A 274,309-nucleotide genomic window follows, 5' to 3' on the forward strand; every position below is an offset into this window, starting at 1 on the left:
TAAAATACTAAATTTGTGTTTAAGTTTCCATTATTATTGTTTATTATTATTATTAATTAAATAATTGCCTTGTGGTTTGCTATATTTTACAAAGTATACATTAAAAAAAAACACAAAAAAAAACATTTTTTTGATAGCAGCTGCTGGTTGTTTGTTTAGTTGTACATATAAATATTAAAGTTAAACGTTAATATTATTAAGTTAGATGTAAATGTGTTATAACCCTCCCATTAAAAACATTGCAATAAATGCCTTGGTGTAAGTGTGAGTGTGTGTTGTGTATGTGTATATGTGTTTTGTGTGTGTGTATGTGAGTCTAAAATGCTTTCTCTGTATAAAAGTTGCGATTGTTTTGTGGTTGCTTGCAATTGGTCTGTTGTTGATTGATTAGATTATAGTACGGTTGATTAGATATATGTGTTTCCGATATCTGTTAAGGGGGAAGTCATCAGTGTTTAGATATATGCATATGTGTAGCTATAGGGGAAGACATCAGAAAGTCTGGGGAAGTGAACTTGTGCAAAACTCTTGTCCCGCTCTAAACGCTACGTATCGTTTATATCGATATATATATGTATATATATATAGTATATATAGGGTAGGTATATACACATACATACTATATATATGTAAGTGTATGTATACATTAGTTATATAATTTATGTTTAATATATTTTAATCGTATATTTATTAGCAAAAAAAAGTTTGATTTGTCGAACAAACACGCTTGCTCGGTTTTTGTTTTGTTTTTTTTTTGTTTTTGATTCGAATGATTGGTTTGATGATTGACAAGATGATTGAGTGAACAAAAAAAAAAGAACATAGATTAGTATTATTTTGGGGGCGCTCTTAACTCAATACTGTTGTTGTTTAGTACACATTAGATGTATTAGCTTTACTTATCGTCTACTAAGTATATTTTAATGTAATAATAATAAATTATTAATCAAATATGCTTGTGTTCTTCTTGTTGGGTTGGCTTCCTTTCGCCTTGGTTAGTGAGCAAGATGTGTGCGGAGGGGGGTAGGCGTGGCATAGTCCTAGCATAGATGTGTGTGTGTGTGTGTGTGCTTCAATGGCTACCCGGCTGAGCGGCTGTTGGCCAAGCGATCTTCGCATCGATGCGCTTATAGGCCAACATGCAGTGTTTGCCCTTGGCCGCCAATCGTGCGTCCTGCGGACACTCGGCATCCGTGAGCAGCGTCTCCTCGCCATCCACGAGCTTGAACAGCGCATAATCCTGGGGATTGGTGATGCGCGCCTTGTGTGCGATTATCCGACACACTTCGCGCGTTGTGGTATGCGGACGCACGGGCAACGTGCGTGTCTGCAGCGAGCCGTTGCACTCGTCGGGTATGATGACGCGCAGCACACTCGAGCAGGCGGGCAAACAGCTGGAACGCCACTGCAAAGGAGAAGAAGAATATTGGTTAAACGATTGTGAACTGGTATCAAATGTAGTATTACTTACATCGAGTGAACCGCTGCCGCTTTCGCCCTCGGAGGCCATGAATGTCTTGAGCACTTGGACGGCACTGCAGAGCGCCGTCAGATAATAGCCTGGCTCGCCATTGAGCAGCGTTGGCTGCAACAGACCCCACATGAACTCGGCCTCGATTTCGGCGCCAACGAAGCCACATTTGGCCACCACATAGACGAGCACGGGCAGAAAATCGTCGGCGCCCAGCTGCTGGCCACGTGGACAACCGGTGGCATCGAACACCGTCGAGATGACGCACAGGAAGAGTTCCAGCTTGTCCAGCGGCAGTTCGGCCTCCTGCAGACGCCACAGCAGATTGGCAATCAGACGCAAGGCGGTCTGTGATGGCGGCGTCACGGTGGCACGAATGCCAAAATCGGAGGCGTCACGCTCGCAAGCGTAACGCACATTTTGTGCCAAGAGCTGAATGTCCTCGCTGCGCTTGTAATAATCGACGAAGATGCCATAGAGATGTTCGCGCAGCGGCAACACGACCAGCTGATGCATCACCGTCTCGAGCATGGTGTCGAGATTGAGAAACTCATCGGGCTTGAGGCGAGCACGCGCCGATTCGAGTTCGGCGTGGAATTTGCCCTCGCCATGCTTGACCAGATAGTTCTTCATGCCGCTCATAAACTGACGCATGTTGCGCATTATCACCTGCGGCACCGCCTCGCGCGACTCCTTCGTGCAGCTGATAAAGTTCTCAATGTTGCGTGCGAATGTCGAGCTTGGATCCTGGGCCAATTGTAGCGTGTAGGCGCGCAGCGAGTCGCCCGGTCCGATGCTCTGCACGTTCATCTTGTTGCGGGGATGGCCTGAAATGGAGATGAGAAGAATATTATAAGTAACATAAATGAGATGAGGAAAAAATGATAAGTAAATATAAAAACATATGTACATATATAAATATATAAATAGTAATAAGACTGAGTTGGGTAGCGTTATTTGAGAAGATCGAGTGAAGATCGAAGATAGTTAAGCTCACTGAAGATCAATGCTTGCATTGCAAATAATACAAGAAGGAGATAACTGATCTTAGAAAGAAAATATGCATTTCAAAGAGAAACAAGCTCACTACGACAAAGCTAGAGCATAAAACAAAGTTACATCACTAGAGAAAGATAAAGAGATCAACAAACAGATTTTGAAGTTGAAGATCACTACAAATTTCAATTCACTGAAGATCGTTTTCTTTCTTTGCGCGAATATTACTAAAAATCTATGCATTTCAACTGAAGATCGTATTATGCTTCTATACTTAAAAATCACTAAAAATCATTGCTCCGAAGATGGTTTTTTTTTCAGTTGAATATCACAAAAAATTGCCAGAGAGTTGCTGAAGATCGTTTTGTTTCTTTTCTTGAAGATCATTAAAATTTCCAAGAGATTCACTGAAGAGCGTTTTTTCCATTACTTGAAGATCACTAAAAAAAATCATTTTCTTTTTTCTCTTGAATATCATTAATGCTTGCACTGAAGATGTTGCTTTTATCATCTTTGAGAGAAGAGCACTCATGATCTGATCTGAAGATAATCGTGTTGGTTGGCATGAAAAGAAACGAGATCACCGATAGATCATTGTCATACAGCTCGCAGAAAAGAAAGAGCTAACTACTAGACTAGATATAAAACTTTTTTTCATTATGAAATCATATGGTAACTGTTGATAGATCACTTTTGTATTTCCTTCCTTCCTTTTCTGTGATTAATTCCTTACCGAATAGCAGTTGACAGAGCAGCTGAAACAGGCAGACCATGGGGGCACAGCAGCCGTGGCCAGTGTGGCAGTGTCGCTCATCGGCGCACTCGCACTTCCGCCGATAGCTGCGATAGAGACGCTGACTTTGCGCCTGCAGCGAAATGCCGAGCGCCTGGCACTCGACAATGTGCGTCATGTTGAGCAATATGTTGCCCTGATCGTCGAGCCGAAAGAATTGCTTGATATCATAATGATCACAGGTATTCCGATCGCTTGGATGGCACAAATCCACATTCGTTGTTGTTTGTGTGGTGACATCTGTTGTCTCGGTGCGTGGATTGGGACATTTGCCAATGGCGCCCATTATGGAGCCGGCGAGTGCTTCAGTCTTCAGTTGCTTGCGATTGATGCGGCAGTCTTTAAGCACCTGTTGCGGACAGGTGGCCGTCGTAGTCGTTGTTGTTGAAATCGAACCCATGCTGGAGAGGCTGCTGCTGGCGTATTTCGATTTCTTGCCGAGCACCGTGCTGCTCGTGTGTTCCTCCGTGCTGTGTTCGTGCTGTGCGTCGTCCGTCAGAGGGAGCGGTAAGCCCGTCTGTATTTTATCCACAAACAGCAGCTCAAGTAGCTTGCGTTTGCGTCTGCCCATTTTGTTTTTGCTGCCTGGCTTCTTCTCCTCGAGCTCTGGCACAGTTGTTGTGGGGGGCAGCAGCAACAGATTGTGGCTGCTGTGTGTGCGCTGTTGGAGCAACTCCTCTTCAAAGTCACCGGAGAAGAAGTTGTCGTGCTGCTGCGGATGCTCGACAATTTCCCACTCGGCCATGAAGCTGAGGAAGAGCGCCTCCTCCTTGTAGTGCAGCACATGGACGGGATCGTGAAAGAATTCCTCGGGCTCCAGACGTTCGATGCGTTCCTCATCCAAGCTGCACAGCGATTTCGATAGATCCACGACGATGGCATTTGAGGTGTTGTTGGTGGTGGGAAGCGCGGGATTGCTGTGACTGTTGTGCGGGAGGTTCGCGGAATTTGCGCGCGACGATTTTCTGAACCAGCTCATGATGGATTCTAAAGCGATTTTTGCCAGCTAAAACGAATTGGCGAAAACGCAAGTTTCTCATCGGCACAAGCTGCTGCCCGTCTCAGTCTCTCTGAGTGTGTGTGTGTGTTATCGATTATGTGTTATCGTTACACTTGTCGCTGGCTCGCACGCTCTCTCTCTCTCTTTCTCGTTTCGTTTTCTCTCTTCTTTTTTTTTGTTCGTTTCGCTCTTGAAGCGTTGTCGCGTTGTTGCGTTGTTGCTCTAAAAGCGGCCAATGCAAAACTAATGCTGAACTTCATACGCATTAGTTTATAAGACCGCTGCATCTGCACTTGCAAACTGCGCTGCCTGCGTCGACGCTGACGTCGCGAAAATATAACAAAGATAGCGAGCGACGCCGACGCTGACGTCCTAATTAGCGCAGCGACCTCAATTCCCTTTTTCTCTCTCTCTCTCTCTTCCTCTCTTCCCTTTGCCTGGTCAGGTAATAATGCGCGATCTACGCGGAAATTTCCCGGATATTTACCTGCCACATTGCGTTGCACACAGATTAAAGGTCTGTTGCCTGCTTTTTGCGCAAATCAAATGTGGCCACAATATCAGCAGCAGCAGTAATATTTGCCTGTCTAGGGGAAAAAAATAACTGTGTCAAGAGGAAATCGTCTTGAGACAGTCAGGGTCGAAAGGGGCCTCAAGCATTGTCAAAGAGAGGGGAGAATGCAGAGAAACAGACACAAACAGAGAGAGAGAGAGAGATAGAGAGAGAACATTGTGTCTAGACTTGACGCGACAATCTCTTGGAATGTTGCAAATGACGACCGATAACTTTAAAGTCGAAGAATTTTGCTTAGGGAAAATTATCACTCGACTTGCAGAGTCACAGAATTTCACTCCAACAATAAATTCGTCATTAGAAATGAAAACTTCGGTGAAAACATTTCTTGAATTGATGCTTACTAATCGCTGACACTAAATTTAAATAACTTTGAACCGATGTTTAACATAATTGTGTTTGCTTCATTTTCGAATAGTTTATCGGTATGCTCTATGAAAAGACAGTTGAATCTTTAACTCTCGAACTCAAACTCATCGCAAAAAATAAATTGTTTATTAACAAATTTAGAGACGGCCCTTGACTGATAGTTTCATATTAGCATAAGAAACTCTTTGTGCATCAAACATCGCATTAACCTTTTCTAGTCAACCATTGTTGAAGAATATTTTTGTGATTTCTAACTCAACATGCTTTAACATGAAGAACTTTCTTTAAATTTAAACTCAAAAACTATTCCCTTAATGTTTAGTATTCCATAAAGCAATTGAAACTCATTTATAAGATAACTAAATCAGATATAATTTTCGATATAGCTATTGAAAGCCTAGATCAACATTTATAAGATAACTAAATCAGATATAAGTTCTACTTTCTTACTTTTATTTCGAGTTGTTCAACTTTCGTGTAGTTATCGTTGCAGATAAAGAACTATTATTAAGCAATTAACAACGTTGAAAACTTATTTTCCAAATTTAACTATTCGATGAAAGTTTAGATAGAACTTAGACACATGCAATTAACAAAGTTGAATAACTTTTTCAAAATCAATTAAAGAATCTGCTCTACAAATAGTTAACAAATTCAACGATAGTTCTCTAAAAACATTGTATGCAGAGAGTGCATATAATTCAGTAATAATCAAGTAAGCTGTAGAACTTCTCCATGAATCATTCACTTACAGATTGATTGCAAACATTGTTGCGGCTAAAAAGGGAACAAAAGAGTTTGTCCCATCTCTATGTAAAACGCCCATCTCTAGCAGTTTATCTTGCTTCTACTACTGATGGTGACTAAAGAGGCGTCAAATAACGCTCAAACTACCTGCGATAGTGACTACGAATAGCTAAGCAAAGCGAATCATTCAATCAGCGAGCAGGTAACCATTTTGTTGTATGCGCTGACAGGTAACTGTAAAAATGCGAGAGAAGGCAAACGAAATGAGAATGAAAGAGAGCGAGAGGAGAGCTTAAGAGCTGCTCGCAAGGCTGTTGAGATTAGCGCAGCGAGTTGATTCATAGCTCTAGCTTAGAACAGTTCTGAAGAACAGCTGTAAATCGCAGCTCCGTTATTCACACACAAAACAACAGCCATGTTTTCGACATCAGATCGAAGAATCAAAGAGAGAAAGAGCGAGAGAGAGAGAGAGAGAGAGAGAGAGCTTAGTTTAACGACGGTTTGTCTAATAATGTTGTCTGAATGACGCCATCAAATTGAATGGGAGACAACAATGAAATTACAGTTGATGCGAAGCGTGCCTCAACCTAATGCTATAGTATTTACATTTTCTATATATATAGTTCGATTTATTATTATGCTGATCTATTGAACGGGAGACAATTTGCAATTGCACCTTACGATTGCATCAGCTTTGAGAGAAGACTCCTCTCGTTTCTGCTGCGCAATTAGGAAAAACCTTTGATATTTCCAAGGTGCCTGGGGTTCAGGAAATGTTGCATACATAACCGATGTGTACAGTTAATACCTCAATACATCCAATACAACCAAAATGGTGGTAAAAGGAGGCGCTAAGCCACAACAAAATGGTCTTCATCTACCTGCGACAATGTTTCGGTTTTTCTATTTCACATTACATTTGTTATAGCAACTCTACATTTGTGTACAGACTTTTCTGAAATTCTAGAGAGAGTTTTCATTTTCACTTTTAAGAGGTATTCTGAAACATTTCTCACTATGCAATGTTGTAATGAACTCGAGATAACATTAATGTGTGTAATTTTTCTTCTTTAGAATTATTCCTCATCAAACGTTGCATTATTATAATTAGCGACTTCAAATTAGTCACCCATATAATTTAGCTTATATAATGCTTATCCAGCATGCTTCAGCATAATTGCTTCAAAGATAAATCGTTACTCATAGTTACTGCAAAAGTCCCGATATTAATGCAGTCTGCAAAATTGCAGTTGCATTTCAGAATGTGCTTCCCCAAAGTCACTTTTGAATTTAGTTCATCAAATTTCAATTACATTTCAGAATGTGTTTCCCCAAAACGCGTTTCTTTTGAATTTAGTTCATAAAATTCATAAATTGTTTGCTAACTGTCTTTGCACTCTATTCAAAGTTAGTTAAGGATATCAATTTGCTATTCTGAATATTTCAGATTAAACAAGTTTTATATACTTGTAGTTCTGTTCAAGATATTTTCATATTCTCAATACTTCAGATTAAACAAGTTTTATATTCATAGTTCTGTTTATTCTGTATTCAGAATAAACAATTTTGATGTCTTTCTGTTCAGGATATCAATTTAATATTCGGAATTCCATCAAATTCAAAATAGTTTTCTATTTCAAAGGGCTGGATTAGTCAGATGCTATTTAGTTCTGTTTCTTTTCTATATCAATTTGATATTCTGAATACTTCAGACTAAGGAAGTTCTAAATAAATTCTGAATATCTGTTCAGGACATAAATTTGATATTTTGAATACTTCAGATCAATCAAGTTCAAGTTCAAAGAGATGGATTTATCAAATTCTATTTAGTTCTGTTTCAACTCTGTTTAATCTCGACTATTTCAAGGTGCCCTCAAAAGTTTCAACTGTTATTTTGTTTAGCTGTAATTTTTATTGCCTCGCTATTTGTTTTTTTGTGTGTTTTAAGACAACGCGAGAAAGTTCAGCGAACTGTTGTCGTTGTCGAGAAATTATCCAGATTTGTGCTTATCACACTCACAATACAATAGAAATATATGAGAGGAGCTTGGCAACAGAGAAACGGGGAAAATGGGTTGCCTAATTGCAAGAGGCTGCGATAACAATTTGCAAGTTGCATTTTGCATTTGGTATCAACGGCAAGCACGTGCTCATTGGGCTGGACCAGAATGTGAGGCTAAAAATAGTCGCGAGTGTTGGAGTGCGTTTAAAAACGCGCTAAAAATAAAATGCGCGCGATTTACACAAGTGAATGTGACGAGAGGAGTTTTGTTTGTTTATATTTGCATTTCATCAGACGTTGACCTAAAATAGCCACACTTCCACACTCGATCGATGTCTTGAGCTCACGCTGAGATGGCGACGACGACGGCGACGAGGCGATCGAGACTCGAGGCGGGCAAATTACGCATCCCATTGAGCGACGCACGGCGTGCGCGTTTTAAAACGCGCGCTGATAAAAACGCTGCGGTTTACATTCCAAAGTGCAAGACAAGCGACGACAATTCTTGCTCCAATATTTGCATACAGAGAGAGAGAGAGAGAGAGAGAACCAAAGAGAGAGAGCAACTTATCAAATTTGTTTGGCTTGCAAACTGCGACGCAGTTTAGTCACAAGGCAGGCGCCGCCAGGGCGGGGTGTGGAATGGGGGGAGAATGTAAGCACGAAATGTAAAGAGAAAGAGAGCGCAAGAGAATGCCAAAGAAAGGGGGATGACGAAGGGGAGACATTGCGCGGGGCAGATAAGTTTCGGCAAAGGCTTTGTAGTCTGCAGATCGCAGACTGTAAACTGACCGCGACAAGAGCGGCCTACAAAGCGGAGACGACGCTGACTGCGACGCTGACTGCGACGTCGCCTGCAGCAGCCGCAGTTTGATAGTGTTTTTCGCATTAACCGGTTGAAAGCGGTAAAAGCGATGCGTACAAGCTTTTATTGTTGACTTTTGCGTGCGCTCAATCTGCCCATCTTGCAATCTCGCCATCTGGCAATCTCTCATTCCATTCGCTGTCTTGATGGAGGCCATCGAGGCTGAATGAATGATGCAACAATAACAAGCGATTGCAGCAAATTGAGCATGGCATTCATTAAGGAGGATCTTCTCAACTCGTCGAGTGTGGCGATCATATGCTCGAGTTAATCTGCACATCAAGCGGATCAATTAATTCGCATTAACTGTCATCACAGTTATCGTTATCGGTATGGTTATCGATGGCAACCTTAAAGTTGAGCTGAACTGATCCTCGACTGATCTAATTGCAGAGAACACTCACAATCAGAGTGAGAGAAGCTCATCAACTTTCTTCTGCTATGAAACTTAGTTAAAGTTTAGGATAGTTCTTCGCTCGTATGACTTCAATGCTGCAACTATTCTATTCAACTAATATGATCTATTCAGGGAACTTCTCAAAGAGACTAGACCTTTTGAATTTCTTAATCGAGCTTCTTATTCGCAAATCAATTGCTTCGAGTGGAAAAGAAATATCATTAAAGATGAAAACATCATTGTAAAGTACACTTTAAGAACTATACAGAACTATTTCAGTCTATCGATGAACATTAGCACTATTGTTATGGTTATCGATGGCAACCTTTCGAGTTGTTAGCAGAGCTATTAATTAATTGTCGCAGCAGTCTTTTCCCCCGTATAGTAATAAATAAGGAATAATCTGCTAACGAAACTTTTTCTTCAGTGGATTCACATAATACGCAAGCTCTCATTGGACTTAAGGCCAAAAAGTAATTTCGTCTTTAAGGATTAAGCAAGTCCCAACTGCACTTTCCATATTGTTTCAGGCCATCGAAAAAAGTAACTAAAGAAACCTTACTATCAAACTCAGCACGATCTTCAATTGCTTGACACCAAGTCCAATTCATACTCGTATAGAATAAAAAAGGGAATTACTACTCACATAGTATCTCACGATCCCGCATGCTTGGATTCCTCAATATGGTGGCCACTTTAGGTCTCATTGCCTTGTTGTTATTATTATTATTGCCTGCGCCAGCGCCGGCATTATTGCCATTCTTGTTAGCCTTGAGCGTGTCCTGGTTGCAGCTGCTGTTGCTGCCATCTTTGGTGCTGCTGAATTCCTCAACGATCGTATCGTCCTCCGACAATGCCGGTCGACACTTCGACAAGTGAATGGTGTCCGAGTTCATGGTGGCATCTGCAAAAGATTTGCATATTTATAATACTGAGCGATATCTTCCCATCCCCCTAAATACTACTTACCATCCTGCATGGGAATGAACGAGTCCCATTGCGATGAATCCCACGGCTCGGAGAAGACGGTGCCATCGTCGGACTGTGCCGAGTCAATGCCGCCGTAATACGTCTGACAGAAGGCAGCACAATTGCGCTCCACATTGTCATAGGCGGAGAGACGACAACCATTCTGGTTCTGATTCGAATTCTGATTCTGACTCTGGAATGACTTTTGACTGTCCTTGTCCTTCTCCTTGTCCGCACACTGTCTGTCGGCACTCGGCACCGATTGCAGCGGTACAACGTTGCCCACGCTTTGCGGTGGTGTCGAGCAACGGACGAGCTCCGGCAGATTGAGATCGGGCAGACGCTTGGCAATGATCTGATGCACGGTCAGTGGTCGCTTCTTGGCATCCTTCTCCCGACCAAGGGAATTCTCCTTCTCCTGCCAATCGGCTGCGGTCGCATCATAGTCACCGCCATTTGTCTCCTGCTTGGCCATAAACTCCCAGCTGCTGTCGAGTTGCCAGTGCTCGATGCGATTACGTCCGCGTTTCGCTTGCGGTTGTTGAGCCAACGGCTTTGGTTTCTGCTTCAACTCATCCAAACTTCCGGCGGCCAATTTCTCCAGATCGGCGGGCAATAAAAGTGGCGCCGCTGTGGTGGCCAAGCCACCTTTGAGTGGCTCCGAGTGCCGCTGATTCGCCGGCAGCAGTTGGCTGCGTTGCTGTCGCCGCAAAATCGCCGCCGCCGCATTAGTTAACCCCGCCTGACGCAATGCATCGGCGGGTTCGGCATAGAAGGGGCTGCCCTGCTTGCTGCGTGAAGAGCCGGGCGTTTGAGCATGGGCTGTGGGTGTTGTGTCGCCACCGTCATCGGCAGTGCTGTGCTCCGTGAGCGATTGTGTCATGGCTGGCGCCAGATTTGGCAGCTGCAGTCCAGCGCGGGATCGTGGCGCTGCATCGCCGGAGAACTGCAACAGTTGCTGACTGCTCTCGAGCTGCTGCTGCTGTGGGGTGTCCTCGCAGGGCGATAGCAGTTGTTGCGTGGGTGTGCTGGCTGCAATGAAGAGCAGAAAGAGGACTATTAGTTAGATAAACGGATTAATCATTTTATTAGGGACTTCTCGAGGGACTTTATTGAAAAGTTCAGATAAGGGATTCTGTAAATAGTTGCGGAGTTTCGTCAATGAATTTAGTATAGAAGTTTCCCTTCAGGCTACACTCGGTTGTTAGTCGAGGGTTTTCGTACAGGGTTTTACTGAGGCTTTTCGTACAGCCAATGTTAAACTCATATTCAAGGGTTTTAGACAAGACGCTTAGTTAAAGGAGTTGAATTTGGTGAAAGAGGAAGTTTCTGTGCAGGTTTTAGACAAAAGTTGATTGCCTTGCGAATTTAGATGATGAGATATTCTTTAAAGATTTTCTTCAAGACCTGCCAACAAATATTTGAGTCAGGAACTTTAACTGAGAGTGCTAGACAAGGAATTTCTTTGAGGAAACTTTCCTCTAAGTGTTTAGACAAGGGGTTTCGATCTACTACACAGGAGGTTTAGACAAGGTATGTATTTAGTCAAGGGGTTTCACCAGACTTTTTGGTCTAGTTGGTTAGAGGAATATGTTCCGTTAGGGTTTTGGGAATTCTTCGTTTAGTGACTTCAAAGACTTTAAGTTGTAGTCGAGGGATAGTCGAGAGGCTTTCTGACGTGGAATTTATTGCTAAAGTTTCGCTAGTTTAGTCAACGGTGTTTTCCTAGGGCTCCCTAGTTGATGGTAGTGTTTAGTGCAGTTAACTTACGTGTCTCGGCGAGCAGATCGGGTCGTCGGTTCAGCACACCGCCGTGCGCATCGAGTCCCGGCTTAAAGCTGGTCAGGAGACTGGCACGATCGCTGGGATCATGCGACCAGACATCCTCGTAGTCGCTGATCTTGTCGCTCAATGCGCTGGCGCAATACTGAGCCGGCGGGCTCTCGAGTATGTCCGATTCCTGATAGTGTTTCGACTCCTTACTCCGGATGCGTGACTTACGCGACTTGCTGCCACTGCTGCCGGTGCCGGGCAACAATCCTGTGGCGCTGCTCGGCGTCAGAGGCGAGAGTATCTTGCGCTGACTGTGCGTGGAGTCGCGACTCGACTGCGAATGAGTTTGCCAGCGACTGTCATTCGAGGAGGATGTGCCCTGCGACGAGAGCGTGTCCTTGCACTCGCCCTCGGGCGACAAACGTTTGGCAAATGTCTGGAACGTGCTCGTGCTGGCCTGCGAGTTGAGCAGCGCGTTGAAGGGATTGCTCGACGCCGGCGTCGTTACCTCTACAAATTGTGCTGGATTCGATTTGGTTGTCGGTGGAGTTGCGGCTCCTCCGTTTAGGTTGCTTCCGTTCTCCATGGAGAAGGTGACCGTTGTGGTCACCGTAAAGTTATTGTTGTTGTTGTTGTTCAGCTGATCCGGTGAATGGGGTTTGGACCAACGCATCGGGGGCGCCGGTGGCTTGAGATTCAACGTGTTTGGCGGCTTTGGTCGCTGCGGACGCTGCACTTGCTCCACTTCGCCGCTCGCTGCTGTTGTCTTGAACGTGCTGAGATTGTTGCTGTTGTTGTTGTTGTTACTGTTGCCTAACGTAGGCAACTGTTGCTGTTGCTGCTGCTGTGGCACTTGCTGTTGATCGAGCATTGCTCCGCCGGGCAAATAGCCCTGAGCGTCCACCGGGGACATCGTGAGTATGACCGAATCCACCGAGTTGGGACTGAGCAGCTGTTGCATGTGCTGTCCCCCGCTGGTGCAGAACGAGCTCATGCTGGAGTTGGTGTCCGAGGGTGTGCCTGCCTGACTGAAGAAGCCCAACAGCTGGCCGCTGCCCGTCGGACTGAACACGTTGTTGTTGTTGTTGCTGTTGTTACCACCTTGCTGTGGTGCCACCGCCGACTGTGGCTGCCGCTCTGGCTTATCGCTGAAGAAGGTTGCGGTGCCCAGGCCGCTCGTCTCGGTCAGCGACAACGGCGACTTGGCATCGAGCAGCAGCTGTTGCTGTTGCTGCAACTGTTGCTGTTGTTGCTGCTGCTGTTGCAGCTGCTTTGGGGGACCTAGGACAGCCGGACTGCTGGCATAGCTCCAGAACTCCTGACCGAGCAGCGCCAGGGACGAGAGCTTCTTGCGGTTGTTTGCCTCGCGTAAAACACGCGGCAGCATCAGCTGCACGGGCAGCTCATCGCAGCATTGCGCATAGTGGGCAATCAGTGCGGGAATCGAGCCGAATTTGAAGCGTGAACTCTCCAGGCTGAGTATGTTATTGTCCTGCGACTGTATCAGATAGTGTTCGATGTAGGGTCCTGTGTCCTGTGGCAGACGCACTGACACAGCCATCGTATTTGGCTGGCTCGAGCCGCGCACAATGAAAGTCTGCAAAAGGAAAATAGAGAGAGAGAAAGTTGCTGTTGAGTGAGCTGTTGTCATAATTCAGCGCGCGCGTTAAATGTTGCGTTAAAAATGCGCGCTCATAAATTTCCCATTTCCCATTTCCACATTCTCCCTATTTTTGCCCGTCGCATGATAAATGATAAATTGGTATGCGATGCGTTCGTTTCACAGTCTCTTTTCCACTCGCTTGGTCTGCGCCTTTGTCTTGACAAAAACTTTGCAGACGCTGCGACAAAGCGGCCAAGTCGTGTGGCAAGTGGCAAGTGGCGAGTGGCATTTGCACTTCACTTCACTTCACTTCCTTGGCAACGCCTTCTGCAGCTAAACGGCTGCAGACCTGGTCAAGTGGCAGGCGATGTCCGTTTTCTTTTGGTTTTTTGTTAATCGCCTGCTAAAGTTTTCATAATGAGCGTTTCACTTAAAGTCACGCACAATACGCAGCAGCTGTTGTTGCCGTGTTTCACTCAACGATTTCAACGGCAATTCGCCAACGTTAATTCGAGTATTAAAAGCGTAAATTATGTGAAAAGAAGGGAAACTATCGAACAAAAGATAGACTATTCATATTTCTTTGCTCAATTTTAGTCAAGTCTTTGTCTTATAAAACTGTAAATGTGTTTGTCTATTAAATAGTATATACAATAATTATCAATACAAAAAATATAATCAAATTCTGCCTCTTATAAAACTATGCACATTTTTCTCTACTTTAGTTTATTTGCGGGTTTTCTCGCTAGTTTATTCGCTTAAGACTCATGTAATCACAAATCCATCTGCAAATGTTTGACTAGCTTTATGAACACAAGATAAGCTCTAATATCTTATCTATTTTGGCGCCCAATTCTGTCTCGAGTAATTCTAAATTAGCCAACTTATTTGATATGCTCTGAATATGATAAAAAAGATGATGCACGCATGTGGAAGCAACATAATAAGTTCATGCTCCAAGTGTTTCAACTGCTTTTCATTTCACTTTGCATTGGCATTTCTTCTTAAGCGAATTCCCGACAAAACTTTGCGAATGTGTTTTAAAGAACTCGCTTCTTTTTGCTTTGCTTTCTATTATGCGTTTTTATTTTTTTGTATGCTACTGTGTTTTGCTAAGCAATTGTGTATGTGCATGTGTGTGTGTGTGTGCTTTTCAATTTCGTTGAGCAACCCTAAAAGCATGCAATTATATTTTTTCAGATTTCAATAAATGCCAACTCTAGAGCTAAGGCTGCAGGAGGGCGGGGCGGGGGGCGGCCAACGAATATGGACGCCCCGCGGCGTTGTTTATGATTTCTGTGCGCGTTCTGCACAATTTTCAATAAGCAGTTGAGAGAGCGCAAAGGCAAAAAAGTGAAAGATAAAAAAAAATGGAAAACGTATAGCAACGCACTTGATATGATGAGCTCAAAGGGGCGGGAAAGCATAAAGGAGAGGGGGCGGGGGCAGGGGCAGGTATAATGGCAGGACAGAAGTGCTGGCTGTATAGATATGATGACTCTATGCTCTTGCGTTTCCTCCTCCCGTGCTTGGCTCGTTCAATGTTTATTTGATTTGCTTGCGAGTTGCAACAATTTTTTAAAGCATACTTTTCGGCTGTTGATTTTATTATACGCAGACGGCAAATGCTGCAGGCGAGAGCGAAAGAGAGCGATGCTAAAGCACATTATATACTTATTCAATAATGTGGTCAATGTGGGCGCCCAGCATAAGGGGGCGTGGCTGCTTGCTTGACCGTCACGGAAATGCAATTTGCGAGGGACAAAAACGAGCGTAAAAATGTCTTAACAAGCTGCTCAACTGAATACAGATAATGCCAAAGGGGCAGTGAGAGAAAGAAAGAGAGAGAGAGAGTAAAAGAGAGAGAGAGAGAGGATAGTGAGTGAGCTGGAGTAATCTGTGTGTGAGTTTGCCTGCATTTTATGGACGCCTTGACAAATTTTGCCAATGTGGCTGACAATAAAAAGGCGTAACGGCATTTCAAGCCAGACACACAAGCAAATAAATACATCAATATATATATACATTTATATATTTTTACGTATGTATGTGTGTGCGTGTGTGTGTATGCAAATCCATTGTCGATTGCCGCAGTTCAAACAATAGTTGCAATCAATTGGCTTTTACACGCCCACAATGCCTGGACTGCCAAGCACTCACACACACTCCCACACACACACACACACACACACACACACACATGCACTTACGCAGTTGCAACAAATTGTATAGCCTGCTTTTAGGCGCTGCCCGCAAATGGAAGCTCTAGAAATGCCATTAGACGACAACGTCAAATGCATTTTCACTTCACAGTTCGTTGACTTACAGTCTGTCGACTTAGCTCTCCTCTCTCCACTCTCCACTTTGCACTCTCCACTCTACTCTCCACAGTCTACAACACTCTACACACCTGTGCATAACTCTCCGCTGTCCATTTGCCGCACACTTCAACAAACTTTGCTTGTTTTGCCCAAAAAATGTCACTTGCACTTTTCCAACCGCAAAAGCCTGTTAACGGTTTCAATTTCCGTTCTGTGGGCGTGGCCGGTGTCGCGCGTCTAGTTAATTTATACGTTGCGGTGCGTGCAACTGAAGTGTTGCACAATTTCCCATCCGACATTTGTTAGTAAATTGATTTGTTCAAGCAAATTCAAGAGCGACTCTTTAAAATGTTTCGTTTTGCTTTAGACAAAAGTGGCGACAACATAAGACTTTAAAATTGTTAATCCGCTTAAAAAGTTACACATTATCTATTTGTCGTTAACTGGCAGCAGAAAATACTTTCTTCTATCGTAAGTCTAGCTTTTGACTTCTTATGTTGTTTTCTAATACATAGATTCTTGGCTTTTCCCTACCTACATTATCGATTTGCTAATATTATACGTATTTATTTTGAATGTTATGTTTATGTTCAGAATTTCTACACAGAGAGAAAACAATTTAGATTGAATCTTGTATTGTGATTTAAGATTTTTTCGACCTTAGATTAAAATAATCTTAAATCAAGATTTGTATGCTAAATTTGCATTTTAAGATTAAGAACATCTTATTTACAGAATACAATTTTGCTTTAAGAATGTTTTATTCTAGATAAAAAAAGGAGATTGCATGTCTTGATTTAATAACTTGTTCATCATAAAAAAATCCTTAAACAAGATTTTTAGGTTGAAAAATCTTGAGATTTTTTCATTCTTAAAACAAGATTATATGTTACTTGAATTTCAGGATTGAGCAATTTACAATTTTGATCTTTATTTAAGATTGGTTCAATTTTGATATCAAATAAAATTGTTTCAAGTCTTTTATTCTTGATTTTAGAATGTTTTTTCGGTCTGTGTGTTTATTTACATATTCTAACATTTGCTGAACTAGCTAATATTTTGTTTTACTTTTGGTACTCCCTCACTTTTTCCTTTATTTTCATATTTTCACACTTTTTCTCTCTATACTTTAAGAAATAGTTGTAGTTGTATTTGTAATATTTTTTATGTAAATTGCAATCTCTTTTTTTTCTCTATCTCAACTTTTATTGCAGTTTATATTTATTTATAACTTTGCCATTTTGCATTTACATTTCGGTTTAAATTTATTTATTAGTTTTCTTTAAATTGCACAAGTCTAGTTTCAATTCCTTGTCGCATTTGTCAATTTGCTGCTCTTGACTTATCTTCTTCTTTCTTCTTTTCAATTTCTCTTTCAATGTGTTCTTGCACATTCGCCTTTGCCTTTGCTTGGCGTATTGCTAGCGAAAGTGATTTACATTTGTGCTGTTGGCGACTTGAATTGCATTCTGTTTTCGCATTTAATTGCACATAAATTATTGCAACAATCGCACCACAAACACAACCTCTTGTTCACCCCTCGCTCTCGTTCACACTCTGATTTCTGCCTCCTCCCGAAATACACACAAAAAAGTCTGTCCTTGTCGTTGTCGCATTTGCGCCCATTTCCGGCAACTCAACTGCACTTTTTTCTCTCTTTCTCTTTCCCACTCTCTAGCTGTCTCTGTTTCACTGAGACTGAGAAGGGGTAACAACATTTCCGGTTTCCATTTCTCGACTATTTGCCGCGAGTGACAAGAGAGAAGAGCGAAGAGAAGGGGAAGGGGAATGGAGTATGAAATGTCCGCAGCGTCACCCCTTTGGTTGCGTTGGCTGCGAGCCCAATGAGGTGTTCTCTCTCTCTCTCTCTCCCTCTCTCTCTCTTCTCCTCTGCAGTCCCCTTTGGGGACTTTTGCTGTTGCTGTGTCTTGTTGTTGTCCTTCACTATGCGCAACGTGTCGCAGCTGCTGTCTGCTGTCTGCTTTCCCCTCCCCTGTCCATCCTCACTTGCTTTGCGGTCTCTGGCCGTGAATCGAAAGTGCAGCTCCCCCTTTAACCCTTCCCCCCTCCCTCTCTTCCCAACCATTTTGCACATAGTTGTAATCAAGTTTTGGCCCGCAAATAGACTCGTCTCGTGTTTTGCGCTCGCTCGAGCGCCAAGTCTAGTCTATAATCATCAAATCATGCTACGAGTACAATTTCTATTTCTACCCACATTATTGTCCTTCGACTTGACACCGAATCTTGACAGCGTAATAGCCTCCGGTTTGCAATGAAGCGATCAACTAAACTGGCTCAAATGGCCATTGGGAAAAGGTTTTCTAAGTATGTAGTTGCTCGCAAATTGAGTTTGTCATAAACTAAAAGTGCTCACTTATTATCGAAATAATGCCTGCAACCGTTTACAAGTAGGACAAAATGCATGCGTATTAAATTGAAGTGCACAGAAAGTGTAACCTAATAATATGTAGAATACTTCATATTGAATTAATTTTGCATTGAATTTAATATCGTTAATATACATTAAAATTCTTATTATCGAAATTCATCATGCTAAAGTTTAAAAGTTAAAAAGCCCAACAAATTGTAGTTTAAAAAAACGTAGCATACTTCTGAGCGCTTGAGTTAAGTATTTGCTCTATATGGCATTTATAATTCATTTTGCTGTCAATTGAACTATTCTAATCTACACTGAATTTGGCATTATGACAATTTATAAACATATTACACTATTAAAATGCAATGCGTTCGCTATGGAAATCTCTGCATATGAATTGCAAAAAAACGTAGCATACTTCTGAGCGAATACAATATTTTCTCTAGGCAGTTAAAATGTAAAATTGTTCTAAGTTTAACAATATAAATATTCAATAATATACATATTTTATATAAATGCCAGTACTTTAGATTAAACGTTTACATTAAATTATATCTAACCTTTTTAAATAAATAGATAAATATTTGAAAGTTTTCAATAAGAATTCCTTTTTGATATACATTGAAATGAACTGTTCATTTGTGTTGCCTGCTGTGAGAGCTTGACGCTTTTTATTTGCCACTCGATTCCGAGTCGAAAAACTTGCAACCGAAACTGAAACTGAAACTGTAAAATGGCCCCTCCTGTGGGGAGCAGCAATTTAACGCCAGGCAGTGTCCTGCAGTGCCCCAGGGGAGAGCGAGAGAGAGAGAGAGAGAGAGACAGCCGCCTAATGAGTGTCGGCGGTTTATGTGGTGCGACAACAACAAAAGTCGAGAGTATGGGAAGCAGCGGGATGCGCATAAAAAACTGCATAAAATAATGAAATTATGCCGAGAAGCGTCGAGTGGGTTCAAACATCGCAAACTGGACCTCTATTATCTAGCCATTGGTCCATTAAAAAAAGGGCAAAGCAAGCGATAAAGCAAGAGAGAGAGAGAGAGAGAGGGGGGGGGGGGGGGAGGAAAAGACTGGGCAGTGGTTTCATATAATAAAAATCTCATATTTTATTCAAATTGGTAATGTGAGCTGCGTTTTGTTGTGGCATCGAATACATCGAGCATCGGCTTGAGGGGTTGACAGCCCTTATCTTTAAATGTTTGACCCTCTCCCCTGCCCACCGTATAGAACCCAGCATTTGCATTTCATTGACATTCATTTGGCTGGGAGGTTTTTTGTTTTACTTGCGCATCGCTTTCTTTGCATAGCAAATTGAATTTGAATCCAAAGTCCAACAATGAAGCGACCTCAGAGATCTTTCCCTTTCCCTGTCTTCTCATTGTTGTGCTGTTTGATATCTCATTTGCCTTTTGCTGTCCATTTGACGGACTTGCCTTTGCTCTTCCCTTTTCCCTTCCCTTCCCCTCTCTTCCTTTTTCCATTTCATTTTGCTGCATTGTCTGCTAAGCGGCTTTCGCTGTGCAGTTCAAGAGTCAGTTCCCCACTTTGCCTTAAGCTGATTTCCCTTGATTTACGTTGTTGTGCCATGCAGGTTTTTGCCTTTTCATAATCATTGGCTCGTCAAAAACATTCTCGCCGTCTCTATCTCCCTCCCTCTCTCTCTCTCTGCCAGTCTACTCTCTGCATTTGAGGTGCATTAAACTCATTTGCCAAGCGGCTTTCAATTATAATTTTTGTTAATAATTCATTAGCACAATGTGTCGCCTGTCTGCCTGCTGTTGTTGTATAACGAGTTGAGCCAAAATGCATTCAGACAATTTCTTCTTCTCCTTCTCCCTTTTCAGTTTATGGTTGTTGCACGTTGCGCATACGCCATGTGTGACAGCGCTTTAAGTGCCCGCAGCCAAATTGATTTAAAATGCGTGTACAACATTTTGCACATTCTATTCACCTCTGCTTCATGCATTCGAAATTTGCATGTTTTATGAATTTCAACTTTGCTTTGGTTGAATAAAATATGATGAATAATAATATATGAGATATACTAATTGAAAACCAAAAAGTACGCTTAAAAATACTAAAAGAACTTGTAAATGCAATTACTCAACTGTTTCTATAAGCTTCAATTGTTAATTTAGTTCAGTTCGAGATTAGTTTATGCTCAATTGGGCCTTAGTTGGTTTAGTTGAATATCTGGTATATATTGTACTTTATGGTATATTTTGTACTTTATGGTATTTTTTGTACTTTATGGTATATTTTGTACTTTATGGTATTTTTTGTACTTTATAGTATATTTTGTATTTTACAATACAGATGTAACAAATATACCCTTTGGTATATTTTAATATTTTCGCGGTATAAATTCGGTATATTTATAGAATATAGTTTTTATTGAAAATGAGTAATGAGTCTATAACGTTCGAGCACATTCGACTGTAGCATTTTTCCTTCCTATATTCTAGAAATATACCACAAAAATACTAAAATTCACCGCCATATTTGGTATATCGATATTGTATTGAAATATACAAAAAAAAAAGAGGATATTATTCGCTTCAGCAGTGATTTAGTATTTTCCTCACTTATTTCGAAATATGTTTATAATAAAAAGTGGGATCATCTAAAAGAATCTTTTCGGTTGGAATCGTCACGTTTAATGCGCAATCGAGTTGGCGTTTTGCGTTTTTCATGCTACATTTGGCGCTTCTTGTGGTTGAACGAGGGAAAGTGTTTGCATTACATTTACTCTCGCTGTCTGTCTTTTCTATATAGAATACATATATCTGTTTTTTTTGAGTGTTGTTGGCAATACTCCAACTCCAGCTGAAGCAATGCTTATGGCATGTTAACTATGCAACTTATGACTTCTGTTCAATTGATCTCCCTACTTACGTTCGTTCTGTTCTCTCTCTGCTTTGGTGTCGCTTGCAACCCTTCTGGGGCTTTGCTTGTCATCTGTGCTTACACCCTGAATGTCTGAATGTCTGCATGTCTCACACACACACACACACACACACACACACTCGCACACACACACACACAGCTGTGTCTCCCACACTGCAGCTGTCTGGCGACGTTATCGCTCATCAGCTGTGGCTGCTGCTACTGTTCCAATGTCAATACAAAATGTCTCTTCCCCTCCCTCCCTCCCTCTTTCCTTTTCTCCCCTTCCCCACACTCCGCTTAGCCCGCTGCTGGTGATAAATAAAAACTGTCTGCGCCTATGTGGCTGCTGCTGCTGCTGCTGATACTGTTGCTGTTGCTGTTGTTGCTCTTTCTTGCTATTCGCTTTTCATTTCCCCGTGACTTTTGTGCCATGTTGTAAGCTGACTAGCCCTTTGACTCCCCCCTTTACCGCTGCCCCTTTGACATTACAACACATGGCTAACGACAAAGCCAACAAAATTCCAATGAAAAAATTCAATTTGATTGCTTTGTCCGCCTTGTGTCTATTGGCCATTTAAGCTAGAGTTGAGCTCACAGCTCGATAGCTAGTTAGGGGGGGTGGGGAAGGGGGCGTGGTTACGTTGCTGCAGCTTAACAAGTTCATTTTGGCCTGTCGCCTGTGGCTATGTGGCAATGAAACGTTTAATGTCCTGCCGCATAAATCAAATGCACTCAAAAGAGATCACAGCGCCCGAAAAAATAATAATAATAATAACAGAATTGTGCAAACAAAATAGTTGAATATTGCAAGCGGATCAATATGGCAAAGGCAAAGCCAACATTGACTGCATATTAAAAGCGAGGGCAAACAAAATGTGAAAGCCGCAAAAGCGTTGCATACTTTTGAGCGCAGAAAAAACTTGGAAATTTTGCTGCATACTTTTGAGCGCGCCCGCAGACAATTATGCGGCTGCTAAGAACGTTTTTACTTTATACAAAGAACGAAAAGGCAGCACACACACCTACACACATGTATGCCTGTGTGTGTGTGTGTGTGTGTGTGTATCGAAAGCCTCGTCAGTCGCCATTTGCTGCTAATTACATTCTGCGGTCAGCATAACAAATCCCGCACACCAAATGCTGCCTCCATTCAACTCCAAAAAAAGAAAAAATAGGCGGAAAAACAAAATCACAGCAACAACAACAACAACATCACACATGTGGGCAGTTTCAGCTTTCATTTGCAGCTGCAGCAGCAGCAGCAGCCCTAACGCTTGGACCCATTTATGATTGATGGCGCAGACAGTGAAAGCTGAGCGTATGGAAAAGAAATGCGAGACGACAAAAAGGCGAAGCGAGAGACGGGCAAATACCCTACATTAAAGAAAGCTATTTGAGTTGAGCTTGAATTCAGTTAAAAATAATGAACTCTTAAAGCATAGCTAAGCTACCCAACCATCAACGATTGCAGGGTATGCAAAAGAAATCGACAGATGGAAATACAAGAGGACACACAACGTGAGCGAGAGAGGCGAAAACAAGTAATTAAAATACCAGGCAGGCAAATGGAGCAAAGCAAAGCAAGTAAATGCTGTTGTTGTTGCTGCATGCCACATGTGTTGCCACAAATGGTCAGCAGCCGCATTCGTAGCTCAAACATATTGATTGATTTTTAATTACAAACATTTACCAGCGCCGTTTACACAGAGGGTCGACATTCAATGGACTCGAGTTCGAAGTTCGCAGTTTGAGTTCGCAGTTGGGTCTCTACTTGAATTTCAATTTCAATTATGCAAATACTTTTTTATTAAACGCATAAACAAATGCGTAGCAACTGCTGCAAGGCAGGCAAGGCGTGTAATTGCCGCCGGCTACGTCGACGTCGACGTTGACTTCGACGCATGCAATTAGCGTTTCAATGGGCAACTAGCAAACGAGCGAGCAAAAGGTGCAGAAGAGAGTTGCAAAAGTTTTGTTGCCTACGCTTCTTCTTACCTAATCCGTCTCTCCCCCCCGCTAACGTCACGATTCCCTTTCACTTCTTTTTGTCCCCTTCATTGCTTGGAGTTCAATCAATGCGCCATTGTTGCGACGCGTTCGACAATTGAAAATAGCCGAGCTGAAAAAACGAAACGCTTTTCATTTCCATCTGCCTTCTGCCCTCCTCCCCCCCATTTCCCATTTGCAGTCTGGGATTCGAGTGCAGCTGCGTCGCGTGCCACAAGCATTCAACAACTTTGAATTTCGTTCGCAGTTCGATTTTTAAAAAAGTTTTTAGAAAAGTTCGTAATTGAAAATTTCCGTTGCATACTTTCAGGCGGCGACTTGAATTTACATACATTGAAAAACCGTGAGCTTAGTGTTAACTTTATATACTATATATAGCGTAATCTTTGCGTCCGTGTCTATGCAGATTTGTCACATAAAAGTTGCGTGGTTATAAAACCGAAAGTTGCATACAGTTAGTCAAGATTGAGGGGTAATATTAAAAGAAAGGTTGTCACTTCAAAGTTAATCAAAAAGTCGATTTTACATTCGTTTTTTGTTTAGAAATTTTGGCATAACAAAAAGTAAAATGATGGTACTTTATTTCTGTACTAATTCAACTACTTAATAAATCTAAAATATATAAAATAAAAGCTTTAGCTAGCGATCTGCCATTTGATATTAAAGTTAAATATTTTGTTTAATTGCAACTATTTTGAATGATTCCAATAAATTCGAGTGATTGACCACAAATCTTAAAGAAATTTAAAGTCGGAAGCGAACGTTGTAAAATTTTTCAACAAAATTTATCTGTTCTACTAATTTGTTCGGCAACGTTTTTAAAGTGTGCCTTACCTTAAAGCAAACTTTTTGAATAGGCAGCCTACTGCTGTCATCTTCTATGTGTATTCTTCTTGTTATTGATAGCTGAAGCACTCACGCATACGCATGGCCTTAATGTGGCTTGATTTAAGGTATAATTTTCAATTTGCGATGCACTTTAGCACGCCCCCCAGACGAAATGTTGTTGTTCGCTCGTTGTTCGTTGTTCGGAGGCTAAGCTGAATGCCCCTGCGAGAACAAATGACAAGCAATTTAGTTGGCATTCGAGCGATTCGATGAGGCATTCACTGATTCATTCTACTGCCTGCCTGACAGACTATCCCATCTATCTATCTATCTATGTATTCGTCTGGCTATCCGCCCGTCCGTCTGTCTGTCCGTCCATCTGTCTGTGCCTGCGTTGTACACGTGATAATTGCTGGGGCAGCACTTGGACTTGGAGACTTGCCTTGTTCACGTTTTTTGGGGGGTTGACTAACTTATTGAATCTGTACAATTTGTTGGCTGTTCTCTCTCTCTCTCTCTCTCTCTCTGTGTACTCGCTTGTAATTTCAATTGTCTATGCAAAAGCGCCTTGAATCACAAAATGACCAGTGACCAGCCACGCCCCCCATTCCCTCCCACTCTTAGCCGTGTCCTTGCAGACGTAAATGTAAATCGCATTGAATGGCTTTTGTCTCTGGTCGCAGCTCGTCGCCTTTTGTCCCCATTTGCTGCTGCTGTGTGTTGCCCAGATAAATTTCAATGAAATCGTTGTCCTGGGCCGGCATTATCCTGCTGGCACTGCGTGTCCTGGCGCGTTCGTATGGCAACATTTCTTTGTTTATCTTTATACATTTACAATTAAAAGGGCTTCGCATTGTTGTCGCTCTCGTAATATTAATGAATCTCCCCCAACTTTCTCTCTCTCTCTGCTGCTATCTCTGTCTGGTCACGCCTGCTCCTCCCTCGAGTGTGTGTGTGTGTGCGTGTGGCTAAACCTCAGCTATTGCCACACGTTAATTGATTGCAATTTGTATATGTAAATTGCGTCTGTTTGTATGCAATGCGATTTTTTCCTTTTTTTTTTATTTTTTTCACTCTCTCTCGATTTCATATGCAAATTGTTTGCAAATTTTGCGTGTTTGCTGATTTATTCAGCCGCCATTCAGCCCCTTTTGTATTTATACGTTGATTTTTTTCTTGTTTGCATGTTTGCCATACGTCGGCAATTGTCTCATTAAACGATATCAATAAATTCATAATTATCGGTCAGTTTGCACTCACCCCTTCCTCTTTGCCCTGCAGCAAGTGAACGGCACCGGAACGTTGAATCCCGGGCAAAAACCACATGGGATGCGTTAACAGCAATCGCTCCATCAGACCCAAATCGCATGGCGGTGAATTGTCGCTCGAATCGCGGGAGCTCTCCTCATCGCTCGATGTTTCGCCCTCTGCCAAAATGCCACCCTCCGAGCTGGAGACGAGAGATGTGCGTGACTGCAAAGATCATCGTAAAATTAAAACACAAACAATAAGTATATTGAGTCGAGTGTATTAGGAGACATAAAGTAGGCATTCAAAATGCTTAAAAGTACTCTATTTAAAATGCAAAAACACGTTGAAGCCTATTGCTTTCGATTGATTTGGAGGCTGTTAAGGCGGTGATAAAGATATCGCTGTCGCAGCTTCTGAGGCTGACATACAAAACCAGGGCTACAATCGCTATGCTGTATACCTAGATTCTTCTAAATGGCACAACTCTGAAAATGGGGCACATAAAAAGCAGTTATAATGAATTTATAGTAGTATCTAGCTTCATAACTAGGGGTTTCATACAAAACCAGGGCTGCAGTGATCAGTGCTGTAGCCTAATGTCGCATAACGCCTCATTTAAATATTAAATGAAATAGTTAAAATGATTATATTTTCGTAGCTAACATTTTAAATAGGGCTTCCATATAAAACCAGGGCTGACACGAGCTAAATGTGATCATGCTATAGCCCAACACTACCTAAAATAGCTTAAAGTCTCCTTTAAATATTATATGACGTAGCTAAAGTATTATATTGTGGTAGCTATATTTTCAACTAGGGCTGCCATACAAAACCAGGGATAGCATGGCCTTTTTTTTGCTCATGCTGGTGCCTCAAACTCTTCAAAGTCACACAACGTTTCGTCTAGAATGCATATTGAACAGTCATAATAAATGTATGCTCTTAACTATAGCCGCAACTAGGGCTGCCATACAAAACCAGGGCTAGCATGGCCTTTTTTTGCTCATGCTGTAGCCTCAAACTCTCCGAAGCCACACAACTTTTCGTATAGAATGCTTATTAGACAGTCATAATAAATTGATGCTCTTAACTATAGCCGCAACTAGGGCTGCCATACAAAACCAGGGCTGATCCGGTTGCTCAAAATGTAAATAGTAGAATAAACAGGTAAGCAGGCCACCTAAGATGGACAAAAATTTGCTTCTAAAGCATAAAACCACTATTTGCAATGCTAAACTTCACAAGTAGTACAAAACCAGGGCTGCCGGCATCTTAAACACTGCATAAAAACTATTAAAAAGTATGCCAACGTTGCTGTTAGAAATCAAGTGCAATAATTACACAAGAACCAGGTATAAAATGCAACCTACTTCTGCCCAAATGAGTTGAAATGTAAATCAAATTAAGCAAGCACAAGAACGAGGGCTGCCAACACACTCGCAGGGTTGCCAACACTCGACCGCCTTTTGCTGCAATTGCTGAGACACTCTTACCTAAAGTTGGCTGGCATAGAACTAAGTATTCTAAGTATTTTCCTTGACATGTCCCATGCTTGACACATTGCTGTTGGCCATATTCTCGAGACCGGAGGCAAACACACACACACACACAGACAGACACATAGATAAACTCTTACACACATTGTCAAATCTTGAGTGCAATCTCATGTCGTGCCATCAACGAAATACATTTCGGTATTTTTGTCGGCTCAACTTTAAAAGAGAGCCGCGGGCAAGAGCATCTCATCTGGCGGCATTCTTACACATTACTCTGCAGTTAAACAAAGCGAAAAATGAAGAGACAGCAAGAGGGAGAGAGAGAGTGAGAGAGAGAGACCGAAATCAAAATTCTGTAGCAGCCGCGTAGGCGTTTTTAATTGAAAATTGCCGTGGGCTGCCTTTTGAAGTTGTTTTTCGCTGGGTCGCACTCTCTTCTTCTCCCTCTCTCCCATTCTCTTTCTCTGTCTATTTGCCCTGTAGCATACTTTCGAAAATGCAGTCAAAAGAGGGCGACAACATGAGGGAAGAGATGGCTGCTTTATGCTTGGCCAGGGCTTCTGTCGAGTTCATGTGCTTTTATGCACACAGTCCCCGTTTTTTTGGTGTGTCGAGCAAAGCATATAATGATGTTTGCCAAACTGTAAGCGATGCTGCCAAATTGATGCCAAGGCAACAGCAAAGCACACCACAGCACAGCACAGTAGAGAAGCCACAGCTTATGCAAATGCAAATATATCTCTTGATGAACAAATATATACATATTTAATGTGAATAGACTAGTATATAAAAAATGAGCAGCAGCTGACATTGATGGCAATTGCAATACCCTAGATAAACAATAAACTGCTGAAAATGTTTTTTGTAGCATACATTTGAGGGCAGCTCAATTGGGAATATGCAAATAGAAAAAAAAAACTGCGTGAAAATATGTACTTGCTAAGCAAATAGATAAATGTGTGCTGAAGTGTCTATGTCAGCATCATTTTATATTTGCAATTCCATGAAAATGATTTTATAAATGTTGAAAACTAATTGATTTCCAAGCAACGAAATGTTTGCTAAACAAGGTGACAAAATAATGATTGCAAATGTGCATCACAAGCCAAATTTAGATACCTGAATTCAGCCACTGAAAACCTTATTTATAAATCTCACACAATTGCAAAAATCGAATTAAAAATAAACCAAAAAGCTAATTTATAAATTTCACAAAAAAAGAGAAAATTCTCTTAAAAAATCACGATAAATTAAAAAAACAAATCCAAAAAGAAAATAAATCAATTTCGGAAATTGAATTTAAAAAACCTAAATAGCTAGATGGATTTAAAAAAATCACACGATATTTCATTCGAAACAAATCTTGAAACATTCTTAATCCATTTCGGAAATTCAATTCAAAAAATAATTAAATTTATAAAAATCAGAAGAACGTTACAAAAATATTTCTGCTTAATTAATGCCAAATTTTCAAACATAATCTGTGTAAAAAGGAAATGTGATAAACTCATTTCTAAATCATTTTATGTGCATTAACTGAGCCAAAGCTTAAAGAGTGGAAATGCAACAAGAGCAAGAGCAAAGGCAAAGGCAAAGCCAAAGGCAGCGCGTGGTTGCTACTTCAGTGGCAAGCAAGTCAAGTGGCATCCTTCGTGGCAGCCCCTGCCACGCCCAGCATTAACGCTCGTTACCGCTAACAACGTCATGGATAGGGTTGTCCTTTTTTTTTTTAATTTCGTTTTTTTTGGGGTCTTGCAAAGTCAAAAAAAAGGTCGCGTCGTTGGCATCATTAATTGAGTTATTTCTGGCCGACTGTCAAATTAGGTTGTGCCCCTTACAAATACACACACACACACACATAATAATACAGCGACAGAGACACCTTTGAAATAGAAATCATAAATTTGATTTACGCGCGAGTTTTAATTTTTGATATCATTTATTAAACGGGTTTCTTTTTCTTTCCTTCTGTTTTGCCTGGCAGCATCTCACACAATGCTGCACCTTTTTTTTTTCGTTGCTTTGTGACATTAATCATACGCCACGTTGTCGTGGAGCAGTCAGGAAATGAAAGAATGCGAGAGAGCACTGAGTAAATCTCAGGCAAAACGCAAATGATATGGAAATGCTGCAAAAATGTTGCCAGTTTATTTGCAAGACAAAACACGTGAAGTTAGAGAAAGAAATACAAAAAAAAAGAAATGGGAAATTGCGCAAATCCCTTGAAGAAATGTTTGAAATTGTTCAGCACAAAAAAAAAGTAAAGCGAGAGCTGCACAGCAGGCGGTGAGCTGGCAACCCTGGCAATGCTTGCAAAATTATGCTTAAATCAAAAATCAGAGCAGAGCACAACAAAAAAAAGAAAAGAAAAAAAACTGAGCTGCTGCGGTTGCGAGCAGCAGCAAAAGGACTTTGGGACAACCCTTAACGCTAGAGCTCTGACTGTGAGGTAAATGCTGCGCATATTTTATACCCTGCATTAAGTCTTAAGTATTGCTTATTACACGAAGCGTGCGTCCCTTTTCTGCACTGCAAAAAAATACCAGTTTCAAAAACGTTCGCCTTAAAAACTGTGTTCCCAGATAAACAACATTTTGAAAGTCGGGAAAAGTACTTCAAAATGTTTAGAGTGACCGTTTTTGTCAACCTTTGTGATACTAAATTTGGCATCAAAATGATAAACAAACATTTGTGGCCACACCACTCAAACATTTGCCTTTTCAATAAATGTAGTTATTGAAAAAAAAAACAGATTAAAAGTCTTAGTCTGAAAAAATAAATTGAGTAGTGAAAAAACATCAATAAAATATAATATGTATAATATTTAAGGTTTTTGGCCTTACAACTATACGAATTTGTCTTCTTGTTAACAAGAACATGATGTTCTACTCGTATATTAACTTAACATTAAGATTTTTATGTTCTTCCTGCACTTCCTGACCAAAATTCGTAGAACAAAGACCAAAATCTTGATATTAGAATCGTTTTTTTCTGTGTATGCGCTTGGTCCCAAAACTATTTTTGGCTCACAAACGAAACAACGCACAAGCATTGGGCCATAATGCGTTTGCTTATTAAGTTAGCCAAGGTTCTCATTTGTTTACAGTTTACGTTGCTTCTCTTTTCATTCTTTTATTTTATTTTATTTTGCTTTATTTTACTTTATTTTCTTTTTTTTTTGTTGGCTGTGGCAAAGGGAAGCTGCTGACAGCAACCCTCAATATAAGTGAAATGGCAAATGCTTTCTAAGTAGCTGCAATTTTGTTGTTGTTCGTTTTCATTTTTGTTGCCTCGCGAGGGTTGCTCGCATGTGGCATGCGGCATGTGACATGGCGTTGTCTACGCGTAATGTTAAGCAAACAGTCGCGACTTTAAATCTTGTTTCAATGTCTGCAACAGCAGCAGCAGCAACTGCAACACAATGGCCAACCAAGCGGCGCGCCCAGACAAACAGCAGCAGAAGTTGAAGCTGAAGCAGAAGCTGCTCCACTCGACTCTTCGTGTCATTTCAGGGTCAGGGAGTTGCCAAAGCTGCCAAGCGGAAGCAGACAGCTGCAGACATTTTGCTAGCTGCAGACAACAGACGAAAGTAAGTTGACTTCCGGCCGGCTGAAAATGAAAATCGCCATTGCTGTTGCCACATGCCACCTGCCACGAGTCGAAGTCTAGCGCACCTTTTGGTTAAATATTGCTGGCTGTCTGTCTGCAAATTCGATGCCAATTGCAATATAAAAATTCCCAACAAAAGATATAAAAAAAAAAAAAATAAATAATATCGGCAGCAAGTTGAACTCATGTTGCATGCCCCCACCGACTGTCTTTGCTTGCTAATAAATTGCGCAACAAATTGCCGCACACAACCGCAAATGCAAGCGCACAAAAGTATGCAATGAAATATTTGGAATGCCACGACAAATGTCATCCTCTTCCTCTTCTTTCTCCTTCGAAAAGAGACAATCGAAATTAATGAAAAAAAAGAGTTCTTCCGCTGCAAAACCACAAAATGCTGCTGAGACTTGACTTTGTACAAATGCAATCGCATTCATTTTGATCAGAGTCAGCATAATTAAACTTTAGGTTTCGCAAAAATTTAAGCACACTTTTGCTTGTTAAACTTGTTGAAACTTTTCCCAAAAAATGTTACAGAGAAAAAGTAATAAGTTTAACTACGGATTTGCTTTTTGCTTGTTATAAAATTAAAGAGAAAAAGTAATAAGCACAACTCCAATGAATGCAAATAATATTATGCATTTTTTCTCTTAGCTTTTTGTCAACAAATGAAATACAAATAAAAATATTATACAAATAGTATTATGCGCATTTTGCTCGTAGCTTCTTAAGTTTGCTCAAAGAAATAAGCATTAGAAAACTTGTAAATTCTAAACACAACAATGAATGCAAATATCTTACTGCTGCAAAATGAAATTCTAACAAACTGAGAAAAAAGCTGTAATAGTAAAATCGTCAAGTTTTTGGCTTTAACTTTCAGTGGCATCATCTGCAAAAATGTGCAGCACAAACTAAACAAAAACTTGCGACAAAACTTGAACATAAATTATAACAAGGATTAATGAGAGTTTGCTAGCTGGACAACATTCCGCTCTGGCTAAAACTTGTCAACAAGTGCTTACGAAATGCCAGCGAAAATAATTGGATACGATAAACAAACAACGCAAAATTGTTTTACAAAATATTTGTGTTCTCGGCTTTATGTCGTATTAATATTATAACAAGCATAAGCTCCAGTCTGTTGAATTTAATAATTACGAACAAATAAATATATTAAATTTTTTAGCAACATTTTAAATTGCAGCTGAAATTGCTTAGCTGCTTTTGATATTTAAGTGCTGATGTTTCTTTGATTTCATTTATTTCACAATTTTTTATTAGGATTATAATATTTTAACTTGAAAAAATCGATACTAGATATTTTGTTTGGTTTAATTTTTTAGGCAGACCATTTAAAGAAATCGTATTTAAAAACCGACTAATTCATATACATTTTGCATTTTTATATTCTGACTAAATAAAAATTAAGTAAATTCGGAATTTAATTCAAATACTATATTTTAAAATCAGAAACGAATTTTTGACGTTATTAAAGAAATACTTTCGTATGCAAAAAAAGTCTAGTTACTAAGGGTCTTAGTTGCTTTGGCTGGCAATCTGGTATATTTTCCACTCTGTGGTATATTTTGAATGTAGTACTATATCAATATACCAAATATAACATTTGGTATTTAAATTTTTAGTATATTTGAGGTATATTAATTTGGTATATTTTAAAATGAATACCGCTCTGGTTTGCTTTTATTCAAAATGTAGCTTTTTTTTTGTTGCTTCTCAATTTTAGAAATTTATTTTATATATTTTGTAGCTTCGTATTAGTTTTTTTTTTTGCTTCTCAATTTAAGAAATTAATTTGATATATTTTCGACACTATCACAATGGGGTTGCCAATTGAAAGCGGCCCACTGTGCGAACGTGGTGCGCAGTCGTTGTGCTAATAGTTTGACAAAAGGTGAGCGCCGAGATAAGCTCAAAAGTGGCGCACGTGTGTGTGTGTGTGTTTGTGTGTGTGTGTAGAATCGCCAAATTGCACTCGAGACTGAATTATTGCCTGACGCAGCGCAGCAGCAACGACTACAACAACAACAAGGTATGCGAAACGTGCGAGACGCGACACGGCAAGGGACATGACACGAGCGCAGAGCATCAATAGAGCGAGCACAGAGTAAAAAGAGAGAGAGAGAGAGAAAGAAGGAGAGAAGAAGGGGTGAGAAGGGTGATCTGAATGCGAGTGGCGAAATAAAAGATAAATAGCAGCCACGTAAAATGTTGTTGAATGTTTTAAAAAACCATAAAAACCACAGAGAATTACATTTAATGGCAACAGTGGCAGCCAGAAAAACCGCAATGCCAACAACTGCGCCAAAAACCGGCAGCAGCAAAAACAAGAACATAGTGTGTGGCAACTGAGAACCCGGTAAAACATTTGCTAGTCGGATGATATATGTTGTGTATGCGCCTCTTTCTGTCTGCGTGAGTTTAGTTTAGAGCCAAACACAGAACTACAACCAGAACTCTGTCAGACGACAGCTTGCAGCTCCGACTGTATGTGTGTGTGTGTGTTTGTGGCAAGGCCTAAACTGAAATTTGGGTCTGGCTAATTGAAGCGTGATGTTGACATGTTGTCGATTTGTTTGGACGTTCGCTCTATGAATGCATAATTAAAAGCGTTTTTGCCTCAAAGTTTCTAAAGTTGTCGTGTGAAGTTTGGCAACACTGCTGTCGAGTTTTACACTTACTCTTTTATGAGGAAGTGCAAAAATAAATTGAAAAAAAAAGCTCAGATTGTTGGAACGATAGTTTAAAGCGCATGAAGTTTTACAGCATTCATTTTGCACTTGAAGTTTGGCAACTGCAATCAAGTGAAATTTGCAGCAATTCATGTTTTATGTTTCTTACTTAATTCATTAGTATTAGCAAATAATATATGATAAGCTGCGTTGCTTCAGCTTGCTTTGTCAATGCTGTTGAGTAAAATTTAGCAGCAATTTAGCATTTAATACATAATTTGTATTATTGCCTCAAGTTAACGTTAAATTAAATACTAATAAAATCAGGCAGAAATAGCGAAGTAAAGTTTGTTGTTAACACAATTACAACTATTTGATTGTATGCCAATGAAATTTGATAACGCTTTGCCATCATGATAATTAAAGCTTGAGATAAACTTCAAAGTTTAATTACAAACTGATGAAGTTTTGTAATTGAGTGGAGCAATTAACAATAACTGAATGGATGCCAAAGTAGTTAAAGTTTGGCAACGCAGCAAGCTGAAGTTTGGCAACAGTGCCCAGAGACACACGCATAGACACATTTGAATAGGCGAAAACTATGTGTAATCTGGCAATAAGAATCTTTCATTCGGCGCAAAGTCAAATACAATAAACATTTGGAAGCCATGTAATAAGCTGCACATAAAATATATGGCCATAAAATGGCCACTGGCGAGACACAGACAAATGTTTTCCTTTTGGAGTTGAGGAAGGGAAAGAAGGCGGCGTGAAGATGAAAGAGAAGGAAAAGAGCGACGCGACTGCTTGGGACGACAGTGGAAAGTGGATACTTGGCCGTAGCTGTCAAAAAGTCACAACCATTAGGCACACGAAGGATGCGAGCAGGCAGCTTGCAACATGAGACGCACACATACAGAACATGCCACAAACCTCTGTCGCACCCCACAAAACAAAAACAAAACGCAAAAAAATGAAGTGACAAAGTTACAGATGACCAGACATCAGTAGCGAGTTGAAGCTTCAACCGAATACACTTCATTAGAGGCGGCATTTTTAAAGCTGCCGTTGCTGCTGCTGTTTCGGTAGCATGCCCCAACCACAACAAACTTGCAACCTGCGTTGTCCCTTGTTCTGGTTGGGTATTAGCAGACATGTTGGCAAAAGAAAAATGGAGAGGACATTGTCAGGAGTCAGCCAAAAACAGAGCTGACATGACAAGCTCAACTAAAAGCTACGCAGCAGCAGCTGTGGGCGGGGATGGGGCATGCCCCACTCTGTGTGTAAGCCGCTGACAAAGCGCCACTAATACCGCTGCAATTAGTACACGTGCACCTGGACACGCCACACACACACACACATACACACTTAGCTCTGCAGATTAGAAACTCCCAAACTTGTTTATGGACTTTTGTGGCACGATGCCAGCTACTGTTTGAGGAGTGGGGGGGGCGCCACAGCAAAAATGCCGACAGGGTTGTAGCATAATGAATGTAATAAAGTTGAGCACAACGATGAGCTTGCAGTCGGGCTGGCGGACTGGCGATAAAAACTTTCCAGCGGGGCATGCAACACGGCCAGCCAGCCAGCATTGGCTCATGTGTTGCATGCCGCCTGAAGCTGTCTGTGGTTATGGCAACGCCAGCCAGCCAGCTTTACTTTCCTTTCTCTGCTTTTTTTGGGCAGACGTTTTTATCGACATCGGTTGCTGTTGTTGCTCTTGTTGTTTTTATTGAATATTCATAAATGGCCGAAAAAGATGAGAGGAAATTGTTGGCTGGCGCAAACGTTTTGTGCATTGCCACAGCTGTGGCCGCCACACAGTGTGGCAAAAATAGTTGAAGAGGCTTTAATAATAAAGCAGTACTTTCCAATTATCGATATAATTGTTATCAAATTGAAAATAAACATAGAACTCTTCAATTCGTCTGCACTCTTCACTTTACTCTTCTTTAACTAAGAGTTTAATCGTCCTTAAGTTTTGACAACAATCCATATTTGTCGATAGTTGCACTAAAAATTGATATCGATTTTAAAATATGTAATTCCAAACTCTTTAATTCTTTTTCACCCCTTACTCGAATTCAACTAAGAGTTTACTCGACACCAACAAAAAATACTCTGAAGCTTTGTCAACAAAAAAAACACTTGTCGATTTAGTAATGCATATATAAATTATTTATAATTCTTCATATAATAGATTTCGAATAGAGAGTAAACTAATAAATAAAGAAAACTAATAATCACACTCTGCAATGCTTCTTCATTCCTCATTTTACACTTTTTCAACTATGATTTTGGTTGCCAGCTCTTAAGTTGTACCAACAATCGATACTTATTGATAGCTGCATCGATAGTTGTCGGCAATTCTGTTACGTTTTTGCCACACTGTGCAACTGTCCGTCTGCTTGCCTAACCGGATAGGCGAAGCCCATTGAAATCAATATTTTATGCCACCGTCGAGACATAGAAGATGTTTGTCGTTTGTCGTTTGCCGTTGTCCTTGCCACTTGCCACACTTGGTGGCACAACTCGGCTTGGCTCGTTTGAACCCAAATGCAACAGGAAATGCAACACAAATTAAAATGTGAACATGTGTCTGTCTGCTGCTGCTGCTGCTGATCCCGTATGCGCCAAGTGCTCCAGACAGACCACTCGTTTGTGGTTGCCCAGTTGAGTACAGTTCCTGTCTGGACACATAGATAACTCTCTCTCTCTCTTCCTCTTTTCCTCACTCTCACTGTGGAGTGAATCTTAATAGCTTTGTAAGTTCTCATTTGGTTTTTGACTTTGAACTTGGGGAAGTAGAAGATACACACACAGAAATCTAAACGATAAACGAAGGTGAAATGCTGTTGCCTACTTTGAGGCGCTGCATGAGAAATTTGGCAACGTTGCGCCAATGCAAGTGCAATTTGACAACACTGTCTGCCAAATGTGCATAACTAACGCATTATTAAGCAATTAAACAACACACGAATGAGTGAATTCAAACTGAAGTGAAGTGCTATCAAATTAACTACTAAATTGACTTGTCAAAAAGTGTTTTCTCCTCTGTCTGTCTCTCTCACTCTCTCTCTCTCTCTTCCCAGCGTAAAGTGCTTCATTATTCAAGCTGTTGCTGCTGCTACTATAATTTCCTGCCAGACATTTGAAAAGGAGGCGTCGTCGCCTTTTAATGACAATGATGGAAAGGATTCCCAGTTATTAATGAAGAGAATGCCCAGGCCCAGAGCCTGGCCCAGGACTCTCACAACTCTCTCGACGCACGCACGAATGCATGTAAATAATGAAGCAATAATGGCAAACGGCGGGAGTTGTGCAGAACACAAAAAAAACAAAATGAAAGAGGAAAAATAAAGAGCAAAAGCTTTGAATATGAACGTGTATTGTAATTTTCTTCTCTTTTTGTTTGCTGGATTTCTATCGCAGCCGAACATCATTTGATGCACAGTTTATGGGCGGCAAGGCAAGCGCAGCATCGAGCCAAGCCATTAGCACCGACCAGCAAGCCAGCAAACCAGCACCATCAATAGCAGCCAAAGAGATAGGCAAGTCAGGCAGACAAGCAGTCAGCATTATCATTATGGCAATGGCTGGCATGGCAACACGTAGCAAATTATGAATGAATGAGTGCCACACATACTCAGCACACACACACACACACACAAAGGCCAAAAGGAGTTGCTGGTGGCTGGTGGCTGGTGAGTGGCATGCCCCCACTCTTGATAGCCCCATTGGCAGCTTGCGTAATTGGCACTTACTCTGCCTGCCTCTAACCCACACAGACTTCTCGCTTTATGAATAGTGCGGTGGCGACAAATACAAGAATATTCGTCTCATCAATATGCTCAACAGTTTGCCTCTCGGCGCACAATTCCCTCGACGCGACCAAGAGTGTTTCATAATTGGAGGGGAAAACATTATTGGTGATGACGCGGAGAGGGAAAAATCCCCAATGAGTTGACTGAAACTGACTGCAAATGCTGACTTCTAATTTGATCCATATTTAATCACTAGCTTAAACCCATCATAATCGAACATGAACTCGAACTGCTAAATTTCACATAACTATTGAGTGAAGTAATCCACAAGTTGGCAGCTCTTGCAGTTGCAAGAGTGGACAGCGCCTACTTAATAGATGGACAGCGCTAATTGCATAAACAGCACTTAAACGCAACTTAAAAACCATTTTGTTAACGTCTTGCTTAGCAATTGGTTGAAAGTGAGAATAAAGCAATTATTGCCAGCACTTACTTGACAAGCAGACAACACTAATTCGCAAAGTGCGCAATGCTGCTTTGACTGAGAAGTTACTTGCCTAACTATGCAACATAATCATTTTTGTTGTCACCAAGTCATTCGAGGATACAAAAGATGGCTCTTAAGAAGGTTGGCAGTATCTAGTTAAGAAGTTGGCAGTGCCTTATTAAGAAGTTGACAGTGCCTAGTTTACAAAATTGGCCGTAATGGATAATTGTTGAGAATTTAAAATAAAAAAGCTTCCTTGAATTTTATATTGAATATTTTAACAAAACAATAATCTATTTTCTCTTCAGATTATATCGAACAGTGGAGCCGTAGCTCAAGAAATTAGCCAAGCAACTCAAACTTATTTGTACATATAAAGATTACTGTTAAAATGAACAGCACCTAGTTGAAAAGAAGTGGTCAGAGCTAAATCAATTCAAATAGAAAATTTTCGAAAAACTAGCAATAGGGAAAAGTGTCGAAATTCCTAATTATATGTAGATTTTTCAATGACATTTGTGTTGGACTCACCTGACTGAGCTCATCTCTCGAGCGGCGCGTGCACTTAGGCAACAGGGCCTGCATGTCATCCTCGAAGGCGCCGCCGTGGGCCAAGTCCACGACATCGTCATCGCCATCGACATCGGGGTCGAGGTTGCTGCTGCGATGATTGCAGTCGCTGCCATTTTTGGCATCGATTTGGCTAGTTGCTGTCATCTTGTTGTTGTTGTTGATGCTGTTGTGGCTATTTGTTTGGCCATTTAATTTGTTGTTATTCGTTTGTGATTGTGGCGCATTGTGGTTTATGTTATTGTTGTTGTTGTAGTTGTTGTTGGTAGAAACAACCTCTGGCTTCTCTTGGTTATTCGCTGTGTTTGTTGTTGCCGTTGCTATTGTTGTTGCTGTTGTTGTTGTTGTTGCATCAGTGTTGACAGCAACAGCAGCAGATGGCAGCTGTTCACTTGTTCTGCAACGAAAAACATAGAAAGAGAGACAGAGAGAAGTTAGTCAATGAGTGTGTGGCAAGTAAATTCTCCCTCATTTGTCACTTGTCATTGCGCAGCTGTCAAAAGGTTAATTTGCAACACATTTTTTCCTTTCTGCTTCGTTTCTGGACGCCCACAAGGACGCGCGTGACACCCAAAAAGTGGACAATTTTACGCCATTTTAACAATATATATTTTTGGGGGAGCAAATGTAAGTAAAGTTGCCGCACAAATGTTATTAATGAATGTGCCACGAAGATGACGACGACGACGACGACGACGATGAAGAAAAAGCAAGCGCAAGAAAGAAAAAAAAGCAAAGAAACTTTTTGGCATGTGCTTCCGCTTCCGGTTGCTTCGTTGTGTGACGCCTTCAAGGACGAAAACACAAGAAGAGAGAACGTTGGACGTTGCATGGCTTTTTCTCTCTCCCTCGCTCGCTCCAGCCATATGACAAGTTGTCAAACATTCTGACATAATCATGTCAAATTAACACAAACAACGCCAGCAACGACATGGATAATAAAACACTTAAAGGAATTAGACGAGAGCCGCTTGGCTGTTAGGCTCAAGGACAGGCTAAACCTTGTCTGTAGCCACAGCAAAGCATGGAACCAAAAGGAGTGGGTGAAGAGACGGCAGCTTGAGCGAACGCAAATTTATGAGCATTCTGCGAAAGCCAAACAAAATGCGCAAACAATGCAAAGTAAACAAATAAATAAGCAACAAACAAGTCAGCACGACTTTGCAGTTACCACGTCAACGAATGCAAGCTGTGACTTATTAAAAATAATTTAAATAATAAAGAGATTCAGTTGAATACCTAAAAATACTAGGCTCTTGATAAAGTTAGTTAAGAAAAGGCAAGGAAGCTGCAGCCAAGTGTGCTCGACTGTTAAATACTCAATGGAAAATATATTAAATGACTATATCAAAAAAAAATATATACCATAATGTATATTTGATATTTTTCTTAAAATATACAACATGAATATACAAAGAAAAAGGTAGATACCATATTATATTGTTGGCATTATTTTGAAAGCATACCAAAACATATTTATATATACCATAATATAATATACAAAATATTGATCAGTTTAATTGAAGTTAGTTACTAGTTGTAAATGAAAAGAGCATAAATAAAAGACTGTTAATGGCAAATTGAAATTGTATCTTCGCTATAAAGTATAGTTAAGCTATAGCCTCATTAAACATGCTTATAAAAGTAATCAATTTGTATTGAAATATTCTTCTAAGTAACTTATTATTACCAAATTTTAAATAGTTACTGGGTATTTCGAACTTCAATATTGTTTTCTTCTTTCACTTCTCTAACGAAGCGCTGAACAGAACGTGTAGCATACTTTGTGGCGCCGCCAGAAAATTGCCAACGCGCGCGTGGCAATTAAGATAAAATGTGGCAAGTGGCATATATCAAAATGCAAACCAGGCAGCGGAACTTTTATAAATAGTTGAAGGTTACGTAAGGCCAAGACCTAGGCCTAGGTCAAGTTGTGTACAGACTTTTAGCAAAGTTGCCTGTTGTTATTTGATTCTACTTGCTAATGACACACGTCCCCTGCCCCTGGCTGATTGTTGTCCACTCTTCTTGCCACATATGCCACACACAACAGTTATTCAAAACTTTTTGTGAGTGTGTGAAGCCATTCATGAATAATTTTTTCGGCAAATCAAAGCAACGTCACAAAAAAAGGCACAAAACAAATATGGAGAAAACGAGTTACGAGTATTATGCGGGTGTGGCAACAATAGAAAGAGACAAAGAGAGTGAGAAAGAGATGGGAGAAAGACTGCTGTTGTTGGGTAGCTTCGATTTGAGTGCGGGTCTCTCTATGCAAATTAGTTGTGACAGCTTTCAAAAAGTTCCAACATAGTTGTCAATGTCGGGTAGCACAGACACTAATCCATAGAGTGGCATGCAACAGCATGCGGCAGCAACGCACAGCTCAGCTCAGCATTGACAGCAGCAGTTCACAACAGCTCTCTCTCAGACAACAGCAACGTTCAAAGTTCATAAACAACACACTCCAAAGTCTCTCCCCCCGTCAATGCATTTTTGAGTTATGCAAAAGAACAGGGCGAAGGGGGGAGGAAGAGAGAGAGTAAGAGGGGGGATTGCTGTGGTAACTCGTCTGTGCCCGTGGGGCAAATGCAAGTCAGAGTAGCAGTCGTTTTTGATATGGTAATGTGGCAATGGCAAATGCGTGTATGGAATGTGCCATTATTAGATTTCAGCTCTTGCAAAACTTCAGCCCGAGGTTAAGCAGGGCAAGAAGAGTGCTAGGGGGTGAGAGAGGGTTTAGGGAAGTGACTTCGTCGAGAGTGCTATAAAGTAGTAATACTAATTAAGTTGTGTATTATGCATGTGCAGCAAAAGACGCAGCTAAGCAAACCAAATTTGCCAGCAGCTCATAAAAAGAGTTAAAGACCCCGAGGAGAGAAGAAGAGAGGAGCGGGAATCTGGTCCAGGCTTGTGGTTTTCTATATATTGTACATTTTGACTACGTTTAGGGAAGTGTAGGGAACAGCGAACAATGGCAGGCAAAGTGCTTGAGATTGGCTCAGAGATTGCTTTGGGAGCAGCAGTGAAGGGCGCTCTCATAGAACGCCAAGTAAAAGTCGCAGAGTAGAAGTAGATGAAGTTGTCTAGCAGATGACTGCGATGCAATTCGGGCGATAGCTTGCCACAAAAGCTGACGGGAAGTTGTCACGCTTAATGAGAATTCAGGTAATTGATTGAAGTGCAGATACAGCGCTTTGAACACTCAAAAGTTGTCAAAGAACACAGTCTAAGGAAATGGAAAAAGTTGCAAATTTAAGTAAAAGGTGGCAAATTGTAAATGCTGACAAAGTTTGTAGATACAATTGAGCATTGAGTACTAAAAATTCGAATTACTATAAGAATAACAACAAAGCAACTAAACGCTGTTCAAATAGAATATCCAAATAAATTGAATGAAATTCGAAACTTTCCTTAGGTAACAATAAAGCAAATGGTTGATGCTGACAAAATGTCTAGGTAAAATTTATAGAATATACCAAATTAATATACTGAATATCTATATTGTTATAGATAGTATATCAATTTAATATACTTAATATAGCAAATTAATATACTGAGTACACCAAATTAATATACTAAATATACCAAATTAATATACTGAATATATCAAAATAATATACTGAATATACCAAATTAATACACTGAATATGCCAGATAAATATACTGAATATACCAAATTGATATGCTGTATATACTCAATTAATATAATGAATATACCAAATAAATATACCGATTATATCAAATTAATATGACAAATACACCAAATTAATATACCTAATTAATATACTGAATATACCAAATTAATATGCTGAATATACCAAATTAATATACTGCACGTATCGAATTAATATACTGAATTTGTCAAATGAATATACCGAATTAATGCACTATATATGCAAAATTAATGTAATTTATATACTGACTATATCAGATATATATACTGAATATACCAAATTTATATGCTGTATATACTAATATAATGAATATACCAAATAAATATACCGATTATATCAAATTAATATGACGAATACACCAAATTAATATACTGAATATACCTAATTAATATACTGAATATACCAAATTAATATGCTGAATATACCAAATTAGTGTTATTGAACATACTAGATACACATACAGAATGTGCCAAAAATCATATACTGGATATACTCAACTAATATACTGGATATTCCTAATAAATATGCTGAAAATGGTATAAAAATTGGTATGAAAAGAATATTATAACTCTTTAAGTCTCTGAGACCTATGTCTTTATACGACTGACGAACATGTCTATAGCACCTCGTCTGATCAGGAATATACATATATCTGGGGTTTTTCTTTTACTACCATCAGTTGATAAGAAATCAAAAAGGAGTTGGCTCGACAAGTTCAGTTTCAGCTGCAAACTCACCTCGCCTTGCCGTGCGCCTTGAACTGTGCCACCTCGGCATACCTGCGACCGAGTGGCGCCTCCTGCGGACTGAGCAGCGCATCGCAATGCGGTGCCACAGCACCTCCAACAGCAGATGCCACATTCGACTGATCCATGGGCAAAGTCATGCCCTTCAGCAGTTGAGCAGCAGTTGGCAAATCGTTGACACACTTCAATTGCTGTTGATCCTGATTGGCAAAATTGTGCAACTGTTCGCGCAACGAATAGTCGACGGAGCTGCAACACGACGTCGACTCCGAGGTGCTGCTGCAGCTGGGAGAATGGAGAGCGGCCAAATCATCAGCGTTGCCATTCTGCAGATCCTGATAGGCGGCATGTGCGTCCTCTGAACTACTGCTGGAACTGGAACTCGAGCTGGAGCTCGATTGATTGCTTTGGCTGGTGTTGGTCGAGACACAGCTGTCCATGCTGGCGATGGAGTTGCGATTGCCGACGCCGCCGTCGGGACTCTCGAGACTCTCGGTCACCTGTTGGGGCACAATAATGAGCGAGGTGCGTTTGCGCAGCGTTTCGTCCTTGGCGTTCATGTTCTGTTTGAGCGTTTTGTCCGATTTGGTATATACGATCACCTCCACTTTGGAGTTATCCTCAGCCAGCTGCTGCTGTTGCTGCTGCTGCTTCATCACTGTGGCATCCACACACTGCGAATCCGTTTGTTGTTGCGACATGCTGCAAAAGTTACAAGATGTCGAGCTATTGAGGGGAGGGGAAACACTTTGGCTGCGAGAAAAATATTTGATGCCACCAAAACCAAAAAAAAAGTTGAGGAGTTGAATACACTTTGCAACTCGTTGCCCCCGCCACTCACCATTCCCGACTCTCTTTTCCCTTCTCTACACACGCACACACACTTCAGCACACATGTGTCAATCAGTTTTATTGAATTCGACATTTAATACGGACGCGACGTGTTCGTATCGTTTGTCACACTGACTTGCACCACACCTCTTGCCCACTCCCCACTCCTCAGTGTGTGTGTGTGGGCTGCCACCGCTTGTGGCACGTTAAGGTATCGCATATCCGACCACTCGAATGCATGAATTTTAATTTAACGACCATGTTGAGGCTTTCAAAATGTTATTACTAATAAAAGCAGCAAAAGGCCTCAACACACACACAAAAACAATTGGCAGGCGGTGCGGCATAGGGGGCGTGGCAACGAAGGCGTGTGTGTTACACAAGCGTCATATCATATTATGTGACGCTTTTATAGATTCCCAGCCAGCGGCAACACCTGCCAACTGTCCGCCTTTAAAGCGAAAGAGCGAGATGGCGACAGAGCCAAGCAACGACACTTTCTTCCGGTTTCCTTCTCTCTCTCTCTCTCTCTCTCACTCTTTACATCCTTGTCTATCTCGCTCTATTTAAGCAATGTGAAGCCCATGCGATTTTTAGAGCATTTGGCTATATTTAGACAAAGTCTAAAAGGATTGTGCCTCAAAACTGTGGCAACTTTGTTGCTTGCCTTGACATAAGTTCAGCATAAAGAGTTCAAGAATTCCAGAAAAATTTAGCTCTTTCTCTAACCATAATTGATATATTATTATATTAGATACATATGTATGTATATTGTATATTACTTTTTATTTCTTGTTGTTATTTTTTTTGTCATTAATCTTAATTCGTGAGAAATAAACTTTCCAATTTTGCAGATTTTAGTAATTGCAAAACAATATTGTACAATTTATTGGAAGTTTTATATTTGTACTTAATGGTATATTTTATGTGATGTAGTATACCGATATACGTAATATATATTTTTATATTTTTTTGCGCTATATATTATTCTATTATATTTATTTAAAACTGGTATATTTTGCACTCAATGGTATATTTTAGTTGTTGTTTCTGATATACCAAATGAAGCCAAATCTAGTATATTTATACAATTCTACTACATACACGGGAAGCAATCTGGTATATTTTGTACTCAATGTTATATTTTATATGTTACAATAAAGTAAGAAAGTCTAAAGAGTAACCTGCATTCGGTGTTATCTTTGACATTTTGTTTCTAAAGTATTTTTCCAGCTGGCTTTATGAACTTTCCGCAATAATTTTGTGTGCATGTGCTTGTGTGTTTGGATATCCATTTCATTTTGTTGAAGAGAGAGAAAAAAAAAAGAAAAAATGTAATATTTGCGTCCAAGTGTAGTCGTTTTTTTTATGGGCATGGACATCATTTGAATTACGCAGGCTGATGTCGAAGTCAAAGTCAAAGGAAGTTAGGAATGTGTCAGAGCACTCAAAACATTAAGTGCCCCACATATAACACACACACACACACACACACACACACTTACAATATGCTGAAGCTCTACCAACAACAAGTTCTAGTGATAAGCAATTATAAACATTTGCTACTTGTGTTTTTTCATTTTTTTTTCATTTGACATCAAAAGAAATTGAAAAGAAACCCCAGCAAAAGAAAAAAACAAAAACAAAATAAGTAGCAGAAGCAACAAAAACAAAAAGAAAAAATAATAATAATAATAATAATGAAATTGATGGAGGCGCGAGTCGAGTCGAGTTGAGGCAAGTTGAGTTGAGTTGAGGCGAGTCTCGTTCATCTCGAGCCAAAGCCAAAGTGGGTTTCATTTTGCGTCGTTGTGCTTCACTGAATTTTTAATTTATTTATACGACACACACGCACATGTCTCTCTGTGTGTGAGTGTGTGTGTGTTTCGTCATGAGTTGATTTTGTTTTTTCTTCTGTGTGTGTGTGTGTTTTTTTTTGCGGCATTTTGGGCTTCCGTTTATCGTTAATGCCATTCATAAGCAATAAATCGAAAGAAAATACACATATTCGTAATTGCGAATAAATTCGTAGAAATTCACAAGAATTCCCTCAATGGCGGCTAACTTTATTTCTCCCTCTCTACATTTATGGTATGTTTAATACACACTCTTGTGCCACAGTTGCGTCACATAAATGCTGATTATAAAACCTCTTGGAGTTACCTTTAGAGGTTGTCAACAAACAAAGTATATTGCTTTTTCCGCAATTCAAGTTTTACTTTTATTTTTCACTCATATCGATTACGCTAATTCCACGTATTCTTTAAAGTTGTCAAGTTATTTCTAAGAGCAAAATTGTTGTTAAGTTCAATTTCAAATTGTCTGATTTCAAACAATCTTCTAGATGACTAGGTTTATACATTTTTTCTTTATTTTATATGTTGTAGTATACTGATATACCAAATAAATACTAAGGTATATCTTGCGGTATATTTCCCAAGAGATTTCTAAGAGCAAAATTATTGTTAAGTTCAATTTCAAATTGTCTGATTTCAAACAATATTTTAGATGGCTAGGTTTATACATGTTTCCTTTATTTTATATGCTGTAGTATACTGATATACCAAATAAATACTAAATCTATCTATCCATCTATCTATCTAAATCTATCTTAAATGTTGTGGTATATTCATATACCAAATAAAACCTTTGTGATATTTTTGTATTTTATTTGATATTTATATATTTTTATAATTTTTTTTAATATTTATATATTAATCTGGTATATTTCAAGAATAATACCTCACTATTTTCCCTTATTACTATATCTATAAGTATTCTATTTATTAGATTATGTTGTATTCATTATTTAAACCTTTTCTATTTAAACAGATCGCTATGAAACTAACAATCATTATAATTTGATTAAGTGTTGTTCTCTTCATTTTATTTTTATGAACTTTATATTTCAATATTTTTCAGAGATTAATTCTCTGTATTTTTAGTTTACTCCATTTTTTTTTTTTGCAGGTTGTAACAAAAATGTTTCTATTAAAGTGTTCTAAATTAAACATAAATATTATTTGTAATTCTTCTCTATTTATTCCTTTCGTAAACTTGTGAAATATAAATAGTAAGAAAATAAATATATTATCTGTTTTTATTCTACTGCACTAGATTTTTATTGCCCTTTGTTGTTCTAGACTCAAATGCAATGTTATCTGACAACGGCCAATTGACGTTTGCAGTGAAATCATTTCACAGTCATTATTCATGACTAGTTTAAAGTTTTCCAAACTTGTGAGTCACTCCCCTCCGCCCCCTTGCAACGCTTTGTCGCGTTTCTTATCATTGCATTTTCGTAACTTTCACGACTCTTTCACCTCTCTTTATTGTTATTGTTGTTGTTGTTGCTGTTCTTTGTCGTGCATTGGCAATTTATCAGCTAACGAGATTAGTGAAGGTGGAGGCCAAATACGGACGCCGTGAGGGGCAGGTGAGGCAGGTAAATTGAGACGCGACATGAAAGCATCGCGAACAATTTGCAATTAATGTCGTATTTGCTGTAATGTTGTTGTAATGTAATGTGATTCGTAGCCACAACAACAACAACAGCAACGGCAACAATTTGAAACCCAATTACAATTGCAATTTGCAATCAAATGCAATGTTCGTGCTCGATATACATATGTTATACTATATATATATATATACATCTTTTGGTATTTGAGTGTGTGTGTGTGTGAGTAGGTGTGTTTTAGACATTTCATTCGAATCGATTTCGAAATATTCATTCGCATTCACAACATGATTCATTTCATTCGTACGTTCGCTTGACAGAATTCCGCATAAATATCGCATACCCTTTACGCTAAAGAATCGGGTATGCTCAGTTTAAGAAAAAATATAACAAAGCGAAATTTATAATACTACATTATTATGTCTAGACTTTAGCATAATAACTAATAAACTGAACAAAGAAGCAAAGAGTTACAAAAAAAAAAAACATTAACAATAAACAATGCTAATATACATTCATAATATATATAAGAGTACATATATTAAAAAAAAAACCAGTAAAAACCTCAGTCGAGTGTGTTGTATTGCATTTAAATATACCAAAAAATACCTGAATATACCGAAATGTATATTTGGTATCTTGATAATAAAAGTGCTGGGATCAAAAAATTAGAGCTCTATATATTCTAGTTTTTAATATCTATGTGTTCATACGGATATCTATGGCTATATATTTCTTCATTATTATATTTGATTCAAGAAGAAAGCTGCAGTCAAGTGTGATGTATTAGCATTTAAATATACCAAATTAAAATACTAAAATATACTAACAAATATATTAATAATATATATTATATATATTTTTAATCACTTATTAAATATTGATTTTGTGCAATTCTGCAACTTTTCCGACATTACTCTTTACAGGGTAACTGCTAGTTGGTTTTACTTTTCGTTTACTTTTTTTTTTCTTTACCGCTCTGTTGTCAGTTCACAACAGCAAACATCGCCTCAGCTCTTGCTATTTTTTCTGTTGTTTTTTTGTTTTATTCCCCCCCTCGTCAATAACTGCACTTCGTGACGGCTCTTTTTCTGGCTTATTTTTTCAGCGTTCTTTTTGTGCCCCCGTCTGACAAGTCGCATAACATACTAGACGCACTGTGTGTGAAGTTGAGGTTGATGTTGCTGTTTGCCGGCACGCCTGATTAATATGCAAAGTGTGAAACGCAATTGTCAACAAATTGTGAACCAAACTTGGCGATAGTTGAGCACATTTGCTAAACACGGATTTACAACTTCGCTCTGAAGAGTGTTGAACGAAGATTTTTGCCGACTTTTTACGTACATATTTACAACAATATGCATTTTCAGTTATTCAACAACCATTTTTGGATCGCAGTCTTTTTTAGTTGCTATTGTTGTTGTTGTTTTGATCGCGTCGATCTCAAGGCCAAATCGTACGTTGCGTTTTTTGCATTTTTAGACCGTTAAACGAATGCCGACAGTGGGCATAAATTTGTCTATATTTAGTATATACGTATACTATATATAAAATACTATCAGCCCAATAGGGCAACTCTTAATGGGCGCCATTAAGAGCCTCAATTAACCGTTCGACGGTGATTCAATATTAATAAACCCATTTTGAGGTTTTTATGATTATCGCAGACACTTTTGGTTGGCGGCGATCGTAAAGCGTAAATTCCATGGATTTAAGGGGTGTCTGCAACCCAATAAACCCCAATTGAAAACTTGTGGTATCTGGTATAGATGGAACTCTTAAAAATTTGAAAGGCATATGATGATTTGTTTTAAATAATAGTTACAAACCTAAACATGGTGCCAATTTTTTTTTTATCAGACAACAAAATATTTCTACTACTTTTGAATGCCAATTTGTAATTAAAATTAATATAAATTAATATCATATATTTTGTTGCTTTTCTTTTATGTTTTTCGGCCATTAATCTGGTATATTTTGAATATACGGTATATTATGAATATACCAAATCCAACATATGGTATATTTTTAGTATTTTTGCGGTATATTAATTCGGTATATTTTAAAATTAATGCCGCACTCATTTGTCTTTATTAAAAATGGGTATTGGGTATCTCAGAGTCGAGTACACTCGACTTTAACGTTATTTGTGCACTCCTTGTTTGTTTATAAACATTAAAATTGATTTATAAGCCAAGACTACAACATTTGCCATAATTAAATTACTACTGTATTTACAGGGTATCTTTGTGCTGTCACTTCTTCAGCAGCCATCAAAAGTGATGGGCAACTGTTTTGCTCTCGACTCCAAAATTGCTTCAAAGTCGAGTCGTGCACAACTCTCTCAAAAGCAAAGATGTTTGCCATGAATGCGCATTTATTCATTACAACTGAATCATAAGCAGATGCGACTGCAAAACTATGAATGCGAATGTGAATGAGTGAGTGAATGTTGTGAGTGCTGTGAATGCATCTTTGCACTTTTCATGATGAATGTGTCGTTCGTATCTGTCGCTTGTTTGTTGCTCGTAATCACATTTACACATCTATGAATATGATTCACATGCGTATGAATGATTAATGAGTGATCATCGCTGCAATTTAAACAAATGTATGCACATATTCACTCACAAACGCTCAGACTTCTTTCTTCTTCTTTCCTCTCTCTCTCTCTCTCTCTCTCTCTCTCTCTTTCTTTCTTTTTGCTCCCTCCTCGTGTGACGTCGCATAAGTGGAATGCAATAAACTTTCGAGTTTCGCTTAGTCCCGCCTGCCACAAACTTATTGCCATACAAAAATAAATAATTTCGAATTTTCCTTTTTACATTTTTCATTTTTCTCGTTCTCATACCCTGCACAGCTAAGGGTCGTATGTGGAGTAGACCAAAGTTGTCGCTATTTTTTTTTGGCATTTTTTGTAAATCCTTCTGTCTGTCCGTCTGTCTGCCCGCTCTTTATAAAGCCAATAATTCGCCTTATATTAAAACTATTTTAATTAAACTTTGTATATAATTAGTTGATTGCAAACACTATAATTTGTATGCAATTACAGTGAAAACTCTTTTAGTGAACTCAGCCATTAGCCTAGCCTTCCACTTTACACAATTTTTCTATAACAATTCATGTAGTTTTCAGGGCGAATTCGCAGCTTTAGAGCCGTCCGGCCAAGAGAGTTTTCAGCATATTGTGAAGCTAGCGTCCGACTCTATTAAGCGGACATTTTTTGTGTCTATCTCGTTATTTCTTTCATACATATGTATGTATAACTGTGAACTTTGAAATAGCAGTGCTTACGACCTAAGCGTTTAAAATTGAAAAATACTATTATAAGCATATGTATGTAACCCCCGTTGGCCGGGCACAAATTGGGCCACTGTGCGTGTCCGCCCAGGAGAGTTTTCAAAGTAGTTAGTTTTTTTTTTGGCTTTCAATATTTTGTTTGTTTTAATATTTTCTTAAGAGTATTTGAAGTTTGACTTATTTAAAATTGCTTTTTTGTTGTTCTGCGCTTTGCTTTTTAAATATCATTTGTTAAGCTGTACCGCTAAAGCATGTGTGTGTGTGTTTAGTAATTTTTCAATTCCTCGCTAGCTCATACACCCTCTCTCTCTGTCTCCCTCCCCACTCTCTCTCTTTTACTCTGTCTGCTGCTGCGACGGGGGGCGCGACCTTTTGGTGGTTGCTTGTTGTTGCTTGTTACTACAAATTATTGGCGGTGCGCCGGGCACGTGCACAACACTTAAACACACACACACACATACACACACTCGCTCCTTCCCTGTGGTTATGCTGTTGTAAGTCAGCCACCCACACGGGGCTTTACTGTAATTGATTTCGCATTGTTGTTGGCCGTGCAATGAATGCGTTTGCTGCGTGCCACGCTTAACATTTGAAGTTTTTGTGCTCTTTGCCTTTTGTAATTGGCCCGAGAGTGAGCTCGAGAGAGAGAGAGAGAAGGGGCAAAGCGAGGGGGGAGGAAGAGAAGTGCAGATTTCGCTGCTGCTGCTGCCGCCTGGTGACAACATTAGCAAATTGATTTCGACAGAGTTTTTGACTAAATTGTTGCTGGCATTGAGGCGGCAGTTGCTTCACAACATCCCATCATATCCCGCATATGTATGTATGTGTGTATGTGTATGTGTGTGTGTGTGTGTACAACGACATAACTCAAGGCCTGTGGCCTCTTGTGGCACGCCCACGCCGCATACAGCTCACAACTCGCAGCCCACATCAAAAATGCCAGACGGCGCGGCGTTCAACAACAGCGACAGCGACAACGATAAGCAAAGTTATCTAAATAAATACGAGTTTTTCTCTCTCTCTCTCCCTCTCTCTCTTTTTTTTTTGCTTTTGTTGTACGACATGCGCCCATAAATTGTGTAAATGTAAATCGCATTTTGCGTCTCACTCTCACTCTTGATGTTTTTGTTTTTTTATTATCAAAAATCATCGTTGGACTGTTTTGGAAAATTTGATTTTTGGGTTTTTATGAATTTTTAATTTGCCTGCAATTTGTGTGATTTGTGAACTGAATGAAAAGTGTTAGCAAAGGGCCATGAGATAGTTCTTGTTGTCGTATTTTTCTGTTTTTATTTTTTTGGGTCAATTGCCAGACTCTAAGATACTTGGAGATTTGTTGTAAAATATTTGATGCTAAAGATTTGTGTAAGGCATTACAAGAAAACACAAAAATTCAGTTTCAAGTTCTGCAGATTTGTTAGCTACTTAGCAAGGTATTTGTCAGACATTTTTGTTATGGCATTTTGTGCATTTTGTTGTGTATAAATATGAGAGTTCAAGTCAATTCTTAACAGACAGTTGGATACTTGATAGCTTTTCAAACATATCAAGCAACTATTTTTGCTACTTTTTTTTTTTTGGTAACTTTGTTTCCCATCAACTTTTGTCATTTTCTATACTCATTATACCCGCTATGCATAGGGTAGAAGGGTATTACAACTTGATTTAGGATTACTGAAAATTTGGCTGCTGATAATCTGGTATATTTTGCACTGTATGGTATATTTTGGCTGACAATTTAGTATAATTTACACTGTATGGTATATTTCGAATGTAGTAGTGTATCAATATACCAAATACAACGTTTGATATATTTTTAGTATTTTTGGTTTCTTAGATATTTCGGCTGACAATCTGGTATATTTTGCACTGTATGATATATTTTGTATGTAGTATTATATGAATCACCCAAATACAACCTAAATGTAGTACTATATCAATATACCAAATATAACTTTTGGTATATCTTTTAGTATTTTTACAATATATTAATTTGATATATTTTAAACTTTTTTATTCATATTATATTTATATTATAGTACTATATCAATATACCAAATATAACTTTTGGTATATCTTTTAGTATTTTTGCATTATATAAATTTGATATATTTTAAAATTTATACCTCACTTTTTTATTCTTACATATTTTTTTTGCATTTCTTAGCTAGATTTTTGTGTGGAGATTTAGATGAATTCTTTTGGGCAGTATTCTCATTTTGCGTGTTCGCTTTTTTGTTTTGTGGGCCAGCTGGGGTGTGACTAATTGTTTGGCCTCACGCGGTGGCAAAAGCAAATGGATTTCTGTTGCTCCTCTGGCTGCTTACAACACAATAATTCTACGATGCGGTATCTGAGAGATACAAATTTCTGTTGTGCAGCCATTTCGGATCGGAGCGGATTGAATTGGATTGGTGAAAGGCGCTGTTAGAAAGAAAAATGTTGCAGCAAAACTGAAAAGCTGAAAAGCTGAATAGCTGCTGCAGCTAAACAGAGGCGTTGAAATATTTATGATAAAAAGTCAGCTACAAAATGCAGCCGCAACATTTCTCGATGCAGCTTACGGTTCAGTTGCAATGCTGCTGTCCATACAATGGCAAAAACACAACACAACAAAACACAGCACAAAAACAAAAACACAAAAAAAACTGCAACACAACAAAACAAAAAAGCAAATATGAAAGTGCAGCAGTAGCAACAGTAAACGAAAAACTTGCTTGAGCAACTTTTACGTGATATGGAACTCAATCGAGTGGATGCCAAGCGAGCCTCAAATGCGATCCACAACGGCAAATGCAATGCCAAAAGCCAAGCTCTGAGAGAGCAAAGAGAGCGCGTCGACTCTGAGCGGTCAATTAATAGTCCACAAGTCCAAGCAACACCAACAACAACAGCAGCTGACGTCATCGTCCAGCTTATGGGCAACTAAGGGTATTACAAGTAACGATCTCAATATGCCAAACAAGTTCTAATTAGAGCTCATGGTGGAACGCAATTAGAAGACCGAAGACAAGGGCAGGGCAGAGCTTGCTTAGCAAACGATCGCAGCGATTAGCGAGAAATGAGCAAAAAGAAAAAGAAATACCCTGTAAACTATGGACTTATAGCTATAACTCTGCTCTAAAGGCGGCAAACAACATGAAATTTTCAGAATTTGCTCTATTTAAATAAATAGGCAATTTAGGCATTTCATGAATATAAAATATAAAAAGTTAACAACACAAATAAGTATTGAAAATTTGGAAAATTTAAAACAATAAACTCTCAACTTGAATTTGTTTTTGCTAAACATTCATTACCCTTTGAAGCAAAATCCCTATTATAAAGATAACAATTTCTAGGAAACTCTCAGAATCTGCTCAGTTCAAATAATTATAAAGTTTAGACATTTCACAAAAGAAACAAACTGAATTAAGCGCTAACAACACAATTAAAAGAAAAAGCAATTTAAGACACTTTAATGTGCCCTTGCCTAATCACTTTTACAGATCATTTTTCGTATCATGTGCGATCGCTTTTCAAAAGAACAAATCCACAAAAGACTTTGCGGAACTTGGCTAAACTCTGAGATTACATTTGATACGAAACAGAATTGAGTCAAGGCTTGTGCTCAATTTGGCAGCCCAAAAAGTCTTTTGAACTTTATTTATGGATCGACTGATCAACCAGATGTTGAAGTAGAACAACAGCAACAACAATATCAACAACAACAAAGAGAACGACAATCAATTGACACTTTCGCGTTGTGCGATTTGCATATGAAGTGGCATTAACAAATGAAATACTCAATGAAAATGCCTTCAAACATTTCATGTTTCGTTGCGGGCACAAATTTACATAAAAATAAAATCGATTGTTTATATGGCTAACCAGCAGCGTTAACAACTAAATCGGGTATATACATTTGCTGAGAAATGCACACTTTAAATGAAATTTAATTGAATATTAATTACTTTCAGCATTCAGTCTTGTGTAATCTATGCACAACAACAATTTTATCTATGAACGCTAATAAATCCAATCAACAGCAGTTTATAACTCGCTTCTCAATTGAAAAAAACCCAAAAAAAAAGAGAGAAACAGAGCAAAGCTTCATGATCAGAAAATAAATTTGTGATAAATAAGTTGCAAGCAATTTAAATACAAATATGTATTGAATTGACAATTATTATCATTTACAATTTGAAATTTTTAGAGATGAGATTTTATACTAACAAATTTTATTTCAACTTTTTGTATATCATATTTCATATTTATATTTGTATTTTATTTATTTCTGTTTTTTATATTTATATTATATTTATTTTATAATTTCACGTTCCTATTTAAATAAAAATATTATTCTAATGCGTTGCGGCACTATTAGAAATTTAAATATGTATATTCTGTTTTTTTATATTTATATAAAATAAATTTTAATATTGAATTTTTCATTTAAATTTAAATTCATTACTTATTTCTTTTACGTTTTCATTGATATCATTTTGATTGAAATTATTTATTTATATTATTTTTATTAAATTATTATTGTTTTTATTTTTAACATCACTTTAAATACATTTTTGTTATATTAAGTTGAACACTTTTCCTATTTAAGAGTATACAATTTCAAATGAATAATTATGATATTCCTCAAATATTGTATGCCCGATACTTTTTAATACTAAGAGGAAGCTGAATTTAAAATCTCACGGGATCTTTTTTTTCTTTTTTGCTACAACTAAGTTACTAATTACAGGTTATCTACAAGTCAGAGCTTCTTTCTTCTTTAGTTTTTAGTTTTCCCTCCTTTGCTTTGGCCAATTTTTCTTAGTTTGTTGGTCGCTGGGTCAAACATGCCGTTAGAATCGGTAGATCGGCCCAGCCTCTTTCGTGTCTATGTGTGTATGTGTGTGTGTGAGTGTGTGTATGTGTGTGTATCTGCCTTCTATAGCACATTAATTAAGAGAGCTTTGCTACCTTATGAAATGGAATGAAATGAAATGGTATTAAAATGCTTTCAATTTGCCATCGTGCAACACAACAATATAAAAATATCAACAGTCGGTAAATTTACATGTAGATTTTTGTGTTGAACAAACTTTCGTGCAGCTCTATAAAACTTTTTCGTCTTCGGTTATAAAAATATTTTTATTACAATATTTTTTGTAAGTGTTTTACGCATTTTTGTTGCTTGTTGTTGATGCTTTGTTGTTATTTTTACGCCTTGGAGACTTGTTGAATCATCGACAGCAGAGCATAAAAAGCCATTTGAAATAAATATGATGCACACACACACACACATGCCACACAGCTGCCAGACAGTGTTGCAATAATTATCAAACGAACTCTCTCGCTCTCTGTCCTCTCTCTTTCTTTGGCTCTCAACACAAATAGCTGACGATGACGTTGCCACAAGTTGCTCATTTGCAATGCCAATGCTGCGTGAGGAATGCGCCAGAGAGCATTAACTCGAGTTAATCTCTCTCTCTCTCTCTCCCTCTCTCTTTGCCCAGCTTGCATTCCAACAAAAAAACATAACAAAAAGGGTGTCGTTGGGTCAGCTGCATGGTGTGGCATGTTGCGGCATGTTGCAACCGTTGCGTTTGCAGTTGCGATCAGCTGCCGATCGGCGGTTAACCGTTAAGTGCAGTTCAACAGTTCAACAGCAGCAAACATTAAATGAAAACTCAAAGAAAAGCAGAAAAGCTAAAATGGAGCGTGATCTCGAGATCAATGCGTCGATAAACATAAAATTCCAATTATCTTTTCCTATCGAGATCGAGGGAATACAGTGAAGCTTCGCTAGGCAAACAAAAATATCTCATTTCAAATACGTAACTCGATCGTAAATAAAAAGAAACACACACAACCAAGACGTCAACAAATTAATGCTAAATCAAATGGCTAATTATAATGAATATTAATTTGTTATCGCATATCAATTTACATCGATGAATCACATAAAAACTTTGCCGCCAATGATCAGCTCACATTTGGTTTAGAGTATTTTGCAATAACATTATAAATCGTTCAAGTTTCCTGATTCAAAATATTTTATATAATTATGATATATGAAATATATTGATATTCGCGAACTAATAATGAATACTTTAAATTGAAGAAATTGTAATTAAAAGGCCTTGTAAAAAACATATTGTTAAGATTTGAAAGGTAATAAAGAATATCTTTAATTAAGGAAACTGTATTTACACAACTTTTCCAATTTATATTTGAAGAACAACAGCGAAATAATAAATAATTCTTTAAATTGAAGAGATAGTATTTAAATGACTTTGTGAACCTTATAAAAAGGTTCAGATTTTCAGTATTATAAAGAATTTTTAAAGTTGAAGAAATTGTATTTAAACAACTTTTTCAATTAAATACAAAATAGCTAAGATTCACAAAATAATAAAGAATAAGAAAACGTATTTAAACAAGATTTTTAACCATATAGAAAGGGTTAAGATTCGCACTAGATAAAAACAAATTCAAAATTTTGGCTTTTCAAAAACTTTTTCTTCAATTGGAATAATTAAAAAAAAAGTCACATTATAATAAATATTTTGTAATTATTATTATTATTAATTATTATTTTTTAATTTTATATTAAATCATAAAACTTTACTGCAAACTTTAGATTGAAACTTATTTTGAAATCATCGTTAGATATTAAAACAAAGTTGTCAAATGAAATGAATTCCTAATCAAAAAATTGCAAATACGAGAATTTTTAAGAATTCTTCAGTTTCAATAATTCAAAATGTTGTAAAATATAAATTTACTTATTTCTAATAAGATGACAAATTATTAAACTCTGTCATTAATAATGCTTCCGAACAAATTTGATTTGGATTGCTGATTATCGTTAAATACATTTCCTTGCGTATTTCTAAAATCTCCTTCAATTGATGTAAGACGATGAGTGTGACAACTGAATTCAGGCGAAACTTTCAGCTGCCTAATGAATTGGAATTGGAAGGGGGAAAAGAAAGAGACAAAAGGGGACAATATAACGGTATTTGTTGGCACTTTATTAGCTCAGTTCACCCACATATAGCAACTGCATGGCAAAACTTGCGCTGCATACAGAATCGTGCCATGCCCCAGAGTCCACACGATCCACAGAGGGTCGCAGCAGGACAGCAGTGGATGGCATAAAATATAAAATAGAGGAAGAGTGGAAGAGAGAGAGAGAGAGAGTGAAGGGGGAAAGGAGAAGGCGATGCTCATATCTGATTACAGTTTGAATGCTTGCAATGAACCAGAAAATTTGCTTTGTGCCGAGATTCGTTCGTGCTGCGGCCGCATCAAATGGCCAGGTGGACAAACGAACCGAAAGACAGACGAAAAGACAGACAGACAGACGGATGAATGGTCGGGTTAGAGGGACAGCGAACAGGTGCTGCCAGCCAGACTGCAGCTTATTGCCTGCCAATTCCCTCTCTCTTTCTCTCGTTCTCTATCTCTCGCTTCCTCTCCCTTGGCTTTTGTCTTTGTCATCCACTTTGCTTTGTCTGCTCTGAAAAAAGTGCAAGAGCAGGCGAAAGATTGGCGAGTGATAACAAAGCAGCAGCAGCAGCGCAGTCTACTCGACTACCAGAAACCCTGTAACTAACTCTGTTGTTTAGCAAACAATTCTGATGCACATAACAACATAAGCACATATTCTGATAGAAATCTCCCATTTGTAGTTATATAATATTATGTAGTCTACTCGACTGCACAAGACCCTGCATGCCATTTGAAAGTTTTCTAACAATGCTGTTTAAGAAGCTATCTTCCTGAAATCTTTAGTATTGGAATTCATATAAAAGTTATTAAATTTTGTGTGAGAGATGTGAGTCTACTCGACTTCACAAGACCCTGTCTGTCATTACAAAGTTTTCTAATAAGGTAATTTAGGATGATTTCTTGAAATATTTAGTTTTCTCATAGAAATTATTAACTTTTTGACTATTAAAGACCCTTCAACAGATCAGAGAGCGTGCTAGCTATATTGTTGAATAACCTCATTGAAGTTTGCAGTGCAAGCAAATAATTCAGAATGAAAGGCTTTGACTTTTGTGCATAAAATGAAAGTCTACTCGACTGCAAAAGACCCTGCATGTAATTTTGAAGTTTTCTGACAATGTTGTCTAAGAAGTTATCTTATTGAAAGTTGTATGAAAGAGAGAGTCTACTCGACTGCACAAGACCCTGCGAAAATCATTCTAAATATTTTGTTTAGCAAGCAAGCTGGTTGTGAGCGAAAACAAAGCTCTCTTACTACAAAGAAACGGAGACAAAGGCCTGGCATACCCTTTTTTATTTACTCGCAATTCGCGAAGCATCGAAAACGTGACTGGCAACAAGTATAAAGCGCAGGCACAGGAGCTGATGCTGATGGATGCATCGCTGCAAAGCAGAAACTACGACAATTACAGTTATTTTATGAGTTTGCAGAGCATAACCAGCAACAGCAACAGCGACTGCGACTGCGACTGCGACGTCGGCCACTTCATTTTGCAAAGAGAGCGGAAATTTAATGAGCAACAGCACCTACCTCAAATGCAAGCCACACTCTTTTTGCTTTTGTTGTTTTTTTTGGGGCATGGTGTGGTATGTGTGGTAATTGCAGCAGCAGCAACAGCAGCAGCAGCATCGACAGACTGCGTTTCATCAAAATTTCTCCCGAGGCAGACGAGGCTGGTTAAGCTGCAACTGGGGGGCAACATTCAGCGCAGCTTTGTAATGATGCATTTAGCTGATTATGAGGCGCACAGCCTCGAGTTTGCAATTTGCAAATGCCAAACTGGAGCGCAGCAGCAACTTTTGTGGTCATTTAGAGCGCAGCGCACCACCAAACACCGCATGGGGCATGCAACCAGCGGCGCAACAACGTTTGCTGTGGAGTGGGCGCGAATGTACATGCATATTGTACTCAAAGTACCAATGACAACTCAATGCATTTGCAATTGAGTTGCTGCTGCGAGCAATTTTAATGAGCTCAGCGTCGTTGCTCAACACTGGCGAGCATTAAATTATTTGCTAAGCTTGCAAAGACTAAATTGAAATGCAACGCAGCGAAAATGTCATAGAAACATCGACAGCTTAAATATCAAAAAGTAATTAGAAACGCTGCTGAAACTAATGAATCAAATCCAGTGTTCTTTTGCAACACTGGTAGTGAAATATACATTTTTACAAAATTTTGTCTAAATTCCCCCACATTTTCAACACAACGAATAAAGTTTATCACATTAATACCAAGGAAATCGACTAAGTTTCGCTTTCTTACAGCACTGTACAACGATTTTAAAGTACATACGTATGTTTACCAACACTATTAAAAATGCAATAGCTTATTATTTGCTCTATTTAAAACTTCTGGACAATTCTGGACGCCCAAATTCAAATAATATTTAAACAATGAAAGAGAACAAGACTAAGTTTCCACATTTACAACACAATAATTGAACACATTAGCGAACACTAAAAATATAGCAACAGCTTAAAGTTCTCTCTTAAGATTATAAGCAATGCTAAGTTTAAGCGCAAGTAAGAATAAATCACCAATTCGGCTTAAGTTGCAGTTCAGTAATAAAAAAGAATTAATTTAAGAAATTTTGCTCCTTTACAACACTGTAAATCATGTTTAAAGTAATCGCACGTGTTTTCCATCACTACAAAACAAGGCAAAAGCTTACTCAACTCACAATCTTAACATTATAGACAATGCTAAGCCTAAGTTCGCGTAGATTTCACTCCACTTTGTGGCATTTTGCAACACTGACAAGCTCGTAAGTCTGCTTGAGTGCCATATGATTGACTTGGCGGCGCTGTTGCATGCCTCCCTCACACATAATGGCGCATAAAGCAAAACAGACTCGCAACGCAGCTGTGTAACATGTTTATTGACTTGGCCAAGGCGAAGTCAGGACTTTTTTTTCCTTTGCTTGCACGCGACTTTCACATGAAATTTTGTGGCCAAAACCAACTGTTGCCAGGTAACACGTTCGACGCGCTTGTGGCAACAACTTGCAGGCAAATCAATCGCTGTAATGACCCAAATGGGAGTTTTGCTGTTTCTTCTGTTTTTTTCTGCGGCAAGCATAATTCATGGCTCGATAATACACTCGAGTTGCCAGCGGAGGCGACTCCTGTGTGTGTCGGTGAAATGTGGCAACAATGAAGAGAAGTGTGCCCCATATGGCTGCTTTTCTTTGCTTTGTTTTCCATTTCTCCATTTTGGCATTATTTTTTTTCTCTTTATTTTCATTTTGTTTATTGTGGCAAAAGGTTAACACTGCCTTTTCTCCAAACCTCCTCGAGCTTGCCACTTCGTTGCGCGTTTCCTTTTCTTTGCCTCGTTTCGTTGCCGTTCGTTTAATTTTATTGCCTAATTTTCAACTTTGATTGCCGCCACAGGCCGCAGGCTTTCTTTCTCCCTCTACCTCTCCCTCTCTCTCTCTCTTTCGCTTTCACGCTCGTTGACATTTCTTTTATTTTCATTTTATTCCCGCTTGACTTTGGTTTTTTTTTCTCACTTCTCCCCCTCTTAAGCATTCAATTCGTTTGCCAGCAGCCCGCGACATAATCAATTTTTATATTTATTTAGCTTCGTTTTTTTAATGCTGCGCCCACTTCGCATTTGGCCACGCCCACATGCATTAGGCCACATTATTGCCGCCCAATTGAATGCCAACGGCTGAGAGAGAAAATAAACGATTCCACTGCAATTTCTGTAAATTACACAACAATTAACATTTGAAAGCCCCTCGAAACAAAAGCTGCTGCTAAACATTTGATTGCCTCTCAACTAATTCGATAATTTGCCAGGCACTTGAGCGTTAAGCAGTGCAGATATATCCTGGAGAAAGCACACAGGAATTGATAACATTGTTTTGATTTAAATGACTTGATACTTCATCATATTTTTAAATATATTGATCTCTGCTTTTAAGACTTTTAATAATAATTTCTTTCTTTCTAATGCTTCTAATTATTATTATTATAAATGTGAGAAGGTATATAAATCATTTCAGAATGCTTGCACATAAATCAACTGCAATTTCTTTATAATTCAACCGCTTGAAAAATGCAAATACAAGTTAGGAAATCACTGCCAAAGGCGTGGCAATAAATTCAAGCTGAAGTTGCAAATGCCAACGCAGGAGTAACTATTTTTTGCAATTTGCAATTTGCCACATTTAGGCGTACGCCCAATTAGGAGTCAAACCACGCGAAATTGCATTTTGAACTCTTCCTCTACCCACGAGCGAGAGAGAGACTTTAATTGGCTTGCGGCTGAGAGAGAGGTGACATAAAATAGAGAAGAGCGGGTTTGTTGCATGCATTTAAAATGCCATAAACCCGTTCGACAAACACCTTTAATGGATGCAACTGCACAACCCACAACATGTGGCAAGCGCAGCCCACTCGATAGAGCTACAAGATACAAATGTATCTAATGCCATTGCGTTACGTTCGATCGCATGTCATTCACACGACTTTAAATCTGTTGGAAAGCCCAAAGCCCAAAGCCCATCAACATGTTCACACATTCCAGTGGGAATATTTACTATACTATATTTAGATATCTCGATATTTTTTGTAAATTGCTGCGAGTGCTTCAACTGTCAGCTGTCGCTGCAAACAAGCCATTAGCCATGGCTTAGAGATCGACCGCAATCTAAATCTATATCTATTTCTATATATATGTATATACATATATATTATATTACACCTGTTTGTTGTTTCGGTGTGGGCGTGATCCAATTGGTGTTCAGGGCCACAATTTCAAAACTAGCTGCAGGTGCAGGTTCCTTTGAGAGCAGCCAAAGACCACAAAGCGAACGAAACAGAAACTTGCTGAGCTGTGTGATAAATCTTGCGCCTCCCACACTCAACATAACTATTAAGAAGCGATATTCGAGTGTGCTCAACTGTGCTATACCCGCTACTCGAGCAGTATTAATATACCGATAAAATACTACAAATATACTATATTTATACAAGCAAAATAGTGGAGTATTATTCGAATAAGGAAATTTATATACCAAAAAAATACTACAAATATACCAAAAAGTATATTTTGTATATCGACCTTTTACTATATTTATACAAGTAAAATAGTGCAGTATTATTAGTAAAATATACGGAAATTTATATACCGAAAAATACTAGAATATACCAAAAAAAATATATTTTGTATATCGATCTATTACTGTATTTATACGAGTAAATAATGCAGTATTATCTTTAAGATGTACTAAATTTAATATACTGGAAAAATACTAAAATATACCGAAATGTATATTTGGTTTATGGATCAATTAAAATATGCATACAAGCAAATACTGCACAATTATCATTTAAAAATATACTGAATTTAATATACCGAAAAAATACCAAAATATACCGAATGGTATGGATAGCGGGTATAAATATTGCTATCCGCGAGAGAAACTTTCGAAGCTAACTAAACTTTAAGATGCTCTTTAAGATACTCCATAAAATACTTCATATCCGTTTGCTGCCTCAAACTTGTTTTGCATTTATCTTTCTAATAAAGTCATTTAAAAGAGCAGTTGAAAGAACTAAAGCATAAGAGAATATATTAAACAATATTTGTATCTACGCAGTTGCGTTAACCTTGGCAAGCGTATTGAAAAATGTGTGTGCACATATCTCAGTGTATCTTACAGATACAGATACACGTACTTGCTCACGCACTCACGTCGCTTGTATCTCTCGCCCTCTCTCTCGCTCTCGTCTAGCTTTTATGATATCTGCATGCTGAACTATCATTAGCATCATCGGCACAAAAACAACAACAACAACAAGAACTTTGCTTTGTTTTCAGTTTTCAGTATTCCGTTCTCTGCTTTCCGTTTTCCATTTTGTGTGTTTCACATCGTAGGCGGCATCATCGGCGTCTTCCACTTGGCTTCTTGGCTTGATTAAATGTTGCCAACGACGACGAACTTGAAGCTCAATCAGCTTCTGTCTGCCAGCTTAAATATGAAACAACGCTGCTTCTCGTTCCCCCTTCCCCTTCCTCCTCGCGCAGCTCTTTCGCTTTTTGCCCTGACAACCACAATTGCCCAGCCTCATCATATTCGTCGTTGTTGGCGTCGTCAACGTCTCAAGAACTTTCAACAACAACAAAAAAAATAATCACAATCACAGCACACACGCGAAATTTGTCAGCGGAAGTGCTGCCAAAAATTGAGAAGCTGCCACACACACACACACATACACTTAAATCAAAGCAAAGTCTAGAGTTTTCTCGCATTGCAACTAAAGATTTGTTTTATTTGCACATTTTAATCTCACATTTAAAATGCCTGTGACTAATATTTTTTGTAAATATCAAGATATGCTGTGATTCATATTATTTTTAAATTTCAAAAAGTCACAAAACAACAACAAATATTCTTTTTATATTGTAAATAAATAAACAATTAGCAAGAGCTAATCTGAGTTTGAGTTGTCAACTATTGCAACATATTGCTAATCTTTATCTAAACATAATGTTTGCTTCTATTAATTTATTCATTTCATAAAGTTATCAAGGGTTTTAAGTTCATGATAGTTATCAGCAAGTTTGATAATTTAACAGAGCAGAGAGCAGAACACGAAGAAGACTTTTCAATTAACAGCTATTTTAACACAAGGTTAAAATAATGTTAAGCGTAAAACTACATTTAACTGAAAGTTCTGTTTTAAATTAAGCATAAATCTAGATTAAAGTATATTTTGTATATCGACCTTTTACTATATTTATACAAGTAAAAAAGTGCAGTATTATTAGTAGAACATGTATATACCGAAAAATACTAAAATATACCAAAAAGTATATTTTGTATATCTACCTATTACTGCATTTATACAAGCACAAGAACGTAGTATTATCTTTAAAATGTTATAAATTTCATATACTGAAAAAATACAAAAATATACCGAAATGTATATTTGGTTTATCGATTAATTACAATATTCATTCAAGCAAAATAGTGCATAATTATCATTTCAACATATACTGAATTTAATATACCAAAAGATAGATGCAGAGATTGAATATGTTTTAGTTAACAGATACTTTAACGCAAGGTTAAAATAATGTTAAGCATAATGTTAACTAAAACTTTAGCCGCAAGTTAAGTTTTCAATTAAGCATAAACTTATCTCGTAGATGAAATATAAACCTTTCTTTTTAGCTAGCAGCTAGTTTCACACAAGATGCAACTAATGTGGAATATAACTTTGAACTTAACATCAAGTTTAACAGTGTGTTAAATAAATGTTAAAGCATAAAACTCAAGTTAACAACAAGCTTAAAAAATTTGAAGAATCAAACTAAAAATATCAAGTAAAAATTATGTTGTTAACTTGAGTTTAATACCTTTAATTCACATTTGTTTAGCTTGTTGTTAATTTAACAAATGTGAAGTTTAAATCTGCAATTAACTTTAACAGCAAGAACTTTAATTTACATTGAAGAAGAAGAAATTAAGTCAATGGTATGTAAAATCCAAAGTGGAGAATAAATATATCTAATAGATAAATACAGAGGCAGCATATCTTAAGCATAAATCAGAATTTGACAATAAGTTGAACACAGTTAAATAGAATTGAAATGAAATGTGACCAAACTGTTGAATAAATGTTAAGTAAAAGAATGAAAGAAAGAATAAAACAGCAAGTTCCACTTTCAGTCTATCTTATAGATAGATACAGAGGCAGCATTTGTGAAGTATAAATATGAATTTAACAACAAATGTAGCACAGTAAAATACAAGTATAAAGTTGAAGTTAAATAAGTTTAAGAATGCATTTAACAGCAGTCTATATCTATCTTAAAGATAGTATGTAGAAATCTTAACACGGATCAATGCATTAATTAATTATAGAGCGAAATTGAAATGTGAAGTTCAAAAGCGTTTTAAATAAATGCAGAGTATAAAGCTGCGTTTAACAGCAAGTTAAAGTTGAAGTTAAAGGTCTAAATCTATCTTATAGATAAATGCAAGTGGCAACAAAGTAACTGTTGTCTCCCAATAAATTGCTCTTTAATTTGGGGCTTTCGCAAGATGTTTTTCAAAGTCAAAGTCTGAAAGTAGTTGCCACACTTTTGAGCATTAAACAACAGTTAACTGTGCGCTGTCAATAAATGATGAACTGTCTTTGGTCTTGTGTATGGCATTAAATGATCTTCAACAAATTGTTGTTGTTGTTGTTGTTATATCTGAATTGTGTTGCAAGCGCAGACAAAATCAATAGGTCAATAAGTTTGTGGCTTGGCATTTGAGTTACGTATGTACAATTAAATGGAGCTTTGCCTTCTCTCTTCCCCCTACTATCTGCGGCTCTTCATCAACGTGATAAACGACGCAATTGACAACGTGTTGAGAAAGGAAAATAAAATAAAATAAAGAGAGTAATAGAAAGAGAGAGAGAGAGAGAGTAGAAACAATTTGGTAATCGCTGACGCGCCATACAAAATCGGTTACCAAATAACTTCGAGTGGGTTCGACTTTGTTTATACAGAGAGAGGGAGAGAGAGTGAGATAGCGGGGCGAAAGAGAGAGAGAGAGGGGGCTACTGATAAGACAGGTGCAGTGAAATGAACGAAAACGAAAGTCGTCGATACGTTGACGTTGCCTGCGGCAGATAAAACTTTTTCAATGGGGAATGAGGGGGCAGAAGGAGGAGGAGGAGGGGGGCACCTATTTGGGTTGCATTCGCTGGCAATTTGTTGTTGTTGTTGTTGTTGTTTGCTGTCACTCTCGCGTTGTTGTTGCTGTTGCTGTTTGCTTTTAGCGCCCCGCGGCAATCGATTTCATTTGATTTTGACTATTTGTTCAGCGATTTGTGTAGATACAATTTCGGTACACGAACCAGATAAACTAAAGCAAGGAGGGGGGCAGAGAGGTCACTGGTCTCATAGACAAACAAATTACAAACAAATTGTGTCGTCGATTGCACACCATCAACCATCAGCCAACAGCCACCAGCCACCAACCACAACAGCAGCAGCAACAACATTTAATATACTACTCTTCTTCTTTGGCCATGTGGCAAACAAAAAACTTTTCCTTATCGAACGGTGCGCAACTTGTGCGACAGGTGAAGGAGTGAGAGAGAGAGACAGAGAGGGGGAGAAAGGCACACAGAGCATGGGTCACTGGTCAACACACGACAATTCTGAGTTATCGACAGTGCAAAGGCGCTGATAAGAAGCAAAACGGGCAATAAATACACTCCATCTTTGACTCTCTGTCTCTCTCTCTCTCTCTCTCTCTCTCTGTCTCTGTCTCTCTTTGGAACTTGCGAGTTGCCTGACAAACTGCAAATTGGCATTAAAGTTGCAACCAATTTGTGGGCTGCGAATTCTACTTTACTTCAACGTTGTGGCAAATAAATAAATAAAATCAATCTCGAAGCTCGTAAAGTTTCTTAAACTAAAAGTGCCATAAAACTGGACTTTACATTAAAGAATTTAGTTGGTTCGATAGCAAATTTTCCTTGAAAAAAAATTACTTTGATTTTTCTTCATTTCTAGTTTAAAAATTATTTATTTTTGCTTAAGCAAAAAAAAATGTATTAAAATGAACAAACTTATTTTGAAATTTTATATTCAGTTTGTTGGGTAGATAAAATTTTTTTTTTATTTCATCATATCTAATTTATATATAATAAAAAATGATTTATATTTGGTTGAGCAAAAAAAAAATGAAGTTAAATGAAATAATTCATTTCGAAGTTTTAAGAACTGAAATTAATAATTGATGAAATTTTATATTTAGTTTGTTGACTTGATAAAATTTCTCATCACATCTTACTTCTCTATACTTCAAAATAATTTATTCTTTCATTAAGCAAAAAAAAATAGTTAAATGAAAATTATTATTATTATTATTTATTATTTTTTATTTTATTTTTATTATTTGACGTTATAATTCAAAGTGTTTTCTATTTATTCCCCACTTTTTTGTTCCCTCATTTTTAATGATACTCATTTTCGTTTCATAATAAAAATGGAGTAAAATGAAATATTTCCTCTTTTTGACATTTGATTATTTAAGATAATTATTTGGTTATATAGGTTTTTTTGTGTTGATTGTTTCGAATAGTTTTTATATTTGTTTAATAATAATAAATGGAGTAAAATAAAAAACTCAATTTTTAAGTATTATTATTGTTTACTTAATTTTTTAATTTAACTTTGTGGTATAATTATTGTAAATAAATTAAAATATTATATAAATAAAAACACAAAAAAAGAAAGATTTCATTTTTCATTTGACTGTAATTTAAATATTATAAAAAATATAGTATTTTTAAAAGAAAAGTGAGCACAACAAAGGGAAATAATAGAATACACATTGGATTATACTTATAGGTATTTCATTCATGTTAAGTCAGCTTTTCCGTACTTCAAAAATGACTCTTTAATGTTCTATCTTTTAATGAAATTCAACAAAATTCATTTATCAGCAATGATAAGCAGAAAAAAAAGAAAAATACGCTAAAAATCTATGCTAATCCCAGCGACTTTTTTGGCTTATCGAATTCGCATCAACTTAATTATCAACAGAGATTTCCACAACAATTGCCGCTGATAAGGCAGAGTTAATATCAATATGATAACAAAAATAAGCTGGCTAAATAGTTTACGTAAATAAAAGCAATTGTAAATAATAATAAATTTACATTAAATATATTATTTCTATCGACTTTGGCATTATATTTAATATGTTTAACTTTATCATATATTCTATTATCAAGAATTTGTTTAATAAACTTTTTCAATATTTTCCCCTTTCTCCCTTTATTTTTATTTTGTTTGGTGGCATCCAATTTTTTTCACATATTAAGCAAATAAATTATTATTGTTTTCCAACTTACGTGAGCAATGCAAAAAAAACGAAAGAAAAACCTTAATTTTTTCTTGTTTTTTTTTTTTGCTTTAATATGCAAAAATGTTGTTGTCGTCGCTTTTTTCGCTGATTTTCGCTGTTTTCTTTGCTGAGTTTTTATTTTAATTTATTTTATTTTTCTTTTTTTATTTTTTTTGGGACAGTTCGTTGACGTTTTGACGTGAATGATTTAAAATGCAACTTGGTGCACGAATTTGCCACGTTGCAGTTGCAGTTGCATTTTCATTGCGCTGTTTTTTGACATTGTTATTTTAATTAAAACAAATAATGTTAAAGAAATGTTTATTATTATTTTTTTTTATACTCATTTTGTTGCATTTATTGGTTGTCGTTGTTGTTGTTGTTGTTGCATTTGCAGAGTGCAGTCGAGCGCACTTTAGTCAAACATTCATTCATTTATTCACTCACTCAATCATTCAAGCTGTTGCAGTTGCCATGGCAGCATCCCCCTCCCCATTCCCCCCTCTTGTATTATTTATCCAGCGCACAATGCACGTAAATTAAACCCACAATGCAGCCAACAATTGGATAAAAGCGAAATATGCGCGAAAAGTACAAACAAACAAACAACAAACGAAAAAAAATAAGTTTAAAAAAAGAAAAAATCGCGCGCGTTTTGCTCGCGATTTTTCGACGCCGTCGACTGCGACTGCGGCAGAGACGTCGCCAAGTGCAGTTGTTGTTGTTGTTGTTGTTATTCTTGATGCACAGTTAATAAAAACGTTAACCGCAAGTAGCCCATTGAGTTCGCTGGCCTCTTTAACGGTGTTGCAAGTGCCACACTCTGATGCCCCTTCCCCTTCCCCTTCCCCACTCTCCAATGCCACGCCCCTTCCCTGCTCTTTAAGTGTTGTCACATTTGTTGTCAAATTGATTTGCTAATGATTTTAGCTCTCATTAATGTCGCTTCTCCCATCGACTTGGGAAAATGTGGAAAATGTGTTGAAGAAGTGGAAATCGGAAATGCAAGACGGACGGCGCTAGATCTTTCTGCATTTTATTTTTAGCTTCTTAAGCACTTCCAAAAATGCCCCATGAGACAGTCGACGATGAAAAAAGAAGAAGAAGAAGAACTTGAAAGAGTTTCCCCTCGGCACATTTAATAAAGAAATTCGAGAATTTCATTTGAATGAAAAATTGCTGAATGTTAAATTGTGAAAACTTTAAAAGAAATCAAATAATTATACTAGTTATTTGCAAGTATGAGGAATTGAATAAATTATGAAAAATTGCTAAATGTTATATTATAAGAAAAGTTAATATGAAATTTAAGCATTGGGAATAGTTGAATAAACTAAATACTTAAGAATTATCGGAAAATATTTTGTTGAACTAATTTCATTCACAAAATTCATATTCAAAATTAAAGTTTTTTTCTAAAAAACTATTTTAAAAAGTATTATTCGAAAATTTCAATTTGGGATTGTCAAACAAATCTTCAATGCCAATACCAAAATAAATAGATCTTGCTAACAATTAATCATTATACTCTTTTCAATGGATCTTTATGATAAATTTGAGGGAATACTTATTACATTCATTTTAATAATAAAATCTTTTGCTAATAAACTGAAAATATATCATCATATATAATATTATATATGAATAATCTTCATCGAATAATAACTATAATAAATATATAATACATCATTATTATTAATTTTCTAACACTTAAGAATTCATTTAATTTGTTTTGTGATTTCATTGCTGATATCAAGAAGAAGAAGAAGACAAAAAAAAATGGTAATTGGACAATCTTTGACTTCCCCCCTTTTATTTCGCTTGCAGCTGGTTTAATCGTAAATATTTCTGTGATATTGCTTCAAGAATCGCATTTCTCATCTCAACTGAGTCAGAGACTCAAAAACCCGGTCTGGTCTCAAGTACAAGAGTCCGAGAGAGGGACAGAGACAGAGACAGAGCAAAGAGTAAACGCGCAAAGAGTGACTCATTAAGAGTTGTGTCCAAGTCTGTCAGTCTGTCAGTCCGTCAGTCTATCCATCGGTCAGTTTGTCAATTTCCCTACGCTGATCCGTTCGCTTCACTGATTTTTGATTTGCCCGCTTTGAAGTTATTTTTCGCCGTTTTTGTCGTTTTTGTCGTTTTTGTCTTTTTCAATGAAATATTTAAATTTCGCACTTTTCATTTCCCTCTCTGCACAACTTCTAAAAACACAAAAATCGTATGCAGAAAACAAAAATAAAGAAACGGCAACAACGCCAACAACACGCAAACACAAACAAAACAAAATACAAAATTCGGTTAGACAGCGACTGCGACGGCGGCAGCGCAGCCAGCGGCAAAGAGAAAAAAACGCAGCGCGGAGCGGAGCAAAAACAACAACAAAATCAACAGCACGAACAAAACTTTGCTCTGCTTTGGGTCTTTTTGCTTTTTTAATTATTTCAGTTAATTATTGTATTAATATTATATAACTTTTGATTGTTGTCAACTAATTATAACTGCACACACACACAACAACAAAAAATAGAAACAAAATGTGTAAAATAAAATTGCATTTGTAATCGAGAAAGAAATAATCGTATTTGGCATTTTTCTTTAGTTTTAGTCTTGCTTGCTATTATTTTTTTTTTATTCATTTATTTGTATTTATTTTGTTTTCAGCTTTGCTTTGGTTTGTTTTGTTTTGTTTGCTTTGCACACAAACGTTAATTTTTGATCGAACACACACACGCACGCATTGGCAACAAATAAGTAAAATAACACAACATCGCGCACACACACTCACACATACACAAAACAAAAAGCAACCGCACACGTTGCGCTTACAAAACTTTCGTCCGTCGCCTGTGGAACGCAAAACACAACTGAGCTGAACGAAGCCGGCAGAGTTTTGGCCGGCCGTTGATAGCATAAGCAGCAGCGCAGCGACGTCGACGCCAGTATTGGAGCTCTCGTGTTCTCTTCTTCGTGCATGTTTGGCGTTCGCTCTTCGCTGCTCAGCCACCCGCTTTACCCGTATACATGCGGTTCTCTTCGCACACACTGGCCACAATGCATGCAAAGCAGAGTGCGCACAGTGGTGCGCGACCATTGATAAGTTTACAAATTTCTACAACTGCGTATTGAATATTAAAACCTGCAAAACTAACTAATTAGCTTTAGTTATTTATTATGCCAGCAATTGATTTTATTTAACAAATACAAGACAAACAAAAAATTTGCACATTTAAATCCAATGTGCTTTGGATGTTGAGTATGAATGTTTTGTGTGTGTGTGTGTGTGGAACGAGTTTACACTTGGCGTCGCTGCGTTGGTAGCTGCTGCTGCGTTACATTGAAGTTGAAGCTGCAATTGGGTTGTTGTTGTTGTTGCTGCTCTCACTGCAGTTGCTGCATGCAAGCAAATTGCGCAAATCGCATGCGTTTTTTTTTTTTTGGTTGGTGTTGTCGTTTGCCTCTCTTCTTTTGAGATCGCTGCGCATTGATTGCGTATGCGTGCCATACGCGCCATATGTCCCATAATATGCGATATGCGATATGCAACTGCAACAACTGCAGGTCGTTTGATCAGCATCAATATACAGACGGCGCAAAACAAAGCGTTCGCATTGTTTTTGTCTTTTTGGTTAACCGCACTGCAGACGCGCATAAAACGCATGCGTTTTTCTTTTCATTTACCCTCCCCCAAAACTATTAAAAGCTGACTGCACTTTAAACAAAAACAAAACACACATCAACCCGTTGCGCCCCGCTGCATTCCTACACATACATACATATGTACATGCACATGTACATGCACACATGCACACGTAAAAGTAAATTTTGAGTGCAAAAACTTTTTGTGTTCGACTGTGTAAAACGCGCCCAATTCTGCTGACGTCGCTGCTGTTGGCCAAAAAGCTCAACGAAGCGTGCACGAGAGAAGAAGGAGGAGAAGCAAACGGCAGTGAGAGCGAACGCGGCGACAGCAAAGCAAAGAGAGTGGGAGCGCATATTGAAGATCGTTTGGCTGCCAAGGAAGTGGAACACATGCGTATGCTTATGTGTGTGTGTGTGAGTCTTTAGCATTGTCATGGCAACTCTTGAACGTGGGAGAGCCCTTCGTCAAGCTGATTTTGTTTTTTTTTTCTGAAGTTTTGTTCTTCTTGCTTTGTGGCCTTTGTTCTTGCCGTAGCGATTGTTGTTGTCGTTGTTGTTGTTATAGTTGTTTCTGTCGTTGTGTAGTTTTGTGGCCTCGAGCGACCAAATGATCGACCAGCTGTTGCTTTGTTTTGAAAGAGAGCGAGAGTGAGCAACAAAGCTGGAGAGGAGAACTGATTTAAGAAGGCAAAGCTAAATGTGAAAGAGAGAGAAGGGGATTCATAAAACAAAATTAAATGCCAGACAATTATTAATTAAAGTAATTAATGTGATTTGAAGAAGCAGAAGCAGCAGCCGTTTTTGGCTAAATGCCCATTATGATTTCTTGGCCATTTTGGGCAATCGGGATTTCGCCATTCATTACATATGCAAAGCCAGGCGCCGACACACGCACACACACACACAACCACAACATAAGGAGAGAGTGAGATGGAGATGGAGAAGAGTGGGGAATTTGTGCACATGTGTGCGCTCTGCTTATTGCACATCTGTTGTCCTTGTCCGACAGCAAATTGAAAAACTATTGACGACCACAGCTAGTTCTCCTTTCTCGCTCTCTCACTCATGCTCGCATGGCATTATCACATGCGATAAATATTTATATGGAAATGTAATGACTGCCTTCTCCCCCTTTCCCTATTTCCCCTCACCCTTCTTGCCATCATCCCCCCACAGAGTCGAATTCGGACGTCGCGCAATTAATGTCACCACATCCTTTGGGCCTTATTAATGTCCTTGGGCCTTATGCCTTGGATTTGCCAGGGTTGCAAAGGCACGCAAAGAGAGGAGGACACATTAATGTCCCCCCTTCCCTCTTCCCCCATGGTCCCCATCAGGAGGCCGGTAAAAACAATTAATTTGCCCATAATGCAATTTATATCGGTTTTCGGCTTCAACTTTGCTTTTGCCTCATTGGCGTTTTATTCGTATCCTTGTTATTGTTGTTGGTGTCGTTGTGTCCTTTTTGGCCACCACATAATGTGCATATTTCTGCTTGTTGCGTTTTCTCACTCTCTCTCTATGTGTGTGTGTTTGTGTTTTAAGGCCAAATGATTAATTATAAATAAACAATAAGCAGAAAGCGTCGCCACAAAATATTTTAATGGCCATGAAATATTTGTGTCTTCCCATTTTCCGCTTCCCGCTTAAATTCCGTTGTGGTTGTTGCCGCATCTTTAAGCTCCCGATTGTGTTCCCAAAAAGTTGTCCAGTGTAACTTGTATTTTCCCACTCCCCTTCCCCCCCTATCACCAAACCCCCCATCCACCTCATTCGTAAACCTGTTTACTATTGCCAGGCATTCAAAAGTTTGTTGACTATTATTATCTACTATTAAATTGCAATTATTGTTTTTATTGCAATTGAAAGTTATATTTACATTAAGGTTATTATTAATAGTTATTTATTTTACTTCCGATTTGAATGTTATTTAGATGAGCTTCAAAACTAAATTTGGTTTTGGTATTTTGCTCGACAATTTCTTGATTGCAATTGATTGCAAGAGTAAGAATTTAAGCTATATTTTTGTATAGCAAAAACCGGCTACTGCAATCGCGTCTTGGTTGTTTTGGCTGACAGTCTAGTATATTTTATATATACTATATGGTATATTTTGGAATATAGTGTTATATCAATATACCAAACACAACATTCGGTATATTTTAGTATTTTTGGTATATTTTTCAGTATATTTGTATAATATAGTTTCATTTGAGATGGGTAGCGGGTATCTCAGTCACAGAATATACTAGACTCTAACTATCTTATAAGTATTTTGGAAAATAAAATCGCTATTAAATTATTTATTATCATTATTGCTTTATTTGCACTTTTTTTTAGATATTAGTTAATTATTTTCGTTCTTATATTATTATTTTCATATCATTTTGATTTATTTCCAATAAAATATTATAATTTCTAATATCAGTGGTTATTATCATTTTGATTATAAATTTTAATGTCATAATACACTACATTATTTCAATTTATTTCCCTATCTAAATTTTGAATTAAGCTCCTACAAATTAAGGGCTAAATTGTTAACAGGAATGTGACCAACATCATTAAAGCGCAACCTGCGAGCCTCAGTTAAATATATATATGTATATATACAAATATAAATAGTAAAGAATAATCACAGAATAGTAATAAAAGTGATCACCGTAAAGCAGTTAAATTCATAATGTGAAATCAAGCTTAATTTCTAACAGTAATAATGAATGAAATTGAAAATATTGAAATAAACAAAACCCTTTAATGAATGTGCAATGAAAACATTAAAATAAACAAGAACCATTATGAAATTCTTGCTTGCTTGAACAAAATCAATCTTTTATCAAAAATATGATAACAATGAAATGCAACTGCTGCCTAAAAAGCCTAAAAGCAGGCAACAAAAAGCTGCATTCATTTAAAGAGCTTTTGCAGCGAAGCAGCTTTTGCATCGTTGCAAGCGGTTTAGCTTTAGAGAGCGAGAGATCAAGAAATGGATGAACTTAAAAAGAGCTGCATACATTTGTTAACAAAGTTCTTAAAAGATTTATCAATAGAGAACATAATATGAAAAAGAAGAACAAATCAAATGTGTAAATTTTTTCAAGTTATTTTGAATTTTAGGAAATTAATAATTCATCTTAGGATAACAATCGAAAGTTTTTTTTTAATGAGTGATCTTAGTATTACAATCAAAACTCGCTTCTCTTTTAGTTTTCTACGAACAGTTTTCCAAATGGTTTCCGCAACAATTCCCCATAAAGATCGTATGTGAAATAATTTCCGTTGGATTATGCTATTTATTTTTATTTTCGTCTTTTTGCAAGCTGTCTGCAATCGAGTTTGTTTGACACAATTGACAAGAGCCACCCACAAAACGGGGGCGCAAAAAAAAGAAGCGAAAAGAAGAGGAGGAGTTTGTTGTAGCATATCAGAGGCAGACAATCTCCACAAACATGCCCACAATATAGAATTTTCCATACTGTAAACAAACTGTCAATTCGGTGGAAAACGAAAAGAACGAGAGCACAATATTTGCGGAACTGCCGCAAAATTTGAGAAGGGGAAAAAGCTGAAAAGCTGATGTGCAAGATGATAAAGTGGCAGATGATGTGCGATAATAATGCCGATGATGAGAATGTGAAACTGAATTTGTTGTTGTGACAACACTGAACAAGTCTATCCAAGAATATATATATATATATATATATATATATATATATATATATATATATGTGCTATATATATATATATATAGTATTTCTGACATTGTTGCAATTGTTGGGCTAACTTTGTACTTACTTTGGTAGCAATAAAAAGTTACAAGAAACTAAAACTTCAAACTCACCTGCAATGAAAAAGAGAAAAAAAAGGAGAATAAGAATCGTAAGAAATGACATTAATTGAATCTGTTGTTGTAATTAAATGCTCTCAATAACAGTAACAAAAAAAAATATACAACAACAAAAAAAAAAGAGAAAGAAAAAACATGTAAAATAATTAAAAACTTTGCAAGATTTCGTTCTTGTTGTTGTTCAAATTGTTCTGAGGCTCCCACAGGCCATTGACGGGGTCAAGAAATTGGCATTCTAAAGGGAATGACTCCCCCACTTCTCCACTTCTTCCTCCCCACCTGCAGCAGCTTGAAAGTATTTTTACGATAAAGCGCCCAACAACAACAACAACAAAGCTGAGGAGCAGCCAAAGCCCTGGGGCCGAAGTTGGGAAGCAGCTTTAGTTAGGTGGGTTTCTTTTTTTTTCTTCTTTCGTGTAGCCAGGGACAGCGACAGGACAACTGTAGCCTGTAATTAAATAATACCCATGCTTGCCCTCGCACTCCCCTCTTCGACCCATCAAACTCATGTCCATCTCCCAGTAGCTGCTTCAGTTTCAGTTACAGCAACAACAGAACAACAAAAGTATCTTAACGGCATGCGGCGCCATTTGAAGTAGAAGTTGCCAAATAAGAATAAAAAAAAAAACACACACAAGGAAATTGCAGTCAAATGTGCTCGACGGTGAGATACCCCCTATATCTTAAAATATACCAAAAATACTAAAATATACCAAAGACTGTATTTAGTTAGTAATCAATATATACTGCATTTTCCAATACAAGTCAGGAAATTACAATCGAATGGACTCGACTGTAAAATACTCGAAAGTCATTTTCAATATAGCATAAAACAATCTTAAAATATACCGAAATATACCGAAGGCTATATTTAGCACATCAATATACTACTGCATTTTTCAATACAAGTAAGGAAATTACAATTATAAAACAACCTATAATACCATATTATAATAACAAAAAATACTAAAATTTACCTAAGGCTATAGTTGGTATATCAATATACTATTGCATTTTAAATACAAGTCAGGAAAAGACAATCGAATGGACTCGACTGTAAAATACCCGATTTCAACATATGTAAATAAAACAATCTTAAAATATACCAAAATATACCGAACGCTATTTAGCATATCAATATACTACTGAATTTTTCAATACAAGTAAGGAAATTACAATTACAAAACAATCTTTAATAATACCAAATTATACTACCAAAAAAAAATATTAAAATATGCCAATAGTCATATTTAGTATATCGACATACTATTGCATGTGTGAAATACCCGTTGGGTCTTTCTAATATAAACAAAAGAATCTTAAATATTTTCAAACCATTATACAAAAAAAAATACCGAAATTGCATTATAAATACTAGTAACAATATTTAGTATATCGAAATAGCAACTAAAATCCTTTTAATTCTTAAATCACTTCGAGTAAATAATTTAATATTTCTGTAATATATTTTTTTGTTAATCATATTTAATCTAGTATGAAATACTAAGCTACCACTATTTCCTATAGCTATAAAACAAAATCACAGTAAAATATTCTATAATATTTTTCTTATTTATTACTTTAACAACATAAAACTAATTTGTAATATTATATAAGCAACTATTTCTTTAATTTCGTGTTTACAGGGTATTCATGGCAACAGCAAAATAAAGGCAGTCAACAACAACATGCGTGCTTGGGTCACTGAGAGTAGTGGGAAGAAAGAGAGAGAGCGAGAGAGAGGGAGAGAGAGAACTGACTGTGGAGCTGTTTGCCGTCTGGTTGCCCACGCCAAATAATCCAAAGAGGGAGCAACACACGCCAAACTATTGCTCCCCTAGGATAAATTAATAAATTTTCAAGCGAAAGTTGCCACTGGGCAAAATGAGAGCAGAGAGGGGAAGAGTGCGGGGGAGTAGGAAGCTGGGCATAGATGTGTAGAGTCAGCGCAACAAATAAACAAATAATCGTGGAAAAAATAAGCAAAGAACAACGAAAAAACAATTGCACAGCACTCCAAATACACTTTATAATTATTTACTAAGCAGAAACGAAGCAATTGAAAATTTAAGTATAAAATTAAAATGTATAAAAATAAGAGAAAAGTTCAAATTTAATATTGAGCAAAGCTAAAAATTGTCTTAAGGGAAGAATGTCTTTAAAAATGAATTATATTTTTGAATAATGAAGCAATATGAAAAACTGATCTTTTATTAAATTTAATACAACGTTTCTGTAAATTCTTTTTTCCATTTGTTTTATAAGCGAATGTTTCAGATGTGTGGCCATAATTTTTGTGCTTTTTAGCCATTTCCATGACAAGTTTAGGCATATAAAGGTTGCTAAAAACGGTAGCTCTTAAATTTTGTGGAACTTGTGAAACATAAAACTTTTTTTGCAGTTCATTTAATCGGATTATCTGAGAACAGCGTTTAACTCTTAAAATTTTCTTTTCATATTCTTCTAAAACAGTGATAAAATTTTGTATATATTTATTTTTTCTGTTTTAAGTAATACAAACATAAAATAAATTATTATATAAATAAATATTTGCTATCTTTACTATCATTACTAATTGGCTTTATTTTTATATAAAATTGCCTAAGCTTTGTTCTGCTTATAAACCGCATTTTGATGGCCTAGTTACCACATATGAAATAAGCTATTGTATATTCCGTTCTCTGACTAAGCGAATCATTTGTCACTCAGTATATAATAACGATCCAAATTGATAAGAAAACGAAAATAACTTGCTTATGTTAGGGCATCAAAATATGATTATGGTGATGATGATGTGGATGATGATTATGTTTGCGTTGCTCAGTCATATGCGACAATGTTATGAGGCAAACACACACACACACACACACACATACAGAGACCACATATGAATGTGCTGCATTTGGGGGCGCCACGCGAATGCGTTGCATCGAGTAGAGAAATGATCAAATATGGCAAATGGCAAAATGGTAAAATGGCAATTACAATTTGGACTTTCTCCAATCACAAAATGGACATCTGCGGAATGCACCAGGGATGGGCAATCAAATGTTAACTCTGCACTCAACATCTGATTGACAGCTCTTAAGCAAGAAGAAGAACAACAACAAGTTGCAGTTAACAAAAGTTGCAAAGTTGAAATTAACGATGGGGAAAACTTAACGATTCTTGTTGTGAGAAAAGCAAGCAAAGAGATCGAGGTCAAAGACTGTCAGGGAATAGATATCGAATTAAATAGCTATTTCTAAATAGTTTTATAATAACAATCATTGTTCCCAGTGTAAATCAAGCGGAATAAATGAGAAATTCAGAATGATATTACAAAGAAATGTTCTGAATTTAGCAATATTTGAATTATGTCATTAAAATTTAAATTCAATTTTAAAAATGATGAAATCTTGAAATATAAATTCTACATTTTCAATATCAGCACAAATAAACCAGATTATTAAACCAAATAATACTAAAATATACCAAAGGATATATTTACTATATCTGTATGTTGTTGTATTTTAAATGCAAGCATTGAAATTACTGTCGAATATGCTCGACTGTGAGATACCCGCTAGTCATTCTTAATACAGACAAAACAATCTTAAAATATACCATATTATTAATCCAACATATACTATACTAACGTATTGCATTTAAAATATTCCAAAACTCGACTGCTATTAATGACTTATGCCATTAAATAAACAACTGAATAATCTAAATAGCAATTCTTAATGTGTCATCTTGTACACTTTTCTTTTCTTAGAAGTAAAACCCACAGATAAAACTAATTACAGTTTTGGCCCTAAATATTTCCATATCATTTCAATTGCACTCCTTTAAAAGTGTGTGTGTGTGTGTGAGGAAGTGTGTGTGTGTGTACTTTGATGTGTAAACTGTCAAGCAAATTGTCACTTTCCCCTTCCCGCATTTTGTGACAACAATTCATAAACACTCTCAGCTCTTTAACCCCGCGCTTGACACCAACTGACTTCCCCCTTTTGCCCTCACTCTCTCTCTTTGTCTCCCCCACTGACTCGTGCTCTGCCCTGCCCCCTTAACTCCCACTCACCCGCCTTGGCAAAAAGAAGGCAATAAAATGATGGGCGAATGCCATTTTTGGTATTTTCACACCGAGAAAGCGACGTTCGAGGAAAAGCCAAAAAAAAAGCAAATAAGAAAGAAAACTACGAGTTCAGTGTGCTCGACTGAGAGATACCCATTACCTATTTTAAAAAAAAAAACCGCCAAAGTGCGGTATTATTCTTAAAATATACTGAAAAATACTTAAATATATACAAATTTATATATTTGGTATGCTAATTACAATCAAAATGAAGTATACCATATTACTATAGCGAGAGCCATATTTGCTATACTTATATATATATATAGTATTACAATCAAAGTAAAATATACCCAATTAATATACCAAAAAGGTTATGTGGTATTTCTATATACTTTTACATTCAAAATACATTTTCCACTCTATGAGTATATTACTGTAATGAGAGCTTATTTGGTATATTGATATAGTACCACCTTCAAAATGAAAAAAATACCAAAAACAAGTATTTGGTATATCTATATACCATAACACTCAAACTACACCTACTATATAGGTATAAAAAGAAGAAAAAAGGTAATTATAGTGCTACATTCAACATTAAATATACCAAACAGTATATAGAAATAAAATATACCAAGCACTATAAATGGTATATTTATACACCTTCTACCCTATGGGTATAAAAGAAGAAAAAAGGTAATTATAGTGCCACATTCAACATTAAATATACCAAAGAGTATATAGAAAGAAAATATACCAAGCAGTATAAATGGTATATTTATACACCTTCTACCCTATGGGTATAAAAGATGAAAAACAGCAAAACGCGTTTTCGTCGGGTCTTCGCATCTTTTGCATGGCTTCCTTTTTACCCCCTTCATAAGTTTTCCCCACACACTCACTCTCTCGCCATTTAATCAAGAAAAACACTTTTTATTGTGCAAAATTATGGCATTGTTTTGTGTTGTAGTTGTTGTTTGCTTATTATTGTTGTTGTCATAATGGTTATTGTTGTTTTTGTTGCTGCTGCTGTTGCTGTTGCTGGTGATTGTTAATGTCAAAAGTGTTATTGTTATGCAGACAATTATAGCACGCGATAAAAATGCTTAGCTGGTTGTTGGTTGTTGTTGTTGGAGCAGCTTCAAGGCACCACACAAAGGGCGACCAAGAGGTGGGGGAGGTGGGGCAGGGTTTGTCTCGTAATGAGCCTGGCCGAAATGAGAAAATATGTTTATTAGCCAACTGGCAGCAAGGATTATGTGTTGACTGCGACTCGTTTAGCTGCTAAAGACGCAAACAGCGTAAAGGCGAGGAAGCAAGAAGTAAAAGAGAGTGAGAGAGAGAGGGAGAGGGAGACAGAGAATGCTTTCTCAACAGCTGCCAACTTTTGGCCCTCTTTCGATCAAAGCCAATATTGCGCTTCCAGCGATTTTGTTGTTGTTTGTTTACACACGAAGCAAGTCAGTCTTCGCAGCCCTTGCCCCTGCCCCATCTGCTTGCCACACGCGTCCTACAGCTGCGGGCAGGCAGCGGTGTGTCTGTGGCACATTCCACTGGCAGACACGATCGATTTAAAATGCACATATGACAAATGTCAAGTGGTTGACAGCGACAGTGCAGCATGCCACTGCCACTTGCCACTTGCCACAGTGCTTGCCACTTGCGATGCAACACGTTCAACTCTCTGTCTCTTTATCTACCGCTGGTTGTCAAACGATTGCACTAGTTGCTTGCCCCATTCATCATTTTTCAGCTTTGCCAGCTAGCGCGATCTTGCAACATGCCACAAGCATCCGATGGCTGATCATGGATTGCAATCAACGGCAGCAGCGACTTCCTTTATGCAATTCTTCCGGCAACTGCAAGACTTCTACTCAAAACAACTGCCAACTCTATTCCTGGAAGAGAGAAAAGCTATAAACTGATCATAAAATGCAGAAGATCGAAGACCGACCAGAAGCAAAGCAGCGATGCTTGGACTAAAAACGAATTGATGAATTAATATAAGAAACCTAAATTAAGTAAATTCAAGAATTACCCAAAGCGAACTGAATGAATTGATCTACTGATCTATCCAAGGATTACTAAATTAAATGATCTACTCATCTAAGGACTAAAATAAATTTACAATCAATTGCAAATTGAATTTAAGAATTACCCAAAAAGAACCGAGTGAAGTAAATAAGTAATCAGAAAATTATAATGAGGATTAACTTTATGAATATGAACCTAAACCGCTACATATTTCAGTGCGATATTTTTATAATATACCACAAAAATATACTGAAAGCTATATCTAGTATATCGATATAGTACTACATTCAAAATATACCATATAGTACAAAATATACCAGATTGTCAGTCAAATTAAAATACCGCAAAAATACAAAAGTACACCGAAGGATATATTGGATATATCGGTATACTACTATATTTCAGATATACCACACAGTAAAAAAAATATACCTAAACTAATATACCGCAAAAATACGAGAATATGCCAAAAGCTATATCTGGTATATCGGTACAGAATTATATAATATACCTAAATTAATATACCGCAAAAATACTATAATATACCAAAAAGCAATATATTGGTATATTGTTACAGTAATATTATATATTGAAGATATACCATAGAGTACTAAAACAAACCAGATTGTCAGTCAAATTAATATACCTCAAAAATACTAGAATATACCAAAAAAGCAATATATTTGGTATATTGATACAGTAATATTATATATTGAAGATATACCATAGAGTACGAAAATATACTGAAAAATAATAGAATATGACAAAGGCTATATTTGGTATATTAATGTAGTCCTACATTCAATTGTTAACAGGTCTTTTTTTGTAAGAAGAATCATTTATAGTTAACAATCTTTGCTGATCTAGAAAGCTGTTGGATTGCCTCTCTATTTTTCAGCCACAAAGACTAATAAATGAGGATGCCAACGACTAGTTGCAGGCTTATTATTATTATTAATTCAAGTGTAATTTTGCTAGGCTACAATTTTAATTTATAGCCAGAGAGAGAAGAATGAAGACGCTCAATGAGAAATGAGCAAGCGATTAAAGGAGACGTTGGCCCCAAACCAAAAGGGGATTAATCAAGCAGTTCAACGTTGTCCGTCCGTCTGTCTGTATGTCTGTCTGTTCGTTCGTTAAAGTGCATCTAGCTGAGAGACTATAATAGCTAGTGACTCCAGCGATAGCTCGATCAGAGTTCTGTGCAACAACAATTTCCTGCAATTTGCAGCCAAAGTGACACAAGCAACTTGAGATGCAAAAAAGAAAAGGAAGAACACAAAAATAGACAACAGCACTTTGGTGGCAGATGCAATTGCCTGTTGCACGTTGCGCGTTGCAGTTGCAGCATTGTCGAACTTTCAGGCCTCGTCGCCTGACCCATATTTATTTTTGGCATTGGTATTTTGCTTATCTTTTCTGGCTTTTTTTTTTTGCATTACTTATTTTTGCAGTTTCTCAGTTTTAGCCGCACTCACCGAAATGGAAAGAACTTTTCCAGAAAATGTCGTCCCAGGCTGGTCGTTGTCATCTTCCGATTTTTTCGTTCTGTGTTTAAATTGAAAATGTTGCGTTTTTCCTTTTTTTTTTTTGATTCAGTGGCGCCCAAGACGATCACTTAACTTCACTTTTGCTTATTGACTTTCGGCTTTTGACTGCCTGTGTGTGTGAGTGTGTTAGTGTGTTAGTGTGTGTGTGTGTAGTTTGTGCTGTTCGCTGACTGCAAACTGCGCACAATGCAATTGGAAATACGCTTTAATTAAACTAATCAGACGATATTATACAGCACAACAGACGCCTACACACATACACACACACATGAATATGACCGGACACACACACACACACACAGCCAGAGAGAGCTCTTTCACATACATATCTTTTAATGGGCTTCTTTTCATTTAATGCAAAATTTGTAAACAAACCAACAAACAAAAAAAAAAGAACAAGAAAAAATTGCAAATAGCGGAAAACCGACGACGACGACGAAGTCGAAAACGGCGCGTTTTGTTAACGATTCGCACGCGAATTCTGGAGAAAAGTATTTCGAGTGTTTTCCGTAAAGACGTAGTACAAAATTTATAAGATTCTCAAAACTGACGATTTGTCATGCCCTACCTCTTCTTTTATGGTTACTTTTAATAAATTATTTTCAACTATTTTTTGTTTCTAACCTATTCTGTGGACATTTATATGATATAATGTTTATAGCTTAAGCAATGCTTCTCTATATATAATATATGTAAGTATATATGTAAACCTATTTCTTAATACACTATCTTTTCTTGAATTGCTGCTTTTAATAATATATTATATATTATTCACTATTTTATATTCCAAAATGATTTTCAAACTATTCTACGGAAATTTTTAGGATATAATCTTTAAAGCTTAGATAGATATAATATCTTTTACTTTTAAGCTATTTTTTGGAATATAATAAAGTATTCTAACGATCAGTACAGGTAACTCCTTTGATATCATGCAGGAGGCTGGTTTTAAGTATCAAAATTATTTTGTATGCATTCTTATTGCTCTATTAATTCCACTTCTTTCAAATCTCAAACTGTCACTGAACAAAGAAAATACAACTTTAATTCAATGATGATCGCAATATATTAATAATTTCCCGCTTCTTTTCTCGCCTTTCATTTGATTTAGTCAACTTCAATTTCATAATTGCACTTTTTCCTCGTTCTTTCTTTCTTTCGTCTTCTCATGAACTCGATCACGAACACGATCACGAAATTAATCCTTTCTTTAGCTAGAACGAAGCTTAATTGAAGCGCTAATTGAGGCACAATGGTTGTTGCAGTGCTTACGACGACTTCTTACTCATCGCTTGAAAGCTTTGTGTGCACTCAACTCCCCCCTTTTGCAGAAGGGTTGTGATGATTAATGACCTTGCTTATCGTGGCAAAAATGTGCATTATATATATGGAATGATAGCCATTTGCATAAATATTCATTGTTGGGAAATCCCACGAGATAAGAAACTAATTCAATAAATTTTACAAAAAATGCCAGCAAATTGTAAAAGAAACCCGATATCCAGTTTCAAAGATGCTCTCTGGAAATACAATAGAATTTCCCTTACCAAAATCACTTAAAAATTGTGCTTTACAATTTCCCTTGAGCTGTGTACTAAGCTTGAAAATTTCCAATAAGTAACTAACATAATTTCCCTTTAGAAAATCCCCCCACAAAAATTGTTCTTTACAACTGTCCCTATAGAATTTCCCTAGCGCAAAAACAGTTGTGCATTGATTTGTAAACTCTTTCTGCTGCCTTGCTTTGAACTCTTCGCTGAACTCTCGGCCACATACAATAACAATAATCGTAAAACAAACATTACATAAATTGCAAAATTTCATTTGCTGAACTTCAATGTTTTCGTCGTTGTTGCTGTTGTTGTTGCTTGGAGCTTCTTCGTTTTTGTCGTGTGTCGAGTTTAAAAAAGAAAAAAAAATAATAATAAGAGTCTTTTGTTATTGTTGGCTCTGGGGCCTTAAGCTGCTTGCTCACTTTACCGTTACCGTTAGGCTACAGCGCAACAACGACAACTACAAGAGCAAAGAAGAACAACAACAAAGGCCACACTTAAATGATGTTTGAGGCTGGCGAAATTCGCTTTATTTGAATGAATCACAAGCGTCGCGTCGCGATCTCTGCGCGGGTGTGTGTTTGTTGGTGGGGTAACATGCACACACATACACATACACACCTTAAGAAAAAATAAAAAACACATACACTTCGATTACGCGGCAGCCGCAGCAGCAGCAGGCGGCGGCGGCAGAGGCTGCCCAACACTGTGTATAGTAGAAGACAACACACAACGAACGAAGACCGAACAAACGCCGCGCGCGCACAACGTTCACATTGAAAGTTTGCGAGTAACTGAAGGCGAAGCTGGCGACGACATTTTCAAGCGACACACCAAGTCATTGGCGCACTCTCACACGAAGAGAGCTCCAAATGGTTGAAAAGAGAGAGAGAGAGCGTTAGCGCCAGGCTGTGTGTGAAAGCAGGCGAAAATTGCAGGCGCTGACAGACAACCAGAGAGCGACAAATGCAGAGAGAGGAGAGCGAGCTCCAGGCTATGTGTGTGAAAGCAGGCAACACATTTGCAAGAGAGTGTGTGAGTGTAAAAGAGCACTAGACGCATGCGTGCGAGGAGACCGAAAATGGAATTTGGAAATGTTTTAGCAAAACTTGAAGAACACACAAGAGCAAATTCAAGCAAGAGAGGGAGGAGAGCAGAAGGAAGCCATTTGTTGAGTCACAGGTTCAATCAACTGCAATCAAAAATCGATAAGAGCAATAAGAAAAATGCAAATTAATTAGCTATTGGGAACCGCTAAATGGAAATTCAATTTGCAGCGCAATAGTTCCAGTTTCTCTCTCCCTGTCTCTCTTTCTTTCTCTTCTCAAGCACGTCCAGCTTGACCGGCTTCAGCAACAACAACAACAACAACAACAGCAACAACGGAGCGATTTTCACTGCATGCCAAGACGGACATGGCTTTTCACCACGCTGTGGTCTGGTTTTTCCGCAAAACTGGCATAAACCAATCCACCTTTCCCCCCTCCCACATTTCGCCATCCTCTCCACCTTGCTATTTACTGCAGTCGCATGCGGAAATGTGTGAAAGAGAAAGCGCATAATCCAATAAGAGCAATGCAACAAAAAAAAAAAAACTAGCAGCAAGTAAGGTTTGCAATTGCCTTGATCAAATGCTTGACAACAAGTGCAACAGTGCGGCAGCCCTGAGGCAAGTGCATGTGGTAAGGTGAAACCCGTTGCAACCGCACTAGGAAACGCACCACAAAACATAACTAAAAGAGAGAAAGAGAAAGAGAGAGGGAGAGAGAGACATTTCGCCGCACTGAAGCGAAACTGGAGCCATGCAACAAGATCCAAATGCAAATCATCCAATGCCAACTCAACAATACAAAACCAAAAAAAAAAACCATAAAGTGAATAAACTGAACACTGAACTGCAAAAGTCGCCGGGAACTTAATTAGCTGCAGATCCAAAACTGAGAACTGAGAAGAACTGGATGCAAAGATCGTTTAATAGATATAAACTTGATTGAAAAGAGCGGACAAACAAATCGAGAGATAGTAAAATAGATAAATAGAAGATGACTAATTAGAAGTGGACATTAAGATGGATAGATAACTAGAAATAGTAATATAAAATCATATAAGAATTGCATAAAAACAATGGTAAATAGATAGATAGAAAAGAAGATTAACATAGAGATGCAGACAAACTAAGAAATAAATAAATAAATATTATATAAAATGAACAACAAATACATAAAAAATAATAAAGTAATTGTCAAGAAATATAGAAAAAGAATACGTATGAGTAATAGATAAATAGATTAATATAAATATATAGACATAAATATAAGCCAACTGAAAATTAAAGATATAGATAGTATATAACAAAATCAAAAAAACAAATACATGGCAAAAAAATATTACAATAAAAAATTAAAAAAAAAAAAAATAATTACAAAGAAATATAGAATAAAAAGGGGAACAATACACATATATAGAATATGGAATAAGCTATCTTAGAAAGTTATTATTATAGTGATACAACAAAATGTATTCCATTTACAATCTTTATTTATAGTATTTAATTTGCTATACATATCATTCGAGTTCCAGCTCTGATATCTACACTTTCCATATTAAAAAGCTGACATTTATCGAGTGTATAATCTAAAACCTTTCTCCAATATTCTAAATACTGCAACTTATGAGGTTGACAGTTATCCGAAACTTAAACTTTGGATTCCTTGCAAATTGTAAGCAGTGTACTTCATAGCTTAAAGAACTATTTAAATATTTTGAAAAAAAGCGAAATATTTTATAAAATGGATTGTATTTTGGCGTAGAGTTAATTTGCAACAGTTTCTAAACCAGTTTCTGAAATCAAATCTTAAATTATGAAAACTAAGAACTTTAGTCTGAAAAATGGTAAAAATTCTCAAAATAAAATAAAAAATATGAGATTTAGGTTACAAAATTGTTTAATCTCGATCTTAAATCAAATGTTCTTGAAATCAAAAAGATTTCCATATTCTTGACTTGATCTTGATTTTCGAACTTTGTTTTCTCTGAGTGTATTACCATAAGAAAAGATTTCCATATTCTTGACGTACTTTTTAGACAAAAATCTTGATTTTAGAACTTTGTTTTCTCTGAGTGTATTACCATAATCCCGGCTGCAATTATTTTGGTTTTGGCTTGCGCAACAAAAATACAAATGTCTTCAATTGACACGCCCCGAAATGCGCGAAAGTTGCAACAATGTGTGTGTGGCACTTGTTGGCGGGGCAACAACGCGGACAGCGACGCCGACGTCGACAGCGACAGCGACAGCGACTAATAACTCTCGAAATTAATATGTGCTTAGCAGCGCCAACTAGCCATAAAAGTGATAGACATATTAACCCAGTACTCCACATTTCTCTAGCTAGACTCAACTGAGACGCCGTACAAAGTAGCAATTTTCAGCTTTGTTGCGTGTGGGAGACGAACACACAAGTGAAATGCCAATGGGGAAGGAGAGAGAGACTGAGAGAGAGAGAGAGACAGATAGAGAGAGGACAAGTTGTGGTTGTGTTGTCTATGTGGAATGGGTTTGTGTATTGGCATAAGTGAAGCATGCATGCCAGACACGCGAATGCGATAAAAACCGCTGTCGCTGCCGGCGTCGGCGTCGCTGTCGGCGTTGCGTCGCTGCTGCTGCCGGTGCCAAATTTAGTGGCCGCCATTGCATTCAAAGGAAGCGAAAACCAAAAGTGCTCTGGCATTCTAACTCTCACACTTATCGTTGTAGTTGTTGCTTATTTACGACACGGCTCGATCCCTCACAACACACACACACAACTACGCAAAGTTTTCAATACCATTTGCACACAAAAAAAAAAACGAAGCAGAAAAAGAAAAACCTTTTTTATGCGCATACCCTGTAGGGCCAATTTTACAAAGGGTAGTAAAAAGTACATAAAAATTAGTTTAGTATAATGCTATAATTTATACCTGTAGTTAGATAAATGTTTATATTGGCACATGACTCACCTGGAATGAAAGAAAATAAAAGAAAATATAAATTAAAAATCATTAAAAATGTAAAAAACTGGCACAGAGAGAGACAAATCTTAAATGTTTATATACACATATTTATATGTATTTCTCTTCGTATTTAATATAAATTCTATTTTACAAATACATTTCAAGTAATTTCCCCTTACAACAAGTATGTAGTTATATTTTCACATTTGCCAAAAAATGTCCCGCCTTCGCAGCACTTACAGGGTGTGTATAACTCGAGTTAGCTCAATTCGCAACAAGCTGTCTTTTTCTGCGCCGTTTGCATTACAAATTGAAAAACTGGTTTATGACTTGGCTAACTTTTGCTACGTGCACTGCCAAGCCGCATGTATAAATAAAAGCGAAACCTAAACCTAAAAACTGTTGCATGCTTTTAGGCTGCGAAATTATCAGAGACCCAAGCAAAGATTATTACACACGCTGGGCGGTCAGTCAGCGCGATTGCCCGATTGAACGGAGTGTGTATGCTTGGGGGGTGGGGTGACAGGGGGGTGACAGGTAGTTAGGGTATTTGGGGTGCGGTTTAGACAGGTCGCTGCCTAATGGCTGCTGATCGGCTAAGCGGCTTAGCAGCTGCGTGTGCGTTGCGAACACGCGGCGCATTGCGGGAATGGGAAACAACCAAGCGGAAAGCTGCTTGAAACTTGCTTCAAATGCGACGAGTTTCGAGTTTGAGTTGGCTTAGCAATGCCCTCTAAAAGCAGACAGATGCAGATGCAGGGTATGCTGTGATATAGAGACTGATTGTGAAAGGAATAAAAACTCAACTAAATACAATTCAGTTTTAAGAAAGCTTAGTTACAAACACATTCCAAGAATCGAAATCGACTAAATTTAGCAAATCAGTCAAATTTGAAAGCCCTTTTTTTCGTAATTGTTGCTCTACTCGAAAATGGTGACATTAATAAAAGCTCATTCAGTGTTAAATTCAATTCAGTATTAAAAAAGTGTTTGAGACCTATTTACAAACGCATTCCAAGAATCGAAAACGCCTAAATTTAGCAAATCAATCAAATTTGAAAGCTCTTTTTTTGTAATTGTTGCTCTACTCGAAAATGGTAACATTAATAAAAGCTCATTCAGTATTAAATTTAATTCAGTACTAAAAAAAATGTTTGAGATCTATTTACAAACGCATTCAGAGAATAGGAAACGCCTAAATTTGGAAAAGTAACCAAAGCTAAGGATAAAATTGAATACAATTTTTAAAAAATTGTTTATATACAAAACTTACAAAACTTTCTATATTAACAATAACGAAGTTCGTTAATAAGCAAATTTATTTTAGCTTAAACTGGAAAATGCCTTGGAGTTGTTTGATTGCATTATGCAATTTGCACAAATTATTTTTGTAGTTTCAGCATAGTTGACATAACAAATTAAGGAAGAACCTTTAGAGTTTCGTTTTAAATTATTGAAAATTCTTGAAATTTTCTTTTAGCTACAAATATTTGGTTGCGATCAGATAAAAATTGTCGAAGTTATTAAAGAAATACATTTGTATGGGCAAAAACGCCAACTTACTACGTGTCTTAGTAGCTTTCTATGACAATCTGGTATATTTAGTACTTCCAATATATCAAATATAGCCTATGGTATATTTTAAGTATTTTATGTTCTATAGATTTGGTATATTTTAAAAATAATAATAAAAAAAAAATGTTTTACATATATTCAAAATGGTTATCGGGTATTTCACAGTCGAGTACACTTGACTGTAACTTTCTTACTTGTTTTTTTTTTTAAATATCTTAATTCTAAATTTTTGTTTCTTATCTTGAGTTAGAGATAGAATATGCCAGCTTCGTCTTGACTAAAACCTTTCTCGCGTTGCTCTTAAATTTCTTGCCGGGATTATTCAGTTCAATGAGAATGCGTTGCGGCACGCGTGTCTGGATTCTGAATTCCATATCCTGCGCCACCTGACAATGCTCTTCTATCTCCCTCTCTCTCTTTCTTCATGTGTGTGCGAGTGTGCGCGCGTGATAAATGGCTTTTATCTTTTTAAAGCACTTCAGTGCACGGCTTTTGCAATTTTTCCTTCAGCAACAAAAAGAACGAGCGCAAAAAAAAAAGGCTGCTGAATTTTTGGCGTCTGCTGCCAAAAAATTATCCAATGTAAGTGCCACGCCCACTCCAGTTGCAACAACGTGAGGCTAACACACACAAAAGTTGGCCGACAGCGTCAGCATCTGGCAACTGGCTGCCTTCCTTTCTTCCCCTTTCTTCCCCTTTCTTCCCCTTTCTTTCCCTTTCTTCACCACTCTTCAGCTTTCTTCAGCTGCCTCGCTGCAATTCGCCCTTTGTTGCCTGCTTTTTTAATTTTTTTACTTTTTCACTTTTTCGGTACGTCGTCATTTTGTGTGCGTTATGAGCTAGTTAATTATGGTGTCTGATATTTTCCTAACGCTTTCGCCTTTTTGGGTTTTAGTTTGGTTTTTCGCTTTTCGCTCGCCTACACTCAATCTAATGAGGCATATTTGTGATGAATTCAACGACCACAAGCTTTGTTTGTCTTGCCTTTTCACTCTCTATATCTCTCTCTTTCTCTATCAATGTCATTAAAACTGCTTAAAGCTCTACATCGTTTGCAACTTAATCGAAAATGTTTTGATTAAAGCTCATAATTATTATTACAAATTATCATTACTATTAAAGCTGTTTAAAGCTTTTTATTATACTTAACTTTTTCGAAAGCGTTCTCATTTAAGCTCATCATTCTACGTAACAGTTGATTGTATGTATTTTTAAGTGCTTTAGATTAACTTTTTCAAAGTTTAGTTGTGGATTAAAATCACCTTGAAAGCTTCAGAAAATTTTCTATATATACTATTTAACAATTTAAGATAAACATCTTAAACATCTTAAACATAACATCTTATTGAGTTCAAATTGAAGAATTGTTTAGTCAATATAGAGGTTGATTAAAGTTTATTATTAAAGCTGTTTAAAGCTCTTTATCATATTTAACAGTAATTTGGCAAACTGAGCCAAACGATTTTTCATGAAAGGTCATAACGCAACTTAAATGTAACTTATACATATGTATTTTCAAGCTTTTGTAATAAGCTGTTCAGCTTTCAAATGCTTTGGAAATTATTCTATAAATAACAATTTAACGATTTTGAATTCTATTTGCGTTCTAATTTAAGAATTAATTAGTTAATAGAAAGCTTTCGATTTACTACAGCTTACTAAGTTTACTAAGCAGAGCTGACCAGAAAACAGAGCTTACAAAGTTGAAAAAAAAAATACTTTTTCTCTTGTATTTATCTAGTTTAATTATCGAAAAGTATTCTAAAACTTGCAGCAATTCTTTTTGATTAATCCAGTTCACTTGTTGAAAAGTATTCTAAAGCAAAAGCTTGCATTGAAGAGTAGCTTAAAAGCTTTATGAGCTCTGCAAAGCTGCTTAAATATGTAGTTTGGTTGCAGGTGATGTCAAAGTCGACTTGGAGGACAGCGCTAAATGTGAATTGGCCGACATGAGTCATCGCAGAAACTGCGCAAAACTTTTGATGCTGCTTATGAAATGCGTCGCAGCAGCTTCGCGTACACAACAACACAACATGACGATGATGCTGATGGTGATGAGGGGGGAGGGGGAGGAATGAAAGGGCGCCACTTGCTGCCACCGTTTGGTTCATTTTATCATTAATATTTAAGCGTCGTCGATTCAATCGATTGATGTAAAAAGACAAGGCAAGACGGGGGCCAAAGGATGTGTAGCATTAAACTTGCGAACTCTGAATGTGTGTGTGTGTGTGAGTGCGTGTGTGTGGCTAGGGAAGACAGCGGGAGTGAGCAAGAGCGAATGAGTCTTAGAAAAGACAGCATCAAGTCAAATTGAAGTTGAATTTCCTCCGACGCGTTTAATGAGCGAAATGTAATTACTTAATTAGTGACTCACTCTAAGAGTGTGTGTGTGTGTGTTGGTGTGTGTGTGTGTCCATTAAAGCAGCTTAACGTTTAATGCTCAACTCGCATTTAAACTTGATTAGTTTTATGGCCCCGGGACTCGAACGAACTCCTCCTAATCACACACTGTGACTGACTTGTGGAGGAGAGGGCGCCAAGCAAATCAAAATCCAATCAATGGACAGTTGGCATATTGATTGCCGCAGCCAGCAGGCATCCATCCCTCACACCCTCCCCCCTGCCCACATGACGCCTCCCGAGGGCGGGCAAAAACGCCGTGCGGCATGCATATAAAAATTTGTGATAAAAATATGTGTGTTGCCTACTTTTAAGCGCGCTCTTGTTTTATGCCTTAGTCGAGACAAGCACCCACAAGCAACGAGAGACAAAACATTTTGCATACTTTTAAGCGCGGCACATAAAATGCCACATTTTGACATAAACACCACAAAAATGAACGCAGCAACACCTGCGACGCAGCCGTCGCGACTGCGACTGCGACGACGACGACGACGACAAAAGCAACAACAAATCAAAAGACGACGCAGACGGCAAACAGCAAACGGCTGTGTTCAGTGTAAATGACTGAGAGCAAAATGAGTGTGAGAGAGTGAGAGGTGGGCGGAAGAGGGGAAGGGGAGGCAAGAGGCAGGCAGTTATGTCTAGTAAATAAATAAAAGCAATAAGCAGACAACAGAGACGACAGCAGGCGCCATAAGTAGGTGAGTCTCAAGCGCGGGAGCTGCACACACACACACACACACACAGACATCTTTATGTATGAAACAAAGCTGCGAAATATTTTTTGCTTCTTTCTTTTGACTGAATTTTCTTTTATTTGGCTTGACGTTGCCCTTGAAACTCGATCAAGCAAATTGCGCGATTATATAATGACTGTCATCTGATACAAGCGAAATGAATAAACTGCATAAGTGAATAACTCAACTTAACACTTTAACTTTAACTACATTTCAAGTGGAAAATGTCCCACAGAAATCGTAGATAAATTTCAATTATTCTTATGATTGCAGTTGATCTGGATTTTTGTGATCTTTATCAAGTGATTGATGGATTGTAAAGTGTGTTTGGAACTTGTCGCAGATCTATGTACATATATTACAGATAGCATATGAACAATTTTTCAGTTTGAAGGGTCATAATATAAAGTTGTAATGGAAATAGTAAGACCGTTAAAGTTAAATGTTGAACATGAAATATACCATCAAAAAACTAAAAAAAATATATCGAAGCTTTTGTTTGGTATATCAATATACCATATGGTATTGATGATTGAATGATATACTATTCAATATATCTTCTATATATTTTCGTATTACATTCCAAATATACCAAATGATAGTCATGGTACTTTAAATATATGGTATTCATTGTATATTTGGTATATTGATAGACTATTCCATTTAAAATATACCAAATGGTATTCACGGTATATTTTAAGTGCAATAATATATCAATATACCAAACAAAGGCTTAGATATATATTCGTATATCAAAATAATACATAAATAACGATCCTATGGGTAGATTTTATAAAAACTTTCGTAAAATACATAGTTAAATTGTGATAAAGTTTATTAAATCGGTAAAAAACATTTTATATTTCAACATTTTAAAACTTCTTATTAGTTTATTGCTATTCATTAAATACCATCTAATAACAAAGAAACAATACCGTTTAGGTCTATTCAGAAATGTCCCACATAAGAATCAACAATTACTAATACAAAAATTTGCTGAAAAGACACAAAAATGTTTTTGAATAAAAACTAGAACTATTAAGAATAGTATTTTATTTTTTTTAGAACCAGTTTTGAACTATTTACAATTACCCAATAATAATCATAAATAGAAAACAAAAATATATCAAAAATAAAAGAAAACACAAATGTGTGAAATAAATAAAGAACTTCACAGCTTGCGCTAGAGTTATCCCATTTAAAATGCCATTAAGATGTATTAAAAAAAGAAGAGAAGAGAACGCGCGGCAAATAAAGCAAATCAAGGCATCAAGTTAGGATATATCTTCCTGATATATGTGTGCGCTACAATCGTGAATGTCTTTTGCAAGAAATGTGTAAAAAGAATGTGCGTGTGTGTGTGAGTGTGTGAAGTGTAAATGCAAATATGCTACATGCCACATCGTTGAAATACCTTCTGCAAGAGGCTATAAACATCTTAGCGTTTCGCCTGGATTACGATTACGAATTCCGGCAAAATGTTTGCCCCATGCCAACTGTCATACATATGTATATACAGGGTGTTTTTCGGTGACGAGGGGAAGGGGAAAAGGGAGGGGGTGACTAAGGTAGGCCAGTCTAAAGTCTGAGGCTGAGTGGATTACAAGAAGAGCGCGCCGCCAAACGAAAGTCTCAAGATCTATGTGCTTTTTATGTGCCTGCTCTTCGTATGGTGGGGGGCGTGGCAGTCAGGTGGGAGTTTTGAAAAACAACAGTCGGAATTCCCATGGTGTAAACTTTATTCTATTACCGACCGAGTTGCCAGCGAAAGGGAACAATTGAAAGTTTTCTTGCCAAACTCCTTGTCGAGCTTCAAGCTGCGGCTCTGTGGTTGTCTGAGGAAGGCGGGGGCGTCGCAGAAGGGCGGGGGCGGGGAGGCGTGGCGCGGCGCCACATTTATGGCGGGATTTGCAGTTGCGTTGCGTAGCTCCCGGAATTAGTTTGACTTGAGCAGCGAGACCATTAAAATGCTTTAAATTAGTTAAGAGCTCTGTGTAGTTGTCTGTGTGTGTGTGTGTGTGTGTGTGTGCATTCCCCTCGCTGCCCGCAATATTAATGCTGCTCCTTCTTCATGTTCGAATCGCGCCTGTCATGCTAAGCGCAGCTGCAACATTTCCAGCGCTAGGATTAACCTCGCTAGTCAGCTAATAATCCTCACACAGCTTCATCTCTCTTTCTCTCTCTATCTCTCTCTTTCTTTCCATCTCTCTATTGCTAAGCCTATTTCACCCTCTCTCTCTCTCTCTTTCATTCTGCCTTTCTATCTCTGTCTTTTGGTTAAGTGGCTACTTGACAAGACATTTGCCACTGTCCACTCAATGCGACACTTGTCACTTGACCAGGCAACTTCAAGCAAGCCACTCATCGGTGACTCGACTTTAAAGCCTTGTAAAATATCTACTATACACTATGCAAAATACTATATTGCTAAATAAATACTACAACTATCTTTTAAATATCTAATATATTTGTAAGTTATGCTATTGTTCTTAGAGTTATTCTTAGAACTAATTGTAAAATATTTACTACACCCTATAAAAAATACTAAATTTATACTACACCAATATATTCACAATATACACAATATTATATACTAAAAAATATACTACAACTATCTGTTAAATATCTAATATATATTAAATTATGCTATTGTTGGTAATCTTATTCTTAGAACTAATTGTAAAATATCTACTATATACTATAAAAAATACTAAATAATAAATATATACTACAACTGTCTGTTAAATATTTAATATATATTAAGTGATGCTATTATTGTTAGATTTATTCTTAGAACTAATTGTAAAATATCTACTACACACTATACAAAATATATTCACAATATACATAATATTATATACTAAAAAATATACTACAACCATTTGTTAAATATCTAATATATCACTAGATTATGCTATTATTGTTACAGCTATTCTTAGAGCTACAATTTCTTAATTGAAATCTAAAAAATTATCTCCTAGCATTCCAGCTTTCGTTTTAGTAAATTTAAATCCTAAAGCTGTATTCTAAGCTTTAAAATTACAGCCGATCTATCGAATTGTGAATTAAAAGGGAAATACATATGACGAAATAAACCAAGGTCAGAATCAATAGGATTAAAGATTGAGCGAACTAACTTAGCAATGTTTAAGAATAGCTAATAATACTTGTTATCTCAATATTAGGTTTATTTAGTACTCAAAGTTTGTACTTAATATTTATGTTTGGTATTTAACATTTAGTATTTAAATAAAATTTGTTCTCTTCTTGAATGAAAATGTGCAGTAGTAAAATCTCTCTAATAAAAACCCGAAAATATACTTTTCAATGCCAAATAATAATACTGAGCATTAAATTTTTAGTATTTGGTATTTTATCTTAATTTAGTATTTCTTACCAAATATAAATACTAAGTACACAATTTGTAGTATTTAATACACAAATAATGTTTAGTTTTCGCATTTCTTTAATCAACTCAGACTTTCTGGACATCCTAAATTGATTTACTAATTTCATAACTATTTAGTTTAGTTCCCCAAATAGCTTTTTTTTTATAGAAAAGCATGCTCAACTATGTCAGGGAATATTTAGTCATTAACGCTATAGTTCATAGTTCACACATCTTGAAACTCCCCTTTCGTAACTAACTTTTCCAACAGCTAAAAATCCTAAAAAATATCATTATACTCAAATACATAACTTTGACTGTATTTTTAGCTCAACTTTCGACTGCGCAGTGTCATCAAGTCGTTCACACTTGCTACTCGTCAATATTTTTCGCTGTTTATGTTTATGCTGTCAACGCCCTCAAACCCTTAAGACAATCGAGACTGAGCAACCCCTTTACGAAAATGCTCGGCACTTGGCTAACACTTCACACAATTAGCCAAAGTGTGGGGAGGAGGGAAAGAAGAGAGGAGGGGAGGGGGAGTTGGAGTTAAGCGGATGAAGCAATAATTGTAGCAACAATGAGGCAAACGGAAAAGATGCTAATGGAAAGTGCAAACAACATATTAAACAATTAAACGGAAATTAGCACAAAATATTCACACATTTTGCTAATTGCCAAAGACAGCAAGAGCGAGAAAGAGAAAGAGATGGCGGGTAGAAAGAGACACAGATATACATAGAGAGTAAAACAACCTTTGGACTTCATTAATAAAGGACACGCCAGAATTCACAGTTCATAAAGCAGGGCAGCGGAAAAGCCACGGAAAATGAGCGGAAATGAATGCAGGAAAATGTAGTCTATATATAGAATATATAGTATATTCCAGATATAGATAACACTCTAATGAAGCAAAGCGTTCGCCCATAGCACGAACAAACAGGTAACAAGAGCCAAAAACAACTGAACGGAAATTTCTAGGCAAAAACCGGACGTGGCAAGTAACAAGCAGCAAGTGGCAAGTGGCAAGTAGCAAGTGGCAAGTGGAACATGGGGTAACTTAAATATGCAAGACAGCGCGTGGCTGGGCGCAAAATGTGCCACCAAGGCAAGGCAAACCCTCTAGCAGCAACCCTGCCACACATACACACGCAGACAGAGAGAGACACAGACACAGCTGGGGCAGCATCGAGACGCACTTGCAACACACTTGCAGGCTCATCATCGACGTGCGGAACGAGGCAACAAGAAATTGATTTTATGCAACGGGTGCCCGCTAGTATATGGTTTGAACTTCTAGCCAACGATATGCTAAACCGCAAAATAAATACGAGCTTCAATGTCTGACTCTGAGTGCGAGAGAGAGAGCGAGAGAGAGAGCAAGGAGAGTGCGAGTGAGACAGCAAGTGTGAGTGTCCTGCGAAGACAAGGCAAAGTGACATAAATAAAAGCCGTGACTATAAATCTAACCCATAAGCAGTTAAAGAGTCAGCCTCCCGGCACGTAGCGCACCCCTGACAGTCTCCTTTCCCCAACTCTGGAAATTTACACACCTCTTTCTTTCTTTCTCACTTCTTTTTACGGAGGGGCCACCACATGCAGATAAATATGTAAATAGATACAACTTTGGATTATGTTTCGACACACAAAAGTGAAAAGCGTTTTACGCTGCCAGCTGTGAGAAGGGATCCAAAAAAAAAGCGAAGGAATGGGAAGCTATCCAAGTTCTCCCCACTTCTTTGATTGATCTCATGACATTCACAATTCAAATGATGCCAGCGATTTCCACAACACTTGCTTGACTTTTGAATGTCAGAACACAAGTGCTTAATGGTTTAGCAGTTGGAGTGGAATGTTTATTTAACTTAGGTCCTTAGTTAACGCTTTTTGATTTCCTATTTTAAGTTGGCTTGTTTATTGTTTATTCTCATCCATTAGGACTATGTTTTAAAGATGTGATTTTCAGCTTAAATCGTTTAAATTTCTATCGCCTTGGCAGTTACTAAGTTCAGAAATGTTTAGACGAACATTGGAATAGTAAGGCTTAGCTCCTTGAGTACCTATGTGATGTACCTCATTTGCAGCAGAATTAGAGGTTCTTGTAAATTCCTCGAGCAGTTCTGAAGCTCTTCGAGCAACCTTAATAGCTTCTTGACAGTTGCTGAGATTTATGATGTCTAGGGCCTCCTCAGGCTTAAGCTTTTGAGATTCAGAAACTTAGATCTCATGTTGAGGTTTGCTAGAAAGTCCTTCAAATAACCTTAGGTACCTCAAACCTAAGCTTCTGAGATTAAGGATCTTAGATCTCAAGTCGAAGGTCAGGACATCCTAACTCTTAACTCCCTTTCTCATTCTTTCACAAAAGTTCTTTACTTACACAACTTATTTCCAGCCCAAAAATGGAATTTAAATGTTGATCGTATTTTCCTTTAGCCGTTATCATAAATAACTTTATGTAATATATGCATTTTACTTTTTGTTTTCTAGATGCTATTTTAGGCTTGGAATTTTTTAATCATCCTTCTCTGACCTCAATCCAGAATTTCTCCTCAGTCTCCCAACTGACCCAAAATGCAAAAATGTCTAACCCAAAACTAACTAACTAGTTGCTTAGTTGGCCCGACTCAAGACCACAATCCCGGCCAGTTAATTGCTAATTGTAAAGGCATTTTGTGTATCTAATTCCACAACCGAAAAAAGCCATTAAGTCAGGCTAACATTCCATTCCATTGGCGTTGCAACAAAACCACTCCAAGGACGTGGGCGAGGACAAGAAGGAGGAGGAGGAGGAGACAACTACCTGTAGCCCCGTTTGCCGTATTTTATGGCCCAACCCAAACCCAAACCCACGTTTCCTCCCCCCGACAAAAAACTATGTTGTTTGTCATTTGCCGTATCAAAATCAATCGAAGCCAGCACAGAAAAACAATGGCAACACAAAAAAAAAAGTGAAATGGGGGAAAAAAGGAAAACATAGGCCTAGAAAAAAGAGAAGTCGGAGCAAACCCTAAAACCATCAAAGAGACGTTGAAATTTTATGAGCCCGCAAGGGTCACATTAAAACGCATGTTATACTACTGTATCGAAGTCTGGGGGAACAGGTTTTTCGATCGAAAGCTAAGGGTGGGATGGGTTTGGGGTGATAGCAGAGATATTGGCGCACACATAGATACAACTGATAAGGTCGCTCGACTGGCATTTTAATAGACTTGCGTCGTGCTTCTTGTTTTTCTCCGTGTTTACAGTGTGTCTCGTCGCTGGCTGTACGCCAAGGGTTTGAGACAGCTTCTCTAGCGATTCGCACTCATTCTCCCCCCTCTCTCTCTCTCCACCATCTTTCTCTCTCTCTGCCGCAACGCAGTGACAATGGCTCGTGACAAAAACAGCGACCACGTAGACAAGTTCGCATTGAATTCTGGTTGCAGGTTTCTTCTGGCCAAACATGCAGCTGACAAGTCTTAAAGGACTCAACTTGAACTTGTCATTTGCTTAAAGACTTAATGACATTATGTCGACAAGTCTTGACGGAATTTGTGAAGCTTAAATGCAATCAATGTGATTAAAAGAATTTCTTCACATAGTAAAATTATGTTCCAGAAATCATTTCCCGATTCACATTTGTGGTTTCTTGGGATACTAAAACATCTAATCTAATCAAAAATGAAATAAATTGAAATTAGGATTTTTGAGGGTTGGGTTGAAATAATATCTAAAGGTTATTGAGATCTATTGAAACAATTTCTAAACCTTAATTCTTAGATCACAAATACAGGCAAAACAGTTCCTAAAGACCACTTCAGAGAAAAAACTGAAGGAGACAATTGAAAGAGACTCTAACCTTAATGATTCTGTATTCGATAATTGAGATCCCAAGACTTTACAACAAGAAACATGTAAGAAATCTACAATCGAGTGTGCTGGACTCTGATATACCCGAAATTAATATACCTCAAAAATATTTAAATATACTAAAGGCTAAGTTAAGTCCTTTTACTGATTGTAAATGTAGCAAAAAAAAAAAAACCTCCCGAAGACACCTTCGGGCAGAAATCTGAAAAGACAGTGGAAAGAGATACTGAAAGGCAGGGGAAAAAGGAAATAACGTAACAAGCAACAGAATCTAAACTGATGACTAATTTCATCAACTCAATATTAACACTACTGCATTTAATATACATCACATCAAACAATAATACTAGATTTTTTTATGCTTCACTAGCACAACTCTTCATCGATACAATTTTGTTAGGAATTGTGCATATTTAATAATGGATCATCAACTTGCTACTTTCGCGGCTACAACGCACTCGTCATGCATCTCGTTGGCCTCCTCGCCAGCTGTGATAACCGGCAACCAGTGGAAACCTGCCGCATTCTTACATCTTGCCGCCTGTTGTTGTAGTTCTTCTTCTTCTGCTTCGTCTTGTTGCACGTTGCAAGCATTGAAATTGTCGCCAAATTTGTGCCAGCTTTTGGCCAATTTAATCAACTGTTGCGTATAGACAGGCAACTGTTGCGCCAATTGGCAAGCTTCCCTCACGCTCAGATCATAACATTTCCTCACTTTGGATTTGGTTAGTTGACGCATCGGTTCAAGGCCATGGGAGATGCGTTCACAGAGTTTATCGGAGGCATCTGTGTTGCCCCAAATGCCAACGCGATTGGTAAAATAAATGGCCAGGGTTAAGGCCGCGGTGCGGGCCACTAAACTGCTCAACATTTTGCTATAGAACAAAACAAACAAACTTGTTATGCAAAAAAAGAAGTAAACAACGGACAAACAAAATTCACGAAAATTGAACAATTTTGCAAATAAACTCCATTTAAAAGTGAACACCGATAACTGAAAACTGAATAGACGACCTTAAAGGAGAGAAGGAAAATAAAGCAACTACTGCGATCGAAACTATAATAAAACATTTTGCCACCACATACGGAAAAGCGAGACAAAAAAGGAAGCCTCGGAATGCGCTTTAATGTTCCCACATTCTGTGGCGTCGTCCACATAAAAGGGGTTTCACCACAATTGGGCAGGCAGAGCAAATATCCTCGCTAACACAGCAGCGAAACAATGGAATTGGAAAACCGAACGAACCGAATGCTTGATGTTCTCTGCCGAGATGGGAACTTAGTTTAGTTTTCCATCCGTCTGCCCGTCTGTCCACGGCTTCAGTCACTTATCGTTTGCAAACTAAATAAGTTGGGTACTTTAAATGTGTCACGCAGTGAAACTATATAACGACTATTTAAAAGTGAAGCTAAGATTAAGAGAATTTTTTAGAGGGGAACTTAGTTTAGTTTTCCATTCGTCGGCCTGTCTGTCCACGGCTTTAGTTACTTATAGTTTGCAAACTAAATGAGTTGGGTACTGTAAATTTGTCACATAGATTGCTCTATAGTAAAACTATATAAAGATTACTTAAAAGTGAGGCTAAGATTAAAAGAATTTTTTTGGGGTATATTTAGGTTATTTTTCCAACCGTCCGTCCATCTGTCTGCCCTCTTAGGTTTCTGAAATCTACCACAAAAATTGCTGATTGGGACAGTCATTTAAAAATGATAAGGTTGTTCAATATAAATAATAATAAGAAATAAAACAAATAGAAAAGTTTTAAACGAATCCAAATAACCACAACTAAAGAGGTCAAAGCGTACTATCCACTAACAGACCCCAAGGCAAAGAGTGTATAAAGCGAGGCACTATCAAAGCTGGGTGCGAATATAAAAAACAGCATGAAACAGTCAACCAAACGGTTAACCAATGGAACAACAGCCTCTCCAACCCTACCACGCGACCCGCAGACACTTCCCACACTCGGGTGGCACGAAAAAAGCGTAGCCAAACAACAAGTGAGTAAAAATCTAATCCATTACTCAAACCCGCAAAAGGCAAAAGTAATGGTGGAAAGCAAGGAAAGATGGGGGGAAAAGGGGTGAGAGAGAGAGAAGCCGAGGATGCTACCAAAAGCGGCGTAAATCTTTTGTAACGTTTTAGTGTCCCTTTTGTTACTGTTCTCTCGTTGTTGTTGTTGTTGTTCTTTTTCTTGTCGGTTGAAGATGAGCTCCGACAAAAAAAAAGAGACCAGAGAATGTAGGAAAAAGCCGAGCGAATGCTCAATTGAATGAGTCCGGTCTAGTGCTACGTGTGGCATATGTGGCACGTCGATGCGGAAACGGAAATAAAACTGCAATTTGGCCGACCAGTTGAATGTCATTCAGCCACAGCGTTGCGAATCGACTCGATTCGATGGTCCAGCTATCCTTTTGTCCCTCCGTGGTTTTTTTTGTAGTTTTGGCCGCTGGCCGAGACGTGCGAATGTTTTGCGGCAACTTTGGCAACTTTGGCATCATCATCATCATCTCTCCCCCCGGAGTTGAAGTGCGAGTTCATTTTTGGCTGAAACTCTGAGCTGAGTTGGCCCTTTTTAATTTTCACAACTTTTGACCCAAATTCATTTGTCACACCAACAACACAAAAAAAAATGGGTGAACAAATGTGTGTAGGCGGCCATGCGGCAAAGTCAACATTGTCAGAGCACAAAAAAAAAATGAAGGGGTTCAATGGGTTCAAAGTTTATATAAATAACTAATAGTGTTGTCGCAAAGCGGCTGCAGAGTGTATTCATTTATGACTCATAAAGTGCACAAGCAAATGTCACATGCTCAAGTTTTTGGCCACAGTGCAAAAGTTTTCAAGATTGCCTACGCAACTTTGCCAAATTAAATAGTTATAGCGATTAACTGAGCTAAACTAAAATCCTAAATAAACTTTGAACGTTGTGTGTGGGCATAGAAATAAATTGAAAAGTTCTTGACTGAAGTTTGACAACAGTGCAGCATTTTGAAGTAATTATATAGGCCTTTCGCTTGCACAACAAACAAGAAATTGCTGCGAAATTGGGATTTATTTATAGGCTATGCAAAAGAAAATTATGCAGATGTAAAGTTCAAGTTTAAGTGCAAAGTTTGGTAAGAACACAAAATATTGATTATGTAGAAATTGTTTAACTTTTCTAGTTGTGAAGTTTGGCAACGACGCAAAGCAACTAGACAATCAATAATTTTGCCACTTAAGAAGTCGGACAACATTTCAAAATATGCTAAAATCTGGCAACAAGGTAACGACTTCGACAATTAAACTGCAATTGGAAAAGCATAAAATTTTGGCAACGCTGCAGAAAACCTTGAAAGGTGTATTCTGAAAAGTTTAACAACATTTCAAACCAAACAGTCTCTGACAACACTCAAACATAGCTGTGAACTAATTGACAGTCGCCTTTTAGAAAAACTGTTTGACATGAATGTAAAGTAAGCTGAAGTTTGACAACAATGGGAAATTGCACTAAAGTTTTTTTGCCATCACTCACAAATGTCTGTCTGTCTGTGTTGAACAATTAATGCAAATTTTGCTTCAACAACTAGCATTTAGTGGCATGTACAGTCACGTTGGCTAATGAGCTTTAAGCTGTGATGAAGAGGGCGGGGCTTAAAGCCTCATAAAATCCCTTATGGCCACAAATATTTTGTTGGCTGGCATTCAAGCTTAATAGACGGAAATTAAATCAAGATTTGCGTGCTTCAACAACAAACAGAAGAACGTATGCAAAAAACACCAAAAACGACAACGGAAACGGAAATGGACAAACGTGCAAGAGGGAAAGCGGGAAAGGATGAGTGGCCAAACGAAAAGGGAAATTTGAGTCGAGGAATTTGCATATTTGTCGCTAGGACAAATCCTCCACTCATTTTCATTCAAACTCACACATTTTTGGCCATGAAAATGAAAATATGTGCGAGCCAGTTTGCTGTTAGTTTTTTCTGTCCGTCTTTTATTTTCCATTTGTTGTTAGCTTTTTGTGGCGAGACTAAGAAAAATGTGTGTGTGTGGGGTTATAAAAAGCGCAAGTGTAATTAGTGTGAGGCTTAACGTGGCTAAACAAAAACTGGCTGAGTTGTGCTTTGGCTTAGTGTGGGCTAAAACCCAAAAAACCCGAGACCGCAGTGCAAAATCCCCAAAAATAAGAAAAAACATTGCTGTAGTCAGACCAGTTTTAAGCCGCACAGAGAGCGTGTGAGAAAGAGAGAGAGCCGGCTCAACTATTGCCAAATTGCAATTTGAATAGTCGCGAACTTTTATAGAGAGGTTCTATGTATTTTTCTGTTGCATCAACTTGCTGCTGTGGCTGCTGCTGCTGCAACTTGCAACTGTCGTCTCGTTGCCTGATAAATCGCTGGCGCATTATTTACGAGCTGGCGTTCTTCAGTCTTTCTGACGTGTATTTTATGCATGGTTACTTTTTATGGCCGGCACCCATGACGTATGCGTGATATGGCATGACGCACCCAGTTGCGGGCAGCAAACAAATGTCTTTGCTTTGGCAAATTGTGCAACAGCCTTGGCCATCCACAAAAAACACAACAAGCAAATAAAATACATTGTCTGTGAATTATGAACGCATTTAAGTTTGCCATTTTATGGGGAAGCAACAAATGAGCATATGAAATATAAAGTAAAGTATAATAAAATAGCTGATGAATTTAAGTGATGATTATACTACAAGTAGTTAAAATAAACATACTTTTGCTGTATGATTTAATAACAAAAATACGTAATAAATAAGTTATATATAATAACTAAACAATTAAGAAAGCTACAGTCGAGTGTACTCGAATGTGAGATACCCGCTACCCATTTTGAATAAAAGAAATATATTTTGCGGTATTTTTTTGAAAAAAATATATACTGCAAAAATACTAAAAATATACCAAACGGTATATTTGGTATATCGATATAGTACCGCATTGAAAATATACCATAGACGGCACAATATACCAGATTGCCAGCCAAAGCAACTCAGACCCCTAGTAAGTAGGCGTTTTTGCCCATACAAAAGTATTTCTTTAATAACTTCGACAATTATTATCTGATCGCAACCAAATTTTCAGGAATCATAACTACTATAACAACTATTGTATTTGCAACTCTAGATTTAAAATTACGCTTCTTAATCGATTTTTTTGATTTGCGGGGGCGGAAGTGGGCGTGGCAAAAATTTGAAACAAACTTGATCTGCGTGCAAACATAACAAATGCTGTCAAAAAAAATTATAGCTCTATCTCTTATAGTCTCTGAGGTCTAGGTGTTCATACGGACAGACGGACAGACGAACGGACGGACAGACGGACAGACGGACATGGCTATATCGTCTCGGCTGTTGACGCTGATCAAGAATATATATACTTTATAAGGTCGGAGATGCCTCTTTCTACCTGTTACATACATTTCCTGCCAGCACAAAGTTACCCTTCTACCCTATGGGTAGCGGGTATAAAAAACTTTAGATAATGAATTTTACTATGCATTTTCTGCAGGTGCAAAGCTATAATACCTTTCTGCCCTATAAAACTAGTAAATAATTACAAATTATAAAAAAAAAGAATTATAATTAAAAAGACAATCATTATAAATCAATTATTCACTTGCAGCAGCAAAAGTTTTTATTGTGTTTAAAATTGCTTCAATTTGTTTATTTAAACAACAATGCAAAGCAGTTCAATAAAACAATAAAAAACGATTCAATTGATGCGTGATACAATGTGCAACAAAAACCATTTCAGATTCAGTTCAAAACTAATTGTAATATCAACGAGCGAGATGCTGGGCAGAAGAAATTGCTGCTGAAGTTGATGGACATGCAAAATACATCCATCAGGCATTAACATTCAACATTAACAATGATCTTGTTTATGAAGCAGTCAATTGGCTTTAATGGCATACGAAACTTCCGGTAATCAATACTTGACGATTTGCAATAGCATTTCATTTTGTTATTGTTTATGCACAGCAAGAAGAATAACAACAACAACAACAACAACACCTAGAAACTTTAATGAGTGTTGCGTGCATGGACCTCATCATCAAATGTGGCCTTGATGCGAGGGTAAACAATAAGAATCGAGGTCTTTGGCTGCAATCGAATTGAAAACGAATTGAAATGCATCGAACAGAAATAGTAACAACTCAACGAAGGGCTGCCAAATAGCGAGTGGGCGGGGGGAAAGACAGAGAAAGGCGACAAGCAGGGCAAGAGCAAGGGCAAGGGCAGGCCAAAGAGAAAGAGTGTGAGAGAGAGAGAGAGAGAGAGAGAGAGAGAGAGAGGAAGGGGAGCACACAGCGCCGACTGCGACTGAGAGTGAGAGCAAAGTCTTTTGATTTATGCGCTGCAATTAATTTTTTGCGCATTTTCATACCCTGTATTGGCGGGGCTAAAGCGGGTATATTAGTTGATGCCTAAAGGTCTTAGTCATTGTAATAATAAATTGTATTCGTTATTTCAATAAAATAATAATAATAACAGTTTTATGACATTTTCAAGTTCTCCTACAAAATCGAATTACTTTATAGAAATTTGATGCAAATTTAATGCAATGGAATAAGCTAAAGGGGAACAAGCATCCAACACACTTTTGGTAAATTTATCAATGCTAAACATAAAGAAATCATCCAAACTAATATTGATAAAGATCGATTTAAATTCTATTATTCAAAAAAGTATTTTCATAAGTGCAATGTGAGAAAAGTTTGTGAAAAGAAATGAAAAAGAAAAAAATGTTGGTAAAATGATGGTAAAATTCTTATTAAGTTCGGTTCTAAATAATTTATACATATCCATTTTGATATACCAAATGTAGTCTTTGGTATATTTTAGTATTTTTCTTATTATATTCATATTAGAATTTTAGAACTGCAATTTTACCAGATTTAATTGTCGAAAACATAAATAAAAACTTTTAAAATAAAGTTTAGCTATTTTCAACAAATTTTGGCTTAAGAAAAAAATATTATTGGTAGATTTTGTAAAGTACTGAAAGGCTATCGATATATTACAACACTCAAAATATACCACGGTGTACTTAATAATATTATATATGTTGTATATTTTGACTGTTATAGTATTTCGATATACAAAATATATAGCCCTCGGTATATTTTAGTATTTTTTGGTATGTTAACTTGTCATATTTATATTACCGGTAGTATATCCCTATACCAAATGTAGTTTTGGACATATTTCAGGATTTTTTGGTAAGTGAACTTGCTAAATTTTTATAATCGGCTGTGATTCATTATTTATTTGATCTTTGAAAGATTGTCTTTTATAATTTGCTTTAATTTCATTCAATAAATTAATAATATAAAGAATACTACAGGATATCTTCTAGTCGTGCATTGCCGCTGCTGTTAATGTTACACTGAAATGTTGCCATGGAGAAGAAGCTGGGGAAGCGTTGCCGACAACGACGACAACATGGAACTATGCATAGCAAAGGCAGCATGAGGCATGAGGGCAATGCACACACACGTTCTCTATGTGTGTGTGTGTGTGTGTGGCACGTAGTGTGCGTCAGACAGAGGCAGCTGGACGAGGCAGAGAGATGAACGCATGGCAAGGTGCGTTCACGCGTTGCAATGCAGCATTCGGAGGCCTGCGAAGCACGGACACGCTTACACACACACACACACATACACAGACAGACACACTCACACACATATACGACGTCGACTGCTCGGCATTTTTGTGCACGGCGGCAGAAGTTTTTGCGGCCAAAATGGGCAAGCGCTTTGGAATTTTAGTTACGCTTTGTTGCCTGCCAGCACACACACACTCACACACACACACACACACACACACACACAACGTGTATGTTGTTGTTGTTGTCGTGCTAAGTGTTTGTTATGATTTATATTGGTTTTATTAAATGTTTCAACAACCTTTTGGCAAAAATTATTTACTGCCGCCAGGCACAAAACACACGCAATTCACAAAGGCAGGGCAAAGAGACGGAGGGGGGAAGAGCCAGAGAAGACGAGTGGAATAAAGAGAGTGGGGCTGAGGGGTCAACGTGTGTGGGGTCATGGGCGTGGCAACGTGGCATCGTCCAGACACCGCATGTGACATCAGCACAAGTTGCAAATTTTTGCGTTCCGTGTGGTTAATGAGTTTTGGCAGCAGCACTCAAAGTGCAGCTTCCCCTCCCAGCTCCCTCCCAGCTCCCACCATCCTCTTCAGACTCACCTAACTCACGATTCGAAACGCCAGGTAAAGATTTTATTGACAGGTAGCCAGCCAGCGACGCAGCTGTGCGGCAGCTAAGCGTAATGGCAAAGCTCACTTAAGGCGCAGCTCAGCGTAAGGATAAGCCAAGTGCTTTTTCCACAGCGCTCACAACGCAGCTTTAATGCACTTACAAAAGCAATTCAACGAAATGTATTTAACAATCGCCAGCTAAAGCTAGTGGCTTAGAATTATAATTATGCAAAGAGTTGATTAAAAAACGTATAAGTATGAAGTAAATATGAATTGGAATGATTTATGTACTCTTTCAATGGGTTAATGAGGTTTAAAGCTCGATAAAGCAGCTTTGAGGTTAGTGAAAGCTAAGCTATACATTTTGCAATTAGATTTGAAGTACAACTAGCCTCATATAACAGCTTTAAGACATTATTAATAAGCTGCTTGATAAGAGCCTATAAGAAAAGTGATGTTAAAAAGTTCCCCAAACAAGCAAAATGGGAATGCAAAGCTTGCATAGTAACTACGATTAGGAAATTGCAGCTTTTATAAGCTTAGCAAGCTCATTTATACTATTAGCAATTAGCAATGGAACAAATAATCTACTTTGATGTAAAACTTTACAACATATCGAAGCTATAATTAACTTTGATAGGCAAAAATTGACAGATTTATATTAATGAGCTTTAAAAGCTCATTCATATTTAAAAGCTATATGAAATTGAATGAATAGTCCACTTTAATGTAAAACTGTACAATATTTCAAAGCTATAATTAACTTTGATTAACTGATTTATTTAAGCGCTCCCAAAAGAAGCTTTTTGTTCGAATACCCCACGCAGTTAGCGTATCTAAACTAGTTTGTCGTTTGGCGTTTAAGCCGACGACATCGAGAATAGTCGAGGACATTTGAGGACAACATCCTTGTCGGCGGCGACGCACGTTTTTGACGGCTTTATTGTCCGCCCAGGCGGAACCATTCAAGGCAAAAGTCGCACCACCCAAAACACAAGGAAACCACCTGGTCACAGCACTACGCCAAACTTGTCTTTAGTTTCCTCACTCCCAAAAACAAAACCAAAAACGACAACGAAAAAAAAAACAACGATGTTGAAAATGAGCACAAAGTGCTCGAAAGTCGCCAAGTCGTCTCTCAATATCTTACACACATTCTCGCTCTATATATCTATCTCTATATATATGTATGTATGTATATGTTATGTCTCTCTCACTCATTCTGTCGTTGTCTCCGTCGCTTTTACAGCCACGCACTTGAATGACTTTTCATAACTTTATAAAAGTTTGCACAATGCAAGCAAAGACGAGGACGAAGCTGACAAGCATTGAGGTTGAGACAACAGACAGAGAGTGAAAGAGATAGAAAGAAACTCTCTCTCGCTGTCTCCTTGCACTGAGGTTGAGGTTCAGTCGGAGGACGATGACGAGGACGAAGACGACAATGAAGACGCCTCGCCTGACAATGGCCACACACAACCGCGTGGCGACTTATGCGGGACGCTGTGGCACAACCATTGAAACTTTGCCACTCGCTCTGTTGGGGGTCGCATCGAAGGGGAAGGTAGAGTGGAGAGGGAGAGGGAGGCTCCACCTTTCTTAGCTTGGCACGTTTCCGCCGCCGCTGCCGCCGTTTAGCGCCATTTGCCTGAAGTCTACACTTGAGCATAATGAATATTTTGCTAAATTGAAATGTTGTTCTTGTTGTGCCACTGCCTAGCTGCTGCTACCTCCTGCTGCCCCCATCTCATCATCCACCTCCCCATCACCCAGCCACGTTCTCACCCTCTGTTCTCTTCTGTTAAACGTCTTTTGAGTCACTTTCACTTTATGACTTGGCTGCATAAATATGAAAAATGTAAAATTTAATATGCAATTTATGTCAGCGTAAAGTTTTCCGGACACCAAATACACTCAGCGAAATGTTTGTTTACTTAGTATAGTCTTGTATTTTTTTGCAGTGCACTTGTATAGCTTATAATTTGATGTTCTACTAAGAAACAACATTATTATCGAAGACATTCAAAGTCATTAGTAAGAAACCATAAAGGCCGAAATACTAAATTCTGTATATAGTTCAATGATACTATATTAAAGATTTATAAAATAGCTAGTTTAATTTAAAACAGTAATTTTTTTTAAGCTATATAATATTTACAATATTTTTTGTTGTTTTATAAACTTATTATTTTAATATAAAACAGTACATTTTATTTAAAAATGTCATAAAAATATTCACAATTTTTTGGAGACTTTAAAATTACAGAACTCTGAGCTTGAAATTAAATGTTAATTCAAAGCAAATACATAGACTTCTATAAAAGGTACTTGCTCTTAGATTACCCATGGCTCAAATAAATTAATTAATACAAATATTGCTAATTAAAGAGAACTAAAACAAATTAGTTAGACCTTAGACATTTTTAGAGAATTTTGCAGAAAACAAATTACGTGAAAATCAAGCTAAGTGTAAACGTTAGTTATGTAAATTGAAAATCATATTTAAGGCTAAAATATTAGCGAACTAAATTATATTTCAATTTGTATATGTTTTCTATTTTATAAGTCAATAAATGCTAGCTTCAAAAAGTTGCAAGACTATTTTGCGCAGTGTATGCAGCGAGCTGTCAGTGAGAAGTGGCTTCCATGCCTGGGTGTCCTTTCAATTTGCATATTTTGTGCTTTGCTTGGAATGTTTTACACTCTAAAAGCCACGTTTCGTTTTTTTCTTTCTTTTTTTTATGTCTTTTGGTCATTCTTGGTTCGTTCGTACATTTTGTTTGGCTGAAGTTTCTCTGGAGTTCTTGTGGTCTATTGTCTGGGGAAATTTAGCGCTGTGAATAAGTGTGAATAAGAAGTGAATAGGCCCGAGTGGTGTGAGTGTGACGAGTCCAGTGTGTGTGTGTTGGCTGGACTGACAGAACTGCGAAGCTAATGAGTTGACTGACTTGAGTTGACTTGACTTCGAGCTGAGCTGCTTCAACCAGCTGACCAGCAGGCTTTACAACAAACAAATAAAAAAAAAGCAGCTGTCAAATACTTTACACACACTTCTCTTTTCCTCATCTCTCATTTCTCTTCTCTCCCCTTCGGCTCTCTTCTTGCATAATTGCGAAATCTGAGCTGAGCATTTGGAATGACTCGTCAGTTTGTCAGTTGCTTGAATTAACCTCGAATTGTATAATTGACTGACGTACTGATTGAATGACTGACTGCCGGATTGCTCGCCTGCCTGCCTGCCTGCCTGGCTGATTGACTGACAGTTGTATGCTAAATATGATTGATCGCGATTGTTGTTGTTATCGCAGCTAATGCCACAAAAAGTCATAATCATCATGCAGCCCAAAAAACTCTTTATTGTCCATTGATTGCCATGAATCAATGAATGCCATCTACATTCATATATACACACATACACAAACATATCTATTAAACGACTTGTAACTGAATGAATACAAGTGTGTGTGTGTGTAGCTGAATACTTGTATTGATTGCTTGCAATCCGAGTGGCTTTACATCAAATTTCATAGGCTTCACACATCTCACAACTCATTCATTGACGTGTTTTTTATGCCTTCTCATCTTGATGAACTGGTGTGCCAGAGTTGCCACCTGACAATGCAATTGTGCATAGAATATGTGTGAATTTGCAATCCATTTGAGATTTGTATTAATGTTGATTTATTTACAACAATTCTAATGTTAATTGAAATAATTTTAAAGAGTCCATTTTTATACCCGCTACCAATAGGGTAGAGGGGTATTAAAATTTTGTGCCTTGGATAACAATCTAGTATATTTAGTATACTATATAAATATACCTCAAATATTCTTTCGAATATTTATAGTATTTTTGCAATTTATTATTTTGGTATATTTTAAAATTATTACCCCATACATTCCAAATGGATATCGGGTATCTCACAGTCGAATATGTATGGTGTTACGTTTAGATACGAATTAAAATGAAATAATTAATAAATTAGAATTTCATTTATAATTAAAAATCACCATTTTAACTTTTTTTGTATACTGAATCGAACAAAAGAACTCCCAATCCTTCATTATTATTATAATTCACAATCATTTCATATCGAAAATCAAAATTTACATTTTTTAAGAGCATTTACTCCAAAAGAAAGTCTAATTTTTATTTGGTTTTTGGTCAATTTGTATAAAACACATACAACTTTTCAGCAATCCTTGAATATTTATAATACTCGCACGTTTCAACTACTCCATCAACTGTCAGTTTTCGCTTTGGTTGTCAATTGAGTGTCTTTGGAGCTTAGCTCGCAAGCGCTGTTGCCACATTTCAGCAGCATGTCAAATTTCACTGCACGTCAAATGAATATGATAACGAGCTCACATTCCCCATTCCCGCCACAAAACAATATAAATAAATATCTCAATAAATATTAAATACACACAATAAGCGTGCGCCTTCTCACTATCTTTCTCTCCGTCTTCCTCGTTTGTTCAAATATTTATGCATTGTGATTAATGAGCGCATGCAATGCTAATTAATTTGATTAGGCGTTGACAAAAAGCTCAAATTAGTTTGGGGACAACAATGTCATCAGGGCGGGCAAATTATATTGTTGTGTATAAAATACCTTCTACTTGGATTACGTTGGCTTTGGCCTAACCAACAACAATGCAAATAAATTAATTATGTTAATCTGTTTACATGTCAACGAGCTGCCGCGTCGCTTGTGGTTAACGCAAAAAGTGTGTGTGCGGGAGGGGAAAGGGGGCATTAAAGTGGTGTGGTATATATATGACAGTTAATAAAGCAAACACCTGTCGCACTTTGGCATCGAGTGACGCTGATAGAGAGATACAAAGAAAGAGAGAGAGAGAAAAAGGCATTTACTCTACTCTTTTTCATTTGTTGCTCATACGCATCGTTGAACCCATCGCGCAAAACTTTTTAGACAATCATGAGCTATCCAATGCTGATGATGACGATGATGATGCAGATGATGATGACGTACATCACATACATACTAACTGTCAGCTCGCCTAAGACGTCATCAATTTAGCTCTTTCCCTTTAGCAACGCTTCTGCACTTTGCATGAAGACCGCAAAAACACTTTGAAGCAAAAACTTTTTGCGGTTCCTCTGAAGTGTGTGCGGGCGTCTGTATGTGTTTGTATGTGTGTGTGTGAGAGAGTGTATCTTACAGTGGTTACTTATTAACTAAATGACAAAAACAACGGGAAAAAGAAGCGCATGAAAATGATGAGAAAGTGCCCTGAAAATGTCATTAGCAAAGCAATCAATGCAATTTGCCAGCACATCTTTTGATTTATGTGAAGCAAAAAAAAAAGTGAAAGACTGGAGAAAGATGAACTGAGAAATACAGACAGCGCAACTTTATGACTAACATTTCAAAATTAGGCGAAAAAAACAAACGTAAGATATCCAGAGAGTAAAAACAAGAGAAAAGCTAACCGTAGTTAGCTAATAAAAAAGCAGTGTAAGTCGAACAAAAAAAATGTAGTGTAATAATTACGAACGAGAAGAGCAAAAGAAAGAGGAAAAATGCAAACAATTGCACTAAAAAAAACATAAAAATTTTCCTGTAGAAATTGTGAAAAGTATTCAAAGGCGATAACAACAACAACAAAGTATGAAAGCTACTGTACTGAGTGTACTTGATTGTGAGATAAAATAGTGCAGTAATATTCGAAAAACTACTAAAAAAAAATACCAAAAGCTATATTCCGATATACTCCTATTAAAAAAAAATATATATATTTTTTATAAAACCAAAACAATGTGATATTATTTTCAAAATATGCCAAATTAAGACTATATAATAATAAAGACTATATATGGTATATTGATGTAGCACTACTAAAATATACCAAAAGCTATATTTGGTATATCGATATAATTCTATTTAAAAAAGCCGTTATTATAAAAGCAAAACAATGTGATCTTATTCTCAAAATATACCAAATAAAGACTACATATATAATAATAAAGACTATATATGGTATATTGATGTAGCATATATGGGTCTAATTTCTCGTCTATTTATCCCAATCAAGAATATATATAATTGTACGAGGTGTCTGTTGCATATATTTCACAAAGACACAAAAATATAAAACCCTTCAACGCTACGGGTAGCGGGTATTAAAATGCACAGAATTTGTAACAAAACAAAAAGAAGATTGCGGCTGGGAATCAAAACAAATATATGTATATGCATTATAAGTTGACGCTGATATGATGTGTTTACTACAAGTCTATACACAGTATATGCCAAATGAAATATGTCAAGTTCTTGCGTTTATCTTTAAATATTTTGCATAGCTAGATAAGAAATTCAACTATGATGGAGCTCGAAATTTGGGCCACATATGTATATGCTAAATGTGTTTGTGGGGGTGTAGAGAACGTGCATCGCGCAATAATAATAAGAAAATTATAGTTCAATGCGAGTGACAAAGAATAAAGCATGTTTAATATCTAGTTTCATTGATAATACTCATTCGAAGCTATCATAAATCAATTTATGAAAAAACAAGTAAGAAATCTACTGTCCATTACATTATTTTAAAAATGTGTTAATTAACATAACATAAAACTACTAAAATATTCTGAAATTTATATTTGGTATATTAATATACTAGTACACTCAAAATATACTAGACCAAAATATACAAACCAGTAGTTTAAATATTTTCAACAATTTGTATCTGATCGGAACCATACCAAAAATACTTAAATAAATCGAAGTCCATATTTCGTATTTTAGTATATTACATTAAAAATATACCAGATCAAAATATATGAACCAACTAACATCCGAATGCTAAATACCTTCTACAAATTATATGTGATCGCTACAAAATATTCACCAATCCCTATTATTGTACCATATGTACCATAAATCGTTTTAGCTTTATTTATTTTAGATAGATAAATTATACTTGCCAAAGACTGATTTCATTTCATTCTTTCTCTTTCTCAGCTTAATCAGAATCACAAATTTGTTCAGAATTCAAGAACATGAAAACAAAACCAGATTTTATTCAACATTTTCATGCGCTTTCGCACCACTGTGCCATCATTGTCGCTGATGAGCCATCGTGCACTTTAAGCAAATTAGTTACGCAGCTCATGTTCACTGGTCCTGTTTGCGCTTCCCCCTCCCCATGTCCCATATTCCATATCCCATCTCCCCAACATGACTCTTTTCCCCTTTCTGCCTCTTGTCACACACACACACACACACACACACAATTCAACACATCATTCCGTGTGCCTCTGTGTGTGTTTGTGTGTGTGTTGGCAAACAAATTTAATAAATAGCTAAAGACACAAAAGTCACAACCCTTTGTAAAATGCCAAAAAACTCGCAACTCCAGCGGGAGAAGCTTGGATTGCAGATGTCTGGGTGGTTGCTTTTGCTTTTGTTGCTTTTGTTTTTTGGGTGCTTCGATGGCACTTTGGTGATGGGTGATTGGGTGACTCGAGTTGCGAGTTACGAGTTGTGAGTTCTGCTTGCTTGGCTGCGAATGTCAACAGACCACAAAAAAGAAAAGCAAAACCCGAACCAACAAACTGTAACTGAAGAAGCCATCGTCGTTGCCATCGTCCATATTCATATTTACTTAAGTTTATGGCTCGTTCTATTTGTTCTTGTCAGGGATATTGTTGTAACTGTTATTGGTTGTTGTTGCTGTTGCTGGTTGCTGCTGCTGCTGCTGTAGGCTGTTTCGCCTTTGCGGCCAACCACATAAAATATAACACTTCATTTTAACATATTTGCGAGGGCCCGCCCCCTCATTTGTTAGCCGTTGTTTTGTTTTGGCCAAATGTCTTGAGCCAAATTCATGCGACGCCTACGACGATTACGACACTGCTTCAACAACAGCTTCAACAGCAGCAGCTGCCTCTGCGACAAGGCACAGTGGGCTAAATTGGCGCGCATATTGCACACTTTTTCGAATTCCCAACTAAGCTAAACAATTTAAAAATAATATTATTGATAAAATTAAACAATATATGGTTTCAACTATTCAATTATATAAATTAGATCACAAATTTAGCTTAAGACCTCTCAAAAACAAATTTTATTATATTCGATCTTGCAAATGCTTAGCAAACAACATTGAAAGCGGCTAGTTTAATTTCCAAATTCGTTATGAAAATTCCAGCACAAATGTAATTATTGTATATTGTCAAAATTATTTAATTTTTGATATTTTTAAATATTATTATTGATATTGCATTATTATTAATTCAAGTTAATTGATAATACATTTTTGAGTTGTTCTTCAAACAAAAAAAATACAATACAATAAATACAAACTAATAATTTGACTCTTTTATAAATTCTTGCAGGAATAAAATAAGAAAATCGCATTTACTAAAAATAAATATTTTCAATAGTTCCTTAAATGAAATTTCGTACAAATTTCATAATAACAAAAGGATATATCAGCTAAAAATTCAAGTAATCTTCTCAAATATTTGTAGAAAGTTTTTTGAGTACAAAGTAAGCTGGCAAAATCTGACCAAACATATGAACACTTCAGCCCACTGTGCAAAGTTTCAGAGTGCTTGTATTGTGTGTTGCTGAGACAGAAGAGTGAGAGAGAGAGAGAGAGAGGGGGGAGTCAAGGGGGAAACGTTGGCGTGTAGTTGGTATTTTGGCTATACTACAAGCACTACTATATCTATCTCTGATGCTGTCCGCCGTTACGTAGTTTTAGCAGCATCGCTGTCTGTTGACTGCCGTTGACTGGCCTCATAATTTATATGCTAAACATATTGCGCTTATATGGATTACAAAAATATTTCTGTCTTTCGGCTTTTTTTTCGTTGACGGGGTTAAACAGGGTCCTCAGATTTTGCATTGCCGAAATCCCCCCAAACGAAAAATGTTGGCTGTCAAATGCAGTCAGTCGCCTTTGAAGTGGAACCACGAATAAAACGACACAAAAAAAACATAAGCTCCATGTCGAGTTTTAAACATCAGCGACAGCTGAGTAAAAGGTAGCAGCTACCTTTCAAAAGATGATATAAGGCGTGTGTGTTTATAAACATCAGTAAAGGGCTTACAAATTGTGAGCAAGAAAACCTCTTCACAATCTTTGCAAAATCCCATTTGTATTTTATAATGAGGAAATGCAATTTTCGGCAGATTTGTGTAAGCATGAGAAGCAGAAATAATGGATTATATTCAAAGGGTGGAGATTGTTGTTTTTACCAGACATTACTTACTTCCTTGTTACGTCGAAATTCTTTTGTAAAGCTTATTATTAAAATTTATTTTTACTATCTCTATTTATTTGTACGTACGGAATAAGCTATAGAAAAATATACCTCTTCTTCCTAAGGAAGAAGTTATGGAAAAGTACACCACGTTTTCAATAGGAATAAGCTGTGGAAAAGTACACTACTTTTTCTATAGCTATATAGTAAATGTATACTAGAATGTAACTCTGAAATTTTCAGTTTTTTTACTTTTTATAATTTATAACACATTCCTTTGTTCTTTCTGATATTATCCTAATAAAGTTTGCTAGTTAGCATTATGTTTCAATCCTATTTTTTACAATTTAATAAATTTTCGATTATTTCGCAAACAATTTTTTTTATTCACGCTCAACTTTAATTTGCTATTATCCTAATAAACCTTTCTGATTTTTACGTAATTAAAAGCCTTTCCTGCAAACCAATTATTATTTGTGAATTTGCATTTTTGTCCGCCTATTGTGCATTAAAAATAGACAATTATTAATGAGATGATTAAGTTGCTTCCCCCGCATCACTTCTGCCTAGCTTTTTTTTATCACTCTCATTCTTCCATTGCTTCCTTTGTGTTATTGTAGTATTGTTTGCTCTCTGCTGTTGTTTTCTGCTATTCTCTAAACAACATTTCAGGCTGACTGCCTCTGCCTGCACCTCAATGGCATTCATGCATTTTGGCATTCGCATGAAGCGCTCAACGATGCGTGAATCCATTCGCCAGCTGAACTGTGACTGTGACTGCACACAGTAACTGCTACTGTGACTGTGATTTCGACTGCGACTGCGACTGCGACTGTGACTGAATGAATCACAGCCACAGTCGTCTGTCTTCCCTGGCCAAGGTCGAGCTCAGCTGGTCAGCAGAGTTTCAAGTGAAATATGCACAGCAAAGAAATGAGAAAAATAAACTTAAACAAAGTAAGATCGACTGTGCGATACGTGGTAGCCATACATTATATATATACAAATATATTATATATATGTATTAGGTATTTATCAGATACTTTATATGGAATTTAATAAATGAATCACAAATCATTTTTACAAAGAGAGAGTTGTAGGCCACATTTGCAAATATTTCAACAGATTTTATAAACTTTAATTCATTTGCTTGGTATTATTTAAATTCAATTTTATCTAAACTTGATACAAATCCTACCTAATGTGATGATGCTACATTTACATGACATTTGAATATACTAAAAAAATTGAAACGCAACTCTTATCAACTATTTAGTAGAAATACAAATAGACCACAAATTTCTACACAAAACTAAATTAGTAGTTTGTAAACTTAAATATACTACGATATTATTAATAATGAAGTAACTGTAAGTTCATTTGAATAGTAAAAAACCCAACTTCAATCTCTTTACAAGTTCTTTTTATAAGAAATGGCTTATAATAAATCTTAGTTTCCTCACGATGTATTCTACCGATCTGCCTAATTCGTAGATATATGTTTTTAATACCAAAAGAGCGCATCGGTAGCAAGTTTCAACAAGATAGCTCAACAGCTAAGCGATTGACTGGCAAAATAAGCAACGGACAGACGGGCAGACGGACGGTTACCAGATAATCAAGCACGGGTTCTGCCCGCTTTGGGGAATGTCTGGGTATAAAATCTAAGCAATGTCAATTTGGCGTTACGTTGCGGCAAGTGGCATGCGGCTAGTGGCAAGTGGCATGTGGCATGTGGCATTTCCTTATCGCTAGCGTAATTTGCACATTTGACACTTACCTATGATGCACATTGTGAAATTGACTCTGTTGACGCGTTGTTGTTGTGGTTGTTGTGGTTGTTGTTAGACGGCGCTGCGCTGCAATTGCGCTGCTGCTACTGCTGTTGTTGTTGTTGTTGCTTTGGTTGCTGCGACACCACAGCGGCAACTTCTGCAACCTCTTGACGTCCGGCGAGAGGCCAACAATGCGCGTGGCCGCAGCACTCGCGCTCAATGGTGACGTCATGTTGGCCACATCACTGGCATCCGTATCGGCGTCTGCCTCCAGCTCAGCGCGTTGCTGTTGCTGCTGCTGTCGACGCGTTGAACGACGTTGCAGTTGCTGCTGCTGCAACTGCTGCTGAGGTGGCGATGGCGTCGCCGGCTTCGCTGTAAAGCGGCGACGTTGCAAGACATTCGATTGCTGCTGCTGCTGCTGCAGTGTTGTCTTGCTCGGTGTGGTTGCTGCTGTTGCTGTGGCAATTGCTGTTGTTGGTGCTGTTGTTGATGTTCTGGCCGTTTTGGCAGCTCGCAATTTAATGTCATTTAGGCATTGTGGGCGTGGCAGTTGACTGTTCTGATACTTGTTGTTGTAATTCTTGTTGTTGTTACTGCTGATGTTGTGATTGCTGCTGCTATTGTTGTAGCTGTTTTTGCTGCCAATGTTGCTGTTGTTGTTATTATAATTATTAATTTTACAGCCATTGTTGTTGGTATAATTGTTGTTGTTGTTGTTGTTATTGTTGCTGATGTGGCTGCTGCAATGCTTATTGTTGCTGCTGTTGCTTAAACTTTGCCATTGCTGCAACTGCAATTGCCTCGTGTGCTGTTGTTGCTGTTGCTGGCTTATAGTTGTTGCTGTTGCCGTCATCGTTGCCGCTGTCGATGTTGCTGTTGCTGCTGTCGCCGCAGTTGCTGGTGTTGTTGTTGTGCCATGATTCGGCGCTGAGCGCAAATCATTCAGCATCACATCCAGATCGCTGGCCAGCGAACTCAGCAGCTGTAACAAAACCAATAAACAAAAACACGAGACACATTAGTTTAAAAGCTCCAATTAAATGTCATATAATCGTATATCATACTTAACTAAAATGAACCATCACTCAAAACTAAAATGTAGAGCAAACGATTCGATGCACTATTTTAGCCTTCACCTGGTTCGACATCCAAGTCGAATTTTATAACAAAGAGATGATTATTAATAGTAGGATTATTTTATTAATTACCACAACGATTCCCTTGAATTAATCGGTTACTAAAACATTTTTGAAAACTTTGACTATTTACAGGATTTAATTAAATTGCAGAAACCTTAAAATATTGTTGCTATAAATAATATAGAAACATTTTACAACATCGAATGTGAGATATCGCTACTCATTTTCATTAAAGAAAATAGTATACCAAAATAAAATACTAAAAAAATACTGAACGCATTACATTAAAAGTATAAATGCATGAAAAACCAAGGCAAGTCAGACCCTACGATATAAAATATTTAAAAAATACTAAAGTATGCTGAAATGTACAAGGTGCGTTCCAAAGTAAACAGGACTTTTAACAAAAAGACAGAACAAATAGGTTTTTCGGCAAAATCAATTTATATTATTCAAAATAGTTTCCTTTTGCTTTAATACAGCTTTTTGCACGGTCCAAAAGCATGTCGAACGAGTGTTTTAGCTCGTTGCCCGGTATGGCCTCCAGTATGCCGGTGCAAGCCGTTTGAATGGCCTCGACGTCTGCATAACGCCTTCCTTTCATCGGCAAATGCATTATTCCGAAAAGGTAGAAGTCGCACGGTGCCATATTAGGTGAATACGGGGAGTGGTTGATGGTTAAAATGTGATTTTTGGTCAAATAGTCGGTCCTTCGAATGTTGAATTCTGAGCAATTTTTGGACGTCAGTCAATTTGTGCGGAACAAACCGTGCACACACCTTTTGAAAGCCCAAATGTTCGGTCAAAATGCGATAAATCGATGTTTCGGAGATGTTTCCATAAATTTCAATGATGATTTCGGCTGAGTTTTTATGAATTCACGCACAGTTTCGATGGAATTTTCGGTGATCGCGGATTTTGGTTGGCCCACATGTTCATCGTCATTTATGTCCTCACGATCACTTTGAAAACGTTGAAACCACTCGTCCACTCTGCAACGGGATAGGCAACCATCGCCATTAACTTGTTTCGTCAATTGAAACGTTTCGGTAAAAGTTTTAAAACAAAATTTAATGTTGGCTCTTTGTTCGAAGCTCATTTTCGCACCGATGACAAAAACATACTGACACTTAAAACGCAATAACTTCACTTCCAATAAAAGAAATGTCATGAAATTTTTACTGGAAGTCGATAAAGGATAGCAGATTCTAACGCACTAGTTAATATATAGATGGCGCCACTAGATTGCGCTAGATTTAAAAAGTCCTGTTTACTTTGGAACGCACCATGTATATTTGGTATTTCGTTATGCTATTGCCTTTAGAATATACCAGATTGTTAAGCAAACCAAGTAAGTCCCGACAAAATAAAATACTGAAAAATACTAAAGTATAAAGACCAGAGTGTATATTTGGTATAACAATATACTATTACATTGAAAATATACCAGATTTCCAACGAATGCAACAAAGAACCGACTGCCGTAGCCGTTTTTCTCCACATACAGTTATTTCTAAAACAACTTATAAGATTTTCACGAACCACAAATTTGAATTCATTGCCAAACCCAAAACCCTCACAGCAAGGAAATACAAATCTGTGTTCAATGTCTGTGAACCGATTGATTTTCCACAAATTTCAGTAGCAATAGTTTTGCAATCAACATTTGCATAAACTGGACTTCCAAAGAACCTTAAGCTGCATTTGCGAAATACACGAAGGTGAAAACGGTTGTCTTGTCTTTGGGAAATTGCAATTGCCATACAGAATTGATGGATAATCAAGAAATGAAGAAGAAGTAAAAAACCAATGTCTGTCAAGTTTTTCTGGGTTAATGAACGGATGTCTCAAGTAGCCATAGACTTGACACAGACAATCAAACGCTGTCGCTGACGCGATCTCTCTGACCATGAGAATCATTCTAGAGTTTTTTGTAATACCCTGCAGCTAGATTGTTAGAAGGGTGTATGATATTTATTTGATTAAACAAACATTTTAAAAGTTCTTTTAGAAATATTTTTGTATGTCAAGGAATGAGTACTGCAATCAGGTATTGGTTGCGTTGGCTGACAATCTGGTATATTCTGTACTAAGAGATATTTTGTGTTAGATACCAGAATAAATGCAAAACAGTATGGTATTACTCTAAATATATACAGAATTAATATACCGAAAAAATTACAACAATAGTAGTACCATATCAATATACCAAAAACAGATTTCGTTATGCTAGTATTTTTTCGGTATATTTTCGGTATATATATATATATATATATATATATATATATATATATATATATATATATATATATATATTTCAGTATTTTTCGGTATACTAATTTGGTATATTTTAAAATTAATATTGTACTGATTTGCCTTTATTCACCATGGGTAGCGGGTATCTTGCAGTTGAGCACACTCGACTGTAGCTTTCTTACTTGTTTTTCTCATTTTATTTAGGAAATGACACTTTCCGCACACTGTGCACATTAAGTGTACAATAATACATATTTCTGTTTGATAATCTGCTATATTTTGTATTGTGGTATATTTAGAATGTAGTATTCTTCTTAAATATACCAAATAAATATGCTGAAATATACAAAATATCAGTGCTATATCGATATACCAACTTCGTTCTTCGGTTTATTTTAGTATTTTTTTCAGTTAGTGACTTGGTATATTTTAATACTATACTGTTTTGGTATATAATAATATTCTTTTGCTTTAAGTCAAGTCTCACATTCAAGCACACTCGACTAAAGCTTTCTTGTTTTTTTTTTTTTATTTAATTTTGTACATTAAATTATAGTTTGCTTTACAGATTTTTGTTTTTTAATTTAGTTTGATGTTAGCTGTTTGTATATTTATATTAGATTTCCCATCAAAAATAAAACAGACGCAGTATCATGTAGTCGAGCCGTTGAGAATGCATTGACTTTCATGCAAATTCATGCCCAATAGCGTCTGACACTTGGAGGAATTTCCGTTACACAAACAAAGCGCTGGACTTGGCTGTGTTGCTGTTGCTGTTGCAGAGTGTTTGTACCTGCAGCAGTGCCCGAAAAAAAAGCACTGGAAACTGGTCTTGACTTCCGGCCGGTGGCATCGAGTGGGGAGGCCTTGACGAGGCTGACGATTAATCGAAAACGCCTTTAATAATTATGCCACAGACAGTTGCGAATAACGAATAACGGGTTTTTTGATTTTTTGTGGGGTTGCGGTCGTGCTCCTCAAAAACCAAACAAACAGAAATAAAAGAAAAAAATGCTGCCACATACGAGAGTGCAACTTGCAACGTGCAACATTTAAGAAAAGTCTAAAACAACCTCAACCACAACCGGCTCCCACGCTCTGTGCTAATTTGAGCTCCACTTCAGTTGTTTTTATTTTTTATTATAATTTTTCTCCTTCTTTTTTTTCGTTTTTTTGTTGTTTGTTGGTTTCAGTTGCTGTCGGTTTTGCGACTCAGCTCATTTGCTTTTGTTGTATTTGCTGTTGTTTCGCTGTCGTTCGCTGTATTTATAAATATTTCTACAGTTTTTGGCCTTTATTTTTGTGCGGCTCGCAGAGTTTTGCGAGTTATATGCAAATTTTTGTGGGCTAAACTCAAGTGGAAAAAACGGCGACCGACTTTTTGACTGCGACTGCGACAGCGAGAAGCAAAGAACAGAGACCTAAAAGTACTATGTTATGTTACACTGTAATGGAGGCTGTGAATAAATCAAGCAAAGAGATATTTTTGTAGTTATATGAAATGGGAATGCCAAATAGTTGGGTTCATCGATAATTGCTTGGACAAATAGTAGCTGGGGAGAGTTGAATGGCCTCAATTTTCAGCAGTTATAAAGCATTAAATGCAAATACCTCGATGAAATATTAGCAATCATTTCACAACTCTCGTTGCTAAAAAGTTTGCTTGTTCAATTCATAAAATATCTATAATAAGATTGAATTCCCCGACGCTCTAGTTATTTTCATTTCCACGCTAATTTCAATCATACTCGCATTGTGCGATCCTCTATTACGTATTCTCTTTTGCTCAACTCTTCTCTCTAATTTTAAACCTCGCCCCCTTCCGCCCCTTATCCAACAATTGCACTTAACGTCTGCTAGCGGCACTTAATGCATGTCTGTAATTTACACAAGTCTTGACACCTCTTGCTTTTTATGAGGCACATACAAATGCACAGACGCAGTTGCAGTACTTATAAGTTGCACCACATCACGCATACGCCTCATTGCACACTTAATGTGCACAGTGTCGTTTCCTATGCAAAAGGAGAAACAAAAATACAAGCCTTAAACACATGGATTATAGTGCAGCACACACACTCACTCCACTCCACACACACACACACACACACACACACACACACACACACACACACCATCACAATATGTGCAGACAGACCAGCCAATTGAGCAATTGACACAGCAAACAAATTCAAATTGAAAATGTGGGCAAAGCAATGCAAAAAATAATAATAACTCACACACAGAAAGATGTAAAACAAGCAGGAGCAGACAATGAAGAGCATAGACGAAGTTATAATACGCTACTTGCTTAAAATATGTTGTCAACAAAATATACACAATTGAGAATTATATAATATGAAATTAATAAAACAAATATAAAAATGTATAAAACTAAACTATAACTAAATATAGGGAACATAAGTAGCAGAAATAAACCAGCTGTGGTCATAAGTGATCACAAATGAAAACACTGTAAATTACTTCAAGTGAATTAATTTAAATAAATATGCAACATTTTAAAACGACTCGTATCAAAATTTAAGAATAGATATATTTTTGAGAAATTTTAGAAAAGATATTAGAGCTCACTAAATTTCAAAGAGTCAATCATTTTATTACTATTACATTAAATTGTTCCTTTTACCTTTATTTATTAAACTAAAAGAAGTTTTGCATTTAGCCAGAAATAAGCAAGCCGTAGAAACAATTCAGTTTTAATTTATGATCGTCTGCTGCAAACTTCAATTGGCTGCGCGACTGCAAATTTCAATTTAGGGATCAACAAATGAAATCAAATGAAATCAAGAGAACGCTCATAATAATTGTTATGGATCAAGACGAAACGGAACAAGAGACCTAAATTCAAGTGTGGTCAACTTTGAACTACCTGATCACCATTTAAAAAAAAAAGCAAAACAGTGTAGAATTATACTTAAAATATACCGAAACTATACCACAATACTGAAATATACCATAGTTCATTCAAAATATGCGGTGTTGCTCTTAAAATATACCGAAAATAAACTGCAAAAATACTGAAATATATCGAGGGTTATATTTAGTATATTGAACAGTACTACATTCAAACTGCGCGATATTATTCTTCAAATATATCAGACTACACCTTAAAAATACTGAAATATATCAAACGCTATATTTGGTATACTACACTCAAAATCCATATGAAAACCTCAGAGACTATAAGAGATAGATATAATTTTTTTTGAAAATTTTTTTTATTTTATATAACATAGAGTCCAACAACAACGGATAGACGCTGATCAAGAATATATATGTATATACTTTATTAGGTCAGAGATGACTGAAGACTATATTTGCTATATTGATATATTACTACATTTAAAATATACCATAGAGTGCAAAATATACTAGACCGTCAAAAAAATCAACTTAGATGCCTCTTTCTTTCCTGGCAGCACAAAGTTATAATACCCTTTTACCCTATGGTTAGCGGGTATAATAAATATGCAGAAATTATGTGAATATACGCTACTTAAACGTAAATGAAGTTACGATCTGGGAACACGACTGACTGACTGGACATTGGACATTGGACATTGGACACTTACCGCAATGGCATCCATCACAGCATTAACCATTGTGAATATCGTTGCTGTTGTTGTTGTTGCTTGTTGCTTGTTCGCGTGGTTGTTGTTTCTCTTGTAGTTGTTGCTGCTGCTTTATCGTTGCTTCTTATGATTTATTTGACAGTCATGCAAACATTTTGCACAATTTCAATTCGTTGCTGTCGTCTTTTTTTTATTTCTTTCTCTCTTTACTCAACTCTGCGACTTCGACTTCAGTTTCAATTTCAGTTTCAGTTTCTGTCGCCGTCGCTGTTTCAGCTTCTTCTTCTTGTCCAACGTCGCTGCGTCCTTTCGCGTCCCGCGCGCTCTTCTCAAACGTTGAATCTGTTGACATTTAATTAACGTGCTCGATTTGCTTATGCGGCAGGTGGGCAGCCTCACAAACACAAAGAGAGAGAGAGAGAGAGAGACAGAGAGAGAGAGAGAGGCACATAGACAGAGCTCAGCGTGTGTAGAGAGCTTTTGGAACGTGCTGGCTAACTGTGGACAAAAAGATTGACATCGAGTTAGTGTTGCTTGGGTTATAACCACTTGAGCCCACTTAATGGGCGGCTGCCAAGTGTGCGAATAAAAAGCCATAATATATGTATGTTTATACACTGCAAAATCAGTTGGCTCCAAATACTGAGAACAAAGACCATGATCAGAGATTATTGTGTAATTAAAACTAGTCTGCTTTGGCTTGCTTTGCGCTCTAAACTCGGGTTTTATGTGAGAGTTCTGGGAAGAGCACAAAAAACAGGGAGAGAGAAAGATTTCACAAAAATAAGGCTCATTTAATTAAGCAAAGAAGAAAGAACAAGCAGAAAATTTCTATAAAGACTGAAGAGTAGAAAAAACCACAATAATTGTTGCAATATTTATCAACACTTTTAAATGAAATTGAAATTCAATTTAAGTCGCAGCAAAATTCATTCATACACAAATTTCAGAAAGAAATGCTCATTTAATTTAACAAAGAATAAAGACAAAACTGAAAATTTCTATAAAGACTGAGGATTAGCATAAATCCGAAATATTTATTGCAAAATTTATCAACACTTTTCATATTTTATTTTTTATTAAATGAATTGAAAATCTATTCTTAGCCGCAGCAGAAAAATTTTAGAAAATAATGAAAATTTAACAAGCAAAGTATAACAAACAGCGAATTTCTATGAAGACTATGAAGAATAATTATAACAATGGCTATGAAGAATAAGTATAGCAATATTTATCATCAATTTTTATTAACGTACTAGAAATCCATTTTCGAAAAAAAAAACAAATAGAAAAAAAATTTCAGAAAAAATGCTTTTTTTTTACAAAGAAGAAGACAAAAACAGGGAGTTTCTTTCTTTTAAGAGTAGAAAAGACTACAAAAATTGTTAGATTATTAACCATATTTAAAAATAAAATAAAAAGTCAATTTTAAAAGCAGCAAAAATCATTAGTTTGCACCATGACAAAAATAAACGAAAGCGAATCAACAAAAAGCTATAATAAAAGTATTTTTTTATGAAGACAGAACAGTAGGAAAAACTTTAATAATTGCTGTAAAATTATAATAATAATAAACAATAATTTCAATGACTATTTTTTAAACGCTCCCAATTTGAATACCAGCAAAAAAGGAATGTGATAGCAAAAACTTTAGTATTATTATCAAGATTTGTGAAACATTGTAATACTTATTTTAATAAAATATTTATTAAAATGTTAACAAATATTATTATTAGAAAACCCCATTTCAGCTGCTGCAATGAAAATCGAATTTGAGTCGCAGCAAAAATCATTAGTTGGCACCTCTTTTGTTTATGACAAACAATAGACAAAGATTATTTCCACCTTTCGCCTCATGAGAAGTGAAAACTTTCCAACGATCATGATATCACAGCGAGTTACCAAATCGTAATTGATAAAGCTACCTCATATGGCATGGTTATTAGCATAGCATATCTGTAGCAAAGTCCATTATAAGCTTCAACTTCAAGGGTAAACGCGAGATGAAGCATTAAGCGTTGAGAGCTGAGACGATTGAATTGAATTTTTGGCTCAGTGCGAAGCTCGGAATAGCAATTGGTTTTGGAACCCTCGCAGACAGTGTAATAAACCAAATAAAAAGTGAATGTATCTTACAGATACTCGTACTTTTAATTAAAAAACGAATGAAACGAAAGAAAAAAAAATGCTGCGCCGCAGCTTGCAGAGCAATCGCTCTGTCCAAACATTGCCGAGATGTTTGACGATGTCAGTCCGTTTCTCTGTCTGCCAGACTCTGTCTGTCCGTCTGTCTGTCTGTCTGTCCATGTGTCTGTTTGGTCTGTTTCAACTGTCCTAACCACATTGCGCGACGCATTAAAATGAAAACTTGTTTCACGTATTTTCCACAATTTTCCGCATTTTATGCTCATTAATTACATTTTCATTTCCATTTCCATTTGCATTTACATAACCATTTTACTTACTTACATGTCTGCCATTTAATTCATTTTTATTTAATGCCCATACCCTGTAAACTGTACAAAAAAACAACAACAAAAACAAGTAAGAAAACTACAGTCGAGTGTGCCAGACTGTGAGTTACCAGCTAACAAAAATACTAAATATTAATATACCGAATGCTAGTTTCGGTATGTCAAAAACTACTACATTCAAAATATCCGGAATTATTTTTTAAATATGCCGAAAATATACCGCAAAATGCTGTGAGTTACCAGCTATTCAGTTGCTAACCATATTTTACAAATATACCTAAAATATACCACAAAAATACTAAATATTAATATACCGAATGCTATTTTCGGTATGTCAATTACTACTATATTCAAAATATCCAGAATTATTTTTTAAATATACCGAAAATATACCGCAAAATTATGTGAGTTACCAGCTATTCATTTGCTAACCATATTTTACAAATATACCTATAATATACCACAAAAATACTAAATATTAATATACCGAAGGCTATTTTCGGAATGTCAAATACTACTACATTTAAAATATCCGGCATTATTTTTTAAATATACCGAAAATATACCGCAAAATGCTAAATAATACCGAATTATATATTTGGTATATTATATACATTTAAAATATCTGGTATTTTTCTTAAAATATACCGCAAAAATGTTCAAACATATCAAACACTATATTTGGTATATTTCATAGTAATATATTCATTCATATTTCATTCTTACAATATATCAGAATACTGAAATATACCAAAGGATATATTTTTCATACTAAACTCAAAATATAACATAGAGTACAACGAAAATCAATCTCGAAAAAAATTATATTACTATCTTTTCTAGTCGCTAAAACTTAAATCGTCATACGGACAGACAGACGGACAGACGGACGGACATGGCTATATCGACTCAGTTTACTTGATTCGATAGTCATTTTCACAAGCAATCTTTGTTTTTAGCACATTTCTCATATCAATACTTTAGTGCAGAATTCAATATTTAGTTCTTAACTTCCTGAATTTGTAAATGTTTAATATTTATTTGTTATATTTTTATTATCTAATTTTGAATTTAAATGAAATAAGCTACGTTTGACAGCTAATAAAAATGTTAAACCTGCAGCGTATCTCATAGTCATTCATTCAGTGCCGTTTAACAACACTTGCTACTTGGTTTTTAATATCATTAATTTTTTGGTTAACTAGCTCAGAAATGTGTGTAAGCAAGCCTGTTCAAAATTCCTCAACAGTTGACGGAAGTTGAATTGCAAATTGAAGTGCCAGCGATTTACACGATTTGATAAGAGAAAACACTAAAACCAAAAAACACACATCAGTAAAATAAAAAACAAACAAAAAACAACTCGAAATGCATTCGAACTACGCGCGCTTTTAAATCGGCCATCGAAATAATCAAACCAACAAAAAAAAACAACAGATACAGATACAAGTGAATAAATAAAAACAAAATTAAAATAAAATAAATACAACACGCGAAACGCGTGAAAAAACGCGTCAAATCAACGCACTCAACTCGCCAGCAGCTGCAGCTGCGCAGTCGCAGTCGACGTCGCAGTCACTGTTGACGTCGCTGTCGCAGCTCATTACTCAAGCTTAAATGCATACGAAATGAGCTGTTGTCCCGGGAGTTATTTATTTAAGCTCCATTGTGTATATAAATTGTTTATTATATGATTTACACTCTATGCACAACGTGGAGTGCTTTGAATTTGTCATTAGTCGCATTTAGATCGTAATTTAGCTGCATCAGATACAAATGCAAATGTGTTCAGAGAGACACACATATCTTGATGGAAAGTGAAGTCAACAATGCACATTATGCCTCGAATAACGCATTGCGAGCAATTCGTGGGGTTATTGCTTTGCTGGCGGAACGAAATGGAACTGGAATGCGCATATTCTGTGAAAGCCAATAGAGATTTATAGAGTGCAAATTGCAACAAATTAGAAAGGAACAATGGTATTTGGAACAAACAGAAATGCAATTGATATTAATGAAAGTGGAACATGCATATGCTACTGAAATAACTATAAACTTATAGAGAACAATGGAATTTGAAACATACAAAGGAATATACTGCAATTGGTTTTAATGGAAATGAAACGTGGTTATGCTACGAGAATATTTGCAAGCTAATAGGATTTTAATAAAGAGACTGAAACGATGGAGTTTGAAACAAACAGAGGAATATACTGAAATTGGGAATTATAGAAGTGGAACATGCATATGCTGTGAAACGAATGGTAAACTAATAAAGAAATGAATAAAGAGATTACAAATTGCAGCACAAAATAGCGGAACGATGGAATTTGAAACAAACAGAGGAATACACTGCAATTGAGATAAATGGAAGTGGAAGATTCATATGCTATTAAAAGAACTGTAAGCTATTAGAAATACTAATAAAACGAGTGAAACGATAGAATTTGAAACAAACCGAGGAATATACTGAAATTGGGAATTATAGAAGTGGAACATGCATATGCTGTGAAACGAAAGGTAAACGAATAAAGAAATTAATAAAGAGATTACGAATTTTAGCACAAAATAGCGGAACGATGGAATTTGAAACAAACAATGGAATGTAAGTTGCATACATTGTAAATTGGATTAAAATTAATGAATTGTGAGTAATTCACTGGGGTTATACTTTGCATGGGAATGAAATGGGCACGAAACGTGCATATGCTGCGAAAATAGATGTAGACCACAAAAGATATTTATAATGATAGCAAATTTTGTCACAACAAAAATAGGGAAACTATGGAATTCGGAACTAGCTGTGAAATAATTGGATACGTTGAAATTTAAATCCGAACTAATGCATATCGAGTAATAAAAGCGTTTGGTGGGATTATAGTTTGCTAGTGGAATAAAATGGAAATGAAACGATCGTTTGATGCAAAAATAATGATTAATCAATCGAGTTCTTAATAACATTGCAACACAAAAGCGAGGAACGATGGAGTTTGGAGTGATCGCGCTCCTAGTGGAATGAAATGGAAACGAAAAGAAGGAGAAAATAACTGTAAAGCATCCATAACAAGAGTGGAAAAAGTGAGTAAAAGTGAGGAACTATGGAATTTAAAACAACTAGCACTAACTAGTGTATATATGAATAAGAGTTGCATCTTCGCACATACTCGTAATTATATTAATAGGGAAAGATAATTAAGTAGTGACAAAAAGTCTTAAGAAAGAGATGAAATTTCAACGGCGAAATACAGAAACACTAAGACATTCGATGCGCTTCATGGAAGTAAACTAGATACGAGGAAACAATAATATGGATATAATTATTTACTGTAGTATGTTTACTACTTATGACGCTTGAAAATTGTAATACAATGGAAACTGGAACTGAAATTATTCCAGTCGACACTTAAGTATAAACTAAACTGATATAACAGACCTTGCTCATTACAAAAGATTGTCGTTTATTTGTGGTGATAATATTGAGACGCGCTGCTATAGTTAAGCTAACTAAATATTTACCGAATGGCTAAAGAGCATTTGAAGATCGCTTTAGGGCATCAAAAGATTGCTCAACTTGTTGATGCTTCTTGTTTATGTTTACCATTTTTTTTCCTTTTTTTTTTGTTGTTTTGTGTTTCCTTCTTTTTCTCAGTTTTGAACCGGCTCATTAGCAAATGGTGACATATGAGACAACAACAACAGTAACAACAATAACATCAGTAACAACAACAACAACAACATATGCGACTACAGAGATTGTGTGAGAGGCATGAAATTTCAGACAAAGTTCCAATTCCGTTTCCAATTCCGAATCGAGTTTTCCCCCACCATCCGATGCAAATTCAAATTCAAATTCAACTTCAAATTCCCAACGTTTGTTGATTCAATTTCAATTCGAGTTTTAAATTTCAATTTGAATTCGAAATATGCATAACTACAATATTTTGTGTTAAGGTAGCCAAAGACAGCGAAGGAAAAGCGTAAAATTGAAGTTAATTAAATGATATTGAGCCATAAATTGAAGGCACACAAACACAAACACACACACACACAGATACACACACACAGACTCAGATACACACTCAGATATGAAGCTGAGAGCGATAGCTGCGACGACAGCTGTGAGCAGCTGACGGCAAGCACGGCTTCTCAGATACAGATACATTGGTTGCAGATACATTTAAATCAAAGTAGTTCCCAAGTAATATTTGTTTGCTGCTTCTGTTTCTCAGTTGGCTTCTTATCAAAGCCAGTCTTTTGTTTTGTTTTAGTGATAAATACGAGCTCAAACATAAACTTCAGCTCTGTCTCTCTCTCTCTCTCTCTCTCTCTCTCTGTCTCTCTCTTGACTCTTTGCTGATAAGCACGCACATTGCGCACAGCGGCGACGTCAGCAGCAAATTGAGGCTGAAGGTGATTTAACGTCCGCATCTCAAGTGTCGCCAAGGCGATCGCATTCTTCGCATTTTGAGTCAATTGATTCCGCAATAAATCAATTGAAATGTGCTTCTTTTTTTTCCATCTGTGATAAGCGTCAATCGTCGATTGTCGATCGTCACTGTAATTGAAATGCAGCTCCCTTTTTTTCCAATTGGCTTGTCCTTTTTAATCAATGTTATTTTCGCACAATTGCTGGCGTCAATAAGTGAATGCGAAGCCATCATCAATTTGAGGGCCGATACGCTTGCGTTGCGTATCTAACAGATACTGTATCTACAGCTGCTCTTTCGAGTCAGCGACACAATGCAAATCAGCTTGCGCAAGGTCAGTTTGTTCCAATTGGTTAGATACTTTTGACACACATTTCGCTTATCGCTTTTCAAGTCAATCTTCACACACCCGAACTCGAACTCGAACTCGAGCTCGAAAAAGAACTGGTATTTTACAATATGGAAATCGAGATAATACCCAAATACCTGATATCTGATATCTGATCGAGATACATTGCAGTAACACCTCGCCTTGAAACGGGTCGCACAGCATTTCATTTGCTTGTGCGATATTTATGACACTTTATTATATCTAAATATGCATTTAAAGCTTACATGTTGCTTATTTTGTTTTGTTTTCTGCATATTATTATCGAAAAAGCAGAACAACCACATAAATTAGATACTAGCGACATTATTTAAATACTAAACGGAATGTGGTTTGCATTCCAAGCCAAGTTTACGATTTTCGGTTTATTTTTAGCCAAATTATCACAAGCGTACAATTTTAGAATGTCTATTTTTTACTATCAGTTTTTACAGATCAGTTTTGACAATTTATTGGTTTCGCTAAGCGATTGGAATACTCATTAAAATGTATTTTTTTAGTGAAAACTGTTTCTGGAATTTGGTATATTTTGTTCTCTATAGTATATTTTGAATGCGGTAGTTATTAGGAATTTTTCGAAATATTCATGTAATTTCATATCGTTATACCAAATATGGCTTGTAGTATATCTTGCATCCAAACTTATTTAAAAGTAAAACTTTTCAGCTGACTTTAGCATTAATACAATAGCAATAATTTAATTTTACCATCAAGACAGCTTTTGTATGTAAATTACTTTAACACGCAAATCTGTATAAATTTGCATTAAAATAAAAAGTTTAAAATTAGTATATTCCTTTATATATTCAGAATAAAAAATACTAGAAAAATAAATATACAAACAAATATACTAAATGTCATACTTGGTATAACGATTACATTCATATTCGAAAAAATACCAAATTATACCTGAGCCTATGTTTTGGTATAACGATATACTACCACATTCAAAATATACTAAAGTATACATAATACATCAAATTTAAAAATTCTGTAAGTATTTTCAATAAAAATAAACCAAAATTTACCGAATAAAAATACCAAAAATACCGAAAAATACTAGATATACTAAAAACCATAATTGGTAAAACGAGATGAAATTACATTCACCTTCAGAAAAATATCGAATTGTACTCAAAACTATATTTTGTATAACGATGTACAACCACATTCAAAATATACCATAGAGTACAAAATATACCAAATTGCAGAAACAGTTTTCAGTATTGTCACGCCAATCATTCTAGCCTATTAGACATATTTATGCATTCAGTTGAAAAGGCAAAACTATGCTTCTATTGACTGTATTAGGCCACACAGAGGAATCGACTCTTACTTTCTGGAAATGGAGAGCGAGAAATTGAAACAGAAACAGAAAACTACTGCCAAACGTACAAACAAACAAGCAAAGAGACAAACAGAGAGACAGAGAGAGAGAGAGAGAGAGAGAGGGGATATGACAATACAATGACGACAGTTTGCACGGACGCCAAAAACAAAAAAAAGAACGTGGAACATTCAGTATCAGCGAAGGCAAACAAAACGCATGAAAAAAAAGAGCTGAAAAAGACAAAAAAAAAAAAACAAAACAAAAACGAAGCTGAACACACACACACACACACACTGGGAGCGCATGGCAACCCAAAGTGGAAGTGGCAAAGTGGCAGCCGCAGAAGCAGCCGCAAAAACCAAACTAGATGAGGGCCTGTGCCGTGGCAAAGAGTTTTGCGAGGAGAGTCCAGAGTGTGTCGCCTTGTTTTATGAATACGCGGGCATTGTGTGGCAAGGCGACGAGGCGGAGCATAGGGCCGAAAAAAAACAACAACAACAAAATAAAAACGATACCAGATACAAGAGCCAACAGCAAACAGCTACGAGATACAGATACAAATGGAACTACAGATACAGATGCAGATACGGATAGAAGTGAAGCTACAGCATACAGGCGCAAATGTTTGAGAACTAAACAAGGAAATATTGACAAATAGATTAAAACTTATTAAGGCAGCAGAGGAGGCGCAGCAACTGTGGCAGCAACGAACGTTGCAGCGTGGCAGGCAACGCAGCGCAGCGCAGTCGCTGCAAAAATGTCGCATGTCGCGTGGGGGCATGTGACATGTTGTCTCCGTCTGCTGCTGCTGCTCGGCAAATGCGCGTGGTTTGTGCCACAACTAGCACAAGATACATTTACAGATACAGATACAGATACAAAGATACTTTGTGCGCAAGTGGTGCGAGTGGTGCCTGGGCCACAGGTTGAGGTAGGTCCGGTTGCTTGGTCTGGAGCCAACACTCATTGCCAATATTTATCATCAAATATGGTCGAAATCTATATTTAGATGCTGACGCTAAAACTGAAACTGAAGCTGAAGCTGAAACTGAAGCTGACGCTCGTCGTCAACGTTGATCGAAGCGAATTGTGAATTGTGAATTGCGAATGAGAGCGTCTTTAGACTCCCTGCAAACACTGCGATCGATGATCGTCTTCAGCCTGACCTCGGATCTCGAATTCAACAACAAGATCGGCAACGTCGTTGGCTTTCTATTGAAACAGTTGTGGCAACAACAACTGCGAGTCTACATATCAATATTATTTTCGGTCGCCCACATGGCAAAACGATCGCAAAACTGATCGCACATAACAAACACACACACATACACACATACAGATATGTATTTAGCCAAACACCAAATTATTTGCCACTTCCCATTGTGATTCATTGTGAGCAAACGATCTCAAGTGGGTGCCACACTCGTTGTTGTAGTTGTGGATCACTGGGGTAAGGTCCACATCGATCAATCGAACAATCGATCCACATTTCATAAACAAGTGTCTCAAACTCAAACCATAAACAAGTTTCAAATACCCCTCCAAAACCAAAAAAAAAAACTCAATATTTCAAATGTCTACTTAATATTTTGTATTTATTTGAAAGCTGATCATCCATAAGAATGTCTCAAAGCGCTGACATAATACCTGAACATTATTTTTATTTTGCAATAATTCTTTTTCGTCTACGTCTTCTTCACCTTCTTTTCGCAGTAATTTACATTGATTTCATTATTAGATTGTTAGTTTCTTTCTTTGGTATTATTATGAATTTCTTTGCCCTTTACTCGTCTTTCTTAGTTTTGTTTTTACTATGCGCGCTTATCGCGTAAATTGATCGCTATAAACACGCTTTTAATGATAATACATAACATAAATTTGTAGACACTTTCAAGTTGAGAATTTTATTCAAATTTTGTTACCTTTTGGAGATTACAATTTGTTTCAAAGTGTTTAAATGGAGTGAAAAAAAAGAGACAATGAATTCAGTCAAATGCAAACGATCTTGATGCGTTGGAGATCGGCAAATAGTACATGAATAATTAGAATTTATTATAGTAAATTCTCTCAAAGTATCATAAGTGTCATTAAGGGTTCATACAAAAGCCGATCTACGAAAGTATCTTAGATTCATTTTGTTAACATAAAGAAAAACATTTTTAATTTTGTTATACTTTATAATAATAAGATATTCAATACTATATAAATAAAAAATAACTTTTACCGAAACTTTTAAGGAATCCTATTTAAGAATGTAAAAAAACTACATTTTGTTTTTAACAAAAAGATATCCAAAGAAAACCCAACGATTCTATGCCATAACATCTCAAATAAAAATATGTTAATATTAAAATAACTTATACCAAAACTTGAAGGAATCGTAACAATTTTATAGGAAAAAGTAAAATATTAAATTTTGTTTATAACAAAAATGTTTTCTCAATAAAAAAAAAAAAATTCTGTTAAATTCTTCATTTTTACATATTACATGATCTTACAAATTTTAAATAAATGACAAATTTTAATTAAAAAAAAATATACTCTTCACTTTTTTATTGATAAATGTCGTCATTCCCATTATTTTTTTCAGCAATTTGTATGATCCTACAAATATTGAATAAATTCACACAAATAGAACTGTCAAATCAGGTTAAGTAAGTCTGTAAGATTAAAATCCAGAACAAACTGAAAATGATCTCACAGTGAAACAGAGACAGAGGCAGAGCAAGAAAGAGAGAGTGATAGAGTATATGTTACAAGTTGGGATTATGTAGACACGTCCAGTGAGTCCACATGAGAAGCAAATCTCAAAGCAAATACAAACAGAAACAACAGCAACAACAACAACAACAAACAACAAGAGCAACAGCAAACACACGCACAGTGGGAAATCTTACCTGACTGACCAGCGTAATGGGAACTATGAGGTCTAAAAAAAACTGATAAGACTGCCGAGCAAAGCAACAACAGCAAAGCAACGACGCTCTGTCTTCTATCTAAAGCTAATAGAGTATGACGCGACAACGATGTTAAATTGCATTTGAATGGGCATTAACAGTGGCATTAGCTAATGGCTGGAAGTCGGAGCTATTGCCAGATAGAACCGATTGATATAGAAAACAAAAATGTGCTAATGGGAATCCACCAAAATTTTTCGCTGCTTACGATAAGCCAAATGCGTTGGCGTGTGCTAGAGAGAGAGATAGAGAGACGAAGCGGGGCTTATCTTGAATGCCAAAAAAAATAAATAAAACAATGCGTGTGTAAAGACAAGACGAGCGGGTGAACGGTTAAACGGGTGAGCGGGTGAACGGGCAAACATTAAACGGGTTGCAAAAAAAATTGCAAAAGCAACATACGAAATTACTTATCAAATGCTGTTTATCACACAGAACACAGGCATAGGAAATGACAAGAACTCTAAGAATTTGAGTGAATAAGGTGTGCGATAGAGAGCATGAATATGAGTGTGCATGTGTATGTGCCTGATCTCGTCGATGTGTAGTGAATGAATGAAAGAGAGTGAGTGGGTGGCTGCAGGAGAGAACAGGCAGACTGAGGCTGGAGTGCGAAATACCCCGACGATTAGCAATTCGCTGTCAAAAAAGCAAAACGCACGAAAAACGAAAACTAAAAAGCAGCAACAACAACAACAACAGCAGCGGCGTGACCAATACAGGCGCAGGCTGTAAGGAACAGGCAAAGGTGCAATGTACGCAACGAAATGCAGAAGAGAGCGAGCGCGCAAAAAAAGAGCGCACACTTGTAAGAGAGCAAGCATGCGAAGTGAGCGTAAGTTCAAGTTGTGGGCGACAAAAAAGAAAAACACACACACACACACGTCGTGCATTTTACCGGCAAATTAGCCAAAGGGGGATGGCAAAAGGTGGGAGGCAACAGGCCGAAGGCTAAAGCTGAACTTGAACTTAAACAATGTCCACAGAACAAAAAAATTGGGAAGAGAAAGACACAAAAAAATTTGAATTTTCGGTTTCTTACACACTTACACACACATTTAGCCACAGGCCAATTGTTGTCGCTGTCGCAGCGCTGTCTCCTCTTCTGATGGTGTCTCGCTGCTCCAATTCGAATTGCACGCACTTTACACTTCACATCAATTCGCGTATCGCACTTTACTTCTTCCTCTTCGTCACTGTTGTCGCCCTCTTGCTTTCAGCAAAATTGAATATGCTATTATTAATTGATTTATTTATGCGACACAGTTTACAAAATATAAAACAAAAAAATAATAGAAAAAATAAACAAATAATTAAACCGAAACAAATGATGCCGCAAAACTATTCGCAACGCACGACGACGTCGACGTCGACGTCAACATCAACGCTTCACACGCTTCCACAACAGCAACAATTACTTTAGTCTTCAGATTAAACCGACAAAAAAAAATAACAAATGCGTATTTAATCAATCAATAAACCGTAATTTAATAATCGCTCCGGTTTCGTTTAGCCGGTGCAACTTGAACTCGCGACCGTTTCTCCGTTCGACTGCGAGAGAAAACTCTCAGCACGATCTTCGCGTTACAATTGCGCCAAACAGACTAATCTTGCCAAAAGCAATCGATGCCTCTATCGATAACATGCGCATGCACATGCCAACGTGCTATCGATATTTAGAAACTTGCGGTATTCACCACGAAATTCAATTACAAACAACGGTCGCTGACTGCTGCATAGTTAAATTATGTTTTTTTTTGCAATCAAAAAAAGCAATCAAATACATTTTTCAATTCTAAGCAAATTTGTGGGTACTTTGACAATTTTCAGTTGCTGTCACAAAGTAACAAGCTTCTATTTCGATCGTCACTTATCGATAGTGTCATTGTTGCCATTCACTACGAAGTTTGGCGGTTAAATTCAAACTGAAATGTGGATAACGAAAGTAAAAATTCTTAAGCTTGCATTAAGTGAATGATTTATGTACTTGAAAGTTGGAACTGATTTAACAACAACAGCAACAAAAATAAGATAAATAATAATAAAATTGTCACTTTCTTTCGGAATGTGACAAATACTTAATACTTGTATTTTTATTTGTACAATATTTGTCGTGCTTTGTGCGTATTTCTTGTGCTTTCGCCGCGATGCAATCAACGGAGATGCCACATTGATTACCTTGCCGCCGCTAAATGCAGCGTCATCGAGTTATAGTGAGAGAGAGAGAGAGAGAGACGCATAGTGGCAGGGGGTGGAGGAGGTGGAGAGATGGTCGGCCTAGGGTCGATTATGCAAGTGCCAAGTGCCCCAGCATAGAAAGTTCGTTAGGCGTAATAAACAATTCACGTCGTAAACTAGATTGTTTTTGTTTTTTTTTTGTTGTTTCTTCTGTTTGTTTCTGTTTCTATTGTTGTTGCTGGTGCTGCTGTTGTTGTTGTTGTTGTTGCGTGGATTACGCACGATTACTTTTAGTGGGTCAGCGGAGAAGCTCTAGACGCGAAGCTCCAGTGGATCATTAAAATCATTATCTACATTTTCACTTTTCGCTAAAACCAGAAATCAAAAATTGTTGTCACTCTTCCAAGCATTTATTGCTTTTAATTCCAGTTTTTGTATTTTGGGTTAAGAATTGTAATAAAATTTGTAAATTTCATAAGTAGTGTAAACGGTTTTTTTCCAAGTTTTCGTATTTTGGGTTATGAATTATAATAAAATTTATAAATTTCATAAAAAATGCAAAGTGGGTTTTCCCTTGCTTCCTTTTCAGATGACATTTCTTTAATTGCATTATTAATCTACATTCTATATATTAATTATTTTGTGTTATTATAAATTAACGTAAATTTATAATATATAAAGTTTAATATTAGAAATTTAAGCAAATCGACTTTTCTAAAACCTAAATATTATACTAATTTAATATTAAGTTCACAACATTAAAATCAAACGTCGTTCTACTAAATCTTAAAATGGAATTTAAAAAAAAATTAAAATCCTTTAATATCTTAGATCGTCTATCAAATCTTCCCACAGCAAGTTCAGTTTGTTATGTGAACCCAATCGGTCCAGAGTTTCCGGAAATTCCAACTCCAGACTTAAGTCCACCTCACAATTTTTTTGTTGTTGCTGCATTGTTAACAAAGAAACTCTTCGCTGACTTGTTAAAGAAATTATTCTTATTTGGCTCTTAATGCGGTCAGTTTCACAAACTTGATGAGCTTGTTCATCATTAAATGAACACAGTAAAAGCTCACAAAAACGAATACAGAGTTATATAACAAATATGTAAGTATTGTATTCAATTTCGCAAAGCCTTTTAACAACGTTTTAAATTAGTTTTTAATCATAGCTTGCATTAACTCATGCACTGCACTAATTTTATAGTATCCACTAATTTGCCTAACTATGTGAACTCAGTTTGTAAGCAAGCAAACTAGCTGAAACTTTGAATGAATGCTGCTACAGCTCTTAGTTAATGTATATATTAAAATCAGATTTATTAATAATTTTAACATAGTCATGGACAGATTATTAAAATATATATTTTAAGCTCGTAAACTATTAATAAAAAAAAACTTGCATAAGCAGCTTAACAATTTAGTTGCAGTCGATTTAGGTTCGGATCTTAGAAGTATATCTTTAAGAAAAAACTAGTTTTGTCTGACAACAAATTGTGGGTTTGTTGCAACCGATTTTAGTTGGAATCTCTAAACTATATCTTTAGAAAAAATGTTTTCTGAACAAAAAAGTTGTAGAGTACTGACAGACGATTTTGATCTTAATTTGTAAACATAAAGGTTTTCTCTTCGATTTTGTTTCGAGCAAAAATCTTGTAATGTAGTTCCATTCGATTTGGGTTTGGATCTTAGTACTATATCTTAAGAAAAATTGTTGTTGCCAGCAAGTTTTTTTTTTAGAAAAAATCCTACTGCTGGGACAACAAGTTGTAGCCTTCTTTCAGACGATTTTAGTTTTGATCTTAGTAGTATATCTTCAAAATAAAACTTTGTTAGTCTGATAACAAATTTTAGCTGATATATCTTTAGAAACAGTTGTTTAATTTGTAAAGGAAAAGGTTTTCTCTTAGTTGCAGCCTATTTTGTCTCGAACAAAAATCTTGTAATGTTGTTCCAGGCGATTTTGGTTTGGAGCTTAGTACTATATCTTAAGAAAAATTTTTGAACAAAATTGTTGTTGCCTGACATTTTTTTTTCTCTTAATTCTACTGCTGTGACAAAAAATTGTAACCTGCTTACAGACGATTTTGGTTCGAATCTAAATATTATATCGTATGAAATATTGTTTTACATAATTAGTACTATGCTTGTATTAAGAAAAATTGCCTTACACAATTTAAGTTGCAGGCAATTTTCTTTAGAAAATATTCTATTACTTGTGTAAACAATTTGTAGCCTATTCACAGACGATTTTAGGTTGGGTTTAAATACTATATCTAAAGAAAAATTTTATACTTGGGATAGAAAGTTAAAGTTGTCACAAAAAATACAAAATTGTTAAGTTGTTAACAGTTTTCCAGAGTTATGAAAGTTTACTGTGTTCCGAATCGGTTCACTGCAATGGATGTTCACTGTACACGCTGTCGTTCAGGGATTCTCTTGTCATCGTCATTGTCGCTGCAGTCGTCGTTGTCGTTATATCGTGTCGTCGATCTCATTCGCAAATTATCTTTGTTTGCGAAATTGTAATTGTTTTTCATGCACAATTCAAGCGCGCTTGTCAAGTGTGTTTTTTTTTTTTTTTTTTTTTGTTTAATGGTTTTTCTGTTTACTTTTCGAGTGCTGCGTCGTCGCCCCAAGTGGGGCGTGTTCTTTGTGTTTTTTATGTTTTTGTTTTTTCTGCCCCAGTAGCTAAAAACATTGAACTATGCTGAGTCTGGAATCCGGTTACCAATTGCCTTCCCACTATTTCCCTCTTCCCTCTTTTCCACCTGCACTTCCTCACCCTTTAACTATCGTAGTTCGTTTGTCAGTAAATAAGTAGTTCGCTTTTTTTCTTCTGTTTTTCTTTTATTATTATTACTATTTGTTGCTGCTGCTTTTGTTGAAACAATAAAGCATAGTTAAATACCACACAAAAACTGTTCAATTAGCAGTTTTCCACTGCACAATGAAATTGTTTCTGAAAAACCGAAACAAAAACGAAAACAAACATCGTCTTACAAAGGTTTCTGCTTGCCGGGTCTTTTAAAATTCGCTGTGAACATTCGCGGAGGTCATGTGAACCAGTTGAACAAAAAAAAAAAAAAAACAATGTCAAACAATTTGACACACACTGCAAAAATGGGGCGTGGCACTTGAAATAGGGCGTGGTCCGCACGTCAAACACTCGAGACCAGATTGAAAAAGTCGATTAAGTTGCTGAACTTCAGAGTCGAGAGACTTCTTTTTGGGTGTTTCTTAAAAATTCAGAACTTCAGTTTTCGAAGTTTTTTATTCATTTCAAATTAGTTTCCGTCTGTCTGTCTGTACATTCTTAATCTTAGATCTCAGAGACTACACATATGTATATATATAATATTTTGTCGATAGCACTTGTAATATTTACGTGCAGATCAATTTTGTTTCAAATTTTTGTCACTCCCATTTCCACCACTGAAAATCGATAAGAAATCGAATAAGAAGTGTAATTTTGATGCTAGAACCGATCTCTGGCAATATGGTATATTTTGCACTCTCTTCCGTATATTTTAGTATTTTTGTGGTATATTAATTTGACATATTTTAAAAACAATACCGCACTGCTTTAGAGATATTAAAAATAGGTTGCGGGTTTTTCACAGTCGAGCACACTCGTCTGTAGCTTTCTTACCTGTTTTATTTTGAAAAAATAATGAATCTTGAATCTCTCGATTAGAGCTATGAATATAGTATATATATGAAGCTAGAGCCACGATACAATAATAACTATAGTATTCATGATGCCTGAAAATACATAGCAGTTATTTAAAAAACATTTTAGTATGACAAAAAAAAGATCTAATGCAATTGGCTCTTAGTTGCTTTGGTTGATAATCTGGTATATTTTGAGATCTATGGTATATTTTGAATGTATGACAATATAGATATACTAAATTTAGTCATTGTATAATATATTTTTATTAAAAATAGGTAGTGGGTATCACACAGTCACAGAGCACATTCGACTGTAGATTTCTTACTTGTTTATTTTTACTTTAAATAGTGTCAGAGAATTACGCATATTGGTTTTTCATCTTCCTCTTCTTATACCCGCTACCCATAGGGTAGAAGGGTATTATAACTTTCTGCCGACAGGAAATGTATGTAACAGGTAGAAGGAGGCATCTCCGACCATCTATAAAGTATATATATTCTTGATCAGCGTCAACAGCCGAGACGATCTAGCCATGTCCGTCTGTCCGTCTGTCTGTCTGTCCGTCTGTCCGTATGAACACCTAGATCTCAAAGACTACAAAAGATAGAGCTATAATTTTTCTTCGACAACATTTGTTATGTTTGCACGCAAATCAAGTTTGTTTCAAATGTTTACCACGCCCACTTCCGCCCCCGCAAAACAAAAAAATCGAATAACAAGAGTAATTTTTAAGCTACAGCTTTGGTGTATACAATAATAACTATAGTATTTATGATTTCCGAAAATTTGGTTGCGATCAGATAAAAAATGTGGAAGTTATTAAAGAAATACTTTTGTAGGTATAAACCGCCTACTTACTAGTTGCTTCGGCCGAAAATCTGGTATATTGAAAGTGGTACTATATCGATATAATAAATATACCGTCTGGTATATTTTTAGTATTTTTGTAGTATTTTCGGTATATTTTGAAAATAATACCGCAATAGTTTGATTTTATTCAACATGGGTAGCGGGTATCTCACAGTCGAGCACACTCGACTGTAACTTTCTTACTTGTTTTTACTTTAAATAGTATCAGAGAATTACGCATATTGGTTTTTCATCTCTCTCTTTTTTATATGCAACTATTATGCATACTTCGCTACTCCTTAAATCGCTTTCAACTATTCTACATATTTTGTTCTTATTATTTCTTTCCCTTCTCGCAATTTCAAATAAATGGAGTAAGGTACTTACTCAGGTAATGCAGCTGCTTCCGTGGAGTCTATAATTATGCCAGGTGCCGGAGTTGGCCAATTAGCCAACAACACAACAACAACAGCAACAAGAGAAAAAGAAGCGAAAGAAAAGCAAACTTTGATAGCTGTCTCCGCTTTAAGGATCCTGGGAACTTGACCAGCTTTTTGCGGCCACAGCTGAAGCTGAAGCTAAAGAGATGGAGATGAAGAAGTGGGCAACATAATTACAGGTTAGGTTTAATCTAATGGCCCAACAAAACACCTACAAATCATAAAGGGAGGCACAGTCGACGCTCCTCCTGCTTCGTTCTTCATTGTGCGGCTAATGGAATTTTAACGTCAAATGTCGTTTCGCATTCCCTCCCCATTCACCTCTGTGCGTTAAATGTTGCTGACTGCTTGTCTCGGAATCCACATTGAATTAATGCAGGGGGAGAGAATTAAGGGAGATTGTGGCGCATGCTGCTAATGTGGCGCTTATTAGCGGGCGTGCAAAAGTTCACATCGCGTATACGCAGTGTTGTCGCTGTTGCTGTCGTTGCCTAATCCAGTGGAAACATCATTTTGAGCACCTGTTTAATTGCGTTAATCGCCCGGCAGCAAACATTACCGACATCCCCCAGCATAGATAGCTTCAAGTGCCTTATCACCACTGCAACCTACTGAACTCGCTGTCTCTTTCTCTCTCTCTCTCTCTCTCTCTCTTCCGCTCTCTCTCCGCTCCGAAGGGAAAGCGGAAATGTTACTCGCATTAGAATGTTAATTTGATGTCTCTGGCACACGCAGCTGGGGCACAAGCATCGACGTTTTGGGTCGTTAACCTTCAGTTTTTATGGCCATTTCACGACACGAAACAACGCAACGATAGTTAGAGCCAAGTCCTGCCAAATGACCGCTTGAAACTAGCTCACCTGCTGCACTCTTAAAGCTCAATTGCTAAGCTATTTATTTACTAGTTTCCGTTCAAGAAAAGTGCATAAAATCTATGAAGTTTTGGCAGCGCTGAACGAGGCATTTATAAAATAGGAAAAGTATTAAAAGATTTTTCAGAGTTCAGAATTTGAAGATTTTTTAAAAAGGGAAGTTCTGTAGAATTTAAAGAAAATAAAACAAGAACTAAAAAATTTCTTACTTTTATAATTTAGCATGCGATTTGAAAGATTAATTAAGAAAAAGAAAACAATTTGAGAGAAAGAAGTTGTATCACAGTTGAAGAGACATTTATAAAGTTGAAAAATTCTTAAAATAACTAAAATTTGAGAAGTTGCAGAAAACATTCGAAGCTTTATTATTTATAAAATAGAATAGTTTCTTTTGATATATTTTATCATCTCCACTTTTAAAGTAGAAAAGCAGGGAAATTATTACTTTGGTTGTAGGCTGAAAAATAAACGAATTGTAAGTGTAATACGCTCAAATCCAACTCAAGATGCAACATATTATATAAGCGAATAGACGAAAAACATTTTATGGCAGCTGAATAGTTTCAGAATATGAAAAAAGAAATTCACGGCTGTTGATCCCACAATCAAATCATGCGACGACAATTGTCCAGACTTCCATTTAACTTGGGCTTACTTTGATGTCCTCCCACCACGCCCACATCGTTAAAGTGGGCGGCAGCAACCACTGTGGCAGGCAGAAGGGAAAACAACCCCATGGAAAAGCGAAGGAATGTTGCAACCCAACAACAACATGAATAATGTTAAACATATTTCGCAATTTACTTAAACTTATAAATATTTAATTCATTATTAATTGTATTTCTTTATACAAATTGTTAAATTGTTGCTTAACTTTATATAAATATCAAATGAAAATAGCTTAAATCTGTTTAATACAATTCGCGTTATAAAAATAAGCATAAACATTATTTCATACACTTTTATAAGTATTTTACTTAATTTAGTTGTTCTTTTTTCTAATTTTTGTTAAATTTTACTTATTTTAAGCTAAGTATTCAGCGGAATTAAAGTTGTGAAACTTTAAATTTCTCTTAAGTTACGATTTGCATTTTTAATTGCTGATCAGACAAATCCATTAACTATTAAATCCATATTCTCGTTCAAATTAAAATATCATAATTTACAATTTTCATAATGTAGAAATTTGTCGCAGTTAAATATATAATTATATTTCAATATTTCACAATTCGAGCAAATGATAAATTTTTTATATTCTGATTAACTTTTAGACACAAATTCATTTTGTTTTCTAAACTTTTGAGTCCAAAATTTCATGATTTAATAAGCTTTCAATATTTTTTTATATTTACAATAAAGTTAAACCGAAAACAACACAAGTTTAATAAATAAAGTTATTCATTGTATATTTCACAATTCACAAAATTCAAATATATTTTTGGAGTTCAGTTCGTTTCTTTTCTATCGCATTTGTATAAACTTTTTCTTATTTTTCCTTAGCAAAGTTTTTTCAGACAATAAACATAAATATTAAATTGCTTTCAATATTTAAACAACAGTTTTTTCTATTGCAAAGTTTTCAAGTTGTGGGCACATAAGAAATAATATTTGAAATTAGAAAATTACAAATTTCTCAAAAAGTCCAAAAATAATAATAATGTGATTTTTTCTATTGCTTATCTTGAAATTCACTTGCATCATTATGTTTAATAGATGTTCTCCTATTTTCAATTTCTTAATTGAAAATGAAAGAAATTTATAAATTTTAAAGAACATAATCTGAGTATTGGCAAATTTTTCTTATTTTGAAAGTTTTTTAATTATTATCTTTTTTCTATTCCATATTTTGAAAAGTAAGAAAAGTACTAATAACAAAGAACTAATAGTTGGTTTTTTCTAGACACATAATCTGAATATTCGCAAATATTTTAAATTATAATATTACAATTTTCAAAGAACTCACTTGTTTGCTTATTTCTTTACACATAATTTGAATATTTACAAATAAATTTCAGCCGCATTGTGAAATACACGAATATAAATATTTTCATGATACATTTTACAAAATGTGTACAAACATTGAATAACCTAAATGTCTAATTCTAGAAACAATCATGATAAGCGCTTACTTATATAGTAGCAAAATTTGTTATAACATTAATGCATAAAACAATCATAATTTGTTGGGCGAGGAATTGGGGGTTCCAATTGTAGTCGGGAATTGAAATCCCGAACTAGTTTTATTATTACATTTATTTTTTAATAATGTTTTGCGAATTTCTTGGCAGCACCGCGCAACTTTCCAAGTCGTTCATATTTGGCAAATATGAAACGCAAACGCGAACGCAGCTCCTCCTGCATCACCAATGGGAAATGGGCAATGGCATAAGACCAATTCTTGAGCACCAATTGCGGTTCACAGTTCAGAGCACTGATCTCGGGAACGTAGCGCTCGGGGAAGATCGTTTCCTCGCGTTCGTCGGGCTGTTTGGACATCCGATGTGCGTTGTGGGCGAACATCACCTCCCTGTAGATGTCGGTCATGTGGCGATAATACTTCGTCGACAACGTGCAACGTCCGCTCGGATCGCTGATGCGCCACACACGTTGCTCCCTCAGCATGTGCTGGAAACTCAAGCGGCAATCGGTGACTGCAAAAGTGTGTGTGTGTGTGGAGTTTTATTAGCGGGAATCTTTAATATCAACATATGGGTAATTCCATGACGGAATTTGTCCCGTGCGAGACTCTTTACATTGAAAATAACATAAACTGAAACAATTTTGAAAATAAGAAAAGTTTGTTTTTATAGCTATAGATAAGTAGTGTAATTAGAGCTAAGAATGGTTTTGGAATTTTCTATCTGTTTTGTTTTCTGTTGTGAAAATTGCAAAAATTAACCAATTCGTACGCAAAACCAAAAAATGAACGAAATTATATATTTTATCCGAAAACAGATCAAGTTCCTAAAATTAATCTTAGCTCTAAATATAGTGCTTATCTAGAGCTTTAAGAATAACATTCACTTATTTTTAAAATTGTTTCAGTTTATGTTATTTTCACTGCAGTGCACTGTAAAAAGTCTCGCACGGGACAAATTTCGCCATGGAATTACCCATATGTTACTTATGGACAATTCTCTAGTGAAAATGTCGATTGCGATACTATCTAAAGTGAAACACAATATATCTCAAAACTGAGTAAAGATAAATCTTGCAGCTCTTGATTAGCATTTTAATTAGAAATGACTTTGATACTCTTGATTAGCATTTTAATCAGAACTAAGAATAATTTTGGAAATATTTTTCTGTTTAAAAATAAATTTTAGCGTAAAACAGAAAAAATTCCTAAAATCAATCTTTGTTCGATACAAAAGCTAATCCAGAGATATAAATGTACTTATTTTTTAAATTGTTTCAGTTTATGACTCTTTCACTGTAAATAGCCAGAGAATTACCCATATACATAAATAAATTATATTTCCATGATTAATAATTGATTTAAGCAATGTCATACAATAAGCAATAGATTTTGTGAGCAAAAAATTAAAGTCAACAAATAAGAAAGCTACAAATGTAAGAAATTAATATACCACAAAAATACTAACCATATACCAAGGGATATATTTGGTATATTTATATAGTACTTTCGGTATATGGTATATTCGAAAGTTAGATCAACATCGATATAACAAATATGGCCTTCGCTATACTTTATTATTTTTGCGGTTCACTAATTTGGTATATTTTATTTTATTTCATTTACCGTACTGTTTTACTCTTTTTCAAAATGAATAGAGCACTCTCAACTTTATTACTTGCTTCAACTTATTTTTTTAATGCAATTTGTATAGCGAAAGAAGAATTTTCAAAAGTGATGCTCTTTTATTATTGTTTGAAATAAATATATAAATAGCAGTTAAGGTAAACCTAAAAATTAAAAAATCATATTATTCTAATAATAATTATTTATTATTTTCACATAATGATTGGAAAACCAATTTCATACTCTCGTATTTTGAATACATATGGATTATTTCAAAAACTAATTAAATTATTTTCTTTTACTGCGCTATCGAAAACTATCGACGATAGATTTTCCTTGCTATCGTCGATAGTTTATGGAAACTATCAATCACTATCGATGGCGCAGACTATCGATAGTTCTCCACCTCTAGATCAAATGATATACTTTCATAGATAAACTTTTTATAGCCGCTACCTCTATGACTCTGACTCTTGAATGTAGTACCATAAAAAATATACCAAATATACCATCTGGCATATCTTTTAGTATTTTTTGTGGTATATTTGAAGAGCAATATCGCACCATCTGACATATCTTTTAGTATTTTTTGTGGTATATTTGAAGAGCAATATCGCACAATCTGGCATATCTTTTAGTATTTTTGTGGTATATTTGAAGAGCAATATCGCACCGTTTCGCTTTCATTAAAATTGGGTTGCGGGTATCTCACAGTCGAACACACTCGACAGTAGCTTTCTTACATGTTGTTTACTTATTCAGTTAAGTCTGCGAACTTACCTGACGACCTCATCTCCCTGGAGATACGTATCCAGGCGGCGCGTTTCTCGGCAGTGTTTGCAACGCTAAAGGCGCTGCGATGGCGACGCATTGATTCCGTCAACAGGAATCCATTGACGCTGGGCAATTGTCGATCGTCGTTGCCAATGAACTGTGCTAACTCGACAACCGGTTGCTTCGCATCTGCTCCATCAACTTCCATTGGCTTTGGCTGGTCTGCCACCACTTCCGCCGTCAGTTTCGGGCTCTGCTCCTTTGGCAGGTGAACAACGAGATCGGATTCGGTTTCCATTTCAGATTCCGTTTCCGACTCATTCTCTGCCTCGGACGGCACATTGATCGCCTCGTGCAATTCGCCAACGAGCAAACGTTTCGCCTCCTCCGTCTCCCAGGGCATGGGATCCGAGATGCTGGCCAGCGGTGGCATCTTGTGCCTGGCGGCGGAGCGTTGTCCATCGGCGTCGTCGTCATCATCATCATCCTGGGGTTGCATCAATGCTTCGTACATGCTGCAACGTTTCACCTCCTCCATGAACTTGTTGTGCACAATATAATAGTAGGGATCGAGCGGATGGTAACGCACATTGACCAGGAACTTCAGTTGCTCCAGTGCATGCCACCAGTTCTGTGGCCAGGGATTCTCGATGCCCCGCTCTAGATCCTCCATGTAGGTCTTGAATGCAAACTTAAACATCGACCAAACATCCCGATGATTCACTTTGCACCCAAGAAGCGCAACAACGAACATCGTTCAAACATGAAATCCAATTAAATATCGCACACAAAATCGCTTCGATTTAACTTAAGAATTAACGCCAGATCTCATATTTTTGTAGATTTTGTTCTCTATCTCATTTCAAAAAATAAAAAAAATAAAATATTACAAAAAAAATGTTCTCTCAAAAAAAAAAATTAACAATAAAAATTTTATTCCGTTACAAAAAAAATTAGTATATTAAAAAAAAGGGAAAACGGGATTCATTCTTTCACAACAAAAAAGAACACTTCTGATCTTGGGTTAAAATGTTATATTCTTGTAAGGTATACAAACGGGGAAAGTAATATGAAGTAAGGGAAACATTGCCTTTCTCTTTCTATCTCTCTCGCTCTAAAATTCGAAATTCATAACACTCATTCATACAGCAATTTTGGCAGAAAATAGTTAAACTTTGTTTTAAGATTTTTTGCAGCAATTATTCTATTTGATTTATAACATATTAATTTGAAAATTGTTGTTCTTGCCTCTTTTTCTGGTTCTCTCTCTATCTTACTCTCTCTCAAGCTTTGAAATAGCACTAAAATATCTAACACTTAACAGAACTTTAACATTGTCATTTATTAGCAAAATTGTGAAACTTTTGTCGACGATTACTTATGGAAAATTTTCGAATATCATAATGATATATTAATTTCTAAATTTCTGTTGTTGCCTCACTCTCTCTCTCTCTCTCTCTCTCTCTCTATCACTCTATTATCATTAGCATTCAAATTTCTAACCTTAAGATTGTCACATTAAAGTTAGTTTTAAACTTTGGACTCTTTTTGTTAAACTTTTGGACTCTTTTGAACTGTGGAAAATATTCTAATACAATTCTGATTTATTTATATCTTAATTGCAGTTCTCTATTGATTAAAAATAAAAATCCCAGCACTAATACGAACAATCTTTGATCTATATGAAAGTAGCATAATCTGCACAGAATATAAAGCTGTTCTTTTTTTTGGTATTGGTATTAAAATTAGTTGCACAAGTTATTTGGATCAAATCAAATTTACTGGATCTCCAACAAAGTCTAAACCTTAGCTGATTTACTAAATAATTCAAAACTCTACTCACTTTGTGGAAAATTCTCCTTTGCCTCGCGCCAAACATCGTGACGCTCCTGCTCGGTAAACTCACGAGGCGGCCGCATCGAATTTGCCGATTCGCCGGGACGTGGACGACGCAGTTCCCAGTAGAGATGTTCGTAGCGCTTAAAATGTTGCATGAGAGCGGGCAATTCGTGTTTGTGCAGCATCCATTCGTATTTGCGTGCGATCTCATCGAATTTGCTGAACAGACGATGCGACTTCTCCCACACCTTGAGTGTGCTCTTAAACGGACGCATCAAGTCCACCATGGGCGCAATTTGTGGAAACAAATTGAGGTTGTGCGACAAAAATGTCCAAATGCCGCGACAAATATCATCTGCAAAAAGAAAATAACAAAAATATCAGTCACAGAGCTCTATAATAATAACAAGCTAAGCTTGAATTTCGTTAATCTTGTTAACTATTGCTTAAGTTCTTAAAAAGATTCTTTTAGTCAGTTTCGCCTCTATATAATGCGACTGATAGTAAAATGTTATTTGAGTAATCTAAAATCCGCTGGGAAATCGTTATTAAGAATATTAATAAGATATCTTCTACACTTTTTAATAAAATTAGTCATTGGTTTCTATCTTCGCTAAGCACTGGTTGAAGAACATGCTGTGATTTGTGTCTTGACTACACAAAAAAAGAAAAAGCATACGAATTTGAATTCAAATTTAGAGCCGGAATTTCAAGACAACCTTTTAAACTTGTGTGGTGTTCAAAATGCAGCGTTAGTTTGGATTATATCGATCGATTTATAATGTTGTATCGTTCTTAGGGAATTTAGGGATTTTAAGTGAGATTAGATTTTCTATAATTTTCAATGAAATTAACAAAAAAATGTTTTAAAGCTGTCATTAGTTTTTTTTTTAAAATTAAAACTAGTGAAACGTTAGCATAATGTTGATATATATATATATTTCAAAGGTTTGTCTCTTTGAAAAGTATTGGTCGATGTACACGCTATGGTTTGTGTCATGACTTAACAAAAACAACAAAGAAATAACTTGTTTATCATTCCGATTTGAATTGAAAATAAAGCTATTGAAACACTAGCTGTCATAGATTGATTTATATATACTATATATATACTAAGAAGATATCTTCTATACTTTTTAATAAAATTAGTCATTGGTTTTTATCTTCGCTAAGCACTGATTGAAGCACATGCTATGGTTTGAGTTTCAACTTAACAAAAAGAGCAAAGAAATAAGAGAAATGTAAGCTTACCTGGGAGATGAAACTTTTTGGATAACTGCGACCAGAGATCGTTGATTTTGTTGGTCAAATGCGGCTCTTTGCTGTGCAGCTGTGGCACGGCCATCACTTCGCGTATGAAGAGCGCAGTGCGCGACATATTGAAGTTCGCCTGGATCGGCACATTGTTGCCCGTCACATGCAACATGCGTCCATTCGATGGGCAATCACGGAACTCCACACGCAACAATTGTGCAGCTGGTGTTGAATTTGCTGCTGACGCAGAACTCGAAGTGGCAACGGAGTTTGTGTTTGACTTGCTGTTGTGGTTGGTGTCAGTAATTTTTATGGGATTGTTGCTGATGGAACGTATGCTAATCGAATTGCTGGCGCTGTTGGTGCGTATGCTGATGCTGCCGCTAGACGAACGTATGTCGAAAAAGTTCCCCGAGTTGTTGCGAGAGGCCAAAAAGTTGCTGATGGAGTTACTGCTGTTGCTGGAGTTGCTGTTTGTGTTGTTGTTGGTATTGTTGCTGGTGATGTTGTTGGTGATATTACTGGAATTGATGCTGATGATGTTGCTGGTACTCTTGCTGGTGTTGTTACTGATGATGTTGCTCGTACTCTTGCTGGTGATGTTGCTGGTACTCTTGCTGGTGTTGTTGTTTGTGTTGTTGCTGTTATTCTCTGCTGTGTTGCGCTGCACTGTGGCAATGGTTAATGTTGTCCCAATCGGAATTACAGTTTTCTTTGCTGTTGATGTTGCTGTTGCACTCGAAGTGGATGTTGTTGCTGCTGCTACTGCTGTTGCTGATTCGTTACTCATTGCTGTCACTGTTGTTGATCCAATCGTTGCTGTTGGCCACATTCGGCTGCTGGGCATAGGCACTTTGTCATTGCGCACTGTCAGCGATTTGGGCGATTTTTTAGACAAATAAGTCACAATGCCAGGCTCATTAATGTTGTTGCTGTCGCTGGTGTTCAATTTGTTGTTGTCACTGCTCGCGTTGCTGTCGCCACTCGAGTTGCTGTTGTTCGCCTTGTCGCTGCCAGGCGGAAAGAGACTGCTGTTGGGCACAACTGAGATAATGGAAGTGCTGGGAGGAGCAACTGCAACTGCAACTGCAACCGCTTCGCTTGTTGCTGGCGGCAACACGCTAATGTCGGCCTCGATGCGCGGCAGCACAAAGCTCGTGGTGGAGCTGCAATTGGAGCTAATGCTATGATTGCTGTTCTCATTGCTGCAGCCATTATCACTGCCGCAAGTCGATGTGGTTGCTGTTGACGTCTTACTGCTCATGGGATACACAATGGCCAGGGGCAATGGTGGCACCGGTTCACCCGCAGCCAATCCCTTGGGACCATCATCGTTCTCCGTCGCCAGCTCGTCGCTCATTGCCTCTGGCAGCCTCTGCAACGGTGGCGACGAAGATCGATGGGCACGTTTGCGACCGGGACGCGCTTGTCGTGTGAATTGCTGTTTGTACATCGCTGAAATGATGTTCTCGAAGAACCATTTGTCCTGCAGCTGATATCCCACCTTGCGCATCTCTGACAGCTCACGGTAGAAATGTCGCAACACCAGCCACGTTACTTCGCAACGCTGATGACTCGCATTCTGCACTTGAGCCGCGACGCTCAGCCAGAGCTCCTCGTAACGCGGCGGCTTCTCTTCGCTGTGCTGATAATCCTCCACCATTTGGATGAGTTCGGGCACCGTATAGAGCACTTGGATGAGACACATGACGCTGCGAAAATGCTCGATGGGATCGTGCCATGCAGTCCGCAAATATAGCGACAATTTACAAACGCTGCCCGTCTGCTCGGGCAAATGGGGCTCGAGGAATTCCAAAAGTTCGCTGAGACGCGAACGTGTTGTCGTGTTGTTGTTGTTGTGATGCTGCAGCAATTCCCATTCGTAGCGGATTTGCAATTGCAGCCAACTCTTCATCAGTTTGGTGGCCTTTTCGTGCAGCTCATTCGAGATGGCGCCCCAAATGAGACCGCGATGCCGATGATTCCCATACGCGGCATGCCGCACATCATACAGCTGCGGATAAGCACGCACAGCATCGATCAGACGCAACTGGTCTGCGTTCAGTTTGTAGTACTCAATGGCCACCTTGTCCACATCGATAATAATCGCAGGTTGTGGCGCCACAATGGTCACCTCATCATCATCATCATCATCGTCGTCGTTAGCGTTGCTGACGTTGCTGGTCTGTTGATTCTCTGGCGTCTGACGTTGCAGCGGCATCCTGGCCACGTGGGGATACAGGAAAAGCAGCTGCTCCTCATGCAGCAGCGAGGCGTAACGTTTGCCATCGCGATGGCGACGACGACGTCGCTGCACATGACGCTGATAGCGATGCCGCAACTCGGCCCAAAGGCTCATGCAATTGCTCGACTCTTTGCCCACTTTGTTGGCAATCAGTTGCCACAACAGCTCCTTGTATGCATCATCCCTGAAGCGCAGATGTCGACTATTATACAGCGCCGGTTGTTCACTCACCAGCTGGATGAGCAAACGTTCCGTTTCAAAGGCCGCAGCATTCTTTAATGCACAATGCGCCGGCTTGGGCTTGGGCTTGGGTTTGTCGTTTGTTGTGCCGGGTTCGCTTTTAATGCTGCTCAAATCGCTTGCAACCTCCATCAACAGCTCAGGCGGCGGCTTCACATCTACAAAAGTAACGTGTATGTGAGAGATTTATACGGTACTTAATCATTGCACTCACCTGGCAACTCCAGCATCATCTCGCCACAACAAAATACTAGATGATCGGAGATGTCTGCGTTTCCCAATTTCAAGTGTTGCTCAATTTAACATATTTGCTGCTGTTCGCACTTTCCACACAGCGCACTTATTTGTTGAATTCTATCTATTTTTAATTGCTAATTAATGCATTTTGTTTATTGTTTTGCTGATCTACTATTGCTTAATTGTGTCGCGTTTGTTGAACAAACTTCGTTCACCAGAATCTTAGAGCTGCACAAAATATCGTAGAAAGCGATTATTGAAATGTCAAATATCGATGTATTTGCTACGGCAAATTACAAAATATTTAATCTATATTTGTATGTAATCTAAATTTTGTAATGTCAAAAAAAAACATTACACAATTTATAAACTTATACAATTTATTTGAATATAAAATTACAACGTACTTTTCATTTTGTATGCGATAGTTGTTAACCTCAGCTGTTATCGATAGCTGTTGCACTGTTGCATTTGGTGCCGAGCTAAGAGCACAACAGCTGTTTCAACCACTCGTTGCGCCTTCGCTCACAATTTAGTACGGCAACTCTAAGCTTGAAATACGCAATTGATTGGCAACTCTAAATACTTTAAATACGTAATTGATTGGCAACTCTAAATACTTTAAATACGCAATTATAATTAGTTTACGAATTGTTATGTTGTCAAGCGGTTTATACATAAATTCACTTAATGAGTCGTTTATTTCACTTTAATTTTCACTCAGTTAACAGAATGATTATTTTGGTGTTTCTTGACTGTCATCTGCATCGCCTTGTGAGATTTATGTTAGCCACTGTTCTCTTTGATCGAGAGAGTCTCGAATAGTCATTGAAAGTATGACCGTATCTGCACTAAAATCAAAATATACCGTCCCTTTTCAAAAATAGGATAATATACTATTTGTATTGGAAAATATACTATTTGTCTTAAAAATATACCGACACGTATATGCGTTAAGATAGCTCTGCAATTTTAGCGTCTACTATTGATACAAAAAAATTGGATATCAAAGCTTCCGTTTTTATATGGTATTAAGTTTTAGATCAGATATTTAGTTCTAGTCAAATATCAAGAATATCCAATTTTTGTGAGACAACAAACAACAACAAAGCTGCAGAAAGTTGTATGCATTAATCGACAAAATTATTTGTTTTATTTGGAGGAACTTTTCCTTAAATACTTCAACAACAACTCTAGGGAAATTGTTAATATTTTATGGAAAGATTCTTAAATCTATATTTCATTACTTTTTTGTTAGCCGCTTTGCCCAACGAAACTTCAAATCCAGGAAATTAGGCTAAGCTTTAATACCCGAATTTTGCAATCACGAATTTACTGCATAAATATTGCATACATTTGGACAAACATGAATTGAATAAAGAGATAATTTAATTTGTTATTCAATTGCATTCATCTTTTTTTTATTTAAGAATGAACACTGCTTAAAAAGGAAAAAATAATAAAAATGCTCTCACATCCGATATTTTTGAATTGATAGTTGACGTCAAGCTCACGCACGATATTTTCTCCACTTTCGATTACATGACAGTTAGCAACGCCGATAAGCGTTGCTTGGCATATTTATCGACTGGCCATTAACAAAACAAATGAATCAGCTGTTCGCAAATAATGTTTGGCTACCAAAGGCGGCGTCGTCGGAAGTTTAGCATAAAACTTAATCAACCTATATTATATTTTATATTAGGTTAAGCTCGACAACGAGTTCCCACTAAGAAGCTGTGATGAATTTCGACCAAGACAAGGAGAGTCAGCAATTCTTCGATAAGATGCACAGGTGAGAGAGCAAGCAAACATTCTCAAATTACTCTTTTGTTGACAAAGTTAGTCCGAGTTTTATAAACTTCTTCTAAAGAGCTGCTATTACTATTTTAAAATGTTTTTTTTTTTTAAGTATACAAACTGCACAGCTAAAAATTCCTTGTTATGGCCAAAAATTTAGCGATCACAAAATTTTACTATAACCTTTTGTTAAAGCCTCATCTCATCTTTCGGCAAGCAATTCGATATCTGAATACTCGTATAAATATTTTCATTTGTGGGAAATGGGGAATCACCATTTCTTGTTTGATTATTTTGCGAGTGATCACACCGCAAGATCATAGATTTAATATATAAAATGTGACCAAAAAATTCAAACCTGTTCGCACACTTTTTGCTAAATTTGGTATATTGACATACTATTTAAATTTAAATGTACCATAGAGTACAGAATATACCAGATTGTCAACCAAGGCAACTAAGTCGTTTTTTGCCATAAGAACTTTCCAATTACTTCTTAAATATCTTCTACAATTTTTATACATTTGCTTGAGGCGCAAAAATATAATAACCTTTTACTCTTTGGGTAGCTTGTATAAAACAACAGAAAACTTATTTTTACAAATACGAAAGTGCTATTTTTGATCCTAGTAAGGAACTGGGTTGGGTAAAAGCAGTCCTTGTCCAATTTTCGATCTCAATATTGAAATAGCTTGGGTTAAACAATAAGTGATTCCATTTTTAAAGTTAATAAGAAATTAGATTGGGTTAAACGAAAACTTTTGCCATTTTTGACCTTAGTATGGAACTAGATTGGGTTAAAGCAGTCCTCATCCGATTTTTGACCTCAATAACGAACAAGGATAGCTTAACCAATTTCTGATCCCATTTTTGAGTCTAATACGGAACTAGCTTGGGTTAAAGCAGTCTTGATCTCATTTTTGACTTCAATAAGGATCAAGGTTGGGTTAAACGAGCTCTCATCACTTTTTTGACCCTCATAAGGAACTCTAATCTAATTTCCTTCCTTTTGTTTTCACAGCTCTCGAGGTACGCGTAATTTGCAACAAATATTCGAAGACGACGACAGACCGCTACAGAGCGAAAGCAATAATTTGCGCTATCAACCAACACAACAAAAGTCACAAACAGCTCCAACAACAGCAACAGCGACAACAACGACAACTGCCAGCAGCAACCGGAACAATAACAAATCAACAGCTGAGCCAAAGTGGAGCACTCTGGTGGCCAAAGTAGCCAATGGCTACAACGGCAGCGAGAGTGTGGGACGTGTGGGCGTGGCACTCTCACGCAACGTCATCGGTGCCGCCAAGCTGGTGATCTACAAGTCACGCAGCCAATTGCTCAGCACACTGCTGCTGACCAAATCGACGACATCGTCGTCGCCAGGCGAAGGCGCCTCCCGACTGCTAATGCGTGCCTCTTATATGCAGTTCTACGATGATGAGCAGCGCTTCTGGAGTCTGCGCTTCGAGGCCGCCGTCGATGAGGCGGAATTCACCGATGCGCTGATCAGTTTGGGGCTGCCCATCGATCAGAAGCAGCCTGAAAAGGCGCAACAGAATGCTAAAGAAGAGCAGCAGCAGGCGAGCACATCATTAGCAGCATCATCAACAGCATCAACAGCAGCGTCAGCAGCAGGTACTCCAAGATCGTTTCAACGTTTCAAGGAGTTCGAGGCGAGCAGCTGCGATAGCGACAGCGAATCAACGCAATCCAACGAGGAGAACATCTTGACATTGCCGACGCCGGCGCCGAGTAAAGCGCTCATTCCAGTGGCATCAACAACTTCATCAGCAGCACCAAGCAGCGGCAACAAACTGGAGGCATATTTGCATGAGCAACGTGCCAATGGCGAAGCGATGGACAGGAAAATGGACACACTACTTCAGGCCATGTGTCGCCTCACAGCAGCCAATCACAGCAGCAGCAACAGCGTTGTCAGTGATTCCGCCTCAACACTGAAGATTGAATCGGTCAACGATGTCGCTGATAACGACAACGAGGATGAGCTGCTGGAGCTGGAGCAGAAACTGTTGGACTATAAGAAACAGAATCGTGTGCTCGCCAAGAGTCTAAAGCAACGCGAACAGGAGATGATGGTGTTGCGTGCCTCAACTTGTAATTTGTGCGACAAAATGCGAAATCAAAACAACGAGCTAAAGAAGCAAAATAGAACTTTAATCGCAACGTTGGCGGATAAGGCGAAGAGTGATGATCAGCAAGATGATGATGATGCAGCAGGGAATGCAAGTTGTTTGCAGTGTGACAAGTATCTGGAGAGAATCAGAGAGCTGGAGAAGCGTGTTCAGTTGCTGCAGGCGGTTGTCTTGGATTATTCCAAGGACATCAAAAGCAGCAGCAGCAGCAACTCGTCAGGGCTTCTCTAATTATTGTATTATCTTTTTGTATTTCGTATTCATTATTATTTGCAATTCGTTGCAAAATTGGAACCCGTTTTTTTTGTGCATTCCACACACTAAAAGCATAAATAAATAATCTAAAATTTTCATTTGTATATTATTATTGTTATTTCTAGTGATCTCGTTTCTATGTCATTTGATTTCCTGTGTGTAAAATGTGCTGAAATAGCTGAACAAATAAATTATCTATTCAAATCTTGTAATATTAACTGCCATCACTAAACTTACTTTGTATATACAGATCCAACCAATTGTTGAAACAAATTTACAAAAATTTAGTGCATAGATTGATTCTAAGATAAGAAAAAGCAATAAATAATTAAATTAGTCTAAAACAGTTTTGTTTTACTGCTCAAAGAAAAACCCAACAGATCTGCCAAGAAGATATACTATATAACATATAGTAATGGGTGACCAGCTGAAAAGTGTCTGTGTAAAGATCTTTTTAAACATATCATATATTGCATAAAAGAATATAAGAAAAAACGGAAGGCTAGAGTTGGAAAGGAAACGATGAAGCTATAGTATAAGATCATCATAAAGTTGAGGAAAGTTAAAGTAAGTTTTCCCTTAATTAAATGGGAAATATAGATATAAAAACATACATTAAACACATAATATAATAATAAGTGTGATGAAGATGTGCAGCTTAAAAAGCGCATCTCACTCTATAGGAAATCATAAAACAATGCCAGGAAAAACAGAATAAGTAGTAAAGGAAACAATTGGCATAAGATGATCATAAAGTTAGGGATAGTTCAAGTTAGTTGGTTTCCCCTAATTAAGTGGGTATTAGGGGATCTTATGCTATAGCTTCATCGATTCCTTTCCTAGTCTATTCATCCGGTTTTACTAATATTCTTTTATGATTTCTTATAGAACTCATTTTAGATAAAAAAAAAAACGATTTGTTGTACAATCTAATTTGTTGTATTTTCTTTATGCAAAAATCATAAAACAGGAGTTTTATCTTAAAACACTAAGAGAAGTCTAATGTCGAGTTGTTGTTGTTGTGGTTGTTGATGTTGTTTGTTGCATAGAACTCTTTGCTACTTTGGATGCGGAAGAGACACGAGCAGAGCAGAGGATTTGGATAAGGATCTTGGATGTCGGGAGATGCAAAAGGAAGTGCTCGCTGCTGCTGCTTGCTGTTTGTGAATTATCGTTTCGTCTAATAAACACTAGCCTAAAGAGTTTGGGAGTCCAAAAGTGTAGCTTTAGTAGGTGCTGCTATCGCTGAGGCTGCTGAGGTAACTGCTGGTGCCTGCTGCTCCCCCCGCTTTGGAGGCGGATGCGGCATTTGAGGCGCCGCCACCGCTGACACGATGACGTCGACGCTTCGCCTTTGGCTTCTTGCGACGCGGAGCAGCGGCTTCCGCTTTGCGCTTGTATTTGCCCAAACGCTTCTTTTTGCGTCCATATTCATCCGATTCGCTGGTGCTCGACTCTTCATTGTCGCTGGAATCGCTGCTTGAATCATCATCCGAAGATGAATCGCTGTCAGATGATGAGGATGACGATGATGAGGCAGTTGATGAGGCAGTTGTTGACGATGACGAGCTGCTGTCTTCGTCGTCGTCATCGTCATCGTCGTCGGAGGATGAAGAGGAGGAGCTACTTGTGCGGCGACGTTTTGATTTCTTGCTGCTGCTGCTGCTCTTGTGATTGTTGTTGCTGCTGCTGCTCTTCTTTTTTTTGTTTTTGTGTTTCTTTGCAATGCGTTTGCTTGTTGTTGTCGCCAGTTTGTTGATGTCCTTCGCGCTGCTCTTCTTGTGCTTCTTGCTCTTTTTCTTACGCTTCTTGTGTCGCTCCGTTTTTGTTTGTTTCCTATCTGCTGTTGTTGCTGATCTATCGTTGTTACTCTTCTTGCTTGCTTTGTTGTTCTTATCTGTCTTACTCTCTTTGCTTGCTGTTGTTGTTGTTGTCGTCGTCGTTGTCGCAGCTGCGACGTCGACGCCGCTGCCGCCGCTTTTCAGCTCCTGAGCGCGCAGCTCGGTTAGCGGCGTCAAATAATCAAGCTCCGAATCGGAACTTGTGCTCTCCACATCCAGCAATATCTCTTTGTTTGGATCCACCTGTATGTATGCATAATAAATAATAAAACACAACATGTTAGATTTTCTGCTTTCTCTTCTTCTTCATCTTCTGCTTCTGCTTCTGCTTCTCGCACATCAAACAGAAACAGCGAAAAAAGAAGGAGAACGAACAACACTTCTTACCTTGAGAAAATTGCGGCATTGATAGGTCAGGTGACCAGCGTAGCCGCATTTTTTGCACGCCGCTCGCAGCGTATCCTTGTTGGAGTTGGCCAGCGGAAAGTTCATGGCTTGTCCCTTTGATTTTCTGCTAAGCGCTTTTCTTACTTTTTTCAATTACTAGTTGACCATTAATTGACGTGATTGCGGCGCTGCAGCAGCGCTCAGGGCTCTCAGTCTGGTCTGCTCTAACCACCACACGGCAACGTCGACGGCAGCGGCTGTTGTTTTTGTTGCCTCTGTTGTTGTCGTTGTCAATACGATGCGGCGCTTATCGATAGCGTTATCGATGAGACGATAATTCACCAAATATGCAACACAAAACACGTTCACACTGCCAGCCCACAAAAATCTTTTGCAACATTTTTTTTTTTTTTTTTTTTTTTTGTGTGTTTTAAGTTACCACCCATTTTTTTTAAATTATATTAGAAAATTCAATTAATAATAAAAAAATAAATAAAGCATACCAACTTAAAACAAAATTAGGCCATATTTCATCATCCATCAAAATAATTGTAATTTCTGTCAACTGGCAAATAACTTAAATAAAATGTGTTTGATTTTTATTTATTTATTTTCAAAATTTCAATCAATTTAAACTGAACATTTAATTATAGTTTCTTTATAACTAGTAGATTCTATTTGTATTTGAATTTCCTGTTTCCTATGTAACGATTAAAAATTTTCCATGAAAAATGCTATTCTTAAAATTATTTATTTTATGCAAAATAATTATTAATGTTTTTAGTACAAATTTATTGCTGCTTATTATACAAAATAAAAAATAAGTTTATTCATTTTGTTGGATGCCAAAATGTTGGTTAATTTTGCTAGGAACATTTTTTAGCACATACTGAGTCTGTGAAATGCGGTCACACTGCTCTGCATGTTCCAGATATGCCAATTGTGTGATGTAGACGAATTCGCCAAGTGCGTAAAGTGAGTGTGCGTGTGTGTGTGTGGAGTGTGTATTAGTAACAGCAGGTTTCAACGTCGACAACGTCGACGCTTTCTCCGCCTTCACACGCCCCCCGCCCCCAAATCGCATCCAGCATAGGCAACAAACAAACAAATAAACAACAAGCAGCAGCAGTAGCAGCAACAATTGAAGAAGTTTTTGCACCGTTTGCAACAAGATGCAACAGAACGCAGCCAGCAATCCATTTTCGGTGGCCGCCTATGGCGATCGTCCGCAATTGGGACTGGATGTGGAATTTGGCTCTGACCCCGCCAGCGGAGCGGCATTCTTCCAAAGCGATGGACGCAAACACGATGATCTCAAGCAGATGCTCGACAGCAACAAGGATGGCCTCAAGCTGGAGGCAATGAAACGCATCATTGGCATGATTGCGCGTGGACGCGATGCCAGCGATTTGTTCCCGGCTGTGGTCAAGAATGTCGTATCCAAGAACATTGAGGTGAAGAAGCTGGTCTATGTGTATCTGGTGCGCTATGCGGAGGAGCAACAGGACTTGGCATTGCTATCGATATCGACGTTCCAGCGGGCGCTAAAGGATCCCAATCAATTGATACGCGCCTCAGCGTTGCGTGTCCTCTCATCGATCAGGGTCAGCATGATTGTGCCCATTGTGATGCTGGCGATACGCGACAGTGCCGCCGATCTCAGTCCCTATGTCCGCAAGACGGCGGCGCATGCGATACCCAAGCTCTACTCCTTGGATGCGGAGCAAAAGGACGAATTGGTCACGGTCATCGAGAAGTTGCTCTCCGATCGCACCACGCTCGTGGTGGGCTCAGCTGTGATGGCTTTCGATGAGGTAAGCATATGCATATTGTAAGGTTTCAGCATCAATAGCTACTCAGTATATAAATAATACTGACTTTTAAATCGGAACTGAAAACGTGTTAGAAAAATACTAAAGCTTGATACTTGATACAATCTTGATTAATAATGGGAAACCATTATTCCTTTATAACGTACAAATCCTTCCCTAATCTTTTCTTTTCACTACCCTCAGGTGTGCCCGGAACGCGTCGACTTGATACACAAAAACTATCGCAAGCTGTGCAATCTGCTCGTCGATGTGGACGAATGGGGTCAGGTGATCATAATCAATATGTTGACCCGTTATGCGCGCACACAGTTCGTCGATCCCAATCCCGATGAGGAGCATGGGACAAATGATTGTCTCGATGGCGATGGAACGGCCAATGAGCGTTTCTACGATGAGTCATCGTCGGCCAGCGATGACGATGACAATGACAATGATGCATCCAGTGGCAATGAGGGCAAAGCGAAGAGCAACAATGTCAACAACAATGACAAGGAGCACGACAAGGATACGAGTGGCAGCAGCGGCGGCGGCAGCAGTTATCATATCGATTTGGATCATCGTTTGCTTTTGCGACAGACAAAACCATTGCTGCAATCGCGTAACGCATCGGTTGTGATGGCCGTGGCCCAATTGTATCATCATGTGGCGCCACGCAACGAAGTCCAACTGATTGCCAAGGTCCTCATTCGTCTGTTGCGCTCCCACAAGGAGGTGCAGAGTGTTGTCCTCAATTGCATTGCATCGATGTCGTCGCGTCGCAAAGCGATCTTTGAGCCGCATCTGAAATCATTCTTTGTACGCACCAGCGATCCCACGCACATTAAACTGCTCAAATTGGACATTCTCACCAATTTGGCATCCGCATCGAGCATTTCGCTCATCCTGCGCGAATTCCAAACGTACATCTCGAGCAGCGATCGACCATTTGTGGCTGCCACCATTCAGGCAATTGGACGATGTGCGGCCAGCATTAAAGCGGTCACCGAGACCTGTTTAAGTGGTCTGGTGCATCTGCTCTCCAATCACGATGGTGAGTTGACAACAAGAGAGAGATAGAATGAAAGTTTAGTTAAATACTAACATTTATTGAAATACTAAAATTCTTTTATAAATACTGAATCTATTTAAATACTAGAACTTATTTAAATTCTCTAATTTATTTAAATACTACAATTCTTTTTAAATACTATAATTTATTTAAATGTCAACGATATCGAAACTCATTACTTATATGATGAAATTAATCCTAGTCTAGGAAGCATTTAATCTGAAGTAATTTGAAAGAACATTTGATACATATTTCTCAATTTAATAGATGATGATATGTATTGCATTTTGTTTCAAAAGTTTAAAATCTTTACATAAACTGTGAATTTAAAAGAAAGAAAAAAGTGCATTATATATAAATTCTTGTAAAGATAGCGCTCGCTGATTAGAACAATGTGAATGCAGCTGGCAGCTGTATCTCTCCCTCTCTCTCTGAATCATACAAATACTATATATGGTATACCATCATCAGTGTTAATTGCCAGCAATTGACTATGTTGTTGAACCGATAACTCGGTTATTTATATTAAATTAGTTTATATCATAGTATAGTTGTCAATATAATTGTTGAAAGAAAATCGACGAAATTTTGTCGAACGGAATAACTACTGCAATACATTTGAATTTAAATGATTGTAGCTAAATAGCACTTATTGTATATTATTGTATTATAAGTAGATTGGATTGATAATACAAGAAAGGAGTACAGATAACAGATTAATAATGAAATTGAGCCAAAACATTGTAGGGAGCAAGCTTTTAAAGAATTGAAGGGAAAATGTTATACTACAACTAAATTCCCTGTTAATCTTTAATATTATGTTCCTTCTTGTATAATTAATACTAACTTTACTATAAATACTAAATTTACAGCAAATACTAAATTTAATATATGTACTAAGCTTAGTAATTATACTGCAAATACTAAATTTACTATGTGTACTAAAGTTAGTAATTATACTATAAATACTAAATTTAGTAAATTTACTAGAAATACTACAATTTAACATGAATACCAACTTTACTATTATACTAAAAATACTAAATTTACTTGTAATACTTAGTACTATAAATACTATACTAAAACACTGAATTTACTATTAATACTAAATGATATAAAAATACTAAATTTACTACATACTACAATTTACCATGAATACCAACTTTACTAAAAATACTAAATTTACTTGTAATACTAAGTACTATAAATACTATATTAAAACACTAAATTTACCATTAATACTAAATGATACAAAAATACTAAATTTACTAGAAATACTACAATTTACCATGAATACCAACTTTACTATTATACTAAAAATACTAAATTTACTTTTAATATTAAGTACTATAAATACTAGTCTAAAACACTAAATTTATCATTAATACTAAATGATATAAAAATACTAAGTGTTTTTTTTATAAATACTAAATTTCTCTCCTTTTTTTCTTTGCAGAGCACGTTGTTGCTGAGAGCGTGGTGGTGATCAAGAAACTGTTGCAGAGCAAAGCGGCCGAACACTTTGAGATCATCACCCAGATGGCGAAGCTGATCGACTACATCAATGTGGCAGCCGCACGTGCGGCGATCATTTGGCTGATTGGCGAATACAATGAGAAGGTGCCGCTGATAGCGCCCGATGTGCTGCGCAAGATGGCCAAATCGTTTGTGGACGAACAGGATGTGGTGAAGCTGCAGGTGCTCAATCTGGGCGTCAAATTGTATCTGACCAATCCGCAGCAGACATCGCTGCTGTGCCAATACGTGTTCACGCTGGCCCGCTACGACACCAACTACGATGTGCGCGATCGTGCGCGCTTCTTGCGCCAATTCATCTTCCCGGCCAGTGGCAAAAGCAGCGTGCTCAGCCAGCAGGCGCGTCAAGTGTTCTTGGCCGCCAAACCGGCTCCGCTGCCCGAGAGCAAGTATCGGGATAGCAATGTGTATCAATTGGGTTCGTTGTCGCATTATCTGAATATGCCAGCGTCGGGTTATAAGGATTTGCCCGCATTCCCAACGGTTGCACCCGACTCCAGTGTGCGCAACATCGAGGGCTATATGCATGAGAAGTTGCCCGGCGATAGTTCGGGACGTGGCAAGCATTCGGGCGAGGAGGCGCAGCAGGGCGCGGCTGCTGGTGCCGCTGCTGGTAAGGAGAAGCAACGCAAGCAGGCTAAACGTGACAAGGGCTTCCTTTCCGAGTCGGACAAATCGTCGGCATATTCCGAGTCGAGTGGCAGCGAGGATTCCGACAGCAGCAGTGACAGTTCATCCAGCAGCGACAGCGACGATGACGATGAGGCTGACGAGCAGCAGCCCAAAAGTAAAGGGCAAGCCACCAAGCAGCTGCCACAAGCGGTGGCCAGCAATTCAGCTCCTGCTGCTGCTGCTGCTGCAGTTGCTTCTCCCAATAATAACAACAATAATGCTGTCGAAGATTCGGGCACATCGGACAGCGGCGAATCCTCGTTCTACAGCGGCAGCGAGAGCAACAGCAGCGATGGTCAGAGCAGCGACTCGGAGAGCGAACAACCTGCGGCATCAGCAGCACCAGCTGCCAAAACGCAAGCCAAGGCAACAGAGACAGCTGCTAAGGCGCCCGCCAAGAGCAACTTGGATCTGCTGCTCGATCTGGATGATATACCGCCCATTGGACCCGTGATGACGCCCTCGCTGGGCGGCTTCCTTACGCCGGGTAAGTGCATCGAAAAGAGTTCATAGAATGGGGTTTCTTTATTGTTACGCTAAGGTTTACACTGAAGTCTTACGACCTTTTATTGTTGATTGTTTTTTTAATTGCTATTTATCATAAAAGTGATTAGAAAGTTTGCTTATTTTCGTCCTGGAAGCTTTGCTTCTACCCGTCATCCATAGAGTAGATGTTTATTATTTTTATTTATTGTGGAATACTTTACTTTTCCAAAATGTTATTTAAAGAAATATTAGGAATACAGTGTAAGGTACATAATGGATTTTGTTGAAAAAAGGTTTAAGACACAGTGGTATTTCCTCTGATTATTAATGTAGGTTCTGTCTTATAAACGGTTTAATCGTTTTCTAGCGATTATTAATATTAGACATTTGAAATATTGTTTCTATTTGAAAGGATTCTTCGGAAGTGATTTTTAATTTGGAATCATCATTTTAATGTTTAAAATGTATATTACTTTGGAATAGTTTTGTAGTGTGAACTTTATATTTCATTTGATTAGTTGATAGTTCTGCCGTGTAAACCGTCAAATTTGGAGTGATTATTAATATCAGAGATTTTTTAATATTAAAATATTTAGGAAAAAGGGTTTTGCAAGTGATGTTTAATTTGGAACAGATTTATGGTGGAATTTTTATATTAATGTTCAATGTGAATATTAATTTGGAATAGTATTGTAGTGTAAACATAATACTTTAATAGATTTTTAATTTCAAATAATTCTGTCGTGTAAACGGTCTATTTAAATTGCGAATGACTACTTATAAAGAAGATGAAGAAAAGGGAATTATTATTTACATTTAAAAAGGTATTAGGAAGTTATTTTTTCTTTGAAACTGTTTTGTGATGGAATCTTTTTATTACTGCTGAAAGTGAGTAGTTTTCAATAGTTTTGTAGTGTAAACTTTATCAAAACGTTTCTTAAAAGTTTCGACATTTTGATAGATGCGAATTTGTACAAAAAATCAAGTATTATTTCGGTTTAAAAAGTGTTGGTGAAAAGTATCGCAATGGTCGAGTAGCAAACTATTTCATAAATTAGATTAAAAAACAATTGCAGTGTAAAAGGGCTTAAGACCGCAGTGTAAACACCATTAAGTACGTATTAAGTGCAAATATTAAATGCTAGTTCTCTACTTTGTAGGCACACCCGGTTTACAGGCGACGTTGCAGCCGCAGCAAGCGCGTAATCGCATCGAGCTCGTCGGCGCCTCGCACACGGACTTCAAGCACAAACCGCTGCTGAACAAGCTGCAAGGACACGGCCTTCAGCTGGGATATCGTTTCACCCGCTCGCCGCATTTGTATGCGGCGGCAATGTGTTCGATTGAGCTGCACTTTGAGAATCGCAGCGACCACGAGCTGACCAGCATTCGCATGGGGCAACAAACACTGCCCCCAGGCATGCAACTGAGCGAGTTCGCTCCCATTGCACAGCTGCAACCGGAGCAGGTTGCCAGCGGAGTGCTCGGGGTGGATTTCAATGATACAACGCATGCGATTGACTTTGAGTTGGTGTCGAGTGCGGGCAGTTCGCGTGTCCAGCTGAAGCCTCCGGTGGGTGAATTGGTGCGTGCCGTGCAGATCAGCGAGAGTTTGCATCGCGAGGAGCGTGGCAAGTTGCGTGGCATGAACGAGCATCAGTGTGAGCTGCGTGGCATGCAGCGTGAACTGCTCGATGTGGCAGCATTGAAGCAAAAGATCTACGAGTGCATCAATGTGGCGCACACGTTCAGCTCGACGACGGGACAATTGCATTGCTTTGCCGGCCAAACGCTCAGCTCGAAGAGTCTCGTCCTGCTCACGTTGCAGTGGCAAACGGATGAGGCACTCACGCTGCTCGTCAACTGCGAAAAGATGGTCATCGGTTCGATGGTGTTGAATGAGTTGCGCAACGCGTTGCAGCTCAGTTTTTCCATCTAAATTGATTTTGATTTGAATTGAGTGTTGAATCTTTTAACTGAATCTGAAGCAAAGCAAAGCAAAAGGGAAAATCATTACGTAAACTAATCTATTCATTTTATATTATTAAAAGCACATTCTATGTACTCTATACTTTATACTTTATACTGTGAACAATTATTGAATTGAGAATTGAATCCTAAACACATTATTTAACCACTTTCATACATTATAGGTTTGCGTAACAAAACGAGATTCCAAGAGCAACATTTTGATTATTTTTTTTTCTTGTTTGTTGTACTCTTCAAAAGCTGCTAAAACATTACGTAAATCATTCGATTACATTTACATAAATATAAACAAAAAAACTGAAAACAAATGCGATCCCAGAAGCAAGTGCAGAAATTATGAACAATTTTATTATAAAAAGAAAAACGCAAAATGAGAAAACCCTTTTAATCAATGTTGTTGCCTATGCGCGTGTATGTGTGTGTGTGTGTGTATTTGTACTATAACTAAATGTGTATTAGTGTATGCATGTGTGTGTGTGTTTTGATGTTGTAACTCTGTTGCCTTTGTGCTCTATGCGGCCTTTTTCAATATCGTAGCAAAAAAAAAAAGATAAGAAAAAAACGGAAAAAAAATGACATACATAACGATATATAGTATATATACAGATCGAGGGCTTGCAGCACAGCACTAATTATCCAAATGTTAACCGAATTGTTGCCTACTACGAACAAATTCCAAAATAGTCGACTTTTGATTTTGATTAGCAACTTTTTCTATATACAACACAATCTTTCATTCTGTTGCCTAGCAAATTGTAGCGCACGCAATCCGATATACCAAGTACATATGTATATACTATATATACATATATTTGTATACTATATATACTTGTAGATTTGAGATGACTATTTGCATATACCAGCCAGAGAGAGAGAGAGAGAGAAGAGTTAGCAGTTGAAACCTATAATGGAGCCTAGCTCCCATTTTGTTAATCAAATAAATAACTAAACCAATATATATATATACATATATATAAGTGAGTGTATATGTATATGTATGTGTGAGCCAGCTAATCCGTTTCCTACGCCAACTTTTCAAGCTCCCCCTAAAGACGATAAAAAAAACAAAAAAAACATTTTCGAGGCATTTTTCATTTTTGGCTTTTTCGAAAATTAAGCAATTGAATGTTGAAATATTTACATACATACATTTTTTATATATAATATATACTATTATTATGATGATGATCGTTAGGCATTCAAGTTTCAAATTTCCACTCTTAAAACAAAACTCAAAAAGTAAAAAAAAAGAAAAAGAAAACTAAACTATGAACAATAATCATTTGTCCAATAAAAGAAAACAAACAATGCGCAATTATTGTTGATTGGATATGATGCAAATGAATAAACATAAAAATATTATTATATATTGTATGCTTTTTAAACCTATGCAAGATGAACTCTACATCTAAATCTATTGAAATAAACACAGCGTTTTAAAAATATTTAATTTTTCTCTTCTTTTATGTGGGGTGCAAAAAAAAAAGTGAGCAATTAATGTTTTTTCTTACCTTCATTTTGAAATATGAAATGACTAATAAATTTCCTTAAGAGAAGAAATTTAATCTTTACTATAAATGAAGAACATTTCGATTTTGTTTAGTTTTGAATGTATCTTTGTTTATTCACGCTTGTTTCTCGTTTGCTTCCTCCGTTTTATTTGTGTTTTAAGGTTTTTTGAGTTCTTAGTTCTTTTGTTTTTGTTTTGGGGACACACACAGAATAAACCAGCAGCAAACAATCAGATTCAGATCTGCCAACTATATATAGTCATTATCTCGCTCACACACACACTTCTGCTGCTGCTGGCATTTGAAAGATAGTTTTTTTGTTCTAGTTAAGTTTCTCTAAGGTTATCATTTTTGTTTTTTTTTTTTAGTTTTAGGTTAGGTTAATCCGGTGAACAGAACGGAGAATGACGTAAAAGGGGCACATGCTCGCATTGCATACATAAATACAATATAGTTGAAATTTTTTGCTTTGTCGATGCCAACACAGCCAACACGGTGGCGTATACTTAATTTCACATTTCACGCTAAGAAAGCAACGACTAAAATTCTAGCATACTTTTTTGCGCTAATGTGAAATTGAGAATACGCTACGCTTGTTTTTTTTATGTTTTTGTTTTTATTTTGTTTTGGTTTGTCTTTCTCACGTATGCGCTTTTTTTATTTGCTTCATAGTTTTCTCTAATTTATTGTGATTTTCTTTTTATTTATTTGTTGTTGAATCTGCACAATTAAAAAGCTCAAGTTTATGCTTATAATATAAACCATTAAGTTGTAGTTTGTTTTTCATTTCATCTTTTTGTTTTTGGTTGTCTTCTAGGTTAGTTTTGGATTAGGTTAGGTTGAAAATAGCCATGAGAGTGGTTGAGTAGGTGAGTGTGAATGAGAGCGAGAGAGATGATTGCTTGCTGCCAAGAAATAGAAATAGGAAAAATTCCAACGGATTTTGCAATCGGTTTATAGCAAGAAAAGGTTGCCCTTTTTTTTAAGTAATCGAAAAATTGTAAACAACTCCAAAAGTTGAAGTATAACTCAGTGAATCAAGTATTAAAGCACATACCAAACAGTAAATTCAAGAAGCCTGTAATTTTTAGACAACATAGTCTACGCAATTTTATTGTGCAATAAGGCTGGGTTGTTTTCTTTCTTAAATTCATACTCGAACTATATAAAATCATTAATTTAATATTGATATGACAAGCTTCGCTTAGACAATAAAAAAAAGTGTTGTAGCTACTAACTTTGGTTTGCAGTGCGGTCACTGTGAATAGAAAGAGGCGACATGGGTTAATGCCAAACAGCTGATCGGGACAAAAAAGTAAATTCTTTAAATAAAACAATAACAATGTCTGGTTATGGTATAGAATATATGTAGTTAATTTAGTTTTGATTTTTCTTGAACTTTTACCATTTGTTTAGCCTTAACCCATGCTTGCCCCTTACTATTTACAGTGGATTCACTGAGTTCAAAAGTTAACAACTACAACTCTTCTTTTCTTCCAAGTAGAAGCTTGCCAAATCAATATTCGATTAGTGATTCAATACACTTAGAGCAGGAAATTAAAATTACTAAAAACCCAGCCTTATTACACGATGTAATAGAGTACATTATGTTGTGCATAAATTACAGCCTTCTGGCTATTTACCGTTTGCTCTGTACTTCAGCAGTGCATGAGTGAGCCAGAACAAAAATAAGTTTTATATATAGCAGTAGAGATTAGTATGTTGGATGAGCAATGGCAATAACTTTGTATATATGTATGTATGTATGCTGATAGTGTAGGCTATATATGCATGTATAGTATGTGTATAGGATATAAGATTAGGTATTATACTTGGCATGAGGATGATTGCGTTTAAATGATTATTACGACAGACGAGAGAGTAGGTTATAGCTTACGAGTGCGTTTCTCTGCGTCTGCTGCGTCAACGCGTTTTACTCGATTAATCATATCATAGATACATATAGTACATATATGTATGTATGTGTATATATGGTATTTTGTATACATAATATAGTATAATCCGACGCGACTTTCGTTTGGTTTTTTGCTTTTGCTTTCATTTGTTTCATATAAAACTAGTTTGCTTTTTTTTTAGTATATCTTTATGTATGTATGTATATGCAGGTATTTATATATATATATATATATTTTGTTATGTATATATATATAGTATGTGTATATATATTTATTTATTTATGTATGTCTAGGGATGATTTTCAATCACTTATTGTTACGTACGGTGTTTGGTATAACATGCTTCGCTTGGACTGCTTTTCCGTATTCCATCTTGTTCTTCTCCATCATTTCGTTCGATAACATGTAAAGCATATTTGGGTGTTCATGTGTATTAGTGTTTTTAGCGTGCAACAATCGTAGCTCAATTTTTTTTTGTTGTTTGTGTGTATATTTTGGGACTCTCAATCTTCAAAACGGACGGAGTAATAAATGAACCAAACCTCATTTCTCTCGCCTTGTACTATCGATAAAGTTATACACAACTATCGATAATAGTATCGATAGTATGACACTATTGCCCGTTACACAATAATGTGAATCGTAGAAGAGCATTTCGAGCGAGAGAATGATAGAGAGAAAGAGAGCGCTTTTCACTGATCACTTATTCGTTGCTTTTTGCTTTTGTTTGTGTGTGAGTGTGAATGTGTGTGTGTCTGTGTGAGTGTGTGTAAATGTTTCTAGTTTGCAAGTTGCTCTCAATCAGATTGATTTTCTCAACGTCATGTCAAAGTTAAACCATGCGATTGATGGTAAAATCATAAATTTGACTAAAGTAAATTGTTTTTCATGTTCACGTTGTAGTCTAGGATTTATAGGACAATTCTTCTCCCTGTATTATCAATGGGATAATCTACTCATGTACATGCTAGATTTATGTGTTAACTCTGACATCCAGTTGAGAAAATCGCATCTGTTGTAACTTTTCGTTTTCCTTTGCTTAGTTTAAAGTATTTCATAAGCTTTTTTTTGCCTTAGCTTTGTTTTTTTTTTTTTTTTTTTTTTTTGTTGTTTTGTTGGTGTATAACCTAAACACAATTGTAAGCTACCGATAGGGTATATTATTGTATATAGTAGAATGCGTGTGTATGTCGCTGTTGGGTATATATATATAAATATATATATATAATAACTATGCGGGATCTAGCCATGTGCACATAATATGTTATGTGTGTTTATGGACTTGTGTAAGATTTCTGGGATTAATGTAAATTTTTGATTACGCCATTATTAATCAGTTAGATGAGAGTATATGCTATTTATGTTGTTTGTTGTTTGTTGTTCTTGTTGCTGTTTAGTGTTGTTGCTTTTGCTGCTGCTTCTATTTGACGTATTAGCTGCTACATGGCCTTGCCTTGGGTTAACTTTAGTATTTTGTTGTGCAACTAAGGCCAGCGCAAATCCATTTCCATGTGCTTAAAGTTTCTTATACCAATAGAGATAGTGTTCTCCATCCTCGACCATTAGCTCATCGACACCTGTAATCGTTGATAGGAATTAATTTGAAGTGCTTTTTTAGCTGTGCACCAACTTACCAACAGGCGCAATAAGCTGATTCCCAGGCGTATTGTTCGGATCAGGTAACTCGGGCAATCTGTAGAGCAGCCAGTAATGATATCTACAAAAATCAAAGCGTTAAATAATATCGATAATTTCTATATATTATATACTCGTATATATGGGCAGCGACTTACCCTCGCGGTTCTTCCTTTTTTGCCATAGAGCGTATGCACATAGTGTCCATTGGGCCATTCACGGGCCTCGAAAATGAATCTGTAAGCGATACAATTTTATTTAGTTATGTTCTGATTGATTATTTATCTGTTGCTATGATTATTTATATATGTAAATTAAGTATTTCAAATTCATATAGCTAATTTATAGTTAGAGAAACTAAACTTTGGTACTCTACTTCTGTACTCTAACACAGTATATTTCTGGTATATACCAAATGTATACAGTATATTTGTAGTATCCAACTTTGGTATATTCTGTACTCAATTGCGACATAGTTATGGTATATACCTAATGCACTTCTCGTAACTTTTTAGTATTTGGTATATTCCGCGGAATATACATTTCGGAACTTTTATGGTTCCGAATTTGGTATATTCTCTTCTTTAACACAGTATATTTATGGTTATACCAAATGCTTTTTTCACCAGTACTTTTGGTGTATTTTAAGTCAGTATATTTATGGTATATACCACATTTTATTATCAGCAGTATATTTTAGTATATTTGCAGTATCCAACTTTGGAATATTCTGTGCATTTTCCATTAGAATATTTATAGTATAAAACTTTTGGTATATTCTGCACTCCAACGGACTATAGTTATTATATATACCAAAAGCACTTCTCAGTAGAATACTTCTAGTATATTTTTAGTTTCCAACTTGGGTATATTCTGTACACTATTGTGACATATTTATGGTATATACCAAGTGCACTTCCCAGCAGTATATTTCTAGTATATTTATAGTATCCAACTTTGGTATATTCTGAATTTAAACGTCTTATATATAAGGTATATACCAAATGCACCTATATACAGTATATTTCTTTACAACTTCGGTACGTTCTGTACTCTTTTGTGCCATATTTATGGTAAATACCAAATGCACTTCTCAGCAGTATACTTCTTGTATATTTTTAGAACACAACTTTAGTATATTCTGCATTCAAACGCAGTATATTTAAGGTATATACCAAATGCACACTCCACTAGTATATTTTTAGTATTTTTGTTGTTGGTTTACCCACCTTGGATCCATTTCAGCCGCCTGTGTCATGGCCTTAAAGAAACTGGTGTTCTTTGGTGAGACAAGGGACAGGGAGAACGCTTCGGTGACATTGGAGCCGACCCACAGAGTGTACGTGTACGTGATATTCTTGGCATCCGACTCCTCGGCCGATGAACTGAGTCCAAATGGCAACGCCAGCTTCGGTTCACCATTCTCTGCAAGCACAACAACTGCATGATGATGCGAGGCAAAGCCAACCACAAAAGTAGAAATAAAAAAACAACAAAACAACAAATACCTGTGGGATCGCTGCTCTCGCGTATGACATGATCACATTGCAGGGCACGGACAGCGCCCAATCCCTTCCAGCCGAGGGCGAGGATAATGTCCGCCGTGAGACCGACACCAATATCGGGTTCCTGGCCATCCTGAAGCGGCTCCTCGCTCCAACCGCCATCGGCACGCTGACGACTCAAGATGTAACGCGAGGCGGCCGTGCGATTCCAATGCCCAGCCGGATCATACTCCAGATCCTGGAGAGCTTGCATGGCCAGGGCAGTGCTGCGCAACGAGCCAAAGCTGCCGCGTTGATCCTGCAGACTGGCCAAACCCCGTGCGGGGCGACGCACAAAATGCTGCAGATGGCGATGCCGATGATCGGTGACAATGCAACGCAACGCCAAGATGACCATGGCAATGGCATCGACACTCTGATCCGTCACACCGCTGGCAATGTCCAGGAGTCGGCGTATCTGACGCTTGCGGACATGCGCCGCCGAGCTGCAGGCGGAGAGTGTGGTCAGGGCGAACTCAATGTCCTGGGCGGGTTCATGATGCTGCAGAGTGGCAACCAAGTCGTGGCCATGGAAATGCTTCGGATCCTTGCACAGCGAACCCAAGGCAAGCACATAGCGTGCCAGCTTATCGAGATTGAGCGGCTTGGGCAGCGTATGATGGCGATCGAGCATCGCCAGTATCTCGATCTCCATCTCCTTGACGGAGAGCGTATCCTCCAGATCCTGGATGACCTGCAAATGTGCATCGGCACTATCGTTGGGATCGCGACCGCCCGACAGCTCCTTGGCCAGTATGACGACATGGGTATCGTTGGCCCAACCGTAGTCCGAGGCACGTTTCTCTTTTAGCCAATCGAGGGCACGCAATATGGCCTCCTGTTCGCCCTTGTTGGGCGTGGCCGAGCCAAAGGCATCCTGCTCAGCAGCGGCAACTGTTAGGTTACTTAGATTGCTGCTGCTGCCAGCTGGCGACTGCGCTGCAACGCTGGCGATTTCTTGTTGCTGCTCCACTGTTAAGTTGGCTGCTGCTGCTGTGTTGGTTGTGGTCACGGTTGTTGTGGTTGTTGTCTCCGCTAAGCTCGAATTGCTGCCGCTGCCGAAGCTCTGCTCGTCGCTAGCATCGTTGTTGTTGCTATTGTTGTTGTTGTTGCTGCTGCTGCTACTGATTGCGGTTCGGTTCTCATAGTCATTATTAGCCAACGGCGACGGCGCTGCTGTGCTGGACGTTGCGTTAACACCGGCGTCGGCAGCGACGACAGCGTCGGCAGACAACGTCGCATTCTCAGCGAATGTTGGCAGCGGCAGCGTCAGCGTCAGACAGCCGATGATAAGCAGCAGCAAAAGCAGCGATGTTGACGGCGGCAGTGAGAGCATCTTAGTTGTTGTTGTTGTTATTGTTATCGTTATGCTGGTCGGTCAACTGTAAGAAGTAAAAAGAGTGTGAGAGAGAGCAGATGAAGAAGAAGAAGGGTAATAGGAAAGTTAGCAAGCAAAAGCCATCATCACATACTACATAGTAGTAACAGGAGAAGAGGAAGAGGCAGCAACAGCAACGTGACAGGCAATGAAGGCGTCGCCTTGAACTGAATTTGCTGCACACCGTCACAGCGCGCACACAAACACACACACACATGTGCACACATGCAGAGAGCCAGAAGCTGGCTGGCAAACATGCACACACACACATACACACACGCATGTAAATGCAATAATGCATATTGCTAACGTCATGACAATTTATCGATAATTAAGACAGAAGATCGATATGCATGCCTGTCCCACCTCTATCTCTCGCTCTCTCTCTCTCTAGCTACCCATCCTAGAGCTGCCAATTAGTCATCAACAAAGCACAACACTTTGTACATAGAAAGTTGCCAACGGACACGAGCAACTACACAACACTGAAAATTGTGTGTTGGTTGAGAGAGGGGCGGGGTAATTTATACATGTATGTGGATGTTTGTGTGTGTGTGCAATTTTGCTGGCAACAATAAAAGTTAATTAAGTGGCAACAAAAGCCATCGTTGACGCTGCTGATGCTTACATAATACAATAAATTCTACTATGCAAAAATGTTTAATCAAATTAACGCCAACAACAACAACAAGAGCAACAACAGCAGCGACTGCAGAATTGCTGCCGGAAAGTTGGCAATAACAACAACAATGGCGCTGACTTGCTCTCTTCTTCGTCTCCTTCTTGTTCTTCCTGCTTGCTGTTGTTGCTGCTTCTCATAATTAAGTGCACTTTTGAAAGACTCGCGCGTGCTCGTTTTCTTTCTCTCTCCCTCTCTCTCACGTATTCACACTCACCCTACCTCCCATTTCACACTCAGGCAGCCAAACACACCCACACACACACACATACAGATGCAAGCGACACTTGCTCAACTTTAACTTTATTATGCTGCTGCTGCTGCGACTGCGGCTGCTGCTGGTGAATGGGAAATGGCGATGACGCTGTCGCTGTTGTCTCTTACTTACCTGCTCTTTCTCTTTGCTCGCGTGCTGTCCTTGTCGCTCGCGTTGGCGTTGGCTGTGGCTGCTTTGCCAATTGCTCTTTGAGCTGTGTCTGTTTGTATTTGTGTTTGTGTCTGTCGCCTATTATATTCTTTGTTGTTGTTGTTATTGCTGCTACTGCTGCGTTTTGTGGTTGTCGTTGTTCTTATAGCGTTTGTTGTTGATGTTGTTGTCGTTGTCTTGTTACTGCTGCTGCTGCTGCTACTGCTGATGTCTATTGATTTTTTATGCCCAGCCAGGCTCCCAAAAGGACGGCTAGGCGACGTTTGTTTAACAGCGCGTTCAAACAAACACTCACTCACACACACGCGCGCGCACACACACACACACGCACATAGACAAGGGGCGCTAGCACACACACAAACACATGCTCGCACAATCAATAAATTATGAATGACTAATTTGAGTTGTTGTTGTTCGTTCGTTCTTTCCTTCGTTTTCTTTTATTTTATGTAATCGCTGCTCGAAGTAAAAGTAATAGAGTCGCAGCAGCGTAAATAGTTGTTGTATATTTATTATTGAATTAGCACTAACGGTGAATTAGCAATTGTTGTTGTTGTGCCGCTCACACACACACACCTACACGTACACGAAAACAGTAACACACGGACACGGACACAGACACTAACACACTGACTCACACAGCTGTTTGCTGCGCTGTCGCCGCCCCTCTGCCGCTGCTCTGTCGCTGCTCCTGCGGGCGTTAATTGCTTATTGCGTGGGCTGCAGTTGAGCTTAAAAACAACAACAATTGTTGTTGTTGTCTCTGTCGCTGTTGTTGTCGTTGTTGCAGTTAGTTGACATTGCTTGCTTCCTCTTCTCGCTGTACTTGCTGTTGTTGTACCATTTACTTCATTCCTTGTTATTGCCTTTAACTATTTTGTTGTTAATTTCTGCTTTTACTGTTTCTCTTATTTTCCGTGTGTTTTTAGTATGTTTTTTTTGTTCTTTTTTGGGGCCTAATCAAAGTTGTGGCGGTTGCCGTCCGCTCTCTGAGACTGAATGTCGCTTTCGCTGTCGCAGTCGCTGTCGCTGCATCGCATCATCGCTTCACATGGTGTCCTGTGCCTGCAGCGTTGCCACTTTGCCAACAGCGATGCCACTTCACGCAGGATGTGCCAACAATGTGGCAGCGCTCTGTCCGTGTTAGCTGACTCTACAGCCCGCCGCTCAGCAAGGACAAGCACCAGGCGCTGCCAACTTATCCAAGAAGGAGAAACATCGAAAACAAAAACTCAACGAAAACATCGAAAAAACTTTAAAGCAAAATAAGCAATATGATTTAATTATAAACATTGAAAATATATTTGTGGAATATTTTTAAGTGAGATAAACCTCATTAGATTTAAATTACAAACAAATGGCGAATGAATCACAGTTAAGTCGCAGATCGTTTCGAAATTTCGAAATCAACCTAGCGCGCAGGGTTTAAGTCCTCGCTAGTTAGATTTTGGGAGGATTTTCATTCAGCAGATTGCGAAACGTGGTTCGTTGAGTACGAGTACAGTAGACGCTCGTGAATTAGAACCACTTTACTTTTAACCATCGAATATTTTAATTAAAGCAACATAAAAAAACTAACTTTAAAATGAATGCATAAGATTTTCTTATTGAAAAGCGAATACATTTGATTTCCCTTTGGATTAAGTTAAAGGGAATTTTTACTTCCATAATGGGAAGATTTACTATTGAAAGCTTCGCATCAAATATTTCAACATTCATTTTTATTTTTGGAAAATTCAAATTACTAATAAGTTTCATTTGTTGGTTTATACTGTATAGTGAGTTTCTTATTCATGACAATATACAACATTTTTGATGAACTAATAAATGAAGGAACTTAAAAGCTGTTGTGTAGAAGGTAGAAACCCAATTTTATTTATTTTTCGATTGTACTATTATACAAATATAATATAAATATAATATTAAATGGTTAATATTGACATTATAAAGCAGTTACAGACTGAAGCCTGAATCGCTTTTTAAAAGGTGCAAATCCTGGCTAATGCACCCTTAAGCTGGGTGTTTGTCTGCGCTTCAAGCTTTAAAGCTGCGTTGGGCTTGGGGCTTAAAGTTTATGTAAATTGTTTGTGAAGTATGTGAAATTGTATTTTGTTTCAATGCTTACTAGTGAATGAATAAAATGCATGGATTGTCGACCCTTGACCAGGTCTCCATGTCAGGCGACCATCACTCACCTTTTCACTCACTACTTCAGCGCAGAGCGAGCGAATAGTCGATGTTGAGAATGTTTGTGTGCGCCTGAAATTTGATATAGTTTTGTGCTGTCCGCAAAAGCCGACAATTGAAAAATGCCGCCAAACCGCCGACGACGACGACTCGACGTGGACACGACTTTTGTTGTTGTTTTAGTTGTTGTTGTTGTTGAAGGATAGCAATTCCTTCCGATCCCCTTGGTGATTGCCTATCGTTTTTGTTGCGGGGCGAGTCGGAGCGTAGCAATTAAAAGAACAAGCAGCAAGCATATCGCTTACCACACTGAAATCTATATTAGGCAGCCAGCCAGTCGACCAAAAAAGCGAACCGAAAACAAAAGGCAACAAGGGAAGTTCCAACATCGGCTGTCCTTAGTCCTTAGTCCTCGCCTTGCCTGCCTTGCTGCCTTGCCTTGCCTTGCCCATTGTGCAGTTATGACAGGCGTCCCCCATCGGCATAGTTCAAAGAAAGCTTTTGTGCTCTCTCTTGCTCTCTCTCTCTCACTCTCTTGCTCTTGGTTTGCCTCTGCTCTCAGCGATCCTCGGCTTAGCAGCTGATCGAGTTGAATGTCCTGGCGTGCACCTTTTGCTTGCACCTTGCACACAATTTGGCGACAAATTGCCCATGAACATCATCTTTGTAATCCTAGACAACTCTTTAAGACCTCCTTAAGACCTAAGACCTTAGACTATCAGTCGATCAGTCTAGGCAATTGCTTCTTTGTATATTTATCTATCTCTTCGACTGTCTTTCTATCTTGAATCTTAATGTTTTCTAGCCGTCCTTTCTTGGCTTCCCAAATCCAGGACTACGGCCAATTGTCGATTGTTTGTTTCCGCCCATGCGCTCACAAACAATGCGATCGCAGCAGCAATTGCGCCGTGGGTGCAGTTGAGTTGAGAGTTGAGTTTTTCTTTCTCCTCGATCCTTGACTGCGATATCCTGCGCAATATTTGGCAACCCAATTATACAGATACCAGATTTTCTGTGTGTTTGTTTAGCCGGCGCTCGGCTCGACTATTTATTCAAGCCTTCGAGCAATCGGCGGCACTCGAAACGAGTCCTTTTCGATCTGCGAGAATGGACAATAGAGGCATACAGCCTTGAGCTATTATCCTGCTGCTGCTGCTGCTGCTGATGATCGTCTCGTCTCGTCTCGTCCTTCGACTGCCGTTGAGTCGAGGCTTAACGCAATTTCAAAACTCAATGTTTTGCATTCTCTTTACAACATTTTTATCCCTTTGCGTAATCGAAACAATTGTTGAGTTTGCTGAGGGCGCAACAGCAGATGATGATGATGATGGTGATGATAAAAAAAATATATATATACATATATATGTTATGTACGCAAAAGGAAAACAAAGAATGCAAAAACAAAAACAACAATGAATCGAAACGAAACGAAACGAATCGAGTAGTGAATCGTAAAACGTGAATCCATCGTGAATCGTGAATCGAAAACAATGCCAAAACAATCCAAAAAGTGCAGCGAACTGCGCCCTGATTACGCCTCTGAATGCTCTTTGAATACACACAGAGCACACTCAGAGTACTCAGCACTCGCCTGTGAATAGAAAAACGAATGCTCCTTGGGGTTGTAGTGAATGATGCATTCGACAAATAAAAATACATTTCATATGCAAATCTCAATCTAGTTCGGATAGATATGCTATTTATCTAGCTATTGTTATTAGCACTTGCCGAAAGCCGCTTAAAGCTCGCAATAAGCTGCTTAAAAGCTTTTCAAGTGCTGTCCAAATATTTATATGCATTTACCATTTAGTCAATATTGCTTTGCTTTTTATTACATTTTCGATAATCGCAATTTTACATTTAATGAATATTTTATGAGGTTTTGGGGTTTTAAAAAACGCTTTTGAAATGGAGATTAAGATGAGGATTTTTTGACAAAACTCTTAATGTGAAATTATTCAATTTGTTGTTTGAATATTAGTTATGGACTTAAAGTTATTGATGCATACAGAAATGTGCAATCAGTATTTGATAATTTTCCATTTATTTGTTATAATTATGATAATTATAATTACCTCGAAATTGAGTAAATTTTTTTTTATTAAAGAGTTGTCTTAATGTTTCCCTTTTTTATTTTAGATATTCTTTTTTTAATTATCCTATTTTTGTCTTAACTTTAGTCCACATTTTTGAATATTTTTCTTTTTATTCAATTTTTAGAAAAGATTGCTGAAATAAATCTAAATATATATAACATATGAATATACATATATTTTTATATTTTTTCCATTAAATTTGACGTCTGAAAATATTTGCCATATTTTTTATGCAATGTATTTATTTTGGTTTCTTCTCTTTAAGAATTTAAGTGATATATTTTATTTAAATTTCCTTAACTTGTAAGTAGTTAAGGCCTATTATATCTGAATTATATTTCTCATGCTTTCTCAATGAATTTCTCTCCTACTATTAGATCGTCTATTCCCTCAGTATAATGATAAGAAATCATATCTAGAGGCGGCCATTTGCAATCGATTTGCAGTCGATGTCACTTGATGGCGACCTGGCTGACACTCGAAGACTTTTCCTTCACTAACAACAACAAGAAATGTTGGTTATTATCCAGCATGTTGTGCGCTTTGCTTTTGTGAAAGCACAAAGGATTTCACAGGAATATTAGAAAGGAATATTAAAAAAAAAACGGGGAAGAAAGAATCAAGTTGAGAAATGAAGAAATAGAAAAACGAGGCAAACGGCAAATGGCCGCAAATCAACAAATAAAGAAACAAACTGGCAAATAAACATAGATATATGTTATACAGACTGACACGACGAGGACGAGCTGTGCAAAGGACAACGAGGACATGTGGCGAGGAGACCCTTAGGAAAAGTAAAGTATATATACATATATCTATATATACTACTGCAGACTCCCTTTGCTCTCTGGCTGTCTATATCTCACTTGAGGTTGAACATGTGCCTTCTCTTTTGCGTGGAGAAGGACAACGTAAAGTGCGCACAACAACACCCAACACCTAAAAGCCAGGACTATGAGCAAAGAACGAGCTAGGACATACAGACAGACAGACGGACAGACAGACAGCAAAGCAGTCGAGTCTCTAGCTAACTACGGACAGGACACAAGCCAAAGGACGCGCCAGTGAGTGGTGCCAAATGCTCGGTCCACGCTCCTTTGGCGAGTCCCTTTTGCTCCTTTTTGGTGCCCCGGCTAAAGTGAACTCTGAAGCCAAATGAAGCAGCAACGACAACGACAACGGCAACGTCAACGATGACGATGACGACGACACAGAACACATAGACACAAGGGTAGCAACAGCCTCGCGACTCTTACCGCCCTCTGGGTTGGGTTGGGTTGGGTTTGGTTTCGTCTGGGCTGGGCTGGAGGGTTGGCTTTGCCGGGTTGGTTCATCACATAAGGGCGGGTTCCTCTTGGCTCTCTGCCTCGTTGCCTCGCTGCCTCGCTGCCTCGTTTGCCTGGCTGGCGATGAAAGGCAAGTAAAGCGCTATAAGAGCAAATATGGCTGCCAACACCCGAATCCGACACGTAAAGTGACGCGTTAGCTGCGTTGCTATGACAACCCTGGTCTCGTCTCTCGTCTCTCGCTTCTCGCTTCTTTAACGTTTCACGTTGCTCTCAACATCAGCAAAAATGGTCGCAAAAACTTTTTTGGCGCCGCATTTTTTCTCTTTTTACTGCTTCCTTTTTTCATTCGATTTTCTTTTTATTTTTACGGCTTTACGACGAGAGGGGACCGAACGGTGAGTGGGTGAGGGAGAGGGGGGACTTGTGGCGAGGCTGCTGGGGATTTTGTCGTCCGGTCGCAAATAAAGTTGCTGAACTGCCCAAACGAATAGTCGGGACAGACGGCAGGTTTCGGATTTTTCTTTTCTTTTTTTTTTTTTTTTTTGGGGCGTTGTGCGACTTTATCTATCGGTCAGCAAAGTGGGGCCTTCATTGGCTTGCATTTAATGAGATTTTTTCCCTTTTTTCTGTGTGTGTGTGTGTGTGTGTGTGCAATTTTCCTTTTTTTTTCGTCGTTCTCTCGTCTTGTGCTGGTTTTCCATTTTTATTTTTTTTTGGTGTTGACTGTCAGCCGCTTTTTAAAGCTCAGCCAATATGACAGGTGAGTGAATATCAGAGGAATCTGCGATTCACTTTGTGCATCTGTCTGAGAATCGCATAGAGAGGTGCGTTTTATTTATCTATCTCTCTGCTGAGAGATTCTTTCATTGATTTTGGACGTTCGACAACAGCTTAAGCTAGAGCGCATTTATTGCACATCAATCTGCATTTGTATTTTATAGTTTTACGATTAATGTTATATAGTATCTGTTGAACTTCTTTTTCCAATGGTTGTACATTTTGTATTATATTTACTTATTCGAATTTGTCATATTCGCTAATTATGATATTATATTTAAACTTAGAATAAGTATTTGCTTTGTCTTAGAAATATTTGTTTATTCTTTCGACGTTGATATATATTTTAAATATCTTTAAATTTGTTTTTTTTAATGTCTTGTGATTGTTAGTTTTCTTGCTTTTGCTTTAAAAATACTAAAGATGTTTTACCTCTTCGATAACTTATATTTTACAATGCTTGTAAATATATTAAATTTGAATTTACATTAATTACTTTGTCATATAATATTAATTAATTCTATATGTTATGGTATTATGTTTAGTAGAGAATAAGTATTTAATTTGTTTGGTAATATTTGCTAATTCTTTTTATTATGATATATATTTTTATATTTGTTATTTGCCATATTTTTTAATCTTTTGTTTCCTTTTTCTTTTATTTTAAATATAGCAAATATGTTTTATCTCTTCCATATTCATTATATCTTTTTTTAATACAAATTCAAACAGCTAAATTTTTTATTGTTTATTGTGTTTACTTATTTTTCTAAATTTTTTTCATTTTGTTTTCTTGTTTTTTAAATATTAGAATAATAATGTTTCTGTATATTCAATATTCTATATTGCATTCCATAATATAATGATTAGTGATCTTTTATGTTTCTCCACGAATTTGTTTATTATACTCGTATTGTAGAAATGCAAATGCAAACTAATAAATATTTTGATTTCTTCATTATTTTTTTCCATAAGTTAAATTTTTGAGATTTTTGGCAAATTGTAAATTGACTAAAACTATATTATTGTTATTTTCTTTACCTTTTAAAATGTTCAATAAGTGGTATTCTTTGATAATAGCTTTATTTTTAATCAAATATTGAATATGATTCATTAGGAATGAGACCAAGCATTGATTAATCTCTCGTTCGTTGATTTCTCTAAGGAATTTCGTAATTTCTGGAATTATGTATTTAATCCTTGAGAAGCTAAAACAGCCACGGATTGAATGTCGCCTTGAATAGAATAGAATATTCACTAAGGATTAATTTTTTAACGAGACAATGGGAAATCTTTTCATAAAGCAATGAATCATGATTTAATCTGATTACGGCTTAATCATTGGGAACTTGTAAAGATGTTGACCAAAAAATCACATCTGTGTGTGTGTGTGTGTGATTAGAGTGGTAGTAATATCATTTAATTGGTTCGAAATGAGACAGTGAGCGAGAATGTTAAGTCTGTTTTCGTGATGTGTCCTTTGGCCAGGATAATAAGCAGTGCAGTTGACTTTTCTGCTTCGTTGATTTGGTTTTAATAAAGTGCAAAATGCAGGCAACACAACATCAAGTGGAGAGGGGGAATGTGAGGTGAGGTGAGCTTGCAACAAGGTGCAGCAAGCAGAAATCTTTTGTTTAGCGCCACTCGAGGAAATGAGCACGTCGAGGACGACGATGAGGATGAGGATGAGGACATGGCCTGGCCAAGGGGACGAGGTGAACAAGGAGGCAGCTTGTCACAAAAATACAACATCAATGGCACACACACACACACACTCTGATATACACACACACACACACACACTTGCATTTGCGGCGAGTGACTGTGACAGTTGGCAACCGCAGTTCAGTTCGCCATATTGGCACATGTCCTTTGAAAGCCAACGCGCACACACACATACTTAGATTTCGTCTTCTACACACACACAAGTGCGCTCAGTTGTTGTAATTATGCGGCTTGCTAGACAAGCACAACAACAACAACAATAACAACAAAACACAGGAAAAAATACAAGATGAAAAATGAAAAACAAGCTGGCAACGCCGAAGCTGTAAATATACTAAATCAGATTGTAGTATATGCATATATATATAAACTAAACAGAGTATAGTATATGTAAATACTAAACAGTATTACAGTATATATACATACGTAAAAGATTAGAGTATATATTATATACATATATTTACTAGATCACATTCTAGTGTATATATACTAAACTGTTTATAGTATATATGTGTATATACTAGATTGATTATAGTATATATATACTAGAACATTATGTAGATCGAAACTTATACTAGATATACTAGAAAAGTCAAGCAACGAAATAATTGACACTAATATTATACTTTCCAAGGTAATGCGTATTCAAATAATGAGAGTAATATAGTGATGTAAACAAATTATATAGATTAATGATATAGACATAGGAATTGCTGATTACAGCTCTATGAATTATATTTATATTTTATTATTTAAACATAGTTAGAATGAAATAGGAACGAAATAGATTAACAGATTTGATTCTCATTAAATAATTTCATGATTTCCACATTCTTATTTGTCTTCATTTAGTTTTCTTGTTTATCTTTTCAAATATCAGAATATTTATGTTTCTACGTATAAAATAATAATAAAATCTTGAACCAAGCTGAAAACATTTCACAGTTCTCTTTCAGATTTACTAGTCTACACACTTATTAATTATTATTATTAATAATTATTAGCTTATTAATGTATTCACAAACTAATTTATACATTTAACTAAACCCACAAAACATCAATATTACAAACTTGAGTCAAGTTTAAAACTTTTTACATTTAATTTTAAATTATGATTGATTTACTATTCTTAAAGTCAACATTTATGAAATAGTTGTATATTCATATGAAAAAAACATTTTAATTTCATCAAGATTATAATATTTTTGTATTATCAAAGTTTCATTACATTAAATGCAAGGTTTCGAGATATCATTTGATAATTAATGTTTGTTCATATTACTTTTTGGATCAATAGAAAATGTAGCCGGTAGAATAAAAATTTCGAGACACTATTATATTATACAAAATTCGTTGATTTATTTTGTTTTTACAAATGTTTGTTTTTCAGTTTAGTCAAGGGTTCTAATGTCTGCATCTTAGTGTTGTATAAGGGTATTAGTATATAGTATATACTATATTGGTATATATAGTATATTTATTTACATATTAATTTAAATTATTATTTATCCTAAGAGCGCTAAATTGTATTCTATTTAGTTACTTTTGAAGAATAGTCGTAAATGTCAATTTATTATAGGAAATAGTTGATTCCAGATCTATTGATTGAAGAATTTATATGTGAAAACTAAAAACTAATATCAGAACATTGATCGATCGACTTAATTTGAAGTGTAATATAGACACTTTGTGGCAAAAACGGAAAACGCTCGATGCGAAAAGAATGAGGGAATGAAAGAGATGTGGAAAAAGCTAAGAAACGGAGCAAAGACATGAACAACAAGAATGGGGGGAGAGAGGGAGAAAAAAGGGAGACAATATGGCGATGCCTAAAAGCTAGTCACACACACACACACACATACACATACACATAGGCAAACACTCATCTACTTGACAGTTATTAAGCTAACGACGTTGAAAAGCTTTTTGTCATAAGCATCGTGACAAGGCGACTGCAGCAACAACAACAACAACAACAACAAGAACAAGTTAGAGAATTGCTGTGTTCTAGTCTAACCTCAACAACAAATGCAATAGCAACAACATCATTCAAGCGCTCATCATCATCATCATTATCATCATCATAGTAATAGTGTCGTTGTTTGCCCAACTGCTTGACTGTCATACAACTGTGTGAATGTTGCGGTCGTTTCTCTCCTTCTCCTTCTCCTTCTTCTTCTCCTACTCTTCTTCTTGACGTTTCATTTGCCACTTTTGCTGTCTGCTTTGCCTGCTGCTTTGCTTTTCCCCGACTGCTTTGTGGCCATCTAATCAAAGTTTGGAGATGCTAACAACGTTTAGCAACAGATCAATGGAAATTCAGTTTTGCTCACAGAACACTCACACACACACATACACTCTCACACACACTTTGACACACACACACATCGACAATCATTTGGCAAAAAAGATTTTTAATTACAGCTGCAACAGCGATTGCAACTGCAACCGAGGAATCTCCTCTACCTTTGACATTATTCTTGTTTTCTTTTTTTTTGTTTTCTGTTCAGCAATTTGATGGCAAAACGCAAACTAACATAATTAAGCACACATTGAGCTTGCTGAGCTTTAAGCTGCTTGCTGAGATTAATCATTGCTGTAAATATCTTTCAAATTAGTTTCCATCTATCCACTACTCACATCAAATTTATTTAGATTAATAAATATCTTTAAATTATTTCTTTATGTTTTATTGCAAGTCTAGAATAATATATTCATTTCAAACTTTAATATTTGAAAACAGTTTTACGATTTCAATATAAAATACTTTTGAATACGATTTTTTGTTAATAAATAAAAGATTTTATAATATGGAAAATATACTAATACACTGTACTACTAAATACTAAAAATACTGAATAGTTTGTAGTTTTTGAGATCAGAATTGTAAAATAAATTGGTGCTGTTTAGAAGCGAAATGATTCCGTTGCTTCTATGCATTATATAAAGATCAGAGTTTATAACTTTATGAAGTTGAAAACATCTCTTCGCGAGTCGAAAGCGACACCAAGAACTCTCTTTGCTGTAAATTTTAGTTAGTATTTAATATGTTATTTAATATAATAAATAAGAAATCTGTTTCACTTCAGTTTAGCCGCATACCTATGATATATGTATATATAGCATTATATAATATATAATAATATTTTAATATCAATAGTTTCTCATTCTATTCCAAAATAAATAAAACAGTAATGACTTTGCAAAATCTATTCTGTTTTTAAACTTAACATTTTTAAATGTTGCAAATTAAAATTTATAAGTGGTAAAATTTCCCTCAAGTAAAATGAATATTTTCGATTACAAAAAAAAAATTCACAATAATGAAAAGATTTTTTTTTTAATTTTGTTTTTTTTGTTAATGATAAAATTATTGGATCAACTTCATTAAAATGACAAAGCTATGAAACCAAGTTGATTCTGTTAGGAAAAGATTGATGATAAATAAAATGAGTGGAAATTCTTTTGTAAAATAAATTGATATACATCGTAAAATTATTTTTTTTGATTCTAAAAAAAAATTTACAAAAATGGAATGATTTTCTTTTGAAATTCTTTTCCTTTTTTGTTAAGCAATCTGGAATGTTTTGAAATTTGCCTGAATGATTGCGACAACTTAATTGAAAAGATTAATCTTAAATGAAATGAGTGGTAATAATTTGCTAAATGTAAATCCTTAAATTTTTCTTATGTTAACTGTAATGTTTGTTTTTTCAATTCTGTTTATTTATTCAACACTCTAAAATGTTTGTTGCCTGTTGAATGATGAAATGATTAGGACAACTTAATTAAAAAGATTGATCCTAAATGCAATGAGTGTTACTCATTTTCTAAAATAAATGGATATATTTAAATCGTAGTATTTTCGGTATGTAATATGATTTTTTTTTGAAATTCTGTTTCTTTTTTTGTTTAGCAATCTGAAATGTTTAAAAATTCGCTTGTATTCAACAAGCTGAAATGATTAGGACAACTTAATTGCCACAATGTATAAAGATCTCGACTGCTGTTACAATCGGAATTACCTTAAGTTGTCTAACTTTGAATGTGCTGAACCTTAGTCCTCTGCCAGCTGCAGTTCATTGAGTTCTCCCTCTCTCTCTCCCTCTTTCTCTAGATGGCTTCTCACTCGCTCTTGCTGCTGGCTGTTGGTAACCCATGTCACATACCTGACGACCCTTTTGGCGTTCGTTTTTCTTTCTTTTTTTTTCTCTCATTTTTTAATTACGCATATTGCGGCAAAGCTAAAAATGTGAAAGCCTGAAAAATGCCTCAACAAGAGGCGAGAGGCATGGTAAAAGGGGGAAGGGGGACGAGTTAGGCCAAGTTGTGATGCAAAAAGGCAGCAGCGTAATTTTGAATTCTGAATCCTGAATCCTCAAGTCTGGCTGGCACTCGAGTCGTGCAAATCCAAACGGAAATATGCGCAAATTAAGCCGTTTGTTATTTACGGAAATTATAAAACGCGTCAAGTGCGCCACAAATTCAACCCCATGGCACCCCTTCGTCACCACCTCCTCCCTCCTCCCTCCACCCACGACGTATGCCACCAGGATGATGCGCAACCCTTGGCAAATGGCAAATGGCGGAGCTGCCTCGACGGCCTCGACAACGAAACAAATGAAAAGTCGAAACCTCAAACCTGCCTTCAAAAAAAAAAAAAAACACAGTCAATGCAAGAAAATGTCATGAATGCGATTTGCCAAACAGTTGACGCAGGGAGTGGGTGGAAAGGGGAGGGGAGGGGTGGGAAGAGGAGAGGCTAGTCTGCCACTTGAATGCATGTGAATGACTGTGTGGAGTGACTGCCGACTAAGATGGCTGCCACATGCCACATGCCACATCAACTGGGGCGCTCTCCACTCTTGCCTCCCTTCGCTCTCCCCTGTCCCCCCTCTCTCCACTCTTGCCTCTCGCCAAGAGCGCGTACTTAAGCGGTAATGCAGCGCCATGCAATTTTTACAAGCTTCAATACCTAGGCAAAAGAACGAAACCTCTTTAGCCCAATCCCCCTTAAGCATTCTCCTCTACGACTCTCTTCACTTCTGCCTCAAGCCTCTGTCTCCCCATAGCTCCCTCTCTCTCCCTCTTTCTCTCTCTCTCTCTGTTGCAACGCGACGTTGCTTGTTCCACTCGTTGTTGAAACTTTGCAGCGAGTATGCTCGCATTGCGATCACATTTGTAACAGGCAGAAAGGAAAGCTTATTCAACTGATGCTCGAATAATTAGAATCAATATAAAATATTAAATCTATAAAGAATTCAACTACATAATTGCATTTTTATTTTAATTTTCATTTAAAGTTTAAATTTGTTTGCTAGCAAAGGAAATATTTTTATTTGATAATCAGAATTAATATGAAATAATAAATTTCAATGAAGAGCAGCTACACAGAATGAAAAATCTAGATTGAAATGAAGATTGCAAATCTTACTTTAGAATTTCTTCGATCTTAAAAAAATATTATTTGTTCTTGTTTGAATTTGAGAGAAAAAAGTTTAAGCTGAGGCTCGAATGACTTTTTATGCATATAATCTTTTATTTGCTAATCAAAATTAATATGAAATATATAATATATAGTATAGTATGTATTTATGCATATTTTTGCTATATAAAATTGATAGTTTATGGTGTTTTGTGTGCTACGGTACAAAACCAATTGAAATGTTGAATTTAAAATTGTTTTTCACGTGTTAAAATCTATTTTTATTTTCATTTTAAGTTAAAATTGTTTTAATTGGATTTTTAGTTGGATTTTCTAGATTTGACACCTTACTCTTCTCTGAATTCTCTATATATATATTTAAATATTTGTACATTAATAATTTATTTAAATTTCATGGAATTCATTTCTACATTTTGTTGGAACTTTCTTTCTTTTTTCTTTGCAAATAATGTATATAAATAATATATACTTGAACTTAATTGAAACAAAACTATCAAAGAATACATTTTCATTCGTTGTCGCTTTTTTTAATACAAGGTCTCTCTAAGTCGATCAAATTTGATTATATACTTGAATTTCATTGAAATGTAACTATCATGGAATTAAATTTCTTTCGTTGTCACTTTTTTCATTATAATATATACTTGAATTTAATTGTTTTTATTTCTTTCGTTGTTTATTTCTTTTTAATACAAGGTCTCTCTAAGTCGATCAGACTGCAACGAGTCGCGTTCTTACTTGTGTTTGACTTGCATTTAGCGCATCGACATCGACATCGACTGAAGAATGATGACGACGATGATGATGATGATGATGTTGCTGAATGCTGCCACAGCTGCCACCATTTGTTGCCCCGACCTCCCAGACATGCCCCATTTCATCATGAGCAACGAGCATCGTAGTATTTGTTGTATCTCTTTGGCTTGTGCTCTCAGCTCTCAGCTCTCTTCTGCTCTGCTGTGCTGTGCTGCATGCAAATGCCACGTTGATTTGATTTTGCCAATAAAGTAAGCTGTCACAGTCAGCACTTTTGTAACCTGTTCCTCACCCTTACCCCCTTCGGTTCCCTCCACTTGTCTGGCATCCATTTTGTGCTGCTCTTATTGTGTTGCCGTTGACCCCCAATGATCCATCTGCCTCGCATTCTTGTTGTTGTTGTTGTTGTTGTTGCCTCCTTTAGGCAGAGGCAGAGGAAGAGGCAGAGCGTCTGATTATGCCGCAATTTTCTAAGTGCTGCCCCGGCCCCTCCTTGCTCCTCCTTCATCACTCTACGACATCTGTCCAAAAATATTACTGATTGAGGTCCAGTTGCACGTTTTGTTGCCACAAGGAGACGCCTCCATCTCTCTCTCTCTCCCTCTCTCTCTCTGACCAATTGTTGTGCTATTTGAGTGTCACTAATTGGGCGTTGGCAAAAAGTTGCAAATAGTTTGTTTGTCCTGGCGACGTCGAGTTTCAAGGATTACCCAACGAACGGTCAGAGCTCATTACAGCACTTCTTCTTCTTCTTCTACTTCTACTTCTGCTACTTCTTCTTCTTCTTCTTCATCGTTAAGGGTGCACAGCGACAGCCCTTAAAAAACTCTGTAGCTACAAATCATTAGAGCATTCTCTGGAGACTATTACACAAAATAAATTGAAAGCATTTTGTCAAGCGAATCAATATGAAATTTCCGTCTATCATGTTTCGCTCCTTTTGTTTCGAATGCATTTAATTATATTTATTTATTTGGTTTTCAAATTTATTTCAAGCCTAAGCTTATAAATAAATCTTTCGAATTTTATTGAGAAAGCGCAATTGTATTCCAGTCAGATCCGAAGCATACAGCAAAATTCTCAAAGAAATGGATTGGAAAGCAGCAAGTTTAATTGAGTCACAATCTCAAGCCATTTGCAAATTTTTGGTCAATCGTGAAAAAATGGCTCGGGCAATACGAAGAAGCTTTTAAGCCAAATGGAGTCGAATTCCAAAAGGATATAACTGAAGAATTAATGAAGAGCATGCTAAACTACTTAATAAAAGTTATTTTCAATCAATTTATTTGGGCAGAATAATAATATTAATGTTGTTCGTCTATTTCCGTCTGTCTGTCCGTCTGTCCGTCCGTCCGTATAATCACCTAGATCTTAGAGCCTATAAGGGATAGAGCTATGATTTGTGACACCACTTCAAAAGATCAAGTTTGTGTTAGATTTTCGATAGAAAGGATTAGCAAGTGTAGTTTTGCAGCTAGAGTCATGATTTTTGGTACATACAATTACATCTATAACCTTTTTGTTAGTAATTATTTACATATATCAGTAAATTGTTGAAAATTTCATGAAAATGTATGCAAATTTTAATTACAGCTTTCTAGAAGTGTTTTAAAGAAACACAAACTTTCAGTTTGAGTTCTCACTAGCAAATATTCATGAATTATTTAATAGAAAATTACGTAAAATTCACAAACTAAGAGAGCAGAAAGTATATTATACAATTATTTTAGATTTTGTTAAATGGAGTTCCTTTGTGTGATAATGATAGTTATGAACAAGTAAAAAAGCTACAGCCGAGTGTGATCGACTGTGAGATACTCGCTACCCATTTTGAATAAAAGCAAAATAGTGCGGTATTAAAATATACCAAATTAATATACTCAAAAATTACTAAAAGTAACAAATGCTATCTTAGGTATATACTACATTCAAATATTCATTTTCAATGCTTAATATTCGAAAAGTATACAAAATTGATATACTGCAAAAAATACCAAAAATATGCCAACGTCTATTTTGAAAAAAAATTAATGAACACAACTGTATAAGAAACAAGTGAAAAAGTTACAGCCGAGTGTGCTCGACTGTGAGGTACTCGCTACCCATTTTGAATAAAAGCAAAATAGTGCGGTATTAAAATATACCAAATTAATATACTCAAAAATTACTAAAAGTAACAAATGCTATCTTAGGTATATACTACATTCAAATACCCATATTCAATGCTCAATATTCGAAAAGTATACAAAATTGATATACTGCAAAAAATACCAAAAATATGCCAACGTCTATTTTAGGTATATTGATACAGTATTACATTCAAAATATACCATAGAGTCCAAAATATACCAGATTGTCAGACAAACCAATTATTATCCGTTTTTCCGAAAGTATTTCTATCGCAACCAAATTTTCAGGAATCATAAATACTATTATCATTATTCTATCTGCCAATCATCGCGACTTATTATTAGCAAAGTCAACCAGAAATGCTGTAAAATGCGTTTTGCTAGTGAATGCGAAAATGGCGCGAATGATTTGAATAGTTCGGAGTGCGTTGTTGCACATTGAGTGCAACAGCATTGTTGTGCTGCATGGTGGGAGGGAAGGGGGGAAAATGCCAAGAACTCGCTTAATTTGCTGGTCAATTAACGCAGACATCGAGGAGCAACATAAAGTGGAAGGTGAAGGTGAAGGGGAGACGCCTCGTTGTTGGGAGTCAGCAACAAAATTTCGTGCCTCAATTATTGACGCAAGCATTCACTTGAATTAACCGCAGACACACACACACACCCACACACACACACATGCGTGTATTAATTGGCGAGCTGGCACCCAAACTCCTGGAAAACAGGACGTCAGGACATTTTGCAGTTGAACAAAGTGCGGCAGGAAATGCGCTCAAATATTCATGAGGCTCTTTTAAAATTTGTCTTAAGCACCGGAAATACAAATACAAGCACATGTGCGTGTGTGTGTGTGAGTGTGTGTGTGTGTGTTGCCAGGATGCTTGGCGTCAAAGCTGTCCAAAAACATTCATACAATATGCATGCGCTCAAGTACAGTCAGCACTCGCATTGTTAGTCCAACTCAACGCACTTGGACTTGTTCGACCTGTTGGATCCATGTCACAAAATGCTGATCCCATAACTAAAGCGTCGACGTCGTTGACGTCCCGCAGGACTTATCGTTTGTTAGCCGTTGTGTAAATGTAAATTAAACGTCTCATTTCCGTTGATGGCGCCTCGCCTCGCCTCGCACCACCACCAACAGCCACCGCCACCACCAACAGCAACAGCATCATCATCATCATCATGATTGCCACCACCACGAAAGCACAGTCAGCACGCACCACCAAAAAGGACGATGACGACAACGACAGGACATTCTTCGTTCGCTTCTCGTTCACGTTGTCAAGGGGCCGCAAACAACCACCAAAAATATTGTTGTGATTGCTGTTGTTGTGACAAAATTCTCGACCCTCCCTCCCATCCTCCCTTCCTCCCTCCCTCTCGCCACTGCTTGTCCTTGTCAAGGATTCGTCAAGGCAAGGCAAAGTCCCCAAGCAACTTTTCATATCCTTGTTGTCCTTTGCAGCTTCTTCGACATCTCATTGTGTTGGGTCTCCCCAAGTTGTTGTTGTTGTTCTTGTTGTCGTCACCCAAGCGTAGTCTCTTGTTCTTTCCACCTCTCTCTCTCTCTTCATCTCTGTCCACAATTTGCTGCGTCCGCCTACTGCGGCTGTTGAGCTGCCTTACGCCTCCGGATGTTAGTTATTAAATTGAAGAATTTGCGCCCTCATATACATTTATACATATACATATACATATATACATATAAATACATACATATACAACATATTTATGTGTGTGTGTGTGTGCGTTGAGTGCTGTTTGCATCGTTCTGCGTGAATTTTTGCTCTCTAATTAGAACGCCTTTCATATTTGCGTTACGTAAACACACACACATACTCAGATTATAATAGGCATGTGTGTATGTGTGTGAGTGTGTGTGAGTGGATGGGCCTCTTGAGCAGCAAATTAAATACCCTGATTGAACACATCTTTTGCGAAACTTATCTCTTTAGGGTAAAACACAGTGCGTAGTTGGGCAACGGGAAAGAAGCGATGCTTTACATAAGACTTTTCCGATAGTTGTTTCCGCAGCCTAAAAAAAAACAATAACTTAACTTAACTACTTCTTTCAGATATATGTATGCTTAGTATATAATAACTGTAATTACTAAGAAAAATATTTCAAGTAGCCAGAAACTATTTTATATACATATATTAAATAGGTTAGGAAATAATTTTCAGTATTTGAAATATTTGAACAAGAAATGAAACTTAAAAATTGATCAATCATTTAAGCTTTTTTTTCAAATAGTAAAAATAAAAAAAGTGATTGTCTTATAAGTTAACTATTATGAACAATATTTGAAGTAGTCAGAAAATTTTTTAAATTTATTGCATAGTATAAAAAATATGGTATGGCGGATATTCAGTAATTTTAATATTTGCACAAAAAATTATATTCAAATAATTGTTAATACTTTATGATTTTTAGCTCAAAAATTTTTATTGAAATTAAACTTAAAAATAATAATTTTCTTACAAGTTTCAACACAAAACTTTTCATCTTTACAGCCGTTTGGTTTTTTCTTGGAAATAACTTGATTTCCCAATAATCTATTATTTAAAGTTCTTCATTGGTAATATGTTCAATATATAATTGAATAAAGTATGATACAATCTTTTTACGAGTTTTAGCAATAAAATTTGCGGGCTTTGCGGATTAGCTTTATTTCCAATTATACTGTACAAAATAATTGCATATCATATTTGAATGTGTTTTTGGTGAATATTATAGGAAAACCAAACATTAATCCTTTGAATAAATATGAAATTAATGTTTAGGTATATTTCTTAGTAGATATTTCTTGTAGAAAGTTGAACAAAATTTAATCGTTTAAGTTGTAATATCTTATCAGACAAAAATTCCGATGCACTTTCATTTTTATATTTATTGAACTGAACATAAATCTGCTTTCGAATAACCAACTTTTTTTGCTCTGGATAATGTTCAATCTCTAAATATTGATTGATCTTTTTTACACTTTAGTATGTATTATATATACACATCATACTTTATACTAAATACTATATATTATAGTATATTTACTATATATATTATATAGTATATTTATACTTTACTATTAAAATCAATTTTGAAATTCTCTTTAAATTGCTTGTTTTCTTTCAGGAAGATGCAGCTAGATTTTATGAAATTTCATTATAAATAAGTCTGTCACCACAAATATTCACTCGATTGTAAGTATTACATCCAAAAAGTAGATTTGTATTTTCTATGCTATTATCATAACTAATGCTGTCGAGCCTATTTTCATCAGCAAAAGGACATTCTACTTTTGGTTTTCCCTTTGATTTTTTGCACTCTTTTGAGCAGTTGGAGATCGCTCGGCAAAGCTGTGAAGCGAAATATCTTGCACTCGGTGGCAAATTCACGCTTGGCAGCACATGTTCCTTTTCCACTCTCTCTCTCTCTCTCTCACTATGTTGTCCTGCTCTCGCTTTATCTGTGTTCATCAGTGCTGAAAACATTTACAAAGCTCAACAAAAAAAAGCTAAAAATTTCACAAAGAAAAATGTGTAAGTATTACTTAATGTTTCGGTATATAACCGTATATTAAAATCGTTTCTTGACCAATATCTGGTTATATCGGTATATCCGATTTGACGGAAAAATGGCGAACTTGGCAACACTGGTGTTCACATTATTTTCCTTTTTTGTCCCCCCCATTGTCTTACGGTCTCGGCTTCTTTCATTTGGCTCTGCATCCACTTTTAAAATGGCGGCATTTTTGCATTACAAGAGGGAAAAAATCTTTTCCACAAACAGCAAAAACAAAAGCAGTCAACAATATGCCGAGTCACCGCTCCCCCACAAAACATTCTCGTAATCCCCTCCGAAAAAAAAAGTAAAACCCCAAGCACCTCACCAATCTGAACCTCAAGCGCACTCACTCTCTCTCTCTCTTTCTCTCTTACTCGCATTCGCTTTCTCTTCCTCTTTCCTCTTTCCCGTTACTCGTCTCTCGTCTCAGAGTATCAGTCACATTCACATCCCCAACGAATGAGCTTTGACAAACGCCCCGAAAAAAAAAATATAAAATGGAAAAAAGAAAAATGAAAGAACTGTTTTCTGTATACTCTTGCCAATGCGGGGGGTATTATGATTTTGACAGCCAGCATCGATTTATTGTCAAAATGCAAGTTGCTAATTTGACATCAGAGCAGAAATTCACCCAAGCTTGGAAATTGTCACTGAGAAATATGGGAAAGAAACTCTAGCTCAAGGAAAACAAATATTATTTCTTTTCCCAAATTCATTGGTAATCTATTTTTTTATTTTGGGAAATATTTAATTTGTTTGCCAATACTAATACTAATATCATAATAACTAATTCAGTAAATATAAATAATAAAGAAAAAGAGAAAATGATAAGAATAACAAACTAAGGGAAAACGAAATTCGTCTCATTGCATATAATTTGTTCTTCTGCAAGATGAGAGATTACATTTGAAATATAAAAATTCTTTGAATTCGAAGTATATTTTATCAGAATGTTATTTTTTGGTAGTACTGGAAATGAGTTCATTAGTTTATTAATTCCTTCCTAAAAACAGAAAAAGACTAATCCGAAGAAAACTAAAAAAAAAACAAACAATGCTTAATAATTGCTTTTCTTCTTCATTACAATATTTACAATTTATGAAAAAAGTCTACTTCTATCCATGTGACAACTTAATCTAATTGCGAATATGAAGTACATGTTTTCTTTTCCTAAAAATGATTTCTTCAAATATTTAAATTTAAAATCGAATTATTTCCGATCTACCAAATCTAAGTTCAATTGTAAGCTAAAGTTTAAACTAAAGAATTGTGATGGAATATGTTTAGATTTTAACATATTTCATCACAATTTGATCTTTAGCTTGATATTCTTACTTAAGAAAGTCGATATATTAAAAATGTTCTAGTAAAACTTTATAGCTATGATTGATTATGTTTGCGATTATAAAAGATTCAACTGCAGAAAACCTAAATAATTCTTATGGAAACAAATATGTCAAATTTGTATTACGAAGTAATCTTTTGCAATTAGTAAATATAATATCTAATATATATATATATATATGGTTTTCTCGATTTTATTCGCTTAGTTAAAATATTTATTCAGTTTCCTTTGCTAGTGTATAGGCATTTTCGTCACCTCTCAAAACTTTTTCGCTTTTCCACATTTTTTTTTTTTTGCTCGGCTTTCTTTCTTTGTTTTTATTTCGATGTGCGGCTGAAGAGGCGAGTGAAAAAAGGCAGAAGGCAATGGAAGTGCTAGGCGCAGGCGAATGAAATGAATGGGGACCAGGCTCATGGCGCGAGACAGGAGGCAAATGAGTGTTGCATGGAAGGGGGGGATGAGACAAGAGCCTGCGACACTGGCAGTTAATTAAAATCGCTCACTTGTCCTGGAAAAAAGCAAGACACAAAAACAAAAAGAAAAAAACAAAAAAAGAAATGACGAAGAACAAAAAGAAAACAGATGGAAAAAGCAACAGCGAATCGCAATGAAATATCTTGAGAAATGACAAATGTTCCCTTTTAATTTTTATATGTACGCCGTACTATAAAAAATATCTGCAGTCATCCAGCCGCCTTTGGGCACACTCCATAAAAACATCCATATGTGAATGTGTGCAGTTTTTCCTTTTCGTCCTGACCCCCCTCCCCCCGCAATGCTCCTGTAATTGGCAGTTGGCGCACACTTTGGCCAGACAGAGTCATGTCAGCGCACTCGAACTCCCAACTCCCAACTCCAGCTCGCAGATTCAACTCCCGACTCGAACTCCCAACTCGAACTCGGAAAGTGCATACTGTATGTTTTCCACATGAAAATATTGTAAAGATTTTCCAGATAATCGAAAAGTTTGTCAGTTATTTATTATACGCTGCGGGCAACTCGTTGCTCATCAGTAGTTGTCTGCGATACTTTTTTTCGCTTTAAAACGAAAAGCTTTAAATAGGCAGTTTGCTCTAGTTACTCTTCACTCGCCACTAGCTACTCGTTGCTTTTACTTTAAGTGGACATTGATATACATTTGATTTAAATTTCAATTTAATTTTAGTCACTCGTTACTCGCTAGCAGCCATTCGCTGATTGAACTTTAAATAGCCTTATGTTCACATTTGATTTGATTTTAAGTTTACTTGCTACTCGTTGCTATAGTTTTTGAGTCTATATTTTGTTTGCATTTTTATTTGTTTTTAGTTACTCGTTACACGCTAGCAGTCAATCGCTGCTTTTACTTAAAATAGCCTAATGTTCACATTTGATTTGATTTTAAGTTTACTTGCTACTCGTTTCTATAGTTTTTGGTTTTTAGTTACTCGTTACACGCTGGCAGCCACTCGCTGCTTTTACTTTAAATATCCCAAGGTTCACAATTTACGTGCACTTAAATTTGTTCGCTAATCGGGTATTTAAGTTTGCTTATAGTTATTCATTTGAAATTGTATAAAATGCTTGTTATTCGTTGCCTTAACCACTTTTTCATTATTAAATTTGTTTTTAGTTATTCGCCAATTCGCTGCGTAAAATCAGAAAGATTTAATTACATTTAAATTCGCTACTCGTTGATTTGGACTCGCTACTCGCTACTAATAAGCACTTCTAGCGACTGTTTTCCAAACAGAATTCTCGGCTTTAATATCAATGAAGTATTTTGGATTTCAGCTAACCAATAAGTAGTGCCGCAACCGCTTTCAACTCGCTACTCATCATGTGCAACTCGCTACTCGTCGTAAATGGCTTAATTATCGTTTTGTATAACAATCACACTGCATTTTTCTCGCAATCAGCGCAAATTGTGAGCTCATTAACGCGTTTCAAGTTCCCAATCTGCTGCTGCCAACGCAATGCATCAAAACAATGCCAAAAAAAAAACATACACATGAAAAGTGCATTGGGGGAGGTACAAAAAAAGAAGAAAAAAACCTGCAATGCGGAAAGTCCTTGGAAAAGCGGTAAATGGCGTTCCGTCAATGACTCTGTCGACTAATTAACAGCATAAATTATGCTCAAGTGTATTACAGCAACACCAAAACATGGGCACATCGCTCGAGTACTACACAAGGACTCGAGTTGTGGATCTGAATCAGAATCCCGGATGCGAAATTATTGCATTTGGCATATGTGCAAATTTTTGTTGTTTTTTTCGAGAGTTGAGCGAAGTTTGAGAGAGTAACATAAATCGACACTTGAGTGTGTGTGTGCGCACAACAAGAGGGTGGCAACCCTAGTGGAGATGGAGTGTGCTGCTGCTGATGCTGATGATGATCTGGTCTCAGTTTCAGTGCGATATCCATTTCATTAAAAGTCAAAAGGTTGCGCTGTGAATGCGGGTCGAGTGATGAGATGATGATTTAAAATCAGAGGGAGGAAACGTGTTCAGCAGAGGGGGTGGGTGAGGTGAGGAGGTTGCTGGGTTGGCTACACGTGTCACGCTGACGCTTTTTTGTTTGGTAGTCACAGGGTTGCCAGCATTTGGCATAATGGCGGCTTTGCCCGGCACTTCACTTTAGCGTTTTGTTGTTGCTGTTGCTGTAGCTGTAGCTGTTGCTGCTGGTTCTGTTTATTAATATATAATTCACAATTTCAACCCTCTGCAAAGCTCAACGGCAAAAGACAGAAAGAACAACCCTGATGATATAGTCCTCCCTCCTCCTCCTCCTCCGCCTCCTCCTTCTTCGCCCATCACTGTGTTTTGTGTTGATGGTGATGAAGATGTGGAGAGCGCGGACACGGACACGAACACAAACACAAACGCAGACACAGACACAGACACCGACAGCATGGAGGACGATGGCGACGGCGACACAACGAACGTGTTATTTACCAAACACTCGACTCTCGCACATAACACACAGACTTCTCTCTCCCTCTCCTCCTCGCCATCTCTTGTTCGCTTTTTATCTTTTCGACTCCCACCGCTGCTGCTGTTGCTGTTGCTGCTGCTGCCTTTCGCCATCTGTCTCCTGGCCTATTCCCTTGACATGCCCTGAGAGCGTGTGCTTTGGGTGGCAGTCGTCGGAGGCAGTCAAGCATGATTCAAATGTCCCCAGTGCGGGCATTGGAGCAGTCAACTCCCACTTCAACTGCCCCACTCTTTCATGCACATAGACGTTCAGTCAGTCAGTCAATCATTAAGGCATTCCATCAAGCAATCCATCAATAGTTGGTTAGTCATTAGCTAGTTAGTAAGTCAATCATTAGGTTAATCATTCATACAAGCAGTCAGCCATCTAATCAGTTAATCGTCAATTATTCATATGAACAGTTAGTCAATCATTCAATTTGGTCAGTCATTAAGTCAATCAAATAGTCAGTTATTCACTTGGGCAGTCTGTCAATCATTCAGACATTCAATCAAGCAATCCATCAATCGTTGGTTAGTCATTAGCTAGTTAGTAGGTCAATCATTAGGTTTATAATGCATACAGGTAGTCAGTCATCTAATCATTTAATAGACAATAATTCATATAAACAGTTAGTCAATCATTCAATCAATCATTCATTTTGGTCAGTCATTCAGTCAAACAAATAGTCAGGAATTCAGTTGGGCAGTCTGTCAATCATTCAGACATTCAATCAAGCAATCCATCAATCGTTGATTAGTCATTAGCTTGTTACTAAGTCAATCATTAGGTTTATAATGCATACAGGTAGTCAGTCATCTAATCATTTAATAGACAATAATTCATATAAACAGTTAGTCAATCATTCAATCAATCATTCATTTTGGTCAGTCATTAAGTCAAGCAAATAGTCAGTTATTTACTTGGGCAGTCTGTCAATCAAAAAATCCATCATTCATTGATTAATCATTAGTTAGTTAATAACTCATTCATACAAGCAGTCAGCCATCTAATCAGTTAATCGTCACTTATTCATTTAGTCAGTTACTCAATTATTTAATCAATCATTCATACAAACAGTTAGCAATTTGGCCAGTCATTCAATTAAGCAAATAGTCAATCATTTGCCAAGTATTCGCTTGAATAGTTTGCCAATCATTAGTCATTCATTCGGGCAGGCAGTCAGTCTTTCTATTAAGCGATCAATCAGTCATTCACTTAAGCCAGTCCGTAAATCAATCACTCAGTCAGTCATAAATCAGTTAGTCCTCTAGATAGTTAGACATTTAAGCAGTTAGTCAATCAGTCCGTTAGTCATGTATTCGGATGTTAGTCAGTCGGTCCATCAATTCCCCAAATAATTGACACATTATTGGCTGGTTATTACTATTATAAGTCAATCATTCAGTCAATCATTCATGCTGGTAGTCAATGAAGTAAAAATTTAGTTATTCACTTAGGCATTCAATCATTTAGACATTAATTCAGTCAGTCTATCAATCCCGCAAGCCAATTATTGGTTGGCCATTGGTCAGTTACAGTCAGTAGTTAGTTAGTACGTCAATCATTTATGCTGGTGTCAGTCTTTCAATCAAGTCAATCAAGTATTCATTTAGATATTCAATAATTCTTTCAGGCATTCAAGCCCTCAATCACGCAACGAGTCAATCATTAGTCTCTTATACAGTCAATAATTCATTCGGTTAGACAGTCAATCATCAGTTGTTCAATCTCAATCAGTCAGTCTGTAAGTCATACATTTTGGCAGTCACTTAGTCACATAATTTATAATTTAAAATTTAAATTCACTTCAAAAAACTTCAAATCAAATTTCTGTAGTAGTCGAATTTCTTGGAATTTCGAAATTATGAGCTGTTATTAATATTTTATGAACTGCTTTTCAATTTATAATTGACACACTTGATGAGAACTTTGCCCCACTGTGATATGCCTAGAAACTATGCTTGGCTGCTGGTGTGATTAGCTAACGCGGCGCTTCAGAGCTGAGAGCTAAGAGCATTGCGAAAAATGTAATGAATACAACAAAAACAAGAAAAATAAGAAATAACTTCGACAGCAACAACAACAACAGTAAGTAGGGAACTGCGAGGAGAGATTGAGAGAGGGAGAGCGAGAGAGATATGATGAAAACACTCGTAGACGAAGCGAGGAGCAAAACAATTGGGAAAAGAGAGGTGAGAAGCAGGTACAATTGAAAGGCCACACACACACACATGTGTGTGAATGCGTCTGTCTGTGTGTATGCTTGTTGTTGTTGTTGCTGTTGAGGTTGTCAGCTATCATATTCAAGTTTTTGCTTTCATTTCTTTTTCCAATTTTTGTCATCTTTTTTTTTGCTTTTGCATTATTTACACAAAGCCCACTGACTGTATGGTAGGCAAGCAGTGTTTAGGGTAAGGGGGAAAAGGGGGAGCAAGGGAAAGCTTACAAAATTTGGTGAACACACGCCAAATGTGTCGCCGACGTCGTCGTCGTCGTCGTCGTCGAACGTTGAAGTAAATGTCGAATTCAACTCTGAAAATTCGCATGCTGTGAGTTTTTGTCACTGCGAAGGTGTGTGTGTGCGTGTGTATGTGTGTGTGTGTGCACCTTGTTTGGGTGCTCTTGAAAAACATGCACGAGTCTGCTGAATCTTTTTGTGTAAATAGATTACAAACGACAAAACATTTGACGTGCCTTTGGCCCTCTGCTCTCATTTCTCTCTCGTCTCCTCTCCTCTCCACTCTTCTCTTTTATCTTCAGGCTAAAATGCTGAGCAGTCGCCCACATCCTGGCTGCAGACAGCGACAGTCAAACACACATACACACACACACATATGTGATAGCTGTCGTAGCAGAAGAACGCCCTGGGGGCGTGGCAGGGCTCCACTGTCCACATTGTCAGAGCAAACGCCATAAAAGTGCGTTGTGGCAGCTTTCAGGATAACGGGAACAGCAACTGAAGGACACCACCCAACACACACATAGACAGAAACAGAAAACGAAGAAGAAGAGAGAATGAAAAATAGGAGATAAAGACAATTTTTAAAGTAACGCGTTCAACAAGATAACGGTCTAAACGAAGACTAGATACCCTGCAAAAACTTCAAATAATCTAGATAAGTTATCTTACGAATTTTATTTCTCTTTTCAACTATTCTGAAACAGAATGTTTGGAGAATGCAGTAAGCATAAGGGAATACGAAAAAATATGTTTGATGTATTCACATCATTATTTAGCTGTAATTTCTGTATTTTTTTGTATTTGTAAGATATCTAGAGAATATAGTAAACAATTTATTGTCTGAAAATAATAAAAATAAGCATAAATATGTAGTTTGTATATATTATAAGCTGCAAACAATACTGAAACATTGCCACAACTTCAAAAGAAAATCAATATCATATATTATACATTTATTATATTATACATTTATTGTATCGTATGCAGAATATTTAGGGAATATAGTATACAATATGTTGGAAGGGAATTAAACAAAATGAACATAAATATTATGTACATTTATAAGCTGCAAATAATATTAAATCATTAGCACAACTTAAGAGACTGTCAACTTCAGACCGTAATATATTTTTATACCCGCTACCCATAGGGTAGAAGGGTATTATAATTTTGTGCCAACAGAAAATGTACGTATCAGGTAGAAGAAGTCATCTTCGACCCTATAAAGTATATATATTCTTGATCACCGTCAACAGCCGAGACGATCTAGCCATGTCCGTCTGTCCGTCTGTCCGTCTGTGTGTCTGTCCGTATGAAACACTGGATCTCAGAGACTATAAGAGATAGAGCTATAATTTTTTTTCAACAGCTTTTGTTATGTTTGCACGCAGATCAAGTTTGTTTCAAATTTTTGCCACGCCCACTTCCGCCCCCGCAAATCAAAAAAATCGAATAACAAGCCTAATTTTAAAGCTAGCAACGAATTTTGGTATATACAATAATTACTGTAGTAGTTATGATTCCTGAAAATTTGGTTGCGATCAGATAAAAATTGTGAAAGTTATTAAAGAAATACTTTTGTATGGGCAAAAACGCCTACTTACAAGGTCTTAGTTGCTTTGGCTGGCAATCTGGTATATTGTGCCGTCTATGGTATATTTTGAATACGGTACTATGTCGATATAACAAATATACCATTTGGTATATTCTTAGTATTTTGTAGTATTTTCGGTATATTTTGAAAATGATACCGCAATATTTTGCCTTTATTAAAAATGGGTAGCGGGTATCTCACAGTCGAGCACACTCGACTGTAACTTTCTTACTTGTTTATATATAACTTTACGAAAATATGCACATAATCTAGAGTAAATAGTATAGAATGCTATGTATATGTTAATTGATTCACATTCATTCAATTTAATCTAAGTTAAAAGTGAAGCAAAGTCTAAAAGTCTAAACAAAATTTAATAATATTTTTCGACATTTCTACTGATAAAAACAGAATGTTGTCTATAGAATATTTATTTAGCTATATGTTTTCTGAAATGTAAAGAATGATTAAATCAAAAATATTAAGCGAATATTATTATATAACAATATTTAAACATTAGAAGAAACACTAAACTAACTTATGCGGAAGCGTAATACAATTTTTGGGTCCTGCGCATTCTTTGAATTATATTTATGTATATACAAAATATATTGTATAAATGATAGTTATATTTTAACATAAGTAAAAAATAAAGACCGAATTAATTTGTGAGCGGAATATATTTTGTATGTCTTCAATATTCTCTAAAATATTTATGCAGAATATCTTATATAAATTTAACGTTTTGGGAAACAAAACACAGAAAATCAAACTTTGAATATACATACATATTTTAATATATCTGGCAGAGTATTGCATAGTTTCTAACAACAGAGTATTTGTATTCTCATACTCTGTATAAATGTTTATTCTCCGCCCTAAGATTGGCAAAAAAGTCTTGCTGTATTTTTATTGAATTTTCAATTGTTCATAAAATTGGTTATAATAATGCGATTTAAGTCAAATATACATATAATACAATTTCGCAGCAAATAAAAAATTCACTGCATTTTAATGACTTTTCCGTGACATATTCAACATTATGATGATCTCTCCATTGTCACTTTTATACACTAATTCTTTCATTTATTTTTTAAAGTTGTATTGCAAAACTATTTTGCAAACATTTCTTCCATAGTAAATATTTAATAAGTATGAGTACATTTTTTCAATAAAAATATTGGTAACGATTTTATAAACTGACTTTTGTCATTTTAGAATTTTTGTATTTGAATTATAATTGCTCTTTGATCTGGCTTTTAAATTCTAATAATATTGCATGAATAACCTTTCAATTTGAACGTTAACGTTGCAATAACTTTAAGTTATATTTTTATGATTTAGTTTTTCCAAAAAAATTCTCAATTTTAAATACATTTCGAAGATTTGTATTTGTCGCAGACACTTCAACAGTTTGTTGCAACTTAAGAACATGTCTTGGCTTTTATTTCGAATGTTGACATATGTGAAAATAATAGTTGTATCTGCTGTGCACCGTCGACACTAATATGTAGGTGATTTAGAGGCTTTAGAGATGGCAACGTGAGCAGCTTCTGCAACTGCGGAAATTTTTAGTAAAATGACAAGTCAGTAATGATTTATTCGTATTAGAATAGTTCAATTTGATATGAAGCTACTCACAAGAAATAATGATTGATTTCTTAAATATATTATTAAGGCTGCTATATATAAATTTGAGATTATTTTAAATATTTGTCAGGTGATAAATGGTATGAATTTCTTGCTGCCAACAATGAAAATTTGGAAAAACTGTATATAGAATATTTTTAGAACTAACGATCTTGGATATCTCTGGTACATTTTATGTGAATATTATTTTGGGAATCGTTTCCTTCAAAAATATTTAAAAGTTGATATATGAAAATATGGGGAGAATGGGGGGAAGCATACAGGTCAAAGTGTCTGATTGCATTCAACTTGGTGAATGCCAGCATGATTCCTGTCACTGCTTTCTTCAAGCCGACGCACTACCTCCACGTGGTTCTCCCTGGATTGTCGCTCGACAACCGTTGAGTGGCAAACTAAAGCGCGCGACGAGAGTCCTAACTCTACAAACTAGGTTTTGGCGTAGGACTTGGAATCCACCCATGCAAAACACAATTTCAGTGAAGGAAGCAAGAGAAGCCTCGGAAAGGAACCGATCTAACGTTGACGACCATAGCAAACGTAAAAAGGACAATGATTTGAGAGTATGCACTTGGAACGTACGAACTTTGTACAGACCTGGTGCTGCTCAACAACTAGCAGATACCCTCAACAAATGTAGGGCTGACATCACTGCTATCCAGGAGATGCGATGGATAGGACAAGGCTGCATAAAGAGGAAGAACTGTGACATTTACTACAGCTGCCATCCAGAACGGCATGAATTTGGTTGTGGTTTCGTTGTAGGTGCCAGGCTGCGGCGCCGAGTCTCTCACTTTCGGCCAATAAACGAGAGAATTGCAACGATCCGAATTACTGCCAAATTCTTTAACATCAGCCTGATATGCGCACATGCCCCAACGGAGGAAAAGGACGATGCCACCAAGGACGCTTTCTATGCGGAGCTCGACCGAGCTTATGGCCGCTGTCCTTCCCATGACATTAAAATTCTCCTCGGGGATTTTAATGCCAAGGTAGGACGAGAAGACATCTTTGGTGCCACCGTCGGGCGATTTAGTCTACATGAGACCACCTCGAGCAATGGTCTCAGATTAATAGGCTTTGCAGCTGCGCATAATATGGTAGTTCGTAGTACCGGATTCCGTCATTTGGACATCCATAAGGCATCTTGGCTCTCTCCCGATCGACTGACCAGAAATCAGATCGATCATGTTGTGATCGATGCAAGGCACGCATCTAACATACTCGACGTACGATCCTGTCGGGGTCCCAACATCGACTCCGACCATTATCTTGTTGCAGCTAAGATTCGCACACGGCTATGTGTGGCGAAGATTGCACGTCGAAGTGCGTTAAGAAGGCTGGACATCGGAAAGCTGCAATCACAACAGGCGAAGAATGCATTCTCCACTCACGTCTCGGGGCTATTAAGCCGAGCACCTTCAATACCTCAAGACATAAGCGATATGTGGGCGCTCATATCTCACTCCTGCGAGCTTCGGCAGAAGAGGTGCTTGGATTCCAGCGTCCTATAACAAGGAATCCATGGTACGATCAGGAGTGTCGTGACGCAACAGCTGCAAGGACGCCGCCTACAGAAGAACACTGCAGGCTGGGGCGACACGAGCTATTGTGGACGTCTACAGGTTGAGAAGAAGATACGAAAAACGCCTTTTCAGACGCAAGAAGAAAGAGCAGGAAAGGCGAGAGTGTGAGAGCATAGAGAGCAGCAGATGCAGAAATGAAGCACGTAACTTCTACCAGAGGGTCAAGCGTCTGACCCAAGGATTTAAGTCTGGTGCAGTGGCGTGCAGGGACGATGATGGAAACCTTGTCACAGAAGCAGAGGTCGTGCTGAGGTTATGGAGGGATCATTTTTCGAGTCTGTTATCTGGCTCAAGCACAGACTCTGAAGATTATGATCCACGAACCCCAATCTATGGCACTGATATTGAAGTGCCAATCCCAAGCCATATCGAAGTCAAGGATGCAATCCAACGGCTTAAGAACAACAAGTCTGCAGGTGCTGACGGCCTGCCGGCTGAACTGTTTAAGGCAGCTGGTGATATGTTGGTAGGGAGCATGCACCAACTAATCAGCAAGATATGGCTCACGGAGAGCATGCCCGAAGATTGGAATCTCAGCATGATCTGTCCCATCCTGAAGAAGGGTGATGCCACGGTGCGCACCAACTACCGCGGAATTAGTCTTCTTCCAGTTGCGTACAAGGTCCTAACGAGCGTATTGTGTGAAAGACTGAAACCCCATGCTGAAGCACTGATTGGACCTTATCAGTGTGGGTTCAGGCCTGGCAAGTCCACTGTTGACCAGATTTTCACCTTGCGCCAAATCCTGGAGAAGTCTTACGAAAACCAGATCGACACGTACCATCTCTTCGTCGACTACAAAGCTGCATTTGATAGCCCCGGCGAGATCGCCTATATGCCGCCATGTCTGAGCTTGGTATACCAGCAAAGCTGACTAGACTTTGCAGAATGACATTGAGCAACACCATCAGCTCTGTCAAGGTAGGATGTGGCCAATCCGAAACCTTTACTACCAAGTGTGGCCTCAGACAAGGTGACTCGCTGTCTTGTATACTCTTCAATATTTTAATGGAGAGTATTATAAGAAAGGCTGGTGTACATCGGACGGGCACGATATTAACCAACAGATGTGTCCAGCTCCTTGGTTACGCTGATGATATTGATATCATTGGCCGCACCAAGCGTGATGTCACAGGAGCCTTCGGGGCTATTGAAAAGGAATCAGCAAAAGTAGGACTAGCAGTTAACATGGAAAAAACAAAGTTTATGGTGTGCTCTAGCAGAGAATCGCGGCGTCTTGATTCTCAGCTGACTGCAGAAAACTATAGCTTTGGGTCCGTCAAGGAGTTTATTTACCTAGGCACTGCTATAACAAGCACAAATGATGTCAGTCTGGAGATTAAGCGGAGAATAACACTTGCCAACAGGTGTTACTTTGGGCTCAGTAGGCAGTTTAATAGTAGAGCTCTCTCGACGCACAAAACCACACTCTACAAGACGCTCATTCTTCCAGTACTCTTATATGGTGCGGAGTGCTGGACTGTGACGCAGTCAGATGCAGCTGCTCTTGGAGTGTTCGAGAGGAAAATTCTTCGCAAAATCTTTGGTCCAATCTGCGTGGACGATGTTTATCGCATCCGATACAACCACGAGCTGTATGAGCTATACGGCGATGTTGACGTGGCCAGTCGAGTGAAATCTCAAAGACTTCGCTGGCTGGGCCACGTTGCCCGTATGGATGAAGATGCTCCGGCTCGTAAGGTGTTTGATGCGATGATTGTTGGGACACGAAGGAGAGGACGACCCCGAACGCGTTGGCAGGACCAGGTGATGGATACCCTGTCCACACTTGGTGTTACCAACTGGCGAAGGCGCGCTCAGGACAGAGCCGCGTGGAGGCACATCGCGCTTCAGGCTGAGACCCGATAAAAGGGTTGTAATGGCCACATAATAATTAATAATAATATGAAAATATATTTCATTTTATTTAATATGAAAATCAGCTTAGTATTAGGATTTATTCACATATTTAATTGTGACTAGCTTAAATTGTTTGTTATATTAAAAATTTATTATGTTTGCATACTCGTTTTGTATAATTAACTTTTAATCAAAGATCGAATATCAACCGGAATTTTGAAGCATTAAAAACTACAGAATTTAAGATTCGATCATTTGATCACATACAGATTGTAGAAGTTATTAACGAAATACTGAAATACTGGCTGACTCTATTAAAGTAGTATATTTGGAATGTATTGTAGTACAATATCGATATACCAAATATAGACTCTAATATGTTTTAGTATTTTTGGTTTGGTTTTATCTCAAAAGCTTCCTTATTTGTTTTTAATTTGGCATTTACTTGAATCTTAAAATGTTAGAATATATGTAAATGGGAAGTTGCTAAGAAGGGTTGAGCTATAAATATTTTATTTTCACTGCAATATTTTTTGCAGTTCTCGAGTTAAATAGGAATTAGTTTTGATGGGTTTTTTTAGCTGGAAATGCAAAGATATCCAAAGTTGTTAAGAAATATTTTGTATTTTTCTGATCGTGTCACGAAATCATCTTTAAGCATTTCTTTTCAATCGAATATAGATTGTTTACATCAGCCACTGTTGTTGTTGTTGCTGTTGTGAGTTGAGAGTTGTGAATTGTGAGTACACGTATTTGTTGTGCACACTCGTGAGTGGCACCCAATGGCTGAGCAAATGTTGCTGCCACTGCGAATGCGACTGCTGCTTGCTGCTTGCTGCTTGCCACACATTGCGCTCGGGGTGCAGGCGCAAAAAAGTGTTTACTTCCTTGAGGCTCATTCAGGACATCCGTTGTTGTTATCGCTCGTTGAAAAGCTGCACACAGGATGCTCGCTGAATTCAGCTGGATGTGGTCTCTCCATCCATCCATCCATCTGTCTGTCTGTCTGTCCGTCTGTTGTCGCAGCCTATTTCAGGGTTGTTGATGCTTCCTGTGGCCAGAATAGAAGGCAGCAACGAAGCCGAGGGGCAGAAGATTGGCCACAACAGCCTAGCAAACTATGGCTAGCTTAGCGCTTTATTGATAAAAAGCATCTCTCCCCTCTCTCTCTCTCTCTCTCTCTCTCTCTCTCTCTCTCTCTCTTTCTTTCTCTCCCTCTCTCTTTAGCTCTCTGTGTGTAAGTTGGCCGTATCGATTTCAAGTGCTCAAACGCCCTTCGTAGCTGCATCGTCATCGTCATCGTCATCATTATCCTCGAATGTTTTCATTATTTTTCCACTTGGCTCAACTCCTTGTCTGTTCAAATGCCGTCAATGGACGACGACATGTTTATAATGCGCGTCGAGAGTCGCCCCCCGAGAGTCGAGTTGAATCGAGTTGACGACTCGACTCGACTCGAGTGTTGAGAGTTAGCTTCCCAATGGCTGGGTGGTGCTGATGGTGGTGCAACAACATGCTGGTGATGATGATGGTGGTTGCTTCGCCTGCCTGCCTGCCGGCCTGGCACCATTTTGATCTAACTCCTGGGAATTGGCCCAAGCTGATTTTCATTTGATGAAATGCTCATAATCGCGCCATGCTCACAGCACATATCCATGACACATAAGTCGACTAAGCACGATACAAAAGCAACAACAACAACATAAGTAAGTAAAATAAACTAGCAAAAAAAAAACAGGAATGTTAAGAAAATCAGCATGGATATGCGGACTGAAGCATAACGAACTCTTAATACGCTAACTAAAAGTTTTGCTTTGATTTTCATATGACATTACCATAGATAGGCAGCTGTGAGAAGTATCGACAAGTTAAATGCAAATTTGAGTGAAATATTCGCATATAAGCTGGCGGACAGACGGGCAGACGGATAGGAAATTAAAGCAGTTGGCATAGAAATGTACAAAAAGTATTTAGTTCTTTGAGTGAATATATTAGAAATATACAAATTTGCCAAGTTTAGTAAAGTTAATTTCAAATATGAGAGAAATATTGGCAAAAAAGTTGATGGACGGACGGGCAGGCAGATAGAATGAAAGTTTATCTGAGAGACAAATGTGAATTGCTGCTGAAATAATAATGTAGTAATAAATAGAAAAGTTTATACGAAAATGTAATTCTTAATTCTTTAATCGCAATAATACAGTATTGTGCCATGATTAGTAAAATTCGCTGCAAGTCTAAGAGAAATATAAGCACATGGATTGGAGGACAGACTGATATGAAATTAATGTTGAGTCAAGTAGAAAACATAAATTCTGCTTTTGATTTTATAATACAATGGAAAAACACTAAGACTTTATCAGTTATAGATGAGTTTATGTGGTGATCAAATGAAGAAAAAGGAAAAATGTAAAACTTACAAGAATATTTAAAAAGTTATCAATCTAAAATTGCTCATTTTTTTTGCAAATCTTTTGCAATTCCCGTAGAGTTCGCTCTATGGTTAGCATTAGGTAGTTTAATAAGTTGCATGCTAGAGAACAAAATTGTAATACTCTAGGCAAAGGGTATGGCATGGGTGGCGCGGAGTGGGTAGTGAAAAGGGCGATGAAAAGGGAAGGGAATGTTGCTGCATGTGGCAGCATTTGATTAAAAAGCGCTGCAAAATTAATTTCAACGCAAAGCGTGTGCCGAGGCGGTTGTGTTCGATGATGATGGGGAGGGAAGCTTGTGCAGGGGATGAATAGAGGAGGAGGTGCGGAGGTGGAGAAGTTCAGTTGGGTGGCATGTGAGAGGTTGAAATTGTCGCAGCACTCGTGCAACTACTTGAGCGCTAAACGTCGTCCTTTGTGTTGTTCGCCCTCTGCTGCTGTTTCGTTGTTGTTGTTGTTGTGGCCCACTCAGCAGGGGTGAATTAATTAGGGCGGCTCTAAAAACTCCCTCCGTCCTAGGAAGTTGACAAGATGTCCGCCATTTTGGCATTTGTTTGGCTTGTTTTGTGTTGCTGTTGCTGTTGTTGTTGCTGTTGCCTGTTTCCTGGAATGTCGCTGGCCGAGGCGAGCAGGCATTTTTTATTGCCTTTCATTCAAGTGTGTGCTCAGGGTGATGACTCTCTCTCTTTCATTCTCTCTCTTTAGCTCCACAACGCTCCAACGTAATTAAAAATGCTTTGCATACACGACGGGAAGAGTGAGAGAGAGACTTTTCTAAAACTTGACTCCACACTTGAGGCTGGCATTCAGCTTGGAGTTTCGCTATTGAACTGCGCGCGGCCCACTTCGAGTATTTTCGTGCATTTTTAATTAAGTAGGAGAGTCGGAACCACACTCAACCGTGTGGTTTGTCGCCCAGCACTTGACGGACAATCCGCATTGCTTTGAAGTCCTTTAGGGAGTGGAAGAGCAAGAGGGGGAGAAAGCGGACATTGTCGCCCACCTGGCTGACTTTTCTTCTACTTTTGACGTTTTTTCCTACTTTTGCACATTTGCTGCACACCGAACGTCTGCTCATTAGCCTGAAGGCGGTGCTCATAATTTCTATTCGAGTGCCACTTGGCTGGGCTAGGCAAGCTACCCAATTGACGGCAGGACATCAGAAGGACGACGAGGACGACGACGACTAGGACGAGGTTGGCGCGTGCTACATTTATTTACAACATGGCTGCCACTCAATGTGCAGCACATTGCATTGCCTGCCACGCCCCCAACCGCCCACACCCCTTCCTCCTCTTGGGGGCTTCGGTTCGGGCTTCATTTATGCCAATTTTTCAAACTAATTGGTCCTGTTGACATCTTTTTTTTTCCTCTCTATTTTTGCCTGCTGAACTTTGCTGTGCGGATCAACAGCAACAGCAGCTGCACCTCTTTCCCACCTCCCCCCCCCCGTTCTGTTGCCTTCGCTTCGTTGTGCCAAGCACTCGACCAGGACATTTTGCATAGAGAGTTTTGCCAGCAGATTGCAGATTGATGGCAGTTTCCACCTTGCCTCTCTACCCTTCCCCCTCTTCCTCTCCCACTTCTACTTCCGTTCGGCCCACGTGGGCGTCGAGCTCGATGGCTCCACTAAAAGCACTCAGCAATGAAATTAGTGCACGCTGCTGCACTCGGGCTTTTTGTGCATCCTGAAATACCCCCATAAAACAGCGCCAACTAACCGCTCCATGCCACGTCTCCCCTTCCTCTCCCTCCCCTTGCTCTTGCCTCACTCACAGTGGCGTGGCCCTAAAAGGGCAGAGATTAGATATTATTTATTTTATCACTTTAAAAAAGTCTTGAATTCAAAACAATAATCCTACGAAAACCAAAAAAATTTTATCGCTTCGAAAGAGTTTTGAAATTCATGCAAAAACCCTATCTTATATCATATCTTATCTTATTTTATATATATTTTATATCAATCCGAAATATATGTAATATGCTATTTTTTATAAAAAAAACATGAAAATTATCGAAAATTTTGAAATAAGAAAAAGGGAATCAGATCAAAATTTAGAGTAACGAAATATGATGGAGAATTAATTATTTATGTGACACTTTGTAGTTCAAAGAAAATAAAAAACTTGCAATAATTTTGATATAATGATACAAAGATAAAAATTTTGAAAAAGATTTTTGTTGTTTTTGATTCAAATTAAACCAATTTGTATGTGAAGACGCATAGATTCAAATTTTGAAAAAGATTTTTGTTGTTTTTGATTCAAATTAAAGAAAAAGTCGAATCTTTGCGTGTTTATATCAAAATTGTTTCAAGTTTTTATTTTCCTACTACGTAGTTATCAAAATAAAAATCAGAGTAGCGAAAGTGTAGAATTAGTTAAGTAATATGTTCAAAAAGAAAAGAAAATAATAATAATAATCACAATGCTGTCGAAAAGAAGATACAAATATTGCAATAATATATATATGAATTATAAAATGCAGAGAAAAAAAAAACGAATTCGAAGTTTCGCCGATTTTTCTAAGCAGTTAAAATGAAATTTAATTTGAAATACATTTTGAATAATTTAAATTTGTAATGCATAAATTAATAACGTAATTTATAATAATAAGTTATGCTAAAAATAATAAGTGATAGAAGAAAAACGAATCGACAGCGCGATGAAATCTTAAAAAAAAAACATAATAATAAAATTCGAAATAATAAATAGGAACAATAGTCAATATTATTTATTTCTAATTTATTTCTTGCAACAGTTTATTAAAAAAAAGACAAACAAAATATATAAAAACCTTAACAGCAAATATGTTAGATTGATTTATTAAAAATGTCGAAAGCAAATCTTAAAGTTTAGATAGTCGAAATATCTAATATATTTCTCTAATAATCAAATTTATTTCTCAAATATATAGAAACCGTAAATATGCAATTATGTTACAATGATTTATTAAATCTTTAGTATGACAATCTTAAAGTTTAGATAGTCGAATTATGTCTATAATAATACTCGATATAATTTCAGTTTTATTTCTGATTTATTTCTAACAATAAGTTTATAAAAAAAAGGCTAACTAAATGAAAAATATATAGAAACTTTAACAGCAAATATGTTAGATTGATTTATTAAAAATTTCGAATGAAATATCTAATATATTTCTCTAATAATCTAATTTATTTCTCCAATATATAGACACCGTATTTATTTCTAATTTATTTTATTTAAATGAAAGATGAAAATCTGTTACATTGATTTATTAAATCTTTAGTATGACAATCTTAAAGTTTAGATAGTCGAATTATGTCCATAATAATACTCGATATAATTTCAGTTTTATTTCTAATTTATTTCTAACAATAATTTTGTAAAAAAGAGGCTAACTAAATGAATAATATATAGAAACCATAAACATGAAAATATGTTACATTGATTTATAAAATCTTTAGTATGACAATCTTAAAGTTTGCCCCCTTTTTCGGGCTACGCTGCTGAAACATTTTTGTCCGTGTTGTGTTGAGCTGTGTAATGTTTTGCCTGTCGCGATTCTGTTTTCAATTTTTTTTTAGTAAGTTTTTTTTTTATAGCATTTCAGCTAATAAATGCCATAAATGCAATAAATGTAAAAGTTGCAACATAAATACAAAGCCAACGAGCAGCGCCTACACTAAGAGAGTGAAGGGAAAGGGAAGGCGGATGAAATGTAGGGGGAGTGCGAGGAGGTGGGAGGGGTGCACACACGTATGTAGATATGAATGGAGGAGAATTAACGAGTAGCGTGGAGACTAATTGCAAGTTGCGCTCCTGACACACATGCGAGATTTTAAATAGCTTAGCGCATGGCTAATGAATAGATGAAAGTATCTAAAAATATACTCGTATGTGTGCATAATTGTATATTATTTATCTTCAAGTATATGTAAAGTATATAGTATTTTAGTATATTTAGTATATATTTTCAGTATAATTAACTCTGACTGAGTGACACTCATGCGAGATTCTAAATAGTTTAGCGCACTGTATATTAAATAGTATATTAACATATGAGAATATATGCAGTATATTTGTAGTAGTATATTTAGTATATATTTTCAGTATAATTAACTCTGACTGAGTGACACTCATGCGAGATTCTAAATAGTTTAGCGCACTGTATGTTAAATAGTATATTAACATATTAGAATATATGCAGTATATTTGTAGTAGTATATTTAGTATATATTTTCAGTATAATTAACTCTGACTGAGTGACACTCATGCGAGATTCTAAATAGTTTAGCGCACTGTATATTAAATATTGTATGAAATAGTTTATTTTTTATGTAGTAGTTTATTTCATATAGATTTTCAGTATAAATAGCTTAGCGCATTGCTAATGTAGTATTTTTGTGTGGTATATTTGTAATATGGTGTTGTAGGGTATTTAGTATATATTTATCTATAACTAGCTGACTTTCAGCAAGATTTTAAATATCACAGCGCACTGGTAAATGGTATATAAATCTATAAAAAATATATACAGTATATATATAGTATTGTAGTATATTTAGTATATATTTTCAGTATAATTAACTCTGACTGAGTGACACTCATGCGAGATTCTAAAGAGTTTATCGCACTGGATGTTAAATAGTATATTAACATATGAGAATATATGCAGTATTTTTGTAGTAGTATATTTAGTATATATTTTCAGTATAATTAGCTGTGATGATCACAGCTTAGAGACTCTACAAAAACTGCATATTAAATAGTATATAAATCTATAAGTATATTTGAAGTATATGTGCAGTATATTTGCAGTATTGAGTTGTAGTTTATTTAGTATATATTTGCAGTATATTTAGCTAAAACTGGCACTCATGCATAATCATGGTTAAGATAGATGACAGCCATAATACTGCATACTAAATATTATATATAAATGTATAAGTATATATTTGCAGTATATTTGTAGTATAGTGAGGTAGTAAGTTTAGTATATACTTGTGGTATATTTAGCTATGGTGAACTGAGACAAATAAAAATAACTTAGCGCTTGCTTAAGGACTGTTGAAAAAGTATATTTACAGTATATTTATAGTATTGTTTTTTAGTATATTTAGTATTAGTATTTACAATATAAAACTAACTGACACTCATTGTTAAGATTGATGACAGCTAAAATACTTTAAAAATACTGCATATTGAATAGTATATAAAACAATAGGTATATTTGCAGTATATTTTGATGATTTAAGCGGAAAAACATGGCACAAAACACGCGTGGCCCGTGGACCTGGCCAAAACATTGCCAAAGTCAATAATAATGCAACAAAGCGACAGAGTGTGTGGCAGCTATATGCATATATATATATATGATATGGATATGGATATGGATGGAAATATATATGTATGTATATATATATATATCGAGGTGGCAGGCTCATGGTCCGTTGCCCAATCAATTTTTGATGGACGTGCGAAAATTTATGGTGAAATATATTTGACTATGCACAATGAACTTCGGCGAGCTGGCAAAAATTGTGTGCATCGGAGCAACACACACACACACACACATACACACAGAGAACTCTCTGGACCTGGTCCACCAATGTGGCTAGCCGAAAATACACTCCCCCTCCACCAACTGCTCCCTTCCTCTTCCTCCTATTTAACCCTTTCGCACAATCGCCTGCCGCTAAGCTGGAGCAGCTGAAAGGCAAGAGAAAGAGAGGAAGGGAGAGAGATAGAGAGGAGGGAACTGGGGATTGTTCAAAATATTTTTATGCACATGAACGAGAACGAGAACGAACCCAACAACAATTGAATACAATACATTTATTGTTGTATTGTTGTTATTTCTTTTCATATTTGTTGCGTATTTATGACGCTAGGGGGCGCCACTGTTGCCACTGCTGCCTGCTACATTTGCTATCCGAAGCCGAAAACCCAAAATAAAACGGGCATGCTCAACATATGAGGCATTAAAACAATTAAGTCTCTAATCAAGAATAAGCATTCTTTATTTTTCATTCAACGATCGGGAGTCTCTGATCGACATCTGTGATCTTTTATTAAGTTGATTGAAGTCTAATTTGAGCTTGATGACTTTTTCGCTGATTTTTATATTATCATTTCATATACATATATATGTATATAATATCATATTATAATATATATATATAATTCAATATTTAATACCATATCATTATATATTTAGAATTTGATTATTTACATTACTATATCATATAAATATTATTATATATTATATATTATATTATGATACGATTGCTTTTCCTAATCACGTTTCTATTTGAAAATATCTTATTTTATTTGCGTTGAAAATCTAACTTGGTTTATTTATTCATTAATATAATTGCCAACATATGTGTGAATTTATAATTTCAATGTAATTTAACTACTTTATACATTTATTATTGAATTGGAAAATCCAGAATTTTTTATTTTACATAGCTGCTTGCATATTGTATTTTTTAATGCAAATTATTATGTGATAAATCATATTTGTCCGAATTTAATTTTTTTTATTTACTAAATCCAGAAATAGAATAGAATGGTAGATCCACTTCATTTGAAATATTTAATGAGACGTCTCAAAATTAGGTGATCTACCAAATTTCTATTTAGACAGTTAGCAAATAAGAAATTATAAATACGAGCATACATATCGTATAATAATTAACTTTGCAATTTTCTTATTTTATTTAATAGTTTGTTTCTTGTATTTTGGATTTTATAAATGCGAAAAATGTCAAAAAGACGCTAAATATTATATGTTATAATAAAAAAAAACATAAAATTAAGTAATTCTAAAAATAAGTAAAGCTTTTATCTTTGGATTAACACTATATTTAGAGCTAAGACTGACTTTAGAAACATGTTCTGGTTTTTTTTAAAAAACAAGAACAAAATTCTAAAGCTTTTTAGGAACAACATTTTAAAGCTTTTCTTAAAACAATGATTGAGGAATGAAATCTATATGTACGATTTTTTCCAACCAAAAAATCTTGTTTTAAGTTAAAACATTTTTAGAGCAAGATTTTAATTATAAAATAAGATTGGATTTTCAATCCTAAACATCCAATTTTTTGCATAAAAATCTTGCTTTATATATTTTCAACCTTAAAATCTTGTTTCAAATCCTTGATTTTTCCAAGTTCGAAAAGCTCTTAAATCAAGATTTGAAATCTACTTTTCAATCTAGATTTTGTTTTAATTGTTAATACTATTTCTATTCATACAATATAATTATATTATTATGATTATTGTTGTCCACACTTTTATAAAATACAATTTTTACTTTCGCTGAAATGTTTCTCGCTTTGTGATTTTTGCTTTAGATATTTTCGATTTTCGATTTATGTAGATTTCCAGTTAAAGTTGTTTCAATGCTTCAATATGCAAAGTAAAACATAATTCTATGCAAACATTTGTTAATATGCAAATTTAAGGGTCCGGGTATGCAGCTAGTCGAGCAGCAGCTGTGTTTTGTTGTTGTTTCTTGTTGTTGTTGCGCTCTATGAAGCGTTTTAAAGTGCTTCCAGGCAATTTGCCGATAAACAATCACTGAAATAACGAACATGAAATATTTAAAAAGTGTTCAAATAGCCTAGCCTAGCCAAAAGAGTACTATATAGAACCCCCTCTCTCAGTCTCTCCTCCTCTTCCCCACCGTTCGGTTTCTAGCTGGACTTCAGGACCTCAGCCCCCGCCACCCGCCTCCCGCCTCCCGTTGGCGGTTGACGTTGGTGTTGCTGCCGCTTCGTTACCTCTTGCGGCGCGTTTGATTTGATTTATTTGGAATTTGCATTTTTGGCGCCACTTCCCTTCCCTTCCCGTTCCCGTTCCCGTTCCCGTCCCCCTTCTTTCTCTAACGATTTGGGGAGCTATGCAGTTGCATTTTTAAACATGTTGCATACTTTTGTGCGCTCTCGTTTCGCCAAAGGGAATCCGGCTGCATACGCGATACGCGATAAGCGAATGAGAATGAGAATGGGAAAGGGAAACCTGTTTAGAATTTTGATGAACATTTCGATTAACTGCAATAACCTAAAAACCAAAAACTACACCTCTTCCTCCTCCTCTGCTCAGCATCATCATCATCATCATCATCCATCAGTCATCATCATAACTCGCTGCTAAAAACCATTTTCAGTTCACTTGGCACTGTGCTCAAAAATTTCACTCAAATTTCAAATCTATTTAATCTAAAAATGCACTTATTCTATGCTTAATTTAGTTTGCACATATTTTCATTCTAAATATTATAGTTTGAGTTTTTATCAACTATCAGAAATGTTTTATAGCCTTTTATTTAGTTGTTTTTCAACTTCATTTCTAAAACTATTTTTCAAATAATTTGTAATGCTCAAAATCTTAAGTTTTCAAATCAATTTGTATTTGATATCTTCAGTGCGTTTCGTGTTTTAAAAAGCAAATCAACATTTTTTATAAAAGTTTTGAATTTTAGTGAATTCCTCACTTGTTATCTTTATTAATTCATCATAGGTTTAAAAAATGTACTCCATTTTATACCCGCTACCCATAGGGTAGAAGGGTATTATAACTTTGTGCCGACAGGAAATGTATGTAACAGGTAGAAGGAGGCATCTCCTTCTCTCTCTTGATCAGCGTTAACAGCCGAGACGATATAGCCATGTCCGACTGTCCGTCCGTCCGTCTGTCCGTATGAAACACTGGATCTCAGAGACTATAAGAGATAGAGCTATAATTTTTTTTCGACAGCATTTGTTATGTTTGCACGCAGATCAAGTTTGTTTCAAATTTTTGCCACGCCCACTTCCGCCCCCGCAAATCAAAAAAATCGAATAACAAGCGTAATTTTAAAGCTAGAGTTGCAAGTTTTGGTATATGTAATAATTACTATAGTAGTTATGATTCCTGAAAATTTGGTTGCGATCAGATACAAATTGTGGAAGTTATTAAGGAAATACTTTTATATGGGTAAAAACGCCTACTTACTAGGGCTCTTAGTTGCTTTATCCGACAATCTGGTATATTGTGCCGTCTATGGTATATTTTGAATTCTGTACTATATCGATATACCAAACATACCATTTGGTATTTTTTTTAGTATTTTGGTATATTTCGAAAATAATACCGCAAAATTTTGCCTTTATTAAAAATGAGTAGCGGGTATCTCACAGTCGTGCATACTCGACTGTAACTTTCTTACTTGTTTATAAAAGATTTGAATTTTAGAGAATTCCTTTATTTATTCATCATAGGTTTAAAAATTTACTCCTTTTTTATTTGTGATTTTATAGTACGAATTCTTCATTGTTTATACAGTTTCTTCACTTTACAATAAATATTTAAGGGAAAAAACTTGTTATCTTATACCTTTTGAGATATTTCAACGTCTGCAACATTTATTTCATATTTTAATCTATTCTTATATCAAAAATTTTATGTGTTTCAATTTCTATTTGAATTTAAAATCTAAATTTGTTGCATAATTAGTATATACTATGTACTACATACTATATATGTATATATAGTATATTGATATTACTATATACATATATAGTATTTATATATAGTATATACCAAATATATAGAATTTCTTTTCTTATTTTTGAAAATTTCCTTGTTTATCTAATGTTGTTGTAAAAATGAAATCTTTATGATCGAAATAGAAAACTTCACAACATTCGCATTAAATATTGTTTCTGTTTTCAAATTTTCTGAATTTTTAATCTTTCGGAATTAAGAGTTGAAGAGAATTTTTTTTTTGCATTTATTAAAAACAAATCATGTAATAGATTTCTAGAATTTGTTTATTTATTTTATTGTTATAAAACAAAATAACTGAAAGAAATATATTTTATTTTGTTTAAGCTGGTTTATGAATTTCAATTTTTATGATACTCAAATAACGTTCATTAATGATTATTTTTATATATAAGCTTTTGTTTTTAAAAGGAATTTAAAATATAGCGTAAAAAGTTGGTGTTTAAAAATCGAATTAATTAAATAAACTAAATTACATTTTTCATTTGAAATTACAATTTTGCAAATACATTCTATAGATCATAAATTAATAAAACAAAAATAATTAAAAAAATATTAGGTTCTTTTCATTTTGAATTTACATTCAATACTCGAATAACTTTGATTTATGCTCTTTATTCTATATTTCTTTTGAAAGAAATTTTTCTTTTTTTTTCAAATAGAATTCAAATAGTTGAATAAACGTTTCTTTAAGCGTATAAAGTTGTAGTTTTAAAAATGTGAATTCCAAGTGCATCGTTTATAATATTTTGCTTAAATACATTTGTGATTTTCTTGAGCTCTCAGCATCGATCAATTTTGAATGTTTAACCCATTTAAATGAAAGAGAAATTCCAATCACAGCCATTTTGGAATTCCAAATTCTAAATGCTGCAAATTGACAAATGAAATGCAACAAGAAGAAGAAGAGAGAGAGAGAGAGAGAGAGAAAAAAAACGCCAAAGCAAAAAAAAAAAAAAAATGAGTCTGAATAAAATAGTAGACAAGTGAATAAATATTGAACAGATATACACACACACACACACAAACATACACACACACACACACACAGACACAGACACACTTGGTATTGAAAGCGTTGGGCAATCAATTGAGCGAAAGAGATAGATAGTTAGATAAATGGATAGATAGAGTAAAACTAAAATATGACGATTATAAAATATACAAGCTATAAAATATTTGCACTCGGGGGCGTTGAAAGTGGACTCGACTCGACTCGATGCTGCATTTTGCTGGTGGGATGATTGCTGTTGGGTCGGTTGAAGTTTTTGGCCAGCAGCTGGCCATGAAAATTGCATGCAGTTGGATTTGGTTATTAGAATTCCATTGAATTGGATTTGCAATTGAAATATTTAACACACACACAGACAGACACACTCGCTGATGTTTGAATACCGAAAATATCAAATATGATTTGCTGCAGTTTTACCCCTCCCCTCCCCTCTCGCTCTCTCTTCTTCTTGTCTGTCTGAATGGGTGAAAAGTAATTGCCGCTGACCCATTGAATAATGTTGCAACAAGCGAACGCTTTCACTTTCTTGATCCGTCTTGAGTATTCACAATTGTATTCACATTCGCATTCGTATTCGTTTTTCTCTCCTCTATTCGTATTTCGTTGTGGCTTCGTCCTTACAGCTGAGTGCGCAAACAAAATTGCGCAATCAGGCGCAAATAACAAAAAAAAAAAAAAAATGAGAAAAAACAAAAAGCAGAAAATGAAATGAAAGCAAAACGCTGCAAAACCCTTAGATCGTATCATCATCATCGTCATTATTACGTTTATCATCGTCAGCAAATGCCCAAGGGGCGTCTCAACAGCATCTGACCAAGAGCGAAAGAGATGAAGGGAGGGAGAGAGGCAAACTGATAAAAGTATTTCAATTAGTGTCAGGAAATAGACACGCACACACACACACAGATAGAGAGAAGCAAGCAGATGGACGCAACGCACAAAATAAATGATGAATCTTTGAATAATTTGCAAGTGTGCAATGCGTTAAATGTATTTACCAGCATACATACACACATACATACATACATACATATGTATATACATATGTACATAGATCTCTCAGCGTATGCTCGAATGCCTTTTTTTCACCCTCAGGCGACAACGCCAACGCCAAAGCCAAAACAACAACAACAACAACAACAACAATGGCTGCCGCTGAAGCTGTAGTTGAAGTTGTGGCTGAAGCTGAAGCTGACGACGGTTGACACGAGACGAGTCAAATTAAACAAGCAGAAGAAGAAGAAGCAGCATCAACAGCAACAGCAGGCAGCACTCAAATACACACACACACACACATACACACGCGCACGTTACATCATCAAGCGAAAGCAACGCTATCAGTCGCTGTCGCCAGGGGGGCGGGGTCGGGGGCAGCACAGGCACAGGCACACGCGCTGCCATTTTATTAGAAAACGCCATGTAAAACGCAAACGACAGACGACAGCAAATTCACCATTTTGTCACACACACACACACATGCACGTATACACGTGTGCGCCTCGGAACATCCAGTCAACGATGTGAGCAAACAAACAGCAACAACAACAACAATAACAAGGAAACACGCGCGCTATGTTTTTGGTGGTGGTGACAAAATCTAAAACGTAGCCAACGCCAACGCTGACGCCGACGTCAGCGTCAACAGCAGCGCCAGCATCGACGTCGTTGCCGAGTGTAAAACGAAACTCACCACAGCAGCAAGCAGCGAGCAGCAAGCAGCGGACAGCGCAGCGTATGCGCGCGCTCTTTCGCTCACACGACGACGACGTCGCTCTCTCTTCGGTCATGGCACACAAAAACAACCCTCGCTCTCAGCTCTGCCTAGTGTGTTGCGTGCGTGTGTGTGTGTGTGTGACTAAGCAGTTTGCTGCTGTTGTCGGCAACCGGCACTTGGCCAATGCTGACACAGGCAGCGCTTCTAATACATCTATGCGTGTGTGCGTGATCAGTTGACAGATCAACGTGCACAGGCGACAAATGTAGTTGACAAATTTTTGTTTTTTTGTTTTTTTTTTTATTGTTGTAAGCAGCTGCAAAGCTTTCAGTTGGCAGATCGACAGCAAAAAGCTCACAACAACAACTACAACAAATACACACGCTTAACAACCCTACATGTGTGTGTGTGTGTGCAAGCTAATGAATATAGAAAGCGAAACCACCCTTAGCTAAGCAGCCGCAATAATAACAACAACAACAACAACAACTGAATGTTTACAGCTGCAGTTGCAGCCCCCTTTTCCTTTGTTGTTGCTTTTATCACAGCAGCTAAAAGAAAACGTGCGTTGCGTACGCCGCGCAACAGATGGCGCCTTGAGGCGCCGTTCTAGTGCGGACGCTGGCACATAGATGGCGCCACTGCCAAGATGCTTGTGGTTGGCATTTCGAAGGCGTTTTCGCCAGCACTTTTTGCCCTAAAATGAAGGCAATAAAAAACAGCTTAAAGTAAGGGCCAGTAGTGCTGGTTGACAGCTGGGTGGAGTGGCATGGAAGAAGAACAAAAAAACTAACAGTGACCAGGCACCAAATGCAGCATAAATTGTACTCAATATGTGTGTGTGTGTGTGTGTGTGTGAGGCAGAGTAACGCAGCACAACAAACAGCTGGCGGTCATATTTTCCAGTCAACAAGGCAACAACAAACATAACAAGGCACCAAAATGGAGCTACACATATCTCCTCTTTCTCTTTCGGCATCCCTCTCTCTCTCTCTCTGTATGGCACATCTCTCTCTCCCTCTCTTGGCTACAACCCACGCAGTTTTGGGCTGCTTGCTGTTGGCTTTTAAGCAGAAAATCATACAAACAACACGGGCAGCTGCGCCACGACACACACACATACACACACACACACATACACACACACACACTAGCTCACATCATGGCTGAAATGCCTTGTCTGCGAGAGGGGCTGGGAAATTGGGATGGGAAATTGGGAAAGGACTAGCTGCAAGAATGAACTGTTTATTAGACTGACCCAAAATGGAGCCCATTGCCAGATGAACTATTTGGCTTACCCTTGAACCCCAAAAATTTCCAACAGCAGCAGCAAAATTTTCACTGATTTTGTCTGCATATTTCCCAACGAGAGTTGGAGTTCCTTTTTTTTGTTGTTGCTATTGTGCTCAGGGGATTTCCCTTTCATAGCCATGTTGTTATCGATAGTAATTATAGCTGCAAATTACTTTCATTTTCTATCACTTTATTTTTATTATGTTTCTTGTTTTTTAAACTTTAACGTTTTTCTATATAATATGTATATGTTATCGATATTTAGTGAGCTAACTATCGATATGCATTTATAGAATCTTTACTAGCACTATAATATCCATGAAACTTTGGCTTCTTTGGTTTAAATTGGTATATAAATCGCAAAGTAAATAAAAGGCAACGTTTGGTAAAGTTTAAACTATAAATTTATGAAATGCACGTGCTACAATCGATACACAATCGATAGAGAAACTTTCTATTTTATTATTTTTATTCATAAGTAATTTTTAAATGCATCATTAGCTAACTATTTTTTTAGATTAAATTTTATTTCAATTTTTATTTGTTTTATCGTATTTTAATTTTATTGTTTATGCCGCTTGTAGTGAATTCATATTTTATTTGTATTTTATATTTGTTATTATCTCTGTTTGCTTATACCATCAGCAACTATCGATAGTAAGTTTGTGTTTTTTTAAGATACACTGTATTAAATGAATATTTAGTTTTTTATTTTATTATTATTATTTGTTATAAACGCTGTTTGATCGTACTATCGGCAACTATCGATAGTAAATTGGTGATCATATGATTACTGTTTTATTTAATTTATAGTTGTACTAACTGAATATCTTATTTGTTACTTTTATTTATTAGTTATTCATATTTGTTATTAATGCTATTTGATCGTACTATCGGCAACTATCGATAGTCAATTAGTGTTTTTTAAGACTATAGTTTAATTAAATATTTTGTTTATTATTTTTCTTAATTAGTATTTTGCATGTGTAAATAACGCTGTTTGTTTTGTTCTATCGGCAACTATCGATAGTAAATTAGTCCTCTTTATGATTATAGTTTATTATTTTAAGTTCTCTTATTTGTCAGTTGCTGTTGAGATGCATTCATATCTCTAACATAAAATATGTTCTGTATAATCGATGAATATCTTATTTGTTACTTTTATTATTAGTATTCCATATTGGTTATTAACGCTATTTGATCGTACTATCGGCAACTGTCGATAGTAAATTAGTTCTCTTTATGATTATAGTTTATTATTTTAAGTTCTCTAATTTGTCAGTTGCTGAGAGATGCATTCATATCTCTAACATAAAATATGTTCTATATAATCGATGTCAAAATGCACTACTTACTATCGATAGCACACACTGCGGATAGAGCATCGACATGGTGATCTTATGAAGTGTGTTATGGGCACAGCGAGTGACAGCAACAGCGACAGCGACAGCGATAGCGACTCGATGGACTTATTAGCCAATTGCATTTCACAAAACCATTTTCGGTGGCCACTCTCGGAACTCGGAGCGCGGAACCAAAATGGCTGACAAAGCTATGCGATGGAGGCAGCTTCGCTTGCTCTGCAAATTGCCCACTCTTTGTCCTTCCTCTCTTTGTCCCCCCCTCTTTGCTGACTGCCTGACTGCCCTTGCTGACTGCCTGATTGCTGTTGTTGCTGCTGCTGCTCTTGGAGTCCATGAACGATGCCCTTTGGGTGCGTTGGCGTTGGCTACACTCAATTTTCGCAGGCGACACAGCTGCCATGTGTGTGTGTGTAAGTGTGCGTGTGTGTGTCCAGTTCATAGCCAAAAGTTATGGATTCAACTTTTGGCCAATTTAATTTTCTCGCCTGAAACGGCTACAGAACCAACAACAGCAAGAACAGCAACAACAACGTCAACAGAGTCACGTTGACCAACGTTTTGCCTTCACTCCCTTCCTTCCCCTCTTTTACAGCTCTTTCACTATGCGTAATGTGTGTGTGTGTGTGTGTGGCCGAGTTGACGACCCAGGGCCAGAAACAGAAACAGCAACGGCAACAGAAATAGCATCACAATCGCAGCTCCAGACACAGCTCCCAGAGCACAGAGCGAGAAAGAGAGAGAGAAAGGTGAGAGAGTGAGAGAGAGAATCCTGGTACACAGACCCAGAATCGAGTCGCAGTCGCAGTTGCCCAAAATTTCAGCTGCAGATGCTGGAATCATGTTCCGGGGGCATCAGAGGAGGATGAAGAGAAGGAGGAGAAGGAGGAGAAGGAGGAAGAGGAGGAGTAGGAGGAGGAGGAGGAGGAAGTGCCCGTGAGCCCGCATTTACAGATGATTTAGCTGATGTTAAAGGCCCCAGCTGCGTAGCGCTCCAAGGGGAAGCATAGCCAGAGAGAGCGAAAGAGAGAGTGGGAGAGTGGGGAGTAAGAGAGAGGGGAAGGGGGAGGAACCCCAACTGGACCCAATTCAGTGTGGACACATTGTGCCCCATTAGTTTCTACGCCAACAACATGGCAAAATTTGCATGATTTTGCATTGCGGGGCAGCTAGGCATTCAGTTGGCCATTGTTGTTATCCTCGTTGTTGTCCTTGTTGCCCAGTCCCCTCCCCCCTCCCCGCACTCTCCTTCCCTTGTTTGTTGTCCTGCTCCTGGTGCTGTTGCTGTTGCTGCTGCTTGACTGCTTGCCGTTGTTGTAATAAGAAATGCTTTATGCACGCACTTTCAGTTGGCCGCCCTCTGGACTCTTTGGACTCTGGACTCTTTGGACTCTTTGGACTCTGAACCCATCCCATCCTGAGAGTGGTGACCAGTTTTCCAGACCATTTAATTTTGTAGCCAACCCGCACTTTTTATGCTATACGTGAGTACGAGTATTCCATGTCATTTCTTTTTCTCTTCTTTTTTCTTTTTTTGGGACATTATTCTGCCTTAACTCATCAAGGGTATGTTCGGTTTTTTTTTTTACTGAAATCGCATTTTATATTAATCTATTAATCCGAAAATATAATATTTTGCACTTATCTGGTTAGGTTCTTTGACATATTTAATATATACTATACAAATATTAAAAATGTTTTAATACTTTGACAAAATTCATAACTTGATACTTATGATTGAGCTTATTTTTTCATGCTATACTAAGCAAAATAATAATTGTGACATTTGATTGTCTTAAGACAGATCTTAAATAAAAATCATATGTTAAAACAAAAAATTATTTCTTAATATGATTTTTACTTACTTTGAGTAAAATCTTTCAAGTACTCTAAAGTACTTTACTGGTACTGAGAAATAACTGTGATCCAACATATCTTTATACTATATGATGACAATGATAATTTAAATACTTCACATAAGACTATTTTATAAGAAAAAATAGAGTACAGACCGATGAGGGCTTCTCAACTTAAACCGACTAAATTAATGTAAGGAACAAAATATATAATTTTGAGTGAAAAATGTATTTCTGAATTTTCAAAAATGTAAAAATTATACTAATTATTTAATGTGGAAGTTTGATACCAAAACCCGAATCTAATAGTTCTTGATTAACAGTTTAATTAGACACAGATAGATAATATACAAAGTTTGTATTACAAACTTTCATTATTCCAAAAAATGCTCTAAACTTCATTTGTATGCTTCTTCTTCTTATTATTATTTTAATCTTTTTAAGGAATATCACTCCTTTCGATAGAAGTAATATCAACTGTAATGTATTTAAATTTCTATAAGGAAAAAAGTGGCCCAAATGTATTTGCTCCTTTGTCAGCAATAACTTCATAGTTCAAGGAAAATTCACTCCAAGCACATTTAAAGTTTCAGTTAATGTTTTCTTATCTTCGTATTGCTTTTCCCCTTCGTATATCTTCCTTTCCTTACATTAAGATCAGGTGAATGTGATGTTCATATCCTGTAAATTTGAAGTAATAAATTAAGACACGCTTTTGAGGTATGTCAATATTTCTAAAGAATGCTAGTGCAGGGTATTTGATAGTTTATCAGCTCGTCAACGTTTGTGTGTTGTGTGATGCTCTTTCTTTAGTGTTTCTGCATTTCGTTGTTGTTGTTGTTGTTGTTGTTATTTCATCTCTTTGGCACTTTGATTTTTGAGGCCTGTTTTGTTCAGCAGCAGAAGCAGAAGCAGAAGCAGCGTCACAGCAATTTGATGATGGTCTAATAAAATTATTTATATGACGATGCCAGGACGACAAGGATTGAGATTGAGAGAGGATGAGAATGAGAATGAGAATGAGAAGACGACCTGCATGGAAAGCAAAAATCATCATCATCGAGGGTTGAGAAATTTGGCAGTATTTTTGCAGCATTGCAAAATATGCTAAAATATTGCTGTTTCGTCTTGTTGGGTGACTTTGGGAAGGGAAATCAAGCAATTGGAATTTAATATAAACATTTCGTTCGAAGTTGCTCAAATGTGCTAATAAATTGCATATCGAACACTTGTCGAAATTGTGCAAATCCAATGCAGAAATTGATGAGAGACACAAATTTGTACTTGAGCCTAAAAATTCTTCCTTTTTTGGGTGTGTGCGTGTGTGTGTGTGTGTGTGTTTAGTAGTTAGCCGATATTAGATTTCGGTGTAGTTTATCCATTTCGATTTTGTATTTCGAAAATTCCGATTGATTTTTTTGTCCATTTTGCTGCTCTCTCTCTCTACAAACTTTTATCGCATTATCAATTCACTTTGTTATCAAGCAGCTGCTCCATATGATTGTGCTTGTGCTCAAGTGTGAATACGCCTCATATCCATTTAAAGTTATACCCTGTAAATGCTAATTCACTGAAGAGATTGCACACATTTCTAGGCAGCAAAAGTATTCTTGTTCATTGTCTTTGTTCGTTGGTATTATTTGTAATTTTAGCTTCTCTCTTCAGCTTTATCTATAATTTTTAATTAATAATATATACCAATATATTTCAGAACTAAGGAATAGGATGGGGAATATAAGTATCTTCTTTGTTATCCTAAAATAAATGTTATCTCTTATTGTTTATCAATTTGTTTTCCAGTAAAATTACCCTAACAATATCTAGTTTAGTTTTATCAAATAAAAAAATCATTAAAACGTAGTTATTAATTCTCTAATTCTTTAAATGTATAATAAGTTATAAAAGAAAGAATATAAAACACAAATAAATTGTCTTTATTTTGGACACTTTAAACAAGAGAAAGTAAGCATTTTAAATAGAGAAATATTTAATAGATTCAACCAATTTCAAAAATAATGAACGAAAGATGGCGCCAAGCAGTCATCAAGTTACTTTCTACATTTCTGCTTGCTGTTCATTTATTTTCGCCAGTTACTGTAAATAATGATTGGTCACCAACAATATGCTGGTAGAAAAAGAGCCACGTAAACCAATGAAATACCAGGCGAACATAAACTAGCAGCAAGCAGAAATGCAGAAAATCACTTGCTTTTTTAGTAGCGCCATCTATCGTTCCCTAAAAGTATGCTACTTGGTAATGAATATTTTTGCCTTTGAGCGACAAATTTAAAATTTGAAAGCAACCGCTAAAATTTGAACATATAGATCGCTATTGAAATTTAAAATTAATCGACAAAAAAAGCTAATTTGCTAAAATGTAAAAATAACAGACGATAGATGGTGCCAAAAACAGCACCAAATGAAAGCAAAGAAGTGCCAGATCAACCGATGAAATACCAGGCGAACATGAACCAGTAGCAAGCAGAAATACAGAAAGTAACTTTCCTTTAAAGTGGCGCCATTTATCGTTCCCTAAGAGTATACAATATTTTCATTATTACTTTTAAATAACGATAGATGGCGCCACTAAAAAGCAAGTGAAATTCTACATTTCTTCTTGCTGCTGATTTATGTGCGCCTGGTATTTCATCAAATTATTAAAATCTTTTTTTTTGCGCGTTAATTTCAAATTAGAAATGTTAAATAAAGCATCCATTAAAATTTGAAAATAACGATCGATATTGAAATTTGAAATTAACTGACAAAAAAGGCAAAATTGCTAAAATTTGAAAATAACAGACAAAAGATGGCGCCACATAAAAGCAAGTGAAATGCTGCACTTCTCAAATAGTTACAAGAATAAACAAATATTTCAATGTTCGGCATATTAAGAATTGGCACTTTCATAAAATATTTATTAGTATATATCGACTTAATTGTGATTACAATAAACATTTTGAGTTGCAATATGATCTCACATTTGTGCATATATTGACTGTGCAGGGTTGCCAGGGCACCCGAATATTGGCGAAATTATGCAAACTCGTTAGTAGCGAGAAGTTTAGAGGTTAACTTGATTAGGTCTAAGCTTTGACCGCTTTGCTTTCTTGCACTTTGCGCTCGCAGACGTCTTGCGAGTTTAGGGTTGCCCACATGATGCTGATGCTGATGCTGATGATGCAGGCAGGGTCTAAACCCTTTTTCTGTTTTTTTTTTTTTTTTGGCAACCCCACGAGAGTTCACAGAGAGAAAGAGAGCAAGAGTGGCGGCAAAGTTATGAAAGGTGGTAAGAAGAAAAAGAAAAGTAATGAAATGAGAAACCAGCACAGTTACTTTCAAGTTGAACTCTCGTGTGTGTATGTGTGTGTGCACTCAAGTGGGGCAGCAACATCTTCAGCTGGCGCCGCTGTTGCTGCAACTTGGGGCAAAAACTTGCAGCAAAAAAGAAGCTTTCAAAGAATGCCGACAAGTCCGTCTCCGTCTCCGTCTCCATCTTCATCTTCGTGTGTTGTTTGGCTTTGTTTAGCTTAATTTGTTCACTTGCTTTGATGTGTCGACTGACTGCCACATGTTGAAAGTGGGAGGTGGAAGGTTAGAGATGGAAACTTGGGGAAGACAACTTCAGTTTGCTGGCCAAGCACAGAAGGATGAGAAGGAGGAGGATGGGGAGCAGCAAATGGCATTTTCTATGGCCAGGACTTCAGCGAGAAGTGCGTCTTTTGCCTGCTTTGCGCCTTTGCTGCTTTGCTGCTTTGCGATAATCGAGCCAAGGAGCCACTTGCTACATGCCACTGTGCCACATGTGGCAGTGGCACAAACAGTAGCTTCATCTTGTTAAGTTCACTGCTGTTCACAGGTGTGAAATATTATGGCATTTATTGTATGAAGCTTTTGTCGAGTGCCGCACTCAACTTCCGTCTCTCTCTCTCTCTCTCTCTCTGTCCAGTTGTGTTGCATTTGGCGAGTGCTGTTCAGCATCTTTTCGAGTGTTGTCGTCAACTTCGGCTATTATTGTGTCATCATCTTAACTGTTGCCTAACTTGAGGCGTTTAGCAGACAAATACTGTTTGCGATTCCTATTCGATTAGCTCAACTTTTAACTGCTTTATCTCGAGCTCTTCAATCAAATTTCAACTTTGGGCCAAACAACTTTAGAATTTATGAAGGGACAGGTTCAAACTTGGTGTGGATAAACTTCGATTATTAAGAATTAAATGAATATGTTTTTAGACAGCGAAATGTATATCACAAAATAAAAACAAATTTTTAATTTATTCTATTGTTTTATTTTAAAATCGATTCTTTCTATGCGTTCTTCTTATCATATAAATATACCAAAAAAATACAGAAATAAAAGAACAAACAAATAATAAAATTTGGTATATTTATATAGTCTCTAAGATCTTGGTGTTCATCCGGACAGATGGAGTAGTATTAATTTAATAATATTAGTCTATTAAAGCTTTGTGTTTTTGTAAGCATTAACAATAACAAGTAAGAAAGTTACCCATTACCCCTTTTGTAAAAAGCATTCTAAAAATATAGCAAATTAATATATCTCAATAATACCAAAGACTAAATTTGATATATTGATGTAGATCTACATTCAAAATATTCCATAGAGTACAAAATACGTGAGATTGTCAGTCAAAGCAGCTAAGATTCGATTGCAGTAGACGATATTGTCCATATTAAAAGTATGTTAAATAACTTTACACTTCGCTGATGAAGAATGCATACACCTTATCGGTAAGGACGTAAGAAATCTACTGACGAATGTGTTCGACTTTAAGATACTCGCTATCCGTTCACAATAAAAGCAAAACAGTCCAGTATTATCATTTAAATATACCAAAAAGAAGTTGTGAAATATGCCAAAATGTATATTTGGAATTATTATTCTCAAACAAAGCTCTGAGATCTAGGTATCCATATTAGTTAATCCTTTAAAGTTTTGCGTATTTGCTAAACAGAAATAAAAAAAACTAATTTTGTTGGACATCGAAAATCACGTCTTAGCTTTATATAACATCAGCTAAATAAATATATACTATATTTGCTTGTACAATATCGAATATCAAGACTAAAATTCATTTAAGAACAATATCATAAATATGCTTTAATAACAACAATTTCTTTATAGTAAAACAAACCAAACTTTAACTGTTCGAGCTTCACTCCAAGTGTCAAACATTTTGAGAACCGAACGAAAAACAAAAAAAAAAATGTGCAAACAAAAGACGAAAAAACAAAGTATGAAAACTCTCACATGTCGAATGATAAATGATTGCGAGCTAAATTGACAGATTTGCAAAACCTGTTAAATAGTGTGGGAAATATTCAAATTGAATAACGCACATACGTAACACACACTCACACACACATATGTATATATTTATATATATATATTTTTTTTGTAAAACACCATTCAAAAAGCGAACTCTTTGGCTTTGCTGTTTGTCACGTTGCCCGCGGGCAGACAACTTGAATCGATTTAGTCATTTGAGCTAAAAAGAGCTTAAAATATATTCGCTGTCCCTTTTGGGGAATGTGGCGGACAGAGATTTTTGAGCAAACAACAAAAAGAGTTTATTAGCCAACCCAATTACATCAGTGGCCATTCGCTTCTCTCTCTCTCTCTCTCTCTAGCTTTCTCGCTGTTGTCTGCTCTTGTCACATATCAAATTTGTGTGACGCAGTTTCCTTTGTCAGCAGGAAAATTAAAAAAAAAAAAGAGAAAAGAGTGAAATGCAAATGGAAATTGCAAAATATGTTGGGGACAACACTAACTTTAATGTGCATTTTCAAAACTAAGAAAAAAAAAACTAAACATAAAACCGAGTTTTTTTTTGTTCTTAATTAAGCGTCAAAAAGGAAATGTTACATAGAAACACATTCTGTGTGCATTCGCTTGAATACCTTGTCATGTAATTTATGCTCCGTTTTTTTTTGAGACGAGGAATTTTTTGTCTCTCTCGAGGAAGTTCGCAGCGAGTTCTGAGAAAGTCAAGCTGACACAATTAAACGATGCGTGCCTTGTTTTCTCTATTCTCTTTCTCTCTCTCTATCAATGTGGCACGCTCATCGAGTCAATTGTCATCGCACTTGTTGTCACGATCAACTATTGTACCATATGTATTCTCCGATCTTTCCCCCCCTTCGATCCTGCTTCCTCAACTGATCGCGCGTGTCAGCGACCCTCGTCTAGGTAGCGTCGCGACTTTACGTGTCGATGGTGTGAAACTCAGCGAAGACAATGCCAGGCGCCGATAAGATCACATCTGAATATGTACGAGTGAGTGTGAGTGCTCCAAACGCCATGCGCTCTATTCATTCTATAGTTATGATTATAAGGAAGGCCAACAATGACGCATATTCATTTGATTCATGCGCTTCATTCACAAAAATAAACCAGAAACCACAAAACAGAAAACCCTTCAGACAGCGACTGTTTTATATGCAGCAAGTGACACATGCGGAGAGTTTCGAACAGTACCTTAAAATGCAATTGTATACCCTGTAATTTGAGCAGGAGTTGCTTAGAGTAGTGAGAGCTAAGAGTGAATAAGGTAGACAAAGAATTTGTTAAGAAATCTCAATACAGAAATTAAATTCAGCAATTGAACATTAAGTACAGGGTATCTTTTAGTCGTGCAGTATTCGATTATGGATAATTAACTAAAAGGTAATATTTGATTCACTGGATATCTGATAGTCTAGCAGTAATTTGAGCATGAGTTTCGAGAATAGCGCCTTAAAATGCAATAGTATACCCTGTAATTTGAGCATGAGTTGCTTAGTGTAGTGAGAACGAAGAGTGATAAAGGTAGACAAGAAATTTGTTAAGAAATCTCAATATAGAAATAAAATTAAGTAATGGAACATCAAGTACAGGGTATCTTTTAGTCGTGCAGTATTCAACTATGGATAAATAATTAAGAGGTAATATTATATTTAATTCACAGGATATCTGATAGTCACGCAGTAATTTGAGCATGAGTTTCGAATAGTGCCTTAAAATGCAATTAAATACCCTGTAATTTGAGCATGAGTTACCAACGGTAGTGACAACTAAGAGTGGATAAGCTAGCTAAAGAATTTATTAAGAAATCTCAATACAGAAAACAAATTCAGCAATTAAACATTAAGTATAGGGTATCTTCTAGTCGTGCAGTGTATTATGAAACTCAACTATATCTAAGCAACTATTAAGTGTGACTCATTTCACAGGGTATCTGCTAGTCAAGCAGTAATTTTAACATGAGTTTTTCACAGTCACTTAAAAGCGAAGTTTCGTTTCTTCAAATTTACAGCGTGTCTCGCTGTTGAGCAGACACAAAACAGCAATTTTGTGTAAAGGACTTTTAGCTTGTTTGGCAATTTTCTGTTTCGACTGTCAGCAATTTGCAACGTGCAACGCGGCCGCTGTGGCAGTTGCTGTTGCTGTTGCATTGCTTATGAAGTGTCACATGAAATTTTGTAATTTTCTTATCCAACATTTTTGTGTCACTTGACCAAATGGACGAGCGTTTAAGGTGTCACGAGGCATCGCGATTCTCCGCTACTTGCCGCATGCCACATGCTGCATGGGCCATGCCTCAAGGCCCCGTTCGCCACAATTGGCAATTGTCGATTTGTCAGCCATTGGCAGTTCGAATGTAATTTGGCTATTATGGAAATTGCGCTTAGCATTGCCAACAGCAACAGCAACAGCAACAGCAGCAGCAACATCGACGGCAGCAGCAACATCGACGGCAGCAACAACATCGACGGCAGCAGCAACAACAGTTGCAACTGCAGAGTGCAGCAAGTGGCAGCAATTTATGCTGCCACACACTTGGGGGCCAACTTATGGCGCATAAATTTCGAGTGGCCAACGCCAACATAATTAATTTCAATTGACTAAACTACAGCAGTCGCAGTCGCAGTTGCAATCGCAGTCGCAGGCAACAACAACCTCAGCAGCAGCAACAACATCTGCAGCAACAACTGCAAGAACTCTCACTCACAAAGGAAAACTGATCGACATAAGGATACCCAGTATGCACATCTATCTTAATTCTTTCATAAGAATCTTTTCGAAATTTATAATATAGCTATAAAATAAACATTACTTAAAATAAGAGTTGAGTATCTTGACTGGACTTAATACGAGTTCAATAAGTTTTCTTTCATTAGGTTTCATATTTCATAAGTGTGTAATATAAACTATAATTAATACCTTATTAAACCATTTAATATAAAAAGCATATCGATGATCACATTTGTTTCTTCATTTATAATTTCCATTTAATGTGCTTCATACATATTTATACAGAGATTGGGAGTTGAAAATATTTTGGTATTTTATGAAATTGCTTATCTAATTGTTTAAAATATTGTACTTAAAAAAGAAATGGTGAATCTCTACTTTTTAATAATTTATTAAAAAGAAATTTCATATAATAATTGATTATGACAAGTTTCAGTTAAAGTTAAGTGGAAAAATGTATAATCTAATATAACTTAATAATCTCATACTCACAAAGCGTATTACCAACAGGTTTATTTTAAGATTGAGATTCGAAACTAAAATGCAAAGTTCATGCTGATGACATTAATGTAAATTGTAAATAAAATATTGTATTATATTCAGCACATTCATAAAGCAAAGCACCAAAGCAAAAAAAACCTTTTTTGTTAAAATTTTACATTCATTTATTTATTTGATTATAAATTTTTTGATATATTAGTATTTGGGCAGTATATTAATTTCATAATCTAGGCTTAAGAACGTTTCAACTAAATTTTTTGCATTATTGAATTAAGAATACATTCTATAATTTTAAATATTATTATTGAACATTGTATATTGATTTAAAAGTTTTTAGATTCTGCGTTTAAAAATTCGAAAATTATAAATATTATAATTCAACATTATTATTTTACTTTTTTTTATTCTTTATTGATTTACAATCTATCTATCTAAAGATAATAAGATGATCCTATGAACATTATTATTGATATAAGAATTTAGCTGCTTTCCTTGATTTGGACAGCACTAAAATTCGATTCGTGTAATAATATTAATGCCAATTGATGGCCTGATCTGTGCTCTACTGTTGTGTGTAGCACATGCTACCCTTATTGGGTACACTTTTACTAAGGGGTATCACAAACAAATGTAGCTAAAACTTGCGCCCAATTTCAGTTGGTGTTCGCTTATTTAGACAATATGTTCGATAAAACTTTGTAAGCCCCGAAACACACACACATGGATAAAGAGAGAGAGAAACAGAAAGAGAAAGAGAGAGAGAGAGAGAGAGAGCAGCTGTGGCTGTAACTTTATGCGTGTCCCTTGCAACTGACCCGCCAACATTGTGTAACACGAAGATTTATGCGACTTTGCCCCAAAAACTGTCACGTTCTTCCCCTCTCTCCCCTCTCTCCCCTCTCTCCCTCCCCCTCTCTCTGTCGCCATTTCTGCAGCTATGTTTGTGTGTGCATGACTGTACTTCCGCTGCGCCAACTGTACCTTCTGGCCATGTGAGTTTGCTTTGCTGGTTTTCAGCTTCTGCTGCTGCTGTGATTTGCATAGAAAGTGTCGCCACAAATTTTGGATACAGCTAACGTATGGAGTGTGTGTGTGTCTGTATGTGTATGGTGTGTGTCTGTGTGTGGTCCAACCTTTTCTTAATTTGCTGTGAAACTATTGCCAACTAAGCGTGGCAAGCAAAAGCTTGGCAAGCTGGCAAAGTGGGCAACGCTTTTGGCCATCATCTCACTGGCTGGCCAAGTTAAATAGCCTGAAATTGTTCAACTTCCGGCCATGGCCAGAGACCGCCGCTGGCCGTTTGTCAGCCACGTTGTGCATTAATTAGGCAAAGCAAATAGCAAACAGCACTAGATAGCAACAGCAACAGTAGAGTTTCCCCCCCCTTGGGGGGTGGCGGGAGGTGGGCACAGGAACTTATGAGACCGCAGAACACAAGGCGAGAAAATGGCCGCAAGGAATTGAATTGAATTGAATTGAATAAGGAGAATGTTGAGAACGATGAGAACGATGGCTCGTAAATCTGAGCACTTGAAAAACGCAGCATTCAAAATAACAAAAGCTAACTTTTAAACCTTCATTTCCATTGTTTTGCTTCGAAGGAAATCAAGAGAAAATTTAAAAAAAAACAAAATGTTGAATACATTACTGAAAATTTAACAATTCGGTTGATAATAATAATAATATTTCATCACTTACAGTTTTCTTTATTATTTGTGTGAATTTAGAAGAAATAACTAAATTAGGAAATACAGTTTTTATTATGTTACTATTTGTCTTTTGATAATATTATATATTTAAGTCTACAAGAACTTGTAATATATGTTATGTAGATTTTAGCAAACTCTTTTCAACTTCATATTTAGTTTATTATTTTGTTTTGTGTGTTTATGGTATATATAGTATTTACATATTTATACATTTGTAATTTTTTTTAATTTTAATATTATTTATATATATTATACACAAAGTGTATAGAAAGTGATAACAAAAAGAGATATTTCTTTAACAATCTAGTATATTTAGGATGTAGTATTATATTCAAATACCAAATGTGACCTTAGGTATATAAATTTGGTATATTTTACCGTTTTGCTTTTCTTTCAAATGAGTAACGGATATTTCTCAATTATAGCTTACTTACTTATTAATTGCAATATATAATAGTTCCAATATTATAATTTTAAGCTTAAGCTATTATTTTGAAGTAGTAGTTTTTAATTGTTAAGGAAGTTTTCTTTATATCACTGCACAGTATTTTGCCTAAAGAACTCACAAGATTTTTATAATTATGAAAATAGTTCTTAAAAAGTATAATCTTGAGCTAAACTTCATACACAAATCATGCTTCTGTCTCCATTCTAAAGTTATCACCTTTGTTGTAGTAAAAACAATTCTTGTTAGATAATCCTTTTCTTTAGCTGATTGCAAAGTTCAACTTGGTTTTTTGTTCGTTTTTTAGCAGTCAATAAAATGGGCTCATTATCAAATTAAAAACCGCAAAACTGAAACTCTTATAACAGATTATGTGCAATTCTTAATCGTTTATAACCTCAAACTTAAGGGTTGGAGAGGGGTGAGGGGTGAGGGGTGAAGAACACTTCTTGTTGTGGCTACAGACTTGTAGGAGTTGGAATTGTCGGTGAATTTCGACAATTACATAACCTGCAAAAGTCTGTCGTTGCTTGGCCAAACAACGCTTGCCTGACTGTCGACGAAAGTGAAGAGCTATAACTCGTGGGTAGAAGGAGAGGGGTGAGTGGGGAGTGGGGAGAGGGGTGAAGACTTCGCTCTTGGTAACTTTGGTAGGCCTTTTTTTACGTTTCGTGTCTTTGACTGCCAAATGACACAACAAACTGCAAACTTAAACACTTAATCTTTTCATTTAATGTTAATTTGTTTGTTTTTATCGACATATTTTCTCTGTGAGGGCGTTTGGCTGAAGGCGTCGACGGGCGGGACGGGGCGGCATAGGGAAGGGATGGTGGATGGGGGGAGGGAGGGGGGGTTTGTAATACCCAATCTATAACTTTTGCTGCCGTTAAATGCGCGGCGCTTGTTACGACAACAAACTCATTTCACGTTATGACAAATTGCTGCCAATCAACATAATTCAGCGGCAAGTCAAGAAAGTGGCAACCAGCTGATGCACAAACGGTTTGCGGGGTGTATGCGGAGGAGAGGAGTGTGGGGGCGGATAAGAGAAGTCAGACGCCAAATAGAGACAGCGAAAAAAAGAGACAGAGAGAGAGAGAGAGAGTGGTGACACGCCTTCAAACCTTTTGCCTGATTAAAAGTCGCTAAAACGTCAGCTCTGTGAAAACGATTTGGAGTTATTATAGCTAGATTTGGGGAAGTTGCTTTACTTTTTAGCGGTTTAACGATCGCTTAATAATTTGCGCAAGTTTTACATTAAAATAAAACAAACCTAAGAATCCCTAAATTAATTGTGGTTGTTCCATAAATTTAACTAATTTTTAAAGAAGTTTTCGGAAGGAGTTTTTATATAATAATACTGGAATATAGAAAAGGAATAAGGAATAATGAATAAGGAATATGGAATAAGTAAAAAGGAATAAGGAATAAGGAATAAGGAATAAGGAATGAGGAATAAGAAATAAGAAATAAGGAATAAAGAATAAGTAATAAGGAATAAGGATAAAGGAATAAGTAATAAGGATAAAGGAATAAGGAATAAGGAATAAGGATAAAGGAATAAGGATAAAGGAATAAGGAATAAAAATAAGAATAAAGGAATAAGAAATAAGATATAAGGAATATAGTATAAGGAAGAAAGAATAAAGACTAAGGAATAAGAAATATGGAACATGGAATATGGAATATCTAATGTATAATATATAGAAAATATAAAAAATAATTAAATTTCAAATATTTTCTATATTTTTTCTTAAGAGTTGCCATCACTGGCAATCGGCAATCGGTGTCGGGAGAAGGTCGCTGGTAGTCGGGTTGACAGATCCAAGCCTAAACTCAAACCTGAGCGAGCACTTTTGAGCAGTAGCTGGTTTTTTTTACTTCGTTTATTTATTTTTTTTTGACAAATGTTATGCCTCGCTTGCGCGCTGTTCACTTTAACGCTCATTGCTATTGCCACGCCCACTCATCAGTGCATGCCAGTGGAGGTGGTGATGTAGGGGAGACGAGGGAGAAGAAATGGTAAAGCCGCCATAACAAATTGTTAGGCTATGACCTCGAAAACATTTGCCAGTTGCCAGTTGGCAGTTGTCTCTGTGTCTTCTTGCCTCTCCGTGCTGCCAACCTGCTGTCCTGTGGCGCTGCCGTCTTGTTGCCTTGGGGCTGCCACCTCGGTAGGCAGTTGGAATTCAGCAACTTCAAACTTGGCCTGCAGGTTTATGGCTAGCTTTGTAGGTGTAGACTCTGTCCTCCCTCTCTCTCTCCCTCTCTCTGTCTCACTCCCCTCTCTTACCCCTTCTCCTATTGTCTCTTTCACCAACATGCTTATTATTATTTTTGATGTTTTTCTGTTTTGCCAAGTTTTGTGGCTCGTTTTGGGGGCTTTCATGTGATAATTGCGGCGCATGAATTACAATTAATTCGTGACGATTCGTGCAAGAGCTTTGCGCCCCCGACAGCTGCTCATAGAAGGAGGGGGGAGTGGCAGCGGGAAGGGGGGAAGGGAGGTTGCATGGGGGCGCCTCGGCTACAGTTACCAGTTAACATTTAGCAGCAAGAAGCAAGCAACGTCCGCGTGTCGTTAGCAGCGCCTGTTTATTATTCCGTTAATTTTCTCTGCCCCCAACTGTCAACCCAACTCTCCTTCCCCTCTCACTCCCTCGCCACGCTATATCCTGCCACCCCAGTCGCCTCCCCCCCCCAGCCAACTCTTTTCGGTTATTGTGGCTACGCGACATGCAACGCGGCGGTGACATCGCCAAAAACCAAAGCAAGCCAAAGCAAAGCCAAATACCAAATACCCAACCATATCCATCTTCCCCTCTCTCTCTCCCTCTCTCTATCATTCTCTCTCTCTCTGGCGACCCTTTTCTCTTTCTCTCATTTCACAAAACTGGATCCAACTGTAACCAAAACACGCACGCCTCCAACGAAGGCTTCTCGAACGCCAATCAACTGAATTTTAATGCAGCTGACGAGAAGGACGCGAAAGAGGAGGCGGAGGAGGAAGAGGAAGAGGATAAGCAAGGTTTTGGTTGAGGGATGAGGATTGAGGATTGATGTTTGTTCCATCATCGCGAGCCAAGATTGCTGTTGCTAATTTCTTTCTTCTTTAGTCTCTATATCTACTATCTATCTACTATCTATCTACTACCTGTCTACTACCTGTCTACTATCCATCTATCTATCTATCTATCTATCTATCTATCTATCTATCTATCTATCTATCTATCTATCTATCTATCTATCTATCTATCTATCTATCTATCTATCTATCTATCTATCTATCTATCTATCTATCTATCTATCTATCTATCTATCTATCTATCTATCTATCTATCTATCTATCTATCTATCTATCTATCTATCTATCTATCTATCTATCTATCTATCTATCTATCTATCTATCTATCTATCTATCTATCTATCTATCTATCTATCTATCTATCTATCTATCTATCTATCTATCTATCTATCTATCTATCTATCTATCTATCTATCTATCTATCTATCTATCTATCTATCTATCTATCTATCTATCTATCTATCTATCTATCTATCTATCTATCTATCTATCTATCTATCTATCTATCTATCTATCTATCTATCTATCTATCTATCTATCTATCTATCTATCTATCTATCTATCTATCTATCTATCTATCTATCTATCTATCTATCTATCTATCTATCTATCTATCTATCTATCTATCTATCTATCTATCTATCTATCTATCTATCTATCTATCTATCTATCTATCTATCTATCTATCTATCTATCTATCTATCTATCTATCTATCTATCTATCTATCTATCTATCTATCTATCTATCTATCTATCTATCTATCTATCTATCTATCTATCTATCTATCTATCTATCTATCTATCTATCTATCTATCTATCTATCTATCTATCTATCTATCTATCTATCTATCTATCTATCTATCTATCTATCTATCTATCTATCTATCTATCTATCTATCTATCTATCTATCTATCTATCTATCTATCTATCTATCTATCTATCTATCTATCTATCTATCTATCTATCTATCTATCTATCTATCTATCTATCTATCTATCTATCTATCTATCTATCTATCTATCTATCTATCTATCTATCTATCTATCTATCTATCTATCTATCTATCTATCTATCTATCTATCTATCTATCTATCTATCTATCTATCTATCTATCTATCTATCTATCTATCTATCTATCTATCTATCTATCTATCTATCTATCTATCTATCTATCTATCTATCTATCTATCTATCTATCTATCTATCTATCTATCTATCTATCTATCTATCTATCTATCTATCTATCTATCTATCTATCTATCTATCTATCTATCTATCTATCTATCTATCTATCTATCTATCTATCTATCTATCTATCTATCTATCTATCTATCTATCTATCTATCTATCTATCTATCTATCTATCTATCTATCTATCTATCTATCTATCTATCTATCTATCTATCTATCTATCTATCTATCTATCTATCTATCTATCTATCTATCTATCTATCTATCTATCTATCTATCTATCTATCTATCTATCTATCTATCTATCTATCTATCTATCTATCTATCTATCTATCTATCTATCTATCTATCTATCTATCTATCTATCTATCTATCTATCTATCTATCTATCTATCTATCTATCTATCTATCTATCTATCTATCTATCTATCTATCTATCTATCTATCTATCTATCTATCTATCTATCTATCTATCTATCTATCTATCTATCTATCTATCTATCTATCTATCTATCTATCTATCTATCTATCTATCTATCTATCTATCTATCTATCTATCTATCTATCTATCTATCTATCTATCTATCTATCTATCTATCTATCTATCTATCTATCTATCTATCTATCTATCTATCTATCTATCTATCTATCTATCTATCTATCTATCTATCTATCTATCTATCTATCTATCTATCTATCTATCTATCTATCTATCTATCTATCTATCTATCTATCTATCTATCTATCTATCTATCTATCTATCTATCTATCTATCTATCTATCTATCTATCTATCTATCTATCTATCTATCTATCTATCTATCTATCTATCTATCTATCTATCTATCTATCTATCTATCTATCTATCTATCTATCTATCTATCTATCTATCTATCTATCTATCTATCTATCTATCTATCTATCTATCTATCTATCTATCTATCTATCTATCTATCTATCTATCTATCTATCTATCTATCTATCTATCTATCTATCTATCTATCTATCTATCTATCTATCTATCTATCTATCTATCTATCTATCTATCTATCTATCTATCTATCTATCTATCTATCTATCTATCTATCTATCTATCTATCTATCTATCTATCTATCTATCTATCTATCTATCTATCTATCTATCTATCTATCTATCTATCTATCTATCTATCTATCTATCTATCTATCTATCTATCTATCTATCTATCTATCTATCTATCTATCTATCTATCTATCTATCTATCTATCTATCTATCTATCTATCTATCTATCTATCTATCTATCTATCTATCTATCTATCTATCTATCTATCTATCTATCTATCTATCTATCTATCTATCTATCTATCTATCTATCTATCTATCTATCTATCTATCTATCTATCTATCTATCTATCTATCTATCTATCTATCTATCTATCTATCTATCTATCTATCTATCTATCTATCTATCTATCTATCTATCTATCTATCTATCTATCTATCTATCTATCTATCTATCTATCTATCTATCTATCTATCTATCTATCTATCTATCTATCTATCTATCTATCTATCTATCTATCTATCTATCTATCTATCTATCTATCTATCTATCTATCTATATAATTGTTTTTTATTTTCTGTCTATATTTTTTTCTTTCACTCTCTAAATGTTCTTTACTTCAACTCTTCGATTCATATTCTTAAACATATTTTCCTGTCTACAGTTTTGTCTTCCACTCTATATATTTATTTCATTTTAATTTTTCTATTCATATCCTTAAATAATCTTCTAACAAATAGAAACTTAAACTTTAAGGCACAATCTCTTTCGATTTATGTTTCAGTTTCAGTTTTTCCCGTAAGTTTGTTTTATGTTAAGCATAAATTTTAAAATCTATAGTTTAATATAGTTTTCCAAGATGCTTTTATTATAGTATGATTTTAAAAAAATATAGTTTCATTTAATTTTTTAGTATAATTTTCTATAGTTTCACAATTTCCACACATATTTTTTAAATTATTTTCTAAGTCTTCAAATCTCTAACTATTTTTAATTTACGTTTTCCTTTTTCTACACTCTTCGCAAACGTTTCTAACTATTTTCAATCTTCTATTTACGTTTTTCCTTTTGTGCGCTCTTCGCAAATGTAACTATTTGCAATCTTCATTCATATGCGCTCTTCTTTTTGTTGCGCTCTTCGCAAACGTTTTTAGCACAAACAATTGAAGCATTGAAAGCGTTTTGCAACCTCAGTGTGAGCTTCGAGATGTTTCGCACCCAATTAGCATTTCTGTTTCTGTGAACTGTGATTTTGGGATATCCCGTTGCTAGCGCTTCCTCTGTTCTGTATTGACTCCTTTGGCAGTGACTCCTTTCGGTTTTAACCACGTTGCGGCTCATTGTGTTGGGTGGGCGCATTATTTTTATTGCTGTTGTCATCGCTTTGAAGCGGGTTTCGATTTCAACTCGAGTTCGTTTCTCTCTCTCCTCTCTCTCTCTCTCTCTCTCTCCCAGTTGCAGTCTCAGTTTCGTTTTTCGCTGTGATCGACGCCCGCTGTGATTTTATGAGCCGCAATTGCATAAAACATTTCTATTGAGTCAGCGGAAAAAAATATCAAAACACAACTTGAGCTGGGCGATGAAGATGGGAATGCGAATATGGATGGGGATGGTGTTGGTGATGGATTTGCAACCCTCTTGGTTGGACAGACCCGGCTTATTATGATTACTATACTGTGATTATGCCGCGCTAGCAAAGTGCGTGCCGAGTTCCTGGCTGCTGGAATAACTGACTGACTGACTGACTTCCTTGTGACTGCCTGGGCTGTGGTGTATCGTTTACGCTTAACAATAATAACAACTGATTTTCGGATGTATTATTACATTTCCCGCGGTGACTGCAGCACCCAAATTATCACAGCTACCCCACACAGTTGGAGTTCACCCAAAAAGAGAAAGACAGAGAGAGAGGTGCAAGGACTGCTACGCAGTTTGTGGTTGAGCACTGAGGAAAGGATGTGGAGATTGGGAATCAGTAACCGCAGCATCTTGCTACCGACTTTGCCATGCGGATAATGAAGTTAAAGCCATGCGAAAGTTGTATTTTTCTCTTCTTTTCATGAGACATGAGGGGGGACAAAGGCGAACTGATTGTCAGGATTGTGATACGATGCGATGGCTCATTTACAGCAATTACCAAAGCATTTTGTCACCCACAAAGCAAACGACAGCTGTATGTTGGGGGAGTGGGGAAGTCGCTGACGGGGCGAAGGGGGATTGCAGCACCTGCTGTGTCCAAAGCTTTGGAATACTGCGCATTTGTCTGTAGAGCATAAAGCGAGAAAAAGTTGAGATATTTTCGAAGAATATTGCAGAGTGTGAAAATGACTAATGAACAAGGGAAAGGAAGAGGTAAGCAGTGGCAAGAAAGATAATAATGAATAAATAATTTAATAATAAAAGTAATAATAATAACAATACCTTTTTGCAGCTCACAAGGATTATAAGCTATTGAATGAATATAATGATTGAATTATTCATAAGAATTTATTACCAATTATTTGATGAAATAGTCCTAATATACGGAGTGCAAAATCTGTACGTCGAGTAACGGGAGGATCCACATTACATCGTGATCTGAAAGCCACAGTCTGATAAACCACCGAAGTAGACTTACTAAGAGACTCCTACTTGCCAGACCACTGAGACGCTTGAAGAGTCAAGGTTTCGCCAAAATGTTTACTCAAACGTAATCTACAATAAATATGTTCTAATGATATACATAGGTATGAGGTTTGGCCTGATTTAGATTTCCCTAAAATGTGTTGATATGGTACTTTATAGTTTTGCTGGTTCAATTGCTTAATAAATCTAATCTAATCTAATCTAATCAAATAAGATCTGTCAAGCCCTCAACTTTTTTTTAAATACTTACTATACGTTACTATACATTTTGTCCAAAAATGAATTATTGTAAAAAAGATAGATTGTAAATATAATATATTTTTTTAAAAACAAACAATAAGAATTTAATTTATGTATTGTATTTTGTAGTACCAGCAATAATTTTAAATGCTTTAAAATGTTGTTGGATATCTTCGATTGGATTAGATTAGATTCCCAGAAACATACAACTTTTTATAAAATTAGCATCAAAATTCAAATGAGCTGTAATATATTTTTATTGCATTTTATTTATAGTGCATATTCTAATTTCAATATTTTTATACCCGCTACCCATAGGGTAGAAGGGTATTATAACTTAGTATTTATGATTCCTGAAAATTTGGTTGCGATCAGATAAAAATTGTCGAAGTTATTAAAGAAATACTTTTGTATGGGCAAAAACGCCTACTTACTAGGGGTATAATTTGCTTTGGCCAACAATCTGGTATATTGTGCCGTCTATGGTATATTTTGAATGCGGTACCATATTGATATACCAAATATACCATTTGGTATATTTTTAGTATATTTGGTATATTTTAATAATAATACCCCAAATATATTTTTAGTATTTTTGTAGTATAATTGGTATGTTTTGAGGATAATACCGCAAAATATATTGCTTTTATTCGAGCACACTCGACTGTAGCTTTCTTACTTGTTTATTTTCAAACTTATTTTTTGTGCATGTTAAGCAGTTGTTTTTAGTAGAAATTTTGAAAGTTGTGCTATTTTTGTACATATTATATTTTATATTTATTTAAAAACTGTTTTTTACTTTTTAAAGTTGAGCATTCAATTTAGGAATCAAACAACAAGTATTATGGAAGAAAAGATTGTTGAGCACTTCAGTGTTTATTAGTAGAGAGTTCTATTGCTGTTTTTCGATCTGTCACATCAACAGCAAATCGAAATCCTAGTTTAGTTGCTGCTCCTGCATCTTTAGCTGTGGCTCGTTTTATTGTGCTTCATCATCCGCAGACATGACGATGGAGATGGAATGGAGGATGGAGTTGGCGATGGAGATGGATGTGGACATGAACGTGAACTGATGACGCACGTATGTATATCAAGTGCACACCGAAAATTCGCCAGATCCCTTTGATAGAGACACAAATAGAGCAAGAGAGAGAGAGAGAGAGAGAGAGCGTGAGAGGGGAAGGGGGACAGAGTGTAATAGGAGTAGAGCAAGAGGAGGAAGCGGGAGGCTGCATCTCGCCTTCGTGTCTGAGGCAATGTTGGCTCAAAGAAGGGGCACGTAATCCATTTGTTGTTTGCATGTCCATCTCGGGGTAAGCCAAACTTGGCTTAGCAGAGAGAGAAAGGGAGGAACCAAAGGGGGAAAGAGAGGGAGAAAGAGAAAGAGAGAGCGATAGAGAGTGAGCACGTTATGTGTGCATTGGACACAACTCAATTGCTCGAATACTGAGCCAGACTCCCAACTGTGTGTGTGTGTGTGTGTGTGTGTGTGTGTGTGTGTGTGTGTGTGTGTGTGTGTGTGACTCTGTGTGTGTGACTCTGTGTGTGTGCTCACATTTCTGCTGTGCTCTGTTAATGATGAGAGACCACGGAACGAGTTAGCTGCCATTCTGTTGCCGTTGCTGTTTGGTGTGCAACTGACGCACATTTGCTGGGACTTTGCCACATGATATGACGAGGCAGCTAACCCTGCCGCCTGCCCCTGCCCCTGTCTCCTCCCCCTACTCCACACACTCGCCACTCTCATGGCTGGACACATTTCCGCTGCATTTTCGGCAGGACATTCGACTTGCAATTTGAGCGCTCGCATGGCATATTAATGGAGTTGATGCCAACTGACCAACTGGCTGCCAGACTCTCGACTCTCGACTCTGACTAGAGACTAGAGAGACGAGGGCGGTCAAAGTGGGCGTGGACAGCATGCGTGCAGACGGACGTAGGAAAGGAACGGGAATAAAAGGATAGGAAAGGAGAGTTTCGGCTGTCGCTTGACGTCTCCGATTCCGTCATCGCCATTTAGTTCATTAGAGCAAAAATGTTGCGATGCTGATGCTGCTGCTGCTGCTGTTGCACGTAAACAGGACTTGCCACAAATGGCGTGGTCAAGAGGGGAAGAAGGGAAAGGAGGGGTGGGGGTGAGGGTGGGGAGCAACAGACTGTCACTTAGGCGAAATCTTGCACAGCGGCAACAACTACTTGGACTACGCATTTACGTGATTAATCAGTTGGCCACGTGTGCAACTGTATGCGTGTGTGTGCTAGTGTGCTAGTGTGCGTGTGTGTGTGTGTGTGCTTGTGGCATATGCTTCTAAGTCATGCAAAGCGCTTCGAAACGTTTTAATTGCCCAACGACATTCATGCATTGAGAGTGGAAAATGCACTCGCTAAACCCAAACATGGATGCCTAGAAGCCGCCACATGCCGCATGCCACATGCCACTTGCCGCTTGCCACTCGCCGCTCGTCAATTGCCACATGACAAATGCCACTTGCTACTTGGCCAAATACTTTTGCCAACCAGCGAGCTAAAAACATAAAAAAGAGAAAACAGAAAATGAGTCAGAGATGTGACTTAATACACAGCCAAAGCAGGTTCCACAATCGAATACCCTGTGCTACTCTCACGTGGGGTATGAGTGACTTTCAAGTACAACTCATCTGCAAATAATTGCCAAATGTTTAGCATTCATCGCATCAAATTTCAATTTCATATTCGTTAATAAATTTGTCAATTGATCTATAATTCTGAAAAGGGAAATAAGACACGGAAAATATAATCTATAATTGAATGAGCATTCGCTTAGAGACAACTTAACATAATATAATATATTTATTATATATGAATAAATATGTATAATTTTAACTCCTACTATTAGTTATAAATATAATGTATAATTTTACGTATATTTTTGCTTTACCAAATATAACTTGAGCACCTTTTTTTTTAGTTAAGTAACATTAATTATCTTCTTTCTAACAAATAGCTAAATAAAATAGAATATGTTGAGGTTTACTTAGTAGTATTATAATTAATATTATAGAATGCCAATAAAATCAAAATTTTAGTCTTAGTACTAAGAAATTTTATCTCTAATGTTGGAAAACATTTTTTTATTTCAAGAACATTTAATATAAAACCCAACTTCTTATCAGATCAAGTTTATTTCAAACTTTCGCCACGCTTTGAAGCTAGAGCGAATTTTGGTATATACTATACAATAATAACTAGTAAAGACTTTGTGATTCCTGAAAATTTGGTTGCAATGAGATAAAATTTGTAGCAGTTATTTAAGAAATATATTTTTATGTGAAAAAACGCCAACTGTAATTCGATTCTTAGTTGCTTTGGTTGACAATCTGGTATATTGTGCCGTCTATGGTATATTTTGAATGCGGTGCTATATCGATATACCAAAAATACCATTTGGTATATTTTTAGTATTTTAGTATATTTGGTATATTTTGAAAAATACCGCAAAATATATTTTATTTATTCAAAATGGGTAGCGGGTATCTCACAGTCGAGTAAACTCGACTGTAGCTTTCTTACTTGTTTAAGTATATTAATTTGGTATATCATAGTTACTTTGGTTGACAATGTGTTATATTTTGTACTCTAGGTATATTCAGAATGTAAACAAACCAAAAAAACAGCTTTTGGTATATTAATTTGGTATATTTTAAGAGAAAGTATCGCATTGCTTTCCTTTTATTCGAGTATCTCACAGTCGAGCACTCTTGAGTATAGCTTCCTCACTTCTTAGTGATTAAATTACGCATATTTTTACTACTATTTATATTTCTAAAGTGTGGAGAGAGATATTGTTTATATCCTGTACTGCGATGTACATACATAGAATGTGTTATATCTTAGAAGGCTGTCTACCAGTCCGAAATATTTGTCCGCATTTCTGTTTGTCCACCGCTTTTCATGATGAAGTTGCAGTCAGCAAAACGTGAAAAGTCGTTGATAATGCTTCTATAGCAATGAAAAGTTGTTGGGTTTAAGCTTTGAAGGTTTTCCTCAGCACTTGCTGCATCGACTTCGACTTCGAAACCCTTCAGCTGATGTCCAGCTGGTGACTTTTGGCATTTCGATTTTAAGCATTGTCTTTGCATCGACGAGCTTAATGATTGCGTTGTAAGCTGCGAACAATGCGAATCTCCGCTTGTATTCAAATGCCGTTCAACCGGAGACTCTTAACGCCAGTGAGGAGGGATCAACACTTTTGGGGCAACTCGGCATTGTTCTCAGCCTCAGAGTCTGTCTGTCTGTCTCTCTGTCTGGCTTATCAAGTTGACACCCAAACAACTGCAAGAAATTCCAATGCAATTTCAATTCCAATTCAATTCAGAACACGCTCTCGCTCACTTGTCAAAGAGAAATACATATACATACATAAATATAGAAAGGAGTGCGTGCTAAAAATTATAGTGTGGCCAACTGACATAACCGCAACTTGCCACAGTTTGTGGCGAGCGTGTGAAAGAGCCGTCAGGTGCTTAAGATGCTTAAGACAGTTTCGCATTTTGAACTCTGACACCAGTCCAAAGACTTGAGAATCGGCGAAGCATTTAACCAAACTAATTTTCCCATTAGACGCAACACTTTGGCCCAGGCCACAATATGTTGCCCGATCAAGCGCAACATCCCAGCATTGACTACAAACTGTCTACCTCTCTCTCTCTCTCTGACTCTCTCTGTTTGCCCTCTCTTCCTCTTTTGGCCAACTAATTGATCGGTTCCAAATGGTCGATCGCACGTAACGGCCGCATATGTGAAATATAGACGAACATTGAGCGACATTCGGCTATGCGATCGTATCACGCGATAAGCCAACCTAAAGGGCATTCAAAAGGTAGCCAGACCTAAGTCCCTTCCCTCTGCCTCTGCCTCTGCCTCTGCCTCTGCCCCTTCCCCTACTCGTCCATCGATCGAGGAACCCCTATCGATTCATTGAGGCGTCACTCGACTCGACTCAACTCAACTTAACGCAACACAACGCAACGCAACTCAACTCCAAATGGCTTTTCGCCGAGGGTTCACTTCAATGTGCAGCTAATTTTTCCTTTTTTTTTTTTAACAGATACAATCGTAACCATGAAATAGATCACTGATCATCATCATCATCATCGTTGTTGGCGTGGTCATTATCGCAGTCTGTCTTCTAATATTTGCGTTAAAAATTGATCAAGAGTCAATCTTCTGCACATCTTTTCGATCATAACTTGTTGCTGCCCCCATTTTTATGGTTGCGTCTTGCGGCTTGGGGAATTCACCGATGAATTCATGTAGAGCGAGCGGGCATGAGCCATTTCTACTTTATGTGTTTAGCACAAAATTTGAAACACATGTTGGTCAAAATATTTAAATATATCTTTGATTTCTTTCTATCTATTTTGTTGGAATACATTTGCTTAATAACTTTGGTAAAATAATCATAGAAAACCAAATGATATTGAAATAAAGTTCTAAAATCAGGATGTTGGTCTTAGTACCAAGAACATACATACAAATTTTTAGTATTTGAAGCAGTGTGTTGAATTCAAGAATATAGTATATGAACATGATATGGAACCCAAGTTCTGTTTAATAAGAGCTAAAAATCTTATAATTTGAGACAAAAAACTGTGTTACAAGATAAAAAATATTCCATTTTAATTTGTTGCTTTGTTATGTTAATATTTCTGTATTATTTAATTAGCACATTCAATTATTCAGTTGTATAATTTATTGTTAATGACTTACTTAACTATTACCTGCTCTCTGAGACTATGAGCTATGAACGAAGACACTCAAATCTAGATAAAAACTTTATAGGCATTTCGATAGATTAAAGAGTTTTGTAACCAAAATCTAGAATTTTTATTTTTATTTTGAAAATTTGGAAATTTCGAATTTTCTTGATTTTCGAACTTGGTCATTAGTGAATATTTTTGCAGTCACTACTACGAATTATTGACATCTTCAGTAAATTCATTTTTATTTTCGTTGAAATACATTTGTTCAATAATTTTGATAAAACAATCAAAGAAATCAATATATAGTTATATGTTTTTTAAATTATCAGATTAAACGAACTTTACACAATTCTACTTGACTTCTAGGCTAGATCAGCAATTTTTTGAGTCATTTGATAATGAATTCAGCTGCTGCTTATAAAATCTTAAGCCTTTTCTCAAACCAGTAACTTTATTTCCCTTAAGTTAAAATTCAGAACTTCAACTATGATTTATATTTGTATTGCAAGATAATGTAACAATCTCATAAGAATTATTGTGCTCATCTTTTGCACGACTTTCCATATTCATTTCGAGCAACACAAATAGATTTGATCTAAACCACTTTTGGGCTGTAAAAGTTTGATTTGGACAGAGTCTCGACGGGTCTCGTGGCCACTTCATTAGAAGATTGCTTTGGCGAATATTGAAAACACATTAGGCTGATGGCTTTATCTCGCACAAGAAGCGGAGAGACAACCCTTGAGGGAGCAGCAACCCTCGGACAAAGACTAATACACGACACGACAATCAACATCAACAACATCAACAACAACAAGAATCGCTTCGGCTTGAGTTTGGTTTTTGCCTTTTTGGCAAATCGTTGTAATTTACGAAATTGACACTCGAAAGATTCGCAAGGCGCAACCCCAGCAATTAAAGCGACAATCCCATATGGACGCTGGACATGAACAGGAAAAGGGAATGGGAAAGTGCAGAGGAATGGGGATGGAAGAAGGGACTAGCTGAAGGCTGAACAATTTGTCACACGATAAACATAAAAAGTGCCAATTGCACTCGCTGCGCTGGTCACTTAGTCAGTCATTCAATCAGTTGGTCATTCATTCATTCAGTCAGTAAATCAGTCAGTCAGTCAGTCATTTGGTCATTCGCAGGGTCGCTGCGGGATCAGCTGCGCTTGTGCAAATTAAATAAACTCTAATGTCTTTAATTTGTTTGAGCTGCAGACACCCTCTGACCTCTCTCTTGTTGTTCACCCCTCGGACACCCGCTGGACTCAGCTCCTTCTCTGCACTCAAGTCCATCGCCCATCGATACATTTCCGATAACCGATTCTCTCTCAGTGAAATAAAGAAATTCCATTCCCCTTTTCCATTCCCTTTCCATGTGGCGAGTCAGTCGCATGTCGTCGCTGACGCTGCCCATAAATTTCGTATTAAATTGAGTGTTAAATGCTGGACGCAGCAGCCTTGCCCCCTCCCCCTCCCCCACCGTACCGCTCTCCTCATCACCCCTCGCCATCAAGCAATGTGCAACCGTGCGCACACTTCACAGCGACATCTTCTCACACTGCTCCCCTCTCGCTCTCGCTCACCCACTCTCTCTCTCTCTCTCTCTCTCTCTACAATTCGTCAATTGTAGCCAATTTATTAAGCCCAATTCTTAGTCGTTTTCTTTATTGCTTCTCGGTCGAGTCTTTGCTGCCAAATTTGTTGATGTCGCTGTTGTTGCTGTTGAGCTTAGCTGCCGAAATCAATAAGTTCGTTCCATTTACTCACAATTGAGCACAACACACTGCGAAGCTGTTACAGTCAAAAAGATTCTAAATTAAAGTCAGTGCGCGCAACGTTTCAATTGCGAAGCTTTCAATAATACTACAAAATGTATTTAACGGTGACGATATTATGCGATGACTTGTATTAACCTCTCAGCCTTCTAGCCCTTATCATTTGAGGTATACGTTAAGAGTCAGTAAGTTAAAGAGTTGTCGCAATAATCCAAATTCAGTTATAACTACCTTGGTGTAACATAAGTTATATATTTTGTTGTATCATATAAAATATGAAATATAGCATATTTTGTAAGTGATTTTTACCAAGTAAAGTCATCAGCCTTCTAGCACTTACCAATTTGCCTTTGATTTGCAATTTGTGGTAGAGAGTTGTGTTGTAATTATCAAACTATCTTTCATTTAGTATGAATGAAAAAAAATCTTGTTTATTATGCCTTCTTAACATACTTGTATATTACAATATATGCTTGTGAAATTCTCAGCCTTCTAGCTCTTACCGCTTGAACGTTGCGCTCACTGTTGTGACATTTTTGCTAAGTAAAATCATCAGCCTTCTAGCACTTACCAATTTGTCTTTGATTTGCAATTTGTGGTAAAGAGTTGTGTTGTAATTATCAAATTATCTTTCATTTAGTATGAATGAAAAACAAAATCTTGTTTAGTATGCCTTCTTAACAGCTATGTTTGTGAAATTCTCAGCCTTCTAGCTCTTACCGCTTGAACGTTGCGCTCACTGTTGTGCAAATAGTTGTATATACATATGATTCACACTACTTTTAATTATATTATATTTTTAGTATATTTTAATATATATAGTATATTTTAACAACTGTGCTGTTCTCAGCCCTCTAGCTCTTACTGTTTGAGCTCTGTGTTCTTTCAGTCAAAGCTTCTCTGCTATGGGGCAAACAATTTCTTTATTTTACTTAATATACTTAGTATTACTATATTTGCTTACATTTCACACCTATTATATATAATTTATTAATATTTTATGCTACAGTGAAAAATGCAAACTATTAAAGGAAAAATCAAGAAAAAAAGTTAAATTCGAGTGTGCCCGACTTTGAGATACCCGCTACACATTTTGTACAAAAGCAAATTGGTGCTGTATTCATTTTAAAATATACCGCAAAAGTACTAACAAGTAAGAAAGCTACAGTCGAGTGTACTTGTTTGTTTTATTTGCGGGGGCGGAAGTGGGCGTGGTGAAAATTTGAAACAAACTTGATCTGCGTGCAAACACAACAAATGCTGTCGAAAAAAAAATATAGCTCTATCTCTTATAGTCTCTGAGATCCAGTGTTTCATACGGACAGACGGATAGACACACAGACACACAGACGGATGGCTAGATCGTCTCGGCTGTTGACGCTGATCAAGAATATATATACTTTATAGGGTCGGAGATGCCTCCTTCTACCTGTTACATACATTTCATGCCGGCACAAAGTTATAATACCCTTCTACCCTATGGGTAGCGGGTATAAAAATATATCAAATTGTATATTTGGTTTATTGATATAGTACCATAGAGTGCATATAAGGCGTATAAAAATGATCTGAACTGCTTGGCAACTATTTGTCAAGTAGCAAGTGGCAAGTAAAATAAATGATATGAAGACATCTGCTTTGGCAGTGCAATGTCCAACTCCATTCCCGATACCCGATTCGCAATTCGCAATTTCGATTGCGATTGCCAAATGCAATTTGAGGCTCTTGCATCTCAATTGTGAGGCAAAGTGCGCGACATTTTCAGCGTTCAGTTCAGGCAATTGGCGATTGCTGACGACACCCAATAAACACCAGCCAATTACATGTTGTGTGCTGTGTTGTGTTGCGTTGTTTTGGGTGTGTGTTGTGTGTGTGTGTGTGTGTAGTTGGCAACAATCAGCGGAGGTTAAAGCTGACGAAATACCACAGACAAAGGCTGTTGTTGTTGTTGCTGTCGGCCAATTTCCCACAAAAGTATTTGAATGTCGTGTAAAGTGTTAAATTGTTTTAAATTTTTTCACATTTATTCAATTGCCGTTGTCGCCGTTGTTGTCGCTGTTGTTGTTGTGGCTACTGTTCGGGTCAATACAGTCACATAAATCCCAGCGAAGCTGCGGTAATTTGAATAAAATATGCACAGACACACACACACACACCGACACAGACAGAGATACAGATACAAAAGCAAAAAGATACAGATACGAATACGGTTAGGCAGCAGTTGGAAACTAACCCAGTCTCGAGTCCCAGAGCCCATCAAAAGCAACGCCGACTTCGGGTGTCGATTGGAATTTTAAACGGAGCACAGCACAGCAAAGATAAAAGTTCCTCTTCATCCTCCAACTTCAGCCTTCAGCCTTCAGCTTGAGCTGCGGCTTCAGCTTCAGCTTCGAGTTCGACTTCGACTTCAGCTTTTGTGCTGAGCTTAACTTGTTGGCTTGTCTCATTGTTTTGTGGAAGCTGCTTTTATTTCAACAGGGAAATTGCCGGGATTTCGCATATATCGAACATATTGTACTCAGCTCTCTTAACTGTGTCTCCTCCATCTTCCTCTGCCTTTGCCTCGAAGTGAACACACTAAATTTTCGTCTTGACTTGACTCAAAAATAATTGAAATATCTGGCAAATCTTTTGATTATCAGCATTACAAATTATCACAATTTTGCATTTCATGCAATAAATCTGAATTATTGATAATGAATCGATAAGCTATTAATATGTAAATGACAAGTAATTACTTAACTTACTTATAAAGTTAAGTTTATTATTTGTGATTATGAAAATACTATTCTACTCGATAATCAATATATTAAAAAGAAATAACTGCAATAAATTTTTTGCGTTCAGTGTGGCTCAATAAATTCGAGATATTAACCAGACTAATCTTTTTAATTTGTTGTGCGAAATGAATTTTTTTTTCTGCTTATAAGATTTTCGTGAAGTTAATCTAATATGTATGTACATAAAATTCTTTGCTTTGCATGTTGATAATGAAAAGTAAGAAAGCTACAGTTGACCTATATTGAATAAAAACAAAACAAATCTTCCATAACAAAATATACCACAAAAATATTGATATATATCAAAGTCTTTAATAGTACTATTTATATCTTTATCAAATTGATCTGCGTGCAAATATAACAAATGATGTTAAAAATATGATTGCTATATCTCTAATAGACTCTGAGATCCAGTGTTTCATATGGACAGACGGACAGACAGACAGACGGACATGGCTATATCGTCTCGCCTATTAGCACTCATAACTTTCTGATGATCAATCGCTTGCTTAAAATAACTAACATATGAAGCAAATAATGAACATTCTTGAAGAATTCACTCAGTGTAACTACTTTTATTAATTAATGAATATAGGAGTATATACTTAACAATCTACTAATACAGTCTTGTGGTACTTTATTGCAGATATGTACAAAAATGTATTCTTAGTACTTACGTATGTTAAATTTATTATTTTAACTATTATTGTTCTCGATCTCAACAATTTATGTAAAATGAGTCATTTCTAGGAAAACTTTAGTAAAATGCCATAAAACAATATCAAGCAATACGGTTTTCAGTGCATATATATATTATATATTAAGCAATGATAATATGAAGTATGAGAAATAAAAACATGAAACTATCTAAAATTGTATTTAACTACATTTGCATATGTTTAGTTTTGTTGTTATTGCATTGCATTCTTGAAAAGATAATAACTAAATGTATCCTTAGTACTTATGTATATTAAATTCATTATTTTAATTATTATTGTTCTCAATGTCAACAATTTGATTTAAGAATATTCTTAACAATTTATGTAAAATGAGTAATTTCTAGGAAAACTTTAGTAAAATGTCATAAAACAATATCAAGCAATACGGTTTTCAGTGCATATATATATTATATATTAAGCAATGATAATATGAAGTATGAGAAATAAAAATATTAAACTATCTAAAATTGTATTTATATGTATATGCTTGGAATCGATCTATGTAGATTAGATTTATGTTATGAAATTATCTTTAGACGAGCTGTCACCTCGATCTATTTATATCCAATATATTTTAGCATTCTCTCACACTTTGTCGCAGAAACTTGACTTGTTTCACTTGCTGCTATTTAGCTGTTCTCCCCTCTGTGTGACTCTCGCTAGTATCTCAGCTGAGATGGCTATCTTAAGCTTCCTTTGCACTGGCTTCTTGGATTTTCCCCTTTCCCTTTCCCACCAACCGAGCTGGTCGCATTCGCAATTGACACGAAAATCGCCGCAGTGAAAAAAGGCAAATCAATCAAAGTGACAACAACGTTGCTAGACAGGTGCAAGGTGTATTCAAAAGAGAGACAGAGAAGGGTAGAAAGGGGAAGAAAAGAAGGGGAAGTAGGGGGAGCTTTGTGCCATTTGTTGTGGCAGCCACAAAATGTCAACTGGCTTTTTGCATATGGAAATTGGATAATGGCAGCTGACCCAAAGCAAAACGGGGGCCAGATAATTGAGGGAAGAGTGTGGAGGATGAGAAGGTGGAGGAGGAGGAGAAGGGAGGGGAGGGGAGAAGAGGGGTCTACAGCAATTTGTCGCTGAAATGAATGCCTATGCAGCCGGCAAGGCAATCGATGTGGCAGCAAAGCCAATCAATGTGGCATAAAGAGAAGCGGACTTTGCTTCAGCTGCTGCTTAATAAGTCAGCAAAAGTTGTATGAAAAGGCGAGGGGAGGTAGCTTTATCTAGTGGGTGCAGCAATGTGTGTGTGTGTGCGGGTGTGTGTGTGTGTGGCACAATGCCACACCAAAACACCACATTATTTTTCGAGCTTTTGTGGCGAGCCAACAAAATTGACCGCTAACTGATTTTCAAATTTGCGCCAAACTGCGAAACAGATCGTGAAGGGAAGAGGGGGCATGGGAGGGGAAGGGTAGGGAAGGGAAGGGAAGGGTCATAGGCCGCACCTTGTGCCGCATGCAGCTCGTTACAGCTGAGCAGCGAGCGGCGTCCGCAGGGCACGAAAATGCGGCGAAATTCGGTGCGAGGGATTGCGATTGAAAATTGGAATTGGAATTGAGTCTGCGCTTTTTGGTAACTCAACTTCCGGGGCAATGCCAACCAGAGTCCAACAGTTCGAATGCCACTCGCAGTTTGGCAGTGGCAGTTGCAGTTGCATTTGCAGTGGCAACAGCAGCCACTGTGTGGCAGCAACAAAAGCAATTTAATCGAGCATGACTTTTGGTTAAACTTGTAAAAGCAACGCCTACGCAATGCAGCAGCAAGAGGCAGGAGAGTGGGAGTGGACGAGGGAAGGGGCGTGGGAAGGGAAGGGGGAAAGGGGGGGCTTTGCCTTTGCCGGATGTAGGGAATTTTAATTTGTCGCGTCGTTTAAACGCGAACGGCGGCGCTGCCATCGACAGCCCATCGACAACAGCGTTCGCCACAAATTGTCAAAATGTGTGAGCAGCAGCAGCGACAGAGGTGCTGCGGGGGAAGAGGGGAAGAGGGGGAAAGTGCGGGTGGGTAACCCTTTAACGCCGTTTGTCGGCGTCAGCGCATTCAATGAAGCGTTGCAATTGCGTTGCCCGAAAACTATAGCGACAAACTCTCACACATAAACTCTCACACACCCACACACATACTCACACTGAAAAAAAAGACCAAGTTCTAAAATCAAGAACATTCGTCTTAAAAATTGTGTTCTTTCAATAAGACTTTTTTATGAACAAACTCTAAAAACTCAGAACTTTAGTCTAAAGAATGCCAAATTTTCAAAATAAGAACAAAACAAGTAAGAAAGCTACAGCCGAGTGTACTCGACTGTGAGATACCCGCAACCCATTTTTAATAAAAGAAATATATTTTGCTGTATTTTTCTCAAAATATACCGAATATACTGCAAAAATACTAAAAATATACCAAATGGTATATGTGGTATATCGATATAGTACCGCATTCAAAATATACCATAGACGGCACAATATACGAGATTGTCAGCCAAAGCAACTAAGACCAACTAAGACAACTAAGTAGGCGTTTTTGCCCATACAATAGTATTTCTTTAATAACTTCCACAATTTTTATCTGATCGTAACCAAAATCTCAGGCATCATAACTACTATAGTTATTATTATATATACCAAAATTCACAACTTTAGCTTTTTAAATTACGCTTGTTATTCTTTTTTTTTTGATTTGCGGGGCCGGAAGTGGGCGTGGCAAAAATTTGAAACAAACTTGATCTGCGTGCAAACATAACAAATGCTATCGAAAAAAAATTATAGCTCTATCTCTTATGGTCTCTGAGATCTAGGTGTTCATACGGACGGACGGACAGACGGACATGGCTAGATCGTCTCGGCTGTTGATCCTGATCAAGAATATATATACTTTATAGGGTCGGAGATGCCTCCTTCTACGTGTTACATACATTTCCTGTCGGCACAAAGTTATAATACCCTTCTACCCTATGGGTAGCGGGTATAAATACTGGATTTTGGTTACAAAATTCTGTAGTCTATCGAAATTTCTATTAAATTTTTATATATTTTTGAGTAATTTCGTTCATAGCTCAGTTAGTTGAGCTCAATTGCAGTCTATGAGAGGAAGTCCTGGGATTAAAAGATTTAACTTCATATTGTATGCGCTAATAAAATCATAAGATGGAACACAGAGAAAAAAAAATGTAGATTGACAAAATCTTGATTTAAGTTTAAGATATTTTCGATCTTAAAAATAATCTTGAAATAAGATTTTTAGGTTGGAACAATTTTGAATCAAGATTTGTATGCTATATTCAAATTTTAAGATTAGAAACATCTTATTTTAAGATTCAGATTTTTCAATCTTGAATCATTTTTAAGATTTTTACATTCTTGAATGAAGATTATAATCTTCAATTTCAAGATTGCACGATTTAGATAGAATCAAAATGTGTTAGACCAAAATTTTTGGTACTTAAACTACAATCTTGATTTTAAAACTTTTTTTTTTACTGTGTACACACACACACTTATTCCTCTTGCTGTCACGCATGCCACGCCCACAGCCTAAGAACCCACCTACACTTTTATTTTTTGTGTTTTGTTGGTTGGCAATTTTTGGGGGATTCTCTCAATCGGTTTTTTGGGTGGTTTTTATTAGGCCGCTTTTGTCCGTCGTCCCCCTCTCTTCTCCCTCTTTTGGCTGTCTCTTTCGCTCACACTCTCCCCACTCCTCCCCACTGTTTATCTCTGTGCGACTTTGCTGTCTGTCCGTGCCACATTATTTATGGTCGCGCATTTGCATTTTGATGGTCTAACCTCCGCTCCTCTCTCTCCCTCTCTCTGTCTCTTCGGCGTTGCCCCCCGTCAACAGTGCGGCGGCACCCTTAACCCTTTTTGTGTGTGTCTGCCACACACACACACAGCCATTCAGTTACACACAGGTGTGTGTATGCGTAAACCGTTTTTATGACCATTGTAACCGAAAAATTGAAAACAAATTTCCACGTATTGATGGTCGCAGTTTAGGGGCAACCACAGTCGCTCTCTCTCGCTCTCACTCACTCTTTCAGCCAGTTGAAGTGGGAAGAGTGGAGAGGAGAATGGAGGGGGACGTTCCTGGGGCTGACTTTTTGGTTGCGCATGAGAAGATAATCGTAAAAAGGGAAATTGCGCTTATAAAATGATCAAAAGCGCGCACCACACGACAGCAAAATGTGTATGTGTGTGTGTATGTGTGTTAGAGTAACTGTGTGTGTTTGTGTTGCTCTGCTTATTATTGTTGCTGCTGCTGCTGTTTAGGCTGATTAGGCTACTAGGTGCTGACAGACGCAGCTTTTTTTGTTTGTCGATTTCTTTTTATGGCGCCATATGAAATTGTTTTTGTTGCTGCTGCTGTTGTTGTTGTTGTTGTTGCTGTTGTCACATAAAACAACATCGCATCGGAGATATATCTGCATGCACCTGTCGCTGCTGCTCCACGGCTCTTCACACTGATTAGCATAAGTTTTGGCAAAGTTTTGCAATTGCCGCTGTTTTTGTCTTTTTTATATCCGCTATGCATTGGATAAAAGGGTATTCAAGGTTTGTGTATGTAACAGGCAGAAGGAAGCATCTCCGACCCTATAAAGCAGCATCAACAGTCAAGACTATATTTACATGTCCTTCGGTCCATCTGTCTGTCTGTCCGTCTGTCCGTATGAACACCTAGATCTCAGAGACTATAAGAGATAGAGCTATAATTTTTTTCGACAGCATTTGTTATATTTGCACGCAGATCAAGTTTGTTTCAAATTTTTGCCACGCCCACTTCCGCCCCCGCAAATCAAAAAAATCGAATAACAAGCGTAATTTTAAAGCTAAAGTTGCGAATTTTGGTACATACAATAATTACTATTGTAGTTATGATTCCTGAACATTTGGTCCACTGTGCCGTCTATGGTATATTTTGAATGGTGTACTATATCGATATACCAAACATACCATTCGGTAGTAATTTTTAGTATTTTCGGTATATTTTGAAAATAATACTGCAATATTTTGCCTTTATTAAAAATGAGTAGCGGGTATCTCACAGTCAAGCACACTCGACTGTAACTTTCTTACTTGTTTTGACATCACTTGTTATATTTGCACGCAGATAAATTTTGTTTCAAATTTTTGACTCGTCCACTTCCGTATCCGCTAATCGACAAAAATCGAATAACAAGCGTAATTTTGAAGTTTGAGCGATTTTGTATAATAATAACTATAGTCTTTATGATTCCTGAAAATAAGGCTGTGATCCGTAGAAGTCAGTAAAACGCGTACTGCAATCAGCCTGCTATATTTTGCACTCGGTGGTATATTTGAAATGTACTACTGTATCGGTATATATACCAAATAAAGTTTTCGGTATATATGTATATGTATGTAAGTTTTGTGGTATATTATTTTGGTATAATTGAAGAATATGTTTTATTGAAAATGTGTACCGGATATCTCTATAGCTATGTAGTATAATTTGGATTTTTTTTTAGAATATGGTTTTAACGAATGTAGCCCTCTTACTTGTTTGAAATTAGTACTCTACTCGATATACTTAATAGACATTTTAGTATTTTTTCAGTATATTAATTTGGTATTTTTTATGTGAAATGGTTAGCGGGTATCTCGCAGTCGAGAATACTCTTTTATAGGTTTCATACTTTGTTTTTTTTTTGTCCTTACTTTTGCCAGCTGTAGCATTTTTTTCTTCCGCTCGCCACGCAAATTCAAGTTGTATTTGTCTTTTTATGAATTGATTATTGCCTCGACAAGAAATAAAACGGGGGAATTTGACAGCAATACAAAGTTGCATTGCAAATTTGGAGCAACATTGTTGTTGCAAGCAGCATTAATCTTTGCATTCATTTATTAAAGTTGTAAGCCAAGTTAGTTGACAAATTCGAAGTGCGTGGCTAAAATGAGAGGGAGGAAGAGACAAATCACTTTTGTAGTGCACTCAAAACAAATGCTGTAAGCCAAAATCAAGTGTAAAAGTGGAGAATTTCAAAATTTTCATATTCAAAGAATTTAAAAATTGAATATACATAAATATTTCAAACAAGTCGCCGAGTTTCGTTGGCATAAAAAGCATCAAACAACGATGATAATATGATTGCACATATTGTAGATTGTTATTTAAAACAATAATTGTAGTATGTTATGTATGTATGTATAGTTTGGATTTAGATTAAATACTAACAGATATATTTATAATAATCAAATATATAATCAGATACATTTTAAAGGTTTAAAACTGAGAAGGCTTCTTTCTTGGCTTCTACCACAACTAAAATAACGAAACTCCATAATTTTCAAAATAATTTTTAGAAAATGAATAAATAAAATTGAGTCGAAGACTCTTTAGCACTTAATACTAGATTTACTATAATAAATAAATAAAATTAATAAAGAAGATCAGCTATTTAACAAGACTTAAAACCAAATTACATTAAGCGTACAATTGTCAGTTTATTAACAGTACAATTTTGCAATTAACTCTTATTTATTGCCAACATTGTTTCACGTATATTTTGTGTGTGTGTTTGTGTGTAGTACGAAAAGTCCTTGCAGGACACGAGCTGCGGTTGTCTTTGTAGCTAAAGTTGCGTAAGAAAGCAAATAAATCTTTGTATGCAAATGTGCAGATCATTTGCGAGTTTTGGCTGTCAGCAATTTGGCTCTTTGTTGTTCACAAATCAAATTACAAAATCCAAACATACACACAAGGATGAAGTCGGGGGGAGTTCTCAGAGGAGTGGCGCAGAGAGGGTTTGGGGCGGGGGTTGAGTGTTAAGGGCAACCTCGACGTCGTTGACAAGTTGAGCATTTTAATTGCTGCCGTGCGGCCGCTTAAGTCAAATGTCAACAGCAACAAAGGCCAGTTGCACTGGCAACAACACCAAGAGAGAGAGATGGGGAGAGGGGGAGAGGGGAGCGGAGTGTCTGTCTGTTTGTTGGATAGTGAGTGCAACCCTTTTACCTCGGGTTGGGGGAGGGGGAGGTGGTTGTGAAACGCGTATTGCACGCAAAGAGTCAACTTCCTGTGCGTATCCACAGAATGCGCTAATAAAATATGCATAACAAAACTTGAGCAACACGCTGACTACCCCACAAGCAACCCCCGCTACCCCGCTACCCCACCTCACCACCTCTCCACCCCCATCCCCTCAACTCAACTAGTGAAGTGCGACAGCACGCAACGCAACGCAACGCTCGCTACGCACTACTCGTATTGTGAAGAAAAAGGGTTAAAAATCGAAAGTATGAAAACAATTTTACTCGATGCTCGCTGTTCGCTGCTCGCAGCTCGTTGCTGTGTTAAATTGTTGGTCGTTGTCGCTGGCGCTGTGACTGCTGTGACTTCTCTAACCCGTAAAACTATTATTATGATCATTATGGCAGTTGCCTGCCTGACACCGCAACTTGGGGGGCGGCACTCCGCCCCCCCTCAAGAACCAAATAGCCAGATGTATACATGAGGAAAACGGTGGAGAAAAGGGAGTTGAACTTTCAACACGCACTTTTGTGTGCAGTCGTCGTCGTCGTTGTATACTCGTGTATATTGTCTCATAAATGTTTTGGCAATAAAACGCAAGTTATGATAATGCACATTGACAGGCAGCAAACTTGTCACAGCCATGTCATGACATGGCACAAAATTTCAATTGATGACTAGCTGCGATTATAATGGGCGATTTCTGCATGTCACTGTAGTTGTCTACTATCATATTCCTTCCTTCATTTTGACTTACGTAGTATAAAACGTTATATAACGAGTAACGAGCAACGAGTGACGAACGATTTCTTCATTTGACTATCAAATACTCCTACATTTTGACTTGCCTAGTATAAAACGCTACATAACGAGTAAAGACTGACGAGCAACGAGTGAAGAGCAACGAGTGACGAACGATTTCTTTATGTCACTATCAAATACTCCCACATTTTGACTTACCTAGTAGAAAACGCCATATAACGAGTAAAGAGTAACGAGAAACGAGTGACGAGTAACGAGTGACAAGCAACGAGTGACGAGCAACGAATGACGAACGATTTCTTCATGTCACTCTCAAATACTCCCACATTTTGACTTACCTAGTATAAAACGCTATATAACGAGTAAAAAGTGACGAGCAACGAGTGACGAGTGACAAGCAACGAGTGACGAGCAACGAGTGACGAACGATTTCTTCATGTCACTATCAAATACTCCCACATTTTGACTTACCTAGTATAAAACGCTATATAACGAGTGAAAAGTGACGAGCAACGAATGACGAGTAACGAGTGAGAAGCAACGAGTGACGAGCAACGAGTGACGAACGATTTCTTCATGTCACTATCAAATACTCCCACACTTTGACTTACCTAGTATAAAACGCTATATAACGAGTAAAAAGTGATGAATAACGAGTGACAAGCAACGATTGACGAGCAACGAGTGACGAACGATTTCTTCATGTCACTATCAAATACTCCCATATTTTGACTTACCTAGTATAAAACGCTATATAACGAGTAAAGAGTGACGAGCAACGAGTGACGAGTCACAGTTCGACTCGTTGACAAGTCTCAATAACGAAGCAAATTCTTTTTGTCTTGCTTATAATTTTGTTTTAGTGTTTTAAATATGGTTCCCAAAGCAAAGAATAAGATCGAAATCTGTGTTACCTTAATTAGCAGCAGTGAAAAAGTTCTTAAAATATATAGAGTATATAGAGTAATATTTATAATAATACATAACATATATTTATTTATAATAAGTCACAAGTAATCTCAGCTGATTATGTGAATATGGGAATTTTTGAAAATTAAATTTATATTATGAAATTTATTTTCTTGTGGTTACAAGTAAATTTGTAGTCTACCGAAAATGTATTAGCGATGGCTGCTTTAAACTTAGAATTGAAGCAAGTTTGCAGAATTCTTATTATAATATTTAAGGGCATTAACATATTTACTGACGAACAAAACTTTAACACGAATTCTGTATCTTCTGATCTAAATAATCTTGAAATTGATTAATTGGTTGTTCATACACTATATTTCTAGAAAATTTTAAGTCATTTGATAATATGAGAAAAATAATATGAGAGAAAACTGTAAAAAGACAAATTTTACATTTTAGTATTCTTTGAGCTAAAGCTTTTTATTTTAGTTCTTAAAAAGTTGCAGATTGTTTAACAATTGAATTGTGACGGTATTTAAAAAATTAAAAAAATTAGCAGATTTTATTTGGGCAATTTTTTGTTGAACAGATTTCTTATCATTCTTACATTAAATATCCTTAAGTTACATTTTAATGTCAAACAAGTAAAATTTGTATGTTTTTTAAGTAATTTCAAATTAAAATTTTTTATTGATCCAGAAGTAGGCAACAAATTTTAAAGTTTAACAAATTATGCAAAATTTTGGTATAACAAGATTGTAATATTGTATTTAGCACTTTTTTAAGTGCAATTTGTTTTTGACGACAAATTCTAGAGGATGCTCTTTCTCTCGTTGAAAGCTGTTAGTAACGAGTTGGCAACTCGTTGCATTAAATCGTTAAACAATTATGCCAAAGCACACTTGTTTTTATTTGTATTTTATTTTATTTTTTTGCTGAACTAGTTTCTCAACTCTTATCACAGCTACTTGAGCGCTAAACTCTAGCTGCGTTTTATTTAGTTAATTTTTGTGTGCGTGTGTTTCTATATTTTTTGTTTTTTTGCCATTCCTCGAAGAGTCTTTTGTTCGGTTTGTTCGACTTCCTGCCGCCTAGTAAACAATGCCATAACTCATGCCAGCATAAATTGCCTCCAGAAGGGGGAACCAGAATATAGAGTTGAACGTTGGGTTAACCAAGTGTTGTCAACATCGCCATAACCCTTCATCGAGCAGCTCGCGTTCGATAACTGTTTTTTTTTTATTTTTGTTGGTGGCGACATCGGCAGCAGCAGCAGCAGCAATTAATAATGCTTAATTTATGCTACGCATTCAACTGCCATTTGACTTTTGGGACACTCACAACTTATTGACAGACAGTCGGTGAAATATATTGACTACGACCAAAAATGAGAAAAGGGTTACAGTTTAAGAGTTAAGGGTAATGGGTGCATTTATTGCTGCACTTCAACATCGCATTGAAGCGTTACAATCGGTTACAAAACGCAAACGCAAACGCAAAGGCGAAGGCGTCTCCACTCGAGTGTAACCAACTGCCAATGGCCATAACAAACAAACGAGAAGTGCAGCAGCAAATGGTTCAAGACTTTCAATTAACAATAATAGCCAAAAATTAGCTGTATCGCGTTTTATCTCAAAACTCGCTAATCCCCAACAAAATACCATAAGTTTCGTGCCACTTTCAATTAGTAACTGATATCCACAAAAGGGAGCGAGTTTAACGCTTGGCTTAGTCGAGGGTTAGACTAGGCTTTAAGCCAAGTTAATCGCTAATCGCTACCCGTTAGTTGTTAATCGTAATCCTGCCAGCGAGCACCCTTTGTTTTAGCCTTTTATTTTGGGCGATTGCAAACTATGCTTACATTGAATTAAGTGAAACACCTTCTCAAGCACCAAACGGACAAGGATTAAGCACCTCCTCATACTTACTCACACTTAGAATTCCATTTTGACTTACTTTCTCCTTAATAAGTTTTGCCGTAAAACTGAAATTCAATAAGAAATTATAGATACAATACTGTCCAAGTATTATTTTACTTAATCAGCAAACTGTTAACGCAGATTTGCTATTCACATGATGTAACATTTATGTTATTTTGAGCTTTGAAATCACTTCTTTTATACCCGCTACCCATAAGGCAGACGGAGTCATCTACGCCCCTATAAAGTATATTTATAAAGCAAGAGTTGAAATATTTGATAATAATCAGATGAAAATTGTCTAACTTATATAATACATAAATTACTGCAATCAGTTCTTAGTTGCTTTGGCTGAGAATTTGGTAAAGTTGTACTTCATCCATATACCAAATATAACCTTTGATATACGTAAGTATTTATGCGGTATATTTTCGATATATTTGTAGAACATGGTTTAAATGAAAATGGGTATCTCACAGTCTAGCTTTCAACTGCAGAATCTGGTAGAGTATGTTTAGAAAGTGGTACTATATCCATATACCAAATGTAACCTTTGATATACGTAAGTATTTATGCGGTATATTTTCGGTATATTTGTAGAACATGTCTAGCTTTCAACTGCAGCTTTCTTTCTTGTTTCAATTCCTACCGAAAGTCTACTATATTTTATTTAATTCACTTAGTTATTTAATTGAGTAGTGAGCTTCTCTGGTTCAATTATTTAGTAAATCTGAAGACTAAAAAATATTTAGTTTAAAAGATATTAGATTTAGCTAAAGAATGGAGCTTCACAAGTATTTCCAGCATATCTGCAGCCTCTTCGATGAATAACATATTGATAAAGCTGCTTATCGAGGTCTTCCAACGATGTGTAACTTTGATTTCGATGGCAAATTTTGCTGTTGTCGCCACAACTATCGAATGTATGTGTATCTGTGAAATGTATCTGAAATTGCAGCATCACTTTATAGCATAGTATTTGTATCTGTGGCCGCCACACACACACACTCACTCCAAACTGTTTATGTGTGTGTGTGTGTGTGGTTGTGTGGGGAAAGGGCAACTTAATTATGACACTGGTTATTTGCACGGCTTTATTTACGAATTTTTATTGCATTGATACAAAAGTCGCCTCCTGTGGATTTCGCAGCAGCAATTTCGCTGCTCATTTGTGTAAATATTTTGTATTCTGTTTTATTTGCTGCTGTCGCTCGCTGCTTTGTATACACAAAAACATACATACAAATGTGTATCGTTTTCTGTTTTTCCTTTTTTGTATTTATTATAAATTCAATGTCCTTTGTCAATTTTGTTTGCCAGGCTGCGTTCCATTTGACGGTCAATGCAAAGTGGAAAGTGGTATGAGGAACGAGGGGGGAGGAGGATGAGGATGAGGAGGAGAAACGATCCGACACCGGAGGCCAAATAAACAAATAACACAAAGTGAAATAAAAGCGAGAGCGAAATAAATAAACCAAAAATAATACAATAATAAAACACGGCTAATATCTTGTTGCATTTCATTTCATTTTTTTTTTGCTCATCTTCCTTGT

At 36.8% G+C, this 274,309-nt stretch overlaps 7 protein-coding genes across 15 annotated transcripts; 2 read left to right on the forward strand and 5 right to left on the reverse strand.

Moving 5' to 3' along the window:
* Window positions 1-658: 658 nt before the first annotated feature.
* Window positions 659-139,772, reverse strand: LOC132796759 (protein sprint). 7 transcript variants are annotated; one of them, XM_060808021.1, is made up of 11 exons: window positions 139,237-139,772; window positions 126,611-127,108; window positions 119,625-120,604; window positions 42,263-42,973; window positions 37,810-38,245; window positions 25,242-25,454; window positions 11,954-13,553; window positions 10,184-11,215; window positions 9,861-10,118; window positions 1,472-2,298; window positions 659-1,405 (listed from the first exon to the last, which is right to left on the reverse strand). In XM_060808021.1, the coding sequence occupies exons 2-11, from the start codon at window positions 126,638-126,640 to the stop codon at window positions 1,073-1,075; spliced, it is 6,420 nt and encodes a 2,139-aa protein (XP_060664004.1). In that variant the 5' UTR covers window positions 126,641-127,108; window positions 139,237-139,772; the 3' UTR covers window positions 659-1,072. The 7 variants fall into 7 exon arrangements, with proteins under 7 accessions (XP_060664004.1, XP_060664006.1, XP_060664005.1 ...); XM_060808023.1 differs by lacking the exon at window positions 42,263-42,973 and having other exon boundaries at window positions 139,237-139,765; XM_060808022.1 differs by lacking the exon at window positions 126,611-127,108 and having other exon boundaries at window positions 139,237-139,338.
* On the reverse strand, window positions 100,637-101,376 carry LOC132796760 (uncharacterized). The gene has a single exon (XM_060808029.1). It carries the CDS (start codon window positions 101,235-101,237, stop codon window positions 100,794-100,796), a length of 444 nt encoding a protein of 147 aa, XP_060664012.1. The 5' UTR covers window positions 101,238-101,376; the 3' UTR covers window positions 100,637-100,793.
* Window positions 139,773-148,064: 8,292 nt separating the features above from the next.
* Window positions 148,065-157,291, reverse strand: LOC132795721 (uncharacterized). Of its 3 annotated transcripts, XM_060806587.1 has the most exons (6): window positions 156,960-157,276; window positions 156,530-156,780; window positions 153,828-156,473; window positions 152,581-152,931; window positions 150,744-151,460; window positions 148,065-148,851 (listed from the first exon to the last, which is right to left on the reverse strand). In XM_060806587.1, the coding sequence occupies exons 2-6, from the start codon at window positions 156,546-156,548 to the stop codon at window positions 148,460-148,462; spliced, it is 4,125 nt and encodes a 1,374-aa protein (XP_060662570.1). In that variant the 5' UTR covers window positions 156,549-156,780; window positions 156,960-157,276; the 3' UTR covers window positions 148,065-148,459. The 3 variants fall into 3 exon arrangements, with proteins under 3 accessions (XP_060662570.1, XP_060662572.1, XP_060662573.1); XM_060806589.1 differs by lacking the exons at window positions 148,065-148,851; window positions 150,744-151,460 and adding an exon at window positions 151,480-151,589 and having other exon boundaries at window positions 156,960-157,291; XM_060806590.1 differs by lacking the exons at window positions 148,065-148,851; window positions 150,744-151,460 and adding an exon at window positions 151,480-151,593 and having other exon boundaries at window positions 156,960-157,291.
* An 860-nt stretch (window positions 157,292-158,151) lies between these two features.
* On the forward strand, window positions 158,152-161,096 carry LOC132797171 (uncharacterized). Its single transcript, XM_060808715.1, has 2 exons — window positions 158,152-158,347; window positions 159,374-161,096. The coding sequence occupies exons 1-2, from the start codon at window positions 158,295-158,297 to the stop codon at window positions 160,740-160,742; spliced, it is 1,422 nt and encodes a 473-aa protein (XP_060664698.1). The 5' UTR covers window positions 158,152-158,294; the 3' UTR covers window positions 160,743-161,096.
* Window positions 161,097-161,685: 589 nt separating this feature from the next.
* Window positions 161,686-163,274, reverse strand: LOC132797172 (osteocalcin 2). The gene is made up of 2 exons (XM_060808716.1): window positions 162,995-163,274; window positions 161,686-162,850 (listed from the first exon to the last, which is right to left on the reverse strand). The coding sequence occupies exons 1-2, from the start codon at window positions 163,097-163,099 to the stop codon at window positions 161,993-161,995; spliced, it is 963 nt and encodes a 320-aa protein (XP_060664699.1). The 5' UTR covers window positions 163,100-163,274; the 3' UTR covers window positions 161,686-161,992.
* A 628-nt stretch (window positions 163,275-163,902) lies between these two features.
* Window positions 163,903-172,002, forward strand: LOC132797169 (AP-3 complex subunit beta-2). The gene is made up of 4 exons (XM_060808712.1): window positions 163,903-164,808; window positions 165,010-165,856; window positions 167,331-168,569; window positions 169,729-172,002. Exons 1-4 carry the CDS (start codon window positions 164,167-164,169, stop codon window positions 170,505-170,507), a joined length of 3,507 nt encoding a protein of 1,168 aa, XP_060664695.1. The 5' UTR covers window positions 163,903-164,166; the 3' UTR covers window positions 170,508-172,002.
* Window positions 172,003-172,416: 414 nt separating this feature from the next.
* LOC132797170 (uncharacterized protein CG3556) lies at window positions 172,417-180,629 on the reverse strand. Its single transcript, XM_060808713.1, is given in 7 exon segments — window positions 172,417-175,561; window positions 175,619-175,701; window positions 175,778-175,797; window positions 175,799-175,856; window positions 176,849-177,044; window positions 177,128-178,545; window positions 179,609-180,629. Coding segments are annotated over 6 exon segments (1,791 nt in total). The 5' UTR covers window positions 178,500-178,545; window positions 179,609-180,629; the 3' UTR covers window positions 172,417-175,499.
* Between the last annotated feature and the right edge of the window lie 93,680 nt (window positions 180,630-274,309).

The sequence above is a fragment of the Drosophila nasuta genome, chromosome X, assembly GCF_023558535.2.
Source record: "Drosophila nasuta strain 15112-1781.00 chromosome X, ASM2355853v1, whole genome shotgun sequence".
Lineage (NCBI taxonomy): Eukaryota > Metazoa > Arthropoda > Insecta > Diptera > Drosophilidae > Drosophila > Drosophila nasuta.

Excerpts from the sequence above, each read along its gene's own strand:
- LOC132796760 (XM_060808029.1), bottom strand. The coding sequence starts at position 101,237 with ATGTTGAGCAGTTTAGTGGCCCGCACCGCGGCCTTAACCCTGGCCATT.
- LOC132796759 (XM_060808021.1), bottom strand. The coding sequence starts at position 126,640 with ATGGTTAATGCTGTGATGGATGCCATTGCG. Across the intron at positions 25,455-37,809 it reads CGAGAGATGAGCTCAGTCAG|TCACGCACATCTCTCGTCTC; the intron begins GTGAGTCCAACA and ends TGATCTTTGCAG. Across the intron at positions 11,216-11,953 it reads CGATCTGCTCGCCGAGACAC|CCAGCACACCCACGCAACAA; the intron begins GTAAGTTAACTG and ends TCTTCATTGCAG.
- LOC132795721 (XM_060806587.1), bottom strand. Across the intron at positions 151,461-152,580 it reads AAAGGAGAATTTTCCACAAA|TGAATCATCGGGATGTTTGG; the intron begins GTGAGTAGAGTT and ends TTGGGTGCAAAG. Across the intron at positions 148,852-150,743 it reads CAGGGAGATGAGGTCGTCAG|TCACCGATTGCCGCTTGAGT; the intron begins GTAAGTTCGCAG and ends ACACTTTTGCAG.
- LOC132797171 (XM_060808715.1), top strand. The coding sequence starts at position 158,295 with ATGAATTTCGACCAAGACAAGGAGAGTCAGCAATTCTTCGATAAGATG. Across the intron at positions 158,348-159,373 it reads TTCTTCGATAAGATGCACAG|CTCTCGAGGTACGCGTAATT; the intron begins GTGAGAGAGCAA and ends TTGTTTTCACAG.
- LOC132797172 (XM_060808716.1), bottom strand. The coding sequence starts at position 163,099 with ATGAACTTTCCGCTGGCCAACTCCAACAAGGATACGCTGCGAGCGGCG. Across the intron at positions 162,851-162,994 it reads AATGCCGCAATTTTCTCAAG|GTGGATCCAAACAAAGAGAT; the intron begins GTAAGAAGTGTT and ends GCATACATACAG.
- LOC132797169 (XM_060808712.1), top strand. The coding sequence starts at position 164,167 with ATGCAACAGAACGCAGCCAGCAATCCATTTTCGGTGGCCGCCTATGGC. Across the intron at positions 164,809-165,009 it reads CTGTGATGGCTTTCGATGAG|GTGTGCCCGGAACGCGTCGA; the intron begins GTAAGCATATGC and ends CACTACCCTCAG. Across the intron at positions 165,857-167,330 it reads TCTGCTCTCCAATCACGATG|AGCACGTTGTTGCTGAGAGC; the intron begins GTGAGTTGACAA and ends TTTTCTTTGCAG.